This window comes from Syngnathoides biaculeatus, chromosome 4 (genome assembly GCF_019802595.1).
Source record: "Syngnathoides biaculeatus isolate LvHL_M chromosome 4, ASM1980259v1, whole genome shotgun sequence".
Taxonomy (NCBI): Eukaryota; Metazoa; Chordata; class Actinopteri; order Syngnathiformes; family Syngnathidae; genus Syngnathoides; species Syngnathoides biaculeatus.
Window position 1 is genome coordinate 28,091,184 of NC_084643.1, and position 288,358 is coordinate 28,379,541.

Genomic DNA, 288,358 nt, shown 5'->3' on the forward strand with positions numbered 1-288,358 from the left:
AAACAGTCACACCCACAATCACACCCAAGGGCAATTCGGAGTGTAAAATTAATGCATGTTTTTGGGAGGTGAGAGAAAACCAGATTGCCCAGAGTAAACCTACTCAGGCACGGGGAAAACATGCAAACTCCACACAGGCGGGTCCGGGATTGAACCCGGGATCTCAGAACTGTGAGGCCAACGCTTCACCAGGTCCTCCACCGTGCCGCAAATTTGAAACCAGTTATCTGTAATATCTACTCCTTACTTAAAAATCCTCACTCAAACTTAAAACTAGATTTATGGTACCCCAGATGATGACACAATTAAAAAAAAAAGCCAAAAGATTACCTGAAAAATATTCCACATCCATGGTCTTATTTCGAGAATGATTTTATTATTGTTGATTACAAGACTCAATCTTTACATTTTCTGAACTAGAGAATTTGAAAACTTCCTTCAATGACACGTCACGGTGTCCATTAAGAGCATAAGAGAACGTTTAACAAAGGAGCCACATCGAGATTGACCCTTTTTGTTTTGCGGAGTATGCCTCCACATTGTTTTTCTGTGCAGGCCGAGGAGTCACGAGAACGACGGCGAGCGTGATGAACTTTGATGCTTTGCATTTCCTCTAATTGTTCAGTCTGGATCGCACATCCAGCATGGTAAGTTAGTTGTCTGCACAGAGTACAATGCCAAACGCGTAGACAAAGAGGCACGCTTGTGCGTTTATTATACTTGAAGGACAGAGAGGTGACGGCATTGTTTGTCAACCTCTGTGGCATAATAATGTCCTGTTTTCTATCCTTTGCCCTTTAAAGGGAACAAAAAATAGCGGCGGGGTGTCACCGGACCAATCGGGTGGCCGCGGCAGTGCCCACCGTAGGTTTTGTTCAAAGTGAAGGCAGACACGGCGTCATTTTTGATTGGTTCAACGGCTCAATGGAAATCCTTGCAAATGCTGGGACACGCCCTGATGGGCGATGATGCTGTTTTAATTAAGTAGTTGCTAGGTTACACAGCGCAGGGTGGTGTGACATAGGCGCGCGTGTGTGAATGTGGGGGGAACTGAACAATGCGACCACATCCCACCCTTATTTCATACAGCAAGGGTGGGAAACCTATGGCCTGGGTGCCAAACATGGCCAGCAAACGCATTTGATCCCACTGACTATGAAGAGACTATCTCAAGAGAAATAACATACATGACAAACTGTAATAGAAGCTACAAATACACCAAAACTAACACCGTGGTGACTGCCATTTTTTTAGTTGCGAGGAAAAAAGATACAAACACTTTGGTGGTGGCAGTCAACTCAAGTCACGTTGCACCTACGTCTGCCATGGGAAGGCCCGCCGGTCAGAAGTTGCTGTACAATTGACAAGCGTCGGGTGAAAAGTCTGCATTTCCCAGGTTCATTTTAACGTCTCATCAAGGTCTGTTTTGCATCGGCTCGGCTCAGGCGGCGATCTTCCATTAGCTGAAAATCAACATAGATACCAACAGAGACAAATATGATTGTTTGAGGCTAATGTAGGCAAATATGATGCGAAATAACTGTGCCTTTTTATGTCCTTTTTGCCATTGTGAACTGTAATATTATTTAAATAAATAACGTAAATTTGTCTGAAGATAAGCAGTATAGAAAATGAATGGATAGACTGTCTGCTACTCAGAAAAGTATAAAAAGTGAAATGGTCACTGAACGGAAGGTTTCCCACGTGTGCTTGTTCATAATAAGGATTTCAAATATGAGCAATCATTTTTCTTTCAGATCACGTCAAGGGTCAGGCTGGCGGGTGGGCCTTTTTCCTCTTGGTCTTTGTGCTTCTCACCTCCTCCGCTGACTTAATGAGGACTCTCTTTGCACACTGGAATGCCGGGTAGCGGTGAATACCTCGCATTTGTGTGCACGCGTGTCTCGGCAACCGTGTCGCCCGACACGCAACGCAACACACACTTTGACTTTGACGACACCAAAACGCAAACCGACAGTTAAGTCGCTTTGTGTCATCAGTTTATGCTTAATAGTGTGCTTGTTGTTTCCCTGATTGACAACAGTCATTCATTTGCATTTTGACAAAATGGCACAATATAGCGTTTTCTCCGGGCACTCCAGTTTCCTGCCACATTCCAAAAACATGCAACATTAATTGGACACTCTAAATTGTCCCAAAGTGTGATTGTGAGAGTGGCTGTTTGTCTCCATGTGCCCTGCGATTGGCTAGCAACCAGTTCAGGCCGTACCCCTCCTCCTGCCTGTTGACAGCTGGGTTAGGCTCCAGCACTCCCCGTGACTCTTATGAGGATAAGCAGCTATGAAAATTGATGGATCAATGGGCACAATATAGCAATGTAACATGCGATTAAATGCTAATTTTGTAAATGTTCTTTTTTTTCTGTAAAAATAAAAAAAAGTCGAATGTGAATCTAATAGTCGGTGGCCACCTTGTTTGAAGCTGTAACATCAAGGCGCCAACAATTAACAATAATGCTTCATGCAGAGCCAAACAAACTGATTAACCAAGCAAATCTTAACGTGTTGTCGCTTATTTACATGCCACTTGTCGATCTTGTATAAAAAGCAATATCACACTCGCGCTTGTGATGTTGTACTGTATGGTATATCACCACGTTTGTGATTTACAGAACATCGCACTCTCTTGCGTGATATTGCATAGGAAGAATTATCTGGAGGACGTGAGTGTCGCCGCGACGTGGAAGAATATTAAATATTATTTTTAATATATGTTGCCAATAAACAGATAGCGGGCGGAAAATGGCCCCCACGCCGTAATTTGGAGAGCGTGCTCTACGAGCTAATCTTTTTCACTGGCTTCAAGTTGAAGGGTGTGTGCATGCTTTTTTTTCTTCCACTTCATTGTGTTCTTTATTTTAAACATCCTACCTCCTTTCCTTTCCTCTCCTCCCTCAGTCTGCTTCCCTCTCCGCCATCAGAGATAATACGATCATTTAAAGCAGCTATGCATTGTGCTCCATGACTGATGCTTGCTTTTCTTGCTTAATATGCGCCCGCCAACACCAGATAATAGTCTTTTTTTTTCTCTCTCGCAAGAATAAAAGAAATGCCTTCAAAAGGAACCGGGCATTTTTATGTTATGTTCTCTAATGTGCTGAAAGTGATGGATAATTCTTTCCTTTCATTAAGAACTAAATTGATAATGATGAAAGTCTGCTACATTTTCTATTGTAGGCTGAAATATTGTAAGATAAAGAAAAAAAAATTCTCAGACATTCTTTGACATTCGGGCTAGTCTAGTGTGTCGCGAGTATACCACTTGCGCTATGGTGTGCATGTTCGACCAAAGTGAGTGCCCCCTCCCAAGTGTCCGCTTTCCTCAAGGGACACATTTGTTCTGACTGGTGACCTGTCGCCCTCATTGTTGGTCATCGTGGGGTCCGGGCCGCACGATGACCAACAATGAGGGCGACAGGTCTGTTGAGAGGTCACGGGCGTGTGAGCCACTCCAACACAAGCCAATGGCAAATTTATTTTCCTGCCAGGATCGTGTTTGGAATGATCCCTTGGCACATACTGTATTTTGCGCTAGGTCAACTGTAAAATTGTGTGTTTTGTTTCTGAATATGACAAAATTCAAGTGAATCTATTTGACTTTCAAGGTTTTTCATTCTTATATTGCCATTTCATATACGCAAACCACATCGAATTCGCTCTGTATGTAAAAGGAAAAAAAAAAGCATCCAGTAAAACTATTAACAATCCTGATCATATGCTCAAAATGGTACTCAATCGCTGCGGTTTTTAATTGGCAGTGAGTTCTGTGAGTGTCTGAATGGTTGCCTATCTCAATGTGATGTCCCGTGCTTGACTGGCAACCAGTCGAGGTTCCATCCATCCATTCATTTTTTTGCCGCTTATCCTCACGAAGGTCGCGGTGAGTGCTGGAGCCTATCCCAGCTGTCAAGGGCACGAGACTGGGTACACTCTAAACTGGCTGCCAGCCAATCGCAGGGCACATGGAGACAGACAGGCGCACTCACAATCACACTTTGGGCAAATATAGAGCAGGGGTGACCAACGCGGTGCCTGCGGGCAAATGGTAGCCCGTGAGGACCATATAAGGCACCCGCGAGGTATGATCTATAAATACCATAGGCCACAAATTGCTACTATTATTTGTGCTTTAAATTCTGAATCGGATTTGCTTACGTGAATTAAAATTTTACCAGTAATGTCATTTACTACAATAAAAATATTTTATGTCCGTGTAATGAAATGAGTCTGAAATTTGCCACAAACAGATCATTAGCCCTTCATACGATTGGTGCTCACGAAGTAGCCCTCAGCCTCAAAAAGGTTACTGAGCCTTATCTTAGAGTGTCCAATTAATGTTGCATGCTTTTAGGATGTGGCAGGAAACCAGAGTGCCCAGAGAAAACCCATGCAGGCACGGGGAGAACATGCAAACTCCACACAGGGTGAGACTGGGATTGAACCCAGGTCCTTAGAACTGTGAGGCCAACACTTTACCAGCTGCTCCACCGTGCCGCCTCCAGTCAAGCTTGTGGTCATTAAAAAATAATAATAATATTAAGATATATAATTTCAAAACTTCCTCCACCATGAATATGACATAACCTGCACTGCTCAACTGAAGAAAAAAAAACCAAAAAAAAACAGGGGATATAAAAGTGTTCCACTACCATAACTAGGCTGTATTCTTAATGAACCAAACGCATATTAAATGGAGTCAGCACACACCCGGCTCTATTCAAAGTGCGTCTGATTAACTCCAAATAATGTTCGGCTGTCCTGGGTTTTTTATCGCCACATTTTATAGGACAAGCCACGGTCCACAAAGCGCTTCCACAGCATCAGAGCGATCTCATCATTCTGTGGTTTCTTTTTGGGCCGTTTGTCTTCAGCTGCAACCGAGGCCTCAGTAAGGTTGGATGGAATTATGAACACTTCCAAGCTCCAAAAAAAAAAAAGAAAGAAAGAAAGAAAAGAACATCTGAGCATTATTATTTGGGGTTAATCAGTAGGACTTTAAATGGAGGCAGATGTGTGCTGACTCGTCACTAATCTGTGTACTCTTCTACAATCACATCTGATTTATTTTCTTTTTACTTCCACTCTCAAATGTTTTTTTTTAATTGTGGTATAGGTTGAAAATATTTCACATTAATGGTGGAAAAAGGTTCGAAATTATTTCTCTTTTTTTTTTTTTTTTTTAATATCATACATCTGACATTTGGACAGGGGTGTGTTGACTTTTTACATCCGCTTTGTAATCTTTCCAATTCTCGTCAAAGTTCTATTCTTTATTCAGCGCACTGGAGCACTACTTTTCTATTCAAACACAAGAAAATAGATGAAGACAATTGTGCTTTGCTTCCCATTGTCATTTAAATCAATTGTCAGTCAAAAGCCGTGTGAGTGACACTAACATAATATGTTGCGGCGTTCTGTAGCAAAGATCTCATAGATGCTCGGCTGAATCGTGCTGTCCTCCCAAGCTGCTTCCTCCTCCTCATCATCATCATCATCGGGACTTGAAAGGGGGGTAACAATAGTGACGAGGAGAGACCTTCATCTTTGACCAATTGCTTTCCCCACCAAGTAAGAGACTCCATCTGGAAACACTGCTGAGGCGCTCACTGATTGGAGGCCTCGGACAAATTGCTAATGCGCGCACACGCGCACACACACAGTCTTGTTTCCAATGACGACACCAGGGGGCACTCTATCTGTTGGTTGATGTAAAAGAGGATAAGAACAGTATCCATCCATCCATCCATCCTATGAGCCGCTTATCCTCACTTGAGTCGCGGGAGTGCCGGAGCCTATCGCAGTTGTCAAGGGGCAGGAGGCGGGGTACATCCTGAACTGGTTGCCAGCCAATCGCAGAGCACATAGAGAGAGACAACAGTCGCACTCACAATCACACCTTGAGGCAATTTAGAGTCTCCAATGAATGCATGTTTTTGGGATGTGGGATGAAACCAGTGTGCCTGGAGGAAATTCACGCAGGCACGGGGAAAACATGCAAACTCCAGACAGGGAGGGCTGGGATTGAACCCGGGACCTCAGAACTGTGAGGTCAATGTTTCACAGCTGCGTCACCGTGCCGCAAAAGGAAAGGTAGGCTAACAAACACAGTATTCATCTCTATGTTAGACGCTTTCAAGCAACAGCAATTTCTCCTACATAAATGTCACGTGAATCTATCAGCAGTGATGGATTGCAAAAGGTTAAAGAATAACATACAGTAGTTCATTCAAACGATCACTAACTTCTTACTTCACATTTGTTTCATCTTAGATTAATATTTATTACAGGCTTTGTTTTATTTTCTACTTGACATATATGCTCGATGCTCGAATTTCATTGTACCTCCATCTATCTATCTATCTATCTATGCTTATCTTGAATTTAATCATAAACCTTTAATTTACCCCAATCCTTAAAGCCTGCTCTAATAACTATCCAATTAAAACCCCCAACTATGCAATCTCTAAAACTTAACTTGCACTACCAAACCTGTAACACAGTTCATTTGTATTTCACTTTTAAGTTCAATAAAATTGTTTTGAAACATTTGGGTACTATTTTATTGAACTTTTATGTATTTCTTAATGGAAGCCTCATTCAAATACTTTTTACTTTTCCTACATCCACAGTGGATTGAGAAAAAAATAACAAACGTCATAATGTTGTAGGTGTTTTAAGATCTATATAAAAGCTCCACCCATCTAATCCGCACCCAAACATACAGAAACTCAACCTAACCTAAAAAGAAAATTGAATGTGATGTAATATTTTTGCACCTCAACATTTGTTCTCATGCACCAATTTCTTTCCTGTTCAACACTTTCTTTTTTCCTTGCTTCCTTTCAGAAGTAAGAATGTAAAAATTTCTTACTGTACTTGTACATTGCAACCATGTCAGAATATAAAATACTGCGTTATCTTGTGATCCTCTCACTTGTCTCCGATAAACAAAGTTCGGATTAAGCAGAACGTTTAAATCTCACCCCACTGCCCATTGACACTGCAACAAATTGCTCAGATTTCCAGATATTATTATTTTGACAAGAGTAATTGTTAAATCTGAATGGTCATTGACAGGTTTGATCAGGGCCGATTTGGGTAAATTGCACATTTTATTCAAGGATAAAAAGAGAAAAATCGATTCTCACCCCAAAATATCAGCAGCCACGAATGGTGGATTATTGTGGCCAATAGTGCTCATACGACACCTGACAAGTGGGCATTTCATTTAACCGTGCTATTTATTGAGCACTCTGTACACAATCTCTCTTGAACGACTGTTTCGGTTTCAAAAGACCCCAAAATAGTCGCTACAGCGAAGCGAAGAGAGGAAGCTCTTGACTCGTCTTCTCTCTTTGGAAATCTTATTGATCTGTACCTTCCGATGAATGCATGGGCCCAGTTTGGCCACTCCGCCTGACAATAGCACTCGAGAACCGTATTATGTGGGGCCTGATGTAATTCCCCGAGGAAAGCTTGCACTAAAATGACTTTGCCACTTTTCCTGCCGCTAACCCTTCAAGCAAGGACACGCGAGGCAAATAAGCTAAACTGAAGGCCACTGACAGTCTTAATCGATGGCAGTTGACACAAAGACAAAATATCATAACTGGGGAGGCGTTAAAACACAAAAGGGTTCTGACTGACTTTTTTTTAAGATCTTGAAAACCCACAATGGAGAAACTTGAATGCAGCAGATGCATTTTTTTAATGTGCACACTATTGAGTGCATAAAAAGAGCCGTATTTCTTAGTCTGTCATGCGCACTAACCCATGTACAGTTCAGTTGTGTGTACCTTTAAATTCCATTTAAATCTTGAGACATGTTAAATAATTTTCAAGTATTTTTTTATTCATTTTCCTATATTTACAGGAAAATTCCGGTGGTTTGGAGTAACAATCTATCCAATAGATTTGGATAGATTGTTACTCCAAACCACGGGAATTTTCCTTTAAGCACAGGGTTAAGGTTCAAACTGTTCCTAATATTACATTGCTTTGCAACAATAACAGTTTTTAGGACTACAAACTCTTGTTTTTGAAGAACACTGGGGCCTGCTACATAGTGTAACTATATTTTAAAGTTGGCCATTACGGAGCCATGCATTTTTTTAAAATGGTATTTGTTGTAAAATATTCACAAACCACTATATTGAGGGATAGAGTTTGGACACACACGCAAACATGCCTTCAGTGGCAAACCCTGAAATTCAATTCATGCATGACATTGAATAGAACGGCAGTTAAAAATTCTGCCAAACAATATTGTTCAGTTTGCTTTTCTCCTGTATAATGTGGATATTTTCGACTAAAAATGATCAAAAGTGCACGTTACGCATAAGTACAGGGGCAAACGAGAAAAAAAAAAAGTTCACATTTTACAAATGTATGCACCCATCTAGTGGTTATGAAAAAGCTGTACGCTTTCATTCCAAAATGGCATCGCTACCTAGAGGTCATGAGAAAAGTGTAGCTTATATTTTCATTCAAATATGACAAGGTTGCGTATGATTCTGTACATGTACAGTTGTGCTCATACCTTTACATATTCTGGCAGAATTTGTGAATTTTTTTTTTTTTAATAGGACTAATGACTAAACAACAACCATTAAATGAATTTGTTGGTGTTTTTATTTTTTTTTTAATCTTTTCCTGAAATATTAAGACTATTCAATTTGAAACCCATTAAAATAGAATTAAATAAACTGTTTTCCAGGCCTTCATGTGTTTTTTAGAGTTGTACCGATCTGACAAATTCTGCCTGGGTAACCAAACATATGAGCCCAACCATGTTTTCTAATTTACTAAATAAATGTTGGGCTATGGAGTACAAAACAAGAGCAAGTACATTAAAAAAAATACACACAGAGTTTTGAGCTTCAGAAAAATTCTTTAAAAAAATTAAAAACATACTTCACGTTTTGATCATATGGGTAGAACCAAAATTATGGATTGTAAAATCGCATCATACTTTGGTAGAAATGTTTTCCAGAATTTTGAAGTCAACTTTGGGTGGGTGTATTATTAATATATGGGCGCGCGTTATACACGAGAAATTATGGGAGTTGTATTTACATAAATTCCCAAGTTCAACTTAAAAATGCCAAGCACGAAAACCCATTCACAAAGTAAAGCACAAAATTTATTCAAAGATGAATTCTGATACTTAAATAAATACATAGAATAACATCAGTACATTACTTTGTGAATCCATGAAACGGAATAAAAAGCATCACTTTCAGTGGTACTGAACTGAAGAGAATCCTGAAATCTCAGCTACTTCCCACCTGAACAGGTCACTAAAAGAAAAACATGTACAGAACTGATTCAAGTCATCAAGCAAGACCATGTGTTAAAATCAAAAATGTTTACAGGTCTAGTCGTCTTTAATAAATACTAAGAAATCAGTTAAAACAGTCATTTGGACAAAAAAAACATTAGGTTTGTAGCAAAATAGCAAAAAGACGTGTGAGGATAGAGGGAAAAGAAATCAAATAAAATGTACAAACAAATGATTTTCACTTCCACAAATCAGGCAAGCTCGATACATTCATTAGGTTTGTTTCCCCATTGCGTCAAAGTAACGATGTGCCGTGAGTCGGCATGTTTCATGCTGGAAAACTGAACTTCAAAGTTCCATGTAACAAAATGTGTTCAGAACTCCTAAGCACGTTGACATTGTGCCTTGCTTTGTTGAAAGGTTTGGACTTTTGTTTTAGCTTAGCGCACAGACACACTTCGACCTCGTCGTGCCCAGACAAAAACACACACTACACGATTCCTCATGAAAACTCAATCAAGAGAACTTGTAAGGCCCTTAAGGTGTGGATTGTGGTTTTGAGACAGCCATGGGAACAAAGGAACACTTGGCACCATTGATGAAATCAACTTCATTTGTTAGAAAAGCTCAAATGGAAAAAAATAAGTGATTGGATTAACACACGGCCTACAAAAAGAAAAAAAAACATGAAAGGCGTTTTTCGCATCAACAACAGGAGCCGCCATCTTGATCGCACATCGAGCCACCGCCCTCCCTCCCTAAAACTAAATAAAAATAATTTATAAAAACAAAACAGGTGATACAGCCTGTTTTCAACATCTTCTGGAACATCTTCAACTTGAACTTTGTCTGGACGAGCTCAAGCCTCAAAACTCGAGTTGTAGATGTGTCTCTCAAATACAAAACACACACAGGCTAACCATTTTTAGTGGATTGGCTCCTCCCTCTTACCCCATCACTTAAGACTCTGTCAAACACTTTTAGCCTGTTAGCATTGACAGCTGCTCAATTAACCTCCAAATACACTATTATCAGGCGAATCATATATATTAAAAATACAAATCTAAAAACTGATCTTTGTGTAACTGTGTCCAGCATGACATACAGAAATTGACCACGAGTCACGTTGAGGGGGGAAACAAAAAAGGAAACCTTCGTTGTTACTCTGTCAGTTGCTAGATTGTGATTGTTACTAAATGTAAGAAATCTTGGGAAGTGGATAAAAAGGAGCAAATGTAAAAACAGTTTTCATCTGTGGAGGAAGCACTGGGAATAGAACTAATCGTTCAAATGATATGGTCAGTCAGTGCTGCGAGCTGGTGGCCTTTTCTCTACGCAGCCATGAGATACTGATGGTAGAAGAGGCCAAAGAGGGAGGTGGAGAAGAGGCAGGCGGCGATCCACCACGTGAAGAAAGAGAAAAGGCCCCGGAAAAGTAACGGGCTGAAGACGGTCTTCAGGCCCCCCAGGGCCATCGACAGATGGGCGACGGAAGGCCCCGCGCTTGCCTCCACCACCGGGGGTGCTGTTGGCACGTCCCCTGCCTTAGAGTCCATATGATGTGTGCAAGGCAGCTCTTCTTCGACATGGAACCCCCATGAGTGTCCACCTGACATCAAGATACGACAAGTTAGATCAAAGCCAAACTTTGCCGCTCAAGGCTCCATTTGATATTTAAAATAGACAAATGGGCCGCTGATGAGATTAGGGGGAAAGAAAAAAAAAATCTGAATTCTTTTAGTCATTACTGATAAACCCATTATTGAATAGAATGAATGAAAACAATACAGTGGTGCCTTTAACTTACAAACACCCTGATTTTGTTTCAACTTTAAGAAATAAGAAAATAATTAGAGCAAGGTATTTCAGAAACCTTTTCCACAATTTATGTTCCCAAAAAAAAAAAAAGTGTAAAAGTGGAAGTGTGTACGGCTGTGGAGACCCCTTTAAATAGGTACAACAACAGGGGATGAGCATAAGATTGGAATTAACTAATCACGCTACGCTACGCTTAACAAATTGCATCTTGAATTAACAACAAGCATTAGTAATATTGCAACACTCGTGTGGACGTGATTTTGTGAGGCGCTACATACAGGAAGCCACCACTCATGATGATCAAGACACTAACATGAAAAGTAACTGGCAACATTTCTGGTATCACATACTGGGTCCGTTCATGCATTATCTGAGCTGCTTATCCTCAAAATGGTTGTAGAAGTGCTGGAGCCCATCCTAGCTAACATTGCGCAGGAGGCGGGGCACACCCTGAAGTAGTCACTAGCCCATTGCAGGGCACATAGAAACAAACAACTATTCGCACTAACAATCACACATGAGAGCAATTTAAAGTGTCTAATTAATACATGTGTGCTCGGAGAAAACTCAAACCTCCGCCTAGGCAGGGCTGGGATTTGAACCCCAGTCCTGAGAACTGTGTGGCTGACGCTTTAACCAGTCGTCTTCCGTGCCACGCTCTCTAATCAAAATAAACACTTTAGCGAAAGTATTTTTGGCTAATGGTGTCCAAAAAAGGTAGGAAAACATTCAAAATAAAACTATAATATGTGTTTGGCAAACAATAATATTTCATGGGCATCTTATTCCACCCAACACACACAGACTTTTGACTTGTGTGCATGACAATCAAAATTTCACACCAATGTCTGAATTGTTTTTTTCTTCCAGCGTTTGTTCAATCACGGTAACTAGAAGCACCGTCACTCTACAAATTTTGGGTTCTACATCTAATTCCTTTTTTTTTCCCCATTTCAACTCAGCAGTAGTCCACTTCCTTTTATCACAGTCTTTCAAATGATCTCAAAAGAACAAAGATGTGCAGGCTGGTTTTGGGATGACTTGGAAATAGTTTTTCTTTTTCAAGCACCAACAATCTGAATTTCTTTCATAAAGATTGTACACAGACCTTGTATCGGGACGATTAGATTGGGGAGGTGTCTGCTAAATTATTAGGAAAATCATCACAGCGGCTCACCCAAGGTTTTTAGCAGCAAAGTTGTATGCAGCAACATCACCAGCGGTGCCACATACTGCAGTGCAATTACACACAAATAATAAAAAACCCGTGCGACCTGGGGAAAACACAGGGGGAAAGCAGAGTAAAGACAGGAACAAATTAATCAACCATTTTTAGTACGAGAAAGTAAAAAAGGATTTTAGCCAGTGTCAAAAAATAAGATTTTTTAAAACAATGATTTACAAATCCTTTTCAACCTACAATATATTTAAATGAATATACTGCAGAAAATATCTTCTTGTTCCAACTGATAGTGATTTGTTTTTGAATAATTTTTTTTTTATTTGATCTCTGCAACACTTATTTCTTAATTTTTTTTAAAAGCTGTGACCGGAATTTTTACCACTGTGTTACATCACCTATACTTTTGAAAAGAACAAGCATTTGGGAAGGAGACAAATTTGAAGTTTTTTTTTTTTAGGTGGAATTCTCTCACATTCTTGCTTGATAAACAACTTAAGGTGCTCAACAGTCTCTGTTGTCTTATTTTGCACTCCATAATTTTCAACAGGAGACAGTCTGGACCTCTGGAAAAACAGTCTAGTATTCTAATATTGTAGTAATGTTGCAGTCTGCTGTGTGGCCCTATATTGCCTTGCTGAAATAAGCAGGGGCATCCCTGAAAAAGACGCTGCTTGGATGGCAGCATATGTTGCTGAAAGGTGCCTTCACTGATGTGAACATTGCGCACTACGACACCCCCATATGCCTACAGATCCTGGCTTTTGAACTTCGTGCTAATAATCTGAATGGCCCTTTTTGGCCTGGAGGACATGATGTCCATGATTTCTGAAAACAATTTCAAGCATTTTTTCCAGACTTTGCATCAGACCATCTCAGATGATCTCAAGTCCAGAGAAGCTGGCTGCATTTCTGGGTGTTGATGATACTGCATGTTTTTAACTTTGCATTTCCAAGTTTTAACTTGTGTTTGTAGATGTGTCGACCAACTGTGTTACTGTAACTGACAATAATTTTCTTTCCTGAGCCCCTGTGGCAATTATGCTTACACAATGTTGCTGGTTTTTAATGCATTGTCCCGAGGGCGATAGAAGGTCACAGGTATTCAATATTGGGTTTCAGCCTGGATGCTTAAATCGAGATTTCTTTTGATTCTCTGGCTCTTTTGATATAATGGAATTTATATGATAAAATCCTTAAATTCCTTGTGTTGCAATTGTATGTTGAGGATCATTGTCCTTAAACTTTTGGATTATTTGCTCACACAGTTGTTCACCATGTGGTGAAACTCCCCCCATGCTTGCTTGTCAACGAGCAAGCCTGTCAGGGACGTCTACATCCTTCATTCCCTAAAAAGAAGACAAAACACTTTCCTATAAAAAATAAACAAAAAACAAAAAAAACTTCATTTTACATGTCAACACTGTTTACCAAAAGGTTGAGCAGTTTGTTTTCAATTTCACTCTGTTACTGTACCCAATGCGATCACTCATGTGATCTTAAAACCACGGTATTATATATTTGTGTTTTCACCATTATAACTTGGCCAATCGAGGTAAATACAATGTGGCAGGGGATAAAAACAAGCTCGACACCACTGCTATCGGTACTGCCAATGTCAATCACCATCTTCTGCAGGTCGACAGTACTTATTCGGCCGGCCTCCTTCTTCATCTGCTCAACGGCCTTCTGTGCCAGGTTGAGGTAGGCCTGCAAATGATGCCTCATCATCGCTAGCCGCAGCGCACACATCATTACGATGGTCCATAACCGTAGTGTGTCGTACGTCTGCTCAGCCATCCTGACACAAAGACATGACAGTATGGTGAGTCACAACTGAACGAGATGTTTCTTAGCTATTCTTTGTTACTGCTACTTCGCTCCATTAATTTCATCTGTGTGTCGGAGGGGAAATAACTTTGAAGCAACGGGGAAAGAGGATTTTGCACTCTGGAGGAACTGTTGAATCATCGTAACTATAATGACAAGAGTGTTGAGACAACACAACTGTAATTTCTCATGTATACTGCGTCCTGAAATATAATGCGCACCCTTAAAGTTGACCGCATAAAAATAAATAAATAAATAAACGAGGAAAAAAAAAAAAAAAAAAATCAGGAAAGTCTATCTCAGTCACGGTGATTTGACGTGGGCGTACGCCATCGCGTGCCGTTGCACTCGCAAATCTGCACAGTTGAGCACGAAAAATCACGCGCGTAAAATTTGTTACAAGTAGAAATACATAGATATTGAAAGACGTAGCTTATTTTGTGTAGTCTTGACCAATGTTCCCTCTAAGCTGCGCAACTGCACACTTGTCCCACACGACAATCGATCCAGCACAGTGAACCACAGCCTATCGTCTTATTTCTCTCTCTCTCTGTTTTTTTTTTTTTTTTTTTAAACACAGAAGCACCCGGTCTCTAACAAGCTGCTACTCAGCCTACTTCTACTTCGGAGTTTACCTGACGCCGCCCCCCTCTGCTCTTAAAGGGGTACACTCATAATTACAAACAGAACACACACCCGCAACTTTATATCTGCGGGCATGACTGGTGGACTACACCTGTAACTTTATATCTGGGGCGGGCATGACTGACCACACCCGTACATTTTTCAAATGTGAGTACCATCTATCAATGTACAATGCACACCAACAATTTGCTGCTACCCAAATGCTCAAAACATGAAATATTTGTATTTCTACTTTGCTAGGTTTATACTTTTGGAGGGCAGTACACTGTCATGTTTGAGAGAACAATGTATGTATGGATAAACCTAGTAACTGAATTTATATGCAGTTTACTTACAGAGGCAAGCTGTCATTTCCCAGGGTGGGATTCATTATGTAGTCCTTGGTTATGGGCTTCACCCACAGTAGGACCATGATGAGTGGGGACAGAAAGTTGATGTGAAGCAAAGTTCTATGGAAAGCAGAAAAGTCAAAAGGAGATTACCAGTTCTATTATGCACAAAATGAATACACGGTTCAAAGTAAGAAACAAAACAAAACAAAAAAACTACAGAACAAATCTAATCTGACTTTTAAGGTTATTTGCTGGAAAGACTATTCATGTGGATCAAATTAGGTGACAAAGACAAGCCATAAATAAAATGAAAAGATAAAATAAATGAAATGCTGTTCCTCACTGTGTAAATTTGCCTGTGGTCACATTGAGTGCATCAAGGTGCATCTGGGCCAATCGCAGACCTGGGAAGGTTAGAAAGGCTCCAATCATGGCGCAGAGAAAGGCGAGGATTAGCTTGAAGGTAAGTTTTGAAATGGGACCCCTGTGAAGGAGTGAAAACACCTGAGTGAGTCAGGTAACATTTCTATAGGAAAAACGTTTCTGATAAGACTTACTGCGATTCTAAGCCCTGGTGTTCCAGGAACTGTAGTGCACGATCAGAGAAGCTTGCAAAACCTTATAATGAAGACAATGATGTATTTCAACATGAGACTCACAAAAGTTGAGGGTCAGGATTGCAAAGCTCATAGCAGCACTCACCCGTTTCCAGACCAAATTCCAGGTAGCTCTCAGTAACGATGAGAATGGCCATGGCTTTGACAAAGAAGAAGAAGCCAAACGTTATGCAGACAGAGCGCTCGCCTCCTTCCTCTAGCTTAAAGTAGTGAGTTGTCAGAGAGAAGAGAATCTTACTGAAAGGGCACAATCAAGGAATCCATCTGCAGTGAAACATTTGAAGTGTTTGATAAAATAATTGCTTTTGTTATGTCTTTGTAGATAGAACACAAAGGTTTGCCGTGTTTCACAACACACCAACCCTGCAGTTTCCACACAGCCCTGATAAAGCTTTGTGCTGCCATATGTAGTCACATCCACTCAACATACACCTTCCATCAGGTGTACCTGCATAATTTAATAAAACTGCAATGAGAATTTATACTATAAAGTCTAGAATCTCATGCCAGACCTGAAACTTTTTTTTCCCCACTGCAATTAAACTGACTCAATTTGTTTCTTTGTTAACTCTGTGTAAAGTTCTGTAGGTACAGTATATTAATTTGGAGATGAGCAGAGTTGGATTTGGACCAAACATCGATCCATCCATCCATTTTCTTAGCCGCTTATCCTGACAAGGGTCGCAGGAGTGCTGGAGCCTATCCCAGCTATCAACGGGTAGGAGGCAGGGTACACCCTGAACTGGTTGCCAGGCAATTGCAGGACACATTGAGACAAACAGCTGCACTCACAATCATACCTAGGAGCAATTTGTCCAATTAATGTTGCATGTTTTTGGGATGTGGGAGGAAACCGGTGTGCCTGGAGAAAACCAACGCAGGCAGAACATGCAAACTCCACACAGGGAGGGCTGGGATTGAACCCGGGTGCTCAGAACTGTGAGGCCAACGCTTTACCAGCTGATCCACTGTGGCGCCTTGGACCAAACATACCTTTTGGTAATAGGCTTCAAATTCAACCTTGGTTTCAAAATCCTGCAGAGCATGAAGAGAAAATATGCTATGGCCTAATAAAACAAAGGTTGAACCTCGAATATCAGCAGGGGTGTGTATACTTTTCATACCCATTGGATATGATGCAACTGCAACGCAATCACCAATCAAACAGAGCACTCTAAACCTCACAAAGTCAACATTTTTGATACAGCTTATATATTCCACTTTGAAGGAGCAGCCAAATGTGACCACGAGTGATCTTATAAAACTTCTTTAAGAGCACACAGCAGTTATGTGAAGGCCAACAGCACAATACTGCAAGCGGGTCCAGATAGTCTTAAACACCGTCATTACAGATGAAACAGGAAAACTGAAAATCAAGTGCTCCATTAGCACATATATTGAAGAAACATGCGGCCTCATATCCCTCATTCCATGTCATCTGCTCCCTGGTCTATCCTTTCTCACCGAGCAAGTCAGGTTCCGCGCTGGGAAATTTAGGTCTGCAATCTTTGACGTAGCCAGGAAATGACACACCATTTGACCACGGCGAGCCGAAGTTGACCAGGAGCACTGGAAAAGATTGATTCCTGTGGTTGGCGGTACGGATAATGCATATAATTAGGCCGTCATTCAGTGTATCAAAATAGCAGGGAGCTGTGGACCATAAAGGTGCTGGCAGTCAAGCCTCGTAGGAGATCGTCACATCATTTTTGAGCCTTCACTGCGGCTTCGATCTACACAATCATTCTGAAATTATTTGACCTTTTTTTACAGACAAAGAGACACTAACCTGTGGCATTTTCTATGGTGGGCTTCAAGTTAAAATGATGGAAATGTGATTGCACAGGGGAGTTCACACAATGGGCATTTGCTTAAACTGTAGTGTTTACTTCAAAACAGAATCCTGCCTTTTTAAAATAGGGAACACGCATATAGTTTTCCTTGGAACATGATCAGACAGTAATCACAAATCTGCCTTTGCTCTAGGTTATAAAGCCTAAGGTAACGAGCTGTGGGTTGTGACCGAAAAAACAAGATCCCGGACACAAGCGGCGGAAAAGGTTTTCCTCCACAGGGTGCCCGAGCTCTCCCTTACAGATAGGGTGAGAACCTCGGTCATCGGGAGGGGCTCAGTGTCGAGGAGCTGCGTCTCTGCATTGAGAGGAGCCAGATGAGGTGGCTGGGGCATCTGATCCAGATGAGGTGCTCCGGGCACGTTCCACTGGAAAGAGACCCCGGGGATGACCCAGTACACACTGGAGAGACTATGTCTCTCGGCTGGTCTGGGAACACATCGGGATCCCCCTAGAAGAGCTGGATGAAGTGGCTGGGGAAAGGGAAGTCAAGGTATCCCTCCTAAAGCTACTTCCCCGGCGACCTAACCCAGAAAAGCGGTAGAAGATACATGGATGGATGGATTTCAAAGCATCTTTTCATTTCTCTTTGTTGGCAAAAGACATGCGGTTTGACTGCTATGAAATCACTTGGCTATGTAAGATTTTTTTTTTTTTTTTTTAATTTTCAACAACTAAAATAGGGCTCCACAATAGTGGGGCAGGGGGGATGACGTTGGGAAAGTTCATTTTCTATGTGAACTAGTCATGAGTTCAGGGCGTCATTCCAAAAACTAAAAGCTGAGGGACCCAATTTTACACAAGAAAAATCAAAAGTGTCTATTTTAAGATCATGACAGTTACATGCATTTTTTTTTTATTGATAGCGAAAGGAAGGCATCTATTTTAGGAGCAGCGTTTATTTTTTCAAGCGGCTGACATCGTATGACAAATGGCGATAAGCCATCTGTTTGTCTAAGATCCACAATTTGAGGAAATACAATATTTTTCTTGTCATTCTGGAAGAGACAACTTGCATGTGATATTTAAAGTTATTGTGCAATTTTATCTTATTATGGCCATGATAGTTTTCTCTCTTTACAACTGCTCACAGAAATGTCTAGGACCCAACTAGAGGGATTTGTCAAAGCTGGTTTTAAAAAACAACATTCTGGTGTTATTTTGAAAGCCTGGGGACAGAAAAAAAAAAAAAAGACTTTCAAATGGTCTTTGGTTTCCATACGACACACAGCACAATATACAATTGATTCCAATCCACTGTGCATCTTGTCAATTTAGAGAACATTTGACATGACATCATGTAAGGACTGACTCAAGGATACACGACAAAGGCGAGCACTAGCATGGACCAAACCACACTGATGTTCATCTCCCCTGAGGGCTGAGCCACACTGTAGTAAAGTTCTGTTACCAGATAGACCACAGTTGCCGCTACTGTGAAATCAACCAGCCACTGGAACTCTGGGAAGTAGTGCAATGCTGAGGACACAAAAAGGAAATGATTTTTCACATTTTATTTCTATTTACAGCCAACATTCTTGTCAGACTGTTTAACAAAACAAGCTGTATGTTTGTACCTAATGTGTCGACTTCCGTGATGTATTTTGTTTCCAGTTGAAGATCGATGTCCTTGGGAACTGTTAGCGGCTTGTTGTCTATGTGACCGTTGTACTTCCTGGTGTAAGGAGCAACACAAAAATGGGTACAATGGAATCCTACATTCAACAGATTTTTTTAAAATTCCAAAATTTGTCATACAGGAAACCTATGAATGTAGCAAGTGAGTACTTGTATTACTTATTTTAAAGTTGTAGAAAGTGAGTGGTTGTATTATTTCTTTTAAAATAAGTCACTCACAGCAGGCAATGGAAAGCTACTCTTAGAGCATGAGGAACTATCTGATTGGGCCTCCTCAGTTCTGGCCTCTGTTTGTTCAGCTCAGTGTGTGTGCTACATTCACAGGACAATGCCACTGTAAGACTCCTGGGCCAAAACACGCCCAAGATACATTTATTCTCCGAGGCACCTGACAGCAAGAAAGGGGCTAAGCTTCATGCCACTGAGAAAGTCAGTGAGCCAACAATGGAACTGAGCTGCATTGCACAAACTGGCAAAAAGACAGAGGTCCATCTTTATTCTTTTGGGGGATTACGGAATATGTGGTGCCGCAGAACAGCGACCTGCCTCATACAGAATCACAAAAAAGGACTCTTCTGGAACCCGCACCTTGCACTTTTAGGATTAACTTCCAGTAGGGACTTCAATTTAAATTCCTATTGAGAAATAAGAGCATACCGGAAAATGTAATAAATTCATGAGTTCAACCTAAGGCTCAACACCCACTCGCAGAAGACAAAATTGTTTTGGTTAATGTTTTTGAATACAGGCCTGCCTTTTAAAACTTCACTGTCAAACATACGGTCGAAACACCTCTGGATAAGATCTGACATGGTTCTGTCCCAGAAAGACCACGAAAAATAGGAACCCTTACTCAGGCAATAAGGAAGGATGGGATGCCATTTAGAATTAGTATACGTTTGGATCTCTTCAAGTCCTTGGATCTGTTCAATTGACTAGTGAACAAAGAAAACTTTGCCTAGGATTGCTAGGGTTCTCAATGAGGTTTAACCACCCTGGAAGCAAAACTGGCCTCTTTCAAATGTTGACAGGAGCATGAAGTGTTTAATTTCTGCTCTTTTTCCACGGCAGAGCTTGGTGCCATTTGCCTTAGTTTGGGGTGGCTGTGGTTTTCCCTTTCAAGCACACTGGCCAAACTACAATGAGCAACAAGGAAAAGGTTACGTAACCCATATGTTAACATTCAGGTGTGACAACTTGTTGCAGTGGGGTGGGGATAGTGGCGGGGGTTCAAAAGGACCAATTTCAGCTTGTTTCAATCAGATTACAATGGTTCCACAAATACTGAAATGCAAGGTTGGTTGTTGGACAATAAAATATAAAATATAGCCTAACGTTTGGACAAAATCCTTGACGAAGATAAGGTGATAAAGCAGCTCTTTATGAGCAACGCTCCTTCACCTAGTCTGTATTTGCCCAAGTGTTGTTTTTTTTTTTTAATTCATTCATTTTCGGTACCGCTTATCCTCATGATCTATTTAGAGTATTGTTTGTACTCTCTTACACACGGGTACCCAAGAAGAAAAATAGTAATGTCAATGATTTATGGTTGGCTTCGGGGCAAAAGTGTAACACAAAGTTAAGCCTTCACATTCGACTGTTGTTCTGTTTTACAAGTGACAACGGGTGTTTTCTGCATGCGAATTAATGACGCTAAAATGTTTTTTTAACTCTCATTTTGCTTGTACAGTATTCAAATGTTTTATGACAACGGAAGGCTAACCCCAAAAAAACAGATACTGGATTCTTGTTTAATATTTGCCAGGGAAAATATCTTAAAGCCTAAAAGCATTCTGCAATGACTTCTGGTCAAATTGTACAAGTCTACACGAGTGCACACGATGTGGAACACCCTTAGAATTTTGCAACATACATAAGTGTAGTGACCATCAGAGAAGCACAAACAAGAGAAGAGTAGTCTCTAGACCTAACAAGATTGAACTGGTCATATAATCTCTTTGCCAACATGCTGATCTCCATCTATCACATCTTCTCTTCCTTCAGAGGCATTGCTATACGATGACATCCCCACAGTGCTATGTCATGCACACATACCTGTCTTTCCTCTTCTGTCCCTTCTGTTTCCCAGCAAGGTTCCTCAACTCATCTTCCGTAGGGTGCTGATACCACTGCAGACTACAGAAACAAGAGCAATTTGGGACAAGAGTGAGAAATAATAAAGTCAACAAGCTGGCAGACGAACAAATTACATATTGTTTTCACTATGCACTTTACAGCAGACGACTGGTTAAGAGCGTCTTCCTCACAGTTCTGAGGACCAGGATTCAAATCCTGTCGCTGTCTGCGTGGAGTTTTGCTTTAGGGTCTACGGTTTTCTCCCACATCCCAAAAACATGCAACATTAATTGGACACTCTAAATTGCCCCTAAGTGCGTTTGTGAGTGCGGCTGTTTGTGTCTATGTGCTCTGTGATTGGCTGGCAACCAGTTGAGGGTGTACCCCGCCTCCTGCCTGTTGACAGCTGGGATAGGCTCAAGCACTCTCTGCAAACCCTCGTGAGCATAAACGGCAAAGAAAATGGATGGATGAATTACAAGAGCAGTGTATAACTTTTTGATTACAAAGCATTTTAACAAAGAAAAAAAATGAATTGTTAAATATTTCAAAATCTTGCTCACAAAAATATTTGTGGTCAGATAGAGGGAATAACTGTTTCATGTGTGTTGCTTTTGCCATTCTTTGCATTCTTTACAAACTATACTTTATCCACTTTTACTCACTTTAAATCCTTCATTACTTTTAATCTCCACAATTTATAACTTCATAAAAAGACTGAAACAACAAAGCTGTGTGACTGCGAATTACCTGCCACTGCACAGTAGCCATCTTGCAAAGGAATAATGAGGTATGACTTTTTGTATCACGCTGGCCATTACCATGGTAACCACCAACTGCACACCGATCACACCCTGTGAAAATAGAAGATTTAGAAATAGAAAGTTTTAAATGGCATTTAAATTGAAATAATATTTCATTTTTATCCGGTGATCTGATTCATGCTTTTCATAGCAGCCTATTAAATACACTGCGTACTGGAAAAAGATCAGGCACTAGTGTCTTCATGAAGAACTCAAAACATGACCTTTGTTATGCCAGAGTAGAAAAGTGAAAAGTCTATATTCCCATTAAATTTAGAACAATGTCAACCTAGAATGAACAGCTGGCACAGGCGGTAAGCAAAGATTGAGTGACAAGTAGCTCAATATTTACTTATACAGTATTCATATTTACTGTACAAACACTATTCACCATCAAGATGAGTTTTAATCCAATCACGTCTGGTGAGTATAAAGTAGGCTTAGCTCTTTGAAAATCAGAATCACTTTGCACACAGCTAAAAAAACTATAACTTTTACACATTACACATCCCCTGAACATAATCACTCCTTTAATGGTTAGCATTTCAATTGCATTAAAAACTCAACACACCACAGAACTACATAAAAGATCATCCTCCTCCAAGGCTGAACTACGAATGGAAGTAGATCTCATTATTTATTTATTTATGTATTTGTCACTGTGTCATTTATCAGTTTTTGTGCATCAGCTTTTAAAATAGGAGCTTACTTCCTGTTTCATGGCAGAAAAAGTGGCCAGAGGTCACATATTAAGGCCGTCCTAAACAAATACTGATATCAGATGCCGGCCTGATATGAGCGCAAAAGCGAGTATCAGATTATATTGAGTTCAATATAAAATCTCAGCTATATGAACTCAGATCAAAGCTGTCCAAAAATGTTTGTGTTACCTCACACAGCCCCTTCTGTCCCTGCCATGCAAAATAAAGCCTGGTCAGTCCAAGAAAAATAAACTAAGAAGTATTCTTCAAGATTATTTTATTTGCTGTTATTTGACTGTATTTATTTCTCTATACCTGCGTTGCTGTTGAGAATTTGTTTCTGTGACGGCTTGAATTTTTGGTGAATTCTCAGTGTGTTACCCATGTGTCTTTCGTGTTTCGTAAAGGAACACATTAAGAAAATGTCAAACTTGATGCCCCCAACAAGTTATCTGACTATAAATTACCGCTCAAAGTTAACAAGTCCCCTAAATTTTTTTGCTTGCAATGTTTGGGTCAAGTGCACTCAAATGTTTGCCATTTCTCACGACTCGGTTTTATCACGGTATTATTTACATTGTACGATAATTACTGCTGTATTGTGGGAAAGCTCCCGGTACTGCGGAAAGGTTGGGGCCAAGCAGTGAAAGCAGGAATACCCTCCCCCAATAACAAAAAGAAAAAAAAGGTGCTTTTCCTTGAAGTCTCGATACGCTTTAGCAGTTTCTTTGTGTTTCCCAACAGGATTTTGTAAAAAAGACATCTTCACGTCGTATATTACTGTGTACTTCTACCCTTGTCTGTCCAATGTTTAAATACAGAACCTCCAAAAAAAAAAAAAGTCCAGCCTCCCTCTACACACCAGAACACAACGCAGTGTAGCCAGGGTGTGCGGGCTGGCCCGGCTACAATAGCTGCAGGAAAAACTAGCAATCACAAAACCATGCAGAGAAATTGTCTGTTCACTAATTTAACTGAATTTATTTACTTCTACATAGTTTCTTTTCCTCCACTGCAAAAAAACTAATCTGAGCAGCCCCTGTGATCTAATGTTTGAAATGTAGACATTACATTTGAAGTGGGGGAAGTACTGTATATAGAATTTCTTTTTGCATTCATATGGAGTCGACCTGGTTTAATTAATTTTTGGAACAGTTTTATGATGAGAATATACTGATTAGAACTGCAGCAATATTTGTGTTTTAAAGGGATACGAATATAAACATCTGATGGATGGGGACAAAAATGCACAGTAATATATGTTTTGAAGATCTCTTTTCCACAAAATTCCATCGTATACCCACACAAACCACAAAGGTCTATCAAAGAGGACTCAGCCAGTGACAAAAAGAACTTTCAGTTTTGCTGTGTGTGCTGCTCTGCACCACCTGTAGTGTACATTCCTGTAATTTCCTCAGGTTTCTCATGATATTGCAATAATTATCATACCATGAGAGTAATACTGTGAGAAAACACTCGTGTGATAGCCTACTAACTGCACATCCTATATTTAAAGTTAAGGAAATGGTATAAACAATTATTAAATTGCACATATAAAACATTTTGCTTCAATGGTCTTTAAATCCCTGTCTGTCAATATAAAAGATGAGAACAGAAATGACAGCCCAGAGCAGCCCACAAGACCTACATTAGAAATTGGTCACAACAGGGCACAGGCACATTTCACCAGGTGTAAGCTCCAAAACCACAAGTCAATACTAGATCTAGTGTCACCGAGGGGGGACAGCGAGTAGCAATAACATGGCAATTATCTTTGCTCAGAGGTGACTGGCAGCAAAACATAACGTTTTTGGCACAAGACCCCCACCTCGCGTCAGCCCAATGTGTGACGTGGTCATGCGATATGGGTCAAAAAGCCACCACCTCAGGTTGGTTAAATGGGTGCCGTTGACCAATCGTCATGAGGAACATGCAAGGATCTCACAACTGGGGGAAATTAAGCCAGCACGGCTTCTCTTATCTTGCCTCTTCTGCTTCACCACCTTCTCTAGACAACCATTTGAAATCTGTGGGGGGTGGGCGGTAGGATTTCTACCCATGAAGCTCAATTTGGAACCATATAAAACCTATAAAAAAAAAAAGTTGTGTGTGTGTGTGTGTGTGTTCAAATTAGGGCTGGATAATATTTTGTTTGAGCATCATCATCATGATCCATGTCTGCCTAATAGTCACATCACAGGGTCTGCTCCAATGTTAGTGAATTGCTCTCAGTCACTCAAATGTAAGATTAAAAGTCAGCAGCAGAGACCTTTTTGGACATGCTAATAACATAAGCACATATGTGACGGTAAATTATAATGCTTCAAACAACACATGGAGCAGCCCTGTGTGTTGTTTGACCTTCTTGAACTAAGACATATACACCTGCTGCATTTCCTATTTCGCTCTTCAGAATGAAACTAGGCCGGTGTGACGGTCTGAGTACTCCCCCGTGCTGAAAAGTGTACTTGTGATGAATGCGCATGCATTACTAACAGGAACTCTGGGTACATAGCAGATGCTTACTGGGAAATCTTCCGGTCTCATAGTTCCACTTCTTCTACATAGGGGGCGCTAACATACGTTATAACCTAACCCTAACCTAACGTTAAAACAAGTTGATAAAAAAAAGATATACACAAACGTACGTTCGCTGTGTTCGTCTTTGTGAGATCTCCATAGCGAACATGAACACATGGTGACAAGTTGTCGGATGGCGCATGTTGAAGCATGGATGGGGATGTTTCAGAATGGCCGGAGGTTTACATAATATATGCGGATGCGCATTACTCATAAAGACACTTTGCAGCACTGGGAGCGCTCAGACAGTCATGCAGAAGTTGCATGCGGACAAAGTGCGTTCAGGGAGACTCTGTATGTGGGAATGTGTTTTGTAATACAGTACTGTACATAATTGACCCCTCCGTACAGGGCACTTAACCACGCCTCCTGAAGTGACGTCACGCCACGTACGCTGACGTAAGACAAACAGTAAAAATGGCAAATACAATACAATACATTCTGAACTGAGACAGACTCCATGCTTCTGATTTCATTCAAATCAACGATATATTATAGATTCTAAATACAATACATTCTTAACTGAGAGAGACGCCATGCTTCTGATTTCATTCAATCATTCACACGTAGCAATGTTATGCTAGCGGAGAACGTCTCATTCATTTATACGAGACGTGTATTAAAAATCAAATTTAGGGCATATCTTCGTGCAAACACAGTCTGGTTAACTTTCGGCCGCGAGCCAGCAAGAAATCGATACGTTTGTGCAGTCCGATCATCGCTAAATATCGCTCAACAAAGAATTAAGTGTGTCAATCGTTCACACCTAGCAATGTTATGCTAGCGCAGAACGTCTCATTCATTTATACGGGACGTGTATTAAAAATCAAATTTAAGGCATATCTTCGTGCAAACACAGTCTGGTTAAGCTTCTGGCCGCGAGCCAGCAAGAAATCAATACGTTTGTGCAGTCCGATCATCGCTAAATATCGCTCAACAAAGAATAAGTGTGTCAATCGTTCACACGTAGCAATGTTATGCTAGAGGAGAACGTCTCATTCATTTATACGAGACGTGTATTAAAAATCAAATTTAGGGCATATCTTCGTGCAAACACAGTCTGGTTAACTTTCGGCCGCGAGCCAGCAAGAAATCGATACGTTTGTGCAGTCCGATCATCGCTAAATATCGCTCAACAAAGAATTAAGTGTGTCAATCGTTCACACCTAGCAATGTTATGCTAGCGCAGAACTTCTCATTCATTTATACGAGACGTGTATTAAAAATCTAATTTAAGGAATATCTTCGTGCAAACACAGTCTGGTTAAGCTTCTGGCCGCGAGCCAGCAAGAAATCAATACGTTTGTGCAGTCCGATCATCGCTAAATATCGCTCAACAAAGAATAAGTGTGTCAATCGTTCACACGCAGCAGTGTTATGCTAGCGAAGAACTTCGAATTCATTTATACGAGACATGTATTGAAAATCAAATATAGGGCATACCTTCGTGCAAACACGTGTTCCGGTTGATATTAGATGGATTTAGTTGATGATGCGGTCTTCCACAAAGTTTGACCCATCGAAGGCATTTTTCGTACTGGGTCTTCGGTTTTGGAAAGGGTACGAATCGAACTCCACCAACTAGCCTTTCAGGATACCTGTCGTCACTATTACAAAGTCAGTGACTACACCTCTTAACCATATTTTTTGTTAAATAACCCAAATACGCGATAAAACGCTAACTAAACCTATTCTGGACCATTCAATGTTGTCAGAGAAAATGGCGGGAGCAAAAACGTGCTTTGGTCTATGCAGATCTCTGGCCTCTGATTGGTCAGTGACGCGGATTGCGCAATATCCACGGAGGGGTCAATTGTAAAATTGGGTTACCAGGAAAATTATTTGTATCAGAATGCTTTTGTTAAAACACTTCCCTGCACTCTGCGGTAATAAGGAAGTTATTTGGTCCTTTAATATATAAATTGTTTTGTTCATATTGTTGGTCCCTCTTTCCTGTAAATGCGGGTTGGAGAGTGGGATCCACAGTCATGGCGATATGGCTACATTTCCCAGTGGTAGAGGTAAGGAAGCTGCAATGGGTTTTGTTGGACATTCCAATTAATATTTGCCACTTCTAATAAGCGGCACTTACTTGGTTTAGTGATGTCTCCATGTGCCACAAACACAAAGTGCAGTGCATGAACTTCAACGTCAAAAAGTTCAAATGCTTTCATTCCCTTTAAGCAGGGTAGCAGGCAAGCAGATTTACAATAAGCATACATTTTGACGTTTAAAACGTTTATCTGACATTAGTGAAGAAGCTAAGCCAACACAACACAATTTTCCATGAGATGTAAAACTATGTTATGGAATGTTCCCACCTGGTTCAGACTTGGTCAAAAAGTAACAGCGAGTGATTTAAACTTAATATTTGGAAGACATCATTGAGCATCTCAATCTACATCATCCTACGTAATCTATGTATTACAATAGGAGATGGTGACTACAGTTAAATAAATCAATCAAATATTCATAAAACATACACCAGTCAAAATATTTTGGGGGTTGAATTAGGGCTGGGAAATAATTCAGTATCGATCTATAATGCGATAGACGCAATCACTAGCAATAGAAAAAAAAAAAAGTCAAAGAAAACCACGCCAGTGACGCTGGAAGGTATTTTACAGGCTTCAGGAGCCTTCAAGAGGCTTTAGGGTTCATTTCATTTCACTTTTTGTTGACTCACTGTTACATGCCTATTTGGAAGGAGCTCGAAGCTAAGAAGAGGCTTGAGGTCTCCTCGCAGCCTTGACGCATCACGACTCAGATAACCAAATTTTCTTACGCCCGTTTTGATAGACAATGCGAATAGCTAATAAAAATGTGAGTTGGTCAGTGCTGAACCAATCATGTGACGCGAGTAGAGCTATCCCAATTTCGGTTTCCAATTACACTATTTGAAAACTACAAGCCCCTGGTTACATCCTAGTTGCGTCTTTTTGGGTGACTAGGGGTGATGGTCTTTGTCACAAAAGAAAGAGTATTTTGTTGTTGGGTGAATTTGGCTGCTGCTTCTCACAAAAATACTTATTTTTGCTATAAAATGGCTTACTTAAAGTTCCACTGTAATGAAATGGATGATTTTTTAGTATGTTATTAATGAAAAAACGGCAGCCAGTATTGACCCGTCCATTTTTTCCCCACCACAAAACATGATTTTGACGTATATGGCTTTTTGTAACTCCCACAATGAAAATCCTCTCGAAGGATTTGTTTTCGACAAGAAGCAGGAAGTGACGTTGGAGGAAGTAGCGCACTCAAGTGGACTCGTTTCTTTCTATTAGTTTTACCTGCGGAAAGGTAGCTCGTTGTTCCTTCGTGTTAGCCAATGTGCCGGCTTGTTGCATTGCTTGATATTGCTCGGGAGGATGGATTTACCCTTCATAAGTTTCCAAGAGACCCGGTTCATCGTCAAAAATGGATTGCACGGGTGCAAAGGATGAGAGTTTTCTGGGTTCCAAATGACAGGTACGTGTGTATAGAGTTACTTAAAAAAAAAAAAAAAAAACAATAGTTGGGGGGGAGGACGTAATCCTTTCAGAACGTGACAAAAGATTGGCGTCGGAGTTGCTAAATGTGTCGATCGACACCATGCCTGCCAACCACGGCTTTGGCCAAGCTTCCGTGTCCCATGAGCCCCCGCCGAAGTCGTGCCTCGCAGACAAGCATGGCCTCGGACGGGTTGGCTCATACATACTGTCTGGGAGTTCTCTTCTTTGAAAAGAGCTTCCGTGCCTCATAGTAGGTGGGTGGACGACCCGTCGGCCAAGCCGTGCTTCGCGGACGAGCCGCTGGCCAAGTCGTGCGGCCGGGCTGGCTCATACATACTGTCTGGGAGTCTGTTGTTAGTTAGAAGTGATCTGCATATCATCTAAATATGGCTCAAAACAGATGGGTAATATTGCCCCGGACACTTCACTCGGTTGTGAGATGTTCTCTTCTTCGAAAAGAGCTTCTGTATCTGAACGGGCGTGTCCCATAGTAGGGACCACAGCGTGTTTTCAATGGCGAATGTCCAGAGTGACGTCACGGACAGTAGATGCAGCCGATATGGTGACCACTTGGATGTCGAATGACACTTCCGCAACTTTGCGCATGGATGACACGCTCTCCGCTCATATTTATTTTTCTGAATAGACATTGAAGTGAATAATGTTGTGTGTTATCTATTTTAGAACGCTTATAGAGATGACACTCGACCTTTAAAAAGGATCCCTCACCATATCAAGGTTAGTTTTGCATCAGTCTCGGTCTTGTATAAAGCGTGAATCCACATTGCCGGACTGGAACATCTGCTTCAGTCGCACCGAGTGAGCTTCTAATCATCCACAAGCCCTCTTCAACCATTCTTTACGACATCTTGTATGAATTTTGTACAAAATTATGAAATTCATTCTTCCATGGTCGCAACTTGCCATGAAAGTCCGTGCAGATCCCTGGGCACGGGCCATGGGATGCCTCGTTCCATGGAGATTACTACAGACATCTGTGATTCAAGATCACTTATAGGACATGGTAGCTACTATACAACAGCACATATTTGCATGTGCAGTAAATTGAAAATGGTAGCAAACGTACGCAACTTTGCAGCATTTGTCAAAACAAAGTGTGGAGAAAGTTTTTTTTCTTTTTAGTCAAATTCAAAAACTATGATTTGGGAATCATTTTTTTGGGTGCATTCCCGAGACAATTTGAAATACCACCAACTTGTTTGTAGCTCTATTATATACACAACTTTCTATATTATTCGTGATATTTTTGAGAATTAACCTAATGAGGCTGAAATATATATATGCTACTCACAAAAAGTTAGAGATATTTGGCTTTCAGGTGACAGTTCTGATCACCTTCCCTGATTAATTTAATTAGACTGAACATTTGAGTGCACACAAACAAAAACTTGGTCTCTAACAAGGCAACAATCTCAGTTGTTTGATACTTAAATCTCCCAGGAAAATTATGGGTTCATGGATTTTTTATTTAAACGGTCATCTTCATGATACAGTTCATGTTTTGACATTTAACCAAGACAACATCTAAAAATTAATTCGCTCGCCATCGTGAGGTTTCAAACGAAAGGATGCTCACAGAGCGGAGTGGTCACAGAGATTAGGTCTGCTACACTCTACGATTTTTTTCTCAATGAAAATTTCTTCTCTCACACGTAAAGATAAAATAAAAATGAAACAGAACATTCAAATATTTACAGAAGGTCAAATTAAGTTAACCTGTAAAGGCCTTTTGGGGTATATGGTTTGAGCTGTGTTTACGCTGTAGCTGTAGGATTCATGTATTAAATCACACAGTCATTATCGACAATTCAACTCAATTTAACTCTCAGGGCATTCAGGGGTCAACTTCGCCAGTTCAGGTGCAAGATGACACCTCACCTGCCCTCAGAGGCTGCTAACAGCTCGGCTAACAGGTAGCAGTGCCGCCAATACGCATTGCATAAATCGCCAGCCTCCAGCATAAAATACCAGGAACTGGAAGTACACCGAGGCACGTCTGGCTTCTTCGAAATGCAAGTAAGGCAGAATTAGATGCGCTACAAAGCTGCAAGGATTGAAGCCAGGTGCACCTCGGAAGCAGCGAAGCAAGAAGCTCAAGAAATAGCACTGCTGCAAAACGGAATGAATGGGACGTCTTGTTCGAGGCAGCCACGTGACATTTGTTCACTGACACTGAATGGCATTTCAAGAATAGAAATCATAACACGAGAGCGCACGGAGCTCGCAGTCTGTCGCGCTTACCATGTTGATGCAGTGCAGCTGAAACAGGCTCAACGCCGGCAACACTGAGCACTCCCAGGCGGAGATGACACGGCGAGGAGCACATAAGCCCTTCTTGAGACGCTTGGATACAAAATGAATTGGGTTTTGGTTTTTCGGTCTAATTGTCACCGTGTCCAACGCAGAAGGAGTTACATTGTGAAAAACCAAGCCAAATCACTGAAGCTACGCTCCCAAGTATTTTCAACTGCGGTAGAGGTCACTGTGAAACTCCCGGCAAGCGGGTGTCTAAAGATATGCCTGTAAAATGTGTCGTCAGACAGTCGGATTTGATTCATCTCATCAGCCGTTCCAGTGTGAATAAATAAATAGAATTACTTTTTATATATTATTATTGGGTTTTTGGTTCAAACATAACTTCAAAAAGCGGTTCAATTTATGTTTTGGAATAGGCTATATTAGGGGCACTATACTTGAGTTTGGGGACCAATGACGTTTTAGTTTACGTCATTATTTGGGACCAAGGGACAGGAAAACTGGATTTTTTTCTTTTTTTGTTGCTTTATTGACAAGATAACAACATTTCGTAGTAGAGATTATTTCACTTCAATTTGAATTTGCACCGTTGTTTTTTTTTTTATTTTTACTTTATATTTTAAAGCATCTAATGTAATTCGGATATATCACAATGTTATTTGTCGAACATTTCAACGTTTAATTTTAATGTATTAATGCTTCGTAATAATCTGCACTTCGCCATCATTCGTTTTGTTAAAACATTTCAACTGCAGACCGCCCCCCCCCCAAAAAAAAACACATCCATACATTTTCAAAGCTGCTTATCCTCACGAGGGTCGTGGGAATGAATTTTAAAAAATATTATTATTTAAAAATCTAGGCTAGGGGTCATCAACACGGTGCATGCGGGCACATGGCTGCCTGCGAAAACCACTTAAGGCACCTGCGAGGCATGTTACAAAAATAGCATAGGTCACAAATTGTTGTTGTTGTTATTCTTACTATTATTATTATTACTTATCCATCCATTCTCTGAGCTGCTTATCCTCATAAGGGTCACGGGAGCACTGGAGCCTTGATTGCCAGCCAATCACAGGGCACATGAAGATGGACAACAATTGCGCTCAGAATCACATCTAGGGGCAATTTAGAATGCATGTTTTTGGAATGTGGGAGGAAATTGGAGTTCCCGGAGAAAACCCACACAGGCAGTCCCGGGATTTGAACTTCGGTCCTCAGAACCGTGAGGCCAACACTCGACAGCTGCACCATCACGCTGCTCTATTATTATTTGAAAATATTTTTTCATGAACTGAGGAGGCACGGTGATTCAGTTGGAAAGCATTGGCCTCACAGTTCTGAGGACCCGGGTTCGATCCCAGCCCTCCCTGTGTGGAGTTCTCCCCGTACCTGTGTGGGTTTCCTCCGGGCACTCTGGTTTCCTCCCATACCCCAAAGACATCCAACATTATTTGGACACTCTAAATTGCCCCAAGGTGTGATTGCGTGTGTGACTGTTGCCTGTCTCCGTGTGCCCTGCGATTGGCTGGCAACCATTTCAGGGTGTACCCCACCTCCGGCCTGTTGACAGCTGGGATAGGCTCCAGCACTCCCCGTGACCCTAGTGAGGATAAGTGGCTGAAAAAATGGATTGATGGATGGATGGATGAATGGATAAACTCTGACTCTGAAGTTTGCTTCAAACATCTCATGCAACACTTCATACCATTAGCCTCAAAAAGGTTGGCGACCCCTAATCTAGTGTATATGCAGTTTTCCAGTGGTTCCCTGATGAGAGAGGAGAACATCTTTAATTGATTATTTTGGTTATTCCATACCTTCCGGCCTGATTTCCTTATTATTTATAATTAAGGTTTATCTGCCTTCATACTTTACATTCTGCTGCTCGTCTCCCTTTTCCCACTCGCTGCCATCCCTGTTACTGTTTGAATGTGATTCTCTGGAGTTTGCATTGCTTTTCTTCTTCTGGTCTTTTTAGTCAGCCTCGTTATTTTTAGATGAAACATAATAGCCAGAATCTTCAGAATATCTCTGCGAGTTCCGTACTCCTTCCGAGTGTTTAATCCATACGAGATCTCCTCGATGGCTGCTGCTGCTTTCGGCTCACACGTCTTACAATATAAATAAAGATGTTGAGAATATTACAGTGAAAATCTCAGCCTAGTCAATCAAATAGACTCACAGTTGAATGTCATCGTTCATTTTTTATGGCAAGGCTCTTTTTTCGTGGGGGAGCATTACATGTGCTTTCCTTCTTTTATTAATCAAACAGCAGTTTGAAATATGTGTCACTGATCTCAGCAGTATACTCGCTCCGAGCGCCGGAAGAAACTAGAACAAAAAGTCGACTCCTTGGCATCAGGACAGAACACGGTCATGAATGTAATTCTCTTTGGTGCGGCACTTGGTTCTGGGGCTCTGTGTAATCTGCCGTACACGAATGCAAATTACAATGCAAATGCCGCTGAATTATTGATTTATGGCATACTTTACAGAAGGCAAAGAAGCTTTTTTGACTTGAATTGGAGATTGTGGCATTTCAAATAGATGTTAGGATGACGGGAAATAAAACTGTATGAATTCAAAGAGTGAAAATTGGGAACGGAATTCACAGGAATTCATTTTTTGTTCCATTAGTTATGAAAGAAAAAGTGGATGCATTTCTCTCACCCCCTAAAACTCATAACGCGGTTTGCAACTTACAGTCAAGCATGTTTGAATCTCTTTTTTAATGTGGCGCGAAGAAACAAAGCTATGACAATAAACGCCATACAGGAACATTCGTTCCATGCAAGACACCTTCAAAGGGGCGTAATTCAGTCCACTTCAATTTTTCATATGTACATCAATCTGTATGATGATAATAATTTTGCCCGAGAAGAAAGGTATTCATTTTACAACATGCATGTTTATTATCAAGCAGGCCTTTTGTAGCGGTGTATAATTGTACTGCATCACAGTTGAGCACAGATGTTTGTAATATTGTAAGTGATCCACTATCAAGTACAACCTCATCTGACAATGTCAAACATATATGTATACATATAGTTTTTTTTTTAATCCAGCTCATGTACCTAATGAAATCATCAAGGAACTTTTTCAAGTTTTTTTTTTCTTCTGCCTTTCCCATCAGGGAGTGTAATTAAACAAGAGCATTCATGAGTGGCTCTCCTCATTTGGCCTGCATTTGGGCTTTGACAGCTTTAAGGCGATGGAAGAACAAATCCTGGTGGAACACGACGACCGCGATGTGGCCAAAGAGAAACCCGCTGCAGGCAGAATGACAAGTACTTTGCAACTTTGTTTGAGGTTGGATATTTCCTGTACAGCGGATGGAAAAAGTTTACAGACCCCTGTTCAAAAATGGTGGATTTTTTTGTGATGTAAAACTTGAGACCAAGATCAATTATTTCACTACATACTGGATGTTGAATGAGATTTCGTTGTCCGATGGAAGCAAGTTTGACTTTTTTGCTCATAATTCCAAAAGGATGTTTGGCACAAACACATTAATTACTGCTCATAAACACCGCGGGCCCAGTGACGTTTGCTGGTGCTGACACCGTCAGGCTTTGGGGGTCATTTTCTTCAACTAGGACAGGGTCCTGATTTGACAAGTTGGAAGGAATTCTTAACGGTACGAAAAAGCAGCACAAAACCTTCAGGCTTCTGCTACGGAGCAAAAAATGTCAAGAAAAGCCCATTAGAACATATGAAGTAGATTTCGGGTTCATCAGGGGTACTCTGAATGGTGGCAGGTGTTTATTAACTCCCATTTACCGAGAGTCTGAATGTGATTGTTAAACCTGAAGAGGGATACCTCCATTAAAAAAAAAGGGTGTATGCCACCGCTTTATCTTTATGTATTTTTTTACGCCCTGTAAAATGTTTTATTTCTTTCATTTGTTTTGTAGAGGTTAAAGGTCACATCAGTGGTTGTGAATGTTTTGAAATGATTTATCTTGGCCTTATTTTATCAGTCACATAAATAGGGCATTTGAACAGATTGGTTCACTGTTTTATGTTCGTGCTGACTTATTATAGGGGAATCTACTAAAAGATGAGATGTCACAACTTGAAAATGGTTTTAGTTTTCATGACACAAATAGAGTGATTGTCTTTTAAACAATGTAAAAAAAATTCTGCAGCGTGCTAAAAGGCTTTTAATCTGTCATCTAAATGACATCCTTAATGTGACAAAACAAAGATAATAAAAATAAAATGTCAATAAATTCTGCTTTAAAACACAAGATGATAATTCCCTTGAAATATTTTGGGCACTAGCATTCACATTTTACAGCAAATACAATCCCATTAGAATATCTCCATACAGTATTTAAACACATAAGTACTCCAATATATCATCCCTACCTGCAGAAACTCTTTATTTTTTGTGCTACCCATCTAAAACGTATAGTAGTATGCGCGATGTGCGCGCGTGACATTGCATTAGCTTCCCATTTGTCAGTGTTGCCATTTGCAAAGCCACAATATCAAAAGATGAGTTTGCACATTCATTTTTGTCAGCGTAGTCATTTTAATGTATAGACGATTTATTGGGCATGCCGCATTTTATCCAACACGAAGCCACGTCGTGATATATGAATGCTTATTTTCCTTATTCATATCAAGACTGATTTATATTGCAAATGGCATACAGTGAGAGTGTTTGTGTGTGTGTGTGTGCGAGAGAAATAAAGGGAGAGCTAGACGGGGGGGGGAGAGAGAGAAGCTCATTATAATCAGGCAATTATGCTAGCAGAATTAGAAGCGCCACTTATTTTCTCTTGTGGCGGCGTGAGCGTGAAGACGCTTTAGCAACTGCAGCAACTCAAAATGCGTGGATATGACTGACTTGTGCTGTACTAATATGGAGCATCTGTTGCCATGTGTGACAAACACAACCTCAGATATTTTTTTTTTCTTGATTTTCAGGCAGTCAAATGAGGCTTTTCAGGTTCTCATTTGCATCAATGGGATTTTTTTCTTTTCTTTTTTTTGCTTTTGAGCGGAAGTGAATGAGACGAGAAGTTATTCAGCTCAGGACGACATTGGTGTCCACAGTGTGTCATCCAGGCAGGGGTACATCATTTTATTGCATGTAATTATCATTGTATATATATATTTATTGTATATTTCTGTGGTGGTGCTGCGCTGCTGATTTTGTAGTCAGTACTAATGTCAGTCGAGGTAATTCTGTGTATGCATACACTACCATATGCGCACGAACACTTGGAATACCTTCTCACTCCAAAACAAAACAAAACAAACTAAGGAATACAAATAAAAAGATTTCCAATTTTCATACCATTTTGTCATTTTGTTTCTGTAATATAGTGTACTGATATTTTCTTTATGTGTGGTCTTAAAGCGAAGTAAATATTGCTAGAGACGATGAACGAAAGGTGCACTCAAGTTAAAGACTTTGACCTCTGGTCAAGGGTGTGTGACCCAAATTTGACCCTTGACCGCTTGTACGTGTTATCAACATGCCCGCTGATGTGTATTGATTGTCCCTCCCTTGAGACGAAGCAATATAAAATTGTGTTTGCGGTCCTTCCCAAATTGTATCTTGCTGTACAATTTATGCAATTATAACGACTCCCTCCATTTTGTATTTGACTTATCCTGTTCAGGGTTGCGGGGAGCTGGTGCGAATCACAGCTGACATTGAGTGAATGGAGGGCGAGCAAGTCCGTCACAGGGTGGGGACAGACAACTATTCACGTTCACATTTGCGTATTCGTCACAGAGGGGGAAGTGGGAGTGTAGCGAGCCAACCACTATAACATCAGTTAACATCAGTGGCGTAAAATCAGACAGAAATATAATAAATTATTTTACAGTTCATTATTATTTCCATTTTAAGATTTTTTTCATAACATTACCTTGTCATAATGCACGTTATCCACAAGTATTTAAAAAATCAAATATATTTATAGATTGGTTAAAATAAACATGAAAATCACACTATATATACTATTATCAATTTCTTTCCCGACATGATGAGAGACAATATTTTATAAAATACATGTCCTAAAAAGGATACACCTGGTGTTGTTATTCTCTTGGCCCTCAAAACAACATAATTTTCCACTATTTTATATTTCTTAAATTAGCTCTATGTAAATTTCGTTTACACTACACAATTTACATTATGCAGACAAACAGTATATTAATAAATTGTAATTTAAAATCCGTGTCCAAATTTTGACTACAGTGTACAATTCATACAAGAAGAAGTAGCTGCAGGTCTTCAAAGAACAACTGAGCCAGACAGCCACGTGCCCCGCCCTTTTTCTGCATGGAGAAGAGAAATAAATGCTGGATTGTGCATGGAATGTGTCAAGGGGGATTGTTTGTGTACGGGGTGGGGGTGCAAAAACGAACAGCGGAAGGACGACTGGCGGAAAGTTCTCAGGCAAGTGCTTGTGTCTGGCCAGGGAGCAGGCAGCTGATTTGGGCACGTCTATTAGCATAAGAAAGGGCCCGAGCCTGTGAACTTGGGGCACCTTTCGACCTTGGTGCTGTGGGGATGAATGGTCTGCGGGCCTCTCCATAGCTCCCACCCCCCCCACACCCCCATAGGCGCACGGCTAGCCTGATCGTGGCTAAATTGTTAATCAGGGTAATTTAATATAGCATTTCACCATCTCTGAGCGGCTATTCGCCTTCCCACCCCCCACACCCCCCAAAAAAGGGCTCCCTTCACTGAAGAAGAGGAGACAGGCAGCTGCATCCCACACACACACTGCGCACCAAAACACATACGTACCAACACCGCCGTCATTGTTTAAGCATGGCGGCACATATTTACACTGACTATTATAAAATGAGACACCGGGTGGCACAAACTAATTGGACATCAAGTGAGTCAGACCATATAGTGTGATTAATATAAGTGTTTTTTAATTTTGTTTGGTTGAATGCAAAGCAATACAAGTACACCTGTAAAAACAATCTTTGATTTTGCCTCAGTTTATCTACATGAGTGCATCTTGATTGATCCCAGAAATTTTATGTGAATATCAAATTCAAGTCTTGGAGAAAAATTAAAATAAATTCTAAATTTGACAAACCACAGAGGAAAGCGTTAACAACCCTGGTAAGTTTGACTGATGAAAATCACTTAGTATATACAATAATATATATTGAGGCTTCAACCCATTGAAAATTTGGCTGGCAGATGCAATATTTTATATATATATTTTGAGATTGAAAGGTGCATGGATTTCAGTAAACGGCAGCTGATAAAGATATGGATAAAACATAACGCATGTTTTTAGTACTGTAGGTTTAGGTCCTTATTAACCACCTTGCCAAATTTGAATGGTTGAAAAAAATCCTACAGCAAATAGCAAATATGAAATTAAGCCAGTGTCTCTGCTCCCAACTGTGGATACGTCTGCTCAATACTTTAAAGCCTGCCTTGCTGAAAAATGGATGCCATTTGGTGCAGCATTTTTCTTATGCATACACATCCGTACTTGTTTGAGCTGTAAAAAAAAAAAAAACCTTAAATTCTCCTGTGGCTTGAAAATATCCCACCAGGTTACGGCAGCCCGGGCTTTCCACAAGCTAGCTCCCAAGCTATCGGGGTTGGGCCAAATAATTTGCAGTTGTGCCCGATAACTTGATATGAACAAAGGTACGCAAATTCTCACGTAGGGAGGATGGCGTCTCATACCAGAGCCCAGGTGCATCACCACTGTAGTGACTCTCTCTTCATTTTAGCTCAGAACAGACATGTCAAAATGGAGGACAAAAAATTGAATGGTGCAGGCTCAAAGGAGGGAAATGATGTATTAAAAAGTATTAATATTTATAGATTTTTGAATCATTCAACTTTGGTAAAATTTGGAAAATGTAGCAATTTATAGAATAGTATTTTATATGTATATATTTTATTTTGGATTTTATACAGCTCTGGAAAATTCAATAATGACACAACCATGACAAGATGATTGGTTTCACTGATTTTGCTGTTTATTGGTATTATGTGTTTAACTTTGAGACTTTTTGAGCTGCTTTTAAAGGGTATGCAATGACCCTCGTCGATTGAACGGGTTTGAAGCCGGCTGTTGTAATGCCCACACCTGCCCAAATGTCCCATTTTAAATGTGCCGTGAGTACATCAGTCCACTAAAGTAGCAAAAGTGGGTTCAGGCTGCATCCTCACAAAGTGGGCAGAGTGTAGGATGGAGCAAATGTATTTTATTCATAAATATGTACACGACCATCGAACCCTCGGCATCATTGAAGAAAGCAGTTCATTGAACACATCATCATTATTAGCCCATTTTTATTTCTTCAAATCACCCCGCTGGCCTGGAGGAACGATCATGAGTGGGCGGAGATCGATTCATGACGTCCACGGACATTTTTGCGACATAAATAACACCAACACATCCTGTGTTTAATCCCGCTGTCTTTTGCCACTCTCTGCGCATGTGAGGCCGTCGTTGCGCCTCCCTTAAAGGAATTAATGAATTGAGGTGCTTTAATTGCCGGAGAATGAAATCGTCTGAGTTTACGCCCAAAGGCGCAGAATGTGCCAGATTACAACGACTTGGTCTAAAATAAAGCCTTTCTCTCAGATTTGTCTCAAATTTAACCACATTGCTCGTATTGTAATGAGCAAGCAAACTCTTTGCAAGTAGATTTCATCGCTGGTTATTATGGCTGCCATGCAACAGTTTTGGGTGGCATCCCTCTCACTCACACACAGACGCGCGCTCACACACGCACACGCATACAGACACTTTGAACTTCAACCATGCAGTATTTTCCCATGTAATAGAACAACATTTGGCACGTCCGACTTTGGAGGTTGCACATTTGAATTTGTATCAAATATATTTGTTTATAACCATTATTACTAATGTTTTATTATATTTAAGGTTCCTGCTATACACTGACAAAACTATTTTACAGATTTCAGGATTACCAAAATGTTTCTATTCTTGTGAAACTTCCCATAATTGAAAGTTAATGAAATGTAAAAACAATGAGAAAGTTATGTCTATCAGTGCAAAAGTATCAACTGGATATAAAAATTCTACACACCCCTGCTCAAATGCCATATTTTTGTGATATTAAAACAAATGGGACCACGATATATGCTATAATTGGTGAAAATTTTCCATCGTTAATTTGGCCTGGAACCTTTACAACGCAATTGAAAATAAATCATCTTTTCGGGAGGGGAAATAAAAAAAGAACAAGTGACATAATATGCCTGCACGAGAGTGCCCACAACAATCTCCAAAACACAGAAAGGAAAAAAATCAATTGCGATTTTTGTTATAAGTCCCGATAATGCAGAAAAAAGTTTTGAAATATTTCATCTCTTTCTCATTAGTTTATATCATCCAAACCTGGCATTTGAACAGGGGTGTATAGACTTCTTGCAGCCACTCCAATTTTTGTCCCTAAGTGATTCAGAATGCATGCAACATGGCAACTTCAGTCGTTAAAGTACTGTAGTAAAACAATATGGTACATGTAAGTGTGCTCCAGTCACAGCCTGCAATTTAAAACTAAAAACCACGACATACTGAATGGCCAAACGAATGAGTAAATGACACAACATTATTGGAGGAGACCAGTTGGAAATAAAATAAACTTACTGTGTGTAAAATAAAGCACAGATGTGTGCAATGACAAGCTCATTAGCATAAAATCTAGCCATAAGATGGCCATTGACTACTCTTGTCTCCACCCTCTAAAGCTGTCTGTTAATTTATGCTGTGTGACCAAATCACCAGACTTCACCCCCTGAAAACATCAATGCAGACGTGTCACTGTGTGGGAACCGTGGGCCCAAAGTCAACTCCACACATTAATCATCTGAACAAAGATTCTTCCACACTTGGTTAACCAGCACTAAAAAATCGGAAGAATAAGATTCAATAGTATGATATAATGGAGGAAATGTCACCAAATAATTTTGCATATGAAAATGGTCAGGGATACGCTGCACAAGAGTTTTGTTTGTCAGGCAGATAATTGTGCTGTAGTATTCTCTTCAGTAACGTCTGAAAAATGGCTAACCATCGCTTAACTTGGGTCATTTGAGTATTTGTTGTCCAAGTCCAGTCCAAGTTTGCATGTTACCGTGTTTGCTGTCCAACTACAATGACAGAAAACAGAATTGATCAACATGCAAACAAAGGTATTATAGGACCCTTGGGAGTCAGGGGCTAACAGGGGTCAGGACTGAGGGGCCTTGTCTAGACGCTCTGCTTTAGTGGATCTAAGGTTTCAGCTTACGTGCACTCTCTCAAAAGAGCAACTTGACCCGTGTCTGCGATGAAGGAATTGGAGAGACACACCAGAGATAACTGGCCGACGTTTTCTTTTAGCAACAAAGTCAAGCGAATTTACCTAGAGATAATGAAGTAAGAAGGCAGAATGGTGATCTAGTGCTGAGTATGTCTGCGGGGTTTGAGGCTCAGCTCCGGCCGTCCTTTTTAAACTTTGCATGTTCTTTCTATCCTTGCGGGTTTTTTTTCAAGGTACTGCAGCTTCCTTCTACAGTCCCAAAACATGTAAGTTGGGTTTATTGAAGCATAAAAAATACATAGCTGTGACTGAGTGTGAATACAGTGGTGGCTTAACTTACAAGTGCCTCATCTCATAAGTTTTTCAGGTTACGGAAACCATTTTTTTGATTTATGTTCTGACCCAAAATTTGCTGTCGCTCAAGTGAAGGAGAAACAAAAAAGATAATAGCATTTCATAAAACTATTTTATTGAAACGCTTCACCATCATCCCGGTCCTCAGGTCTGAATGACTACGGGCCTGTTGCCTTGATAGCTGTGGTCATGAAGTCCTTTGAACGCCTTGTGCTGGACCACTTCAAGAGCCCCACAAGACCCCGGCTGGACCCACTGCAGTTTGCCTATCAAACTAACAGGTCTGCAGATGATGCAGTCACCATGGGTGTTCACTTCATCCTCAATGACCTCAACAGCATGGGAACCTATGCAAGGATCCTGTTTGTGGACTTTACCTCTGCCTTCAAAACCATTATCCCCAAAATCCTCTCCTCCAAGCTTCTCCAGGTTAGCGTCTCGCCTACCATCTGGTTTTGTATCCATAACTTTCTGACGGTCAGGACAAAGCAGGTAAGGCTGGGGGACACTATCTCATCCACATGCACCATCAGCACCGGGGCACCCCAAGGCTGTGTCCTCTCCCCGCTCCTCTTCTCGCTCTAACAACTGCATCTTAACGTACCCGGGTGTCAAACTCCTGAAATTGGCAGATGACACCATAGTCATCGGGCTCATCAAAGACAGTGACAAGTTTGTGCATCAACAGGAAGTGGAGAGGCTGGAGCTTTGTTGTGGCTGACAGAACATGGAGCTGAATGCACGGAAGGCTGCAGGGATGACTGCAGACTTCACAAGGCATCCTTCACCACAGCTGCCCTTACGCTGTCCAACTGTCTTGTGTCACCCATGAAAAGGAAATTCCGGTGGTTTGGATCAACAATGTATCCAATAGGTCATGTAATATGTACTGTCTCTGGACCTGAAGCAGGAAAACAAACCTCAACTCCATCCTCAAAAAGGCCCAGCAGAGGATGTACTTCCTGCGACTTCTGAGGAAGTGCAGCCTGCCATGAGAACTGCTGAGACATCCTACACACTGGTCATCGAATCAGTGCTGTGTACCTCCATCACAGTCGGATTTGGGGCTGCCACCAAAAAGGACGAACTCCGACTGCAACAGACAATCAAAATTGCTGAATGGATTGTCGGCACCACTCTTAGGACGTGCACGCCACCCGAGCTTGGACAAATGCAGACCGGATCCTATTAGAGCCTCCACATCCTGGCCACCAGCTCTTCCAGCTCCTTCCCTCGGGTAGATGCTACCAAACAATGCAAAACAAAATCACCAGGCATTCCAACAGTTTCTTCTCTCTTGCAAATAAATTCTTGAACTGCGAACATCCAATTCAACTACAAAATGGTGCCAATTTTCTGCCTCGGGTTTGTTGTCAGACTCTGTTAGGCCACTTAATATTATCCAGCCATCCATCAATTTTCGAAGCCGCTTATCTTCACAGGGGTTCCAGGAGTGCTCCCACAGTGACTTCCTTGTGACTTGAAGGTTGCGACTTGAGACTTGTGACATACAGTATGTGACTCACTCCGACCTCTGACATTGTCATCCGTGCAAGTTAAAAGGAGAAGAAAGTACTGATATGCTTTTTTTTTTTAAAAATCTTGGAAAGCTAATGTAAAAACTAAATACAGTGGTACATTGGTTTTCGAACGTCCTGGTTTTCATACAAATCGGTGTTCAAATGAAAATTTTGAGATTTTTTGCTTTGGGTTTCTCACGAAAATCGATATTCGAACACCCTGACAGGCTGACCCACGAGAATTTGTTATTGTGCTTTCAAACGCACCCCCGAAAAAAACGGAAAAGATGTAACGCGCACGACCGCGCGCGGCGCAACCAGTTGACTCACATATTCCTCTGCTTGCAGACGTTACCAGTACTGTAGTGACTTTTTTTCTTCAAATTGAGCAACATTAACCCCCGATCATGGCTTCAAAGAAGGCAAGTGGAACTGCTGGTACTGAAAAAAAGAAAGTGGTCTGTAAAACTATCGACTTCAAGAAAGACTTAATAGCCGAGCGCGAATCTGGTGTGCGTGTTTCTGAGCTATCAAAGAAGTATGGCATGGCAAAAACGACGATCAGCACCATTCTGAAACACAAGGATGCCTTCAAAGCAAGTGATGTTGCTAAAGGAGCAATTGTGTTGACCAAGCAGAGGCCAGAAATCTTGGAGGAAGTTGAAAAGTTGCTTCTTATTTTCGTGAATGAGCAGCAGTTAGCTGGGGATAGTGTTGGCGAGGAAGGGAGGAGATGTCGTCTGATGAGGCTGAAGGCAAGAAAGATATCTGAAGTGCCGATATTAAAGCTATCTGCGCTAAACGGAACGACATCCATAATTTTGTAGAACTTCATCACCTGAATATAGCTGAATGTTGCAGAGCACTACAAAATTTTAATGGTGTTATGAGCCACTTCATAAAAGTCCTTAAAAGATGGCAGAAACAAACATTAGATTCGTTCTTTGTGAAAAAGGGGCGAGTCACCCCCACCGAAGACATTTGACACTGTTTTGCATTCCTTTTTTCTTTTGTTCCATTAACCCTACCTTTAGTTGCAAGTTTTTTTTTTTTTTACAGTATATGTTACATACTTTCTGTAATGCAGCCCTATGGGGGCACAAACCAGTGCAATCTGTAGGCCGGTCCCAAGCCCGGATAAATGCAGAGGGTTGCGTCAGGAAGGGCATCCGGCGTAAAAACTGTGCCAAACAAATATGAGCGTTCATCTAAAGAATCCATACCGGATCGGTCGTGGCCCGGGTTAACATCGCCCGCCCCCGGCACTGCTAACCTGCAGGGCGTCGGTGGAAATTCAGCTACTGTGGGTCGAAGACAAGAAGAGGAGGAAACCGGATCCAGCGTCAGAAGAAAAAGAGGAATGCACAGAGCCTACAACTGAGTGTAGGGACTTTGAATGTTGGGACTATGACAGGAAAAGCTCAGGAGTTGGTTGACACGATGATAAGGAGAAAGGTTGATATTCTGTGCATCCAAGAGAGCAGGTGGAAAGGTAGTAAGGCTAGAAGTTAGGAGCAGGGTTTAAATTATTCTACCACGGAGTAGATGGGAAGAGATATGGAGTAGGGATTATTTTAAAGCAAGAGCTGGCTAAGAATGTCTTGGAGGTGAAAAGAGTATCAGATCGAGTCATGAGACTAAAATTTGAAATTGAGGGTGTTATGTATAATGTTGGTAGCGGCTATGCCCCACAGGTAGGATGTGACCTAGAGTTGAAAGAAAAATTCTGGAAGGAACTAGATGAAGTAGTTCTGAGCATTCCCAGACAGCGAGAGAGTTGTGATTGGTGCAGATTGTAATGGACATATTGGTAAAGGAACAGGGGCGATGAAGAAGTGATGGGTAAGTACGGCATCCAGGAAAGGAACTTTGAAGGGCAGATGGTAGTGGACGTTGCAAAAAGGATGGAGATGGCTGTAGTGAACACTTATTTCCAAAAGAGGGAGGAACATATAGTGACCTACAAGAGCGGCGGTAGAACCACGCAGGTAGATTATATTTTGTGCAGACGATGTAATCTGAAGGAGGTTACTGACTGTAAAGTAGTGGTAGGGGAGAGTGTAGCTCGACAGCATAGGATGGTAGTATGTAGGATGATTCTGGTGGTGGGTAGGAAGATTAAGAAGACAAAGGTAGAGCAGAGAACCATGTGGTGGAAGCTGAGAAAGGAAGAATGTTGTGCGGCCTTCCGGAAAGAGGTGAGACAGGCTCTCGATGGACAACCGAAGCTCCCGGAAGACTGGACGACGACAGCCAAGGTGATCAGAGAGACAGGCAGGAGAGTACTTGGTGTGTCATCTGGTAGGAAAGGGGAGAAGGAGACTTGGTGGTGGAACCCCAAAATACAGGGAGTCATACAAGGAAAGAGATTAGCGAAGAAGAAGTGGGATACTGAGAGGACTGAGGAGAGGCGAAAGGAGTACATCGAGATGCGACGTAGGGCAAAGGTAGAGGTGGCAAAGGCTAAACAAGAGGCATATGAAGACATGTACACCAGGTTGGACACGAAAGAAGGAGAAAAGGATCTCTACAGGTTGGCCAGACAGAGGGATAGAGATGGGAAGGATGTGCAGAAGGTTAGGGTGATTAAGGATAGAGATGGAAATGTGTTGACTGGTGCCGGTAGTGTGCTAAATAGATGGAAAGAATACTTTGAGAAGTTGATGAATGAAGAAAATGAGAGAGAAGGAAGAGTTGAAGAGGCAAGAGTGAAGGACCAGGAAGTGGAAATGATTACTAAGGGGGAAGTCAGAAAGGCATTACAAAGGATGAAAAATGGGAAGGCAGTTGTCCTGATGACATACCGGTAGAGGTATGGAAGCAATTGGGAGAGATGGCTGTGGAGTTTTTGACCAACTTATTCAACAGAATACTAGCGGGCGAAAAGATGCCTGAAGAATGGAGGAAAAGTGTTCTAGTTCCCATTTTTAAGAACAAAGGGGATGTTCAGAGCTGTGGGAACTATAGAGGAATAAAGTTGATGAGCCACACAATGAAGTTATGGGAAAGAGTAGTGGAGGCTAGACTCAGGACAGAAGTAAGTATCTGCGAGCAACAGTATGGTTTCATGCCTAGAAAGAGTACCACAGATGCATTATTTGCCTTGAGGATGCTCGTGGAAAAGTACAGAGAAGGTCAGAAGGAGCTACATTGTGTCTTTGTGGATCTAGAGAAAGCCTATGACAGAGTACCAAGAGAGGAACTGTGGTACTGCATGCGTAAGTCTGGTGTGGCAGAGAAGTATGTTAAAATAGTACAGGACATGTATGATGGCAGCAGAACAATGGTGAGGTGTGCCTTAGGTGTGACAGAGGAATTTAAGGTGGAGGTGGGACTGCATCAGGGATCAGCTCTGAGCCCCTCCTGTTTGCAGTGGTAATGGATAGGCTGACAGATGAGGTTAGACTGGAATCCCCTTGGACCATGATGTTCGCAGATGATATTGTCATATGCAGTGAAAGCAGGGAGCATGCAGAGGAACAATTGGAAAGATGGAGACATGCACTGGAAAGTAGAGGAATGAAGATTAGCCGAAGTAAAACAGAATATATGTGCGTGAATGAGAAAAGTAGAGGGGGAAGAGTGAGGCTACAGGGAGAAGAGATAGCGAGGGTGGACGACTTCAAATACTTGGGGTCAACAATACAGAGCAATGGAGAGTGTGGTCAGGAAGTGAAGAAACGGGTCCAAGCGGCGTGGAACAGCTGGCGAAAGGTGTCTGGTGTGTTATGTGACAGAAGAGTCTCTGCTAGGATGAAGGGCAAAGTTTACAAAACAGTGGTGAGGCCGGCCATGATGTACGGATTAGAGACGGTGGCTCTGAAGAAACAACAGGAAGCTGAACTGGAGGTGGCAGAAATGAAGATGTTGAGGTTCTCGCTCGGAGTGACCAGGTTGGATAGGATTAGAAATGAGCTCATTCGAGGGACGGCCAAAGCTGGATGTTTTGGAGACAAGATTCGAGAGAGCAGACTTCGATGGTTTGGACATGTTCAGAGGCGAGAGAGTGAGTATATTGGTAGAAGGATGCTGAGGATGGAGCTCCCAGGCAAAAGAGCGAGAGGAAGACCAAAGAGAAGGTTTATGGATGTGGTGAGGGAAGACATGAGGGCAGTTGGGGTTAGAGAGGAAGATGCAGGAGATAGGCTAAGATGGCAAAAGATGACACGCTGTGGCGACCCCTAACGGGACAAGCCGAAAGGAAAAGAAGAAGAAGATGTTACATACTTTCTGTGCAAATTAAAACAATGTGTTTTTCTCCCCCTCATTATTCCTTGTTTAAAGTTATTTTGCACTTTTTTCATAAAAAACAAGGTTTACAAGGCTGGGGGGTGAGTCGCTACAGATTCAGCAATGCACTCCCATCCTAGCATACTCAACTAGGCTAAAGCATACATTTTAAGCAAAAAAAAAAACAAATATATATATTTCTCAAGTGATTTGGTTTTATAAAGTATTTAAACTTTACATGTATTTCTACTAAGTAGTTTTATTTTATCAGGAAAAGCTAAAAAAAAAACGTTTAGGCTTGGAATGCATTATTTCATTTTCCATTCATTGTAATGGGAAAACGTGCTTTTGTTTTTGAACATTTTGGTTTTCAACCAGCCTACTGGAACGGATTGTGTTCGAGAACAAAGGCACCACTTTACAAGCAAATGAGAAAATACAGGATCAAAAAAAAAAAATCAACAGGAATACAGTATCAAAGTACTGGGTAACTTCTCTCCACTATGTATACTGAAGCATACCATTTTCTATCTGCTAACAAAATTTCCTGAAAGAATTCCTATATATGTCCCTATTGGATTGAAATTCCACATGATTTCCTATTCATACAGAGAATATCTAGTTGCTGAGAGTTAAAAGCAACCATTAACAATGCCAATATGCAGGAAGAGAACCACACCCTGCTGTCAAACACCAAATTCAATCACTCCTCCCACTCTCTCAGCTTCAATCCTGGCTGATGTGGCGTCAGGCAGGGAGCTGCTGCGGGGCATGGTATAATTGAAAGGGCTGAAGAAGAATACGGCTTGTTTAAACCAAGCAGGCAGCAGCGAGGCCATGATGGGAAAACAAAGCTAGGGCCTCGGGAGTGGCTGACACAAAATCACTAATGGCGGCGCAGAGAGGAACATTGCCTCTGTTTTGTTCCCCTCTGTTGTCATGACGAGCAGCAGGTTGATGATGTACTTCAACCCCTCATAATATGAAGTTTGCACAGCTGAATCGACTAACTGTAGTTCACCACAATCCAACGCTACTATCCTGGGTTTTTGGTCCAATATCAGAGTTTCTTTCATTGGAGGATATTGTCATCCGCCCACCACTCTAATTTCAATCCCAAAATATCGCAACTAGAGTTTATGTATGGAGTAAAACTTGCAGCCAATGTGCTCCCTTAAAGATGGCTGTTACATCTGCAACTTCGCAACGTTCTTCAGCGCTGATTTGAATGTTGAATTGCAGGAAAACCACAAGTTGCTTTTGGTCAGCCACTCATGAAAACCAGTTGCTGAACCCCACACAGTAAACGGCAGTTCTGCGAGTTTCACTCATGTTCTTCAGGAAAATACATGTTATTGGCATGGATGGAAGAACAAAGATACTTTAATTGCCATTAAAAAGAAATAAATAAAGGTTAAGTGAAAAGGGATCCTTTCTGTCATGCTCTTGGCTTCCAGCCCGGGCTGGCCGTGGCCAGCCAATCAGTAGACACACACCTGCGCCTCATGAACGTTAATGACACTCAGTACATATAGGACCCGGGAGACGACTAGTCCTCCGCCAGATCATTGCCTTTGATGCCTCGTTCCCGCACTCCCATTTGCCTGACGTCTACCTTCTGTGTATCGACCCACGCCTGTCCCCTGACGTAACCCTGCCGTTACTATTACCTCTGCTTGTTTGGACTGTCTGCCCGATCCCCAACCTTGGATCTAATAAAGGTTTCCTCGGAACTGCCTGCTTGTATCTGGAGTCGTGCATTTGGGTCTCCCCTCGAGCCCCGTTCGTGACAGAACGATCTGGCCACAACATGGACCCAGCTGACTCAGAAGCTATCTGCCACTCACTGCAAGTCCAGGGCAGACCCCTGGTTGAGCAGGAGGCTGCTCTCCAGGTAACCAATCAGAGGCTCCCTGAGATCTGCACCCACTCCGCCTATACTATAGCCATATGACTGTGCCATTGAGCTCCTCCCAGGCACCTCACCACCTAGAGGGAAATTGTTTTCCTTATCAGGACCAGAGCACCAGGCCATGAAGAGATATGTGGAAGAGTCGCTGGCCGCCGGCTTCATCCGTCCGTCGTCCTCACCAGCCGGTGCACCGACCCTGCATTGGCTACCGAGGACCTAATGAGGTCACAGTCAAGAACAGGTATCCTCTGCTTCTGATTGCCATGGCATTTGAACTTCTTCAGGTAGCCTGGATCTTCAACAAGTTGGACCTGCGCAGTGGCTACCAACTGGTGCGGATCCGGGAAGGGGACGAATGGAAGACGGCATTCAGCACTCCCACAGGACACTATAAATATCTGGTAATGCCGTTCGGACTAACAAATGCCCCGGCCGTCTTTTCAGAACTTTATTAACGATGTTAATGTTTTTGTGTATTTGGATGACATTCTGATTTTCTCGTTGGACCTGACCTCCCACATACGACAGGTCAGAGCGGTGCTCCAGCGTCTGTTACAGCATCAACTATTCGTCAAGATGGAGAAATGTGAATTCCACCGAGCATCCGTGTCCTTCCTGGGCTTCATCCTGGTGGAGGGGGAGATACGTATGGATCCTGGGAAGGTGCTACGGTGGCCCACTCCCGCCAGTAGGAAGGACGTGCAGAGGTTCATCGGCTTCGAACTTTTACCGGAAATTTATACGAAACTTTAGTTTCGTTGCCACCCCTCTGCACGCTCTTACGTCCCCTGCACAACACCTTTGAGTGGACCAGGACCTGCCAGGAGGCTTATGACAGACTCAAGGCCAGTTTCACTGCTGCGCCTGTCCTCATCGTGCTGGCACCAATTTGTGGTTGAGGTCGATGCATCGGGCTCAGGGATCGGAGCCATCCTGTCACAAAGGATGGAAGGATCCACCGTGTGCCTTCTTGTCAAAGAAGCTGTCCCCGGGTGAACGAAACTACGACATCAGGGACCGCGAGCTGTTGGCAGTCAAGACGGCGATGGAGGAGTGGCAGCACTGGCGGACGACTAGTCCTCCGCCAGATCGTTGCCTTTAATGCCTCGTTCCTGCACTCCCGTTTGCCTGACGTGTACCGACCCACGCCTGTCCCCTGACCATCCTCGTAAGCCTGCCGTTACTATTACCTCTGCTTTTTTGGACTTTCTGCCCGATCCCCGACCTTGGACTGAATAAAGGTTTCCTCTGTACTGCCTGCTTGTCTCTGGAGTCGTGCATTAGGATCCGCCCTTGAGCCCCGTTCGTGACACTTTCCTGCAGCATACCCCATGATCATGACAGCATGCTAATGTTAATGTCAATGGATGCAACCAATGACCTACAGTGTAAACATCCATCTCTTCATTTTCCACACGCTCCTATTCATCAAAGTTCCAAGTAAACTGGTACCTATTCCAGTTGATTAAAACCCCAGATTGGATGCTAGTGAATCGCAGGGAACATACATCAAAATCAAACAACCATTCTCAGTCACATTTATACATATTGACAGTTTAGTCTTCAATTAACCAAAGAAAAATGTTTTCTGAATGTGGGAGAGAACCGGTGAGGGGGGAATAAAAGCATGTGAATCCCACACAGGAATGCCGGAGTGCGGCTTTTTGAAACCCATGACCTCTGAACATCTGAGGCACAGTTCCAACAATACATCATACATAAGAAATATCATGACATACAAATACTTTTAGACACATTTTTTAATTGCTTTGTGTGCCTGTGAGATGAGTCTCTTCACATTAAGAGTCAGCCCTGTTGACTTTGCAGTGTCCCGAATTTTCATCATGTCACTTTTATTTTATTTGATTTTATTTTTTTGATGGTGTGGCTAAAATGGTTATACGCTTGGTTATCTGGCATAAATGCCCCCACCTGTCATGAGCCGTCCTGCAGTACTATGTTTGGAGCCTGGGTAGCGCTTTGCACCATCTCGCCCTCTCTCCCTCTGCTCCCCTGTCTCTCTCTCCAGTATCTTCCTCAACTGCAGACTTGTCACCAATCAGTCGTGGACACCACCTGCATCAAAGCTTGACCAGATCCCAGAAAGTCTCGTCGGATTATTAAAGCTTCCCCAGCGGTACAACAGCTCCCTAATATCCACGTAAACTATGCAAATCCTCATCATTCTGACCTCTGTGGGTTTTTTTTTCTTTCCCTCTGTGTTTGCTCTGTGTCCCTCGCCAAATGGATTACTGCCACCACGCCGCCAAGCCAACTGACTGTCCTCGTAACTGCCTACCGCCCATTCTCTGCCTCAATAACCCACCAGTGCACCTCAAGGACCGCCTCCATTTCCCGTTTCAATTCTCTTCAATTAAACCACAACAAAATGGAGACAATTCTTTTGAAGAAAAGAGAACTGCTGTTAGCAAATACCTGGACTCACGATCTTTAAAAAGCAAAGGCCAAGTCCGAAATCTTGGTGCTCTGATAGATTTCGACTTGATTTTCATCAGCCATATGAAATCAATCACAAAACTGCCTTTTACCATCTGAAGAACATACTTAGAGTGAAAGCTTGCATGGCTCAAGCAGAGCAGGAGAAGATTATCCACGCTTTTATCTGAAGTAGACTTGACAATTGCAATGGTCTTCTGACTGGACTCCTCAAAAAGAGCCATAAACAACTGCTGCTCATTCAGAATGCTCCGGCTTGGGTTCTGACTAGAAGAAAAAGGTCACAGCATATGACTCCAATTCTAAAGTCCTTACGCTGGCTTCCAGTCAGCTTTAGAATAGATTTTAAAGTTATCATTCTGGTCTATAAATCACTTTATGGTTTAGATCCTGAATGCATGAAAGAAATGGTTATAGAATAAAAACCCAGTTTTAGTTTTCCCACTATTTCAAATGTTTTATTTTGTTGTATTGAAATGCTCTTAATCATGTAAAGCACATTTAGTTACATCGTGTATGGAATGCGCAATATAAATACATTTGCTTTTTAGTAAATTATTCATCACACCATCTCTGCCTCCGCCTGCTGTTGGGTCCAATCTCCATCCGATCGTGACACCCCCCCCCCCCCCGCCTTTATATGAGAACTTCAGCTGGCCAATGATGTAGTTAGCTTGTGGGCATCCCATTGAAAAGAAGAACAGGAAGAAGAATTTTAGGTACTTTTTTAACTGGTAAAATTTGGCAGGATTGATAACAGCACTCTACTCTGTGGCATTTTAAATTTCAAAGCATGGTTTTACATTCCAGGAATTTTAAAGAACGGAGCCAGCCGTACTTTGCTTGATGTTTACGTGTCCTGAGAGTTGCTGGACAATGAAGTGGTGATGGAAATGTTCACGGCTTTCTAAATTGTACGTACTTTAAGATCTCGCCCGTATTTTTCGAGATTTTGTTGAATGGATATGTAACAATGTAGTATGTCTGTGTTTGGAAAAGTACTTCCAATTTTGAATTTCCAAGTGTTTCTGTGAGTGCTCTATGGGGGACCATGATCCCCATTGACTACTTTCCAAAGTGCCTTCAGAACTATCATACAACAGCAGATGGAGCACAAATTGATCAATTTGCAGCTGTGTACACCCTCTTTATTCCCACTCCCACGCCACTGCATATATGCGCAAATACACATCTAGTGAAAAAGTAATTGTTGAAGGTACCGATTGGAAAGCGTGCTCCAAAGTGATTTTATTTAGGCAAAATTGAAAAGCTGTGATGTTCCACAACACCCTTCCATTTCCCACTACTGTGTAGAGGTGTATTTGACAAAATATATTGTAGATATCTCAATCTCATTGGTATAAGATACAGCAGGTGTGACTTCCCTCACAGTAAATTACCAAGCATGACTGGCTTTTATTGACCCGCATAAGGAATGACCAGCCACCAGTGGCAAGACAGAGATTCATTTCATCTAGCAGTTCCCTATCAATAAAGCCATTGGGGGTGATGGCGGGGGTAATAGGGAGGGGAAGGATTGGTATTAGAAGTGGATGGAGGCTGGCAATGAGAGAGGGCAACAGAAAAGGCGACATGGTGTCGTCTCTCCCAGGATAGCGGAACACGCGGTCGACATTCAACACTAATCACGACACAATATTGATCACTCTCCGCGGGGCACCGAAGAGAACGCATGTTAACATTCACGCATCCAACACATGCTTGCACTCAGGGGATCTTTTCGAACACAGAATGATACTGGGCGGGAGCATACATTCCGCAACTTTGGGCATTTGGTATGCTAAGTAGTTCATGCTTTAGGAAGTTGTGTTCCTGTACAATATATTTGCATTTTAGTCAGAAGTCAACCAATGCAGCCCAATGGGGGCACAAACCAGTTCAATCTGTAGGCCGGTCCCAAGCCCGGATAAATGCAGAGGGTTGCGTGAGGAAGGGCATCCGGCGTAAAAACTGTGCCAAACAAATATGAGCGTTCATCTAAAGAATCCCATACCGGATCGGTCGTGGCCCGGGTTAACAACGCCCGCCCCCGGCACTGCTAACCTGCAGGGCGTCGGTGGAAATTCAGCTACTGTGGGTCGAAGACAAAGAAGAGGAGGAAACCGGATCCATCGTCAGAAGAAAAAGAGGAATGCACAGAGCCTACAACTGAGTGTAGGGACTTTGAATGTTGGGACTATGACAGGAAAAGCTCAGGAGTTGGTTGACATGATGATAAGGAGAAAGGTTGATATTCTGTGCATCCAAGAGAGCAGGTGGAAAGGTAGTAAGGCTAGAAGTTTAGGAGCAGGGTTTAAATTATTCTACCACGGAGTAGATGGGAAGAGATATGGAGTAGGGGTTATTTTAAAGCAAGAGCTGGCTAAGAATGTCTTGGAGGTGAAAAGAGTATCAGATCGAGTCATGAGACTAAAATTTGAAATTGAGGGTGTTATGTATAATGTTGGTAGCGGCTATGCCCCACAGGTAGGATGTGACCTAGAGTTGAAAGAAAAATTCTGGAAGGAACTAGATGAAGTAGTTCTGAGCATCCCAGACAGCGAGAGAGTTGTGATTGGTGCAGATTGTAATGGACATATTGGTAAAGGAAACAGGGGCGATGAAGAAGTGATGGGTAAGTACGGCATCCAGGAAAGGAACTTTGAGGGACAGATGGTGGTGGACTTTGCAAAAAGGATGGAGATGGCTGTAGTAAACACTTATTTCCAGAAGAGGGAGGAACATATAGTGACCTACAAGAGCGGAGGTAGAAGCACGCAGGTGGATTATATTTTGTCCAGACGATGTAATCTGAAGGAGGTTACTGACTGTAAAGTAGTGGTAGGGGAGAGTGTAGCTCGACAGCATAGGATGGTAGTGTGTAGGATGACTGTGGTGGTGGGTCGGAGGATTAAGAAGACAAAGGTAGAGCACAGAACCATGTGGTGGAAGCTGAGAAAGGAAGAATGTTGTGCGGCCTTTCGGAAAGAGGTAAGACAGGCTCTCGATGGACAGCAGAAGCTCCCGGAAGACTGGACAACGACAGCTAAGGTAATCAGAAAGACAGGCAGGAGAGTACTTGGTGTGTCTTTTGGTAGGAAAGGGGAGAAGGAGACTTGGTGGTGGAACCCCAAAATACAGGGAGTCATACAAGGAAAGAGATTAGCGAAGAAGAAGTGGGATACTGAGAGGACTGAGGAGAGGCGAAAGGAGTACATCGAGATGCGACGTAGGGCAAAGGTAGAGGTGGCAAAGGCAAAACAAGAGGCATATGAAGACATGTACACCAGGTTGGACACGAAAGAAGGAGAAAAGGATCTCTACAGGTTGGCCAGACAGAGGGATAGAGATGGGAAGGATGTGCAGCAGGTAAGGGTGATTAAGGATAGAGAAGGAAATGTGTTGACTGGTGCCAGTAGTGTGCTAAATAGATGGAAAGAATAGTTTGAGAAGTTGATGAATGAAGAAAATGAGAGAGAAGGAAGAGTTGAAGAGGCAAGTGTGAAGGACCAGGAAGTGGCAATGATTACTAAGGGGGAAGTTAGAAAGGCACTACAAAGGATGAAAAATGGAAAGGCAGTTGGTCCTGATGACATACCGGTGGAGGTTTGGAAGCAATTTGGAGAGATGGCTGTGGAGTTTTTGACCAACTTATTCAACAGAATACTAGCGGGCGAAAAGATGCCTGAAGAATGGAGGAAAAGTGTTCTAGTTCCCATTTTTAAGAACAAAGGGGATGTTCAGAACTGTGGGAACTATAGAGGAATAAAGTTGATGAGCTGTGGCGACCCCTAACGGGACAAGCCGAAAGGAAAAGAAGAAGAAGAAGTCAGAAGTCAACCCTTTCACATTGTCCTATTTTGAGATTTGACAGCAATAAAAATACACTGAGTGCCATTCTTTTACCCTGAAATTTCAAGGCACTTCCACAAGTGCCACATGATGTACTAATACTTAAAACATTTTAAAATGTGATTATTTTGTACAGGTTCTTTGTTTGTGGGGACTGATGCTGTTCCAAGTCAAAACTTATGGGTTATGTTCTGCACAATGTGTGGAATCAACCTGGTCTACTGCTGTCATGGAGTTCTTTATGGTGGAATCCTCTGTGGCTGCCAATTGTAACACCTCTGGGTGTGGATGGCTCCTAGAGATTTGTTTTCTTTGCCCAGGATCCTGACTGCCTTCCCATGTCTCTGCGCTAGTTGTGTAGGTCCTGTGTTCATGCACTTGGGTTTACGTGTATGTGAGTGTTCGTATATCCACAAACAGTCAGCACCCATCCACCCACCTGAAGGTGAAAGAGTCCAATCCGTCTCAAGAAGATACGTAGCAGAGCCCAAGCTGTGTCTTGAGGTGAGCCCAACTATGTCTATCCATACATCCATTTTCTGAGCCACTTATCCTCACAAGGTTGTGGTAGTGCTTAAGCTAATTGGAGCTGTCATCAGGCAGGAGGAATGTACCCTCCCTCCTCGTTGCCAGCCAATCGGACAAGGAGAAAGACAACAGTCACACTCACAATCACACCCCAGGCCAATTTAGAGACTTCAATTAATGCATGTTTTTGGGATGTGGGAGGAAACCGGAGTGCCCGGAGGAAACCCACGCAGGCACGGGGAGAACATGCAAACTCCACACAGGCAGGGCCGGGATTTAAACCCCGGTCTTCAGAACTGTGAGGCCAACGCTTAACAACTGCCCCACTACGCCGCCATCTTTGTTAATATTACACACACCAACTCAGGCTCTTTCCCTGCCACAGAGGTGACGTTCCAAGTCCGTAGACTCAGCTTCAGTTGCTGAGGATTGGACCACCGAGGTTCAGGCTTTTGGGTGCCACCCAGCTCACACTGCACCCAACTCTGTTGGGCCCTCCCACATGGCGTGATCCCGCGGGAAGTGCAACCCACATTGCCTCTTCGGGCTATGCCAAACAAACAAAGCCACTCATTATTTTGTTATTTGCTTTTTAAATCTAACACAGAAAAAAAAATAACAAGGAAATCTGTTAATTCTTTATTTTTGGTCATCAGAAAGTTTTCTTTTTCAATTTTTATATTTCAAGTTGTGGCTCAGATCAAAAATATAAAATGGAAAAAGAGTTTAGTGAAATATTCTTTTCATATCAAAGGCTGAAACACAAAACCTTGTATGTGGAGGATTTTCTCTGGTTTTCACCCTGACGTATAGAACGTTGCAAAAAACCAACAGGTTTCTGTTTATACAATTTTCTGATTGGCAGATTTCATGTTGACGAAAAGCATTTTGCACAAAAAACACATTTTTTTTTTAGAGGTTTTAGGTTGTTAAACTTCGGCCATCGATTTTTATCAGCATTGGCCATCGATTTCTAATTGACCATTGCAAAAAAAAGTAATCTGACAATAATTCATTTTTGTATGTTGGATTAGCAAACAAACACGCCACTTTTCAGATTGGAAGCAAAAAAATGCAACATGGCTTCTATGGCGTGGAGCTGGATATGTGTTTTGTGGAACACCGTTGAGCAATTAGCTATTGTGTATCTCTCCTGTTATATCAAGCACAAACAAAGATTGGTCGACTTGTTCAAACATGTGACTGATTTTTTGTGTGTGTTTATTTGGTTGTTTTAGGTACAGTTTATTGTGTTTGATTGTCTCAACTACACGGAAACCCAGGGGACATTTTTGCCGGATTCTTCTTTTTTTTTTTTTTTTTTTCCGTTTATTTTTTTGGAGCGATCCCGTTAGCTATAGCTGTGACTGCTGGCTCAGGAGCATCCTTTGTCTCATCACACAAGCTGCCAAACATTATTGGACACTGCGGGAATCGACACACCATCTCACCTGTCATGCCACTGACATTTGCGGTGTAAACACAAGGTGTAAAAATGTGCACAGGCGGCACTATTCGTCTAGCAACGGCCTTGTTTGTGTGAACGCGACCGAATGGGAATGTTTGAGTCTATGGGGGACTATAGGTGGAGGCCATCTTTCATCCCTTGCTTGCCATTTGGTATTCTACATGATATGATGATCCAGGCCCAATTAACGGATGATGCTGTGTGAAAAATGTGATGACAGGGCAAGCGGAAGACAAGAGCGTCTGATGTGACATCTGAGAGGGAGAAGACGACGAGTGAGGGAAAGAAAGAAGGGCTGAGGAGCGGAGGGGACGCTGGCTGAAAAGAAGGGAGGAGGAGTGATGTCACTAAAGGAAATGAAGATGGGCCAAGAAGGAGGGAGAATGACAGTGAGAATGAATGTTAAGTAGAAAGCGACAGGGAGAATAATATAGTTCGGAAAAGGAGAGGGGAAATGAAGAGGCACATGAAGATGAATGGAGAGAAGAGCATGCAGGAAAAATTATGCGCCTTTCTCATATGAAACAATTTCTCAAACCTACTTTGGATCTACTGAGATTGGATCGCGTCATGCTTTTTCTCCCACGTTCCCCAAAAAACACGAAGCAAATACAAGAAATGCAATGAAATACATATCTATATATATATGCATGTGATTGGCAACACGAGAAGAAAATATTCAGATGGTGTTGCTCATATTGCGCACACAGGTACATTTGATTTACAAGGCACAGGATTTATTGTGCACAAGCAGGCTGGGAAATATTTTATGAGTTTTCCCCCCCAGATAAACTCCAAACTGTCGGGCATGTCAAGTTGATGGGGATACTTTGATCAACCTGCCGCCTTTTATCAGGGCGCATGCTCTTGCCATCAGCAAACAGGACCCAATTATGTCAGGCCCGTTGTTCTTTAAAAATCAAGGAAACATTTCTGGTCTTGAAAAGGGCTTTATTTAGCCGTCAAAAGACACAACAGTCAGTTTCAATTAATTGCTTAATAAACATATCAGCAGAAATAATGTACACCAGGTCTCATCAGCTCAGGATCGTTATAGGCTTTGCAATTCTTGTAAGAGGCTCACAATGATAGCAAAAGCATTGATAGCTTCTCTTTTAGTGGTTTAGCAGGAGGGACACACCTAAAAGAGAAAATAAAGAAAAATATTACAAGATGAAATTACTTACAGTAACACTGCACACACAATTGAAGACTCCAGAATTAAGAAACTGAGTGTGAGACCGCATGGATGGAAAATATTTTAGAAACTTCAGTCCAGCCAGCAGGGTAAAAAAAAAAAAAATCTTAAATTTCATTCATTATGAAGTTGTTGTAATCAAATTTCTGTTTGTGCTCCACGGTTCCAAAATACAGTTTTAAAATGTCTGTATTTTGGCTGTTTGGATCGTCATAGAGGTGCCACAGTGGAGCAGCTGGAAAGGGTTGGCCTCACAGTTCTCGGGGGTTCAATCCCGGATCCGCCTGTGTGGAGTTTGCATGTTCTTCCCATGCCTGCGTGGATTTTCTCCGGGCACTCCGGTTTCCTCCCACATCCCCAAAAACATGCAACATGAATTGGATACTTGAAATTGCCCCTAGGTGTGATTGTGAGTGCGACTGTGCCGTGTGATTGGTGGGCAACCAATTCAGGGTGTACCCAGCCTCCTGCCCATTGACAGCTGGGATAGGCTCGACCCTTGTGAGGATAAGTGGCTAAGAAAATGGATGGATGGATTAGATTGTCATAGAGTGAATCTCTTACAGTACATGGACCCAAGATAATTACAAATTTCCTTTTAAAAAAAAACACCTTGGTTTTATCATGCAAGTGTCCTAGAAAAGGCCCCTCTGAGAGCTAATTCTGTTTGGCCCACTTTTGTATCTCCTTTGTCCATATATGGCTATGATTTCCCCCTCTCCTCTGATTGGTTGCATCCATGTGGAAGCCCTAAGAAACGCGTTTGTGATGTCGACAGTGGAGAAGGGGAAGGAGATCTTCACTAGTGACGTGGAAAAGATAGAGAAATTCTAATGACCTGATTTCAGGCCTCTCGGCAAAAAACATTTGCAACTCAGGTTTGTTGAGGCACCACCGAGACCATAATACATCCCAATTACTAGAAATTATGGGTTTGGAAAAATATATCTTTAACTCTTAGCCAAAAGGCATTTGAGGTCTGAAGAAATTCAGTTCTAGAAATGTAAAAGTTACTCTTGAATATTACATTTCTACAAAAATAAGTTCACAACAGCAAAAAACCTTCAGAATTAAACTTGGGTACATTTTGGATTAACGGAAATTCATGGCAATCAACAATAATACAAGGTAATCTAAAGAAATGAATGTCAAAAGACTTGAAATTAATTTGCTTAGTCCATAAAAATACAATGGGTCCCATATTTGTTACCTGTACTTGTACAGAAGTCAGGACACGCTGGATTGTATCACTGCTGGTAACATACACGTGGAGTAAAGTTCCATCCATCCATTTTCTGTACCGCTTATCCTCACTTAGGTCACACGCGTGCCAGAGCCTATCCTAGCTACCTACTGGAAAGTTCTAACTGCAGCAAATATTAAGTGGGAAAAAACGGTTTAACAAGAGAGCAAATATTCATCCTACTGTCTATTCTCTATTTCGCCTATCCTCACTGGTATCACGGGGGAGCTGGAGCTTATTCCATTTGAGTTTGGGCCAGAGGCATCATAGTGCACACAGGACTGGTCGCCACCCAATTGCATTACACATCTCAACAATCATTCACACACATTCATAAGTGAGGGCCGTTTAGAATCTTCAATGATCTTAAGGCCTGCTGCACACTGCACAATGCAGTCGAACCCAGTTGGACTGTACTATTGCATAAAAATAAGAGTTTCTGACGCAATCCCGCACATTGAGCAAATCACTATATAGACACCATGAAGAGTGAGGTTGTCTGGGCTTTTGATACGGCACATAATTTTTATTTATTAAACCGTAAAAAGGTGGCTTAATAGATAGCGAAGACACTGAGAAGAGTGGATGAGGGTGAGAATAAACGCAATAGTGTGAATTGGCAAAAGGAGAAATTTAAGAAATCATAGATAAATAAAAAACAGATGCAATGATTGTATATAGGATCCTTCATCAACTTTTTAAAAGATGATATTGGGATGAATGAGATGTTCTTTATTTGTTGCAGTGTTCCACTTGTTTGGGCAGAAAATTGAAAATTGACCCTAAGGAGTGCATAATTTCAGAACAAAATGGTGGAAAAACAAAAAACTGAAATGGGGAGTGGAGGTGGTGGTATGCATGGTGAGCAGAAAGTGGCAACAGGGTATGGTCTTGCCAATGAATCTTTTTATAGATATACAGTTCATGGACCAGTAACAAAAATGTAGCCCAAAAGTAGAGTTTAATTACTTTTCATGCTTGTATACTTTGGAAATCAAAACATTGATTCATATATAGATATATAGCATGATACTGTTGCTATAAATTCCCCAACCAGTCATCTTAGCCCCAACTTATTTTCCTCAGAAAGTTTTCAAACGTCTCAGCCTCATCCCTTTTCAACCCCGCCCGGGACTCATTCTTCACCCCTGGTCAGAATTGTCAACTTTGACTACAAGTGCAACGCACACATGACCTGTGTGTGTACACATTTTGTTTTGAGAGGAAGCGCCAGTCGAGTTACCTAACAGCGCGGTGAAAGATCCTTCAATGAAAGGACTTCATGAGCTGTGAGGTCTCAGTGAACTTGAAGGAAACAAAAACCTCAACAATAGTGGTGGACATCAACCCCCCCTCCCCCAACCCCCACCACCTCATATCGCACTGCACCTTTCTCCCTTTCTTCCTGCTGCACTTCTCACATGTATTGTCTTACACGATCTACTTTAGAACCTGATAAGACGACCAATGACTTTTTTCTATTTTTTAGGGGGTGGGGACGGAAGCTGAGGACACATGGCTTGGGAGTGTCTCAGGTTTACACCTGCTTATTATTCTCTCGAAGAGGAAACAAGTAGTTTGGGGGTTTATGTTTATATCACGATGCTCTAGATTTATATAAAAAAAGTTCCTGTGGTGCACAGATGGCAATGTTAACACTATTCCTACTCAAAAGGCTTATATATGTAATACGTATTGGGCTAGTAGTACGACTTAGAGTTAACACAACTTCTGAATGTAATGCAACTAAATGCACCTCAATTTTAAGATATATTCCATGAAATTGTATTAATTCATTCCCAATTTCTTGTGCTCTCTTCATTTCATAGTGTGTCCCTTATCCACACTGATTCCGGTATGTTTATGTGGTTTTTAGAATATAACATTACAGCCTCCATGTCCTACCATGTTAATCTACTCTGATCAGAATTTTACACTTAGACTCTATTAGCAATTGGACTGCTTCTTGAACCAATCAGATTTGAAACTGGCTTTTTTTTGGGGGTCCTCTAACCGGTTGGTCAGATCCCAGAACCCCTAACCCAGCATACTTCAGGTGAAGGGGAGAGTACACCCTGAACTGGTTATGGGGCGTGTGATGAATGTGTGTAGGTCAAATTCAACAAAATAAATGTACTGATCAACGAAGAATTACACTTTATAGGGTGAGAGGAAAGTAAGACAACTCACAAATATCACGGTCACGGTAAGTCCAAGCCAGGGATGCACAAGTTATGAATTATAGTATTCCCGCTTCAAAATATAAAAATTACTGAATTATGTGTGTATTTTAACCAAATGGATATATACAACTTGCAATTACTATGAAAATAGTAGCTCTTTTCCTTGCACTAATCATATCTAATAACAGTCGTAGGTTGTGTGTCAAGTTATGAACTATGCTGCTTTAAAACATTTTTTCTGTAACATACAGGACCTTTTCATCACCAGACAGCAACAAGGACAAATATTACAATAGTACTGTGGTCTATTTCAGTTTTTTTGGAGAAGCCTTATCAAATTGATTGTTTCACCTAGCCTCTGACCTCCAACTGGACTAGCTGCACCGCCAACTCTTCCTCAATCTCCCTCGCGACACCTGACATCCCCCCACCCCGACCCACAACCCAAAGGACAGTATGCCACTGCCTTTCTTTGAAACAATGGCGCTCTTGCCCAGTATGACTGTAGCAAGTATACGGCAGCTGAGGACACTGGAGAAAATCAGTAAAAATGACTTTCTCAGTTATATCTCCAAGGTGTGCTTCGCTGCAAACAGCAGATGCAAAACACTGCACATCACTTTCATTTATCGTCTTTTGAACCGTTCCTAACAGGTTAATTTCAAGTGTTAAGCCTGATTTATCTTGCCACGCATGATCTTGAATCATTGAAAGTCCCTCCTTCGCACATGTAAGTCGAGAACTGCTCTCGTTTTTTCAGGAATTCAGTCTGCACAAAAGTGTTGCGACCAGGCTTTCTTCTTCGGAAAATGCCTCCGATGCTTAGCTGACAGTACAGAACAGTTCAGGGTTGGCAGGCGGTCCCTCAGCTATCGACAGCCAAACTCTGCCCATCTCCAAAAGATGAAGGCTAGTGAATTCAGACAAGTCAAGTGTGAGACCCCGCGTGCTCTGAGGACCTCGAGGGCCCTCACTGCCTGCCCGTCTCCCCTGCCTGGCCAGTCCGTCTGTCCGCCTGCCTGGCTTTCTGCCAGTCTGTCTCGGTATCACTCTCTGCAGGCACGTCACTTCAATGCCGCATACATTGATAGATGTGATGTCTGTCCAGTGTGTGTTCAATACCATAATGAAGATTCTGTAGATTGTGATCTCGATCGCGGTTATCTGAAAACTGTGAATTGAGGGAATTGGACTTGTAGGTGATCTTTCATCCGAGGTCAACAATATGGTGCTTTTATACTTTCTCTGCGTGGTTTGTGAGATGACCATCATGCCGATACCGACTGATTATTGGTATGCATGTGGCGGCAAACCCACCAAGGCCTAAATAGGAAGATTACACATCCAAAAATACGTAGAACTGAAGAAGCCTCCTGAATGAAAGAGGAAACATCTTCAACAAACAACAACAAAGGAGAAGTCCAGTTACCTCAATTCAGCCTTCGCATCTTAAATAACATCAATAACTCATAAAGCAGTTGTTATTTTTTTCAGTGTCCATCTTTTTTTTTTTCCATCCATGATATCGTATGGTATGACATGACATGATATGGATAGAAATACCCTGTAATTCCAGCACTCAAAGGCATGGGGTCTTTTGATCTCCATTTTGCTGGATTGTTTCTTCGTTCCCAGAAACTACACAACCTGCAACATTTTTGAACACCTATTCATTACATCTTGGCACAAATATAGATTATGAAAATTCAATTGGATTGAGCTCAGTGTCCTGGAGAGGGCATTCAAAAATTTAAATATTCTTCTTCTGGTCAGACATTATTTTGTTGCTTTGGATGTATGTTCGGGTTATGGTTTTGCTGAGAGTTGACTAGTATTTGGAACTGTGTACGAGTCACTCCATACTGACTACATTATGATTATAAAAGACAGTTTAGCATAAAATCAACATTAAGCATCATTAGAGGAGCACCAGATCAACGGTGAAACATGGTGGGTGCACCATCAGCAACACTGAGCTTATTTTTATTCGGCTAGTTTAGAAGCTTAAGTGAAGGTAAGAGAATTTATGTAAAAATACTTTTTTCGACCGTGAAAAAAAAAAAATACCCTTGAATAATAGTCAACCGACATAAAGAAGGACTCACGCGAATTGTCAGCCTCCTGAAAATACAATTGCCTTACAGGAAGATGACACATTTCTTCACAACACCATTCACTTTCTACCTTTGTCAGTTCCTCTCAACCTCAGGGAGACATTTTTCATCTGTCAGTATGGCTGGAAACATACATGTTAAAAAAATAAATATAAAACAACAATGGTCTTGTCGGCGCAGATGAGACTCCAGTTTCTGTACGCTTGAAGCAGTGCATTATGTACTAAGTGTCTCGTACCCCCACCCCCTCCTGCCCCTCCATAGTAAATAATGGATGCTCCTTTTCCTTCTTTCACATCAGGGACTAGTCATGGTTTACCTGTATAAATGCCCTTTTTGCGTCTTTGGAGGAATGGATAGCACAAAAGGATGTGGGTCAGAAAATTTCATTAGCACAGTATGTTTCCTTCAATTAGCAGTTTGACACGTGCAATGTCACTCAAAATGTATTACGTGTGCATTCATGGTGAATTCTAAAAAGGAAGTAAAAGGAACGCAGAGCCTGGTGATCCATAGTGGGGGGTGTGAAATATAGCCCACATAAAAAAGAGGGCAGAAACAGGAATGCGCGAAAGGAGAAAGTCACCTTTGCGATCTGCTGAATATCCTTGACATGTCAGCCTGAAGACTGGCGTCACGGCAGCATTTCTGTCCGGGTCACCCTCCGGGAGGTCTTCAATGGACCTAAACAATGCAGGAAAGACATCAGGTTTGCAGCAAATAATACAAATACGCGTCAAAGCGTCTGCCGGCTGGTTAATCACTGCTGAACACGTCGCAACAGAAAATGACGAGTTTTCCTCATCGAGTTGAGTCAAAACTCCAAGTTGGATGTAAGTAAGTCTCTTTGGTCTCCCTCCCCCATTCACGCTGAGGTTACACCAAAAGAGTTTCAGCTATTGTGAATTATTTACTTGATTCACCATCTGGCCCTTTCACCTATCAGCAAATGCACAGGGTTGTCAGGGTTAAAAATATACCCCCATAGGATCTGCATGCGTGTGTGTGTGTGTGTGTGTTGTGTGTGTGTGTGTGTGTGAGAGAGAGAGAGAGAGAGAGAGAGAGAGAGAGAGAGAGAGAGAGACAAGGGATAGAGGGCGCATTTAAGGATTGAAAAAATTATACTGTCTAACCTATGACACTAAAAGGAGTGTCCCTTCTCTCTTTCTGTCTCACATAGGAACTCATCAGAGGACTGTAATGTGAAGAATCTGGGCTGTCCCTGATGGGTTTATTAGAATTTAATGTGTGAATGTTTGTGACAGTGTGTTGACAGTTATTCTTGACCTGTGTATCATGACATCAATGTGTGTGAGGGTGCAAAATAGTACATTTTCTACCATGCTGAATGGGCACAATGCGGGCATTTAGATGTTGGGTCAATATCATTATAAAATGACTTTACGTGTGTGCATGTGTGTGTGTGTGCGCGCGTGTGCGTGTGTTTGTGTGGGAACGGGGGGCATTTAGATGACCATTTTGTGTCTGACTGCATTTGCTGTCCAAAAAAGATGATGGGGTGTCTGCCCCTCTAAGAAACCCTCTGATGTTTTTAGTGACATAATAAGCAGCATTTTGTCCTTCTTAAATTGAGGCTGAAACCGTGAGTAGCTAGCTACAGAATAAATGTATACACGTGTTTGTAATTTTCATGATATTATGTGTGTAGCTGGATTTTGTCGATCTTAACTTATGTGTAGTCTGTCACAGTGAAACGTATTGATATCTAAACCTTTTATAACTTTGTGAAACAGTACTCAGAAAGCTTGCTAACTGAATCATGTTGCTGAGTGAAAGTCCACCATGTGTTCATTAAATGCTAACATTATCCCTAAATGTTTTGACCCAGATGTGCTAAAAAGTCATCCACAATTCCGCCCTTGCTACAGTAAAAAAAAAAATTAAACTATGGTAGCTTGACCTGTGTACATTTCTAACAGCGTAACGTATACTCGGAATGGAAAATCTCAACTCTGAGAGAAATGGTGATGTCTCATAGTACAAATTTTCATTGCAAAAAGTGAATATGTTAAACGATCGAGTCAAAGGATATACTTTAGGATGTACGCTAGCCAATCTTGGGCCCATTCAGCAAATTGTTTTAGGCTGCAGCAGTTCTCAGTCAGACTGAGTGAATATTAATGTGAGTTGTGGTCCTTGATGCATCTGCACACACAAGAGCAAACAGGCACCAACTTTACTTGAACACGTTACTGTAGTATGTCCCTGGCATACACCAGTGTTGTCATGGATACCCCCAGACACATCTGCCATTCTATGAACGGAGGGATGCTGCTGAGTAGCTCAGAGGGGCTGGCGCCGATTCTACTGCTCCCCAACACCCCCGCCCACACCCCCAATCCCCAAGCTCCTATTCGCACTCATTCCCACCCCCAGTACTGAAGCCCTATTCTGCCTAAAATGCAGCTTAGGATCACAACTGTTCTGCGCTCTGCTTGAGTTGCTCAGTTTGGAATTAGATTTGAATTTGAATTTTTGGGGGGATGTTGCTGGGGAGAATGAAACAATTGAAGATGGCACAGAGAGAAAAAAGTCACAGGACAAGTGAGATTCCTTTCTAAAATAAGCCAAAATAGAACCTAAACTGTGCGTATGTGTGAGCGTGTATGCCATTGAGGAGGGGATGGTGGTGTGTTAGCCTTGGGGCTTTGGTTAAGCCCATAGTTCATCCTGAACTGATCCTTTTCATTAGCTATTATCAATAATTCAACATTGCACTTTCTTTAATGGTTTAATGTGAGCAAACCTTCATTATGGGTTCGCGAGCACACACACACACCCACACACCCACGCACGCATACACACATGTACACACATTAGCCTGAATTCAGTTTCACTAAAGGATGTGTGTACACATAAATGACCATGTTACATCATTCCAAGATTACAAATGAAGACCACAATATGCTCAATTGAGCTGTGACGGACTTTCTCGGAAAAGAACTTCAAGATTTGGTGGAGTTGTATGTGCACCAAAAGGAGACATCAATGCCTGTATTCGGAGATGGAGAAATGAAAGGGTTAAGCTTTTATGATGTGTCCCCTTCTTACCACCTCTTTGCCCACCCTTTCATATTCACCGGTATGGCAGCACACACTGGCTACGTTGCATATAAACTGTGTGAGAAATAATCCCCTTTGATTGGAAGACTAACTTCAAGTGTCAATTATTCTTATGAAAATGACAGCACAGTTTCTCACCTCTGAAATGAGTCAGAGGCACAGATGAGTGCATTTGCGCTCAAAAATCTCCATCCAAAACATATTATTTACACCAATCCCCACCTCCTACTGTTCATCTTTACGTCTTTGAGAAGAAATCTGACATAAAAAGCAGCATATCACAGTATTTGCACACACATTGTGCACATTGATGACTACAAAAGGCATAAAATAAGACCATGATGCCAAAAGAGTCACAGAAGTCCTACGTCACCGCCCCAAAAATGCAAACAATATGGCAAAAGATTCCTATCTGCTCAATGGACGTCTAATAGGAAGTTTTGTAATGTCAGGACAAGGGTGTGACGTTTAACACCTGACACTGACTCTTACCACCATTAACGCCTCTTTATACTTCTGCCCTGGACAACACCCGCATGGCATCATGTGACTCACGCATTGCCCCCTGCAGTACCTCTGCGTAGCTTGCTGGGCAAGAGTAAAAAAAAAAAAGTTACTGTTGTTGATCCCAGTTGTTGAAGTTGATGCCAAGGTAATGGAAGTTGAGTTGACTTTGATTAATCAATGACATCATTGCTACAAACCCAATTTCAATTTCATTTGAAGTTGGGATGTTGTGTTAAACATAAATAAAAACAGAAAACAATGATTTGCAACTCATATTCAACCTATATTTAATTGAATGCACTACACAAACAAGCTACTAAATGTTCAAACTGATAAAGCATCACGTTCCAAAAAAGCTGGGACAGGTGGTATAAACAGATTGAGAAAGTTGAGGAATAATCATCAAACACCAGTTTGGAACATCCCAAAGGTGAACAGGCTAATGGTGAACAGATGGGTGACTTGATTGGCTAGAGAAGGAGCTTTCCCTAATTGCTCAGTCTTTCAGAAGCAAAGATTGGGTGAGCTTCACGTGTTTGTGAACAATGGAGTGAGAAAATATTCGAACAGTTTAAGGACAATGTTCCTCATCATACAGTTGCAGGGAATTTAAGGATTTCATCTTCTACGGTCCATATCATCAAAAGATTCAGACTATCTGGAGAAATCACTGCATGTAAGAGGCAAGGCCAAAAACAAACATTGAATGCCGGTGACCTTCGATCCCTCCGCCGGTACTGCATCAAAAACCTACATCAATGTCTAAAGGATATCATCACATGGTCTCAGGGAACACTTCAGAAAACCAATGTCAGTAAATACAGTTCCGTGCTACATCTGTCAGTGAATCTGTCGGTCTACTACGCAAAGCAAAAACCATTTATCAACAACATCCGTAGATGCCGTCAGCTTCTCTGGGCCCAAGCCCATCTAAGATGAACTGATTGAAAGTGGAAAAGTGTGCTGTGATCCGACTTGCCCACATTTCAAATTGTTTTTGGAAATTGTGGACATTGTGTCCGCTGGCCCCAAGAGGAAAAGAACCTTCGGGACTGTTATGGATGCAAAGTACGAAAGCCAGCATCTGTGACATTATGGGGCTGTGTTAGTGCCAGTGACATGGGTAATGTACACATCTGTGAAGCCACCGTTAACGCTGAAAGGTACAGTACAATACAGGTTTTGGAGAAACATACTGACATCTGAGCAACGTCTCATTCACGGAAGCCAATGTTTATTTCAGCAAGACAATGCCAAACCACATCCTCCAAGTATGTTACAATAGCGTGGCTTCGTATTAAGAGACTGCAGCTACCAGACTAGCCTGCCTGCAGTCCAGATCTGTCTTCCATTACCCCAGACTGTTGAAAACCCGAAGCTGTACATCAAACAAGAATGGGTGAGAATTCCTCCTACAATGCTTCAACACTAACCATCCTCAGTTTCCAAACATTTATTGAATGTTGTTAAATGAAAATGTGATGGAACAGGGGTAAACATGATTAATGGATTGGATGAATGAGTCGTTGGGATGGGGGTCAGCTGAAGGATGAAGGGATTTGATAGCTGAGAGAAAAGCTAATTCCATATTTTGGGGCGACCTTAAATGTTCATTTTGAAATAATACAGATGAATCACCAATTATTTTTGTTTTGTTGTTGTAAGCATATAGTACAGCATATTAGCTGACTTTCATTGTCACAGGAGGGCCTTTGGTGTTTGATACTTCACAGCTGATGTGAAGATTTAAGTCTGTTTGTCAGTAAGCGTCAGCAGATGTCTTTCCAGATGACCACGCATTTAGAATGTCTGATGATAAAATTGCATAATATGCAAGCAACTGTGCTAGTAGATCTAATTTTTGAGCATTTTGACACACTTGAGGCATCCCTTCAAGTTTGCTGTATGAACTCATATCTGTTAATTTCAGTAAGGCATCTGTGTGGTCAAACCTGAAACATTTGCTTACATTATTATTCAACTTACAAGCTATAACCATCTTTGCTGATGGAAAGATGGGCACGTTGCCCATCCAACCCCCACTAAATGTTGAAGTTACAGTATATGATTGCAGGATGCTATGGATACCCGCAGATATGTGTCAACATTGCACTTAGGGTCAGTGCGAAACGCAAAAGCCGGTAAAATTTTCTGTGATGGTGCTGATCAATCAACATTTGCAGAATCTTTGTTAATCCATCCATTTTCTGTGCCGTTTAACCTGACTAGAGTCGCGGGAGTGCTGGAGCCAATCCCAGCAGTCATTGGACAGGAGGCAGGGTACACCCTGAACTGGTTGTCAGCCAACCACAGAGCACATTGAGACAAACAGCTGCACTCACAATCACACCTTGGGGCAATTTAGAGTGGCCAATTAATGTTGCATGTTTTTGGGATATGAGTGGAAACCGGAGTGCCTGGAGAAAACTCACACAGGCAGAGGGAAAACATGGAAACTCCACACAGGCGGGGCAGGTATTTGAATCCTGGTTCTCAAAAATGTTGAGGCCAAAGCTTTACAGCTGCGACACCGTACCACCATCTTTGCTCATATTAATTATAATTATGTCAACAATCACTTTTATATTCCACTGTGCTCTTCTTCAAGGTCTTTCTTATATGTTGATGCTCTTATGTAGCTAATAAGATGACAAAAAAGACCAGAAACCCCACTCAGTATGATGCCGTACCACACCGGGAAGAAACATACAAGTCAAAGAATACGTTGAATGAAATTAAATTGTGCAGGTCTACCTTGTAATGTGAGAGTGTACTTTGTATCAACTAATGACCTTCCGACAGCACGAGCCCAAAAGCACACATTAGTGTCCACGTTAAGCATGCGATTGAGTGGAGGCTCCTCTTTTAAGAAAGTAAATATTCAAAGTGAATCGTAATTAAATAACTGAAGGAGGAAAGTGAGAAAAACACGAGAAAATAGAATTAGGTCTCTACAAATAGAGATGGTTGTCTGCCCTTCTTAGCTGACGCGGTGGTTTAAAAAACATTTCAGGCCCAAAACAGGATCAAACAACCGGCTGGAGAGTTCTGTTTCACTACAACAATGGCTTACATTCACTCTCATTCTCTCCACACAAGCTTTACCTCAAAAGGTGTGCAGCGGGAGGGAGAAAGTCTGATTCAGAGGGTGTGTGAATGTGGGTAAGAAGGGGCGTAGGGTGATATTTTAGACGATAATGGTGTTGGGGAGATTAGATGGTATCAGTCTGCCATGTTTGTCTTCAGCTCCTGGCTTGCATGGCTTGAACGGGTTCATGGTGAACGACCTGGGCATGAACAAAAACAACTTTGATCTATGACTTTACTTTCAATACAGATTTGTGTGGAAATAGCAAAAGATGCTGCTGCCTAGCCAAGATGCCAATAGCCAAAATTAAATGAGGATCGTGACACTGGTTAACAATTCCTGGACAAAAGACGATGGCATTAGAGCAATCTTTTTTCTGTTCTCCCCCCAAACCTCAACATTCTCAAGAAAAAAAAAAGTCCAATAATATAATGTATAGCCATTCATCTAACTATCCAGCCATTTTCCATACTGCTTACTTATCCTGTCCACGGTAGCAGAAAGCCTACTTTGGGTGAAGAGTTGTTGGCATCAAATGAAGTGTCTGGTTGATTGATGTGAAAACACTCAGTTTGGAGAGTAAAGTGACTATTGGCTCTCGTCTTGTCGTCTTGTTATTCACCACATCTCCCAATATTGTCTTACTACACCTATGATTAGTCAATCACAGAGCACATGATGAGAAAGACCACCCTTCAGACTCACAGTCACACCGCCGCTGAATAGGAATTGAAGCTACGCTGTCTGCATGGAAGTCAGAGAAATGAAGCTTCATAATTTCAGCCACCACTATAAATTATTACTATCATTAACTATTGTTGTAAAACACAACATATCTATACTTTATAACTGTAGGTTCTGGCTCATCAGCAGCTTACACTCGCTCGCTTAATATCTGGAAATTCTGTGTTGCTGTTCATCTGAGTAGAGAGGGTGGGTACCAAATAAGAAGTGGGCAGGCAAATTTGAAAGAAAAAATTACATCACAATGTCAGCGGTTTTAAAGCCACCTGTTTTAAAATCCTTTTGGCATATATCAAATTTGCATTTAATCGACAAACCACTTGGGTGTCAAACTTAAACCATGTCACAGACTCATTTTGACCATAAAACAAATTCTGCACCAGTGATTAAAAATAAGTACAACTGTGTACTCCCCTCTCATTTACATTTACTTTAAAATAAAGTGCTGAACTTTAGAAAACTAAAGTTTGCGTTTCCCCTTTCTCTTTGACACAAAGTCTCAAACCATCTTACATACTGTAGTTTTATATTTAAAAAATCTTAACTGAACTGTTTTTGAGGTTATAATTGTTCAAAACCTTTTTTTTTTTTGTATTGCTAATGGCATTTCACATATTTTGTGCACTTTTAAAAAGAGCTTCCCACTTAACACTCTTTGTGCATCTCCATTAAACAGCTACGATTTAGGCATTTTGTGACATATTAATACAATAGGTTCATGGCTGTACATTTATGAGTGGTAGTACAAGCATTTGAGGTTTTCAGTTTGTTCATACTAAAATGAAGAAACCTTGAGAGAGAAAAATATTTCCTTCATCTCTCACAAAAACCCTCCTCTCTTTGGGTACATGATGATGATCCATTTTACTCTTATTGCGCTCAAGCCACATTTGTGACATTTTTCAGCAACTTTAGAAGAAGAAGCTATCTCCAGCATAGAAGAAGATGGTACCTGTTACAGTAGGCATCCAGGAGGATTTTTTTTCACCAGAAAAAAAATCATTCTTTAGGACAGTATGGGGGCTCATAAAACACATTTTGTATAAAACAGTCATCAAGACATAAAACTCAATTCCAGTTGTGATCCCTGGAGCTACAATGAAGTTTTTGCAGCCACTGGACATGCGTGAATCGTGCTTTTAAAGAGGCACTCCCAGGTGAGTGGGAGGGTTGGAGAAGCAGCTGCGAGTAAACTTTCACAAAAACTGGCTGCATCCGAAGATCATCCTTTTCTGATGTTCACCATTGGATCTTAAAAGTGTGGAGCCAGGTGAAAGAATCTCCCATCACCAACAGATTTTGAAAGGCTGCACCGCTACATGAAGAGAACCCAACTTCACCACACCACACAACTTCAGTGGAAACTCTGTCTCGAGAGTATAATGACATTGACAGAAACAGAGAGATGAAATGGTGTGACGGAGCCCTTCTGGGGCTCTTGAACTCCGATTCTGAAGACGACGACTTTAGTTGTTTCAGTGAACAGGAGGATGAATACAAACAATGACTTTTCTGTTGTTCGAAGCGTTTTACTTTCGTGTTACAGTCGCGTTACAGGTAAATAAACATTTGCAAATTCCGTGTGAATATCTGATTTTGCAAAGTACATATAGGTTCGTGGCATATAATCTGGTGCGGCTAATGTATGAAAAACTCCAGAGCAGACACAGTTTACAATCCAGAGCGTTCTGTAGTCCGGAAAATACCGTCTATGGAGTTGCTCGGTTAGCTTGTCAATACAAGGAGGAAATCTCCCTCAAGGAGGAAATCTCCCTCAAGGAGGAAATCTCCCTTCCCACCAATGGGTGGATGTAAGTCCATGAAAAAAATATCGACAAAAGAGCTGACTGCAGTCCAAATAAAAGAAGCAAATAAAATGGCATTGAACACTCTAAATATTCCTTTTCACAAAAAAGTGCAATCGGAACACTTGCTTTCCGTCTGTCTGGCACGTCTGTTCATCTGTCAACTCCCTTTTTCTTCCTCTCACCATCTCGGTCAGTCTGTCTCTCTCTCTCTCGCTCCCTCTAAAAACACTGATTAACTGTATTTTGACTGCAAAATACTAAAAAACAGGTTTTTTTTTTTTGTGTTGTGCTGGACCATTGAGAGAAAAAACAGCTATGTTAGGGGAAAGCGATCTCGGCTCTTCTCTGGGTATGGCTGGGTTCTCCTGGGAAACACAGAGCTCATACAATGGATAGAGGAGGCCTTTTGTTAGGTCTCTGGGAGCTGCAGGGCTTTCTCTGGATCAAACGTGTGTGTGTGTGTGTATACATGTGTGCACGTGCACACTCAGACTTCTGCATTTCATCCACATTCACATACTAGCAGCTGGCAGGAAAAGGCTGTGCACAAACGCATACACACACGCATGCACACCTTTGCCCACATTCGTATGCTTGTGATACAGAATTTCATCTCCCTAAACTCAGTGAAACAAAGTAAACTTCTTCAATCTTCTGCAGGAAAGTAGTGAAGGCGTGAAAATACGAATTTGAATTTGGTAAAAAGATGAGAAAAAGATGACAGTGGTGATGTCATGCACTTTTGGACTTATGCTATCTCTGATAAAAGTGTGAAGCTTTATTTTAGTTTTATGTTTTTCTCATTTAACCAGGAAGTGGATTCCGAGCTAACAAACAGATAAACAAGCAAAGCTAAGTAAAAAAGTCTGAGTAAAAAGTCATTTTTCTTTTTAGCAATATTAATATTAATGTTTATATTTTGATGTTTATGGCTGGTGGCATGGTGGGTGACTGGTTAGCACATCTATCTTACAGTTCCTCGGACCGGGATCCAGTTTCCTCCCACATCCCAAAAACATGCAGCGTAGGTTAATTGAAGACTCTAAATTAACCGTAAGTGTGAATCTTTTTTTATTCATATATGTCCTGCGATTTGTTGGTGACCAGTTTAGGGTGTAAAGTACATCTCTCTCAGAAATAGCTGTGATAAACTCCATACCCCCACCACCATAGTAAGGATAAGCGCAATGAAATAATGTATGAATAATAGTTCTGCTTTGGTGGAGGAGGTCTACACTATACCTAGTGGCCATCCTAGTTATGTGTAACTAAAACGAAATTGCTAAACAATTATACATCTTGTGCTGGCCAACGACTCTCAGAGATTGATTTAAGTCACTCTGGTTGGTGCTGCTCATCTAGTCTTCTGGTGGCTCTTGCCTACGTTGTTGCACTCAAGAATATTCTATGAGGGCCAGAACTGAACTCCCCTTAATCAAAAGTATGGTTGGGAACCGAAAATGAATCCGTTTGGGGGCCAACTGATGTGCTGGGTATTGAGCAAAGTGCTTTCAGCTATTTTATTAAAATTAAAACATGCTCAAAATGTTCGTTGCTACAAGTCAAGGTCAGCTGTGCTCTCATTTGTTAATGTGTATCTCAGTATTAGGAAAAACACTGTAAGTTGGAGTCTTGTTTAGGGAAACCTATATTAAAGTGAGTAGAAATCGTGGGAAATCTTATTGAAAAGAACTCCTCAACTTCACCAGGACTCCCCCTTTTCCAGTCCCACAGTTTTCCACACACACACTCTCTCTTCGGTCTTCTGTCTCCACAGCCTTCCTTCACTCTTCCTCACTACCCACACCCCACCCACCCAAGTACCCCCTCTCTTTCTAAGTCTCTGCCTTGCTTTCAACTCCAATTTTAGCCACAATGAAGTTGTTCTGCCTGACAGTTTGGCCAGTAGGACTAAGTGTTGCTCAAGCCTGCTGTGTGGCCCAGGAATGGGCCAATCCTACCCCCTGCTTTGCGAGCTCAGTTACCAAGTGTTTCACTGGTGAGACATGGAAGCCAGGCGTCCCCCACGCTCCCACCCTGACCCAAACAATTAGCCTCAAACCACAATCAGGCTTGCTTCCATACAAAAAACATGTGCTCTTTATTTAATATTTTATGTTCATGTCAGGGGGCACAGTGACTGGTTAGCACATCTGTCTCACAGTTCTGAGGACCCTGCTTCAAAACTGGCCTTGTCTGTGTGGAGTTCGCATGTTCTCCCAGTGCCTGCATGTTTTTTTTCTGGGTACTCCAGGTTCCTCCCACATTCCAAAAACATGCATGGTAGGTTAATTGAAGACTCTAAATTGCATGTAAGTACGAATGTGAGTGCGAAGTGTTTGTTGTTTAATAGTGCCTTGCGATTGTCTGTCAACCAGTCCAGGGTGTACCCCGGCCAGCCCAGGAGTCAGCTGGGATGGGCTCCAGCCTGCTCGCAACACCAGTAAGAAGAATCGGTATGCAATAATAAATGAATGAAATTTTTTCGGCAATGTTATTGCCCAGTGATTTTATAAACTGTATCTTTGCCATAGTCAGGTTTGTGTCATTTACTCACTGACTTCACCTCTTCTAGGACATGTCAGAAATGATTCTGATTCTGGGGTCATCCAGCGAGACAAAGCCTGGAGCCCTCTCTCTTGTGTCCCAACTAGTCAGCATCAACAACCTCTACTCTCTGTCACTATACCCTCTGCTTCCCTTCTGGATTTTTCTCTTTGTGTTCCGATGTGTTGTTGAAACAGAAAAAGATGGAGTAATCCACAATATAAATATTTCCATCCACACAAATGCGGAGACTAACAAATGAGCCAATACAGGAGAAAGTGGCTTGGGGTGGCCCTGACAGGTGGACCATATGTCCAGGCGTTGAATATCAGTTGTCTCACCCCCAGCGCACTGCCGGACCACCATAACTTGGTTTGTCTTCAGCACAAAGTTTGGTCCAAGCTTGGCTGCCTTCATTAGGAAGCTATTCTCTGCAGTCAATGAACCTCAACAGACCTCCAACAAAGGAGCTAATCACACACCTACTGCTGCTACTCCCTCTTTAGCCTCTCCCCCTCCTTCCTGCTCTGCTTCACCTTTACTGTGGTTCTCACATACATAACACTCTCCTATTAATAGGCAATCTAACTCTTCTCTAAGTAGAGAGCAAAATAAGCACTCATTCAATGCCAACAATAGTCCTGTCAATTAAAAAGTGTTAACAGTGCAGCAGAATCTGTAACGAATGAACCAAGTACAATTATAGATTTAAAAGAGCAACATAATAGCAACCTCACAAACAAACGATAAAATAGTGGTTCTATAGAATGGTACCACCTGCAGCTGTTTGTGTATGTTAGTGGGAAGTCTCACCTGACAGACTGTAAACTGTTGCAGAGAAGCGTGAGAGTGGGATGCGGTGCATTCAATACCCACCGACCTATGATGTGTTGTGCCTGCCACAGCTAGTGGGTGCATTTGAGAGCAAAGGATGGAGTGCCTTGACAATGCAGAGCCCCAGGCAGACGAATACTTGAAATGACCTTGAACCTCCAGTGTTCTTATTTCCCAGGGCTGCAGGGCTGGTCAGTATATTACATGTCTATATATGTTTGCTAAAAACAATTTGGATCCAAATTGGAAGAAACTGATGAAGGTTTTAAGGCTAACAGAATTTTGTATGCCTCAGATATTTTTATATTTTGTTCATGGTAGGTGACACAGTGACCGACTGGTTAGCTTATCTGCCTCACAGTTCCAAGGACTGAGGTTCAAATCCTGGACCTTCCTATGGGAAGTTTGCTTGTTCTTCACGTGGATATTTAGGTTTTCTCCAGGTACTCCAGTTTCCTCCCATATCTCAGAATCATGCGTAGTAGGTTGATTGACCATAGGGGTGAATGTGAACAGGAATGGTTGTTTGTTTATACGCGCCCTGGATCTGCGACAAGTTCAGGGTGTTCTTGCCCAAGGTCACTAAGGAAGGCCTACAGCATGGGTCCAGGTCAATGAGTGTATAGTGTTGTCCAGCACTGACTTGTACTTCACTTTTTCAGGCATGAATGTGCCTGATAAGTTAAACACTAATGGCAATGCACACTGGGGAAATTGGTGAAATTGGACTTGGTGGTTTGAGAAGGGTTTTAGGGGGGCCGGGATACTGAAGAGAGACTCATGAGCTGGTTAAGGCTACAGTACTGTATGTCACTGGACGATGCGCATACATACAGTAAATGCCACCAGCATGACCACCTGTACAGAACATTGAACAGCAGCTGTGTGCGAACAGGAGTTGACCCAGCAGTTGACAGGAAAAGATCTCCAAGCACAAGCAAATGCAAGTTTAATGCTGTACAACACATGTTCAAAGCCAGGTGAAGCCAGATTTGAACCTGGGCTGACAGAACTGAGAGGCAAATATGCTAAGCAGTCATCCACCATGCTGAAAATTAAAATTCTAGACTAAAAGTCTCCAATTAATGCAAGTTTATTGGGATGTGGGACGAAAATAGAATTTTCAGAGAAAACCCACGCAGACACGAGAGGAACATGCAAACGCCACACAAGCGGGGCCGGGATTTGAACCATGGTCTTCAGTACTGTGAGGCCAACAGTCTGTTCTACTGCCTTTCTGCCATAATCCATCCATCCATCCATCCAGTCATCCATTTTCTGATCCTCACAAGAGTCACAGGAATGCTGGAGCCTATCCCAGCTATCACTGGGCAGGAGGCAGAGTACACCCTGAATCACTTGCCAGCCAATGGCAGGGCACAGGACAACAGTGGCACAATCACACCTAGGAGCAATTTAGAGTATCCAATTAATGCATGTTTTTGGAGGATGTGGGAGGAAATCAGAGAGCCCAGAGAAAACCCACACAGGACCGGGATTTGAACGCCAGTACTGAGAACTGTGAGGCCACAACGCTCTAACCAGTTGCTCCACTGTTCCACCCTGCTGCCATTATCTACAGCAAATTTTTCTAAATGAGCCTCACAAAAAGGAAACAACATAGAAAGAAATGGATAAAGAAATTTCATCTTAATGCCATGTGAATTGCGTATGGGTCCTGTGGGAAAATTTGTTCTGCAGTTGTCAGCATTAGTCAAACTTTAGTTGTCAGAGGACATTTTCCAAGGAAAAATGACCAGTGAAATGGGCTACAGATAATCATCACCCTATTATTACTAGAGCTGTATAAATTTTTTATATAATAATACTGTACTCAGTTTTGATTGACACTGTCAGATGGTTAATCATTTATCAGTTTATTTGTTATTGCGGCTGTAATTTGCAGTTCTCTAGCAATGCCATGCATCATATTTGTATTAATATTTTGACCCTCTCAAGTACCTCAGTAAGGCAACCAATTTGAAATAGCACTCAGTATAAGCCATTGCAGTTCTACGCAACAATAACAAACAAATTGTTCATATCCCACTGACAGTGTCACTCAAAATTGACAAACAACCAACCTAATAATGTTGCAGGTTACCGTCGACTCACTCATAGATGTTCTTCACAGATTCTGAGGAACATTATGGAGGACTTCATCATTGAGCAATTGTTGTGGGTTCTGGCAATAAGTGTGGGAAAGATGGTGAAGCGAGGTGCTTCAGTGGGTCACCCAATTTGACTGTGAATGAGGCAGAACCAATAAACACATTTTAAAAAAGAAATCACAGTTGGAATAGTCGTCCATTTGCTAATTGATTGCGCCAACTAATGTGATGATAATGTATTCTATTGTGAGTATTCTTTGCCCAGGAAGCAGGGAAATCTTTTCCTTTTGTCTTGTTTGTTGCCCCCCCCTCAAGCCCCCACCCACCATTTTCCCTCTCCCTCACTTGCTCTGTGACTGGCTCACCCCCACCCTGGCCTCTTTTTCTTCCGCATGTTCCCCCTCTCTTCTGCATTGGGTGGAAGAAGGTGATGTAAAGGTGGCAAGACTGGCAAAGCATCTGTCACCATCCCAAAAGCAGAAGCAACGAGGAACAAAGGACACAAGGGCGTCTCGGTATAGAAGGATGGATGCGGACGGGGTTCGCAGGCTGTTAAAAGAATACATAATAAACCCCAATGATCAGAGGAGCACATCTTGCCATTTTCCGCAATACTTCCCTCGTTCAACGCTGCCTATTACGTCCTTTGCTGCTGCCAGCCACACTCACGCACAGAATCACACGCACACTAATGCAAAGACACACTCACACACACACACACTTTGACATCCCTTCTTGCACCATTTTCACCCACTTCCCCTCAGCACTTCTGTGATGCTCCACTTAATGAGAGCTGGCGGGACAATAGCAGCATTGTTGGGCATGTTTGGGAACCCTGGACTGAAACAATCGCTGTTTACTCAAGCATCAGCACAGCCCGAGAGCGCTCGTTCATTACTGCTGGGTCAAAGCTGATTAAGTCCTTTCCACAAGTGCAAAAATCAGCCATTGGGACAAATCTCCAGCAATCACTTTATGTCACACTACTTCCCTTTTCTGCAATTAAAAGCACACCCTTTATGTACTATGCCCATATACCTACACTATCTAGTTAGTTACATGTAGTCACCAAGATCTACTGTTTTATCCATCCATCCATCCATTTTCTTAGCAGCTTATCCTCACAAGAGTCGCAGGGAGTGCTGGAGCCTATCTCAGCCGTCAACGGGCAGGAGGCGGGGTACACCCTGAACTGGTTGCCAGCCAATCCCAAGGCACATGGAGACAAACAGCCACACTCACAATCACACCCAGGGGCAATTTAGAGTGTCCAATTAATGTTGCAAGTTTTTGGGATGTAGGAGGAAACCGGAGTGCCCGGAGAAAACCCACTTAGGCACAGGGAGAACATGCAAACTCCACACAGGCGGGTCCGGGATTGAACCCGGGACTTTAAAACTGTGAGGCCAAAGTTTTACCAGCTGAGCCACCATGCCGTCCTACTGTTTTATATATAGCAAAAAGAACAAAGTGAAGACAATAGGTATGCACTCAGTATGTGTGACTGCTGTATCTAAAAAGTTTCAATCCACAAGATGTACTGTGTATAGAACAAAAAAAAAACTATCCTGCCTTGCAAAGATGAATTTCAGTTTCAGAGGTATTCATTTAACTAGTCTTCTGGCTACTTAGTTACAATACATGAGAAAGACTTCAAAACGTTATCTGGATTAATGAATTGCCAAACTGAAGAGGTCTTTTCCACGTCGTTAATTCACTCTCACTATTTTGAGAAAAATTAACCAGACCTGCAATTTTTACTACTATTCTATCCTGTTAAAATAATTCAAAGGCTTTGTCTTAAAATGCCCCCCCCCCCAAAAAAAAAAGATACTAGGCTCTGTACTGATTGTTATTGATTATTAAAATTCGAACAGGTATGCAATCTCGTTGTATTGTTCAGATTCTGTCCATGGAGTAAATCCAGCACCTGAAAACTGTTCAAATGACCTTGGTGATCTAGGACGAAGCTAATTTCTTCATTTAAAATCCCCACTGGATTTGAACAAGCTGCAGGCAGTGGCAGTATGACTGACTGCAGGAAATAAGAGGAAACTCTCTCGCGTGATGGCCTCAGATCATAAAAAAAAGAAGTAAAAAAAAAGATGGAGGCACGGAGGGAGTGTGATCAAACGGATGCTTGTGGCGGAGACGTAGTGAATCAGTGGATTGACAGCTCTTTCACTCAGCTGGATCCTTTAGCGGTTGTGGCTTCTTGTGGAAATATACGAACAGATCTATGCAAAGCAGCATCATGAATATGCGCAATTAGGTGGGACCAGTGTAATTTTTCTGGGTTATGGGTTGTGACGTGTGTGAGGCAGAAGCATACATCAGCATAAAGACGACTGACATATTCCTCTCCTCTGCAATAAGGCTTTTTATATCACAGTTGGCGTTTATACACATTTACTGTTGCATGCTAAAAAGAACCATTACAATACTTACATATGCCGTCAATAGCAAATATACAGTAAGTGCAGTTTTAAATTTAATTAAGAACAAATTTTAAAAGCACAAAATAGGTGTGTTTGACCATACTTTATCATTACTTTCCAATAGAAATAATACATAAAGGTATCTGGAGTGCATTCATACTCTTTTTTTTAAAAGGGAGGAGCATGAATTTTGTTGAAATGGACTGTAGCTAAAGCTGAAAATAATAAAAATAAAAACCTCATCAAAATATCAAACGTTTTGTAGCTTCATTGTACCACGACCTTGGAGTTATTCCAACCATACTAGGAGCTCTTCCTAATATTTTTTTGAAAACTAAGGAAATATTTGGTATTATGCAGTGGAGTTCGACACTGAAAAACTCCATCCATACATAAATTTTTTGTACCCCTTATCCTTACCGGGGTCATAGGGCATGTTGGAGGCCATCCCAGCTATCTTCGTGCAAAAGGTGGAGTACACTCTTAACTTGTTGTCAACCAGTTGCAGGGCACATATAAACAGACAGCCATTCGTAGTCCCATTCACACCGACAGGCAATTTAGAGTCTTCAACTGACCTACCGTGTATGTTTTGGGATGTGGGAGGAAACCAGACGACTCAGAGAAAACCCACACAGGCATGGGGAGAAAGAACATGCAGAGTCCACACATATATATATATATGTATACACACACACACACAAACAGACAATGTTGAATTGCTACAAAGCAGAGACTGTCACTCAAATAATTGCAGAGTTCTTCTTGATACAGCTCTGAAAGTCATGCAATTGTGCAAGTGTACCTAATGTAGTGGGGAGTAAGTGAATATTCCACTTTATCCATCCTGAAACCAAGTAGGCAGAGATCCTCGACGACATCAGTCGCCAAGCAAAGAGATTAAATATGGTATATGTCTGCTGGTAATAAGCTTTCAATTTTATTGTTGGAGACTAAGAAGTGCAACTCAGTTAATGAGAAAGCTGCATGGAATCTCCCTACTAGCATTGCTCTAAAATACTCCAGACATTTTTTTTGTTTTTTTGTTTTTTACTTTTTTTTGGTTTTGAATTACTAACCATTCATTTTTTCTGTGCACAGATTCAGATGAACCTTTAAAATGAGTTGAGCATATGAATGCACAATAAGTCCAGGCAGATGGGAGCAGGAACACTGACAAAAGCATCTATTCATAATTGGATCATATTCTTACACAGCAAAACACACACACATACGAATATATCAATGCATGTGCACGTTCTACACACTTTTCCAGCCCTTCACAGGGAGCCAATTTATAGATACTGTACTGGAGCAACCCTCAGCAACCCTCATCTCTCTCTTTGCCGTGCCCCTGTCCCCTATATACACACACAGTGGCACACTCAGCGCCCTGCTACACATTCCGAAGGGGAGGACACATCGCTCATAGCACCCAGGAAATTAACTTGACATTTGATGCAGAAAGAAAATATATTTCGGTGGGGGAGGAGAGAGAGAGAAAAAAAAAAACCAACAAAGTGTACCAAAACAGAGAGCGTAAACCCATCCCGAGTTCATCCCTCCCCGCCCCACACCTCTTTAAGGCCATGGACAAATTCAGGGGGGATTTCAACGATCAGCAATGCAGACGCCACTGTGTGTCCATGGAAAATAGCTTCATCTTTTGCCTGTTTCTCTCGGTGTAGCTGTCTGTACCCCTTTGTTTCCATCTTTTATGACTCCTGCATGCCCTCCATTTTCATATCCACTTTTCCTCCCCTTCGTCTTGGTGCCTTTTCATTCAGAAATGCAAATGGGCATTTTTTTTGTGTGTGCAGGGCTTGCGCTTTACTTTTAATTAAGCCAAATCAAAACTAGATCAACAAGATAATGCAGTTTCTGTGGAAAGTGCATGTGAATACAGAAATTCTGATGCTGGGCTAAATTGTGAAATTAATTGAAATGTAGAATGTGAGATTTGGAACGGTTTGATTGTGTCAAGAAATGTGGGAGTAGGAGGAAATAATGCCGACTATCTAATTATCGGAATTTGTGAAATTCTGGTAATGGGAATAGTTATTAACATCTTCGTAATCAAGTGAACATTTTGAAATTGGAAGGATTTGAATCAGTCAAGAAATGCAGCAACTGGTGGTGAATATTTGAAAATCTCTCTCAATTTGGGAATGTAATCTTGAAAATTTGGGGAACGTAAATATTTCCCAGTGTGCCTTGAACGCACCGAATGGTTTAGAAGTTGGAATGGGTTGAATCAGTAGAGAAATGTGTATTCACTCTAGTGTTGTTGTTTTTTTTGGGGGGGGTGCAAAAAATGTGGAGTTGTAGCAAATGAAGACTGTGGAATTTGCAAAGTAATGCCAAATGTGGCCTGAATTTTTTTAAGCTTTTGAAAAATGTGTGGAATAATATTCATAGTAAATAAAAAAATCATTTTTGGTTTGGAAATTCTAAAATTCTTCCAGCCATTCAAACAATTAGTGAGGCTGAAGACACTTTAAAAAGATACGATCCGAGCATTTAAAGAGGCAATAACGGCTGCTCTTTGTGCCCACATATCAAGGTCCGTGCGGAATTGAATGCTAACAGACTTCAAAATACAGCCCAACGTGCTCATGCATAATCTGATAAGATTAACGATCACATCCTGGGCCTTTCATGAGCCTCGGCAAGCGGCCCAAACACTGACGAAAGGCACAGGCTGCAATTAATGCGTCATGATGTAGTGCAATAGTTTACAGCACATGTACAAGGAACAACACACAGCGAGAGCTCCGAACAGCCAGCTCCTGTCGCAATAGACACTTCATTAGACGCACACACAATTACCTGTATCTTGCATGTGACTGTGCCCCCGTTCACCCAGCAACCGTATTTTAAGTGCGGCTCTGGAGGATGTCTTGGAAATGGATAGGTGCAGTTCTCCAAATATCAACTACTGTTTATTGTGTCGCGATGATGCAGAGAAGAGGACATTCCTTTAATGGCAAAAACTATGGAGGATTATATCTAATTGAAGTCAATGGCCAACCTTGAGAAATTATCTACAAGATCAAGATGGGTAAAACATTTGTAATAACATTCACTTTACACAGAGCAACAATGCTGTATTGTGACTTCTAAAAATTAAGGTGCATTATCCGTAACAAATGTAAAGTGATATTTAGAGAGCCAGATAGACTGATGAAAGCAGGTTCGTATGGTTTTTTTAAAATGTTGTATTAATATTCACAGAGCATGAGACAAAATTCCAGTAATATACTGTATACACAGTATGTATGTTTGTGTGTGTGTGTATTTATACATATATATATATATATATATATATATATATATATATATATATATAATATATATATATATGTGCACACACTGTCGGTTTGTTTGTCCTACACTTTGTGTACAAAGTCACAGGCATCCCCCTCTGCGTGTGCGAAATCCTCCCCCTTGCTATTCCTTGGTGCTAGTGATTTGCATTCATTTGCATGATTTCACAATGTGCATATCCTTTGTTCTGCGGTGATGCACAAGAACCCCCCCCCCCCTGCACAGTTTTACAGTCTGCCGAAATCTGCTTGGATTTTACGATCGTGTTTGTTAACCGCCGTTGTAGCTGCTTTAATTGAACGTTTTCACAAAATCTACAGTTGTGTGCTCATAGTAAAATAACAGAATGGGGGAAATATAGCTGCGGATCGTTTAGTGCATGTTTCTTTGCATGTAATTGATGTGTCGATGTTGTATTGCATATGCATGTATGTATGTATGTATGTATGTATGTATGTTATTGCCCATTGCATATGGATGTGCAGTATGCAATCGTATTGACTGACTGGCAACCAGTTCAGGGTGTACCCTGCCTCCTGCTCATTGATTGCTGGGTTGGCTGCAGCACTCCTGTGACCCTTATGAGGATAAGCAGCTATGAAGATGGATGGATGGATGTTCAATCTATTAAAGTTACTGTTTGATGGCTCCAAGATGGCAGGAAATTCTGATGGCCAGCTATTGTTTTAAGAAAATCAATCGTACAATTTACTGTATGTGTGTGATATTTACTATACTCAAAATGATCAGCTTGTTTTATTGAGGTCGTCACCTCTCTTTGATATTTTGAGTATGCATGCTTTATACATGTGATAGGGCCCTACCCTGTCAACCAAATGTCATTTTGAGGTCCACATGTGTTGAAATTGTGACTCTTCATAACACGCTGTGAACTTTTGATTACCACATTGATGAATATCAATTCAACAGTATCTGACTATGCATGTTAAAATTTATTGTGATGATTGACATGCCTATGTAGTGAAGCGACAAACCACTGTACACTAGAACCACGATAATCATGGAATTAATTGATCCCTAGCATTGGAAACAATGAATTGTAATTGAATTTTTGATACAGCTTTTCTGTTGTATTTGATTCAACTTTGTAAGTGTACACAATGTTGTAACCAGTCTGTCTATTTTATTCATACTCGCTCACTTTGCTTTAACACAATCTCGACCTCTCCTTGGTCTAAATTAGCCACCGCTATGAACGAATCAACCTTTCTCATCTGCGGACAAGATTGACTATTTAAAATGATGTGTCTCTCTTCAGTGACATCAAAAATTAACGTGTAATAAAGAAGGGAAGGACAGGCCTAATTAAAAACCAAGTATGTCCTCCATGGGACATAAATGAGACCAATTAGCGTTACCGCGTGGATTTGCACAGCGGGGTTTTTAAATCACTTCGACACATTCACATTGTGTGTTTACCTATTTTTGTGCACGCGTGTGTGTGTGTGTGTGTGTGGTGTGTGTGTGTGTGTTTGGACAAGTAAACGTGTGTGGGACGCTGACACGAACTTGCTCTTTAATGCATTTACATATTTTCATTTCATTGTTACATTTATTGTTGCCATTGCAACATCTTTCATGAAATATGAAGTAGGATTATAATTCCCCATCATGTGTGGCTTGAAAAATAAATGTTTTGATTAAAAATTTGTTTACCACATACAACATAATTCCCTTGGTACTGTCTGGTTATTTCAAAATTTTGGATGTTACAGTAGCTTACCTCAGACAGGTCCGGTGAAAAGAAAATCCCAAACGTCAAATGTCAATATCTTCCCTCCATGTGGTCTCCTGCGTAGCTCCAGTTCTTCATCACTGCAGCAATGAAAGAGGATGTTTAACTAGAGGAAACGTTTCCAACAAGTGTCAAATGTCAATTAAGTTCAAGAAATAAAAGGTCATGTGAGGTACAGATTTTCATGCCTCAAAATGTTAAATCGAACTTGATCCATGTGTACATCGGGCCCATGAGCTCTCATTACAGGTGTAAAATGTAATGGGACACTTCTAGATAAACTAATTAAGAAATAAGGACATGGCCAGAAGCTAAAAAAGCCATATGCTAACATAGTAGCTGAATTATAAAATGGTCAACACATGCTAATTTTAACACAAACGGAGGGACTCTGGCTTCTTGGCCAAATTTTGTAGACAATTAGATGAGGTGATCACCGTGGAAATGACAATGTTATCATTTTTCCAATTGCAATATCAGTATTATATTAATGCTGTTAAGCTTATATTACTATACTTTTACTTTGAATATAGATGAAGCTGGTAGTCATTAAAAAATGAAATTTTTTGGTTGGTTCTATTTTTTTAAATACAAATGATTGTTTTTAAGGGACTGTATATTATATTGCCGTGTTGACAGAATATATACGGAAATTTTGCAATGAAGCATATGTATATATTATAGATCATGAGATACAGACTTGGGTTAAAAATAACCCTGAGAGAAAGAAAACGAGAAAATTATAAACTGCAAAGACCAAACAACGCAATAAATGACACACTTAGTGGCAGCTATCTTTATCTGGAACATATTCTTCTCATTCCCCAGTGGAATGTTCTACTTGTGGGCTGACCTCTCAGTGTGTGTGAATGTGTGTGTGTTTTTGTGTGTAGCCCTACGGCATGGCTTTAGGGGAACCATATCGCACTTCCACCCTGCATTCCCTCCATTTTCTCTCCTTTGCGGGTTGTGTGGCATGTTTCAACCCATCCCCCCCTCACCCCCACCCCATTTCATGCACCTGATTCACTCTTTAGCCTACGCTATTTACGGGGGTGTTGGCCACCATGGCCCTCACCGCGTCAAGTCCACTTATGATTCCAAGAAGACATCAGCATGAGGCTGCCTATAGGATGTTAAAACTGACAAATTTGCTTTCAAATTTATAGCTCGTAAATACATAGAATAGGAAACTAAACAAAGGCTAAACACATGCTGGGACTATTATTCGTAGATGGAAGGTGGCCTTCGGTCTTTCATTGTTCGTATAAGTCCAGCTCCACTTTGACACGCTGCTCCCCCTCCCGTGCCGCCTGTCTCATTTGCTTCCCGGTAACAATCCATTAGCGAGTGCTCGGCTCACACAGGCAGCCGTTTAATTATTGTCTCTTTGTTGGCATCACGCTTGTACCACTCATCATCGTGGCAGAGGGGGAGTGTCACAATGATAATGTGCATGCAAAACATGCAAATGACGTGAACACACAATCATACTCTGACTTCCACTTAATCTTACATGTTAAGGTCCAAAGAAAAGTAACACAGCGACGTCAACGGAGACATGTAATCCTCAGAATAGATAAAAAGTATGCGCTCAATGTATGATGGGTCTCGTGTTTATGTGTGTGCCTGCAAAATAGACACGTCATACGGTACAATTCGTGCAGAATAACTTGCCGCACATTCTTCTTCTTGTGTTGCCTAAGGAGCACTTCAGGATGAAAGAAAATGCTAATGCTGTATCTCAGCGCCATGTGAGTTTTTACCACATATATTCATGTGCGCTCGTGCCATATACATACGTATATCTGCGTGTATGTCTGTATATATGTGTGCAGTTTTATTTTATGGCCATTAACGGATAGGAGAGGACGGCCTCCGTGTGTGTGTGTTGCACTGTAAGACGGTGAATAAGTAGAGGGTAAATTTACGTTTGTGTAATACTGTCACCATGTAATACTGTTAATGAAAATACATACATAATATTTATAGTTCATAATACAACTACACTTGTAAGAAGGATTGTTCTCATACACACCCAAAAAAAAACCATTTTTCGACTCATAAAGACAAACCTGCAAAAGGTTTGGTGAAGGTTTGAAATTCCCCAGAAGCAGCGCTTATCTTAGCAAGCTGCGACTAATAAATGGCTTGCAAATGAAACACTGGCATCTTGGAGGTGACAGTAATCGGGGACATTAATCCATGCAAATGAAATGCTCATCATGCATAGTGCTGGACCGCTCTAATTGAATACGTGACTTTTCAGACCGCCACCTTGCTGTCAATAGGAAATCTGAATGCTCTAATGCGTATGCAAGCGTGGGTCTATGCCAGCGGACATTTTAGGTCTACCCTCCTTGCGCGCACTCCTGCCAAACGCCTTAAGATGGTGGCACCTTGAGGCAGCGCGTAGAGAAAGCCAAGCTCCTCCTCACAGTCCCCGTTGCTTCCTTCCTCCGGCTAGACTTCGCACGACAACACAGGACAGGCCCCCCTTCCATCCTAACCCCGAGCCCTCCATTATAAATATTTAATTCGCAGCTCTCTAATAAGGATATTAAGGTGAATATACCCCTGCCCGGGTGTGTATGCATGACTCCTTTCTCATCAAATTTACATAAAAGGGCCAGATGCTAATGCGAGCGTAGCAACTCCTGCTCACTATTCTATAAGCACTGCTACTGGCCCTCCAGTCTGAACACCCGTATAATTTAAATGGTGAACAGCATCATATATTTTTCAAATGCTTTGCTTCATGCCAAATGTAACCAGGCCTCATAGAGAGGATGTTTTGCACTTGTGCTGGCCGGTGCAGCGTTTATTATGCTTCTGTTAGAATTCCTCAGAAAACCAATACGTTATAAAAAAGAAGGCAGAACATGTTTCTCCCTCTTCATAATAATAATAATAATAAGTAGAGAGGAGCTCATTTCGTATTTTCAAATGTTGAAGACTGCTCTTCACGAACGTACAATAAATGGATTTGGGGATGGACTGATTGTGAGCGTACGTGCTGAGAGCATGTGTGGTGAAAACATTCGGTGTATAGAATTTTGGGAGTGTATGCTCCACTGTTTTGTAATTAGTCGAGGATGAATAATGCAGTGGCACATCATATATATTATTTACACTCTTTCATCTGCACAGACGATTGAAAGCATTTTTCAAGGCGCAATTATACTAATTTATTTATATGGCATAGTATTTGCATAATCAAAAGTCAGTGGAGCACAGATATCCAAGAGGCCATGCATGGCAGTCAGCTTTGGAGCTGGAGTGTAAAAAGAGTATTTTTATGAGCACTGTGTGATTGTGCATGTGACATCGCTTTTGTGCAGATTTTTTTTTTAATTTGGGGGGAAACAGCTATAATATTGGGTCTCATAATGTGGGTTTGGTGTGCCTAAGGCTGCAGCTAGTGAAGATCGGGACAATAAAACAGATTCATTTAAAAATATTTTTACGACCATTTCTGTATTGAATGTTATTTGTTGGATTTCTGTTTATGGAAACTATTTTGCCTCCTACAGCAGAGCATGATGGAGAGTCAAAAACAAAGAGCCTCACATGTTCAAATTGTTGGTATCGTGTACTATTCTAGCGGTAAACTCATGGTATTTTTTTTAATGATTATTCCAATTCTAACAAATTAACTATGGCTTACGTTCTACGCTTTGCTCCGTTGTGAATACTAAATCAGACATCTTATTGTGAATTATTTTACGCATCCTGAGTACAAATTAGAGGTTTCTTCTGAGTTGACCAAGCTTATTCAACAAATCTTTCACCACATCAAAACCACAACCTAATGACAACCCAAAAAGTGTGAAATAGATCTTTGACAGCAGAGAGACAAAAGGACTGAACACGTCAGCTATCAGGAGGAGGACCGTACAGCATGGCAGAGCACAGCATGCCTGCTGCTCAAAAGAAGATGCTCAAGTGGCCATACATGATGTCATTAAAAATGGCCTGAGCGCTGCCGCATTTCTCAACGGCTTATTGGAAAGTAGGACTGGCGCATGCAAATGTTATGAGGTCAAAAAGAGCCCTTTTGATTGCTACTGAAACCACGCGGGATGCCTTTTGAGCGATCTGCCTCACTTACTAGTATATATAGTATAGAACAAGAAGCCCAGAATACCGTGGTCTTAACTCATTATGAAAGTCGAGCATAGTCGAGGTACGTAAATATGATTCTGCATCTCCATTCAGACAATGGAGAGGAGGTGGCATTCTGGTTTGATGCTGACAGCATTCAACACGCCCACACACATATACAGAGCAGGAATCTCGCCAGCATTGGCAGGGGCTGATGCTGCCATGCGCACGTTGATCTCACCTACCGTTGCCGTGGCGACACCAACCAGAGGGAAAAGCCTTATTGTGTGTACGCATGCGCATGTGCGACTGTGATTGTGACAGATGCCTGAGCGGGAGGAAGAGGAGGATGAGGAGGGCCTGCAGGAATTCACATTGTGCCGGCTTGTTTAAGGTTTATGCCTCATTCACTTACTACCCTTCTTCCAGGGGAAACAAGAAGCCCTTTCAATTATTAGGGCAGTAAATTCAACACGGCGCTGCCAATAAAGAGTAGGCCAGTGCTTTTAATAGCGCTCGGAGTCACTGCATGTGCAGGATTGGCGAGAGTGCATGTCAACGACTTTGTAAAATGACAAAGATGAGTGGGAAGCACAGGCAGACATATACAAAGTTCTCCCGCTAAACACACACTTACCCCTTTTTTCCCCTCGCAGACAAGCAAAGTCCCCTTACTAGCAGCTGCTATTGTTGAATTCTATTAGTGATGAAGAGCAAACTCAAGACTATAGAGGTCATGTGCTCATCAATGGGTGGCTGTGGCCTAGGCTCGCTCGGCAGTCATGAATACACTGAATTCATTAGCGCTGGTGCACAGATGGTGTCTGGCTGCCTGTCTCAAGTTCAAGTTCATGTCCAGGAGCCACACGCATACACGCACGGATAGAAAACCCGTGAGAGACCAAGCTTAAGCCCGGACAGACAGACATTGTTGAAAAAGACACAGCTATTGTTCCCTTTCATCAACGTAATGCAGGCTCACTATCTGAGGAGGCCTGGGTCAGCAAAGTGTGGACACAAAATGCAGACGACTACTTCCAGACCGTCGGGGAAACATAGGCGCAACTGTGAATAAAGTCACTTTGACTGGCTGGATCAAAATGAAGATGACATTTTGAAAGCTTGCTTTGAGCAACCATTTGGCCCATGACAACTTTGCAAAAACATTGCAGGGGGTTGCATTAATAATTAACAAATGAAGAGCCATCACCTAGATGTAGACTATTTATATGCTTGGAGAGTAAACTCAACCAAGGCTGTTTCACTTTATGAAGACATTGCATCACCATTTCTAAAATGCAGAAGAACGGTGCAAACACACGAAGGTTTCAAATGTAAAATGGGCTCGTTTTCAGTTAGGTGAATTTTGAAAATACCTTTCACGGTCACTATGGTCTTCTTACCAATCAAGTCACGTGATTACCAACGAGTTTAGCATTCAGGAGCGTGTGGACAAACATGCCATGGGACACCTTTCTGCACGCATATTCAAATTAAAAAATGTACACAAATGACGTGGGGGCTTTCGAGCAATATTTCAGGAACACCTATGTAACAAGGCATGTTTTTTCCAAATTCAGTAAAAATCTGAAGGTAATGCCATCACAGAAAGTTTAAAACAGCGTTAAAAAAAACACAAGGATAATTCATGAAAGCTAATCAAAGAATACTGAGCGAGTCTGATCGTGCAAGTGTGCGAGACGTGATGCTGCTCCCTCCTGGTAACAATACACCTCGCCGTTCAATTACTTTTCCTATCTGCAGGGGTGAATCCTTCAGAATCTTTACAGGATTTAAATCAAATATACACGCGGCACAGTTCTTTTTTTCTCTGATAATAATGTGCAAATAATTTTAAAAGGATAAACAGTCAGAATTTTGAGGGAAAACACATTAGAATCCTGCTGCAGTCAGTGAGAGGCCAAGTGCTATAGCTAGTTGTGAACTGACATAGATTGCCCCCCTCCGCTCCCCCCACCCACCCACAATAGACAGACACCCATACCCGCAAATTTAAACACTAGTCCCTTTCATAAAGCTATGCTCAAGTTTAACCAGTGTCGAGAAGGCTTGTTTTACTTGTAACAGCTCAGGCCAACTTCCTCTTATGTTCTTTCAGGCTTTTGGAGATGGCAAGAGAACACCTCTGTAAAGGTCCAATTAAGCCAATTGGTCTCAATCATTTAAAGGTAAAATATGTTGAACTCGAAAATCTACACACAGATTTGAGGAGGAATCAAATAACATGGACTCTTGACAAAGGGGTTATCATTGACACAATCTAATCTCTCATAACTCGCCATGAAGCAAAGTGTGTTAAAGGTGCCCACCAGCATGCACATGGTTCAACAATCACCAACAATATAATTTTTCAATTTCAATGGAATGCTCAGATCAACTTAATGGAGAAACCAAGGGTGGCCCAGTCAGATTTGGTAAACTTACTTTGCTACATAAGAGGGGCAAAACATTCAAACAGACTCTTACCGTATATTTGAGTTTGAAATGATAATTATTTTGCTCATTTTGTTAATGCATTGATTCTCATTATAATGTGCAGGTGTACACGTGATGTGCCTGAAAGTAGACTCTCCGTGAAAAGACTCCAAGTTCAAATTGCTACAATGCACACACATAAAGACATGTCAGCCCATTCAAATTGCGTAGTGTACTTAAATGCCCATGTGCTAAATGCAGTTTGTTGGAGTGGGACCATATGCAGCATAACTCTTTCAAAATCACGAAGACTGCGACCAAGATAATGGTCGCGTCATTATGCATACAACTGGCACAGGGGTGAGGCGTTCAAAGACCGTTAGTCTACTCCACGTTCCCCTCTTTCTTTGGGGATGCAGATGAGTGGGGTGCACTTGACATCTTTTCATGACAACTCCCCCACCCAACCCCACGGCCCTGTCATATTGGGCCCGGTCATGGCATTGCCACTTGCCCCCGCCGAGCGTGGGAATGGGATCGTCCAGCCGTTCACATCTCCTGCACTTGTGGTTAACGGAATCAATTAAGTTGGCCCGACGCCCCCCATACACAGCCACTCTCCCCCTCTTGTGCCACCACCCTCCTCCTCACACCCTCTGACCCTCATCCCTCCAAGCCCCCAACTCTCCACTTTTTGTCAGCCCCCCCCCCATACATCCTAATTACTAGGCCTTTGCTTTGGGATGCCAGCGCCGTTTCCTGGCCTGAGTAGAACATGCAGAAATACACACGCACAATAACCGTCACTACTAAATACTCCCTTATGTAATACAATACTCAACTATGAATATCAACCTGGGGATAGGTGACCTGTCGGATAGTTTTGTGTGTGTGTGTGTGTGTGTGTGGTGTGTGTGTGTGTGTGTGTAAGCAATCTATGTGGTATTGAATGCCAATGTTAATACATTTCTTTAAACATCACAGTTATACAAAGGACCATTAGAATAATATAGAGACTTTTAAATGTTTTAAGGGCTGTAAATTAAAAAGAGAGACAGAAAGAATAAATGGTGCTTGTCCTCGACGAGTCTGGAAGTGGTTTTTACTTTCGGTTATCTAGCTTTATGACGAGCAGAACACTCATACAGCTAGATAACCAAAGATAACAACCCACTTCGTATTCTTCTTCAATAATCCATATGCACACCTCCTCTTCTGGTCTCCAACTTTCCATCTCTTAGAATTCAAATTCATTTGAGCACGGAAAGAACATCCTTTTAGAAAATCACATTCTGCTTTATATTCCATTTTTTTTGTCACTGGTGGTCACTACACAGGATGCAAAAATTCCCCCATGAGAAGGTGGGGGGAGGAAAAAAAAGAAATATAATCCCAATGTAAATGTTACAATCACTTGACATGAAGCAATATGAGTGATTTGAAGCGGGCCGGCTATGGAGTGCAGTCATCCTTGCATGGGGCCCTCATCTACAATGCAAATAAGCCCGAATCCCACAAAAGACTCGTTCGCCTCTATTAAATCGTTGTGGAGCAGCCATAGATATCCTGTGAGGCCAGAGGAGAACCGACACGAAGGGAAGGTGTGAGGATTTGGGGGCAAATCCGGCTTTCCCGTGGAAAGCGCAACGACAGCGCGGGAAACATTTAGAACTATGAAGTCGCCAGCTTGCTTTTGAGGGTCATATCGTCCGTGAACCTCCAAGGTAAAGAGCCGATGCATCGCAGGCACGCAGTCGGAGGAGGGTCCACTGTGCAGACAGCGGTGGCCGTGCTCCCCCTAACAAGTGTACAAGTTGAGGGGCCAAACCCAAAGCTTGATTGGGGGGTGCAAAATATGAACAAACTCTGGTGAGGTCAAAGGCCTCGGACCACGAGCACGTATACACGGGGATGTCATTAAAAAAAAACATCAAAATCACCACCACCCCCTCCTCCTCATCATCATCCTCATCGTCATCATCATCATCCTCTTCCCCTACCTAATCCGCGCACACATCCGCGCTGGAGGGAAAAAGTCCGCCTTGCACGGTACACGTCGTCTTTCTCGGCTGCGAAAATGTTTTTTCGCCCCACCTTTTTATTTTACCTCATCCTTAGAGCGGCTGCACTGCGTTTGAGCGGAGGATATACGCGCTTAAAAAAAAGACCATCCGAAGGGGAAGCAGCATATCCTGCGACTGTGTAGGCTGCTTTTACAAAAGAAATGCTACGCACTCGCTTGCTGTATTATGCGTCAAAATCCTTCTCGACTCCGATTTCTTCGCGCATCCGCAGCGTGGACTACAATGGCACCGTCGCCTCCTTAAGCGTGTCCGTGTGTTACTCATTGCCCGCGTACACAAGTGTAAGTAGTTGACCGAACGTCTGACAATACATATGGAATACTATCATCGTTCAATTCGCGGCACCTGCAAATCTTTCTTGACGAAAACACGTCATAAACGAATAACATAGTATGGTAATTTGTCGGGAACAAACGGATTCTTGTTTGTCAATCCACTTTCCAAAGGGGGTCTCAGTGTCAGTGGTGGGCGGGGCTAAATCGGCAGGTGTAAATGACTCAAATAATAATCATGCACGCTGCCTGTGTTCATTAACTAAAACACGTGACAAGCGCAATAGTCTCTCTTTACATTCTCTTGCAAAGTTACGTATTTTCCACCACAATTTTGCACCTTCTATAGAGCAAGTATACAAAACCCGAGCATACCCCTCCTCCCCACAAAAAAAAAAAAAAAAGCTCAGATAAACTCACGCACTTTTTCCTTCGTATTTAAACCTTGACACAAAACGACTATGTCACCTTCAGATTGTAAAGTGTAAGGCTGAAATTAGAAGGCCTCTTCATTAAGGCTTCACAACAGGCCTACCGCGACCGCGCGAATACACACACGAACAGACAGCACGTCATCACAACGCTTCATTATGAACAATTAAATGCGACTCGTGTTTGATGACTTTTTTTTGATTGAAAAAATATATTGAATAGGAAACTGTAGACGCAAATGACAGGCTCCTTTATGACATTGAATAAATAAATAACGGGAGTGTGGTGACGTTGCAAGTTGAACTTTTAGGTTTTGTCTCATCTCGGGAAGATTTATGCCATTGGATCATCCCCTAAATCTCCACGAAGGCTACAATCAAATTAAATGCATCGCTTATTTTTTAAATTTAAATTCACACCCATCTGAATTGAAAACTGCTCGTTTTACAAAGTTAACAAGAATCATTTGTTATTTTGGGTGAAATGATGTCACGTGAAGCGGCTCGCAGTACAAAATGTTCGTTTCAGCAATGACACACAAGCTGCTGCGATATAGACGTGGAGCAAAATGACAATTACAACCAAAAACTTAATACTATCACCCAACACCCGGACGTCGTTTCATACACCTCCCCACACAGTTCTATTGTAAAACTTTTCTTTTCAAGATCGAGGTTTAAAAGTTGCACTTACTTCCTACAAAGGTGAGTCAAATGAAGTGAGTGGTCCGAGTCGTCTCGTCGTCAAACTCTATCGCCTCAGATATCCCGTTCAAAATAATAATTATTATAAAAAACTATGAAGAAGACATAGAGAGAGATGGAGGGGATAGGGTTGGGGAGTGGAAACCGCATGCACCTTGTGGAATAACCAGCATTTGATGCATGCTGCAGCCGCTCTGAGCACAGTGTGATCATATCCCGAGCACATGATAGACGGAGGTGGTGGTGGTGGGGGTGGGTGGATAAGGGAGGAGGTTGGGGGTGGTGGGGGGAGTGCAGGAGACAACTTTCCCATACTGCCATCAAATAGAAAAAGTGCGTGCGGAGTTTACTGTCAATTGGTTGGTGACAGGGTCGGATGATGGCGATGATGATGGAGGGGTGGTGGTGGTGGTGGTGGTGGTGGGGGGGGGGGTTAAGGGAAGGCTGCAAAAAGTCCATCCTACTGTCAGAGGACGCGCTCAGAAATCCCCAAAAGTCCCCCTGAGTTGTTTTGTTGAAAAAAAAAAAAAGTTTCCCTTAACGCTGCATCACAATAAGCAAATAGCCAGTGCACATTTTGGAGACCGCTCATAACTTTCAGGGTGAAATTCGGACGACACCCTGGACTGGTCGCCAGTCAATCACAGAACACATAGAGACAAACATTAAGTCACGCTCATATTTACACCGCCACTGAGTGTGAACTGAACCCAGCGAGTGTGCGCCACTAGGATACTGATCCACATGCAGAAGAGCTAAAGGAAACGCACCCTTTCAAGTGGAGCTCAATGCTTTCAAATAGGAGAACTTTGAAACGGTATAAAATTCAAGGCTGAAGCGTTAAGAAGTATCAGCGGGAACAAGGATTTTTTTTTTACATGTAATAATTATTGTGGAAATTTAAACCAAAATATTGGTATTATTAGATTCCTACAGTAATAATAGATGGCCCAAATTACTTTTTATTTCCCCACGTCATATTATGGCAGATGTGTTCCATCATGATGATAACGATTGCCAGAATGAAAGCCCTCCCCCCGTTTCTAATTGATTCATGATGGAGTTAGGTTGCGCGTGCACGTCCTGTGACGTCGACGTGCAGCTATATTTAAATACACGAAGGCAATTAGCGCATCCGAATATGTAAATGCAGCTCGTACTACACTGTCAGTGTGCGTGTACCTGCGGGGCCGCAGACGGACAAATGTTTGTCCTTTTATAAGGTCTTTTGAGTTTGTTTTTGTTTTTGTTTTTGTACCACAACGAAGAGGAGGCGATCTGGACGATGAGGCACTGCTCCTGCATGCGCGGAAACGCATTTTTCATTTTTTCCCCCTCATTTTTTTAATGAGACGACGACTACAAGCAGCAACATTATCCGACGGTATTAGTAATTTCAATATGAATGGATAATTATTGCAATGCATTAATCGTTCTGTTGTATTGTATCTATCGCCATTATGATTGACGTACACAAACTCATTTACCGATATTTATTTATCAACATGCCATAATTATTGCTGCAAATTTTAAATGTTGGGAAATTACTTTAAAAAATGCAGTCGATGATATTGAGACAGTAGTGATAATAGAAGACACAGTTTTTAAATGATGTAAATGAGCAATGAATCGTCAGGTTGGGCGCATATGAGCAAGCAGTTGCCGTAACAATGGCGACTGAAAAGTGACATCAGAAGCGATTGAAATAATGCAAGGCGTCGTATTAAAAGTCAGCGTTTGATAGGACTCCAGTGACGCAACTTGGTAACACAAATTTACGACTCTATAGGAGTCAAGACATCAATCACGTCTGTCCTGTAGGCTGCACAAATAATAAGACGCAAGTATGAGCTCTTACCTGGCATTCCAGCTTCCCCTTTTGTCGTCTTGGAAGAAGTCTTCTCGAAGTTTGCACTCAAACTTGCTGATGGCTACATCCTAGGTCGTGTCGTGTGTCGTGCGTGGCTCAGCACGAGTGGTCAGCCGCCCCACTGCAGGCGCCCCTAAAGAGTCATCAAGAGGCTGATGCTGAGATGTTTGACACACAAGTTTGACGCCCTCCTGACAATTTTACTTCCTAGATATCCCGTAATAAAATCTGAACACACACTTTTGACGGTAGATGTCATTTCTATAGAAATAATTAAAGAAAATGTAGCTTCCCATTTTATTTGTAAATATTTGTTATAGAATGGAATGGTTAGTTCACACAACTCCTTTTCATGTGGGGGAAAAAACACTTAAATGGCAAATGACGTGTGAGATCACTTACCTTAGTTAAGGCACGTATGGAGATTGGAATAATACGTCACAATCCTTATACACAATATTTGGTATATAAATAATAGGATGATCAAATCCAATCACAATTGTTTTTGTCAATTGCCATTTTCACAAGTCTTTTTTAAAATTGAAAATAAATGTACATTTTCCACAACGTTGAATTGTTTTTTGATGGAACGAGAACAGGACCTGATGACAATAGAGGCTAACATTGTGTTAAAAGAAGTTCACTATTAGCTTTAATGACGAGCTGATGTATTAAGTATATAACGTTAAGCTTTACCATGGACACTGGGCTTCATATGATTAAAAACTCACCTTAAAGAGAGAATAATCATGGAAGAAGACCTCGTAATTATATCCTTGTACTTGTTAAGATATGGGCTGATTAGCATTAGCATCTTCCCATTGTTCTTCCTGTGCTTATGTAATAACGCAACCATTCGCATTAGCATCTTCCCATTCATTGTTGGAGCAATTTAGCTCAAATTGGGTGAGTTGGGATGGCCATTAAATGTACCAAACTGTCCTAAAATTGGGGCAGTTTGTGATCGAACTTGAAAACTAGAGATGTACTTTCCACGTCCATTGGCATACTTGCATGCACAGCACAAATTCAACAAAGAAGGGGAGCCGGCTACACGACCCGATGATGACATCTAGTGGCAAAATGGAGGATAACAACAAGTGGCAGTGAAATGCGGCTTCAGTTGAGTTGCTCATGGTTCGATTTATGCACCTTCTCCACCAAGACTAGAACCAAACTTGGTTAAAAATATTTGATTTCCTACAGTAGAATTCGAACACGTGTAAATAATCGTTGCACTTTTAATTTTTGCAGTTCTGAGGCATGGAACATAACTTGTGTATGTAAACCCGGGAATTGCAAGGTGAGTTATTTTTTCAATAACTGCTTTTTTTAAACGAAAAAAAAAGTGCATTTGTTTCAACTTAACGTGCTTTGTGTGCATAATACACAGAAAAGTATTAATAAACTGACAAAGTGTGACTATGAATATTTACATTTGCCTCATTTGAACCTATATAGAATAATATTTAATCGGAATAACATAACTCTATACACACATCTAAATTAGTTTATTAACCACAAGTATACGTCCGATTTGATTTGTTGACGGATGTTTTTAATGTTTGTACTGCAAAATGTATTCGTTAAATTAAATTGTACTTGTTTTGTCCTCGTTCCAAGAAGTCATGATCATACAGTGTAGATTTCGTTTGGTTATCTTAAAAACATGTGATTATTTTAACAAAAAATAATTAAATGGTTGTGAGTTTCCATTGTACGGTAATGGTGTTGGTTTAAAAAGTCACTTTAAAAGACAAGTTAAGTAAAGAAAGTATCTATTGCTCTTTATATAGCACCTCATGTACATGAAATGCACAAAAGATGGTTGAAATGCAAAAAATGGAACGAATTCAACAAAAGTGAGTGCTAACAAACCGACTATTTTTAAAAAAGACATTGGGAATATTTTCTGTGAGAATATTCCAAATGAAAATAATCCGTAAAATAAAAAATAAGTAAATGGAAATAAAAACCCAAATATCTAAATTTAAAGACGATGAAGCATTCTAGACTTTGTAGTTATTATCTACCTGACTGTAAAGGAAAAACATTAGGAACACGAGAGGCCTTAAAACTGTTAGGATCAAACGAATGAATTTCCCCAGTCTGAAGGCCTCCATTTTTTTCTGGCTAATTAACAACAACAATAACAATCATGTATTGTAGGTTGTCAGTGAGGATATGAAATGTTACAAAGACTGACGTTACAGTAAATCAGTAAATTGTAATTTTTTTCATCTTTATTGATTGCCAACGGATTTGTTTTCTTTTCACAGTCAATCAAAATGTGTTTATTTGAATGTGGGATTTTTAGTAATGTTTTCCCTGTAAGAAAAAAAGAGAAACGCTGACTGGCGGTCCTTCCCGATTCATTTGTCACCATTCAAGCGTTGCCCAATATTTGTTTGGTCCTTCCGCTTCGAGTCTGTGGCAAAAACGAGTCGAACACAATGAAGTCACACCAAGTCACAATGAAGATAACTAAGAATGCCAGTAAGTTTACTGAAATCTCTGCAAAGTACAAACAATGTAACCGCGTCTCAGCGGGGGAGACTTGTACGGTTCCAGGTCCTCGGCGATCCCACCACACACAGCTCGGTCCCAGTCCCAGCGCGCCCCCCCCCCCCCCTCCCTCCTTGAGTTCCACACACGTGAACTTTCTCGAGTCTCACGTGGCGACAAAGGCCAGCTTATGCCGCCGAAAGCCGCTCATATCCTGCACAAAACATCTCCAAAGCTGCCCCATGAGTCTCTGGGAGGACACGAGCTACATTTCACACTACAGATTGACGAGCTAAGCATTGAACAGAAACAAAATCCCTTTTTACCCCCCTCCTGTCCCCCACTTCAATATTTAAATAAACCAGAACAGAGGGATGATAAATATGCTATTACACAAGGCTGTACAGGTAGATGCTCTCTCTCGTTTCTTTTGCACTGCAAAGTGACTTCACAATACATCGGCTGAAGTACTGCTTGGGTCATTTAGAGGTACCAGCATTTACTTTTAATCTCTTAATCTCAACTACAACACAAACAACTGATCAACAGATGACTAAAATGAAATGCAACCATTGAAAACAAAAGAAGGTAAATATAAATATCCTTCATGTCTTTGGGTAATTTTCAACTCGAATGAATCACCAGGACATGCTGGCAGGAGCTCAAAATGGCCGTGAACATAAATAGATGCTAATTACTGTCACGTGACTTTTTAATGCATGCACTTTGCAGAACACACACAAAAACTGACAAATAAGAGCACTAAATGCTGTTGGCGTCGACGCTAAGACAAACAGGATTTGAGTGGAACTGAACTGTGAAAGAAATTGTACATTTGAACTTTTTTTTTATTGTAGTTTCAATGCTTGCAAAATGAAAACAATAAATGAACGTGAAAATAAGTTTACAACACAAAAATGCCACTGGCTTTGTTTTTTTTCCCCACTCACACGCCTCAAACATCTTTTATTTTCCCCTCTCAGCCTTTTTGTATTGAATTAAAAAAAAAGAAACGAAAGAACACTGCTAAAGAGGCTCTGCCCCTGTTTTGAATGCACAGACTGTACAGTAACAACAACATAGTGAACCTGCATGAAATATGCACATTGAAATATCACAACACTTAAATGACAGCAGATTCAGGACTCAGAGGCAGCAATAAGTGGCTAGCTTGGGTAATCAAAACAGCTATCAATCGGGAAAAATCGTGATCGATTATCACATTTTGCCTTTTGTAGCCATCAAAACTGTCGTGAACGATGTTTGACTGGAAAACAATTTCACTTGTGGAGATATAGAATCAAATTAGGTCCGCAGATGATTCGCGATTATTCCTCAACATCCATTTGCAAAATTTCATTACTTAAATAGCTCACGGAGGGAAAATTGTGCAGCTCAAGTCTGGACGTGACAGGATGAGGTGGCGAGCGGAATAAAGGGGAAAACAAGGTCATGTTCAATAAGTTAATTAAGGTTAAGAATGAAACATGTGATACATCAAAATGCATGTCGGGTAATGTGGAATTGGGCCGTCAGCGGGACTTCTTTTGTCGCTGACTGCTTGCGTCGGAGCCCGAAAGGTTGGAGGAAATACGCCAGCTCTGCTCAGGGCTCAAACCAAATAAACCAAACATGTGCAACTGCACATTTAAAAAACAAACAAACAAACAAAAAAAAAAACTCCACTAAGAAACCAACAACCCAAAAAAAAAATATTATAGATATTTATATATTAGAAAGCTATACACAAGCATGTTAATTTCACAGATTTTTTTTAAAGATTCTTAATATTACCATTATTATATATATAATTAGAAATACACGTTTAATAACAAACTTCTACAAAGATAGAACAGTTCAGCAAAGCATTGGATCTCAGTTTGTTTCATGGCTTAGGGCTCCCAAGCCCCCTCCTCCCCCAAACAAGGTGGGGGTGCGCTATCCTTCTCTTATTAGCAAAGCTATCAAAAACACATTCTGGCTTATAGAAACTACAAAAAGCCACAAAAAATGCTTTGCTTTGTATTCCTTTCATATGAAAATATAAGCAAGTGTATCGTACAATTGTTTTTTTCTTTGTTTTTGTTTTCTTCCTTTAATAATACTGATAGTAATAATACTCGATCCAGAGGGTTCTCGATTACACTTGGGGTTGTCCTCCCTCCGCACCTCCCTCACCCCCCACTTTTTATACACTAAAAGTTCCAAACGTGTCGGGGCTCCTGTACAGTCCTTCAAATGTTGCATATTAGCTTTTCCTTTAGCGAGTAAATAAATCTTGAAATGTCCGGCAACTTCTTTACCCCACCTTTTCGACCTCTATTTACATAAATACGTTGAACCTGCAACATGACATTATCTAATGTTAACACACACTTGTTTTTTTTTTCGTTTTTTTTTTGCAAGGGAGACGGTACATAGCGATGAAACTGACACTATACACACGCGTATTTGTCGAGTGCTTAAGGTGTTTTTGTCACGCACTCAATCTCATGTTGATGCGCCTCTTTTTTTTTCTTTTTAAGTTACTGATGATTCTCTGCGGTGAATTGGAACTTGTATGAAACAGAGTACCTGACTATTGTGATTGGCGATATGCATATATGTACACCTGTGTAAATATATATGCATTTGCGATTGCAATCAATGCATAGTTCCCCAACTGAAAACAGATTCAAAAGACCCCCCTCCCTCCAATAATTGACATCTACAAGAGCCCCCCGGTTTATGTGATGTCATATGTATAGCATAAGAACGCACTCAGCAAAAAAAAAAAACAAAAAAAATGGTTGTAGACTTTTGAGAGGGATTGTCAGATGATTGTGGTATTGACAGAGGGCTGTCGTTGATGACGTAGAGGCGGGTGGGGGTGGGGGTTGGTTACGTTGGGGAGAGGGCCGCGCTATCATGTGGCCCAGCCCTCGGACAGGCGCACCCGCTTGATGGAGGGGCTTTCGCGCTCGTCCAGGGCGGGCCGGGCCAGTCCCAGAGGAGAGTGGAACTCGTTCCTGTGCTCGTCGCGGTCGCTTCCTTCGTGGGAGCTGCTACAACTGCTCAGGCTATCGACCGGGGAGCGTCCCGAGTCCTGGCGGGACGAGGGGTTCTGGGGAGGGACTACCCCGCCACCACCGTAGCCCCCCGGTGTGCTGCTGGTGCGATCTCTAGGAGGAGAAACAGGTTCGGACTTGATGTGCAGGCTTTGAGCAGAGGGCAGGGAGAGATTTGAACCCTGACATAAGTGAGAGCTAGAGCAATTTCTGTAGGAAGGAAGAGGAAACGAAAGGTGTTACAAGACACACAGCACACAAACATGCATCAGAGCATTTATTTATCTCCAAGAAGTGTCAAATTTGTGCTGTGAAGGTTGGAAAAACGGGTGGTGTGCAGTACAGTACAGTGCAGTGTAGTGGTGCCTTGACCTACAAGTTCAAGCTCTTCTCTGACCATGCTCACAACTCAAAACATTGGTGTCCCAAATCATCCTTCCCCATTGAAATGAATGGATATGCCGCTATTCCATTCCAGCCCCACAGAAAAACAACAAAGGTTTTGCTTTTTAATAGAAAAATAACTCTACATTATCGTATTTTACAAATACTAGTGGGGATTAAAATCTCGTGTGGCTCCTTCTAGTGTGTGTGCCACCAGGGAGCATGGTGAAACAGACATACTGACTGATATAGTGCACATAAAAAAGGGGTCACAAGTGCTCAGTAAGCTGCAGTAACATTGGTTATTTTCGCAGTGTTAACAATATATGCCTGTGAGTATTGTCACAGTCTGGCTGTTGTTTATTGTAGACTATAGTTTGTATTCAAATGTCCATTGGTTAATGGGTTGTGACATTCCTTTCCTGTTGTGATTTGCATTATATGTTAGCATCAAGCTAATGGATTTCTGAGTAAGGCCCCGTAATGTGTAATTGTCTTTTTGGATGTTTACAGTGACAGAAACTGTTCACCTCTGTCAACTGCTGCTTGTCCTAAAGTGAGTTGAGTTTGCTGTCAGCATCAAATGCTTGTAGCTAAACTTTTTTTCTCTCAAGGCAACCCAACAAAACCAACTGATCAATGGCTCTTGTCTTGAGAAACTCGCAAGTCGAGGTACCACCACACACTGTTCGGGCTATCGGGTGTGACATCGTTCTTATGTGATGAACCATGCATTTCAAAAGGGGGGGAGTTGCGTCCACTCACCCGAGCTGTCCGAGGGCCGAGTGCTGCATGTTCTGAAGGTGTTGCTGCTGCCAGCCGCTCATGGAGCCCAAATGCAATGAGCTGCCACTGTTGAAGCCAGACAGTGAGGACAAGTCTGCACTGTTCAGGGAATACTCTGTGTAGGTAGAAAATGATTATTGAGTTACAGCACGTGAGTAAGTTGTTGCCAAAATCCCTCGTCATTTGTGTAACAACAGCACCCTCTTCTGTTTAAAATTTGTACAACATACCAAAAGTGAAGTAGAATTAAAGGCCAGACTGGCGTCAGCGGGCCAGGAGGGCCTTTTCTGCATTTATACCGATCATATTTATAGAGAGCACTCTGATTGAAACATACAATGTGCTAGAAAATAAAACAATAGTTTGGTTTTTACTAAAGGGCATATTTTAAACTTTTTTTCATTATCTCTTTTTGCAAATAAATGGCCTAAATCAGTGATTGTCTGTGTAGCACGCATGCCACTAGTTGTATTAGTTGTAACGAAGTACAATACAGTTACAATTACTCATTAAGAACCGTTTTTGTGTTGTGACATTATTTGTTTTAATTGAATCGTTTAAGTACAATTTTCAATTTTCCTCTATTTAAGAACAGTGTAATTGGTGAAATTGTCCATAATTTTACAGTGGCCTAAAAAATACAAATGATTATTTTGAGGAATGAAACCTGTGTCACATAAAAAAAAAAAAAAAATGAAAACATGGCCCTACTACACTACTGTTTTTTAATATTCATTATTATGGTGGCACTTTAGAGAGCAATGTAATATTATTAGTGGTATTTAGGTGGCACTTGGTGTTGAGAATTGAGGTACAATAGCTGTAAATGGCAATATTTGTACTGCATTCGGAATGTGGGAGGAGCTATGTTGTTAAGAGTTTATGGAAGAAAATCGATTATTTTAGGCAAACATATACACACATGCAGTAAATAGCAAAATATCAGAAACTGATAATTTTTCAATGGTCTTGAACTTTTTATCCAGAACTCTATAAAAACCTCCCAAGTATAAAATTCACTGAAAGCATTATTTGCATAAAATCAAAAATGGTCACACTATCAGATGAGTATTCATTGAAATGTTTTTTTTTTTTTTTGGTTAGATTTTACGTATGTAGTTATAAAATGTAATTACAAAGTCCACATTAATTTTTCGGTAAAATGTAATGGTTTGTGGTACATACCTGTACCATAAGAAGTGGAAATGGCCGACGGGTAGCCACCCATGCCTTGTCCTGGCAGAGTTGGAGTTGCTACTGACACAACTGGAGTGGCCAGTGACTGGGCAGACTGGGAGTTGTTTATTCTCTGGTTCTGTGACAGGAAAGACAATAAACAGAGAACAAGGAGATGAGGGAAAAAAAGAGAGAGGCTCGAGAGTGTTTCATAGACAACAAAGCCTCATCAAAGCAAGAAAGTTAGAAGCGTTTTGTTCATTCCTTTATTGATGGGGAAATGAATACGATGCCAACTTGCGCAGGGAAGCAATTGCCTGACACGCGCTGAACCCAGGCAACCCTGTCATTTACCCTCACTGAGGGCTCGCTGTCGCTATAGTAACACCATCTGTCTCCAAGGCAACGCAAGGTAGCGATAGCAAAGGAAGGTGACGTGCTTTTCTGTGGCGAAGGTGAGCAAGATGGGCTTTGATGCAAAAAAAGAAAGCATAAAACAACAAAGTAATAAACAGTGGAAGTGTGTGTTTGTGTGTGTGTGTGTGTGTGTGTGTGGTCGTATGAGCAGAGAAAAGTGGAAGGCAGAAGAAACAAATTTCCTAATGAAACTAATGAAAGTAAAATATCAGGTCAACGTGCTGTTACAGTCACACAACACTGGAGGGCACTATGTATCCAAACACAGTGAGCCCACTTTTCAGTTCCAAAAATGGACAAAAGCGGATTCTGAATTATCAGCCTGCGATGGTCCCGGTTGTGGCGGCAAAAAGCGAGCACAAATGAAAAGGAAAAAGCGACCGTTTTTCCAATAATTGGACAAAAAAAAAAAAAAAAATTTAAGGGGCATTTGGAGGAGGCTGCTGGGATTTTCTACATTTAGGCTGTCACGACTTACCAATAGCAGATCGACATCCTCAGACTGAGGGCATTAAAGGGGAGGGTGAAATTGCAATTAGAGAATGTGTGTGAGAAAAGACTGGACACTCGGTGAGGCTCAAAAGATGATGCGGCTATGACATACCTACAGTAAATATACAATGGATACTGACAAAAGAAAATTATCTTAAATACACTTGCTCATAAAGTTGGAATGAACCTATTTATTTATTTTTTAAACCGCCTCACATGAAATATAGACAAATGGTGTTTCAATTGATTCCACTTGAGTAACTTGGTCAACCTAATGTTATTATTGCATCTGTAGGGATTAATGGAGACTTGTTTCAGAAAACAGAGACCCCAACTTTATGGGAAAGTGTGTATAATATATCACAGCGATCGTCAAAGAGTGCTACAAAGAGTCCCTCTAGAGGATTGCTAAAGAATAATTGAACCAAAATATACAATAATTTACAAATAAAACGTGCATTCCAATCAAACAGAATGAAGCTTGTAGCTACGGTATGCATTCATCCTGTTTAAAAGTTTTTGTCCACTCCATTACAGTTGTTTCCTTTTTAATGTACATATATTTTTTTTATTAAGTGCACTAATTTTAGTGTATTATGCAGCTGTATTTAACCTTTAAGCACACAAAATACCATACATTTGCATTTATTGTTTAAGAAACTTTTGTTTTAAAACCTTTAAGTATATTTTCCATTCAACTTTTATATCGAATATATTTAAACAAAATTCAATATTTTTAGTACAGTTTAATGTCTATCTATCTATCTATCTATCTATCTATCTATCTATCTATCTATCTATCTATCTATCTATCTATCTATCTATCTATCTATCTATCTATCTATCTATCTATCTATCTATCTATCTATCTATCTGTACTAATGTTCATACTGTACATGCAGTTACATTATATTGTCTTACGGTAATAAAGTATATGCCAAAAAATAAAATGCGTAAAAACACCCACCTGTTTCTGATAAATATTTAGACCTTCTTTGCTTTTGGAGAGCTAAGTAATTTTGAAGTGGTACATTACGAACAAAGTTCCAGAATCATTGATAAATCGGATTTGGGTTGCAAAAAAATAGCCTGATCAAATGCAAGTTCAAGTTAAAATCATTTTAAATGGCAAAAAAATAAAAAGAGGCAAGATTGGAGGAAAACAAGAAGTAGGACAATGGCGACCAGAGGGTTTACTCACAATCGAGGGCATGTTGTTCTTGGCACCGTGCGGGATGAGCACACGGAGGTCGGGTTTGCGGTTGTTCATGCCTAAATTCATGGGCGGGGGCGACTTTGCCTGCATGTTCTTGTTCATGCCGGCCTGAGAGACCAGCAAACCGGGGGAGTTGCGGTGGTTGCCATATCCATTTCCTGAGAAAACAAGAGAAAGAGAGTTGAGTCAGAAACATTCAAGAAGTACAAGTGTTCAGTCGGCACCTCCCAGTCCAACATCTTTAAGGCCTTGACCAAACACTTTTGACAAAAAGTCAAACAAAATTTTTAAAATGGCAGTGGACATGCTTGTTATTTGGCGTTCTGTTTCTGGTGTGGCTTAGCAATCCCTAAAATATAAAGATATACACAGTAATGTACATAGAAGGTATCGTGAGAATTGGCCAAAATACCTTTTGACTTTAAAAGTCAAACTTGAAACAAACAATATATCTTGTGTCGCATTGTTAACAAAGACATCATTATCTGTTAAATCTGCTTGATGTCAGCAGGATGACACAAAAACCCACTGGCAAAATAAACTCAACCAAAATTAGTGGAGCGATTTGTTTGGAGTGAGGATTAATGCACAAAATTTCCATTTAACAACAAGTGTTTGCTAAAAATAAGACTTCTAATTACTTCTGCCCAAGATTTTATGTTTTCATTTTCAGTCTTATTTTGTTAGTTAGCAGTTTTGGAAAACATCAATATGCACACACAAGATACCACAAAGGAGAACCCATAACATTTTGGGCTGATCCAGGATACCCTTGCCCCGACTCCACCCTTTTAAAAAAAAAAAAAAATGTCATTACAGGAATTGGCGACATGATGTAGAACTGGTTAAGACATCTGGCTAACATTTCTGAGGACCCGGGTTCAAAACCTGCCTCATCTATGTGGAGTTTAAATGTTCCTGCCTGCCTGCGTGAATCCTCCGGGAACTCTGATTTCCTCCCACATCCCAGAAACCTGCTAGTTAGGTTGACTGAAGACTCTAAAAATGCTCGTAGATGTGACTGTGAGAGCAAAGATCGCTGGGATTGGTTGCAGCACACCTATAACCCTAGTGAGGATAAGCGATATGAAAGATGAGTGAATTTTAGGAATGACTTTTTTTTCCCCCCTACAATTACCACAATTACACATGCGTAAAGGATGATGGCACTGACAGGGTGAAGTTCCACCAAGAGTGAATGAACAAAACAAAAAAGATTAGGTGGCAAATAAAAAATGAATTTGCTCCATTTTGAATGAGTTCTTTGTTGGACCATTAACATTTATGTTGGCAATTTTATTTGGGGTATAAGATGATGATGAAAAGCACTCTTGATGCATGTAATATTCAGTTAATCTTCATGACCAAATTTCGGCAGCTAGGCCCCACGGAATGTGTTGAAGTCAAGGTGCTACTAAGTACTACTCTTGTAAAATAAGATTCCAGAGTTGAATAACTGTTGAAAATCCTGCAGTGTAAGTTCGTTTGAATACACAATACTGTATTCTATTTTCACCTGGCAAGGTTTTCACATCTATCATTCTTTTCAGTCATTTGGCTAAATGAGCCATAGAACCGTTACTCTCTGACAGAGAACCCTGGAGTGGTCCTATCACCGACTTGGCGGCGATAGAAAAAGTGGACCTCCTCTTCCAACTCTGTCACAGTCAGTTAAGGCTACATGTGCCCAGCAACAGCCAGTGAATCATGTAAAAACATCAAATTACGGGTAGCAAGACCACAGAGGGATGGGGCCCATCATTTGGCCATCAGAGCTAAACTCGTGTGGTTTCTCCACACAAAGACCCTCCCTTGGGGCTGCCACCAACTCTGCAAAGAGCACACAAGTGCAGCACACGTTTTTTTTCTCTCGTGAAAAACGATGTGGTGAAAACCTCGCAATATCATGAAGACAAAAAAAAAAAAAAAAAATAGGAGGAAAGCATTCCTGCAAGCAACATAGTCTTTGTTTCTAACCCGATCCCACAAGCTGGTCCCCCCTTACTTCTCCTTCCTTCTTCCAAGGGCTAGAACACAGGCCGCACTGTGGACTTTTCCCACTTGAAAGACAGGCAGGAATTATACGTTAGACATAAATGAATTTCCTAATCATATACTCCGGGGGGAAAATGAGTTGCAGATGTCTTCCTGGGCAATTTCCCTTGCTGATCTTTGTTTAATTTGAGAGCGAGGTTTTTGTTGTTTGGAAATGAAAAGTCTCAAAAAGCACAATTTGAACAATTTGAAGAGTAAACGACCGCAAGCGGTGACAGTGAACGAATTAGCGCGCGCGTGTGCGCACACGCTCAGCTCATGTGTGGGTGCTTCGTTGTGTGATGTGATTCTGTTAATATACAGTGTCATGCATATTTAGCCGTACACACGTTTTCATGCGGATGGGCCTAAATGTGCGAGAGGGGTGTCTTTGTGCGTTTGAAAGTAAAAAGCGAGCTATGCATATAGATGCACGTGTGTGTTTTCTATGGGACCCTCTTAGTTCTATCTCAATCCTCACATTAGCAAAGTGGCAGCTGCCTCTTCAGCTTTCCTGCTCTCTCATTCTCATGGCTGGCCCTTTGTGAGCTGGAGTGGGTGCATGTGGAGATAGATGAATGAGACCTCACACACTCCTAAAACACGCATTGACGCCATGCATACACACACTTTAGCAAATAACCCATGCCTTAGTGTTTCTGCAGGGATGAAAACGTGCTAGGGGAGTCGCATTAATACACCGTTAGTCAGAATGACACACGGACTTCATGTTGGTAAGGCTTCAATCGGACATCTGTGCGTTGCCATCGTGTGGAGATGGCCGTGGTCCAGTCAATTATTACCGCTCGATGATCACCAGTGGAACAGGCCACTCCTTAAAGCGTTTTACAAGTAAAATTATGAAGTCATTCAGCAAATGACTGTATTTTATTTCACTGTCCCCTCTGATTTTGTGACAGATGCTCCGATTCAACTCACAGAGCCGCGAGAGCCACGAACACACTATAAGCGACTTTGCATGGCACGGGCTCCAACAGACAACTTGGAGAGGAAGTGATATCACAGCCGAGTCTGGAGCCAGTTAGGTGGAAGGGATGAGCTCATGTATAAACTGTCATGTCTCAAGAACCCTGTTATGTGAATTCAGAGATGTAGTATATGTCTTAAGATAATTCTTGAAAACTTGCATAGACTGAGAACTATGTAGTACTCAATTGTGTGGTTTTCACCATTTTGGTTTTCCTGGACTTTTGGGCATGGATACAGCAGCCGCACGGGACACATGTCGCTGGTCGGGTATGGGTTGCTCCTCAACTACTACATAAGAACTTGAGTGCTTTTGTTTCCGTCGGTCGCTATCCGGTGCAATTATGATGCGCAGTTAGCTAGCTAACCAAGCCTACACCCCGAAAACGCTTTTTCCCTTTTGATAGTTCACTGGCGTAGCTGCTTTGGAGCGCCTCATTGTCAGCAGTAAGTGTGTGCAAGTCGCAGAGAGGGGGTGGAAGAGTGAGGTCATTTTTTTTTTTTCTTAGAAGTCTGACTTCACAGCTATGTGGACCAGAGCCTCACGCTGGCGAGGCCGCTTCAGAGTGACTTAGTTGTGTGGTCAGGAAAAGCCACGCGACGACCCAGTGGGATATATTCCAGCCACCTAAGGCTTGAAGTGGATATATTTTTGCGGCACAAACGTGTTATGTAGGAAAGAAAAAGATGCTAGATACACACAATGTAGTTGTTGTCCTCAAAACTGGCAAAGATTAAGGCTTTATAATGAGCTCAAAGGAGACCTCGGTCCGGGTTCCTCGTCTTTTTTTGGGGGTGGGGTGGGGGCGTCTTCCAGTTAGTGTAGGATTTGAAACCTTGAACATGTGCTGTCGATAAACACACACGTTCACACTTCTCCCACATTTCAGAGGAGGAGACATGATGACTCAGCCTTTCAGTAACCTGTCCTCATTGCACTGGACTGGAAGTAGGACAATGTGTGATTCTGACTTCACCCACATGCCAGGTTATTAATGGAGCATAATTTGCTTTCTTAAAACCTGTAAATATTAGTTCAGTCGCAATTATTATCTCGAGATGCGACTGAGATTAGATTTAAATTCTAATTTCTTTCCCATTGATATTTTCATTCAGACGTGTCATTTAATTCTCAGGTCATTGAATCGATCATGGGTTGACCATTCCGGTAGTCTTAAAAAGACGTTTTACCTCTTATCTGAGCCGGCGTCATCAGTTCATGTCCATTGACTAGATAGGACAGCCCGGGTGTTGATGTGGAACCCCAAACAAAGACTGCTAACTTATATAACATTGGGGAAACGACAAGCAAACTAAAAGCTATCTGTAAAATTGAGTATAATTCTATCCCACTACAATATACAACCATCATAATTAGCATATATCTCTCCAAAACTATCTATAAAGACTGAGAAATGTTCTCTTTGAATTCAAATGGAGCTCTTGTTTTTTTTTTAATGTGCTTTATCATTTAGGTGGAAATGAAATTTTTTTGGGGTTAACGTTTAGTGATGTTCCTTCAATTTAACACGTCTTTAAAAAAGCAGCAAATGGATTTCCCCATAGATTGTATTTTTATTTTTAAAAATACAATCTATGGGGAAATCCATTTTACTCAGACGAAAATTAAAGATGAATTTTTGTTGAGAAAGGACCCGGATGTGTTTTATAGTAGATAGACCATGAGACAATTAGAACAATGGATTTAACAAACAGGCTTTAGGGATGTAGGCACAAAACAACATTTTTTTTTTTTTAAACAACGCTGCCACACTTCAGGGGGACCCCAGGTAATAGAAGTCCCAAGTGGGAGCTTGCTGTCATTATGTCTCTTTTACAGACAGTGGAACCATGACATCTGTGGAAACACACACAGACAAACACACGACTCTTCTTTCTTGAAACTGCTGCACTGAAGAAGCACCTGACAGCTATTTGTACAATTCTGATCCAAACTTGTACGCAGAAGAGTAACGTTAAAATATATAAATTAATAATAACGTGATTGCTGTTGAGCCACCTCACATTGACTCACTCATCATTACAATGACCGTCCAAGTTCACATAACACTTCCATCTGTGTTTCCCTGCTGTTTCTCTTTTGCACACATGCCTCAAAGCACCAGTGGGTATTCATCACCGCACACCCCCACAATCTCCCCCTGCACCCCCACTCTGCCTCTAGATATGATTTAAGGGCCCTTTGAATGGAATCTTTTAGTTTTGCACAAGTCTCTCTCTACACGGCGTGTTTTTTGCTGCCGCTGCTGAGCGACGCGCCACACTCCTCACAGAGCGGCTCTGTTCCTTGGCCCCGGTGACACAAAGAGTACATTGGAAGCGTTGCTCTGTAATACGCCGTCGAATGAACACACGCCACAACAAACGGCCCTGTTTTATGTGTGTGTGTGTGTGTGTGAGCGTGTGCGCAACGAGTGACCAGACAGAGAAACCAAGCAGTGACCCCGATGACGGAGCCCTAGGGGCCAGACGGGGCTGCCCAGCTGTGTCCCACTGAGGCACCACCCTGAACCCTCCACCCCTCCTCTCCATTTTTACACTGTAAAATATGTTGAGGCTATAAAATTTCACCCTTTAAATGGGGGTCTCTTTGCCATAAACTTGGGCCTGACATGCCCTGAGGGACCAACCTACTGGCACAAAGAAGCTAAAACATTACATTTGCTTACATAGGTTTCTTGGTTCACTCAAATCTCTGTAGGCTATATAGATGTTTTTGGGGGTATCGTTAGACACTAAAACACTGCATCAATTTGGTTACAAGACATATGGTAGCTGTTAATGTGTGGAGAGGAAGTAAAGAATCTGGTTGTAAGGGGATACAAAGAACTACAAATGTATCGGTTGTAGACGACCGCAATGTTCCCCTGGAGCGTCCTCCATTTTCCCCAAATGTTTGCTTTATTTATTTATTTATTTATTTAATTTTAGTTGAAAATTATGTATTTTTAAGAGAATTTTTGACACATAAGTTTTACATATTTGTGCACATATGTTTCTGAATCACAGGGTGAGGGGGGTGGGTGGGTGGTCAATGAGTTAGCCTCACAGTTCTGAGTACCGAGGTTCAAGTCCCGGCCCCGTCTGTGTGGAGTTTGCATGTTTTTCCCGTTGCAGTGGGGATTTTCTCCAGGGACTCCGGTTTCCTCCCACATCCCCAAAACATTCATTTATTGGTGACTCTAAAGTGCCCTATGTTTTGGTTGTGAGTGCAAATGGTTGTTTTCCTTTATGTGCCCTGCGATTGGCTGGCAACAAGTTCAAGGTGTACCCTACATCCCGCTCGGAGATAGTTGGGATGGGCTCCAGCAGTCCCGTGACCCTTATGAGGGATAAGCGGCTCGGATAACGCATGGATGAATGTTTCTTAGTAGGAAGCAGTGGTTCATACAGGTGCCTCACAGTTCTGAGGATCCAGGTCCAAATCTAGCCTCGCGTGTGTCGACTTCACGTTTTTCCCGTGGCTGCGTGGGTTTTGTCTGGCAACTCCAGTTTCCTTCAACATCCCAAAAACATGCGTAGTAGGTTGACTGAAGATTCTAAATTGCCCATTGGTGTGAATGTTACTGCGAATGTTTATTTCTTTCTGTGCCCTCCGATTGGCTGGCGACCAGTTCAGGGTGTAGCCCACCTATCGCTCGAGGATAGCTCGGATAGACTCCGGCACTTCCATGACTCTTGTGAGGACAAGCGGTACGGAAAATAGATGGATGGATATTTCTGAGTACAGGCGTAGCAAGCTCCCTCTAGTGGTACATGAAAGAATTACTGCCCGAGTTCAGTTTATTTGTATTTAACTTTGCATTTCTGAGTACTTTAAGAACAATTTATTTTGGAATAACTTTAACTAATTAGTTGATTTAGGACATTTTAATTGTCAAAAAAAACATTTTTTTTCCACCCCAGATATTTAAGAGCAGTGGTAATGTTTAAGATGTGGAAAAATGTTACAATGATTTAGAATAATATGAAACATAATTTTATGGATAAAACACTTTTTTTATTAATAATTTGGCCTATGATACCATGAATACATGAACGTGATACTTTGAGATATAAGTATTTTTTTTAGGTGGGATTTGGTGTAAAATGTTTGAGAACTACCGTTCTATATTTATCATTGATTAAAAATGTATGAGTTTGTGCTATATGGGCTTGCCCTATTTAACAAGTTACTTTACCTTACAATTTGACCGGCAAATAATGACTTTCAAGACCTGAAAAGTTGCTCAGCAAAACAACCATGCTACAAAAATAAGTACTGATCAAATGAAAGAGTTAATTGCTTTTTGGATGATATTAACTCAAGAGAAAAAAAAGCATTCATTAAAATTGAAGAATATTAAGTTGACAACTACAGTAATGCTTCACAAATTGACAATTTGATCTTGATCTAAATAAATCTCAGCCGTATATGGCAGAAGACAACATATATATGTATTAAGAGTCCGGTATTGCTTAGGTTTCCCCCTCATCAGGAATTACTTTTCATTTCTCGCCCCTCCCCATCTTGTATGATTTTATTGCTAAACTCAAGGGGGGCAGGATGTGTCACACACGGTAAACATTCCCAGATGAAATTCATCACCACTAACATCAACAATTCATGGACAAAATCTCCACTTGGTTTTGGGTTAATATTAGTCATGCAGTTTATAGACCCGAATGTGTGAGCGGATACTTTGTATGGGCTACTAGACAACGGTGTGAGGGTGTGAAGACGTTCTTACCAGCACTGGTGCCTGCGCCAGTGGCAAGGTCGGCGCCCATGAGGCCACCTAAAATGTAAAGAAATGAATGGGTGAATGAATGAAGGGGGTTCGGCACATGTTGCATTTACTCTGCTTATTCTGCACGCCGTTTCACCGGCACATTAATGTCGTGGATCCAAATGTGTATTGCTACCAGAGAAAAATGAAGACCAACCAATTGGAGGCTGTCGTCCAAGAAAAATGACACATTATTATTTTTAAGCCATATGAGGTGGAAGGGTGGGAGGGTTCAGAAACTCGTGCGGTTTGGTGTGGATGCTGCAAGGTCCAAAGCTCATATTTAGTTTTGTGCTGGCGTTTCTTGCATCCAGTTGTAATGACAGGGTGAGGGTGTGGGCTGAAGGCCTCAGACCAGTGGGACAGAAAAAGGACTCTGGACAACAATAACAAACCAACAGGCTTGATTTCCTTATGTCACAAGCACATTGAAAGACAAAGCTCGACATGAGGCCAGACAACTATTCCGCTCATTTCAAATCAGCCACAGAATGCAATTAGACTGCTATGACAATGACTGATCCATGGCGGAGTTGATCACTTTCCATCCATTTTCAATACCGCTTATTCTGTTCACTGACAACTGCAAGGCGCTTCGCCTCTAACATAGTGCCGGATGGTATCTCCTGGGTGAGGAGATATGGACAGGCACCTTAACACTAAAGTGAAGTTAAGTGACGTGTGACGTATGTCACGCATGCAGCAATGGAGAAACTAACAGCAACAGCAACTGCAGTTGTTTATATTCAACCTCCAGTTGCTAACGCTGCAGCCAACGTGAGTGATGTTGTGTGATCTTGAAATTACAATTTCAGTATTGTGACACCCTTTTACTCTTAATCATGTTCATCTATCTCATCCACTAACAAATTCACACAACATGAGTTCCGAAAATGAAATGTGAGGGAATGAAATGCTGGACCTCCTGCATGACAAAGGAAAATTAGAATGGAGCTCTTGTTCGTTCCCTCCTCTGAAGAGTGTGACCGCAGCTGCAAACAACTCGAGACCCCCAACAGGTAGCCGGCGGAGCAACATAAACACTGCATAAGCACTGTGACAGTTTGGTCTAAGACACAAAGATGGTGCTGCAGGAGTCTGTTTATTAAGTCAATTTTAATTAGAGCTGTTTCATTCAAGGTGGCACGGTGGAGCAACTGGTTAGAGCGTTGGCCTCACAGTTCTGACGACCGGAGTTCAAATCCTGGCCCCGCCTGTGTGGCATTTGCATGTTCTCCCTGTGGCTGTGTAGAATTTCTCTGGGCACTACGGTTTTCTCCCACATCCCCAAAACATGCATTAACTGGGGTTTCTAAATTGCCCTTTGTGTGACTGTTGTTTGTGTCTATGTGCCTTCCAATATGTTGGCAACCAGTAAAGGGTCTACCCCGCCTCCTGCACGAAGTTAGCTGGGATAGGCTCCAGCACTCCCGCGAGCCTTGTGATGAAAAGCCCTCAGAATATGAATGAATGAACGCTTATTTCATAAATTTTGTTACTAGTATTATAATTACTACTGTATTATTTTTCATATACATTTTTTTTACCTTTACGAGTAACATCTCCTTGTTAAAGGCCACAGCTGTATTTCTTTCTTAAAGTGCTCTATATATAGTCAAGTTGAGTTGAGTATTGAGTAAAATTGAGCCCGATCCCATGCAAAGCCAGCTATGTGAACCATGACCAGTGTCTCCGTTGATCTGATGAATTGCTGTTAATTATTGACATACTGTGGAGCTGCTCTGAACTTTGGCGCCAACTTTGCGTTGGGTTAGGTGTACTAGATTAATAAACAAATGGGACAAGAGTCTTCACTTGGATGCATGTACTCTCGCCCCCTACCTGCGTTACCTGCACTGGGGGGTCTGTGAGTAACTCCAGGTGACATGCTGTTCCTCTGTAGTCCATGGTGTGTCAGCGGTAGCAGGTTATGGTTTCCAAGGGAGCCACCAGGATGGCTGTAGATGAGATTGTTCTGATTGCTGACGGGAATGGACACGGGCATGTCGTAGTTGGACGGGGGCATAGCCTGCTGGGAGAAAGATGCAAGGAGAGACAAGAGCATCCAGTTGGGTTAGATTTGTGAGCTACACAGAACAAAAAACAGACAAACAAACAAGACCAGAAAGTTAAAAACAAAGAATCAGGGAGAGGACACAGTAAAGGGAAATCGGGGAAAAAAAAAAACTAGAGAAAGGTCCAAAAGTTAAACGGAAAAAGTAACATCAGACATCCATGCACAATTGAAAGAAAAAGAAGATGAGACCACAAACCAGGAGAGAGGTGCTTTCAGGAAGTACTGCCGAGAAAACAACTGCCACAATAACCCACCGTGCTCTTAATGGAATTGATGGTTTGCAATCAGCACAACTAACTGGTAGCTTACTTCATTTGGAGAGAAAGAGATACGATTTCCAATCGCAATATTTGGGATTTGGTTGCTGCATTTATAGTACATGCCAGGACTTACGTCCAATGTTTATGAAAGGCCAAATGATCATCTACTCTCTCTTCGTCTTTGTGCAAATCTGCACTGATTTTTGGAAAAATACTTTTGAGGTGGCACGACTTGAGCTTAATATGAAATGATTTTTTTTCCATCTCATGGCGTTGATGTGAAGTGTTAGTGGTATTTACTCAGATTACTGTGCAGCCTCATCAGTAACATTAGATGGCCTGAGCACCATTTTTTGGGGGTGACATTTTTTGTGTCACTTGGCACAAGCGCTTAACCTTGGGAGTGCCCTGGAAGTGGTTGGATTCTGAATGTTATCTTTAGGAAGTAGAAAATAGGGCCCTAAATTACTGCCATGTGTCTGAGACCAATAGAAGGAGAATCAGCTGAATTTGTATGGAATATACTGTATACTCAGCTGCCTTTCCTAACATCTAGCTTTTTTTTCTCTCACTTTAATTACTGTTTCATTTTTATTTGACTGATTAATGGAATGGAAATTCGGCATTTCTGGATGTTTTTGCTGTTGTTTCTGGATCTCTCGAAGATAAATTTTTTCAGTATGTTTTAACGTGGCTAAATGCATGCTCGCCAGACTCTCAATCTAAGAATAAGGTATATTCTTTCCAAGGATAATTAAGGCCTTCATTTAAAAAAAAAAACAAAAAACTTTTGAGGAACCCAGACACTCTGTTTTTAAACATCTCTGAAACTGTCTCTCATCAGACTGCACGTGTCTGAGCAGTTATTCACCGGGTGCCATCCTTCCTGTTTTCACTCATCTTCCTCCTTTCTGCTCCCCCAAACCAACCCCTAAACAGCCCCCCCCCCTGCAATCTAGAGAGGCCCAGGGCTTGGCATCCACCCTGACCACACTCTGAACTGCCACTTGTTGTGTGCAGAACACTCCCCCTCACCGCACCCCAATCCCTACTCCGGCAGCGCCGATCCTAAACGCATCTCACCCAGAAAGCCATGCCACCGCCCCCCAGCTCACCAAAACCACATCTCCCCTTCTTCTACGCGACGTTTTGTCAGACACAAGTGTTCTCCTCGAAATTATCTACCATAGAATTACTGTACATTCCTGTGTAACCGTTCCAATATGATGCTTTGTGAATGGAGTGAAGGGTCCGCTTACACAAAGCCACTTTTATGATGTGGTTCCTGACTCTTCTGTAAAATGGAAAACTACAATCCAGCAGTTGGATTGCAGTTTCCCCTTGAAAAGCAAGGCATCGCGGGGAACAGGTTCACGGTGGAGAAGCCAGTGCATTTCAACGAGAGAAAGTCTGCAATTATGAAGCAAAAATGGCTGCTGCTTGTGGTTGCAGTTATGTCAAATTAGAGGACCTCTCCTCAATAAGCAAAATGGAAGAGCTGTAATCTTTTCCACTGTGCGTATACATTGTAATCTGTGGTCGTACTCGCACTCTCACTTTGTGTGTTTAGTCTGGTGGCAAACAATGGCGGTTAGCTGGGTTAGCGCAACACCAACTGGCCAGTCAGCATTTTGTTAGCTCGCCGAAGACGCCGCATGACGTCGAAAGCCCGTACTTACAGGAATTTTATGACTTTTAATCATGTGATCAAACTCCTCGTTAATCTGTTTGTATTTCTCTTCAGTTCGCGGGGTGAGAATGAGAGTAGATTCAAGCTCCGGGCTCTCGCCACCTTTGTTCTCCTTCTTGCTCAAAGCCTGCCGGGTCCCACAAGTAACACAGGGGGGGCAGATGGACGGATGGCAGGGAGACATGACGGAAACGTGGAGACGAGGACCATGTAACACACAGTACAGCGGGGGCGGGGGAGAGAGGAAAAGAAAGAGGTGAGGAAGACTCGGGGTTCAACGAGAAGTACTTACACACAGTCTCTGTCTGCTGATCATCAGATCTATGTCCTCGTTTATTTTCCTGTATTTGTCCTCAGATTCTGGGCTGTGGCCGACCGAGTCGTCTGCGTCGGGGTCGGGGCTGTCACAGCCATTTAGGCCCTTCTTTCTCAACGTCTGAAAGCAAAGCAGTGGCAGAGCACAGTTGAAGAGCTGCAGGATCCGGGAAACCCAGGTGAAAATTTTGGAAGGGAAGTGGGGGACATGAAGATGAAAAGTCTTTTTGTTTACAGATTTGCTCATCAGCGTCAGTACAGTACCAACTATGATGTGAGGACACATGTGGCAAAGAATAAGACAAATGCTGAAAGTCATGAGGAAATGCCAAAAATTGGACTTTGAAAATCAAGGACATAACAAATTCGATACCATAGCTCTGATGAAATCTCAATTCTCTGGATTGACTTGATTTAAACATGTACATTGGTTGCGCATGATTAAAATGTGGTAAAAACATGTTTTTTTGAAGTGGTAAATAATGTTATTTTAATATTTTAATCATGTGTAACCAATGTACATGTTCAAATTAAGTAAATTCAAAGGACTCTTTTTGTCCAGCATAGTGCTACTACCTTCTTTTTATATTACATACAGTGAAACCTAACCCTCACTGATGAAACCTAATTCAAACCCTACAATTACTTAAATCCCTGCAAAAAGGACATTTTAATGAACTATAACACTTAGAACATGCATTGTATCTGTATGAATAATTGAATGAATAACACATACATGCCAGAAAACAACAAAAAATGACAACTGGATACATTTGTTTATTTATTTTTTTTAGCAATTTGGTGTCACTTTTCAATATTAGAATTAAAATATTGTCACTAATTTCATGCACTGGGTAGAACCCTGAGAACAGAAACCACAAATAAATACAAATAAAACCAATAGCCAAAGATCGTGAAATGGATGTGAATAAAGGAAATATATGTATGTTTGGTTCGGGTCACTGAAGGGGGTACAATTGAAAGCAGCAGTTTCCATGTTGGCCACCTGATGGCCACCTGCCCCCGTTAGATTCCAAAGAGCTCAGATCCACCACTCAGAGATCCAGCATGAGAGCCTTTTTTTTTGGGTGAGGATATTGTCAACGACCACGACAACCAACAATTATTTCAAACGTACTGTTCTGTGTGTGTGTGTGTGTAAGAATGAGTGCGTGTCTGCTCAAGCAAGTAGGCTACCGTTGATACACGTGTTCATTTGTAAAAGTGAGACAAAGACAAAACTGCGAGTGAAGAAAAGTACAGTAGCTGACAGTTAGAGATCTCATCAAAGGCAGACCCTCCCCTCCTTCCATTCTCACTCCACTCCTAACGACCACCACCCACCGCCAGACCCCCCCCCTCGTCTTTTCTCCCCCTGGCTTTAATAAAGGGAGATTAGTCTAGTGGAGGAATATCACGGCCCTGCTTCTGTCTGTGTAGTCATTGCTTCATACTGCGCTCCCCTACTTTCATCTGGGGCTCCATATCAGACAGACGTAATTAAATTTACTTTAGTACACCCTGTATTTGATGCTGATGAAGTGTGTGTGTGTGTGTGTGTGGTGTGTGTGTGTAGGGAAGAGCTTTGTACTGGTGTGAGTGTGGGTGTACAAAGGAGAAGGTAGATGCTGAGATAAGTTAATCTCAGTGAACTTCTTCCTCTCATTTGTTTGTCTGTGTTGGCGCTCGCTCACCGAAGAGATACGAGTGATGTTCGCTGCTCCATCACAAGCGGCAGCAAGCGGTGACAGGGAACGATCTGCCTGCTTAGAAAACAAATAACGATCCACTCATCTCTCATGTCAGCACAACAAAGGCCTGTTTGGAGTGTGGTTTTAGTGAACTTAGAGGGCTCCTTTTGTGTGCGTGATCGCTGTTTGATTCCTGAGGCGTCTTGTGGCGAAGCAGCTGCTGTATAATAGTGTCAACATTTGCTGGCTCTCCTCTCTCTTTTTCCAAATTCTCACTTGCCCGCTGCCACCCCCCGGGAGTGGAAATCTGGAATTTGGAATTTGAAAGCATCTCTTACATCTCTGACAGTCTTCAGGAAATCACACCAAACAAACGCGAGGAGATCTGACTTCTAACAGAGCAGCCGGGAAAAAGGCGCTCTCGCTTCATGTGAGGTGTGTGAGTCAGAAGAACAAAGGGGTTGCAGAGGTTCATCAAGCTGTCTTTTTTGGCAAATGCGTGAGATGTGAGATTTTTAGGTTTTTTTTATTCTCTCTCTTTGGTGCAGTTGCATTGTGGTCCTGGCGATGCATTGTGTTGAGCTGACAAGAGTTGAACTTCTGGCCTTGTTCCGTTCACAGAAACCAAAACTTTACTCTCAAACTTCCAAATCTTTCCACCAATCCAGGACAGATCGCAACTGAGACAGCCAAAATATTGCTTTGTCTTGTTTTTCGTAATTGTTTGACTGATAAGCATTACCTCCATTTGAGGAATTGATTGGAATTGAAGCTGCCGAGGCGAAATGGAGGCCACCATTTGGCTGCAACCAGTGACCAATTCTGTCTCAACTAGAATCACTAAGAAAGTTGAGCAATGTTCAAGACAAATGGCAAATTCTCTTGGTAACAACTGTAACGATAGTTCAGAAGATTCTAGTCCACCAAGTTAATCAAATGTCCATCCCAAAAACAAGATATTCAGTAGATGCCCATTTTGGGAAAAAAAAAACAACTTTAAATGCTAGCAGGAGGCGAGCTCGGAGCGAAAAGGAGGCACCCAAAAGGGCTTAAGGAGCGGGTGGTGGGGGCACTGCTTGTGCTGGGTGTTGATAGGTCACAGAGTGTTGTATGACTTGGAGGCATGTGGCCCTCTTGCCTGGGCTTAGCTTTCCAGCGAGGCTCATCACTTTGAGGGAGTGCTACGAGGGTGCTATGCCACTCATTCCAGTTATGGCCACCTGTCTGGGAACATCACACCTGTTGCCAAAGGCTGACACACGGTCCAAGGACCAATCACGTCTGTTGGACCGCTCACATCACCATAGAAGGCTCAGCTGTGTTCACACCTCACACCCTAACGTCACTGTATATATTTATACTTAGTCCATGTGACTAGAGACTGAGTGAATGGGAAAAAGAAGGAGAAGAACCATATTGCACTTCCTGGGAGAGGAGGAGAAAAAAAGAGCTGTTTTTGCTTGCTTGGCTCTTATGTCTTTCTGTGGCCCCTTTGGAGGCTTGCTCCTAATTAAACTCCTTCTTCATGATGCTCCCTCATGACTCGACTTGTCATAGGGCCTCTGCCAAGCAGGGACAGCATAGACACGGTGGCCTACATATTTAGACACCGGTCTCATCAGTACCCTTCAGCTTTTCACCGAGAGCTAGGACGAGCTATACAGCAGAATCAGACATTAGCAGTCAGTTCAAAGCAGTCTGATGTAGTCAGGTTGAGTGATTGCCCCCCCCCCTCCACATCATCAAACCCTAAACCATATAGTTTGCCGTAGTTGCTTCATAATGCACTTGGTAACAACCAGTTCTACTCAATAGAGAGAACTTTAAATTGGAATATTCAGCTTTCTTTTGTTTCAAAAGTTCTTTGCATAGCATCTGTCAAATAAATGTGTTTTAAATTGTAACAGTTCCTTTACACAGTCCGGGTGTGAGTAATAACTTCTTGGACCCTTGCAGGGTATTTGGGTGTGAATTCTGATCGGCCCCCAGGGGGTCTGAAAGGGACAGCTGATGCCCACCATCGCAGGATCCTTCTGTTCGGCATTCTGCCATTCTTCGCACCCTCTCCAGCCCTCTGATCCGTCTCTCTGTCCAAATCTGCTTCTCAGTCTGTCTCCCTCTCAGTCCCCCCTCATTTTCTGGACACCCACCACATCTCGACATAAGCAGAGTCAAAACATTGTTGGCTTGATGGGTCCATCTTTATTTTTGACAGACGTGTGTGTTAACTGTTGGGTTATGTTTGGAAAGCTCTTTATTACTGACCAACGTCTTGGCAGCGACTTAAGGGTATGACACATTCAATATTGTGTTTATGGCTATATTGGCGACAGACAGGCTAGTCAATGTATCTCAATGTCTTCAAGCCACCAGCATTGGTGCAGAAACAGCTTGTTTCTATTCATTTTTTGGTCTTTGCCAACACTGTATAGACTTTAGAAGAGGCTTTGTCGGAAAAAGAATGAGGGAGGCTTTCCCCCAAGCAGTTCTTTTCCACATTTGTTGGAATACAATAAATGACACTCCTTTCTCATATGGATTACCACAGTTACAGCGCAATTGTAACAGATTAAGAACTCTTTTAGTGAGCTTGGCTAAAACAAAAAGTCTTATGCGCTTTTAAAACATGAAACTATGCGAGTGATGCACACCTGCCACGGTGGCAGAATATGTCTTCTGCCACTACAAGGGACCACTGTGGCATAAATTGTTTTTCTAAGGCATTTTTAAAAATTATTCTTTCATAAAATTTAAAGTGATCGTTTGGAACGCCTTTAGAGATGTATTAACTATTACCTCTGTCATCTTATTTTGACCTTTTTCAGTTTGTTGATTTGTCCGTGTTGAAAAAAAAAATACATTTGTTTAAAATACCAGATTAGTATTTATCAAAGATATAACCTTTTAATTTTAGTGAAACTGAACACAAAAAAATCTGGCAACCTTTATTTTTTGTAATATGTGAAACTTTGTAAATAGCAGCTCTAACGTCAAAACATTTTGATCCACATCGTATCCAAATGGTGCACTTAGTAACAATGTACAATTGACACTTACAATACCATGTAAACTTTCCTCACATCTTCATCTAATATCAGATTAGGTTATTTGAAAACTCTGAATAGTTTGAAATTCAGTTGGTTAAAGAAGACCAAAGATGTGATTCAAAGTGAGATCTGATTATGTTCGCTCACGCTTCAAATAGTTCCAACTATATGTACCGTCACATGCGATATTTTTGAAAAAAATTAACTCATTCATTCATCATCCATTCAAACATTCTCATGCTCATTTTCTTTTAAGGAATAGACACTTGAAATAACTCATCATCATGGAGCATTCGCCAGTTGAACAACACAATGTGTTTCTACAAGCTTGGTGAGGACCAATGTGCCAGTGTAAATGGGGATGAACCAGGTGCAAGGATCTGTCCCTTTTCCATCAGAGCAGAAAAGACCAGGTGGTCAAAAAGTGGACGCAGTTTGGATTAACTGCAGTGGAAGCACACTCATGGTGTGGCCCTTTTTTGAGGTACAAAAGAGATAATAACATGTTGGTCATGCGCTCTCATTCCTCTCCTTTCTGTTCGTGTTCTCTCTGCCACACGCGATTTTCGTCTCACTCGTCACTCACTTTGGCGGTCTTACTATTTCCTTTTCTCTGCTTTTGCAGAGTTGTTGTTGGTGGGGGGGACATCAGAGGGATCAGGCTGGCTTGGTTTATTGGAAGCAGATGGCATACCAAAGGCAAAGAAGGCCACAGTTTCATGAAGCGTGGTTTGAACACGCCAGGACCATGTCGAGGGGCCTGTCCATGGATGACGGCTGCATGGTGTGCACGTGTGAGTGAGCATTTGGTTAGAGAGGCTTGCTTTTTGTAGGTTAGCGATGGGAGGAATCCCCGCCCCCTCCTTTCCTCGAACCTCAGCTCATCCCCTGCCTGTGTTTGTCTGTGGATCTCTGATTTCAAAGGCGAACCTCGCAACGACTTTTTAGCTATTAAGTCTGATGCAACGGCATCTTTCACGGGCGCAAATGGTTGAATGTTCTGTTTTGTAAGGAAAGATAAAAGTTATGTGTGTAACAGGGCTCCAGACTTGATCAAACTGTGGGATTAATTGTGGGATGCGCACATGCTCCTGTCACCATTAGGAAACCCCCCCCCCCCATAGACACGAGCCCACTCACATACAAGCGGTCTTACAGTAGCTAGCCCACATGCACCGCAATACCAGATGGTGCAGTGTATCCCATATGGAAGAGACACACAAACTGAGCGCATGTCACAATCCAACACGCTTTGCTTCAGCAGCATCCAAGCCCAAGTGAACAAAGTGGTCATTCAGAAAAGTCACCACACTGTATAATTACCCAGATAGACATTATGAGACAATACCAGCTCAGAGAAAGTGGATAAAGAGGGCACTTATGTCTACATCCTGATTCTACCATTTTTTTTTTTTTTAATTCCCTCTGACCCCCGGACGTATTGCATAGTCTCTATTCTAAACAACAGAAATGATGTGTCTAGACTGATTTCGGATTTAATAATATATAAGGCTTTCATTTTGCTTCAAACAACATATCACTTCTAAAGGGAAACGTTGAAACGTGGAGTCCTTTACAACTGCCGCGCCATGTCTTGGCTTTTTTGCACCGCCTACCAATCATGACTTATCGTCTTTTGTCACTTGGTCGCTTATCGCGTGGCTCCACAGCAGGAAGAGGGAGCCTGAGGGAGGCCTTGAGTAACAATGACCAGCTGCTTGACCTCTGTAATGTGACCTTGGATTTCCAAACCCTGCCCAGAGCTGCAATTATGGTGAGGAGAGAAGGGGGGCATGGGCGGTGGCAGGGGAGGGGCAGGAGCGGGGGGGAGATGGACGGAAGCTCTGGGGCCGGGTGGAGGGAATGCCATTTTTAAAAATAGATCATTATTTCAAATTTTCCACAAATAGTTTCAAAGAACAAGGCGTCATTTCATGTTAATGGCTGGCGTGAATTGTTTTGGGCTGTATAGTGGAAAAGCCTTGCCTGGCAGCCTTGGCAGGGCGGCCTCAGAAGTGGCCTGACTCTCCACACCACAGGGACCACATATTGGCACATTTCAAACGGTCTATTTTTAAAAGTTCCTTTTGTTGTCGTGTGCCTACCTCAGACTTCCGCTGCAACATGTTGACCTTAAAAAACACCCCGGAGAGAGATCCAAACCAGTCTTAAGTTGAACGTCTGAGGTTCTGCTTTTCTGGACGCAGGGTGTCTGATGTGGGGCGAAAATGCTGAGCTTGTCGATCAAGTACATTATCTGCCTTCCTGTTTTTAGCCTCTCGTATAAAATTAAAGAGACATAGTGTTTAGTCTGTAAAACGGGGAACTCACTAAAGTTGTCTCCTTATATCTAAGACATGCAGATGTGGTCTCGTGTGCTAGCCTTGATCATGCTTGGAGGCCAGTCATAGGTCAGTTTCTCAATAACATCATTTTAAACACACAAGGAGAGCCTTAGGATTAGATGTGAAAGATTTTTTTTCCTCTATTATGTATGAATTTTAACAAACAACAAGACAGGAAGCTACTGTTTGGTTAAGCATAGGGAGTGGGGGCGCTAAGTGAATTAAATAACGGGCTTCTTTATTCAAAGGATCAAATGTTTATGGGCACCGCGGGGTCTTGGGCCGACGGTGTCATGCATGTGGTTGATGAGAGCAATTATTCATGCTGGATGATCAGAGGGGAAAAAAAAGGGGGGACATGAGGACTGAATGAATAGCATGGAGCTCTGCTTGCTTACTCACTCTTCTGTTTGAAAAACAACCCCCCCGCACCAACACTCAAAGGGGGGCGGGGGGGTCCTCCCAGCAAAGACTGCCAGCTACTAACTATTTTTAGCCTTACAGAACTATTTTTAAATCCCTTTTTTCATCTTTTTATATAAAGACATCTATTTAAAAAAAAAGAGGTCACATACGGTGAAATGTAAGTGATAGTGCTTACTCTGTTGACTTTTCACTATGTACCAAAATGAAGTAGCCTTTTCGAAAGGAAGAATCTTTGGCACACTGACACAAAAATAGCCACGAGCCTCAGTACTCAACCCCTGAACTTTAGGTTTTCAAACTGAATTCATACAGTAAAAAATGATTGCAAATGTGGAGCCCCAATGTGAACCAAGGAGGACAAAGTTGGTGAAGACAGGAAGAAGGGAAGGAAACACAGCTGCAGGACACATGGAACATTACAAGAGGTTTTGCACGTATACAGTAGCCCGTTTGCTTTTCCACCAACTCATTGGCTTACTTACAGCTGCCACTGTTGTTAACACAGCCGATGAAAACAAGTGGAACCTCTAAAGTCGGACATCCCGGACTTGGAGAAAATATCAGGAAATACAGTATACATCTTGAAATTTACACCATTTTTTTTTTAACCGTCATGCCAGTCATCTGTGTACCTCACAAGCCTTCAGTGAGCGTCTAAAGGATTTAGTCCACGTTTCTTGTCTGGTATTTTTGTGTACTACCACTGAAGTGATGGAAAAGAGCAAAAATGTGAGAAGTGCAGAGAGCAGTACACTTATTTCTGCGAAATTGGCTAATTTGGAACTAATAAAAGGAATTACAGCAAAAAAGAATGTACAGTAAACCAAAAAGAGAACTAGAGTTTTCTTCTGCTTGTATTCCATTTTTTCAAAGAAAAGTGAGTACAGGATGGAAGTTTTACACTATTTTCTCTGATGGGTTAGAACGTCAAAATGTCATTAAAAACATTGATTGAACAGTTCATTACAGGTTGATGATGATGAGAGTTTGATTCCAGAAGGGAGTAGATAAGTATTAATTATTTCATAAAGGAAAAAGCTGATTCTAAAACTCAAAAACAATGGGATAGGCTCCAGCACTCCAAGTGACCCTTTTGAGGAATATGGAAATATGCAATTTATTGTACATGTAAAATTGATGTCGAAATAAAAAACTTACCCCGACTTCCATCGGCTATACTTTGGGCGAATTCTTAATTTCTTAATCTTACCAATGCCATAATGTTAATTTACTTAGGCAGTCAAAGCAGCTTCAGACCTTAATCCTCACCTCGGCAGGAAAAACAAGCCGTGTCGCCCGTCTCTGTAGCACGAGCAAACAGGGAAGCCCTGTGATCGCTGCGGCGGCCACACCCCGTGTGGCACCCGTGTCACACCCCACACACCTTCACCTAAAAAGTTAAAAAGTCCACGCGAGATCTCTTTGGACACTTGCGGGGACGGGAGATATGACGCCATTAATTCCATTAGAGGCTGACGAATGAAAAAGTCGTGGCGGTTACATTAGCGTCGCTATTCAAGTTGGCACAATTACACAGCCTTTGAGAGTCATGAGAAGAAGTCATTCAGTGAGCTGATCAACACTGAAACTCCTTAAGGCTAATGTTCTCCATGGTGTTTAGAAACCAAATAAGCACACAGAATAGCACACATGCTGGAAAATATTTTCGCAGGCGCGAGGCAGAACATGAGCACACTGTTACTTCTGAGAAGGAGATCACATGTCTTGCTACTGACTTGCTTAAGAGTTAATGTATACCTACTGTATACAGTATATAATTCCTTCTAATGGAATATAAAGCACACGGTGCAGGCCCAACTTCAGCTCCAAAATCTAATGAAACGAAATCCAAGTGCCTTTTCAGATTAAATAATGCTCAAATTTGATTGACACAGTCAGAAACGTATTCATTTAACAATGCGTATATTAGTGTTATTGTAGTTAGTAGTGTAGATTAAAAATACACGGTTCTCTTGGTGCTTACTGATAAATAAGGTGTGGTTTACACCATTGCAGAATAATACTCTTTTCAAAAACCTACCAGAAAGCTACAATTCTCATGAATTTGAGCATTAATTATTGAGATGCAAAGTTCAATGCGAGATACTTAATAAACTCTCCACTGAGTGGTTTTAATGGCTTCTTTGTCGTATTCACGATGGGATGTCACTCTCTTTTTAAGTCTTTTGTAGACATACTTCCCCGCTAGTTTACCGCCTGCTGCAGTTTGCCGTCGCCACTCTGGACTGTGCGCACACCTGTGCCTCGCACACATCTTGGCACATCGGTGAAACATACGCCGGGTGAAACATGGCCAGGGAGCTTTGCTGAATCTCATTAACCGAGCGGGTAGTCATTAACAGAATGACCTTTGGAAATAATTACCAGCCTTCTTCCCACCATCCCTCTTTCCATCCTTCCTACTTTGCTCACACTCATCCATCCCTCTGCCCCCCCTTCCCTCCTTAACATGGGATACATCCTCCTAGGTGCGCACTGAGGAGAAAAACGAGGCAGGGAGGGTGAGGTAAGGAAGGGAAGCATGCTCTTGCTCCTGCTGCTGTCGAAGATTATGAGAAGATCTGAACTTTCAGATTAGATTAATCTGGTGAAATGGGATTGGCCAGCAGCCTTTCTTCTGGCAGGTACGGTAAGAAGCCAGAGAGGTCACTTTAGTACCGAGGGCCATGTGCCACACCATGTGATGCTCTTCGCACTGGCATGAGAGTGGCGCTCTTGCTGAGGACATCATAATGCATTCTCAAATTCTGCAGGGTTTAAATCAATTGTCAACATCCTTCACTTTGACAGCCACTATATTAGATCCAAAATGGACTAATCAGATTTTCACTGCATTCTACTGAGAAGTGTTTCTGGGTGCACAAACACTAGAATACCACTTTGGAAATGTGTTGTTGGATTTAAGGTGCCAAGCAGTCACATAGAGAGGCAGCAGCACCGTTGAGGTTTATGTTCAATCTGGAATCATCAGCAGCAGAGAAAAATAATCTTTGATATGTTCTTGCATTTAACATCTCCATTATTTGCACAGAGTGCAGCCCATATGGCTTGAAAGCAATAACTCTTCAGGAAGAAATAAAAAAAAAGGCAAACGTGGATGGATATTTAAGCGTTTCATTTTAGTTGATATCATTTGTAGGGCCAGAAAACTGGTCCAGCAGAGCGCGAGGTTGGGAAATCTTTTTTATCTGGAGCCAGACTCAAGAGTGTATTCCAGACCTGCCGGGAGGTCAGAGCTGAACATCTTGTGACTGAGGTGCTGCCTCTGTAGTTCCTTGAGTTCAAAGTTGGAACTGTGTGTAGAAAACCAATGTGCATACTACAGTGTCGGACATGGGTGAGAGAGATTTGGAATTCAATCGAACCATTTACAGTATTAAGTACGTGGGAAGCTCAAAGTCCAAATCCCCTACAATAGTACAACACAAACTTTGGATAATAAGTTCAAAATCCCATCATGCACGTTGTTATGGGAGACGTCTGCATATTGGGCAAGGGCTCCCGAAGCCTCAAAGGATTACCTCAGCCTGTTTCAAGATCAAGTAGCTTGATTTTCTTTGACTTTTTGCATTGATTAAAAAAAGAAAGGGCTTTTTGGGACACATTCTCTCCACTTCAGTTGTTACCAAATCTGAAACATTTGTGTTCAAAATTAGCGATTGCACTATAAATTACATTTTTATGTTATTTTAGTGTCTATATACATGAAAATGCACGCCTTTGTGGTGGTTTCCATTGATTTTTAAAAATGCTGCTCTTGTATTTGACCCATATTGTCAAGCTACTGTAAAATTATCATATGACTTGAGATGTAGCATGTTGAACGGATGTGAAAAAATAAACCCTCCTGAGAAAGCCCTGAAGCATCTTGTAAAAATGCAGTAGCTTACAGAGGATATGTAACACTCTCAGTGGTACTCTCTCAACAACTCTAATTATCAACCAAAGACATGCTAATTACATAGAGTTTTATTGCTAATGTAGTGAGCCTCGATGCTGGCCGCCCACGCTGAGCTGTGCTCCCCTACCTCTGCCTTGCCTCCCTCCCACTACACCTTCAGGCACAGCAGCATCAGAGGCAGAAGGAAGCATTTCTGTATACTTCTGAAGGTAAACGATGAGACATCATGTCGTTAAAAGTTACATTTTAGTTTGATTTTTCTTCTGCGTGCAAACCTAAATTTTAGAGAAGATTGCTAGAGCTTACCTTTAATATACCGGTATTGTTGACCCCCTTTTGTCATCAACAAGAACTATGCTTCGAAATCCCCAAACCAAGCCACCCGCCCACGTTCATGAACCTTGACAAATCTTAGCAGCGGCACACAGGGCTCTACTGGAGGGTCCCGACCCACGTTCACCTCCCTCCTCCGCCCCGGCGTCTGCTTGCACCCCACTTGCGTCCACGCTAAACGTGCCTGCGTCAGCCCTGTGGCCAATCTCGGGAGCACGCAGAGGCCTCATCACATCGATTTGGTGAGGAGACCTCTGGGGGCCCCGGTGCTGGTAGCGCTCTGGAGCTCTCTTCCCAGCCCCCACCCTAGCCCCCACTAGGCTCTTAAACATCTTTCCTGACACGGCTGTTTATATGTTAGCCACCCTCGGCTCAATAATGGAGACACGGTTACAGAGAGCATCAAAATGGAGAGGTTGCGTCACAGGCACTTGTTGAAATGTGACACCTCTCACTTAGTGATACGGTGACAAAAGGGGTGTGAACTAGTGTTCATGGGCAAATGTGCTAGTGTATGTAATGCATTAATGATTCGGATGTGATTTTACAGGGATATTTAGCATAAAATTACAATTCATACATAGTATACTTGTTCTTATCGGAATGGAGAAGTAGGCATGGATGGATGGAATTGCACGTACAGTACTAGTCACCTTTGTTTTTATTTTGGTTTGTTTTTTAGAAGTGTCATGCTGGAGGAATGAAGCATTGTGAATCGTGAGCACTAAAAATGGCATATAATGCATTTGAGTGCCTCTAAATATAATGCCCAGCCCCTTCGCTTCATTTTCATTATCAAGGTCATTTCATACGCTAACTGTTGTATCACCTAACTTATAAGCTATCTTAACACATTTGACAGCGCCACAATATTAACAAGAGCAAACTACTGCTAAATTTACATCGCAACCAGTATATCAATGTCTTTAAAAGCATCTAAGCAGCAAAAAAGCAGCCCCCGTTCTCCTCCAAAGCAGACGACATTTGATGCGAATGTGCAAACTGGAAAGGTTCGCTGTGAGGGCCTGATTGCCATCTGGAGTAGCAGGAGTACTCCCAGCGGACCTGTCCACCCGTGTTTGGGCATCGGGCCCAGTAACACCCAAATGAAGAGATAAAAACATGTCTAATGCTGTGGGCTCCTGTATTAGGCTGGCCAACCTGATCCATAGGTGCGTGTGGGCCTGGACTATTCATTCATTACATCTCATTGGGCTTCAGTACATCTTGCCTTCTTAAATTGTGAGCCAACAATATCAGACTGGTATACATAATGTGTCCTCGGGTAGAACAAATAAATTAAAATGCTTGCTCAATCAAGTTCCTATTGAATTACGAACAAAAAAACAATTTACTGGATAATTGCTATGAAAACAAGAGCTCCTTTGATTTAAACATATTCAATTATGACTTCTCTGAGTAGGCAGTAGTATCATCAGTGTTGTAACGCTCATGTTGCTTCACATTAAAAAAAAAAAAGAGATGTATTCTTCCAGTGCAGTTTGATCAGCGGGAGAATGTGTGAGCGTGTGCACATGAGAAAAGATCAACTCTGCCCACCAGGTTGGTCAGAACTCTGGTGCGAATGTTGCATAACAGGTTCATGTTGAGAGCTTAAGGATCTTGTAAAGCACCGGCGTCATTGGCTGTTTTATCTGCCTGCTCACTGGCTTCCCTGACTGCGATGTTTGGAATTGTCGGCAGCCACGCTAGCGACACGTCTTCTCTTTTAGGTCAGTGTCCAACTCTGAGAGGCAGATCAATGGTGACAGCATGGTCACATCATGAAAGTAAGCTGGCCACCAGGCAGTACAAACCTGGTTTGGTAATATAATGGCAAAAGCTGAGACAGTAAATATTTGTGCCTTTTTTTGTTGTTACCACACAGGACAGATGAGTATAGTTAAGTGGGCATCAGGAACTGTTGGGTCAGTAGAGTATTTGTGCCCTGTAAACCACACACCTAGTCTTATTTGTCTTGTTTCTAGCATTTCAACCCTATATGATTACCAGTGTTGGGAAGAGTACTTTGGAAATGTAGTTGGTTACAATTATGAAAATGTAGTAATAGTGTAACTATTAGAATAGCTTTCTCAATGAAATTAGGAATACATTTTAATGAGCTTTCCTTTGGAAAAAAAAAGCAATTTGGAATGAATGCATCAATATGAACCTTGGCTGTTTCCTCTACAAAATTCGATTGAAACCAGAGATCATTATTTGCCGTTATTATCAGGCTTCACTATCAAGGCACTCGCTGCAGCTGGGAAATGATCAGTTTTCATTCAGCTGTATGGTACCAATTGGAAATAAAAGGACCTAAGCATTTACAGTGTGTACAGTATTTCTTTTTATATTGAACTTTACAGAGCATCACACGTTACACGCAGTTATTCCTCTCAGTGATGAGTGTGAAGACAAAAAGAGAGAAGTAATGAGTCACAACCATCTGGTGTGTTTGTGTGTTTCCGTGCATGATTCAGTGCATCCGAGTGCACGTGCATTTGCGTCGTTTTGCAACTCACCTCCACGATGTCCGAGTTGGTTCTACTCTCGTGGGGCTCGTTGTATTCGGTGTACTTGAGCAGGACCTTGTCCATGTCTGTGCTGGCGTACTGGAACAGCTTGTTGGTGCTGTTGAAAATGATCAGGGCGATCTCGCAGTCGCACAGCACACTCAGCTCGTAGGCTTTCTTCATGAGGCCAAACTTTCGCTTTGTAAATGTCACCTGGGAAAGAAGAAAATAATGTTGACCCGTGGGAGAATGTTAGAAAAGTTTTGGATTTCAAAATTAAAAGAACAGAAGGAAACCCTTATAAAGAAATCAACATTTTTGGCTATGAGGTCACCATTTATTTATAATATGAAAAAAAACCTTGGCCAGGACATTTGTGAAGCAAAAAGGAACCGGAAAAATTTCGGATCATTCTAACATTCGAATTGAAAGTGCATTCAAGGAAAACAGAAATCCGTTGACATATGAGCAGCCCCGACTGATACAGTCCAACCACTATACCAGGGAAAAAAAAAAAAAAAAAAAAAAAACGCCTGCATTTTAAGGAACTGAAAATACTCTGTCTCGGAAAAATAACGGCCAAGAAGATCCGTTAAAGTTTGTACTTCAAAGTACACAGAGGGACTTATGACAGATTAAAATGTCCTTTTTCAAAACATTGGCTCCTTCTTCTTCTTCAAAGAAATACACAGAAGCTGACGAATAGCCTTAGTAAAACAAAAAAAATAAAAAGTTAGTGTTGCCCGAGTAACTACCTTTCAATATAAATAGCAACCACTCCTATTAATACCACTTAGAACATCCCAAAAAGAAAGCACAAAAGGCATTTTGTGATGGGAATTTTTTTTCTTGGTTTGTTCGTGGTATTTTTATATGAGGCAACTGAATCCAAAGTGTCCACATTCTATTTATTTATTTATTTTTGAAATAGAACACCGTGTATTCCTTGCTTGGATCAAAACTACAGCGGTGGATGTAACCTGCACCTGCAAGCTCCTTCTTTGAATGGGGTGCAATATAGAAAACAAACCTAACTCAAGCTATCATGAGGGACCCTCACTAGGTGTTTTCTTCAGTGTCGCTGTATTGTTATTTATTTACATTGGAGAACTGCACTGACAAAGCTTTTTTTTAAAATGAGAAACATTGCATCAGAGCTGTGCTCGGATGGCATTATCTACTGCATCTTTGTCTATCCTCTTCTGATGCTTTGAGTGCGGAAAAATACAGAATTGAAACCTCCCAACTCTCAGTGAATCACACGTTGAATATGATAATAAAGACTACAAGTCAAGTCTTTCAAGAGAAAAGGATCGTGCTGCCCTTCACACTTTGAAAGCTGAAAGAAGAGCTGGGAATGACTGGATATTGATGGATAGTTTTGTATTACATGCAAGCACATCTCCCAGGATGCACCGAGGAAACTGAATCCATCCCTCACCTCCAACCTTTCCTTCCATCTCTCCCTGGAAGAGTTGCCATTACTTGCTCCATCCTTATACCAGATTCCTTCCAAAAGCCTTTCTTTCCATGCGACGCTACTTCTGAAAATCCAGTACTTGTACCTCGGAAAAAAAAAAACATTTACTCTGACTCAATAACAACGGAAGGAGAAGAAAATGCTCCCATGGGCTCGAAATACCATGCTGACATTTACACAATCAGACTTAAATGTGAAAGAAATAGAAACCGTGACAGTAAGATTTATTTGAACGCACCAAAACTCTTGTTGAGCACAATAAAGGACCTTGGACTATCACATAAATGAGAAAACTGTACGGCATGAGCTTTAAGCAGATTGGGTGAGAACACCACTTGGAGTGTTGTCTTTCAAGGGACACATGCGGTAAACAGCTACCGGCCAACCGAGCTCCGTTATCACTCAGACACTCACTCGACTGGAGCCATTAGCATTTTAAAAGGTGGCACCTGGCGTGCAGTGGGCAGACTGTGAGGAGCGCATGTCCTGCGATCAAAGAGGGACACGGTACATGCTGGTTCAGATTGGTGGGCCAATGGCAACAGGCACTTCACAGTGGTACCTCGAGATAAGCACTTAAATTCTTCCATGATCATGCTTGTAACGCCAAACACACATATCTCAAATTATCTTTATACATTGAAATGTCTGGAAAAGTTATTAATATGCTGCAGCCACCCAAAAGAACCCAACTGTTTTTTTTAAATAAGGAAAATAAAATTCCATCACCTTGTACCTAATAAATTAATAACATAATTAAATAGAATTTACAGAATTAAACAGTTTGAGCATCGCTATCAATTCATTTCTTGCATTGGCAACCTGGAAGTCGTACAATAGAGACACGAATATAGACAACTAAACTCAGTACAATGCAGTAATGGTAGTCGTTTTTTTCCAGAGGATAAAGAAAATATGCCTGTGAGTATTGTTAGTGTCTGTCTACATGTGCTGCTCCACTACTTGTGTTCGATTATTAATTGCTTGCTGTTTGCACATCTATGGTCTTTTTATTGTTTGTTAGCATTAAGCTAAATGGACTTTGCTAAGGCAAACCGTATTAAAATGAAATATATAATTGTGTCTTTTTTTTTATCTTTTTTTCTTTTCATTTTGTTGGCCAGTAAACACTGACTGGGAGTTGCAGTAAAAAACTTGAAAATTTTTTTTGCTCTCTGCCAAACTGCTATTTGATGCAAGATGTTCAATTGTTGGATTTCCTCAAAAGCAAAACATTGACCGAGCAAGGGCTCATATCTGGAAAAAAAATGTACATAAGTCAAATTACTTGTACCTAGAGGTACTCCTGCATTTGCACTGCATGGAGTAACATAGGCACAATCATCCTAATTCAAATATCTAATTCTTCATGAATTTGAGTTTAGCATTGCGCTAAGATGTCTACAACAAATCCCCAGTTTCTAAATTCATGGGGATATTTCAGGGAAAGTCAGTTTCTGTTCCTGTATGACTGCAACTGTACACAAAACAAGGACGACGCAGCATAGACTTTGCTTTATGAATCTGGGGGAGAGAAACGTTAGCTCAACGCCAAACATTTAGGATGATGAAGAGCAGAGGATATGAGCGAAGCCACTTCACCCTCTAACACAAATATTCTGCACAAACATTTTTAAGAAATTCCTCTTTTTGCAGCATTACGCCTTCCATTTTTACAACCACAACATGCGGTGGCTAGTTCACCCAGTACTTCTGTCCGTGAAGGTTTTTAGGATCATTCCTAAATGACTCTCATCATCCTCCAGGAGGTGAACGGCTGTGATTACGTAAAGCCCAAACTGACCAAACAATAACGCCTAGATGAATTTCACAACCCACCCACACATCTCAATGTGACACATACAGTACAACCTGCTATATAGCATACATCCACGCAAACACGCCGGTTGGTACATGCTCGATCGAAAAAAAAAAACACTCTTGCGCATGAACTTCATGTGGGATGCACTAATTGGTGCTGGATCTTTACGTTTTTGTCTCAGTACAGCTTTGGGTAAATTTGCTGTGACTCCATGGCTTGTAGAGAGCTATTCATATGAAAATTTTACCCCGTAAGCATGACACTTGACATGTCCTGCTCAAAATGTGCTCCTCCTACCCTCAGTGCAGCTGAAAACTGGTCACCAATCACCACTCAGTACTATCAGTGTGTTAACTCACTCACTGAAGAATGTTTTTAACCTCATATTTTATTTTTCTCATATAAGATTTCAGCCTTTCAAGACTAATTATGATTCTTATGTTCTAATCTGTCTTCTTATGAAAGGTAAAAACTGGACGACTGGTGAGCACAGCAACCTCCGAGTTCTGAGTTTGGCAATATAAGTTCAGGCTCTCTGTTTCATGTGTGGAATTTCCATGTTTTCACCGTGCTTGCGTGCTCTCCCCGGGGTATTCTTGCTTCGTCCCACATTCCAATATCATGCATGTCAGGTTCCGGAAGCGATAGAAGATGAGAGTGTAAATGTTTTTCTTTTGTGTGTATGAGAGTGACTGGCAACCAATCCAAAGTGTATCCTGCCTCTCACCCAAATTCAACTTCAGCTTACCAACAACACTACTAAATATAAACAGACACAAAGACAATGAATGGATGGCTATGAGTGCCTTCTAGTGGGTTATGTGTCATCTATTTTGACTGTTTGTCTCACCAATATTTGTAGCATGATAAAGGACTCCAAACAGCACTCAGTATGATGCAATACAGTTCCACACTACTGTAAATTATGTTCCAATAACTTATATTTATTAATATTTCTGACAATGTCACTCACGACTGAACATTCTGATCTGTAAAAGTAGACATACTATTCTCGTGTAATGGCTTTAAGGTGTACCTGATGGGGAGTATATGAATACCACTTTAAAATGACATTTTTTAGAGGCTTCCTTTGATAAATTACCCGTTAAACCCTTTCATCGTCTTCCCGTCATCTTTATTCATGTACGTATGTTTGTCTGTGAAACTGCAATTATATGTGTGTCCCAGTCAAATGAGCAGAGATTTGCTCTGCATAAAATGACATGTCACATTTCCGCTGGCAAACGGGGAGCGAGGCTGCCCGGGATAAACATAGAAGAAGAAGAAGAAGGAGAAGCGGCGGCAGATTCCCCGCCACATGGGTGAGAGGGGAGACAGAGGAAAGAGCAAGAGGAGGCGACGGGGTGAGTGGGGGACGTGGAGGGTTGGGGGCGCACAGGAAGCACATTTGTATGCATTTCCTCTCATAACAGGAAGAGGCCAGTGGCTTCCCCTTCACAATAGCTTCGCTTCTGCTTCCCACCTCCTGCCTGCTTCCCTGGGGGAGGCATAGGAGGAGTGGAGAGACAGGCACCTAAACCTACTTGTTAGCAAACCAAACATGGTGTATGCACACTCCCACATACCGGTACATGTCAGTCAGCTTTAGGTTTGTTCTGAGACAAACACTTCTTCCATTGTCACGGGCCAGGCAGGAAGACACGAGCTTACGCAAAAGGAATACAAGGGGTCCAGGACCTGCTTCTGAACTCTGCTTCACAGCCAAGGAAACAGTTAAGAGGGCCAATCTCACAAAAGAGGCTTTGTCCCTCCTTTAATATATGCTCTGCTCTTCTCCCTCTCCACTTAGCATCATTTTCAGTGCAAGAAGCACAAGACAGGAGATGTTTTTTGCCTCTTATTTAAAGTCTGAAGTGATGCACTGAATGAAGTGCCTACGTGCTGTGGTTTCCCCCTTAATAGAAGTTTACAACTTGAATCCAGTAAAGTAAGGTAATGCTTGGATGCGTCGTTTCCCCTCACTGTTCTCATTTATGCTGAAAAATCACAAATGGAAAAGCAGGAAAAGTGGCTGTTGTTACAGGGCCCCGAGCTAGTAACCATCATGACAAAAATAACTTGTCATTTGCTGTAAACGTTGATCACGGCGCGGTAGCTGAAATGCATTTGGAATTCCATCAGGACCAGATTTCAACATCTGCTGCAAGAACGTCACATTAATTCCAATTTTCACACGTTCAACTCCATAACAATAAAGCGCTCAGGAACAAGGTGTGATGGGGAAATGAAGCACGGGGTAGCGGATATAATGTATGCGTGAAAAACAAAGTTGAGCAGTCCAAAGAGTAATAAAACAATGAGGTGAGAGCTCGGTGTGTACTTTACAGGTAAGGTCTTGCGGTGCCGAGCAGATGACAGAGTGAAGATGACACTCGCAAAGGGAAGGTGGTAGGTGGGAATGAGGGAAGTAAAGGGGTGATGAGGAGCAACCCTGTGGGCCTCATTATTTTCCTGCTGTTAATTTCACCAGCACATGTTCTCACCCTGGCACCGTTGATTGGAGCATGGTTTTGTCGTAGGAACAAACAAAAAAAAAAAAAACTTTTTTTTCTTATGCCTAAAGGCATTACTGTGCATCTTCCATATGTTGTTTGGGGTAGAAAAGCTGGGGGGGAAAAAAAAGAATTATTTGACTTCCTGACACTGATGACCTGCTCCAGGTTTAACCTTTGCTCCTGCATCCTCCTTGGAACCCGAATGTCTCCATCCCAACCCACACACACACACACACACACACCACACACACACACACACACACACACACGATTGTGCAAACAAGTTGCCATGAATTCAGGCGTCCCAGCACACTTAAGAGGCAACACTAATTAAGGCCAATTGCAGTAAACGAGTTGCTCCCCTGACCAGTTTTACAGAGATGGATGACGCTGTTTATACGTCGACCAGCCACAACATTACGGCCATTCAATATAAAAGCTGTATCAAATATTCAGACTAGTAAAATGTTCAGTTTTGACTGACGAGTGTCAGATGTTTTTTAACTACTGTGGCTGCATCGAAAGAGAGAGAGAGAGAAAACGAGAAAGAAGGAGGGAGACAGTTGTTAGTGATATTTCTGACTCTTACATGACAACTAATTGAGCTAATCAACATATTAGACACAGTCAGAACATTTGATATCACCCTTTTTGTTATTAATCTGCTTGAGGAAGTCGAAATAATACAGAATCTTACAAAAATCAAGCAAGCAATCGCTCCACTGGGAAATAAAAGTAAATTCAATGAGTCTGTCCCAAAAATGAACAGAGAATGACAATAGCATCACATACATAAAGAGAGTACAATATACATGAATGAATAAATGGATAAAGAACGTTTCAACTTTAGCTTCACATTTATTTAAGACTTGGTGGGTGATACTGCAAGGAAGGAGAGAAGGAAGCCATCCTCCAAGCGCTTTCTTAAATTTTTTTGTGCTACTCGCTTTCTTGATCAAATTCATTCATTCAGTGATAACTTTCCATCATATTTTGTAAAATGGGTTGAATAGACAGCAGGGATACATGATGCAAACATTTAGTAACAAAACAAGGCAATAACAAGCCTCCCTTCCTGTTCTTCTTGGAAAGATTGTGATGAGTTGGGGTAAGATTGGCATAACATCCTGTCAAAAAGTCAGACCTTCAAAAAAAAAAAAAGCACGCCGGTATAATAACAGTTTCACCACGCTTTTTTTGGTCCTTTGGTGGTTTATTTAGCAGTTGCCCTCAAACCATTTTGTGCTTGTTTATTCAGTGCGACTGCTAAATAAGCCATTTTGTGGCCCACGAAAGTGTCGTGAAACTGTGAAATGCTTCGGATGAACGTGGAACGATTCTGGGAAATGACGGACCGACTTACTATTTTTTTGTACAAAAACTGAGCGGCTGCGGGAAAAATATTGACAAAAAAAAAAAAGATCTTAGGTCTTAAAACAAATCAGACGAAAAATATGGCAAACGCAAACCAGGGCTCCACTGTTGAATTGTTTTGGGTAAGTGGTCATAAAGTTGGCTGTTAGTGTTTTTTAAAAGCATGCTTAGTAAAGATCACGTTAAATTTGCCATCTATCAAACTGTCGAACTGAATCATCTGCAATGTGTCAAATCTGTACACACAAACGCACACGCACACACCTGAGCTTGCATATTGCATGTGCGCGCCTGCTTTCCGTGTGCAGCCCATGAGGGGGTTCTTTTATATGACTGAAGCAAGGAGAGGCTCTGAGTGGTCAGGAGGCTCCGAGCCAGGCCTCACACACTGCTGCCCACTGTCAGGAGCTTTGGGCAGCCAGTCAACAACAGGGAGGCCTGGCCCTTCTGCCACGGCCCTGGGGAAGTGTTTCAGGGGCCCGGGGTGGCTGCCCAAAGTGGCCGCCCAGGGAGAAACGGGCCCTGTGCCCGCAGCCATGCCACCACCGCTGCAGGGTGGGCAGGACCCACACTGTAGGTGGCACGGAGGTGATGATAGGTGAGCACGTTTTCTCTTTTGCCTCTTCATCAAAATATTGGGAGCATGAAGATGTAATGCAATGGGGGGGGGGGGATCTTTCATTTAGGAAGTTTTGACACGTGTTGTGATAGGTGTGCTTGGAGCCTATACCAGCTGATTCGGCCAAGGTGGAGTGCAATGCCTGGACTGCCAATCACAGTTCACAAATAGGCAAAACAACCATTTATACTCACATTCACAAATACAGACTACTTAGAATCTTCTTTTGACCCAACGTAAATGCAGTCTCATTTACTATTAAGGATTTGGACAATATCCGATTGATGATTTTGCTCTGTTATCACCACACAGCTTTCAACTTCAATTTAAGAAAAAAAATGGCATTGTAACATTTCTGAGTTCTAGACATTTTATCCACATTTACAGTCCCCCGCTTTTTCAGGTGCTTAAAAGTATTTGTATCACTGACTCACGAGGTATGACCCATTACCTTGTCTGGAATTGGTATCAAGTATGTTGAGACACTTGAAAGTCATCAATATGATGTGTTCCTTTAAAATGAATGAAAAGACTGGAAGAATGTGAAGAACGTGCGGTTGGAAGGAGCTCTATACAAACTCTTCTTGTGTTTATTTAGCCTGGGCCGGGTGGCATTTTCTCGAAAAGGAAGTGAAAATATGCAAAATTCAACTTCTGTTTTTTTTCCCCCCTTTTAAGAAGAATGCTGAACTTTCTGGTCTGTCTTGTGATGCTGCCTAATCCAGTGATGTCATGTATACACGCCATATATGGGATCACACTCAACACAATGTGCTCCATCGGCCATGTAACGCATCCCGCACAATGTCATGACATCATTTAACTCCGACTTATTTATCATTTTGAGAGCTCCAAACAAGAAAATCCAGTGGTTTATTGACTCTCCTTTCCCTGAACCCTTTTCTCCTCTGCCTCTCTTTCTCTCTCCCCTTGTAAGTAAAGCCCGGATATCTCAGGCATTGATTCCCCTCAGGTGTCCTTCCTGTCTCCCTCTTTCCCTCCTTATCCTCAGGAGCCGGATGGCCTGGTGCATGCGGTGGGCTGAGTCTAAGGTGAGAGAAGGGCTGAGATAACAGCGAGGAGGAAGCGAGGGTGCTGCTGCAACATGATAGCTCGAGTCCTCGTTGAAAACTCTGTGACCTCGCTCCACTGCTTCGGTCGTTCGATGACGATGACAAAGAGATGCTCCATGCTTGCTTTAACTCTGTTTCCAAAGAGCGGATGCGGTGTCACAACAAGTTGAATTACTGTAAGCTTCTTCTTTATCGCAGGTGCACCCACTTTCTCACATCAAAGTCTTAGTTGGAATCCCACTCATAGAGACAAGTCATGACACCGGTCAAAAGGACTCCTCCAGCATTGAATAATCGATTCCACGAGACATTTTATTTTTACGTAGTGTGACTCCACAGATGAGTGGAGATACAATAAAGGAGAACTGATGAAAGCGTTTGTGTGTCAGACGTATGTCAGAGAAGGGCCCGAAGCTGCTGAGTGTGCGTGCTTTTGACCTGGAATACACGGGCCACGCTAGAAGCGTATGGATCCAATTTGGGATGTCGGTAAGCTGAAAAAAGTGTCAGTGGTCAGTTGGAGCACAGGAAGTGATCGATTGAGTGCCTCAGGGGCAGCGTGGAAGGAGCGCTCTCTTTGTCTTTTTTTTTTTTACAGCTAGAGACCTTAGAGTGGGTTCGAGTCCGAGTCTAATTTTTCACAAAACGCATACGGAGGCTTCTGCAAAGATTTTCAGGATTTAACGACATCATACAACATGTTCAAGAATTAAAAATAAAAAAAATGGCTTGGTCTCCCATCTAAAACTAAATTATATGTGTGGTACTTATGTCGTTTACAAAGAACGGACTGTTGACCAATACATTTTCAGATTATTATTATTTTTTTGACTATCCATTCATAAATTTTCCGCACTGCTTTTGGTGCAGACACAATTTTGGTCCAACTGCGCTGAAGCAGTTAGTTGTTGGCCATGAGCTCATTTGCAAATCAAAAGGAACTCCAAAGACGAAAACAGTAGATGAACACCCAAAAATGACGGACCAATGTGTGAGAGAACCAGGGGGTGGGGGGAAATAACCATTGTGATTTGCTAATGTGTGAAAAGAGGCAGATTGTGCAATTCTCCAGATTTAACATAACTCTTGTACACAATGAACAATGGTGAGGAGAACTGTCAGTACTTGCTTTCTTGACAATCAACTAGTCCTGAGTATCAAGAACCTCATGATTCAATTTGATTTGGATTCTTCAGGTTGTGATTCAATTCAATTTTTAATCTTTAGGTTGCTATGTCAATTCAATAAGTAGAACTACATGTTTTAAAGTACCTGTTGATGATTTTTAAACATATATTTGTATTTATATTTATGCCTAAATTAATGGATGACGCCACCTCACATTTTGGAGCAATAACAATACATACAAATGCTAAATAATGGGAATGCTGTAATACAAAAATTTATTGATATTTTTACGCAGCCTTACAATCAACTTAGTGTGTCAGAGGAACCAAACCCTGAATGAGTCTGTTGTGAGGAAATATCATAGGGTGAAAAAAGACAGAATTCCATTTTAGGGGATGGATGGCTGAGCTATTTTAGGGAAATAAATTCCATAACTTTCAAATTCTGCTATCAATACCCACAAGATGCGGGGGATACAAAATCTGCATCAAAGGTATATTTCAGCTGCAAAGTTTGGTTATGTGTCAAAACTTGACTAATAAATGTGCATTGAGAACATTGTAGTTTCTGCATTTACTGTCAAAATATTTATTAGTAATAGAGAGAAAATGAAAGGAAATTTGAACAGTGAATAGATTTATTGAATGTTCCCTAAATGTTTTGTTGTTATGTTAGGGGCCACTGTAGAAGTGGTTTGGGAAAAAAAAGGGGGGGAACTCTGTTTGTATATTGGGTATCCCAAACTGTTCACACAAAGTGGGAAGCATGTAATTGTCCAAATTACAGGACGAACAATTAAGATTGTGGTGGAAAAAGGGGCTGGCTATTGCCCCCTTGATTGATAAACCAATTAGGAGATGTCTCTGAATATCACTCCAAAATGCCATTTTGTCTTTTCCGCAGGCAGCATCCTCTCTTCACCCTGTTGAAGTGTTTACTTTCTCCCACCCTCTATTCAACCAGTAATATTCCACTGGCAGTGAGTAGAACAGGACGGTGTGCGAGGCCGTAGTGCTCGAGGTGGGCCGTGATACATAGAATGGGACTTAAGTCTTGAGGATGTTCTTACCGGAAACACCCCCCACCCCCATCCCCGTCCCTCGCCCACCTCACTCAACACTGGCTGGTGAAGTGAAGCAAACAAGCCCTGTCATTATAAACCAGGAACACTTCACCCCCCCAAAGCAATAACTCTGCTCTGCTGGCATCCACTCCCTTGTCCCCCCATTTCATATTTCTCAGACTCCCTAAAGACTTTCATTGTTGTGGGTTGTGTGAGTAGGGTGGGGGGGGGGTGTTCCCCCAGCTCTTTCCACTTCTCCCCTTCCCACCCTCACTGTCATCCATCCTTCCATTCCCGAGAGACATACCTGTCTGTTGCGTTCATCCATAATCCGCGTGATCTGAATCTTTTTCCTCCCCATCGTCCCCGTCGCTTTCTTTCGCTCTTCTTCCCAACGAACTTTATGCTTGCTTCTCTCTCTTCTTTCCTCTTCTTTCTCTTCACGCTTCCTCTTCTTTCTCGCTCTCTCCCTCTTTTTCTCGCCGGCTTTCTATTTGTTCCAATCAACTCAAAGATTCCAGCATCTGTACCTGCAAAAAAGAGAGCGAAGAGAGGAAGGGGGGGGGAGGGGATGAGCATTAAATGAAATGAAATATGGCAAAATACTGAGAGGAATGAAAAAAAATATATAAAAGTGGCATCATGGCAGCCACTAGGGACGGCGAAGAAAGACAAAGAATCTGTCAACAATGTTCTGAGAGTGGCTGTGTTTTTCACTGTCGATATCATGCAAATCAGGTTTTGCTTCTTTTGGTCTCGCTCTCTCCCCGCGCACACTATGAGAGGAGACAGCGCTGTCAGGATCTCGCCTCGTTCACAGAGAGTTTGACAGTGTTTTGGAAGTGCCGCTAACTTAAACGCTCTAATCACCAGCACTGTAGCATTACTTCCAGACTGAGCAATGCTTTTTACTTCCTCCTGTAAAACTTCACTGTACTGACAGTCAAAGTAGCATCCTGCTTATTCCTCCTCCACTTTTGCCCCAACATCTCCAAAATGTGAGCTCAAGGAACTCCGTGTATCGAGGCACTTTCGACACCGCTGATCTTGTTCCAGGTTATAAGGAGTCGCAGCGTATCCCGGTTAACTTAGGGTGAAAGCTGAACTCGGAATGGGCATGTTTGCAATAGCCATTTTAGTGAACCGCAACGCTATCAGTGGCGCAACTGAAGGAATTCAGATGTGGACTTGAACTCTGCTTTGTCTCATTCTGGCTCAGCAAAAGACAAAAAAATATGTCAAAATATATCATGACTAAATATTTGAAATATTGTTGGAGACAGAGTTCAAAGAAAATTCCACAATCCACTTGCGCGTCAATCCTCATATCCAGTACTTATCTGCATACACTCGGTCATGTCTGTGCACTTTTTCTTGTCCAAAAGCCGGTGAGCTGGACTTTGCGTTGTGTGCGTCCCAAAAAGTTTGCGCGAGTGTGCTTGTGTGTGTTCTTTATTTGAGCTCGGCTGAGCCTGAGCTTCGACGCATCTCTCTGGAGGTGCTTAAGTAGGCCAATCCAATCTATCTAAGGGAGGAGCACAAGAACTGTTGTTGTGTTTTCTTTTGACAGTAGAGGTGATAACGTCCCTCGTTATGCAAATGAGCATCCCATTATTTAAGCTCAGTGCAATGCAGGGAAGCTGTCAGTGCCATCACATAAAAATAAAAAAATAAAAAAATCCTCCCATCTACTTGGCCTTTTTTCTCCATCTTCTCTTTCTTCTCTCCTTTCTGAACCAGATTTCCGGCACCTGGCAGCACGAGCATCAGACATTGATGTGGAAGACGACACCGCTTCACCAAAAGACATGACAGATTCTCTCTCAATCACTTTCTCTCTCTTCTCTCATGCAACCTTGCTCTCTTCCTCACTCTTCTCACATTCTCTCCTTTGCATACTACCACACACACACACACACACGCACACACTGTAATGCACTTTTCCCCCTCCTCTCTTTTTCTCCTCATCTCCCCCTAACCCGAATCCATGTATTTATTGAGTAACATGCATGAGAAAGCAGAAGAATGCTTTAAACCCCTGAGGTGAACACACCACACGGCTACGCACTTGACCTCTTTTTTCCACTAGTAGGACATTGATAATGAAAGTATGCTATAGGGACTTCCTCCAAGGCCTGCACATACACTGGCAGTATGGCTTCATGCACAAGATTAAAAAAAAAAAAACTTGTAGTGTTGCAGATTTGTACACTGATGAGTGTTTATTGTATAATTTGCATTTACAGTAACCAAAATGTTGCACTACAAATCACAAACACAATATAGTGTATTGTTACACTGTTACCTACAAACCATGTCCATCAAAAATGAGCATTTAAAGCCATATTTTTGTGTTTTTATTTCTTTGATTTGCTCCACATGCTAAAAAAAAAAAAAAAAAATAACACTGTATGTTCCCACACCCCTTCACATCACACTAAAGCTGGCAGCCGTTCTTGGGAACACCTGTTATCAAACATGCAAGTGTACCTAATGAAATGTCCGGCAAGCAGAATTGGCGCGTAAGGATTCCCGCATCAATATCCTGCATGGATTAAAGACATTGATTTTTGGGAGTTATTGTTGTATCTCACAACATTATTTAGTAGTAAAGATTATCAGGAAATATGGAAACAAATAATATACTGTTTAAAGAAAAATGCCAAAATATTATCATTTCAAGGGAGACATGCATGTCAAATATGCTATGGTATGAAAACCTCAAATGGGAGCAATGATATATACGTACAAAGCATCTTTGGCAGTTGGGGGAATAATAATAAGATCTAAAATAACTCTGGCAGTTCTGTGGAGGCATTCCAGAACATTTTTGTGTAAACACGCCCATCCTTAAAGACAGAAAAAAACAAAGAGATGCCCTCTGGAAGGAAACAAAGAGGGATGTTGTCAGACAAACTGGGATTACAAGCCAACTAAGATGCTTGGCACAAGAAAGCCAGACAAGCGTATCAATCAAGCCAGTAGCGTACCTCAATCAGAGGCTGACAGCATCATCCCCCTCCCAGCCTTTCTATACAACACTAGCCAGCTCGGGCAGGTCTCCAAAAAGCCAGGGGTTACTTCACTGATCCTGCCTCCTGGCCTCTACCACCTCCTCCTCAATCCTCCCAAAGCACCCGTGAGCAGGGCTGAACCTCTCAATGTCAACACCCGCTGGGGCAGCACCTTAGGCCTTACGTAACATTAAGACAAAGCCCGTGTCCTGAACATTTAATCCCTGCTTTTGGCTCCCAACACTAGCCTGGCAGCACCCTTTGAGGTGAAGACGTGTGAGCGCTTCCCCTCAACCACCGCTTCCTCCTCTCATCCCTTCTCACTTTCACCTCCTTTACCTCCTCCTACACATAGACGAGAGCTCCCCCCTACCCGTCTTTCTTTTCCTTACACCTGCCTCCTTCCCTTATGTGTGCCACACCGCTCCTGGATATGCACACGTTGCCCACCCACTGCCTCTCATACTCCGCCTCCCCCCGTGGCGGGTATAGAGCATCAGTTAACAGATTACCAAGTGAATCGCTCAATCCAATTTGGCCCGGTGACGCCAAGGTGGCAATATGGAGGGGAAATGCTGGTGAAACAAACACTGCTTAGCAAGCGTGGTCACATGGCCACAGCGGTAATCCTCTGGAGGAATTTTTCACAAGTGACCTCTGATCTTGGGAGGGCAAATGAGGTGAGCGAGGAGCACAAAAAATAGACCTCAAGGCAGTTTTACTGAACATAAAATTAGTCATGGCATTTATCCATCCATCCATCCGTCCATCTAAATTCTGGGGCGCTTATCGTCACAAGAGTCGTGGGAGTGCTGGAGCCAATCTCAGGTGTCATTTGGCAGGAGGCAGAGTACACTCTGAACTGGTTGCCAGCCAATCGTAGGAACGGGGAGAATATGCAAACTCCACACAGGTGGGGCTGGAATTTGAACCCCAGTCCTCAGAACTGCGAGGCCAATGCTCTAACCAGTTGCACGACCGTGCCGCCCTGGAATTTATCTAACCTGACAAACATATTGTGCATTTGCTGAGAACAGGAAGAAGTCTCGACTGGGTGCCTCCTCATATTGATGATGGCGGTGGTACCATGAAGACAGAAGGACAGAAGTTGCTCCTCTGCTTGTTCAATATCATGGATCCTGCCGATATGGGCTTTATGCTGGACAGGTGACAATGTGAGGGGTGGATGGAGGGGAAACACAGAGATACACATGAGAAGGAAACAGTGAGGGGGAAAAAAGAGGGATCTTTTGAACAGGCACCAGGCCTCTCCAAGGGGAGGGGAAGCGCTGTAGCCATGACCCTCCCATCTGTTAAGCAGACGGACTGAGAGACCAAATCAGGGAGAGATAGAGATAGATAGAGAGAGAGAGAGAGAGAGAGAGAGAGAGAGAGAGAGGAGAGAGAGAGAGAGAGAGAAGAGAGAGAGAGAGATGAAGGTTGGGGGAGGATGCAAGAATTGGAGAGGGAAATTCAGCACATAGATCTAATGAGCGCACGTTCTCTCGGCGTCTCCGAAGTGAGAGCTGAGAGGACGATGAGAACATGAACACTCCAGTGTGCACCACAAGGCTCGATTCTAGGTCACATCTCTCCCAAGCGTTTAGTCACTAAAAACTAATACACAGCGTGCAGTGCTTTTCACATTCTAATAGACAGTCTGTGGGGTGCTTATTAATGCGGACTGAGGCTGAAACTAGCGGGTGGCAAAAAGGAGAAAAGTCTACTCTGACTCATTGCAGTTACATGACAAACTGGGAGAATGCGTCAATAGTTGGCCTTCACTTACTAAATGAACATCATCAATGTATACAAAAAAAAGTAATGTGTCTCTACTGCTCATTGGATTGATAAATGAACACTTTGCTGAAGTGCTCATTGGTATTGTTTGGTTGTCATGTAAAAGTTATGTTAATCATATTTTCAAAGTGCACTATTGACTAAATCAAAGACTTTGTGTATGTTCCTAAAGAATTGTGGACATGCTTTAATAATTCATTCTTACCTACTTACTAAGATTGTACTGTATTACTTCATTGTTATTCACATATTTCTGTAAGACAATAAATAAAATCTAAGAAAATGTAATGTTACTACTACTTACATTTTCCTTGGAATTTCTACTAATTATTATTGAGAAAGTTCCATGATCGGCGGTTCCAAGAGGACACATTGCACAGAAATATCAGTCTACTTATTTCTGCATTCAGAGAATTGTGTGGTGGGAATGTCGAACCAAAAGTGACGCTTCTGTTTCATGCAACATGTCCAGAAATCTGCTGAGTGGGGTATTCTTCAATTCTAATCCTCCACACATTACAATCACAAATTGGGGAAGGTGATTTTATCATGACAGGATTGGTGATGTTTTTCAAGGAAACCACACCTCCGGCTGTACATCTGCAACAGAGTTGGTAATAGTATGTGTTGTGGGGGGAAAAAAAGTATATATATATATATTATATATATATATATAGAGAGAGAGAGAGAGAGAGAAGAGAGAGAGAGAGGAGAGAGAGAGAGAGAGGAGAGAGAGAGAGAGAGAGAGAGAGAGCGAGAGAGAGGGAGAGAGAGATTATCAGTATTCCCTTATCCTCCAAGGAAGTGTGGTTAACATATATAACATATTAGACTATAGTATGTCAACCTTTTAGAGGTGTATGGTACATTTAATAAACACTCTCTCTTTTTGAATAAACTCTCATTTCCTTGAAGAGGGGGCAAAGGGGGAAAAAAAATTATATGTCATTTTGCCAATGTAATCTAAATGTCATTACATACACTCACCGTGCTCTGTTTTCACTTGTGCATTTCGGCTGAACTTTTTTTTTTCTCTCTTTTTTTTTAAATAGGTTTCGCTTTGTGTGTCTCCTGTCTCACTTGCCTGCCAGTTTACATGTGAATGTTGCTGTAGTGCACGTGCACGTGTGTATGTTTTGGGGCAGGAATTATCTGCACTTGGCACACGTGGTGCCTCCTTGGATTGATGGAGATGCACCAAACGAAATGAGGGGATCCAGTAAGTCAATGGCCGCACAGCATGGGAGAGAGGAGGAAAAATGTGTAGTGACTCTCATTGTGCCTCTAATGTCATTAGCGGCGGTGACTCGTCTATGTGGGACGTAGCATTTGCCGTCTGTCACAGCGAGATAGGTAGGGTGACGAATGGCTAGCGCTACTACTTCTACCTCCTCCATTTTCCCTAATGTCTATATCTTCTCTGAGTGACCTGAAGCTGGGTGGTAGCCCACGCGTAGGTGGGCCTCTGTGGCTTTGAATTGCTGCAGATATTAGGGCTAATTTAGCATGTTAGTGGCTAAAGAGATTAGCAACATGTACACCCGGGGATTAGCGTGATAGCGGCGGATCATCTTATAATGTGTTCATTCTCCTCAGTGAAGGTTTGAGCTAAACCTGAATTTGAATGTTTTGTGCGTGTGTGTGTGCGCGCTTAAAAGTGTGTTGTAAAATATTGGGATATATTCCCGCTCGTCTTTTTCTGTAAGATCATGGTCTATTCTGATCATTAGAAACACAGCAAGGGTTTAATGCATATTCTACCTCTGTACCTTAGAAGTGAGACACCTGTCTGTTGAAAATTGTTCTTATTTATATTGTGTTCTACTCCTAACTGGGACTGACAATATGAAAAAAGTAAAGAGAGTCTGCTCAAGTGCTAAATGCTTTGGTTTGAGCAACTGTTCAACATAACCATAAAAGAAAGGCATTTATTGTTATCCTAATGAGACTCTCCCAGAAATGTTTCCTTCTTGTGCCTACCTCGTCTGGCCCTAACCTGTGGGTCTTAGGGGCCAAAAAGACAGGAAAGAGTGAGGAAGGATGTGACATCAGCAGCCAAAGACAATCTAAGTTGTTTCCTTTCCTAAATCTTTTCAAACCAAAACCTAAAGACTTGACGGACAGAAGCAATAAAGCTGTGTGAACTTGTATCATGACCAGGCCTCATGTTGACTTCCTCATACACTTTATTTTTAAAGTGATTTGCTAAAAATATTTCCATGAAGCAATTGTGTGGTATTGTGAAAACACTCACATGGAACTTTGGTGGAAATGCTAAGGCGTACTATTTTTTTACACCCCCCCCCCCCCCTTTGGACATAAATAGAACGCTTACAAGGACGTGACGTACTTGGGAGTCGCTACTCTGACAAGATGACATCAGAGCATCTGAACTCACAATTACTTAGAACTATGCACTAGAAAAATGATTATTCCAACATCATGGTGGGGAACATATGGTATGTGTGAGATTAGTGGCCAGAAAGAGCATTTGATCAGGCCCAACACTCAATTCTAAATCCCCCGCAAATCTCAAAGGAACTGTTATAAAACGTCAAAACATATTTAACCCCAAAATACTATCTTTATATACTGTACATAGTGTTGTTTAAATAAAAATCATTTGTTGAATCATCTATTTTCTGTACCACTTACCCTGGCGGGCGTGCTGGAGGCTATCCCACCTATCTTTGGGGCGAGAGGCGGGGTACGCCCTTAACTGATTGCCTGCCAATTGCCAGGCACATGGAAACAACCATTTGCGGCAAGGGGCAATTTTGAGTTTCCAATCAACCAACTATCCATGTTAGTGGAATGTGGGAGAGTGCCGGCATGCCCGGGAGAACGTGCAAACTCCCCACAGGTGAGGGCGGGATTCGCACCCCAGTCTGAAGAAACGTGAGGCAGATGTGCTAACCAGTTGTCCACCATCCCACCTTGTTGAATAATATTTTTCAAAAATAAATCATCTCTATACCTCATAAAATACTTGAATTGGTTGCAGTTATCAGAGTATGTTTGCTAGGATATTTTAAGAGCCCTGTGTTCTACGGGTATACGGGGGGAGTTTGGAAGTGTGAGCCTTCGTGTGGGCAGCTGCACATCTCACTCAGCAGCAGCAAACAGTAGGCCACCAGTGGGGCCACGTAGACAGGTAGTCATCCGTCAGAGCCGACGCTGAGACAGGTGAGAGCCATCTTTCCATATAGCCTAGTGCTGACTTCTCCAAGGACGTGGTGACTTGACACAATGTGGCGCCCCCCCCCCCCCTTCCCTCTCTGAAAAGGGGCCAAAGGCTGTAAAAGCCACAGCTGCTGGACGACAGGCAGAAGAGCCAGAGGACATACATGTGGAAGTGAGTGTGTCGGATCTAATGAGTGTAGGATTTTGGATCTTAAAAGTAATGTATTGTATTGTAAAGAAAAATAAGTTAGAAATCATCCATCCACCCATTTTCAGAGACACTTAACCTCAAGTGGGTCGCGGGAGTGTTGGAACCAATCTCAGGTTTTGTCGGGCAGGTGGCGGAGTACACCCAGAACTGGTTGCCAGCCAATCGGCAGGCATATGGAGACAGACAACAGTCGGATTCACAATCACACCTAAAGGCAATTTAGAGTTTTCAATGAATCCATCTTTTTGGGATGTGGGAGGAAACCGCAGTGCCCAGAGAAAACCCAAGCAGTCACAGGGAGAACATGCAAACTGCACACTGGCGGGGACAGGATTTGAATCCTGGTCCTCAGAACCGTGAGGCGAACGCTCTACGGCTGTTCCACCGTGCCGCCAGTTAGAAAACAATTAAAAAAAAAAATCATTGGGAGAGAAACAACTTAAAATTGAGTCATTTACCTGCTGGGCCTGTAGTCTCCAATCTTTTTGAAATGTAAACACTCACATTGAAAGCATACACATGCATGTCTTTGACAACCACATTGTAAGGATACTTTTAAAAACTGTTTTGAAAACAATTAAGATGTGTTTGCAGGCTCCAACAAGCTGTCGTCATGTAAACACCCCCCCTCCCCCAATCAGTGTTTCAAGTCCTACAGACTTAAACTGTAAGTTTAACTCCAGCAACATGAGACCAGGGTTTCTTTAACTCTTCCCCTCTCTTTCACTCTCCCCTTCCTGTCATTGTTAGGTAATTTACAGAGCTCGAGTTCACCTCCTCACATCAAGGCAAAAATGCTACCAAAAGGCAGAAGTACTCTGTTACAGTACAAGAAGTATGCGTGCATTTGTATACAGGGATTAACTCCTGACTTTTCTGTTGTGGTGTGAAAAAACAAACAGCATAATGAACAAGAAAACTAATGCAGTTACCTCTTGGCGAGACAAGCCAACACCCCCTGCCCCGTATCACCACCCCCCAACCCCACAGGAACAGCCGTGAGTCATGTCACTTACATCACAAGGCACTGACATATTCACCCAATTATGTTCTCTGCCGAATGAGACAATGTCTCTGTCGTCTCAAGCGGGGGGGAGTGAGGCAACGAGGGAGAGTGCGTTAGAGGTGAGAGGTGTACAGGTTAGTTATGAAGACCTGAGGCCATGGCACCCCCACCCCAGCATCGTATCAACACCAGACATCGCAGTGAGGGTGATGATTTCATCACACCCCCAGCCCCGACTCCTCCTGGCTGCCACAGTCTTCTAATCACCCTAATTAAAAGCTTTGTTCATTTAGAAATCTCTGATGACAATTTGTTTCACTCTCCCCCCTACAGCAGCGGTGGCTGTGAAGAGAAGAGAATTAAATTTGATCTTCTGACAGCAATTATTAAATGCTCCCTCCTGGCCTCGATTAAGGCCCGCGGGCTAACGCTAGCACTGCTAACCTTCATGCAACCACGAAGTGCACTTCCCGTTTTCCATCAGTGACTTTTATTTCGTCACCTCTTTCTGTAAAGCATGTGTGCTAACCTCCAAGGGAAGAGAGACTTCTTCGGTGTGGTGGTATATTTTGCATAATAACTAATGGAAAGGGTAAAATGTACTCCTGTTTCCCTTTTTGGTCATCTGTGGTAACTGAGTAAGCAAGTCGGTAATAGCAGGTCTTTTGGGAATTGTTTTTTTTGTCTGTACTGAATTAGCGAGTTTGGATTCTACTATTACAAGAAATTTGACTAGTCCCAATCTGATCAAATTAATGAAATACATTTCAGCCAATCACTATTAGAAAAAATGATTGGCTGTTTTATTTTATAAATTATGAAAGGTCATAAATGGGCATAATAATATGGAGACATTGCCAAATGGAACAGCAATAGCTGTTTTATGCAACACAATTTAATGTTTTGGGTTCCTGTGGTGCAAACTTTTAAGGCCAGTGTCCACAAAAAAGAAAAAACGGTGCTTAGAATTAACAGAGGTAAAGATGAGCTTTATAAAAACACCTCTATCTATTAGCAGCTGTGCTTCAAGAGGCGTTGCTCAATAATGTCGCTTCTTGGCGAGACACTGTGAGAGAACTAAATTATTATCCAAAAGCTTGTTGCAACAAGGTCACTGTTTTTTGTTTGAAATGAAACGTTCAAAAGTTTTTCTTCTCCAATGTTGTACTGTGTGGGATTGCTGCAACGACTGTTTATAGAGATCTTTTGTTGTTGTTGTTGCTGCACAAAGTGGAACTTCTGATCATTTACTTTCTCGGATTTAGTTAACTTGAGACAAGAAGTTTCAATGTAATTTTCAGTAAAATCACAGATATATAGTTTCATTTTATTTTATTTTGGTTACATGCCTTGAACGGAACCACCGCTGCATGAGATTATAGCCATCTAAAAGGATAGGTTTATTCCAATAAATACAAGTTATCACAGCCAAAACAATTTCGATCTGCACTCAGTTTCCCCCCACTGATGACTGAGGTATCAGATCGGGACTCATATTTAAGTGATTCTGATTCGGGTGTGAAAAAAAAAAATGTGACTGGGCATGTTTGCAGAGAGCCACTTTGAAACACAATGAACAACCTTTAATTATATGATACTGGATTTTTAGCGAGAAAATGTGGATGACACTGGTAATGCAAATTTACACCTTAATGTGCAAATTTGCATAACCCTTTTTTTCCCCCCAATTTTAGTTTCAAATCAAACATTTTAGTTCAGCATGTCCACCGTGTTCTTCCAGTGTTTTATGGCACCGCTGGAACAGGAACAGTGATCCACAGGACAGTGATAAATGCTAACGTTTCAACTTTTTTTTTTACTTATTCCTGCTAAGATGTCTCGTTTTATGTTGTGACAGGTGGCAGTGAGGTTGGCTGTGACTTGTGGAGAAGTAGACGGTTGCACACTTCAACAAGGAAGTCCTTCATAGCGGAGATATGACCTTCCATTTTTTTTTCCCTCTCTTTCTCCTCAGGTCCTTTGCTCTACTCAGTAACCTAGATTGTACCGTATCAAGAGGGGAATGGTGAGATAGGCAGAAAGAGTATAAGAGACTAATAAAGTTTGCCATTCAAATAAATGAAAAAAAAACAAACAAAAGGAAAAAGGGTTGCGTTTACTTTTTGTATAATTGTGATCATTTTGTGCATCATTAAACACAGATTGTGGCACTGTTTGTTTAAGCAAGGCCGGTGTTATGTTTCCAGGCGTTGTCTCCTCACCACACGCACACACAAACACGCACACACACAGTTTAAACTCGATACACAAGCCGCAAACTGAATTCATAATGAATGCAATTCTATATTCTTTTGTTTCAATCAAAATATAGACCATTTATAATGCCAAGAAACCCCATATGGATGCTTTTCTTCACCCAAATTGCATTCTCCAGTTTGAGGTGTGCTTTAAAGTTCCCAGGGAAGCGCTGGTGTTGGGGTGCGTGAGGGGAAAGGTTGTCTGGAGTGTGGCGGGCGTGCGGTGGCATGACGGCACCTACAGATGAGCCTCTGTTGAGGGGAGTGGCCCCCGCCAAGGCCAAAGCCGGGCCAGGCCCAGCCCAAGCCTCTCATTACCCGCTCATTTTTGGAGTGGTTAGGAGGCAGGGGGGGGTCACTGTTGAGGGACCGGCAGCACCAGCGTACTCCACTCCCTGCGCCATCACAAGGCGACCTCATCAAAGCGAGCGCTCGTAATTTGTCACAGAAAGCAGCCAATTAACATATGTTAAGGAGGAGGGAGGATGAGGAGTTGGGAGGAGGGGAAGGCGGGTAAAAAAAAAAAAAAGATAGCTTATGATTAAAGAGTCTGCACAGCTGCATGGAATCAAGATGGCAAAGAGAGGTTTGAAAGAGACCTCAGACCTAGTAATCTGATAAGGCTTACTGTTACTTCAGCCCCACAACCAGAAAGAAGGGGTTGGGGGGGGGGCAGGAGAATGAACTAATGCAGACAAACAAATATCAAATTACCGCCGCGAGGCTACAAGCTTTGGCAGAGTGCCTCGGGCTCACTATGTGGCTGCAGTGCAGGCCACTGTATCGCATGGACCCTCGCCCGCCCACCCCATGCCCTGCTGTTTGACCACGCTCTATTTTTAGCCCCACTCTCACAATTGTGCCTGACAGCAATGCTAAGACTGCCAGGAATGTATGTTCATTTGCTGATTTTCACGGAAGGACAGGTGCACAGCAATGTCTTCTTTTATCGTGGAAGACTTCGACAAGTTACAGTCTGACTTGTTTGCTTTCATAATTCTGTTCCTCCCGTGTTTGTTTTTTCCCGTACGACCTGACATTCTTTATGCACGTGTGTGTCTTAACGTTATTGTCGATGTTGCTGGAATATTTTATGATAGTTTGCCGTTGTTGTTGGAGCGCGGTGGCAGGTTGAATGCATTAGCGGCGTACAGCGATGCCATTCTCTTATCTGCCGTCTTGCCGCCATGCCTCGCCTCGTCTCCTTGGCAGCAAATGATCACACGTGGCTGTCAAGCAAGTTTGGGTCGCGGTCTGCAGCAAAGTTCTTCGCTACGTGGATCTGAATCGTTCGCAAAGAAAAACCTAAGAGGACCCAGGGAGGAGGCGTTGAACAACTTCGGGTGATTTATGGAATTGTATACAAATTACAGCGGAAATGCCGAAACAAAACATCAGTTTCTTCTTATGCTTATTTTACTGTGTGAAGATGAACACTATCACTAAAAATATATCTGTTTTTATTCGGTACACCCGTAAAATTTATTAAAGACTAATTAATATTTGGCAGAACATTCAATATGAAACTTGTAGGCCTTCCAATGAAGAAGCGGCTCTCTCGTGTGCCACTAAAAATACTGATTAAGAAAAAGATTAGTTGTCATGAAATTTAATTCTGATAAAGTATTTTGTTCCTGTTCAATCAATACATTTTTCAACATTTTTTTTTCAATCAATCAATAGCTTGTTGAAAAAGCTTTTTAAAAATAGTATTATAGTAATAATAATAGTATAGTGCGTCCTGCTTAATGGTGCGTCCAAAGTATTTCTTTTCCAGCATCAGAGAAATCTACAAATGGTGGGGAGGAAACTGTCCCCCACTCTGTATGTATAAATCATGAATGTTTCCTTTTTACTCCTCTTGGTCTCTCTGGCACTCCTATCTTCGCCATTAAGCATCAATCCTGACTTATTTATTTTTCCTATTTGGGAAGTAAAGGGCGAGAGTGGGGGGTGGGGGGGGCAAGAAGAGTTGAGTTTGGTTCACAAGGTTTTATCTTCTGCTTCTGGTTCAGTGGAGGACCTGGCTGCCTGGACTTCCCCCAACGCCACGACCATGATCTTCATCATCATCATCATCATCATCAGGAGCACTCAAATCCCTCCGCTACGAGGACAGCTGCATCGTTCACATAACCTCGCTTGCCCCCTCCCAGTGCTCCACCACCGCCGCCCCCGGCTAATGATAGCAGAGCATGTCCCCTTTCGCAAGCTTTTTCCACACAAACTCACAACAAGAGACGAGTGGGCACAACACACGACCCCTCCCCCCTCTTCCTCCTCCCCTTCATTTATGTTTCTCATATCACTCAATTCCTTCCCCTAGAAATCCCCGCGCCTTCTGACCCAAAGAAGGCCTGAGAATGCTAGCCATCCCCCCCAACCACCCAACACGCACACTAACATGACGCACACTTAACCGCCCCTCTCACTGTGTGCACCCCTCACTGCCAGTGACCTGCATCACAGCTGTGTGTGGGAACTTGCAGAGTGGAGTGTGCGAACACGTGTGTTTGCACATACCTGCGCACCATCACGCTCGCTGCATGTGACTGACTGTATGATTACAACTGTATTTAGGGCTGTTGTTGTGCCCATTGCTCTCATCTCGTTCCAGCCTGCTCAACCCTTGTGTTCTTTTTTTTTTTTTTTTTCTCTACTTCGTCCCTCCCGCTTGTCGCCCCACAGAGCCTGGGTTCTGTTCAAGGTTTCTTCCTTAGTGGGAGTTTTTCCTGGCCTCTATCGCCAAGTAGTTGCTCATGTGGAGTTCAGTCGGCTTTGTTATATACAGACAGCGGAACCTCGGATTTTGTGAATAAGCCATTGCAGAAAGTGTGACTAAAACACAATCGTACGACAAAAAAAAGCAATATTCACGTGAGACATAGCATAATGTAAATCCAATTAATCCGCATACTAAAATATTCAAAAACAATTATACTTTTTTTTGTTCTTTTAAATCAAGAATACCTAATTGGCTATTGACGTGGACCAAACAATATTTTTCACTTTTTCATATATCTTAGTTACCCAGCATAGAGGGGGGGAGCCATTTTCCGACTTATATTCAGTCTTCTTTCTTGCTTGTCTATCATTTGGTCGGCACTTTTAACTTTTTTCTTTGTGTAAAAAGATTTCAACAGAGGGCAGAGCAAGTTTTCATTGAGAACTGAAGGCAATGAGAGGCCTCCCACTTTGTTCGCCAACACTAGGGAATGTAGGAGCAACATTGTTGTATCACATCCTGTCAAAAGTCAAGCCATCAAAATAAAAGCACATTAATATAATAGGTTTACCAAACTTTCTCTTGGCGTACTTTGTGCTTATATACTCACTGCAACTGAAACAACCACACGACCGAGGAAGCCGTGGTGAAATCATTATACTGCATCCTTTTCTTTTGAGGGTCTAACTTTTGACAGGATATGTTATACCAATGGTGACACGGTGGGTCAGCTGGTAAAGCGTTTGCCTCAGAGTTCTGAGGTCCCGCGTTCAATCCCGGACCCACCTGTGTGAAGTTTGCATGTTCTCCCCGTGCCACCGTGGGTTTCCTCTGGTCACTTCGGTTCCGTCCCACATTCAAAAAACATGCAACATTAATTTGACACTCTAAATTGTCCATAGGTGTGATTGTGAGTGCAGCTGTTTGTCTCAACGTGCCCTGCGATTGACTGGCAACCAGTTAAGGGTATACTCCGCCTCTTGCCCGTTGGCTGCTGGGATAGGCTCAAGCACTCCCCTCGACCCTCGTGAGGATAAGCGGCAAAGAAAATGGATGGATGGATATTACACCAATGTTGTTTTGAGTGTTGCTGAGCAGACTCGGGGGGTTATTACCTTGACTTCTTAACAAAAGCTTTCAAAAAACTTACTGATTCCAGGATGTGTGTGTTTATTTTGTATTAAAACTGTATATGTATGAAAACATTTGTCAACAACTGACAGATAGTAAGCCTGAGGTTGGCTAGAATTCACAGATTTTATATTATACAACGTGGGAGAAGTGTGGTTCTTGACCTGGTCATTTTATGAAGTGACTTGAGATAAGGGCTGCTGTGAATTAGGGTTATATAAATAAAACTGACTTGATTCTGTACATAGCATTATTGTGTGTGTGTGTGTGTGTGTGTCTGCAGTGGCGGCGGCAGCAGGCGGCGCAGCCCTGTCTTCTGCGGCTCCTACTGTGCATTATATAAAAAAAACAATGTATTACATGTGTGCTTAACCATGGGGAGCTGTTGAGGGCTGAGAGCTAATCCTTGTTATCTTTCCAAGCATTTTCCCCTTGATTAGGGAAGCGGAGCCCAAGATGGTTGGGGAAGGTGAGTGAGGAGGCGGCAAGAAGAGAGAAAGAGGAAAAAAAAAAACATTTGCGTGAACTTCCCACATACTAACCCTTCTCACTCACTCCTTTGCCGCTACCCTCTCTTTTCCTTCTTCTCATTCATTCTCCCTGTGGATTTTACATTGCTCTCCCTGTTTTTCGACCACCTCTCAGAAGTGGGTCATCGACGGGCAGCGTTTTGAAGAACATGGGAGAAGATGAAGAAAAAAAAGTGAGTTCTTTCTATGAGAACAGTCCAAGACTTCTTTAACAAGTAGCCCGCTTATCAAATTAAGCTGTCAAAAGCACATTAATAACAGGCAGCTCAATTCTCCTCACACGCACACACACACACACACACACACACACACACACACAGAGGAGAAATGAGGGGGTGCATAGGAAAAAAAAGAATGATCTCTCTGACTGTGTGAAAAACACCAAGGGCACTAATGATTTTCACAGATTCCTGCCTCTCTCTCTCTCTCTCTCTCTCTGTCTGTATATTTCTTTTTCTCAGGCCAACTCTAAACATGATTACTGGCCATCAATTTCGGGGGCCCCTGCTGCTGAGTGCCACTCATTTCATGAGCAAATAGCATGTACCGGATGCAATCTCAAAAATAACAAAAGAAGTAAAGTCTTCTAAATGACAGCATATGTGGAAGAAAAAACTTTGAAATGTCACACTTCTCCTCAAACTCTTTTCTTTTTCTTTTTACTGAGCTGTGTGTCACGCACTCCAAACACACGAGGCGAAGAGAGAAAGTTAACACTTTTGATGCTGCTCACATGACATATGCCCGAGATGCAGAAGCAAAATTAACACCTCGACGTGCAGATGGCAGAGAGGAGAGAAAACCACCCTGTGACCTCGCATGCCGAGTCCAAGTACCAGACATCTCCAAATAGTGGTCTCCATCATAATTAATGGTGTTTCTCGAATAAAAATAAATAAATAAATAAATAAATACATGAGCTCAAATAGAAGCGCCTATGACCCCCTCAGGGGGAAAAAAAACAAACAGGTGGGAATTATTGTTACCGCTGGCACTCACTGACTGATACAAATGTTCACACATGAACATTAAAGAGTCAGTGTGTGTTGCTAACCAAAACAGCAGCCTCTAATCAGCTCTGGGATTCATTTGCAGTCTTACTGCCCGCAACTTGAATGTTTTAAAACAAGTTGGATGCTTTTTTCTATTAGTCATTTTTTTCGTTTTAAACTACTTTCACTTGAAGTACAATATAGTTGAATATCCATCCGTCCACCCATCCATTTTCAGAGCCACTTATCATCACGTGGGTCGCAGATATATTCGAATATAATATTAATTTGATCAGGCATCATTAATTGTAGTGAAATGAAAAAAAAGTATTAAGGCCGAGTATGCATTAAGTGGTAAACACACTGTCACAACATGAAGCTTTGCCTTTTCTTTTGCTGTAATATCTTTGTAGCCCGTGTGTGACCCTATTTTTTTTTTTTTTTTTGACACTGACAGTTTTTTTCCTTCCCCAGTCAGTGATTTTCTCACACCCTCATCCTGTTTGCGCGGCTCCCAAGGGGGCCGTTCGAAGCGAGCCGGCGGCGGATGGATGCGGCGAGGAGGCCCTGGGAGCGAAGCCGGAGCAACTTCAGGTATCTCCCACACTTCCTTGGCTATTTTTAAAACTACGAGGACAGCAGAGGGCCAAAAATAAGTCAAGAGGCCATTTTTATCCCACATGTTGGAGGTGACATCGCCACTCCCACACCTCGCACAAACACACACAGTGCCAAAAAGTTAACCAGCAAAGTGGGGGGGAAAAATCTTACTAAACAATGGAAGTGTCACTCTATTGAGCATACACACTCACAAGCGGCAGACAAAAGTCAATATCAGGCTGAGCTATTTCTGTAGAGAGCACTATTTAGGAAGTGTGGGCTGGGTGCCAGTATTCTCCTCAGTATCGTCTGGGCGCTACACAAACCACCTCTTTCCTCTCTCTCTCTCTCTCTCTCTCTCTCTCTCTCTCTCACCCACTCCTCACCCTTTTTCCACCCGACCCTCGCTCCATTGTTAGCTCTCGCTCTCGCTCTCTCTCTCTCCGAGCCTTCTCCTACAAGGTTATTAGTTTTTCCACCAGGTCGAACCACAGCCAGGTGAAAGCATCTCAGAGACATTCTAAAGAGAGCGAGCGAGTGAGAGAGAGAGAGAGGCCCCCACTCTGGCCAGCAAGGCTTGAAGTGAAGCGCCGGGCTGGACTTTCAAACAAAGTGCCCCCCTCATTCATTATACATGCTACTCCACTGAAAATCTCCTTCCGCAACACCATCTCTTCATCTTCTCCTCCATTCTCCCCGCCCCCACTCCTCCGGACAACGCATCCATAAAGTATGAATAAAATTAATGACATCATGCGCTGCACTTTGGAAAAAAAGGGCATGCATCACAGTCATACAAGTGCCAGACCAAAAAGAAGGGAGCGATAAGGCGTGGGCGTTGTACTGTAGTACTGTAAAGTTTCCCCTCTCTCTTGCGCCATGCGAATACGCTGTGCTGTGAAGTCTTTCACAAGCTGGCCTCCAGTGTGGGAACGGGCCAGATGACAGTGGAAAGGAACACTGTTGTGGACTTTGGCAGGTGGAAGCCTCTTGTTCAAGACGAATCATGTTGATTCTCAGAAATCCCTAAACTAATACGGTGTTAAGAAAACGAAGCATTCGAAAGTGACGTGATCCAGCACTGTAATATTGTCCATCACAGTGGGAAGAGATTTACTGATGACTTTTTTTGGGGAGTGAGAATTTGTAAGACGGCAGAGGTAGAAAAGCTAAAACTTGAGTAATTTTTCCCTCTTGGATCCGTGTGTCAACACAAGATCGACTAAAAATACTCGATAGCGGCAGTGGCGGTGGCGGCGGTGAAGATTGTGGCGGAGCGCAGGAGAGGCTTCAGATGGATGCGCGCTCGTGCACAGAGTCTCCTCTATGCCTCTCGTCGGACTTTATGCTACCGAATGACTCCGCCGTGTCGCCAACGTCACAATGATAAATTACACTCACTGGAAAACATTTTCTTAACCACTCTCTGAATCTTTTTTCTTGTATTTATTTTTTTCCCATACTGGGTGTAGTCCTAATGTGGACCACATTAAGTAGAACATGTGTTAAAGTTGCTACAGGTGGGCCTTTTGCGTTTCGTAATGGGGGGATGCCAATTGCTCAGTTTATGCATGGACAGATTTGAGCGCTACACAATCCAAACACGACAAACACATCTGTTGTAGTCCAAGATAGCATGGGGCATTTCTCCCCAGATTTAAATTAAATTAATTTCACAGAAGGCAGCTAAATGATTGAAGTCAGTGGTGAGGATGTTCATTAGGTACTGTGAGCTCAATTAAATTAAAAAAAAAAAAAACCCAAAACATTTAAACCTGGGTACCGAGACTCTCCAATATTTAGAGAGAAATGTACAAACTTTGTTCTAGTCTAAATGTTTCCTTTGTCTTATCATGCACAGTCCAAGAGCTCCCTCCTCCTCTCCCTATCCAAATATTTCAAGGAGCCGGCCTCAAGCACGGTGAGAGGTGTTTCGGGTGTCTCTTTAGGTGGGCTAATGCTGACGATACCATTGTGCGGTCAGCGCGCGGCCGCCTGCGGACCACCCAGCAGGCTGCCGCCGCCACCGCCGCCGCCATCGTCGTGACCGACAGGCCAGGGAGGAAACAGGAAACAGGAAGGAGGAGGCAGCACGTCCTGTTCGACTAGATTGCAGTGTTCATTACGACATCACTACCGCGTCATTTTAGAAAAAAAGAAAAAGAAAAATCGCCGGTGCGATTAAGTACGAAATGTGATTTGATTTCCATTTTTTTTCAAGCCCTCAAACACTGTTTTTCAGGATGAGAATAGAGACGACGACACATTTTCATTTTGAATATACACCACAAAGAACCTCACACAACTGAGACTAAAAAAACAAAGGCATAAATATTCTGTTTAAACAGAGACAGCACGCACACACACACAGGAAGCAAAAACAAAGCAACGAAAAACAAAAATCATCTTAGATTCTTAAGTGTGTTTTACAATACAATTAAACATCAAAGGCTTATGTATTCCGCTGTGATCTTTAACACCCTAGTGAACAAGCACCCCCCCACACCACCACCACACACACAAACACAACACTGCTGAGCATCAGTGCTAATTACCAGTCAGAGACACAATACTAGGCATAATTATGCAAAAATCAGGACATTTTCAAATATATGCATTCACCATAAATTTCTCAAGACTGTTTTTTTATTACTGGATTTGTTCTTTTAAAGTTTGAAAAGAAGGTGCTGCCAGTATAAAGATGCAGAAAAAGTGAGGGCAAAGTCAGAGTTCTCTAATTTCATGAGTGCAATAAAAATTTAATTATGGGCACAAAAGTGCAAAAGGCAGGCTGGCCTTGTGTAGAAACTACATAAAAAGTCCTTGCGATATTAAGAAACTTTTCATCTGCTTCAAAATAGCCAGTGGCAAATTTGTATTGTATTTGTCGGTCAAAAGATCTTCAAAATGACCTTTGTTGTAACAAGTTGAGCAAATGATTTTATTGAAGGCTCGACCTGTTTTTCACGATTTGATTTACGTGACTGCTGAATCACCTTGTACTTTTAGCCAAAGGGGAATGAAGTCCAATTACTGTACTTTGATATCTCTCGCCACATCTTTGCCAACCTGCAGTCTGCAAATGAGCATTCGACTGATGGTTAACTGAGCAAACGCTGCAAAACCTCTTCCAAAATATTTGAAACACCATTGGAGGAGTGGAGGGAGAAAATACTTTAAAGCGTAGCAAAGGGGGCTGCTGAATTATTTGCTTAAACATGAGCGCCTCTGATGTTTCTATGAAGCTAAATGTTTTCATAGATCTGCTTTTCCATAAGGAGCAAATCATGAAATGCCGTTTTTTTTTTTTCTTTTCTTCAGGATTACATTTCTGTGTGGTACACTAGACATTTTCGCTTGTGATATTTTGAAGAATAGAGCCGAGATGGATGAGATACATTTAGGGGGGCTAATCCCCAAATTAACAAAAAAAAAGTATTACAAATATTATGACCTATGCTGCAGGCATTCCACACGTTGATCATGCCACACACACACACACGCACTCACAGTGAGTCCTTCGTTTAAGTAAAGCCTCGGTGAGCCGCTAGTGTACAGCAAAGTGGCCTGACAATCGGCTCAATGCCCCGGCCAATCACAAGGACACGTGACCCTCTAATCCCTCTCTGAGAGGGGCAAGTGTGTGTTGTCATTGTTGGTTTTGTGAATCAGCACCCAAAATCCCACATGATTTGTCCGGAGGGAGAAGGGGCGAAAAAAAAAAAAAAAGGAGTCAGGACAGTGTTAGAGTATGCTTTTCGTCGATGCATGTGCGCCTGCGTGTGTGCGTGTGTGTATGTACTTGCACGGGGTCCCTGAGATTACAGTGCTTGGCTGACAGAGTCCTCAGTGTGTAATCGTGAGTCCACATGCGAGCACTCACCTTCCTCTGAGCGGATTAAGCCAACGCTAAGTCCCAAGAGAGCAACAGGCCAGACAGGACAACTTCATTGACCGTGGCCATGAGAGGAGGGGGCAATGGGACTTATATTTGGTTTACATTAAAACCATTTTCACTGTAAAAGTAAAAAAAAAAAAAAAAAAAATTCACAAGCTCAAAATGTAGTCGAGCAAATTTGATTTGAATGTTTTAATCAGGGAATCAAGGGAACATATATCTTGACTGCTGCAAAAGGGTGAAAAAGCCATTTAAAGTCATAATTTACATTGAATTGTTTATTATGACATCGCCTTAATCTCATTACTAGATAAACAGCTTTTAAAACTAACTGATTGGAATTCAGGTTGTTCTTGTTATTTAAAATGAATTGTGTGTATTGTAATATCAGTGCGTGTAAATGGAAAAAATACTTTTTTATATATATAAAGAGACTGTCTTGGGAATTTTAAAAATACATAAGATTGATTGTCAATTAATTTTCAACTGGTATGACATGTAGACTGTTACCGTTTGAAACCGGTTGAATACATACAATTTTATTTCATAGTTGGCAGGTTAATTAAAGTAAGATTATTAATACGTAGCCTGCAACAGGTTGAAGTGAAAAAATGAGAATGCTCGAGCGCGCACTTAAAAATGCTATACTTAGGGGGAAAAAAGACAAATACATAATTAAGTAGAAAAAAAAAGTTAAAAAAAAATAATTTTTATCCAGTTTGAGAGGGCCAACACGAAATACTATTTTACGTTCCTGCCATTACTTCTGGTTCGCGTGACAGCTCCTCAATTATAATTTATTCACAATTTCTCACAATAACTGATTTGAAACTCGGGATGAAGACTTTTAGTTGAATGTGAAATTATATAAAGTGATGATGAGGGGGGGAGAGAATCACTGCCCCAATGTTTTTAAAGTGCTCCACAATTTATCCAAGATGCTTGTTAGCAGTGTTTATCCATATTTTATCGATGGGATAAAATTCAAATTTTAATTCAACTTCAAGAGTGTCAGTTTATATGATTTCTACATAAAGCCAAGCAAACCGTGAAATCATACTAATCCGAGTTGAGTACAAAAAAGTTTTTGTGCGTGCGTGCGTGTGTCAAATAAAGTGTTGAGTGGGCTGTAAACGTTGAGGTGTGCGCCTGCATGTGGACGCGATGAGCCTAACTCCAAACACACCATCAGCAGCGATGGAACGAGCTGACTGTCACCTCAACTGGAACTTTCTTGAGAGGTGCGTGTAGTGTGTACAATAAAGTATACAATAAAGTCAAATAAATAAATAAAATGATAATAATTAAAAAAAATATATATACAACTAAAACAACTGTCAAAAGCGACGCGCACGCTCTCGCTGCCACTTACTTTAGGAAGCCAGAAAACGCATCCGTCTGTCGCGAACGTGGAGAGAAGGTTACGAGCAGCGAAGGGAGCAGGTCCGCCGGTGGGTCGGGCTCCGGGTCCGGACGGGACAGCGCAGCAACTGACAGGACGAGAGAAAGCCGCTCGAGCGCGCACTTAAAATCCAGGAGCGCAACTTAGCAGAGGACGCCGCTGGGAGGGAAAAAAGTCATCTACAGTACACGCTGGGAGTCTCCACAATGTCATGGAGAACAACGAGCTCTCTCTCTCTCTCTCTCTCTCTCTCTCTAGCTCCGTCTCTCTCTCTCTCTCTCTCTCTCTCTCTCTCCCTCTCTCTCTCTCTAATCGCTCAGTGAGCGTGCGCGCAGACCGGAGCTCCTGCTGCAGAGGTGTCCGTCGGTACCTCGCGGAACAGTCCCGGTGCCACTGGGTTGCGAAAGGTGTGCTGGTGTCGACTCGGACGTCTGCTGTTGCCTGGGGAGGCTTGTCTTCTTTTCCTCTTCCCACTAATCGTGACAGAGTCTTTCCATAAAAGCTCCCTTCTTCTATTTCCTTTTAGCGCGTGGCTTCTTCTGAGTCTTCACTTTTTTAATTGTATTTTTTTTCTTTTTAGTAGCGTACTGAGAAAAGGGGGCGGGCTCTCACTCTCCCTAACTGGACTTTAATGAGAGGCACGTTTGCTCTAATGGTTTGTCAAAGCGCCTGGCCCCCTAAATGGACCAGTATTGCCCCAAGTTTTATTGAGCAATTAGCAAAAATCTCAAGTGAAAACCAACATCCAAAAACGTGACCAAAAGAGGATTCACTCTTAATCAATTGCCATCTATTTCAAGAGCATTTGTAATAATTGTTGACCTTCACTTTGTGCCGTAAGCATCGATAGATCTACAAAGATACATTATTTGCAATAAATAAAAAACTTTCAAACTAATTAAGCACATTTGGAAAATTCCCTGGCCAACACCTGATGAGCTCTGCCACAGCCGACTGCTTGGGAAACACCAGAGTGGATGCATAATGAAATGCTGAGAAAGGACCAGACCAGTGTTTCCAAAACTTTATCAACCAAGGCAGTGATTTTACAAGAGATATATACCATGGTAGACCACCAAACAAAAATGTTGCAAAATATATGAATACTGAAATAATGATGCTTTAGTCTCAATTTATTCACAAATTAATGTACAGTGAAACCTTGGAGTTCAAACATAATGTGTTCTTACAAAGTGTTCAAAACCTCATTTGTTCAACCTCTGAAACAATTTTTCCATAGGCAATAATGTAAATGAGTTTAATCTGTTCCAAACCTCCAAATAGAAAATTCTCATTTTAATTCCCATTTACGTAAAAACATGTGCACAATGAATTTAAACAATAAAAAACGCATTCACTTAAAACAACTCATATGTGTATCATTTACCATTTTGGACGAGGTGTGATAGCATCGGAGGGACTTGATAGGGAAGAAAGTGTTATGCCAAAGTCACCCTCTAAGATTTGACTGGGTAATTCTCTAGTAACTTCTCCATTTCTTCTATTTGTAATGCTAATCACTCCTTTGGCAACAATAGCTGCCTTTTATGCAGTTTTTATTCTTTCGGATAGTCACCACAATTTGGTACGTTGTGTGAGCTATTTTTACTTACCTTTCCGTAATAAGGAACAATGCAACAACAATGGCTATCGTAGAACCCTTTCTGCTTGAACAAAATGGACCTAAATGACCAGGTGGTACATTTAATTATTCTGCAAAAACAATTGAGAAGGTGGCGGCGGACGTGGTATGTGGTGGCAGGATGAACGATGAGTTCGTCAACACAGCATGTGAATAAAACGCGCCAATCATGAGAGACGAACTTCGCAGCTTTCTCTGCGCAGCAATGTTTTTTGACATGTCCACAGTAGACGACGCAGAAGCTCTGCAGATGTGCCGCGTGGGGCATTGCATTGATCACGTGATACAATGTGGGCGCTGTCGACTGCAGGAGAATAAAGTGGCTTTATGAAGAGACATTCACCTTCACATCATTCTCTAAATTTACGCACAGTGCTTCGGAGGAGGACTTGTCTTAGAACCAAGAACGATGCATATCTTTGTTGGATCATTTGGGCAAGTACTTTAAACACGGTGTGTGGAATAATGCAATTGTTCAACACCGAGACTCTTCCGCAACGCAGGAGATTTTGCAGATCCCATTAGGGGTGAAATAGCATAATCTGTGGCTAAATACATTAAATAGTCGTTTGTAATTTTTGTGATAATCATGTTGACAAAAAAAAAAAAAAGAATTCATCCATTCAGCGCTGATCACAATGCCTTCCCCCTCCCTGGTCATTCCTGTCAAAAAAGTTCCACCTCCCGCATGGCGCCAATCATTGTGGAAGAAGGCGCTATCTACACATGATAAGGCCTGACACAGACAGTAAGCATGGGGAATTAGCGAGCCCTTATCCGTCCAACCGGATGATTTCAAAACATCCACTCCACTGGTGTGACGATAAAAATTAAAGCAGCAAGTTTGCCACTTCAGATAAGCGTCAGACAGGCAACAGCATGGCTTTATGTACAAAGATGATTCTCGGATCGACTTTGTAATAATCCTGCTCTGTTATTCTATTATACGGCTGTCAGAAGGGAGATTTTGAACGGTTCAAGCATGTTCCATGTTATGTCACTTCAGAACTCCTTGTTTGGGTTGTAATCAATCCATATGTGAAATAAGCACTATAAAAAAAATCACATTGATGTGACACTACCTCGAAATAAATAATTAAAATGAAGTAATGTAAGAAGTGGCACATCTTTCAAAGGAATCCATCCATTTTCAACACTGCTAACCCTGGTTACCTGTCCCAGCTGACTTGGAGAGAAATTCTGTCAAAGCTATACAGTGCCTATTGGGCCCCCTTGAACTTTTCAACCTTTCACCACATTTCAGTCTTCAAACATAAAGATATAACATTTTTGTCAAAAATCAACAACAATTGGGACACAATCATGAAGTGGAATGAAATTTATTAGATATTTTAAACCTTTTTAAGGAGAGGAATGAAGATTAGCCAAAGTAAAACAGTATATGTGCATGAATGAAAAAGGTGTTGGGGGAAGAGTGAAGCTCCAGGGAGAAGAGATAGCAAGGGTGTACGACTTCAAATACTTGGGGTCAACAATACAGAGCAATGGGGAGTGTGGTAAGGAAGTGAAGAAACGGGTCCAAGCGGGGTGGAACAGTTGGCGGAAGGTGTCTGGTGTTCTATGCGACAGAAGAGTCTCCACTAGGATGAAGGGCAAAGTTTATAAAACTGTGGTGAGGCCGGCCATGATGTACGGATTAGAGACGGTGCCACTGAAGAAACAACAGAAAGCAGAACTTGAGGTAGCGGAAATGAAGATGTTGAGGTTCTCGCTTGGAGTGAGCACGTTGGATAAGTTTAGGAATTAGCTCATTAGAGGGACAGCCAAAGTTGTATGTTTTGGAGACAAGGTTAGAGAGAGCAGACTTCGATGGTTTGGACATGTCCAAAGGCAAGAGAGTGAGTATATTGGTAGAAGAGTGCTGAGGATGGAGCTGCCAGGCAAAAGACCGAAAGTAAGACCAAAGAAAAGGTTGATGGATGTTGTGAGGGAAACATGAGGACAGTGGGTCTTTGAGAGGAAGATGCACGAGATAGGCTTAGATGGAAAAAGATGAGATGCTGTGGCGACCCCTAATCGTGACAAGTCAAAAGGAATAGAAGAAGAAGATTTTAAACTTTTTTTAACCAAAAAAACCTGAAAAGTGGGGCGTGTAATATTATTTAGCCCCCTTGCATTAATACTTTGTAGTGACACCTTTTGCTGCAATTACAGCTGCAAGTCACTTGGGGTATGTCTCTATCAGTTTTCCACATGGAGAGACTGAAATTCTTGCCCATTCTTCGAGCTCAGTGAGGTCAGATGGAGAGTGTTTGTGAACGGCAGTCTTCAGCTCTGCCCACAGATTCTTGATTGGATTCAAGTCTGGGCTTTGACTTGGCCATTCTAACACCGGGATACATTTATTTGTGAACCATTCCATTGTAGATTTGGCTTTATGTTTTGGATCATTGTCCTGCCGGAAGATAAATCTCCGTCCCAGTCTCAGATCTTTTGCAGACTCCAACAGGTTTTCTTAGAGTATGGTCACTTTATTTGGCTCCATTCATCTTCCCATCAAGTTTAACCACCTTCCCTGTCTCTGCTGAAGAAAAGCAGGCCCAAACCATGAGGCTGCCACCACCATGTTTGACAGTGGGGTTGGTGTGTTCAGGGTGATGAGCTGCTTTGCTTTTACGCCAAACATCGTTTTGCATTGTAGGAAAACGTTCGATTTTGGTTTCATCTGACCAGAGCACCTTCTTCCACATAGTTGGTGTGTCTCCTAGGTGGCTTGTGGCAAACTTTTAATGAGATTTTTTATGGATATCTTTGGAAATGGCTTTCTTCTTGCCACTCTTCCATAAAGGCCAGATTTGTTCAGTGTGCAACTGATTATTGTCCTATGGACAGACTCTCCCACCTCAGCTGTAGATCTCTGCAGTTCATCCAGAGTGATCATGGACCTCTCGGCTGCATCTCTGATCAGTCTTCTGCTTTTTCGAGGTGATATTTTAGTGGAGCAGCCGGGACTTGCTAGATTTGCAGTGGTCTGATACTCCTTCCACTTCAATATGATTCCTTGCACAGTGCTCCTTGAGATTTTTAACGTTTGGGAAATCTATTAGTATCCAAATCTGGCATTAAACATCTCCCCAACAGTATCTCGAACCTGCCTGGTGTGTTCCTTGGTCTTCATGATGCTCTCTGCACTTTAAACATAACCTTGAGACTATCACAGAGCAGGTGCATTTAAACGGAGACTTGATTACACACAGATGGATTCTATTTATCATCATCAGTCAACATTGGATAATTCAGAGATCCTCACTGAACTACTGGAGTGAGTTTGCTGCACTGAAAGTAAAGGGACCAAATAATATTGCACGCCCCACTTTTCAGGTTTTTATTTGTTAAAAAAAATTTAAATATCCAATAAATTTCATTCCACTTCACAATTGTGTCCCACATGTTGATTCTTGAGAAAAAAAATATTTTATCTCTTTATGGTTGAAGCCTGAAATGTTGCAAAGGGTTGAAAAGTTAAAGGGGGCTGAATACTTTCACAAGGCATAGTGCTTAGGAACCTATTTTAGTGATTAACGTTGCTTTAGACACTTACAAATGTGCTGTTCTTCCAACATTGGCTGGAGAAGCAGCTCAGGAAAAAAAATTGCTCACAGCTACTTTGTATTTGAAAACCATGATTTGGGAAGTGACGGCACATTGTTCTAGAGGTAAGCAGGTCTGTCTAAAAGTTCTAAGGATCTGGGTTCAAATTTCAAATCTTCACTTGCCTGGGTTAGCATGTTCTCCCTTTGTTTGCGTCACTTGTGCATGTTGCAAGTGTTGGATGCCCCTGACAACTACTACAGACAAATGTGTTTTATATTGAGCTTTTCTTGAAATGCAAAGACGCAAGGAAACTAAAGTGGAACCTCAGTCTTCATGGTTCCAGAAAGTAAAACCATAACATAAGAAAACCAAAGCAATATTTTCCAATATTTATAATTTAACTCCAATTAATGTGTTCCAAATACGCCAAACACATTGTAAAAATTGAGTTTTAGAAAAATTTAAAAAAATGTTTTAAATAGAGACAATAGTGTGAAGTAAATATGCTGATACTGTATATAATAAATGAAGCAGATAAATGAACTTTTAACATTACTTTTATCTTGACTGAAGGCTCCCAATGGCATATACAACAAGGTAGGAAACAGGACAGCCTTGTTCCTGCTATGTTATGAGTTCTTCCTTGAAGTCTTTCTTCTTCCACACTTTTCTTATGAAATCGCTGCCAACTTAGAACTTTGTCATATTGTGTGAAAAGGCTTCAACAGACAAGCAAGGCGTCTTTCACAATGCAAGCTATTATTATCAACTCAAGTCAATAATAAGATTCCTGGTCTGCTTGGCAACACTCAGAGACGTTGCAGCAACAATGGCGTAACATCCGGTCAAAGGTCAGCCCTTCAAAATAAAAAAAAAACACAAGAGTAATCAGATCCACCACCCATTCCTAAGCCTCACGGTGATGGATTCAAAACTATTTTTGTGCTGTTATATTGTGTGCTTTTATTTTGAAGGTCTGATATTTGACAGGATGTTTAAGGGTGGTCCTGCTTGAGAGTTATTGAACAGAACAGGCAGTTATTGCAATGCATTATGAACAAAAGATTGCTTTGTTGAACAAACCTTGCTGTCCATTGAACCCTTTTAAACAAGAAATGCTTCAGATGAACACTCCACCATTCTGGGAAATGAATGGCCGGATCACGTGTTGTTGATTTTTGTAAGAAAACCGAGTGGGTGTACATAAACTGGGACAAATTTTAGATGAAAAAAACCGGAGGGAAAGTGAATCATATAAAGACTAGGACATTCACAAACAGAAATTCCATTGTGTTGGTAACAATAATACAACATTCTGTTAAATGAAGGTAATTCAATTTGAGAAGCAAAAATGTTTTCCCCCACATTCTGCTCAATGTAAAGGTTAAATTTATGAACACATCACATTTGATCCTCAAGTAACCGCTTTATAGATGGTCATATTACTACAGATTGCACATGTTTTTAATGTGGGATTCAGTTGTTACATAGTGCAGGGGCGGATTTATTTTAGAAGAGTACAGGGCCACCCGAAAATCCAGAAAAATCCTGGAAAATATTTGCCTTATTGCCTTGAACAGAAGTTGTGTAAAATTACTATTACACATGCAGTGTATAGCCAATACACAATTGCTTGATGAATCGGTTTTCTGAATAAAACCAAGTTAAAGAATTTCACAGTGGCCCCTTGAGCTCTTCTCTATCCATCTCTCGTTGGAAAGAAATGAGGACAGCCCTGCTTTATGATCTTAATATCCCCCCAAACTACATTCAATATGACAGCAGAGACGGGCCTTTATGTGTCTCACTTGTGTAAGTTGACACCAAGCAGCGTCCTAATCTTTCCTTCCTTTCAAGTTCACCTGTGAAGCATAAGCTTTGTGCTGCATTCAGTCAATCAGTTTGGAGGGGCGCTGGGGGCATAGCAGCCTATCAAATCAGTTAATAAATAAATCAAGCTAGCTAATCTGCTTGACGGGTGGCCATTACGTTTTTGTAATGCAAGCCCGCTGGTGTCTGATGACTCGGGATGCCACCTTCGCATCTCCTGACCTTTGAATCTTTAATAGCGTTTCCTCTGCCCCCTTCAGACCTCTGACAATCAACACACTTCATTGTCACGTGAGGGTGACAGTCGCAACATTGCAAATATGAATGGCATAAACACCAAGAGTGAACACAACAGACTGCTTTGCTGCAGCTACGCGGCCACCTATTGATGGGAGTTCTTGCAACCTACCACGTTCAATGTTCCTTCATGTGATGTATCGTAGCTTTCTTATCGCTTCATCTGAGACCTCGTGTCAGTGTTCACAAGGCTTGTGCTCCTCTTTGGTTGGCACCTGGAAAGAGAAGCAAAGGAGCCAGGCGTAAGGAGGAGGAGGAAGGGGAGACGGAGGGGGGAGGGAGAACCTGTCACTAACATGGTAATTGTTTGCATAGAAGTGTGTAGGAACAACACCATCTACATAAATGTGAAGGTGTGTGCAACGTGCTCCCAAATGTTTTTGTGTGTGTGTTTTTTAACACACGAAAATCATACAAAATATTTGCACAATTTCAGTAAGAGCCATAACTGGACCAAAGTAGAGGGAAAAACTCTCAAACCACCAGTAGGTGTAGATTATAATGGCTCATTAAGTAGTAGAGGATGGCTCTAAAGTGAAAATAAAGTCTACACACCCCTGTTCAAATGTTTTTGTTTTTTTTTCTGAGGAGGCCTTGGTTAATTATTTAAAAAAAACTATTTCACAATTAATGTGGCCTATAAACTGTCCAACTCATTTGTATGAACCATTTCAATATTATATTAAATATTAAGTTCCTCTGAATAAACCAAAATTTTTGTTTTCTAGTAAAAGCCTGTAAGTTTTGTCAGTAGTTAAGGTGGTAGTTAAGATAGTAAGGCTTTTTTAGTTTTTTCTCCCCTGATTTTAATATTAAAGTTAACTTACTTTTACCTTTGTATAACAGTAAATACTTTTTTTAAAACAATGTTTGACAACAACAAAAGGTTTGACCCTGCAATAGATTATTTCTACAGAATCTTTAGTTCCATAAAGTAGTTTCTCTATTTTTAAATAGAACATTTTACAATAAATCTGTATTTCAATGATCTAAAATAAAAGCAGTGCTTTGTATATCAGAGTGCTCAAATAGCAAAACCTGGAGCATATTTAACGTAGAGTTCTGGGTCAAGTCTAAATATGGTTAAATAAAAACATTAAAGACAGATGAGTACAACATGGTGCCCATAATAAGATTGCGATATACACATTGCATAGTTGCGTGCAAAAAAACTGAGTCTACAGCAGATTAAATAAATATATATTGTGGCTTTTATGTCATCCCGAGCCAAAGTAATTTCTCATAAATGGAACATAATTACAGTATAAGTTTGCCTTCTGAACCTTTCCTGTCCAACTCAATTGATATCTGAGCCCATGATCACATTCGGTATAAACGTGATCCTAAGCTCATTATTGGAGGCGTGAGTGTGCACAAGTGGAGCTGACTGTCTCGTCAAAGTCACATTAACAGTTTAGCAAAACAATTATGTTGATTCAAACGTGCAATCCTGTGTTTACACACGTAAGGCGTTTAGACAAGTGCAATTGTGTGAGATTTGGCATTTGCCGTAAAGGAAAAGGGAGGCAATACGAGTGGACGAAGCACGCTCGTGTGGTTTGCAGATTGCGATCTCGCTTAGATTGTTAGTTAAGCCTCTCCTGGCAGCCACTTCATAGCATGTGTCACACAGACACACACAAACACACACACGCAGACACACAATACAGCTTGCCTAGGAAAATGTGTGTTCCTGTAAAAGAGGTGGAAAGAAAGGAATGTCTCTCACAAGTAAAAGATATAAACACAAACACATTTCCAGGGTGATGCAAGAACGGCTCAGGCTCGCTGCAATCTGTTGTGGCTTCGGCTCATGAAAACACAAGCTGCCACTCAAAGAAGACGTCAAGCAAGCGCTACACCTGGAGAATTAGCCGGCTATCGCAGCGTAGCTACAAAATACTCAGTAGTTGTTGTGTGTCACATACATCTGAAAGATGCTAATAAAGTATTTACAGCTATCCATCATTCTGTCTGTGCTCGCTCCCAATTGACTTTGGGACAAGTGTGATGCTGCCTGATGCGAGGGACCAAATATTACAGATACATGCTCATTGATCTTAACCATGTTTGTTTATAAGTGTGTAGAAAACCTTTATTAAGGGGCTAAACTGTCATTTTCAAAGCTTTCAACTAGGGATGGACCAATATCAAAACCAAAATTGGAGGTGAAACTGGACCTTACAGTATTTTTACTTGTGGAAATGCTCTAATACTGTATGCACCAATACCACCACATAAGTCAGATAGACAATATAGCCTTCGGGCAGGAACCATTTGACCCATGTGTGAATGGAGGATACTCTACTACTTTGGGTACTCCGAGGAACAGGAATGATAACAATTTGAGGTGACTATTTCAAATATTGTGGCCACTTTATTTAATTTTGGTGTAATGAAAGGCAGATTTATTAATTTACTTTTGTAGAAATCTTGGACTGAACCTCATTGGGTTTTTGTCCTACATTACACCAGCTGGCCCATGTCTGTATTAGACAAGACGGCACCACACCCATCTAGTAGAGCTGCCTTTGTTCTTATAATTATTAATTCAAAGCATTATAATAAGCAATGTTTCATTTCACTTATTAATCAGATTTGTAATGAAAATTATGCCAATATTGCAAGTAATTAAAGTAGCACGCATTGTATAACTGCAGCGTAATTAGGTAAGCAAAGGTGACAAAAATGAGTTCATTAAGTCATGCAGCCTCATATTCCATTTTTTTTCTACATAAAACAGAAAATCAAAATTTCAAGTAGTAATTATCTTTGCTCACAAACAAGTAATAACTAATTCAATATTACAAACAGAAAAGAGGCAAACATTCCTCTGAAATAAATCAGGAAGGTCACACATCTGCAATACATTTTATTAGTTTTTTTTGTTGTAATCGCTACTTTAAGGCCAAAACGAGCAGGTGACTTTACCAAATGTATTGCATTAGATATGAAACATACGGTATGACTCACAAACCTGTGAAGGTATTGTTTGAGCATAGCGGTACAATAGAATCATATACTATCTCCCGGAGAACGCAAGAGTGCCCTCCTTGGACCTCGTCACCAACAAAATCACTGTGAGAAAGTATAACCAAGTATTAGCTGACTGTGAGCAGTGTCAAACATGAGAGCGCAAAGGCCATTTTTGCATGTGCCGCGTTTAACCAACAGTCTTATAACTGTACACCTTTTATGCATAATGGATGAGGCACAAGCTGAACAACAAGTTCTCCCTTTGTTCTGCCTGATGCTCCTGTTACATCACAGGAAGAGCCCCACGGTCCTGTGACCGAGCTGACTGACTGGCTGCACCGCAACGCCACAGGGCGGGCTGGCAGGCAGCACACAACTGGTGCTTCTACACTATGTGGAGCCTGCGAGACTGCAAGTACTGGACCAAAATATTCAGAAAACCTTTCTCAGAGTGATAAAGTGCGGCTCTACACCGCAGCACAGGCACAGCGTAGCGGCTAAGGTTCAACGCAATACGTTTTAGGATGCTGCTGGGGATGCTGTCTGGAATTTGTAAAAGTGTTTAGTATTTCTTAATTGCTATAAAAGTGGAACAAGAAACCTTCCACAATCTTCCAACGTATGCACCTGGTCTGTCTAAGATAGTTTTTTTAAAATAATTTTCGATTGAATTTTTCAATTTTTGAAAGAACTTTTGTTGTACCCCACTTCTGTTACATTAGCATCACACAATGATGACAATAAAGGCTTTCTATTCTATTCCATTCTAACTTGTAATAGCACTTGAACTTCTGAGTTCATAGCTTTTATCTACTTGAAAAAATACTCTCAAGCTGAACTTTGATGAAAAAACTTGACACCACATAATGTATGTTGATGCTAGATTTTTATCAAGTCTGTACATTTCAGTGTTTATCCCACTTCTGATAAAAGACTAAGCACTATTACATCTGTCGGTTGAGTAGTGCTACCACCGATATACAGTAAATCCCATATATTGTGTCTTCATATTGTGGCTTCGAAGTCCTCGTTAGGGTCAACTCCAGTGCTTATATATAACGGGTGAAAGAGAAATTCATTTTTTGCTCATGATTTTTTTGCCCCACCCACTGAACACTTGAAAAGACATTCCCAGTCATCAGCTCCAGCACAGGAACAGTTATTTCATTGTTCTCACTGTCCTGTCTGTACTTGTACCAATAAAGGCAAGCTGCCAACATTTTTCTTTTTGAGATTTTTTTCATGTTTCTCTTGAATTGGTACAAAATATGTATGTGAAACATCATTAATATTACACGTGCAGCAACAAGAATGATCACTTCCCATTATCTACAAGTGTAAATAACCTTAAGTACAGCCTCAATGTCATAAGGATGATATATTTCACATTTGCAGTGAATTATGTATTATTATTAGTAATACACACGTCCCGATTGTCACAGCACATAACTGCATGAAACACTCAATATTTCATCGTTACATTATACACTAAATCAGGCGTGATGAACCCATGCCTTTCAGGATGTATACATTGCCCACAATAGCCCCTCCATGCAGTTAAAAAAAAAAAAAAAAAGATTTAAAGGAGGACTGTCGAAAATAATAGGAATGGGAACACACACTAAAAATTAGTACATGAGGGTTCAGTGTATCTTTTCATGCCAAAATTATCCACAGATTTCACTTAAAACATCTCTAAATTGGAAAAATATGATCAAAATTCATCTCTCGCTCAGATAATCCAATGAGCCTGGCTGGAAAACTGACAGCCAATCAGCAGTGCTTCCTGTTCTGACCCCCCCCCCCTTGTGGATACGTTTCAGCGAACACAGAACGTCCACTATGTGGCATTTTGTGGCCGATTTTTATAAAAAATAATTACAAACAAACAAAATAAGAATGTACAAGTTTCAAGCCTATGGGTTCGAGCCAGAATATACACAGGCGGAACTTGAGTTATTGGAGAGGGGGCGTGGTGGTGACGAAGGACCACATCAATCCCATAACATGGACCTCGGAGATCTTCCAGACAGGCTTGTTTCGAAAGATTGGTGTTCGTGTTCTCTTTGTGACCTAATGCCAACTATGGCGGAATGCCAGTGTTGTCGTGTGTTTGAAAAGGTCGAACAAAAAAATGGAGCGTATCGGAATGAACTTGGATCACGATCAACATGTCTGCATAACTTCCTCAGATAAAAACGAAGTTGTTTGTTACATATCAATTTACTTATGATCCATGACAATTTGATGAACGGACCACTTGTACATCCAGTGGAAAATTGGTGAGTACACATTTTTAATGGTCTTGGAATCCTATGTGAATGCTATGTGAATGCCATGTGAGCTAAATTAATGCTATGGGCTATGTCTATGTCTATGTCTATGGGCTAGTTGATCAAAAATGCAAGCTTAATTTCAGAGTAGGGTGTGGGACTATCAAATGGTTTATTTAAATTTGGAGGTCCAAGATTGAACTTGGTTCCTCATAATGTGTGGCCAACGCTTTACAGCTGTGTCATCATGCCTCCTCATAAAGTTTCTTGTTGCTTACACCGGCACACTTTGATACCTTACAGCTGTGCCACTGTGGCACCTCATAGTATGTTGGTGCTTATACAGTACTGGCATGAGGCTATAAGCTAGGCGGCTAATAACCAGTTATGGTTAGATGCGTGCAAATTTCCCTGGCTGGTGAACGAGCCTCAACTGTGACAGCCACAGCTTCATCCTGTCAGGTTGACCCCACGGGTGGTGAAAGAACAACAAATTTGGGCGCGTTCTCAGTTTTGTTGCAATTTGGTGCACAACACGTCGACATCTTGGCCTAGCTAGAACGAATGATCTGTAATACTAAGCACCGGCAATGTCACGGGGCGGGCTCAAGGATGTTTCTTCCAGGTCTGGCTATATTGCAAGTTCTCCCACTTAGAAATCACGAAGAGGTCTGAAATTTTCATCGTAGGTGCATGTCCACTGTGAGAGAAATAATAAACAAAAAAGCTGCAAATAAGTATTTAAACACCTGAGAAGACCAATGTTAATATTTGGTACAGTAGTCTTTGTTTGCAATTACAGAGGTCAAACATTTCCTGTAGTTGTTCACCAGGTTTGCACACAGTGCACGAAGGATTTTGGACAACTCCTCCACAGAGATCTTCTCTAGGTCAGACAGGTTTATGGGGATTCATTAAGAAACATAGCGTTTCAGCTAGCTCCAAAGATTTTCTATTGGGATTCGGTCTGGAGACTGGCTAGGCCACGCCAGAACCTTGATATGCATCTTACAGAGCCAGTCCTTGGTTTTCCTCACTGTGTGCTTCGGGTCATTGTCATGTTGAAAGACCCAGCCACGACCAATCTTAAATACTGTGACTGAGGGAAAGAGGTTGTTCCCCAAAATCTCACAATACATGGCCGTGGTCATCCTCTCCTTAATACAGTGCAGTCGTCCTGTCCCATGTGCAGAAAAACACCCCCAAAGCATGCTTCAGATTAGGGATGGTGTTCTTGGGATGGAACTCATTATTCCTCTTCCTCCAAACACGGTTAGTGGAATTATGACCAAAAGTTAAATTTTGGTCTCATCTGACCACAAAACCTTCCCCCATGACTGCTCTGTATCATCCAAATGGTCACTAGCAAACTTAAGATGGGCCTTGACATGTGCTGGTTTAAGCAGGGGAACCTTCCGTGCCATGCATCATTTCAAACCATGACGTCTTAGTGTATTACCAAGTGTCACCTTGGAAACGGTGGTCCCAGCTCTTTTCAAGGTCATTGACCAAGTCCTGTCGTGATGTCCTGAGCTGATTCCTCCCCTTTCTAAGGATCATTGAGACCCCACCAGGGTAATATCTTACATGGGGCTTCACTCTGATTGAGATTGACGGTCATGTATAGCTTCTTCCATTTTGTAATGATTGCTCCAACAGTGGACCTTTTTCCACCAAGCTGCTTGGCAATTTCTCCGTAGCCCTTTCCAGCCGTGTGGAGTTGTAAAATTTTGTCTCTGGTGTCTTTGGACAGCTCTTTGGTCTTGGCCCTGTTACAAGTTTGAGTCCTAATGATTGTATGGAGTGGACAGGTGTCTTTATGCAGCTAATGACCTCACACAGGTGCATCTGATTCAGGATAATTCATGGGGTGGAGGTACACTTTTAAAGGCGGACTAAGAGGTCTTTGAGGGTCAGAATTCTAGCTGATAAACAGGTGTTCAAATACTTATTTCTAGCTGTAATAAATCGTTTAAAAAAATTATAAATAGTGATTTCTGGATTTTTCTTTTTAGATTATCTCTCTCACAGTGGACATGCACCTACAATGAAAATTTCATACCCCTCCATGATTTCTAAGTTGGAGAACCTGCAATATAGCAGGGTGTTCCAATACTTATTTTCTTCACTGTAATTATATTACTTCAGATTGGAGGGTTTATTGTAGATGTAAATTTTGGACAAACTCAAATCCTTTAACCAACAATTAAGTAATCCTAAATAATAATGAACTTTTGTCACTTTGTCAAACCACATTGTTTATTGAAATTATTATAGTCTTTCAAGGACTGAAACAGGAAAATATTTCCCCATCCTTTTTTAAGAAATGTGTGATTCCAGTGTTTGGGTATTGATTTTACGATTTTATATCATTGTATTCTTCCAGATTTGTGGAAACAGTTTGGTATGGACACAGTTGCCCGTTTCACGATGACTGACCATGTGCAAAGTGCAAGGAAGGGTTTCTAAATGCATGCATACTTGGATGAGTTGAAAAGTTTCCAAGTTGGCTGATTTCCAGAATTCTCCAGTTTTAAGTCCCATGGAAATTGACCAGAAACTTGCTGGGAACTTTCCGTTCCCTTGGAACCTACGTAAGTACAGTAAGTTTGGGATACGATTATACTTTTGTGCACATAGGGCCATAGTCTCGTGTGTGCATAGGTAAGAAAAGGCATTCAGCTGTTTTTTTGGCTGTGCATATTCTGCTGGACTTAGGCACCCTCGTTGTAGGTACACACACACTTTAGTAAAGCACATCTCAATTATGGCTGTTCCCTGTCAAACCTGACATTGTGCATACGCCCTGTTCATTCTCCCGTGCCCTTAAGTACTTTTCCTATAATTCCTCACTTCAGAGGCTTTAGTAAGTGTTGCGCCCCCTGTAGGTGAAAAAACACTTTCAACGACACATCTGCTACAAAAGGTTAAAGAATGCTATATTTTTAAAAACCATTTGAATGGCATTCGCAAAACTCAGGAAAATTCTCTGCTCTGTGACTTAAAGCCGTCCCAGACTTCAATGAATTATGCATTTTTAGTGGTTGCACACAAATTCCCAGGTTACGTGCGTTGGGTGTGTGTCAAGTCGAGAAGGGAGAATGTGTGTAGGTGAAAGGTGCATAATACAAGTGGGAAAATAAAAGATGACCGAATGCCAGAATAGGGCCCAAAGTGTGTACGTAGCAGCAATTGGGTCTTTAGGCTATTTAATACCGGCATAGTTTAATGGGCAGAATTCTTCAGGCAAACCTCTGGCTGGAACACAAAAGCCAACTACCCTCAGTGTTTCCACTCACTATAGTAACCACGACACAACAGCAACTCCTGACCTTGACAATTAAAGATCACTCTGCATGGCAATGCTACTTCTTTCACACGCTCTAGAAGCAGCTGATAGCATCTGACTGTGAAAGAGAAAATGAATATGATGCATCTAAACGAGGCTCTCGTGTGCATGAGCAGAGCATTCGCGACCGTGGACGCGAGCGCACCTTGGAGCTCATCAGATGAGCGGCTGCGTCTAAAGCTCTTTGTGCCTCCAGGAAGGCCCCCAAACTCATTCTTATTCAGACATGATCAGAGGGGAGGCAGGCAACTGAGATTAGCTGCAGATCAAAAGAGCTGCCTCGCGCCAGCGCTTGTGTTCTATAGATTTAGGCCGCCCCGGCACAGTCCCGTTGTAGCATGGCGGCGGAGCGTCATACACATTTTTTCGGGTCTTGACGGCGCTCAAGGGGATCGATAGAAGGGGAGTGAAAATGTTGAAAACGCGTAATTGTAAAAAATACAGGAGGGTAAAACAATGATACTAGTCTAGGCTTTTACAGCGTGACAGAAAAAAACCCAAACACTTTCGCTTCTTTCCATGCAGCAATTATAACTGCATCCATATGTGGGAAAAAAAAAAACTCCTCAGTGATAATTTGTTTAAAAATCAAATTTGCAATCTAAAAGAACACACTTTGCGTAGATTCTAACTACAGGCCTGTGTTCTGTCCAAAGTCTCAAATTACTTGTCAACAAAATCCCCGCTATGCTGTATCGAAACGTTTATTGACATAAACCCTAGTCAAAACCTCATAAAGCATAAATGGATTAGATGACATTCCACCTAAACTAAACACAAAAGACTCACAGGCTTGTCTTTGACATTTGAGTAAGTTATGTCCTAGGAAAATTAAAGAACAGTTTTATTGATAGATTCCTGACCACAGACGATAAGTCAAGAACACAATCTGTACAAGTCATGCGACACGACAACCACCGGCAATGCGGAGATCAGTATAAATTTCAAGATGAGGTGAGTTTTCAAAGACAGAGTGGCAAATGCAAAAGTGCGTTCACCTCCCTACAGAGAGAGAAAACAAGATCTTTCCTCACCTCGGCACCCCATCAAAGCAGCGGAATTCAGAGGGCAGAAAAGCTGCTGAGTGAAGACTGGACAGTTACTGTAAACTCGGCCAAGTTTACAGGATTTAGAAGTATACAGGAAAAAAGGTGCATTTTCAGGATTTTGGAATTCATTGAACTAAATGAAGAATTAATTCAATCCACAACAGTGGTTGATAAAAATTTAAAGTATTTCATCACAAGTATCTCAGTTTAAATCTCATTGAATTTAGATTAAAAAAAAAAAAAAAAGATGAAGTCTCCAGACTTTATCTCAGTGTGCCCTTAAACACCAGCCCTGTGATGCATATTGTTCTTGAAGTGTCTATCTGCTACATGGGGAGCTACCTTGAGGAAGTGAGTCATTTTTAAAGCAAACAGCATGTTGGAGCTCTTTTCTCTCACCAATGGTTCCAGACTGTGAACGGAGATGTTCTAAGCAATTACCCTTAAATGTAGCACTAACCTAAACTGACTGTGAAGAATTAGAAATACCACTATATTAAGTTACACTTTAACGCCTCCAACCAGTTGTCTTACTTTGGAGGTATAAAAACCTTACACGTTAAAAGTTTAAGACAATTTTCCAGGTGCTACAGTCACATTTTCACTAAGTGTTTGAAGGAGACGATTGGCAACAGCTGGGACATGATCATGCTTTGGATTCCGTCGCCTCTCCGGTGTCATTGCATCATACCAAAGCAGGGAAAACTTGAAAACAACAGCAGTTCAATATATCTTTACAAATATTTAAAACTCCTCCAACTGAGATAGAATTCGCTCAATCCAGGGAAATGAGCAAAATAATTCATTCAGATTCAACAAATGATTTCTCAGGCTCAGATACCAAAATTATTGCCTAATCTGTTTAGGAAGCCTTGACCCACTGTGTGGTCTTAATTAGACTTTTTGGGGAGGGAAAAGAAATAACTCACCCGTGCCGTTACTCTGCTTCCCCAGGAAGTTAAACCCTGCAGCACCAGCTGAGGCCCCAAAATTTTTTTAATTACAATTAAAAAAAAAGTGAGAGCAAAACAGAAAACTACAAATAACCACAAAGTTCCTAAAATAAATGCCCTGCATGTGATAAAGCCAGACCAGCTGGCTTTGAATAGAAACCCCCGATTTGGGTTGTGCGTTTGCCCTCGATGTCTTGGTGCATCTGAACTTAAGTCAGGTGTACTTCTTTCCAGACACCCCCTCATCCCCAACGCCCCTACCACTGCCCCAGCTCAATCCAACTGCTCCTGTCAATCATGTCTGGGTAAATATAGCTTTTTTTTTGGGGGGGGGGGGGGATCAGTGACAGCCCTGACCTCTCCACATACACAAGAACACATACCCCATACCTTTGTCAGCACTCGCATACTGTATAGCCTGGATCACTGACCTTACAGGAATGCGGCCATTGCCGGAGTGACAAACAGATGCTCCACCATTTTCAGGTTCACATGTCCCAAACTTACAGACACCATTCTTTGCATTTAGTCATGTGCTTCTTCTCAGCAAAAGCAACAATGGAACATCCAAAGTTGAATGCCCTTCCAAGTTTTACATTTTAAAGTAAACCAAAATTTTCAGGAAAAAGTACTTCAGGCCAGGGATCGTCAAGCTGGGATGGACAAATTGGCCAATGAGAAAAGAACATCATAAACATCCCAATATCAGTCACACCAGTGTTTCTTCTCGATTAAAGATTCATTAAACAAATCAATTTCTATGAGCAAATATTATCTAAGGCACCCAGCAATCATATTTATGCTTTGCTTGTTCCTCCACTCCATTATTATTGACATAGCAGTTGTGACTAGTGGCCAACTAGCTATCCATCCATCCATCATCCATCTATCCATTTTCTTTGCCGCTTATCCTCCCGAGGGTCGTGGGGAGTGCTGGAGCCTATCCCAGGTGTCAACGGGCAGGAGGCAGGGTACACCCTGAAGTGGTTGCCAGCCGATTGCAGGGACAGTCACACTCGTAATCACACCTATGGGCAATTTGGAGTGTCCAATTAATGTTGCATGTTTTGGGGATGTGGGAGGAAACTGGAGTAACCGGACGAAACCCACACAGGCAGGGGGAGAAGATGGAAACTCCACACAGGCGGGTACGGGATTCAACCCGGGACCTCAGAATTGCGAGGCCAACGCTTTACCAGCTGATTCACCATGCCACCCTAACTAGCAAGCAAATACAAAAAAAAGTGATAGGCTGGACCCAAACACACACACACAAGCTTTTTTGGGTAACCAAAAGGCTTTTTTAATCATACAGAGTACAGTGCACTGTCTACCAACAGATTCATTGCGTATGTACTGCTATGGCGCGATGGTGAGGCGTCATGCTGTGGAGATTAACACCACATCAGGTGGGCGCCTACCGCCATGGTAGACGTGCCTTAATTGAACATTTTTCAATTTGGGCAGCACACTGTAATGACATCTTGGCACATCCAATACGAGAGCTCATGGTAAAGTGATTTCAGAGAATACAGAGGAATACAATGAAAATAGCAATTGGGGCTAGGGGGTGGGAATCCACAATTTAATGCAACATCCCAATGTCCCGAGCGCTGAGACAGAAGGCAGATGACATACCAGGATGTGGAAAAAAAAAAAAATCTGCTGCCTGCAGTACGTCTCAAAATGGTTTTCATGGAACTGTAGCTCACAGATGAGCCTAAAGTCCGCCAGATCCTGGGGTATCATTACAATCGTATGAACTGGCATGACCTCCATTTAGTTGCTGTCCTAATCCCTCCTCCTCCCTACTATAAGCAAAGGCCAGGGCTTTCCATTGAAGCAGGGAGAGATACATATTGCTGACCTATGGGCAACAGTGATGGGTACGGCAGCTCTTTTGAGTGTACTGAATCACTCATCGGTTCTTTAAAAAGATTCGTTAACTGAATCGTTCAGTTCTTTTTCCTAAAATACTTTAAGTGCTTCCTCACTCCCTTCATGATCCATCCTTGAGATTCACGTTTACCGACACACGATATGCGTTGTTTCTGTCATTTGTGTATTGGAAAGTGGGGGAGATTTATTTAAAAAAAAAAAAAAAAAACATCCTTCGGTGAAATGATCCCCTACCTTTCTCTCCCTGCGTAATATCTCAAATTCCCGGCTTTCGTTGTGAGTCGTGAACATGCGTGAAATGAGCTCAGCTTCCGACCATCCTTCCGCCCTCGCCAGGAGACGTGACTTTTCTGCATTCCGGTGCACATCACCGCTGACACCAGCATGGGCCACCCGGGCTTCCTGCTCACTCACCTTACTTTTATTGACATCTGATGAGTGGGAAGTGTCTTTGAGTGTTGAGAATCACTATAGCTTTATTTCTTACTATTATTATGAAATAAAAAAAATTGTAATAATTGCATTAGAGAGACTGAAGGAATTGTGTGTATGTATATACATGTATTATTAATGTACATTTATTTTAAATGTGTGCTTGTTTTCACATGCTTGACTGACTCAAAATTAACCATTAGCTTGAAGAAACAGCTCCGAATGAAAGCTATCCCTATAAGGACGTCAGGACTTGTGGTTCAAATCACTCATGAGTGTGCTCACTGCGTAGTACGTCATCCATCTGGCACACCAAAGCCTCATCGTACACGTACATCATGGCTTAGCGAATCAGAAACGAATGAATCACTCTTCAGTTCCTCAGAACACCAGTTGACTGAATGAATCACTCAGTTCACTTAAATTGCTCCCCCACCTGCATGGCGTTGCTTGACACTGGTTGCTCGTTTGCGAATCGCAACTCAGATCCGGTCCAGGCCCACACGCTGGCTGCTCATTGGTCTTTTTCCGAATATTCAGAAGTGAGTGACAGAACACTTCAACAGTTATGTATTTTCCACTTGCAGGCAACTCGCTCGCCTCACAGCGGTGGGCGGCAGCCCAGCAAAACATACAAATCATTTCATGAACTGACTTAGTTAAGTTCATTCACTAAAAAGATTCATTTTGATTGATTTTTGAGTCATTTGCGACAGAAGCAACACTAGTCGGGAAGTTTCAGTTGAAACCAGCGGGAAATGGCATCAAACTACTTCTATTTTGGTCGTTTGACAATGTGCAGTAAATATTAGAAAACTTGCACACAGCCTTAGCTCGCAGTTCGCGCTGGGCATGGAGAAAAACAAGCGCACTGCTAAAGAGCCTTTACGTTTAAGAATGAATGCTCACAATGGTCACTGAATAACTTGAAAGTGACAAAAGTAATAGTAGACAGCTGCAAAATAATTAAAACTCAGGCATTGCTAATAAATTGTGAAATAAATCCTTTCAAAAATGGTCTTGAAACTCAGCTGGATTAAAGATAGTAACAAACATTTTTTTCCCCCAATAAATCTACAGAGAACTGACTACCTAAAAATATAATGCACTTTCAAAACAATTTTAATGCCCAATGTCAGAGCACTCGGGTGACAAGGAAGAATTTCTTGTTGAAGGCAGTTCGGAGGAAAGCCCAGAACAATGACTTTTCTTCAAGATATTTCCAGTCCCGATAAAACTGATGCTGAAGCTATTTAACACACTCTTTTGGGCATTTTCAACAAGCTTCTGGTTTCTGACTTTCCAAAACGTGCAAGTTTCCACCTCCTCTACCTTATCAAAAGACGCTAATTGGTGCAGTCGTCAAAATTGGTATCATTTTGAAAAGTAGCAAAATTGATTTTCAAGATCATATATTTTTCCAGCTGCCTTGCAAGCTTAAACATAACCACTTTTCCACGCTAATGACCCAAGTTATCGACGCTGCCAAAATCATGAATGAATAAGCTTTCCTTTCAGAACCAGCATCACTGAAATATGTGAATCATAAATTATCCAAGGGAACAGATTAGCCATCAGTGATAGCATCTTATCTAGATTCAAAATAACATGCAAAGTGGTACCCACCTATAATTTTGTAATTACAAACTCATTTACCCATACAATTGTACTGCTGACATATTTTTCCAGAGAGGCACAGCAGGGCCTAGGAAACATACCTTATTTATTTATGATTATTACCTGATAAAAATCATACACATCCATCCAAGAGAGAAGTTATGAGTTTTACAAAACTGCTGACATTGCGGCTCCAAGTCATTTCTCCTGCTAAATGATACATTCACTTAGACACAATTATAAACAGGCTTAACAAGTGTAATATTACCTGTGACTGTTTTCACATTAGCAGTTATGAGGGGGTGTCAGCGAGATCCTTTTCATTCTATTCATTGTATATTTTTAATCAAAATGCCGCTGCCAAAATCAGATGCAAATGACTGCGATAAATCCGCTCTTAAATCGCACATTTAGAGTGGAGAACAATGACGCGAAGGAAATATGAGTAGAATATGGATTTTTTTCAGGAATTATTCAAAACTCTGCTTTGAGAGGTGAAAAAAATGGCGTTCCCTCGATGATAAGTATATGCATCCTCCTGACAATGAAACTTATTTTGTATTGATCTGGTTGTATTGTTTACATGTTTCTGGGCACATGTAATGAAGTCATCTGCTTATTTTTAGTATTCATACCACTATGGCTACCTGTATCCCTAGACATTCAGTGTTGGTCTGCTCAGATAGTTGTGCTGACCTCATGGACAGGAATTCTGTAATGTGCGAGGGTGGGGCCCGGGTGTGGTAAAATGATGCATAGTGGGGAGGGTTAATTGAATTATGACAGGCCCATCAGATGCGAGCCGGAGTCAGTGTGAGGATCAAAGTAACGTTTACACGGCGGCTGTACCCGTAAAGCCCCTTCATTGCTTTATACAAGTATTTAATAAACACCAACTTTGCCCCGTGTATGCGTGTTATGTTTTATTCTCCCCTACCCCCACCCCCAGTTGAAAGATTCTAAAAATCATCATTTTGCCTTTATATCTGTGGGTGCAGGTGTGTGTGTGGTATGTGAACAGCATGACTTGGGTCAAGTGTTTTAGGTATTCTTCTAGAAGCTTCTGAGAGTACTCTACTGGATTCCTGGCCCATTCCTCCTGACAGAACTGGTGTCACTAAGTCAGGTTTGTCGGTTACCTTGCTTGCACACACCATTTCAGATCTGCCCGCAAATTTTCACTATGATTCAGATAAGGCCACACCAAGACATGGACTTTGTTATCCTCAAGCAACTTTCAAACCATTATGGCAGTATGCTTGGGGTCATTATGCATTTGGAAGACCCATTTCCACCCAGGTTTTAGCTTCCTGGCTGATGTCTGAAGATGTTGCCTTAATACCTCAATGTAATGTTCTTTCTTCATGATGCTGTCTATTTTATGAAGAGCTCCAGTTCCGGCTGGAGCAAAGCAGACCCATAACATGGTTCATAGTTGGTATGGTGTTCTCAGGTCTATAAGCTTCCACTTTTTTCCTCCGGTTGTAACGTTGGTCAATAGGCTCCACTTTAGTTTCATCAAACCACAGGACATGTATCTAGAAGTTAAAATCTTTGTCTTGGTGTCCTTTTGCAAACTGTAATCTGGCTTTTTTCATGTTTTATTTTTTTTTTGGGGAGTAATGGCTTTATTCTTGGTGAGTAGCCTTTCAGGCCATGTCAATGCAGTACTTGTTTCCCTGTGGATAATGACCTGGTTCATCCAGGATTTTCACAAGGTGTTTAGCTTTAGTTCTCGCGTTGATTCGCACATCACAGACCAAAATATGTTCATCTCTGGAACACAGAGTGTCTCCTACCTGAGCGGTGTGATGGCTGGACGTTCCCATGATGTTTATACTTGCATATACTTCTTTGAATTGATGAATGTGGCCCCTTCACGCATCAGGAAATTGCACCCAAGGATCAGCAGACTTGAGGAGCACCACAATTATTCCTCTGATTTTCTGGCCGATTAGACAACGTTTGACCTCTAAGAAAATAATATAAAATTATCGAAGAAATGTTGTCACTATTGTGGCATTTAACACAATTAAAATATTTTTTTTTAATACTGAATGACCTGAAACAGGAAAGGTTTAGTCTGAAATGAAATATGTTTTTGCACATTGTATGTAAACTTCTGGCTTATAATAATATAATTTTTAGTAGCAAAGATTTCTTAGTTAATTTAATTATCGGAGTGTTGACAACAGGTTACTGCTTACTACCACTGGTTACTTTTAAAAACACAAACTCCAGATTCAATTTTGACATACTGTAGCTAATAATAGATCATTTGGAGATGAAAAACAATGTAAAAATTTACCAAAATGACAAGAAAAGAAAGGTTTGGAGATAAAAATGAACTTATCGGCCAAAGCACATCAAGTGTCGGACCATTAGAGGATTTTTTTTCCCCCACATACCGCTGCCTTGGCAAATAATTTGCAGGCAGAAGTTTACGAGTACAATACGTCTACTTAGAATTTTCTAACCATGTCACTGCTAAAATACTTCTGAGCCCTTTAAAATTTAGGAGGGGGGGGGCTGTGAAAAAGTAAAGTCTCCAATAAAATCTAATGCTGATTGTTTTGATTCAAATTCCTTACATAGTAGTGTGGCTTGGATAGGAGATTGATCTTCTTTTAAGCTGAAGGTTGTGGGATTGACCTTCAGTCCTTGTGACCATGTCAAAGCTTCCTTGAGCAAGATACTGAATCTCAAGTTGCTCCCAATGTTGCCTCATCAGTAGGTGAAAGAAGAAACACTGTTAAAGCACTTTGGGTGCCTTAAAGGTAGAAAAACGCTCTACAAGTGAAAGCCCAAGGCCATTTGTGGTGGTGGAGATAGAACTTAGGGACCAGTATTTTTATCATGAAAGAATCAGCAGAAGATTAGTTGAACACAAATTTTGCAAGAACTCAATGAAATGTTTACATGCATTTGTTTTTTCTTACAGTACTGTCGAGCCAATCATCTGACATTTTTCAGGTCATGTCTCCTAATTTGAAAGAAAAGTTAGAAAATTGGGGCCTTCAAGAGGGATCAAGATCTTCAAGATCTGCATGTAAATTTGCGTGCGTTCCCCTTTTGCCTGCAGTGCAGTCCAAAGAGCGCGCTGATTTCAGCCCTCAGCGCCACACAAGGTCGCTCTGTGTGTGTTCAACTTTGGAGAATGAGGCGAAGCACAATCCCGCTAAGCACATACCTTTCTGCCCCACAGACCCGCCAGTCCAGACACAAACTTTGGAGCTGTATGTTTATCAAGCGTCTCAGAATAAGACTGCTGATTTAGGACCCCCTCGTTCAGGCTGGGACCCCCTCGCTCAGGCACCTTTAAGCAACATTTTCACGGTGAATCGCACACAGGGAAAACATTGAGAGTGATTCATGATGAGAATGATGGATCTGAAGTGCTGACCCTAAGTCAACACTCAAGATCTGATAGGGCTGATACAGACCAAGCCAGGCCTTAACCTAACCCCGACCAGGACAGATTAATTAACAAGGGCTGACCCAACAGGTCCGAGTGATCTCTGTGAGCTTTATGAGACAGGACCTGATAAAACAGAGCAGGAAAAGGCTTAGTGAGAGAAGAGAGACCGAGAACAAGAGACTACCAAAGAGTACTGTAGCTTTGGGTGAGAAGGATACGCAGCAACGGAGAGAGCGCTAGAGCTAGTGCACTACTCAATCCAAAAACAATATTTGGACTGAAACCTTAGCCTCTCCATCTGGCTCTTTTGAAGGGTGGATTATGACTGGTGCCATGGCTAACTTTTGATCCCACACTGTTCCTTCTCGAAGTGCACTCTGACATTTTTTCCTAAAGGACACTACTGTTTGGCTAGTATGAGGAAAGCCTGCTGTGCTTTGATTTTAATTCAATAACTGTTAAATGCTAATGTAATGTGGTACAGTTCTGTGAGGAGCTGTAGTCATGTAATGGTGCAATTCTACATCAAGAAACATGATTTTGACATTTCTCTGGAAGGCGGTCATTTTGCTACATTTATTTCATAAACTATGGATGAAATTAACTTACAATGTATCAATTAATTTTTTGTTGTTGTTTTTTTTTAATTAGATGGGAGACACTAAATATTCTAAGCTACTGTTTCTATGCTAGCATCATATTGGGCAGAATAACACTACCGAAATTAGAAAAAAATTGTCAACTTTATGAATGTGCATTCATCTAAGATGACACGCTGTGGTGATCCCTTACAGGACAAGCCAAAAGGAAATGAAGAAGATTGTGCTGATATCAAAACTAAAAATTTGTAGTCAAGACTCTAAGGTGCAAAATAGTATAAACAAAAACAAACGAGCCAAGTTTATTTGTTTAGCCCGTAATCACAAATTTCTCGAAAGGCTTCAGAGGCCCATGGTTGGCAAGGATTGACGACATCCCCTAATCTTAACCAACCGATAGGGCAAAATAAAACTCGAAGCCCCATTAGACCTTCAAGGCTCCTTCTTCCACATACTACATATCGTATGTGGTGAAGTAGAGATTAATTTCCAGTTTGCAGGGATGTTTATTATTATTACTATTATTTTCTCTCTAAACTCTTAATTTAACAAATTATTTGCCATTCATAGTTGTTTACTATCTGCCTTAGAGCAGTTCAGACTTCTGTTGAAAGTGTAATGTACGGTACGTGAGTACATCTGTTTTGCGGCTCTATATTTCAAGTTAGCTTAACGGTTAACATGGCTTTTCTGTCTCCGCCTGTTCTTGCTTCTTGCTTTGTGTAGCGCAGGGGTCGGGAACCTTTTCGACAGAGAGCCATAAATGCTAAATATTTTAAAATGTAATTTCAAAAGAGCCAAACAGTATTTTAAAAACTAAATACAGGTGTATTTGCGCATTAATGTAAGATGAACACTTTTAGAGGATAATAAGTCTCTGAATTCTTTTTAATAACATTTTCACAGTGTTGCTAACCAATGATGACAGAAGTGCTTCTTACCATTAATGCGACTTCTGGTGCTGCCCAGTTTTCCTACTGTTAGATTAAGCTTCATGCAGGTGTTGAGACTTCCATCCGTGAATTGTGGACATAATTCCATTTCATTTGCCATCATGCTGGTACGATGGTGATCATTTCTTGCCGACAATGGCATGTCTTTTATCTGTTTGATTATCTTGTCTTTATGCAAAGTCGTCAAAATGTTTATTGGCAACCTCAAGTACGAATGCTTTGGCATACTCCCCATCTGTGAATTTAAACACATAGGAGAACCCTCCCTCTCCACAAAGGCTGTCCATTCTTGTTGAAAAATTCGGTGGTACTACCACTAGGACAAACCTTTGTGTCATACGCGTTGCCTACATGACAGAAATCTCATGCACAGTATGTCCTTATGAGGGCTCTGTGAGCCATATGGAACCATCAAAAGATCCAGGTATGGCTCGCGAGCCAGAGGTTCCTGACCCCTGGTGTATCGCATAATTAGATACTACCAGTCCTCCTAAGAAAATAATATTTTGGCCGCCATTGAGGCGAGGATTTACAACTGAGTGGATGCATTGGGAGACAGTATTTAGCCGCGATAGGTAGGTAGCTAGACACAGCTCATGAAGAGGAGCATATTATCTTAGCACCTACCATTGCCCCACTAGTTCTCAAGCAGTGGGGAGTACATTGGGGATGGGTAACTGTCATCATTCACTGTCAACAGGCACCATTGTTTTAAACACCTCCAAACCTGAGCTCCATATTCAGGTGTTACAGTCAGACATGGTTCAACCCATTGTAACACTCAGGCAGATACAATGACGTCATCAACAAAAGTTATCGCCATCGGTCGGGAGAGTCCAAATCCATACCAAAGGCCAAATTTATTTGGTTTACCGCTAATACTCCGCAGCCATTGTTCAGGGACTTACTGTATGTGTAGTGTGCCTTTTGCCCGAAGTCAGCTTAGATACACTCCAGCTCCCCATGACTCTAAACAGGATAAATAGTATAGAAAATGGATGGCTGGATAATGTGCTGTTTTTTCATCCCTTAGAAGTAATGGGCATGGTTAAAGTTGTCATTTCAGAACACACTGCCAGTACGTATTTGAAATGAAAGCCTCAGGCAAAAGGCACAAGCAGCCCAGTTGAATTTCCGGTCTCATATCTACATATTATGAGAGCTGTCAATGGCTTTAACAAAGTAGGAATAAAGGGCAAAAATAGGCCAATTCCTTGATAAGCCACATCATATAATAACATATCTAAGTAGCTCTGGAGATTGCTCACAATATCAGGAACATGCATTTGATTTAATATTCACGCTGCTAATCTATGATACAGCACATCCCCGATGTTCAATTACGTGACTCTTAATGCTTGACTTTAATTTTCTTCTCATATTGTTCTTGGAGCGTCCTCACCTCACAATAAAGCTCAGCGGCAGGTATGACTTAAATGTCAACGGAAAGTAAGTCAGTGATCAACCTGTTTGGATGGATTAAAACTATCTGCCTGATATTGGGGGGAAAAAAAATGACATCCCACTTTTCCGATACACAAAAAATAAAAATGAACTGATAAAAGGAGCCATGAGATTCAGCGACACGCTAGTAACAAGCGGCTGCTGTTTGCATTGGCTTGGGCCAGTCACAAATGTTTTCACCAAAATTGTTCACCTACAAGAACAAAAATAGTCAATATCCACAGTAAATTAGCATATATACTTGCTGAAATTACAAGCGTCCAGTCACTTTAAGCTCATAACTACGATGCTTGCATCTTTTAGAGAGCAGCTCTTGGCAAGACCTGGCAGCCTACAAAGCACTGGACTCACATACAGTAGCAGCTCAAGCCGACAAAGGAGCGTGCGGGGGCGGTTTGGCCGGATGCCGAAAAATGGTTGCCACGCTAGGGTAACAGTTAAGGTAAACGCTAACCCCTGCAGAACTCCACTCCTACACAAATTTCTTTGCAACATTTGCTCACTGGATAGCAAATTAGATCATCAACAAATGGAATTAACATCAAAACAAACGACGGCATTCCTGTATTGTACCGGGCCAGCGGGAGTCCATCTTCACTAATCACGCGTCTGCCAGCTTTGTTAGAACCGAAACCCCCAGAACTCTGCTCAGGCATGAATTCAAATGTTTTAAAATAAGCATTAAAATTAATCATCACTAGATCTCATCCTTTTTAACATGGAAAACAATGGAACCTGTGTATTATTTAAATTTAAGAAAAAATGAGTTCATTGAGTTTTTATCACTGTAACTGCATACCTCATGACACGTAACTGTGAGCAGCAAACTAAAGGAAAACTCCATTCACAAGGTGTTGTTTTTTTGCTTTTATGGGGGTTTCTTGTGTTAATACAAATATCAAATTGATATAGATGAAAGACAAAAGTTTTCCGAGGCTGAAATATTTAGAGCACAATTTGACATGTTATGAGCCGATTTCAGAGTTCACTTTTACTGTGACAAATTGGCGATGAGAGAAGACTTCATTAAAAAGTGTCTCTGAGCAGGAAGATGCTCATACATAACTTAAAGAGAAAATGTCTCACTGACAATTTTACCCCAAATGTTTTAACAGTTTGCACTATGAAAGCAACATTTTCATCAGCAAACATAAAATATGAGCCTTAGGAAATGTCTTTTAACCTGACGACAAAATTGATTGCACAATAACAAAATACATTCACGAATCAAATCTCCTCTCAATCATGAGGAATGGTGGAAAACTGGTTTGGACTTCTGCCTCACAGTGCTAAAGACCTGGGTTCAAGTACCCGCCACAGTTCAACAATAAGAACAGTTGTACTCTATGAGAAAGGATTCCCTAAAAAGCAGACAGAAAGAATTGTTTAGCAGCATACAGGTCACGTTTTGAAAACTGTTAACTGATGGTAGAAAGTGCTCTTCCATGTTTTGTTGCCGTTTTTACCTACGTGCTAGTTGACCACTAGCCCGTATGAGTGACACATAGCAAATCAGGAACAGTCGGCAGTTTCGAGACCAACATGAAGGGCGTACAGCGTGTTGGTGGCGAGGGCAAACAAAGTCTCCGACCAGAGGTTTAGGGTGTTGCCTTGCTTCTCTGTCAACTGCATTTAACATGACAGAACACAACTCTGAGGTGGACCACATAGATAGAAACTTTTGACTATGTCAGGGGAAAAAGTAATATAGGTTTCATTGCAGCATATATGGTATACAGTTGCCAAAGTCATAACATGATTAAAAAAAGACACAGAAATTTAAAGAAATCATGCAAATGAGCAATAATGTCATTGATATTTTAAGAGTCTGGATTTTTTTTTTTTGGGGGGGGCATATGGTGAATTCTTAGGATGAAGAGAAACAAATGATTTAGATTGAAGTACAATTAGAAGACACATGCCTGTGTTACATTATGCCTGCCCTGTGCTGTCACTGCTTCGTCTGACAGTATATTTAAGAACAGGCAACGGGAGGTTACGTTTATCAACAAGCATGCCATTATTTTATGTAATTGTATTTATTTGGTAGTCAAGCATGACTGTCATGTTTGGGACACTTTGTCTTTGTCTTATGTCTGTGCTCTGCTGAGTCTGTTCTTATGAATGAGTGTTAAAACGGTACATGAAAGAGGAAGAGGTCATTATAACCTTGTAACTTTGAAATTGTGGCAAAATGTTGTTTGGATGTCAAAAGATAACTTTTTAAGCACAGTCAGGTATGTTTGTGCAGTCTTTTGCTTTTTTAAATGTGTTTGGGTTTGGCACTTTCGTTAAAAATAAGTTTTTTTTCCACGTTTTGATGTCCCGACAAGGAAATTTGTGTTAATCTGTTGTTGTGACTTTGATTATGATCAAATCCCCATTTGTGTAAAATCCATTTCAGGTTATTCTGAATGTGACACGGAGTTTTTTCTTGCAGTTTAAACATTAATGGTCATTTGCTAAAAACAACAAAGTTTGAAAATTAAATATCTTGTCTTTGTAGAGTATTCAATTAAATACAGGCTGAACATGACTTGCACATTTTATTTTTCTGCTTACGACATATTCGTGACATTCAAATGATGTCAAGATTTTTGAAAGAGGATGTACAAAGTACTATGTCTGTATAGTGAATAAAGCTACTGCAATTGGAGGGCAACCAGTTCAGGGGGTGCCCTGCCTCCTGCCCGATGACAACTGGGATAGGCGCAGCACTCCCGCGACCCTCGTGAGGAGAAGCAGCTCAGAAAATGGATGGATGGATTGCAACCATTGAGTCCTGGATGAGATTAGTCTAATTTTCCCAATTTCATACTGTTGTAAAAAGGGTATAAATGATTTAACGGACTGTGTTCCACCGTACTATATTGCTTAAATCTTGCAATGTGAACCTTTAAATTATGGCAAAAGGCTGCACTTTGTGTAATTTCATACCACTTTTAGCACCATATTTCTTCCATATTTGTTGAATGTGTTGCTGCGAAGGTCTGTGAATGCATTGGCATCAATATTACCGGGAGGTACAAAAAAAAGACATTTCTCATCCAGGGTATATTGTTGGATTCATATCCATTTTCCAGTTAAATGATGACAAATCCACATTGTTGCACAACAAGCCGATGGTGTAAACAGAGCTGCTTTGCATGAGTTCACGGGGAAAGATTGAGCGAGAAAGTGGGACTTGTCATCCACCTGTCAGTCTCTGTAATGATTTCAGTGTGTCTCTGGTTGGCCTTTGCCACACACCCTCATAGTTGAACACATAAGAATAATCATTTAAATGTCGCCCAATCACCCCTTTTGCCATCTTCAATTACACCTTTCCACCCGAACGTTTGTATAATTTTCTAATCTAGCCGAGGCGTAGGGCTGTCAAATATGTCGGAGGAAGCAGCAAAGCAAGAGCAAAGACTGGCAGATGAATCCGGCACGATGGCGAGCCATGCCTCCGGAACATTCTAGTGTCTTGTCACCGCTCAGGAATTTTTTTTTTTACAAATCGATTGCATTTTCCAGATCGTTATTGGAAGGTTGGCTCTCGTCTTCAACTAAATGTGATGCTTGATTCAGATTTATGTCAAAGTTGCAAAAAGTGATTGGAATAGAAAAAAAAAGTGTTTTACGTTTAACTACATGTAGTATAAGTTAAGCATTATCACACAACGAATTACTGAATTCTTGGTAGAAATATGATTACGTAGTCCTATTGGCTGGCGACCAGTTAAGGGTATATCCCGCCTCTTTCCCAAAAATAGCTGGGATAGGCTCTAGCACCCGAACAACCAAAGTGAGGATAAGCGTTACAGAAAATGGATGGCTGGATGATTATCCTCACATGTGGATGTAGACCAAGGGCAGAGTGTATTTTTTGAAGACAGTTTTTTGGTTGACCCAGTAAGTTATGAGTCCTATTCCGAACGGATGGATGTGGAGTACTGGTCCAACCATGAGTCGTCATCCATTACAGTACGTGGCTTTTAGGTTGAAGTATCTCACTGACCAGCACTCCCGGAACACTCAAAAGCACACAATATGACAGTAAATGGATTTTCCAGCTGTTTTTTTTTTTTTATTTTTTTAAACTTTATTTTAGGAAATGCAATGAATGGGGAAAATTTATGTATCATACACACATTTTCTGGATAGTCTAGCAATTATGCCATACCCTAAAATAAAACAAATATGTATTTATAAATGTGTATTTTCTGAAGCTGTCATTGTAGTAGAAAAATATCAAATCCATGTGTCAATAATATTTTTTAAACTTTATTTTAGGAAATGCAATGAATGGGAAAAATTTATGTATCATACACACATTTTCTGGATAGTCTAGCAATTATGCCATACCCTAAAATAAAACAAATATGTATTTATAAATGTGTATTTTCTGAAGCTGTCATTGTAGTAGAAGAATATCAAATCCATGTGTCAATAATATTTTGAAACTCTTCACTACAGAAGAGATTATTATGGCTATCCCGTCAACAGGAAATAAACATTTCGTTGCTCTCAGGGGGAATTCCCTACAGAAATAAAAATCACAACTTTTTGGGAAGTCAATAGAATGGCATCTTCCCCAGTTACTAAACCACATCATTTAAGGTCACGTTATACCAAATAAGGCTATCGTACACAGTTACACACAAACATCAACATAACACCACCCCAAAACATGTTCAATCGTTTATTAAATATGCTAAAAATTTTATCAAGCTGTCATTGATTCAAATTGTAGTGTGTCACAAGCATGTCGCAAGGGCCAGACGCCCATATCAAAATGTTTAATCAGTCTGACCCCCCCACCTCAATGAGACAAAAAGCCTTTAATACTTCACAAAAGCAAACAACGGTGGTTACGTCATTTTCACAAATTCTTTCTCAAAGGTCTTAAAAGAAATGAGCGATGCAACAATTAAAATGATGAACGTGTGGCCAAAATTTCTGCACTGAATTATTACAGCAACCCATATTTAACAAATGCACTAACTCAAATGGATCTAACCTCACTATTTTTTACTCATTTTCTATCTTTCAATTTTGAGGCAACATAATGTCGCATGACTCCTGCAGATTGAGGGAAGAGATGGCGTTTGACAACAATCAAACATTTCAAAGGTCTAAGAGAGTTGGATATATTAGTTCTTAAGATATTTTCATCACTTTCTTAAATCGGTTTGTAATGCGTAAAAATAACAGGTTACGTGGAGAACACACATAACATCAATTGGTGAATAAAATGTGAAATATGCCACTTAATTCTAACTTCAATTTTGCATGATTTTGAATGCCAAGTAACGCAATGTACCAAGTAAGGAACTGAAAACTTTCACAACCTTAACAACCTTAAATTTTTCATAATATCCTGTTAAATTCTTATGGGTTAACATGAGACAAATATTTTAGGATATGAAAAAGAAAACATGATCATGTTCTGATATCACGTATTAAGAATTTTGGGTCAGTTATTATGAACAGCCACACCTTGCAAGCCCAAAACAAATATCGTTTCATTTATTTTTACATGATTGAACAGAGGAGGCCTGTAAATGTTCATTGTTTTATGCTTTGAGGTGCTGAGTGTGTTCTTGTGAGCGTGGAGGGCACCCACTCATTTTTTCTCTTCTCTTCCTTTCGACTTTGATCACACTGCACAGAACATGTTTGGGTGTCACTTTACAACACAGATGTGATAAATTAATAAACTAAATGTCTGTTCTGTGCATAAAAAAAATAAACGACAGCAACCATCTGCTCATAAGTCTGAACCAACTGTACACTCTCTCTGTTGTCTCATTTGTAAAAGCTGACAAACACTGCAGTGTGACAGTTTTAATTTAGTAATATTCAAATCAAATATAGTACATTTGATACAGTTGTGAAAAAATTAAGACCATGGAAGAGAAATCGAATTTACAGTTCATATCCTTCAGTCACTAGTCATCAAAATAAAGGGAGAGTACAAAATGTATTGTTTTTAAGTTTAATGATACAGTGGTTAACCTCTTTTCATTCGTGTATAGCCGATAAATGAATTAGACAACAGCAAAACAAAATAATAAAGTCAGCGACACATACCCGCACACCAGGCGATTGACGCTTGCTGGGGTTCTTAGTGACAATGTTTTAATGCTCCACATCATACGCTGAACTGCATTATTTTATTCTTGAACAACAAACAATACGGAGACATTGTCAAGCAAGAAAATGGTTTCCCTCTCCGATGTGGTTATATTATCATGACAGAAAAAGAGGAAATGTGAGTATTTGTCACGTCCAATCGGAACGAGAGTAGGACCCAAATGCAGGACTCGGAAGATGCAAGGTAGTTCAAGGAGACACGTTTATTATATGCAGATGTAGGGGATCGAGCAGGCCGTCTGGTGCAGCAGCGGTAGTTGGGACGTCGGGCGAAGAGAGCAGGTGAGCGGGCAGGCAGGAGTCGGTACACAGGAGAACAATTAAAGCAGGCAGAAGTAACGAAGGAGTCAGGCTTACAAGGTTGGTCGGAGAACGGACGAAGGTCGGTACACACAGGTACAATCAGGGATACCGGAGCACACGAACGGGACATGAAGATCAACGAACTGGCGGGGACCAATCGTCATCGTGGTGATATAAATACACAGACTAATCAGCCCGCATGAGACGCAGGTGTGCGCCCCAATCAGCACACCCGCACCCGCACAGCTCGTGCTGGAGCGGCAGGATCATGACAGTACCCTCCCTCAAAGGCACGGCTCCCAGACGTGCCTAAATGAAAAAACACAGACAATAATTAACACAGGCAGGTGTGGGCGGAAGGAAGTCCGGAGGAGGGCACGCCCCCCCACAAACCCCAGTCTGGTGGCCATCCAGGCCACCAAACGCAAGGCGTCCGGGTGGACAGGTCAGGAGGACGAACCGGACGCCAAGCACCAGGGTCCCCAAGGGGCGATTCGGGCGGACGACCTCTGTGAGGAACAAAACGGCGAAGCAGGAACCAGAACGAGGCAAGCCACTGCTCTGGACGAGAACCTCCCACGCCCTGGTTACAAGACGACCAGGGATTGGTCGCCACCGAGGCTTGGTCAGTAGGGAGCCGTGGATTGGTCACCAACGAGGCCAGGTCATGAAGCGGCTGGGAGCCATCTGCAGCAAATAGGATGATGGAGAGAAGGACCAGAGCCATGACCACCATCCCGAAGTGTCTCCAGCTCCAGGGTGGCTCCACAGAACTCCCCAGCTCCTCCTGGAGCTCAACGTGAGAAGGCGGCGACACCATCGCCTCCTCCTGGACAGCAACGTGAGAAGGCGGCGACATCTTTGCCTCCTCCTGGACAGCAACGTGAGAAGGCGGCGACACCATCGCCTCCTCCTGGACAGCAACGTGAGAAGGCGGCGACACCATCGCCTCCTCCTGGACAGCAACGTGAGAAGGCGGCGACACCTTCGCCTCCTCCTGGACAGCAACGTGAGAAGGCGGAGACACCATCGCCTCCTCCTGGACAGCAACGTGAGAAGGTGGCGACACCATCGCCTCCTCCTGGACAGCAACGTGAGAAGGTGGAGGCAGCATCACCAACTCCACCTCCTCCTGGACGAGAGCGTGAGGCGGCTGGGGAACTGTCGCCACCTCCTGGACAGGAACGTGAGAAGGCAGAGGCAGCATCACCAACTCCACCTCCTCCTGGGCGGGAACGTGAGGTGGCTGGGGAACCGCCGCCGCCTCCTGGACAGGAACGTGAGAAGGCAGCGTCAGTGTCACCGTCGCCACCTCCTGGACGGGAACGTATGGTCGTGCCCGTCGCCGACAGAGCAGGAACGGGGAGCGACCCCGGGACGGTCGCCGACAGAGCAGGAGTGTGGAGCGGCCGCGGGCTGGTCGCCACTGGTACTCCAGAGCACGGACGAGAAGCGGCTGTGGAGACGTCGCCACCTCCTGGACAGCAACGTGAGGCGACATCGGGTCGGTCCCCACTGCCACGTGAGCTTGCAGTGCATCCGGTGAAACAGCAACGTGGGCGTGGCGCGGTGGTGAATCCGTTTCCAGGGCAACGTGAACGAGAGTTGGCAGAGAGTCAGTCGAAACTGACATGTGGGCGTGTCTCGGGAGCGGGTCAGTTCCAACTGCCACGTGAACTCTGCTCGGAACAGCCAAAACCTCGACGTGGGAATGGCGAGGAGGCGAGTCCGTACCCACTGCGGCGTGCGCTTGGCGAGGTGGCGAGTCCGTTCCCACTGCGGCGTGCGCTTGGCGAGGTGGCGAGTCCGTTCCCACTGCGGCGTGCACTTGGCGAGGGGGCGGGTCGGTTTCCACGGCAACGTGAACGAGAGTAGGCAGAGAGTCGGTCGAAACTGACACGTGGGCGTGTCTCGGGAGCGGGTCAGTTCCAACTGCCACGTGAACCTGCATCAGCAGCGAGTCCGTCGCCGTTGCGACGTCAGCGTAGCTTGGCTGGTTCGCCAATCCTTGCCGGACCTGGGCCATGAGAGCTGCCGCTCTATCTCCGCATTTCGCGGCGGAACGCCTCGTGATTTGGCGACTCCCCCTCCCTCTGGGCTGGAAGCTTTGCCACCAGCTGCTGGTCCGCCGGTTTCACCGTCGCCGGCGAGGAGTGGGAGGACCATGTCTTAGTTGCCGCGCAGCGGGAGGCACCGGGGAGCGCCCGGACGGGGCGTCTCCTCTGGCCGCCATGTGGAGGTCCCGGGTAGATGGCCAAGCCGGTTCCCTCATACAGATTGGTGTACTTAAACCTACCGGACGAAGACGCTCGGGTGCTGGAAACGCGGGGAGGTGAAACAAACTGACTGGGATGAAAGATCGGACGAGCAGATTCATAATCAGAATAATCGGAGTCGTACCCCGGCAGCCGGTCATATAAATCACGGTCCTCCTCATATTCCGAAAAGTCAGAGTCCAGAAGAATATGAGGAGTCGGACGGTTCGAGTTCGGGACGTATTCATACCTCGCTGGCGGAGCGTAAGACACGGAACCGGAGGACATCAGGGAGCCTACCCGGATCGGACAGGCTTGGTCCTCTGGCAGACGGTCTACCTTGCGTCGGTCCCGGCGACGCCGGGTCTTTCCTGCTGGGTTCTGTGATGGCCAGTTCGTTCTGTCACGTCCCATCGGAACGAGAGTAGGACCCAAATGCAGGACTCGGAAGATGCAAGGTAGTTCAAGGAGACACGTTTATTATATGCAGAGGTAGGGGATCGAGCAGGCCGTCCGGTGCAGCAGCGGTAGTTGGGACGTCGGGCGAAGAGAGCAGGTGAGCGGGCAGGCAGGAGTCGGTACACAGGAGAACAATCAAAGCAGGCAGAAGTAACGAAGGAGTCAGGCTTACAAGGTTGGTCGGAGAACGGACGAAGGTCGGTACACACAGGTTCGATCAGGGATACCGGAGCACACGAACGGGACATGAAGATCAACGAACTGGCGGGGACCAATCGTCATCGGGGTGATATAAATACACAGACTAATCAGCCCGCATGAGACGCAGGTGTGCGCCCCAATCAGCGCACCTGCACAGCTCGTGCTGGAGCGGGAGGATCATGACAGTATTAAAGATCCTTGTGAAGTGAATTCACAGATTTGTTTCAAATTGTTTCAATCAGCATTGACATGAAAGCTCCATACATTACACGTTTGAAGAACTGAAACATCATTCACTCAATCATTTGAATCAGAAAACATGGAAAGGCAGAACTATGTCGTACTTCACTGTGTAGAGCAGGGGTCGAGAACCTATGGCTCGCAAGCCACATCTGCTCTTTTGATGGTTGCATACAGCTCGCAGAGCCTTCATAATGACATATTGTGCATGTCATTTCTGTCGTGCAGGCAACACGAATGATGCAGATAATTTGTTTTAGTTGGGTTGCCGTAGTTTGCTGTAGAAGATGATGTGTGCAGGCTTAGAAGGGATTGAACTGAGACCGCAAGAGCTACTTTCTAGAGTCCAAGTTAGTCAGCAGCAAATCCGTGTTTGGACCCAACCAGGTGAATGGAATTCAGATAGCTTTGCTGGTGCTTTGGCAATTGTGAGAAATGGAAAGCCATTCACACGTGGGGAGTAAGCCAAAGCGTTCATACTTGATGCTGCCAATAAATATTTTGACAAATTAGCATAAAGACAAGCTAATCAAACGAATAAAAGACATGCCTTTGTCGGCAAGAATTGTTCACCACTGTACTATCATGATGGCAAATCAAATTGTATTACATTCACGATGAACGGATGGAAGGCTCTACGCCTGCATTAAGCTTAAGCTAACGATGTATGAAACAGACCATGAGACCATCAGCAAAACTAGGCAGCACCAGAAGTCGCATTAATGGTAAGAAGGACTTCTGTCATCATTGGTTAGCAACAGTTTAATAAATGTTATTTAAAAGAATTCAGAGACTTATTGTACCCTAAAAGTGTGGGTCTTACACAAATGCCCAAATACACTTGCATTTTATTTTTTTAAAATACTGTATGGCTCTTTTGAAGTTGTGTTTTAAAATATTTGGCATTTATGGCTCTCTCAGTCGAAAAGGTTCCTAACCCTGGTGTAGAGAGACCTTTAAACTGCACTTTTTCAGTGAGCATGGCTAAAACGGCGCCATGTGACACTCTTGGGAATTCAAGCCCAAGTTGCCCTTTCCTCACTATATAAGAACAGACTGGCTTTGTTAGCGTCAGTGTCTATGAGCTGCAGTTTTGAGTTAAGTGCTTTTAATTACTTGGCCCGTTTGTATTACTACTACAGCTTGCAATTAGCTTGCTAGCTGTGCCCCCAACCCTAAAAAAAACGAAAACAAAAAAACAATCACAGCTCAGTGATTTCCTTTAAATTCCAAAACGTTATGTATTTTGCGTTATTCAGGCCATGTGATAACTGAAAACTTAAAGCATTGTAGGTACGATGTGCTCAATTGTCCGTGATGGACAGTATGGCACAGGTTGAATCCCGCTAGATTTGATAAATGGTTAACCTTTCCTTGACTTTCGCTTAACCACACCCCGGGGCACATCACCAAGTGAAGTGGTTACGTAATGGACGGGCATGTACAGACATTGAGTTTCCCAACTGGATTTGTGACACATGCTTACACAAACAGAAATGCAACACCTCAGCATTAGATTCCTCACCATGGCTACAGGAAGAAGTGAGAACGAAAAAGAGTCGTGGAGTTGTTGTCAGAGGTCTGACAGCAAAGGGGTGTAAAGCAATGTGTTCTACATACTGTATATGTCAAGATTGATGTAAGATCATGCTTCCAACTCAACAAAGTCACCGTTGAATGATTTGTTCAACACGGCCGTGACCCTCACTGCGAATGAAGTTGTCCGTCAATTCCCTTTTTAGAATGACTTTCTCAAGGGAATCAAAACTAAAGTAGGTTTTCCTCTCAAAAACCACGCGAGAAAGTAAACACAAATCACCCCAAATAATCTTTATGCTTAAAGACAGCTGTACTAAATCCTTAATTGAAAGTTGGAATCATATGGACCATGACTGATCTGCTTTACAAGTTTAAGGGTGCAAACAGAAACGGAACGTAATCCACACGAGCTGTTCCACGTGTTAAGACAGAGCGAGACACTTTTATGCTTTTCCAATAATGTAAAATGACAGTAAAACAGCAAAAGCAATGTTTAGCATTGGCATGTGGAGGCTGAGCATTGTTCTGAACATGAATTTTGCATTGCAGTGCAGTCTTAGTGACTCACAGAGCAACTCGCTCCCATGCTGTTAAGCACAAAGCCTGTCAGGCACTGACTGTGTATTTAATCCATATTTTCTTAAAATGAACTTGAAATTCAGCTCAGTGGAATGATAATTCTGTATTCCAGGAACAATAAAAAGACATTTTTTTAAATGATACAAAACTGTTGGCCTGCAGCACTTGAATGTTCTCCTTTTGTAAAGAGCCCCCATAGCGCTTTGAGGGGAAAAAACAAACACACTTACAGTTCGTTGATGACCATGAATGGAAAAGTAACATATACATATATTTCCATACAGTGAAATAATGGAAATCTTACCAGCAAGTATAGGTATCTGTCCTAGCTGATCAGTACAATATGGCAATCAGTTGTGCAAAATAAATAAATATGGGGCTGCACTAACTCATCTGTAAGCGTTTGGGTTTTGGAACAGAATAGTCACAGTTCAATTTATACTATGGACACAGTTAACTAGTTGTTGGAGACCTGCAAGTCTGGTTGGTGACTACTGTCATGGAGCTCTTTAGCAAAGCCTAACCACACATAACTTAAGAGGTGCAGCACTCCTTTGCACGCCACATCTCTCTTCGCTCGTGTGTTTGTGTGTGAGCGAGAGATCGTGTTCACTTTGTGGTGTACAACACAAATACACAGCACAGTGTGAGTTGAATTTCCCCTTGAGGGATTATGAGCGTGTTAAAAAATAAAAGATGGAATGTGAACTGCAAAAAAAATGATCGTGGTTAGTCTTTATGTGAAGACACCCACCCTGCAAGCAGATCAGTCAACAGTCATCTATCTCCCCATATTACTCTTATTATTGTCACTCTGAAATTCATCATAATTTTGAAAAGAACATAATTGCAACAAACATATGGAAAGTCTGGGAGAGACATTGAGGATGTTTTGGCCTTGGCAGAAGGCTAAGCCATCTTGAGGGCAATGCATGCACTTCTAATTCATTGATATGGCCTTAAATTTTGGGGAAGCGTCATTGGGTCAACAAGATACGAAAAGGTGCGGTGTCCTTTCCAACAATTGAAAAGATAACCCTGTTGAAAATGAATTCTGACACCACTTTTCACCGTGGATGTCACCAAAAGCCTTGTTTTTGAGTCTTTTGGAGAAAGTATTTTCTATGATGGAGAAATGTTTGCTCAGTGATCACTGGTCACTCAATGACTCAAATGTCTGTCTGTGTTGCGATGTCACCAGCCTTCCTAATGACCTTACTTGGCACTGACGCCACTCTCCCAACAGATAACTGCCAAAAATATGGCACTTGCTACCACAGACTGGTAGAACATCTTGCCGCACATAATGAAGGAAATTAGCTTCCTCAGTAATTCATTTCATCATCACATTCCCTTCTTGTGTCCATTTCGGTACTCCAGTCCAGTCAGTTTAATACTGATAATATGAACATTTCAGTCACTGTGACAGTGCTATGACATTCCCATGCATTTCCACTTCTGGAGCAATGTAGAAGAGAAACTCAAATTTCCCAACAGGACATTCAAACAAACAAGCACCCTCCCCAAAAAAAAAAAAAACAGAAACGCTGAAAGAGCAGAAGACTCACTGACTAGTAGTAATTGTCTCAGCAAAACATTCCTTTATAGCTAGGAAAGCAAAAGCCTGGACCATCCCTGTCGCTGATAATGCTTTGTGTGGTGTTGTTTGTTTGCAGGGGGAATGCAGCAACCAGACTAACAGACTTTTATTGATTCAAATTAATTAATCCACTTAGCGAGCAAGGGTTTCTGTAGCTCTGGAGCTGCTTAAATAGTAGACACAAATTAAACTGTAAATTTGCTGGCTTTAATGATATTCCCAATAAATTGAATTGAAGGAATGTTTGTGGGGTAGAAATGTGGCATTTGCATGAAAAAACATGTTTTAGCAATGGATAACCCAAATAAATGCAAAATTAATTAATTTTTGACACGGTTAAAAGCTCTGTAATTGTGCTTGTAATTACCTTCTATACCATGAAGTAAAAGTGGCTTTTAAAAAGCACGAGCGGATAAAGATATGAATGAAAATGCGTGTTTAACGTCTTGGCAGCTACAACTACGTTTAGCATCCCTCTTTAAGCTACAATTTTGATGTAAACCTCATTTTAGAGAAAATACTTGTATAAATTAGCCTGAAACGGGATATACATCAAACGTACTGTACATGGGGCGGGGATGGCTCCGTTGGTAGAGCAGGGTCATCAAAAGATCAGAAGGTCGGTTCTGACTATCCCCCCTCAAAGTGTGGGGCAAGACACATAACATTAAATTGCTTCCAGAGGGGCTGGCGGTGCCCTGCATGACAAAAGTCCCCCATTGTGTGCATGAATGGGTCAATGTAAAGCAATTTGGGCACCGTGGTAGTGGAGATAAAGCGCTACTTAAGTGTGCAAGCTTCTTCTGCTAAAAGTGGCATTGACAAAAAATACTCAAAATGTTTACAAGCTATTAGCCTGATGCCATACCGCAATAGCCATCGTCATACTGTAACAAAATTAATATTTTTTAAATGCCATTTCCTTGCAATTATCCCCCCATCCCTTTATGTGTGTAGGGCATCCAGGGCTTGAAAATCCACAAATGTTGAATAGAGGGAAATTTTCTCGTTTGTTGAATTTGTTGAGTTTTTCTTGTTTTCACAAATCGATTGTGCAATTAGACTAAGAATTCAGAATCAGAATCATTCAGAATGCTGCAACTTGGGTTCTGACCAGTACAAAGAGGTCAAAGCATATGACTCCAATTCTTAAGTCTTTTCACTGGCTTCCAGTCATCTTTAGAATAGATTCGAAAGTTCTGGTACTGGTCTATAAATAACTCAGTTGTTTAGATTCTGAATACATTAATGAAATGCTTATGAAATATAAACCCATCAGGGCTCTGAGATCGACATGTTCAGGTCAAATAGTTGACCACAGAGTCCAAAGCAAACCTGGTGAAGCAGCATTTACCCATGATGCTGCACACAGATGGAAAAGCTGCCGACAGAAGTGATTTTAAATCCTGGCTAAAAACTGATTTGCATTTTAAATATTTCTTGCACTGGACGTGGTTTTAATTATACTTATTTCCTTTCTCAGTTATAAATGTTTATTTCATTGTTTTGAAATCCTTTTAAACAAGTAAAGCACATTGATTTTTCTTGTGTATGAAATGTGCTTTATAAATAAATTTGCAATACTTTGCTCTGCTCTAGAGAGCATTACAGCCTGTTCAGGGCAGCAGATGGACAAGTCGAAAGACCTCTGTACTGTAACGTAAACGAACAAAATAGTGAAGGTGGCTTGCTGTCACATCAACATTAAAGTTCAGCTACTAATGTTATAATTTCATCTATAAATCAATGTCGGAGAGACAATCAGAAAGTTAATGTACATGTAACTATATCATTATTATATGTAATTTTCTACCAAAATATGGCATATTAGTAATCGAAACAAGGAAGTTCAGGGAGAATTAAGGAGCTAAATGAATTTAATTCAAGTTTAAGAATCATAAAACAACCATTAAAACTGTTCAAACAAGCAGAAAAATCCCATATGAACCAAAGCAACTTCAACTTTGGGAATAACGGTTAAATCTGTCCATGTGACTTGGCCTTGCAGCAAAGTCACAGGTGATCCATATTGCTCCCATTCCTTGTAAAACTCTAATCAATGATGAAACCCGTGCTAGAGCATCCCTGGCTAATCCGCACAGGAAAATCTTACTTTAGACATTTTCTACCTGCATGAGTGATTTTACATGCACTCCACAGCAACTGCCTCCATGCTTGCCAAAACTAAGAAAGTAAACCGGGATAGATGTGCTCGAAAAATAAGGATGACATAATTATCTCTTTTCATTTACAAAGTGATCTGGCGAGGTTAATTGATGCAGCATCGTAACGCACGCGAGCTTTCTGCAAAGCGTTGCGGTGTTTCTTTGCGTGTGTATTGTGTGTGTGCATCCGTGTGAGGGGGGGGGATGGGTGGGCTTCCATCTTCAGACAGGTGAGATAGCCTCAACACAAAATTCGGCAATAAACACAGTATAAAGGGGAAAACAACATTTCACCCGCTGGTGTTTTTTTTTTTTTTTTTTTTTTAAATCTTGTGCATTTGAATGTTTGGAAGTTAGTGTGAATTTAGTTTCAAATACATACAAACATCAAGCAATGTTCAAAATCTAATTTTATCTCACTTTTCAAAAGACATTTTTGTGTGTCCCCCTCCCCCAACATTTTGTCTGTATTCCCAGCAGCACACCGAGCTGAAACATATAAACCTTGTCGTAAATGGCTTACGGTCAGAGACGAGAGTTAAACCTCAGCAAAAATCAGTGGAATGAAGTAACAACATTATCTCTGCTTATATTCTGGAGACAGGAAAAATCTCTCGTGCAGAATTCCACATTATCTTGTCAACAATCTTCAAACATTTTCTTGGTTGGAACATGTTACTGGCCAAACCCCTACAGGCACCACATTTCATATCCACTTAATAATAATAAAAGAAAATCATTGCAATGTAGCGTTCATGCCACAATAATTTCACAGATGAATATTTAAAAATGCTTTTTGACAACTGCGCTTTTGTGAAGTTTATAATCTCTTTTTATTGTTTCTGGGCATGATTAGTTAATGAGTATGTTTGTAGTATAATGCATGTGCTGTTGTCACCTTTCCTACATCTGTCTCGTGTGGATTATTCTTTAGGATAAATGTGTCCAATTAATTGGCTAATGTTGAATAAGTGTTTTACACTATTTATTGATCATAAGACTTTAGATCACGATTCAGATCCCTGACTAGACTCCAATTAAGGAAAAGTCGTGCTTATAGTAGCTTCAGTGTCTTTCCAAAATATTCACTTAGTCTTTGAATCCAATGAATTATTATGATGACAATGTTCCTAATTTCACTTGCAGATCTATACACTTCTCAATGTTTATGTTTATTTGCCAATAATACGTGACCAAAATGTTCCAGTCTACAATTGTTTTACAAAGAACCAGACGTGTAATTTGGCGACCCGTCATCATGTAGATGTTCTTGAAAATGAGGTGAGTAAGCTTTGGATGCACGACTGGAACGGTCCATTCTGTCTACCTCAGTAGAGGTCGAATTCACTTAGTTTTTGGAAACATTGTCAGTCATTTTCGTACTCTCATCATATACCAGGTATTAATAATTCACTTAATGGCACCATTTAGGGAATATACACTTGGTTGGTATTGGGAAAGTGTAGTTCTCAGTTTTGGGGGAGGATTGCTCTTCTATATACTGCAGCTTTCCTTATTCTTTACCTTTGGTGCATTTTATCTTGTGGATTGGGGTCTGTAATTTGCTTGATACTACATTTTATTAGCTTTCCCAACTATTAAAACGGGAAAAACAAGAGGCCTCGATTGATCGCCACTGACTAGTTGTTAGCAAAACCTGCAAAGTTCAAATGAAGTTTGTTTACAATTGTGGATGATAACTCGGCTTCCAAAATGAGAGTCGTCGTCTACCTGCACAGTTTTGGGTAATGGTGAAGGATGCAATGTGACCCTATTTGAACCAGTGGCATGTTTCCTATAGAAAAACCGTTCAAACCGCTGCTGGTAAATTAAGGGCATTAGACAATAGTCGGCACATTACTTTCCTTGGATACAACAAATATATTGAATGTATTGAAATACTGCTACATTGTGCATCTGGAAACTTTGAACTAAACCAGGGTGGCATGGTGGCATCAGCTGGTAAAGCGTTGGCCTCACAGTTCTGAGGTCCCGGGTTCATTCCCATATCCACCTGTGTGGAGTTTGCATGTTCTTCCTATGCCTGTATGGGTTTCCTCTGGGTACACTGGTTTCCTCCCACATCCCAATAACATGCAACCTTAATTGGACACTCTAAATTGCCCCTAGGTCTGATTGTGAGTGCGACTGTTTCTCTCCATGTGCCCTGCGATTGGCTGGAAACCAGTTCAGGGTGTACCTGAGGGTGTATCCTACCCATTGACAGCTGGTACAGGCTCCAGCACTCCCCATGACCCTCATGAGGATAAGCAGCAAAGAAAATGGATGGAATTAAACCAGTGACTGACTGGCCAAAATCCCGTACACTGCTCAAGAAGTCAGTCGGGTTCTGCTACATCGCTTATTGTGTGGCAATTTTTACAGTTAAATGAGTGGATTTATTTCCCCTGGAACATATGTCACATTTAACTTTGAAGCGCAGTATATTTGCTTTGCGTGTGTTTTGGAACATTTACATAGGAATAATTGTCTGAAATTTATGTACTACACATCTTTATTTTTTACTTTCCTGCATAATGTTGCAGTGGCATAAAATAAATAGATTTTTTAAGAATAAAAGCTCTGCCTTGATTTCAAAGAATACATGGCCCTAGTATACTGATGTATAGCCAAGTATATTTGAGGTATTTGAGCAGTAAAAAGTACAAAACCCACTTTCGTATGCATACAGTATGGCATCGGCTTAACATGTTTTCAATGACTGACCATGTACCGGAAAAGTGCAAGGAATTACAGTGCCAAAAAGTATTTGGTAAAATGTTATTGCCCCCTGAAATTCTTATATTTTTGCAGTTTACCCAATTTAAGATAATAAGACAAATGTAAATAAACAAGTATAAGCCAAGCAAACTTAAAATGCTGTTTTTGAGAAAAAAAAAAAGTTACCTGGTCCTGTGTGAAAAAGGAGCAAAGCAGCCCAAGACCATCACAATACCACTACTAAGATGAGCCTCGATGAGTTCTTTTTTTGTTGTCAGGAGTGGTTTTTGCCATGCAACTCTGTCATGGATGCCATTTTTGTCCAGTCTCTTCCTTATTGTTGTGTCACGCACACTGACCTTAAGTGAGGATAGGTAGGCCTGCAGTTCTTTGGAAGTTGTCCTGAATTACTCTGTGAGCTTCTGTATTATTCATTGCTGTTTTCTGGGGGTAACCTTTTGTCAGCCAGCTACTCCTGGGAAGGTTCACCAGTTACATGTTTTCACCAAATGAGGATAGTGGCTCTCCCTATAGTTCGCTGGAATCCTAAAGCTTCAGAAATGGCTTTTGTAACGTTTTCCAGACTGGTAGCTGTCAATTACTTTTTACAATTTTTCGACTGTTCCGAAATGTCTTTCGATCATGCCATTTTGTTGTAGTTGTTTTTCTTTTTCCCAGATCTTTTGTCCCGCTTGATTTTGTTGGGTCAGATTCTGTTCAAGTGGTTTCTTGCTTTGAAGAGGTCTGGAGGTAATCAGGCTTGGTTGGGTGCGACGAGTGAAAAATTACCCAAAAAATTGTGTTTAGCCACAATTAATTAATGGTTTAACATGGGGGTATTTACTATTTCACACAGTTAATAGTTTTTTATCCTTAATAAATGAAATCACCATTTAAAAATAGTATTTTAAGTTCACTTGTTTCTGATATTTACATTTGTCTGATGATCCCTAAACATTAAGGTCGGGAAACTATGCAAAAATATAAGGGTTTTAGAAGAGGGCACATAGTTTTTCCACAGCAGTGTATCCATTTTTCCTCAATGATGCTCCAAATGTATTCTCATGAATAATGCTGAATCATACTTTACGTTATCTCATCAAAAGCCAGAGGTTGAGCTCTCCTCTTTTATAAAGGACCCTATGGTGATGGCTAATGAAAGACAAGCATTTCCCTGCTCCCCAGTGAGTGGAAGAAGATTCTTCTGATTGAAAACTTCCTGGAGATGTCTTGGTTGGTTTGTGAAACGTTGTAATTACTGCTGGGGCTCTCCTCCTGCTCCGTTTGCAGGGGGCCAGGCAACATTTGCTGGCGCTCTAGGTTTCTCCCTCACTTCAACACACTTAGTCCTGTCTAATTAGAGTATGCGCCACGTTTCCGATCTGCAGTCTCCACAGCTGCGGACAACCTCCACATCAAGCTGTGTCACAGACGCTCGTCAAACGGCGTACACAGAGCAACAACAGGCGACACTCTCTGCCGAGATGTGAACATAGGCTTCCTTCCCTCTCCATCTCACACTCATTCATCCCCTCCCCAACCCTCGCCCACCTCCTCAGCCTTATTTTCTCCACCCTTCTTTTTCCTTGGCTTTGTTCTCCCAGTTCTCCTCAGCAAGCTCAGGCATGGCGGCTACAAAGAGCCCCACATAGGAAGATGAGAGAGAGCGAGAGCACAGAGTGAAGTGGGTTCACATGCTGCACAGTTCGTGTGTGTGTGTTTGTTTGTGTGAAAGCCTTGTGAGAGTGAGGCGGCAGGAGATCGCCAGGGTAGTGAGAGTCGGTAGTACACCTAGAGGCAATGAGAAAGAACAGAGGGAACACTTGCCCCCCCATCAAGAACAGTTGTTCAAACCCCCCAAGGCGAGGTGATGCAGGGATGGTGGGGGAGCAACGCGGGGAGGAGAGGTGGCAGGCAAACGCTACACTCGTCTGCGTTCTCTTTCACCTGATCACCTTCGCTGTCTTTTCAAAGTGCCCCCACCCCTCCCCCAATCCGTTTCAAATACCTAGTGGGTGCAGACAGACTGGTGCTTTGGAATTTCAGTTTTGTTTTTTCAATTTGCCTTGTTTTAGATAAAGTTGAGAAAACGGCCGCAGTACTTGGAAGTACAGGAGCTACAAGCACATTTCCCTGCACAGATAGACATGTGGACACGATAGAGCACCGTGTGCATTGGACCAGTTGAGGAGACAGTCATAAATGTGGTGTCCTAGTGTCCTGAGCTTTGGCATACAAGACAAACGATTTACCGTGAGGTGGTAAAGAAGGCACAGTGATTGACGGAGATCACGGTGAATATACCAGGTTGGTTAAAAGGGACAGAAATGTGAAATTTTAGCATTTTTATAATCCAAGAAAATCCAGCGCTTCCGTGTTAACGACTTCATATCCAAACCAGTGGGAAAAGGCACGAGGCAACTACCTGTTTGGTAGCTTAGCAATGAGTGCTAAGACATGCTTGCATCTGGCTGCTGTCATCCTTGCGCTGACCACACCACAGAAACCAAAGGGCGGAAAGGACCATTTATACAAGACCATTTTTGACAAATGAAAAGGAAAACATGTTTTGTTTGTTGTTTTGTTTGTTACAGTCTTTATGGAAACTAAATTTGCAATCATCTGAAAATGTTACTCAGTGAAAATGTTTCTTACCAAATGCTCAGTATTCTGTAGAAAGAGAGGCGCTACTGCATCCAGAAGTCACATTATTTATTTTCTTCATTCACTGAAAATGCCTCAATTTCGTGATCTTTAAAAAAATTGTTTTAATCTGAAAACAATGAAAACCACTCACAAAATGTGGAGGGACAATATTACATGATGGGAGAACCTTCAAAAGACTACTTCATCCGTGAGGAAAAAGCAGTTGATGCACATGCGTCTCGTGTTTTCTTTATCAAGGGACATAACCAGTGGCCGGCCTTGTACGCAGATGGCAGTGTTTCAGTTATTTTTAAAGACAAGTTGGATGTTTATTCATGAAAAAAAAAAAAAAATATATATATATATATGAATACATACACAAACACATTCTCTTCTTTGGGGTCTGGTTGTTATTGTCTAAATTCAACTCAAAGTGACACATATTTAGTCAATCCTCCATTGTGCATTCCATTTGCTTTTAATGTTCTGGCTGTTTAACAATGTGCCGTGCCCTCTGATGCTTACTGAAGAGTCGGTGAGGTTTGGGAATGCAAGTCTTGTGAAACCAGAGGAGTATGCCATTTGTCAGAACCATGCAGGCGTAAATTTCAACATCACTTGGGACAACTGTCCTCCACAAGTGTGACAGAAAGCATGTGGCCATGACATAATTTATGGACTTTTGTAAAGCAGACGCTCCACTAGTAGTGGCTAGACTTATGGTGAGGATCCAGGAAACTTTACTCAATCTAATGTCTGAAAAGAATTTCAGGTTTGTGTGTTTGGTGTGTGCGCCCATCAGTACTGTAGAGGCGAATACAATAAAAGTGTTGAGTCATATCTTATAAAAGATGAGTAGTATACAGTACTCTTTTGGACAAGATTAAACACACATTCTGTGTATAGCAGTATGATAGTAAAAAAAATAAATCTTGCCTGTACGTCAAGGTATATAATGCATATTCTTCACTCAAATGAAAGTCACACTGCATGACATGATCATTGGCAAAAAAAGCTCACAATGCAATATGGAAACTATATAGTATGTGAACCCATTAAAATCTGTTGGATTTCTGCATAAATTGGTCACAAAATGTAATCACTCATGATGGTGATTAGCTTTTGGAAGTTTTTAGTCTAGACGTTTTCATACATTTTCCTCCCTGCACTGTGATGTTTACATGCTCGGTTTAATAAAAAATAAATACGTAAACAAAACAAGAACAAATACAATTGTTAGTGTGTTATTAGTTTAATATAACCATGCTTGTCTATGGTTGTGTTTTTGCTGAATATCAGATCACATTTCATGACCAAATTATTCAGAAATCCAGGTTCCACGATTTTTTCTTGTGGAACTGTGGGTATAACGGGGAATTTCTGGCTCTAAAGTGAGCGTTATTAGGTTGTAAATTTGTCTCTACCTCATGTTGTTTTCATGTTGGGATTGATTGATTGATTGATTGATCTTTCGTAACGCTTATCCTAGGGTTGTGGGTGTGTTGGAGCTCAGGTGAGTCTGGGGAGGGGCGGGGACTGAACCGATCACAAGCCAATTGCAGGGAACATATAAACAACCATTCAGACTTACATTCACACCTACAGGCAATTTAGAGTCTTCAGTCAATTTGCCATTAATGTTTTTGGGGTGTAGGAGGAAAAGGTAGCGCCCGGAGAAAATCCACGCAGGCACGGGAAGAACATGCAAACTCCTCACAGGTGAGGCCGGATTTGAATCTGGGGCCTCAGAACCAGTTAACAAGTTAACCAGTCACGTTAGGATTGTGAGTCAAAACAGTCGTAACACTTACTGTTGACATTGCACGTCCTCGTTTCCTCTCCATCTCCTTTGGTACTGATGTGGTTGTATAACTATGGTGATATCCACTTCATTTCATGATGATATCCCATTAGTTGTTCCAACGTGACACAAATAAAAACAGCACAGAAAATTTCTGACAGTGCTTTATATTTTTGTTTACATTTTTTTAACTACCCTTGTGAATCATTTGTCTACGATTGCCAGTCCAAGAAATTAGCAAGATTATCTTTGAAAAATAATTCCATAAAAGTCATTTGAGAATGCTTTAGTGCTTTGAAAATAATGCCAGGACCCTGGATTATTTTTTAGTTTTTAGGTTTAGTTTTAGTTTCTTATTTTTTTCGTTTTAGTCAGTGATGGTGTTTTGGTTCACTCGCCTGATTTCCACGGAGGCAGCAAGGGCTTTGTTCCCAATCAGAGACTGTGCGAATGTACGTGAGAATGGTTGTCTGATCTACTGTGTATTTGCCCTGTTACTGACTAGCTCCATGCAACCATGAAGAAGATAAGCTATTTCGAATTGATGGATAGACATAGTTTTTTTTTATTTTATGGTTAGAATATTTTGTGATCTATGATGCATCGGGCATGGCAACATTTATGGGATGTAGCCATTCTGTTTGTGAGTGCACGAAACAATTCTTGGTAAACCACAATGTATGCATCGACGAACACCAGTGTAATACAAATAAAAACATCTCTGTTGTGTATATGGAATTATTGTTCTTTTGAAATGTACATGACTGAAAATGAGAAATGCCCAAAAATAAGTTCTTACACCTGGAGAAATGTGGGAAGTGACTGAATCTACAAACAAAGAGTACCATTCTCAGTTCTCCACTGCATTTGGTTTCATGTCTGTCTCCCTCTGTCTCGTGTGTTTGAGAACACACACCTGCAACCTCGAACCACAGGCCATGCCGAAAGTGTCTGCTGTGATTCACAGCTTTCTGCATGAGGACAAGGGATGCCTGCTAAATGCTGCTATATTTATAAGCTTTTACAGTCCCTTACCAGATAAATACACCAAACCTATACATGTACTTGTGTTTGCCACTGAAAACAACACCAAAAAAACATTTCCTGGGTGATGTTATGTTTCAAGAAGTGTAAATACTCAATTAGAAAAGAGTTCTCAACAGGAAGGGTCGGATTTGCTGCATGGGCTGGATCTTGAATTTGCACTGCAAATATCCTGATTCTCCGTATACTGTATATTACAGCATTTGAATGACTAAACGTGAAAAACTCCAAAGTGCCCCTCACACTTTCACCAGTTGCCTATAATTTGTCTAACCCTGGCAAGAGAGCAACTCTTACGCCTGTTTTTCCCTATGGATGGAGTTGTCGTCAGTCTCGTCCTCACCCTTGTTTTAACACATCTCCAGGGAGTCCTTCTACTTGAGCAGACATTTACTTTTAGTCTTTGAAACTCTTTTTCCCTACTATTTAAACTTGTTTCTTGGCAGGTTGACCTGTCAAGAGGGAGCCCAGTGGTGCCTCTAAGCCTAAACGGAACTGCTGTTGGAACTGTGTTCAAACCGCCTCCTCTGGTTTCAGCCTCTGGGGAGCCAATAATACTCGAGAGAAAACCTCTTCCATCGACACCATAGCCAAGAAAAAAAAAGTTATGATAATAAATGCATTAATACAACAGCTAATTTACATATTGCGACTTTGAAATGTCTTTTTGCTGTTGAAAACCGATTTAAAAAATCTCTATCAAAAATTCTGACTTGAAGAAAACAACAGTATAATGCAACAGCAAGCAAATAAATGCATTTTATGTGGTGTGTCAGAAAAGTGACAGGAAGTGCCACAAAAGTCATCTCAAATCCAAACTTAAGTGTTCCTCTTTGAAGGAACCGCTGGAGTCTCTTGCACTCTCCCAGCATTCTTTATGACACCTTCATTCATTCCTGGAGGGATGTTTTTGCAGAACACAGCCATCTTGAGGTCATCCACATCTTAGAAACGGGCCCACCTTGATGACTCCCTTAAGCTTGGGGAAAAAAATCACACGGGGTCAAATTGAGTGGATCTGGAGTGATTTTATTCTTATCCAGGAACCGTTGGATGCTCAAAGCATTGTGAGCAGCCACACTGTTCTTCCACGAATCACTTCTTATCACTCGCTGAATAGAGCAAATGCACCAGGATCTTTTTGGAGATGTGCCGATTTATCGTCTCACCACGTTGCAAGAACTCGCAATGGACGATACCTCTCACGTTGAAAACTGCACTCAAGATGACATTGGCCTTGGCGACGTCAACTCTTCCACAGAAGGCTTTACTCGAAGAGCCATAACTCATCACCAGTGATGAATCGACTTATTGCTTAAAGACTCAGTACAGAGGACATTCACATAAAAGTGCGTGGAGAAGATTGAACTGGTTAGAAAGAAATAATGTAAGCGTTACTGTATGTACTCCAGAGTGATTCCATTGAAGGGAAAAACTAGTAATTTGACTTTGAAATATATCTTTTGTGACAGCAGTGCTTGAACTTTTCTGACACACCTTAGGTCGCTCTGATTTGAGTTCTGCTAATTCGACTGAGCAATCTCATATACACAGACACACGCAGACACGTATCATAAATAAGTAGCATATAGGTATGCTCCAAGAGAAGTAAAATTAGGCACCTGGATTGAGCCAGAGTCTGACAGTTTGAGCCAGAGTTTGATGGTTGGCGAGCCACCGGATTGAGAAGCAGACAAAGAAGCAGCCATGTGGCCTCCTATCTCAAGAAGTGATTACAACTGAGAAAGCAAGAGGCCGTGGGAGGCAAGCGGGGGTGCAGGGGTGAAGGAAAGCCCATCTAAACTCATTAAAAAAAAAAAAAAATCGTAACTTCTTTTTTAAAGTCAGCATTTCGAATCAGAGCGTGTCCCCTCTCATTTAATGCATCATTTTGCGACGTGATAAATTTATGAATTAGACATACATTCTTTTTCCTTTTAAGATACTCGGCCTCGTGAGGGAGGGAGCAGTGTGGAGGATTTAAGAGCGTTTTGCCGTGTCAAACATTAAAACCCACAGGGAGAGCATCAGCACAATTAGACGAGGGTGAAGGGAAGAGAGAGGGGAAAAAAATCCACAGTCAAAATCAGGATCTTAAGAGCAGCAGCAGTGTTATTCGTCGGTACAGTAACGTGGTTATCTGTCGCGGGTGATCCTTTTAAACGCTTCCTTTGCAGGGATAAAAGCAGAGCAGAGGAAATAAACTTAGTTCTGCCTCCAATCTATAAATCCTTGGTGGTCATGGGAGATGATCCCAATTTGCTTCTAAGCACCACTGTCAGATCTTACAATAATAAATAATTTAAGACTTTAAGCAGCAATTATGCTCCATAAATGTAGAAAGCCCGTAGACCAGTGCTTGCTGTAGTCAGATGATGTTGAGGTTCCTCAACAAATACACTAATCACCACTTATGTCATAACCAATAAAACAGGTAGAATGCCTGATGAGAAATATTTCATTTCGCATCAGGTGGGTTTGCCAGAAGCTACTGAAGATTTTTCCTTGGCTGGAGATCAGATTCTAAAATTGGGTGGATGTTACGTTTTCAGCATGCCCGCACATATTTGATAGGCTGAGTCATGCCACACGGGAGGAGTTACAATGCACTGCTCTGGTAGAACCAACTGCAAACACGCACTACTCTTATCATCTGAAACATATGTTTAAACAACAGTAACGTGAAGTCCTATTGTACACCCGTTACCCGTTATGTTGTTAAAATTGTAAATGAGGGTTTGTACCTCTTATTTCTAAATGATATCCAGTAAGTACAATTTGAATTATCCCAATTGCTTCATCCCAATGTGTCAATGATTTTAACTCTTTATATTCCACTCCAGATCAAGTCTGAAGGAGTTTCCAAATTGACAGGAGAAATAATTGCTGGCATCCTGGTCTAAATCCAACCTTATAGTAACTCTTCAAGTACATGTAAAGTCCAAATAAATCTTTTCAATTTGACAGACCAAGGACAAAATAAGGCTTCAAAATCATGTCAAAGCATGCCATTCTCTTCGGTCTTGAACCCTGTGGTCCAAAAAATGCACTGAAAACCACACCCCACTCAATGGTGAACTGTCAATCAAATGCCTCTACCATGACTTGAAAAAATGGACGCTACTTCGTCGACCAGCTTTCTTATGCCTACACAAAACTATACATTTTAGCCATGAAAATAAATCCGCTTGAAGCCTGCAATGGAAGGAGTACAAGTTTTATTAATGGGTCGTCACGGGGCTTTTCCCCGCTACAACAATGAAGCGTTTTAAAGCGGCCAGGTCAGCCTAAAGCCCCAATCCACTCGTTGTATTGCAAGTTGGTTGAAAAAAAAATCCTTCTTCCCTGCTCCTCCTTCTTCTCCCTGTGTTGTTCATACATTCATAGGTGACAATGAGGCACTCTAAAGGGGCTTCACCAGCAAAAAGCTGCTTTTTTTTTTTAATCGCCCATTTTCCTCCTCCTTACTCTTCTACCTTTAACATGGTCACACTTACACCCATCCATAATGTGTTTTAAAGAGGCCACCATAGCAGACTCTCTGAAAGGAAGGTGCGTTTTGGGGGTTTAGGCATAGCTAGCTAGCTTACTGTGAGTCACAACTGTGCCAGATAAACTGCCAATATGAACGTGGGTGGTAAAGTTCCCTTATAAAGGGGAAGGGGAACCCACACCAGACGCCCAAGTGTGTCATGCGGCATCGTTCTGGCTCAACATTTAAATAAATTGATTAATTAAAAAAAAATAACACCATATCTCCACACATTTGAGTACAACATAATGTCAGTCTTTGCCACTATTCAACAATTTTAAGACTTAGAATGTATTCAGAAACAAGTCACTGAATTCAGGGTTTTTAAGATTATTGTGTACAAAGTGAGAATTGGTGGACACATTTTCCGGCAGGTAAAAACAAATGTTTGGTGTAACCATTAGTTCAAATCATAGCACTCATGCGCCCCAAATATTTATCAGATTGATTGAGTTGGCTAGTACCAATGAATAAAGAGAAACCAAGAGGGAACATAGATCATTTAAGGGATGAACATATTGCTGAATTTGCTGTTATAATTGTCATAGGACCTCAAAGACCAACCCAGAGCAGCACTAGAACTAATCTTTAATGAGCCACTGAAACTTTTGGAGAGAGGAAATATTTACTTTTAGATCAAGAATGCAATCACTCAAACAGAAGAAAACAATAAGTAAAAAGAATGTGAGGCAAGGTGAACAGAGAGATGGGCTGTGTAGTTTCAGAAGGCAGAGCATGGTTTTGAATCATCTCTCTGTGGTGAAATGTGTTCACTCATGCACTCTCTGTAGAGCCATGTTTGTATTTTGCTTCTGCCAAATTGATCCACTTGCCCGCAGCTTTCACAGCTGCTCAGGTGGGATGTTGAAAAATAATTACGCACTTTAGCAATAAAAGATGAGAAAATTGCTTTCATTCACTTGCTTATTTTAGTCAGAGTAATGCACATTTATTTAATAATCAGATGCAAGGTGATTTGAAGCAACTTTTCATATGAATGAGCGCAAACAATGCATGTTTATTACCGAGCTGCTGCTTACAATGCTCGGATGTGTGCTGTGAGGTCTCTTAGATAGCACATGTTGTTCTTTTAAGGATGGTTAAAGACCGAATAACAACGTAGCTGAGCTAGATTGTAAGATTGCAAAAGTTTTAAATTTTGGCTGATTAGTTTATCTGCTTTCCAGTTAGCAAGATTAGTGCCAATCAAAGATGTATTGCATTGCATTGATACATCAGCAAGAACACATTCACATTGACTGTCGTATTTCATTATGAAGGAACAAAAATGTTTTCAAACATGGTAATCGTTAGGTGCAAAAACTTGGAAAACCAAAGATGCTGGTTAAGCTTATTAAGTGTGTGTAAAGTGAAAAAGACAATATCTTCTAAAATCGACCCACCACTGTGAAGAACCCTGTCAAAAATGAGGCTTCAAAATTGTGAAAAATCAAGCAGTTGTCTCCTCTTTCAAATGCCATGGGCGTGCCCACTGAATGCCTCTTTCGCCCCTCGCAGTAACATGCCAACATGCATAAAGGAGAACGAACACAAAAACAATTTCCAAAGCTTAAACATTGGAATTGGCTCCCAACGATTACTCATAAGAATAATTTAAAAGACACTGGTTATTTATTTATTCAACCAAATAAAAAAAAAAAGACTAATTGTTGGTTGAAAGTTGAGATCAGTAATATCAAGTGCACCTCACACTTTATAGGATGAATATTTCGAGTTAAGGTGGCTTTGAAGTTACTATTTACAATTAGGAACTCGGAAATTCCGACTTCCGACTACAACTGGAATGCAGCATATTTTGCCAGAAGAGTCCCTGTGTTCGTTTGGGGTTGGACGCTTTGGCCACTGGATTCCAGTACGTGAATACTTGCATTGAGCCGCTGGTGCAAAGGAAAGGCTGTGAGGCAGCGGACAGACAGGAGCCACTGGTCACCACAGTTTCAACATGGCATCCTCATGCTGTTTGCTCCTCTGCCGCCTCCTCTCCTGCATGCTGTTTGCTCATGTGTGGATATAAAATGGCAGCAAATATGATATGATGTGTGGAACTGAGGGCCATCTGGCAGGAACTCTGATGAATGTTTAATTTATTTCATGATTTTCTTCTGTGTATATTTGTTTAACCCCTGGTATCCATGAAATTCCAGTATAAATATGAGTAAACACTCGTGTCCTTAAATTATTAATCATGACAGGTTGGGAGGTGACAGACCGTTTTACTGAAAGGTATCATTTGTAAGGGGATTGGTTTACCCTGAACATACAACACGATGAATATAATGGAGGGAATAAAAAGAAAATCTTATTGCTGGTCAAAGATTTTTAGCGTTACTGGAGATACTGGAGTTCAGTTTAACAACTACAACAAAAATTAGCATCAAGCACACATAATACTGTAGATGCCATGCATGCATGGAAAAAGTGGCACAGTGTACAGTATGAACTTCATTTTAGGCAGTTTGAATATCTGTTGTTGCCTCCGGTTTGTAATTTAATTCCAGAAACGACACAGAGTTGTTGCTAATATATGTGAAGAATAAAGAGTTACCCACAATTACAAAATCATAACTACTGTAGTACTATTAAAATAAATGTTGCAATGTGTTTATAAATAAGTAATAATATCAATTAGTAAAGGGGGAACACTGGGTGACATGTAGCACATCTGCCTCAGAGTTCTGAGGATCGGGGTTCAAATCCGGGTTCCACCTGTGAGGAGTTTGCATGTTCTCCCTATTCCTTTGTGTGTGTTTTTCTCCAGGCAGTCTGGTTTCCTCCCACATCCCAAAAAAATCCATGGTAGGTTGACAGATGACTTTAAATTGGTGTGAATGTGCGCATAAATGGTTGCTTGTTTCTATGTGCCTTGCAATTGGGTTATGCCCTCACTCTCACCTAAAGATAGCTGGGACCAGCTCCAGCACACCATGACCCTTGTGAGGATATGAGCTACAGAAATTGGATGGATGGAATAATTTGTACTAGGCAATAACATCATGAAATCGAGGATAAAGACTCAGTTTGTGCATCTTGATTAATTGACTGGCATGCCTTCTAGTCCTTGTGCCGTCTACCAGACAGGAGTATAATACTATCATGTCGACAAACAAGGAGTTCCACTAACTAATGTAAGTTACTCAGTATTCAAATGTAGTAATAGGCACTGTTCTGAGATGATTAAGAATATTTGCCTGTGAATAGAATTATATCGTCTGCCTATATGCATTGCTGCATCTCGAGGTTCAAATAATCTTTCCTTCAACCATTATAGCACTGCCAGTTTGATGCTATTCCCATTTCGTGTCAGCATTAAGATAGCAGAATGAAAGCCTAAAATCCACAAAATTCTCTTAGTTTGATGTTTAGTTTGACCTTAAACTGTAAATGGGAGTGGCAAGTTACAATTACTCCTCATCTTGGGGATTTTTTTTTTTTTACTTTTACTGCACTACTTTGCAATGAACAATATGAAAACACTTTTGAGCACAATCTTCTAAATAAGACTGTCAGGCCAGTCTCCAGTCAATCTCGAGGCAGCCCGTAGAACAATTGTTCATGGTATTAGTTATGGTAACATGTGGCTACTGTGCTATATGGGTCCGCTTTAGAATTATTTCCCCACATATTAAGACATTGCCATTTTCTGCCGGTCCAGCCCTGGCTGTGCGGGTGGCCGTGCGGGTGGCCGTGCTGATTGGGAGGCGCACACCTGCGCCTCATCCTGGCTGATTGGCCCCGGTGTATATAGGACCATGGGGACGACTGTTCCGGCGCCATGTCGTCACAACTCATCCCCCGTTCCTGCACTCCCGTATCTCTGATCGATAACCCGTGTGTACCAACCACCGCCCATTCTCCGACCAACCCCGTAAGCCTGACTCCCTTGATACTCCTGCCTGCTTTGACCGTTCTCCCGTGTACTGACTCCTGCCTGCCTGCTGAGCTGCTCTCTACGCCTGACGTCCCGATTACCACCGCTGCACCTGACTGCCTGCCCGATCCCCGACCTTGGACTAATAAACGTTTTTCCCGAATTACACCTGCGTCTCCCGACTCCTGCATTCGGGTCCTACCTCCGTTCTGATGGGTCGTGACAGACATTGGACATAAAGGTGATTTTAACCTGTTATTTACAAGTTGCCATTGGAGCATGTTGCTGGTGTGTTAGTATGAACAATTGTTGCGAGCTTGACAATTTCACTGAGTGTGGCAAAGGGGTTACGGGTGGAGAGTGCTGCTCGGCCCCCTTCGCTAGTTTATGGAGCTCAATGAAGCGTTCTTCCCCTGGTGGATGCCCAAGTTGTGAAAGTGCTTCATATGCTGCAGAGCTTGCAAGTTAAATCAAAACAAAAAAAAAAAAAAGAAAAAAAATAATCACCAATGATCAGGTTCATTTAATCTTGGCAATCAGAATCGTGATTACGATAATATACAATTAATTGTGGAATCCTAGCTTGAAGCCTCATGTTTTCAATAGCAAACTGATGCTTGTTGTAAACTCAACACACACCACTCATCACAATTTATTGTTCCCAAGTCAAAAAAAAAAAAACCATCTGAACGGCAGCTCATATCTAAAAAAAATAGTACAATGATGACTTGTATCTCAAGGCACCACTGGAAATATTGTATATCACTGATAGAAAATACTATGAAAATTGTAAATATGATCACTGTATGGCAATGCTGAAGCCAAAATGCATTTAAAGTACTCTGGAAAATTAAATAGGGTAAAGATGAGTGTCAGTACAATGTGAGGACAGGAGTGTCGGGGATTCACAGATAGGTTGGGGAAAAGTGGGAATTCCCAAAGACGATATTTTTCCCTGTTTTTTTTCTAAGACCAATAAGTTTTTCCCTTCCGTTATTAGGAGCTTGACTCTAGAGGACTCAAATGGTAATATTTGTAGTGGCATTATGGCACTATGCAGTACTGACAGAATCCTCTGAAGTCATCGAATTCATCCACTAAATTATGAGTCGCATAGGCTTGGGTATAATACAGTGCCTCTGAAGGATGGTTAGCTGTGGGGCTGTGAAATAAGCTCATTATCAAATATGACCATGAAACTGGCTCATTTTTTGGATGGATGAAACAAATCTACTGTCTCAGCTATGAGGGTGGCTGTTAATGCTGAGTGGCTGGTACTCCACAACTGGACCAGAAAGTTCAGTTTCCCAGCCAAGCTGATGACGTTATGGCAACTGGCAGACAAACGGTCGGCTAAATGGTGGTATTGACAACAGAACCAGATGTAGCTTGCATTTCCACCAATTAGAATCCAGGAGGCAGCAGATGAAGGAACTGTCACTGTCAAAACTGAGTAACAACAGAAGGTCAGCATAAAAAAACAGGAAATGAGGAAGAAAACTCAAATGCAAAGGAGAAATTTCATGACCATGACTACAGACTTATTGGCTATGTGGGGAAAAAGAACAAAATATCTTCTATTTGAGCATGTTCTCCAACGAGAGCAACGTGTCATGTCTTAGTGCAAAAGTATAGCCTATTGTGTGAAAATTAAGCACAGCGTTTGGGGCCTGTAATTATACCTACACAATAGTAAGTCTTCAGTAACAGTATCTGAAAATAGCACCAGAGGGTTCCGGTCTGAGCTTTGAATTACACTGCAACTAACTAGCTGACTGGCTATAAAACGGTCCAGAGCAGAGAATAAAACCAACGTCTGCTATCGCTTTTCCTGCCTGTGCATAAGTGGTGGTGACCACTATTGTCCGGACGCTTCCGGATTTGCACGGTGGCCCATGAGTGATTAAAATTGTGAAAAGTCTGATGAAAGATCTTTTAAAGCCAATCAGTATATCGAATGATGGGGGGGGGGGGGGAGGACAAAGCAAAGCAAAAAGGGAGAAGATAAAGGAAAAGACTCCAAATGTAATGAGACCAATTAAGATTTCCATACACATATGATATTTAGTATCCCCCATTAGCACTGTGCCTTTACCTTAATTTTACAAGTGAGACGCCTGGCGTGGTGCCTAATTGCCCAGCAAATAAAGGGAATAATATACAATAGTGGGAAATCCCAATGGTGAGCAGACTGCATGAGCATCTGTCTGATAAAGACAGAAGAAGTGTACTTGTGTGTGCGCGCGCGCTCTTAGAGTACTGTACAGTCATGGCTGTGTTTGTGCAAATGAGTGTCGCAACTGACTTTGGCTTCAAAGCAGTGTTTTACCTTGGATGTAGTCAGTCATTGAGCCAGAGTCTCTCCTGGGACCTCTCAGCTGGGCTGGAGGGGTGTGCAGGAGTGTGAAGGAGTCCATGTCTGTGTGCGTGTTAGACTAAGATAAATAATCTAAGAAGGGACGGGGACTGGTGTGCTGAACAGAACGGCCTTCGGGGAACCAGTTCATCTCAGCTCTCAGTCTTAGAGCCCACAGCACTCTCTCTCTTTCCACCAGGACAGAGTCAAGGTGATTTTCTGCTCACCAATAGAAACCTCCACACGTACACACACATTTACACTGTCAACTATACCCCAGTGACAAAGTGAAATGACACTTTATATTGGTGAGGCCACGTACAGCAGAGTCCTCAGAGTTGGACAACGCTCATTCCCAGACGCTGTTCACATTTCTGTTTGACTGGGCAAAACAATTTCAGCAAAATGTATAAATAACTGATTGCTTGACATTAACTTTTATAAGAAATTACAATGTGTGAAGGGATGATAAATCTGTTGTTTTTATTGTATATCACCACGCCTGTCATTCATTGATCATAGATAAGATAAGAGAAGCATTGCATGATTAATACTTCTATAAGAGCCCTTCATCAGATACAAATAATAAGTGATATGATTTGTTTATCTAATTAGTTCTTCATTACCGCAAACAAACAGTTCTACAAACAGTGACCTAAAAAAAAAGGAAAAGAAAAAGATGCTCACTGAACTGAGATGGGCTGGCGTGGTATAGAGGCTCTTTTATACTTGCCCTACGTATGAAAACAGTCTCAACGTCACTCCCCATCGACTGCTATGCATCAATTGTGTAGGAATGAACATTTGGCAAGAAATCCACCAGAGGGTGCCGCTCTGTATCAAGATGTTCCCAAAATACGAAGACGAGTTAAGTTTTTGATAATAAATATGGTGACAGTAGATGAGGTATTCATAAGAATCTTATCAACAAGGGGAAGACAAACTCAGAAAGACAGCTTAGGCAGCAGTAGTCTGTGAATCCCTGAAACAGTTCAAGGTATTTTCCTGGTTTTTGATTCATCGGTATATGCTATACCTCCACATTATTCACTTCCAATCCTAAAACTGCCCCGACTGTTTCTGCTGGTACAGCTACATTTTGTCCTCCATTCTAACACATTGCTCAGAGCATTTCCTAGTGAGAGCATAAATGGAGCCTTCTGGACAGTTTGTATTTCTGGGGCAAAGTGACCTGCACGAATAGATCAAGCCTTAATGTAGAGTGTAAAGTGTATTTGACATCATTTCCAGGTCGTGCCAGTCTTTGTATGCACGAGGAAGAACCTGCTGATTTTACACAATGCTGTGAGTGACACTCCTTCAAGAGCCTCCAGGGTCTCCATCCTCAGGGTGAAGAGTGGTGAACCACACACCAGTCAACTGCTAATCCACAACCCAAAAAAAAAAAAAACAGCCTCTCTCCACCTGGAGAATCATTTTGTATGGGAAAAAAGAGGCGACAATGTGGAGAAAGGGTGACCATGGAGAAGAATCGTGATGGTAAAAGAGCTTGCTGAAAACAGCATGTTACCATGACAAATAATCGCAGGAATAAAACAAAAACATAGGCGGGTCGCAGTGAACAGCTTCCTCGCCATGTCTGGAACCCTTGGTTACACAAGTGCGGTGCCTAGAGAAACTCAGACTGCTTCTCTCGTCTCCTTTTTCCAGTTTAAGATAATTTTAAAACAATTGATGAAATGTTTGTTTTTTGTCTTATATCAAATATTTCCTGATGTATTGTAACTTGTCCAACTAATTTTCCATTGTTGTAGTCCAGTGACAGGATGGACCCACCACCGTGACCACACAGATTGTGGCCTAAATGGAGCGTATGGCAGGTCAGCTACAATGTGTTTTTTTGGTGTTGCACATGATGTGGTACATCTGTTTGCACTTTGGGAACAAAAGGCAGCTTAAAAACAAAGATAGTAATTAGTTGTGCTCAAGACTCGCTTTGAAGTTGGTCTGAGTCTCGAGCAAATAAAATCCAAGTCAATGTCATATTCAAGGAAGTAGAGGAAAGAAAGGTGTGTGTTTTGCTGAGGCAAAGTGTGCCTGAAGTGTGTGTGTGTCTGTAAACGTATACATGCACACAGTTTCATAGCAAAGCACGCTCTATTTCGGCCCATGTAATGTGGGTATGTAAAGTGGACTTTCTTTGTAGATCACGTCTTCATCAAATCTGTTCTCTTAGCTAACAGGTATACTGCATCATGAAAAGACAATAATTGTGGGGACAATTCGAAACACTACGAATGAACTGGCACAGGAAAGACCGCAATTCTTAATGGAGGAAATCCAACATGATGCAAGATTTATTGAACCGACACTGCAGAGCAAATGAACAACAAATGAACAGAAGCCCACTGAAGGATAAAATAACAGTGGAAAAGAGCCTTCCACAAACAGCAGTAAAAAGCAGTGCGGTATCGATCTTGAGCTGAGAGCCTACATGCTATTGCTAACATCCCTTTTCCAGGAAGCGCTGTACGCTGTCTTTGTGCTTTGGTTAGGGCTGGTTGAGAAGACCAACAAATGTGGTCGTGCACGACACAAAGTAAAGCAGAGCTGGGGTTGTAATCAACCATATTTATTAGAAAATGTATGTCAAATGAAATCGTGGACATTTTGAATTTTGAAGTTAAGTACACCATGTCATGTTTCTGTTTAGTGCACTGCAGGAGGGGTTAGTTGGTACATTAGTTAGAGCTCTCAATGCTTTGAAGCACATTTGACTGCGGCGGCTGTTCCTGTAATCTGTAGGTTTTTTTTTTGTTTTTTTTTAATGGGAGCAGGTGACTCGCCAACTGCCCAACCCCAACACCAAGGTGGTCTTCTTTCCAACTACTAACCAGGACTTAACTTCCAAGATAGGCCAATCTCTGGGTAATTTGCAGGGGACAGCAACAGTGTTGCTCATGTTGCCTCTCGTTTTGAAAAGTCTAGAAAAATGGTTTGTTAAACTGTTGTTCTGTTTTAAAAATAAAAATATTTGCAATAGCGCAGCGTTTTTTTAAAAAGGATGCCAATTTTTAACAAAAAAACAGGAAATACACAATTGCAGAAGCGATCATCCCAAAATGTACAACTAAAGTCTTCCATATTGCTATTTTTCTGATTCCTACTTCATTAAATCTTTGTTATTCAGTCTTTACGTAAAATAATATAAGAAGAAATGACTTAAGGCAATTTGGGTGAATTTCTTATTTCAGAATTGTCTATCAAATGTAGTCAAAAATAACACAAAGAAAAATTTTAGCCCTGACAATGCCTTGTCTTTTGTCTAAATGCGTAGAGACGAGCACAAGCTGTAATATTACTCGGCATGCCAGCTAGGTCTGTAACGATACGCTAAAATTCTGATTCAATTGCTCTCGATTTCTGACTCAAGGTTTGATACATATTACATTTTTTATGAATAAATGAACATGAAATATGCGTTACTTACATACAGGAAAATTATTTGACGTTTGCACATAACTAATTAACATGGACCTCACCGAAGTTCCATTATGTCTTTACATCTTTTGAGCTTCTGATTTTTTTTTCCCCCAGAAAACAATTACTTTGGGTTGTTTTTTAACATTACAAAATTACAAAAAAAGAAATCCTGTACATGCTGGACAGTGACAATATATGAACGTACATAGACCTACTGTTGCATTAATCTTATGCCAAACGTTGGTTGATACACAATAATCCTCAGTGTATATTTATTCAATCAACTGAAATGTCACAAAGCCCTCCATGACTCACTTAAGGCACCTGGATTAGACAGTATGACAGCACGTCTACTCTAGTGAAGTCAGGACATCCCCAGAATGAGGGAACCCGGTCAAGGCTAAAATATTCATTCTGTCTCTCTCTCACACGGATACACACAGCAGATTCCCATTTCACAACTGCGACTAGCCTGTTGCTGTGCTGATGAGGCGTGTTTGAAGAAACGTCCACTTTATAAGTGTGTGGTGTCTACGACGTGACTGTGTGCGTGTAATGTAATCTGTCAACAGCAGATAGAGTGGCAGCAACTGGGTACTCAGTTGTATATTTTGAGTCAGCTGCCCAATGTATGAGCACTCACACAATCCGCCACCAACACAGACTGACATTAACACGTCTGTGAATGTTCATCCTTCTGCATTTGGAAGGTGTCTGAGTCACCGAAAAACCAAAAACCAATATAAAAGGTAAGCAATTATGATATATATACACAACCCTTTCAGATAAAATAAAACTTTTATTAAAAGTACTTCAATTCAATGTCATTATTGAAAACCCGAGAATATTAAGTTTCATTATCCATCGTTGTAATGCATTAGTCCATTGAACACCATTTTTTTTTTTTGGGGGGGGGGTTGCATTCATGTCACCCGCAGAGGGTCCAGTGTCACAGCCTGCACTTGACGCCATGTGACGGAAATACGTCCCGGTGTCATCGGGTGGGTATCAAGCCAGATGGCAAACTATAATTAAATGCAATTTTTAGAGTGGCAGGTCACTTGTCATTCATTACATATGACAAAGGTTTTTTTTTTTTTTACATTTCTAAATAGGATTTATCTGGAAGGGTCAAATAAGTGGTGGGGTTGCAAATCTGATTGCTCATCATATTACATCCATTTACAAGTTAAATCATTTGAATCTTTTTTTTTAAAAAAAAAAACTTTCCCTGAGATTCTTTTGTTTTAGAATTCGCTAAATATTACACTTTTAACATACTTCAAAGTGACAATTCATGTCATTTATATCAGATTCAAACTTACAATGAAATGTACTTCAAATCAAATCTCCTTGTGTGATTTCAGATTCACCATTGGCAGATATTCCTTAAAAAAAGCAAGTACGTTTGTGACAAAGTTTGTATCAAGACCATCCACTGGATTGTCGTATGTATGCATAATGCAGTGAGATGTTGCACATCTTTTTTCACATTGCCTGTTATTCAGTATGTTCGACACTGTAAACAGATGTTATTGCTACACAGGAAGAAAGTTTGTGCTTCTCAAACACCACAGTGGAACAAAAAGAACCAGACTCAGCACTGTTCCTACCTGCTTTACACCCAACACACACACATGCACAGGCAGGCCACACACACACACTCACACACTCACAAACAGGCGGTGAGCAGAGAACATAGCCTCGGCACGGTGGCACAAACAAACACACTAAAAATACAAACTACGCATATCCAAACACTCTCGCTCCTTAATGAGCTAGCACTTTTAAAAGAAGACTTACAACTCTGTGCCACACACTGATACCTTGAGGAGAAGTCTCGATCGGAAGAGACACGCACTAGAAAAGAAGCACTCTGGGATATGAAAGAGGGTAGAGAAAGAGAGGAGGTAAGAGGAGGAATCAAAAAGCTCTCGCTAAGAGGGAGGAGAGCAGGAAGGGGAAAGTGTTGCACCTCACTTCTCACATCTCTCAGGAAGATGATAGAGGGGATAGGAAGAGTGGAGATGGAGGAGGGGGTGCAAATGCTGTCGCTCTCGGCAAACAAGCGGGTGAGTAAATAGACTTTTGGGCGTAAGGGGTGCCGAGGGTAGGTGAGGCAGAAAAGGAGGAGGCCGGGGATGCACACAGGCTGTTGGGGTTATTGGGTCGCTCCATCTCGAGACCCTATATGCTGATGCGGTCTTCTTCTTCACGAACGTATTCTCTGCCATCCTCACTTCCCCCTCCGACTGTCTTCAAACATCCCTAACAACCACCCCCTCTCGTCCTTCCGGGCCCTGCAGGCCCTTAACCCAGCCCTCATCTTCCTATCCCTACAAACCTCCCCCCACCCTCTTCAGCTGCCTCGCCATTCTCCTGTGTCTATTTGTCAGTCTCTCGCTCTCCCCCCTCGCACTTCCCCTTCACCCCGTCTCCTCCTCCCCCCCTCGAAGATCACATCCCTTGGGTTGCTGCGCTCCTGGTGCTCGCCTGATGAGGGGGAGGATATCGCTTGAAGAGCTTTGATCCTAGGAAAACTGATATCCAGTAGAGGGATGCGGATCCCGCCACTGGGCACTCTGGCATTTGAACGACACAGCTTGGTGTGAAAACTCAACGAGGGCCATCCCCCTACATAGCTTGCCAGCTGGGAATGTCAAGTCTAGACAGGTGGGGCATCCTGCTATCCCTGCCCGTCGTCGTACCTGAGAACTTGACTGAGGAACACTTTGCAGCAAAAGGAGTAATATCCAAAGAGTAGAACGGTGCTTCCCAACCTTTTTTGAGTTGAACTAGATATTTGGAAAAAAAAATCACACCATAACTGTCACAAAAAGTATATGTGGTGAAATAAAGATGATTTTGCCGTGGTAGTGTTAGAGCAATTAATTGGGTTTAGCTGTCACTATTTTTCACTGGCATACAATATATAAATGAACAATATTTATATTATTATACATATTTGCTGTAAAGAAATTATTTTCTGAGCCTTTATCGCTACCTTGTATGTCCAAATATGACCAATTGTATTTTTCAAACCGACACAATTGGTTTGGCCCCATTCCATTGGTTTTTACGATCATTAACCAATTGAACGCCTTGAAAATAGCTTGCGATCAAATCTATAAACACTTTAAGGGCTCAACTGTCTGAGGAGTATGGTAAAGCTCCACATCTTCTCTCATTTTACAGGAGCTGTGTGGCATTAGGTTTCCTCAAGAATTTCCTCAATTCTGGATTTCTTTTTTTTAACAATTATGTGAAAAACAGTTAAGTTAGACACATTTTAGTAAGCCTTTTCTGTAAAAAATGTTGGATGGTTGTAATTCTTCGGTGTAGAAGGGACTGGTCAGCCACAAAGGTGTTTTTCAATTCCGCCTATTACACGTCTTAGTCAGCTCATTGTTTTATTTATTGCATTGCTAGAACCTTTTTAAAAATTTGTCAATATGATGCAACCATAGTGATCTGCTTTTGTGTTTTGAATGTTGCGGCCTTTGCTAACTTGAATAAGATGGGATTTCATTTCATCAATCTAAAGATTCCACCTGCAATATTCAGTTCATAAGACATAAAATTATCAGATGTTTGGACAAAATAAGGATCACTACAATGGATAAAATCTGAGATGTATGATGTATGATTTTCTACAGAACATTGATTAGGTGCCTCCTTCAGCCTGCTGTTCCAGTTATCAATGGAGAACAAATAGGATAAGCAGTTGAACGGTGTCTGTGAAAAATAAACTCTATGAACTGATGTTATTACAATTTATTTAAAAAAAAAATCCTGTGGGGTTTATGTTTGGGTTTATTTTTCTGAGTGGATGATGCGAAAGATGACAAATTGGGGCACAGTGTCCATTGGAAGGATGACCACCATTTTTGTAAATTGGGTATAAAATAGACTATTTGAGGGGAGGGGGAAAAAAAGAGACCGCTGGGTGATCTACAAATGTAGTCTTTACACAATCCAGTAGCCTTTAAAGATGTTTGAAAACAAAACCATACTTTCACTGTTCCCCAATGGATCAGCTAGCCCAGCCCCGAGGTCGTATACAGTACAGTGTATATTTAGAGGGTGTGCGTACACACCACTGTTTTCTTTTTATGTTTCATTTTTCCCCAATGTAATAATAGGGGCCATTTTCTTTGTTGGACTTTCAAATGAGTTTTATGACCGCTTGATTTCTTCTGTGGCTTGGGCCTCCACCCCCACCCTAAATTTCGCTAAATACTGCCGAGTGCTGATCAGGCATCTTGGGACCAAAAGTCAAGCGAGGAAAGTGCAGCCTACTTAATTACAGAAAGCGGCATGAAGAACACACCGCCTACTGCCCAGCTCTGCTCCAAAAGTTGCGTGTGTTATTTTACTCCAAGCCAGATGAGGGATTTCTTTGTTTTGTTAAACAAGCCCTTCCACTCCATTTAAAACGCTTCTCTACGGCACAGATAAAAGATAACAAGACTGTGTAGCAAGCCAACGAATGACAACCAAAAGAGATTTTCAAGGGGAACAAAAATGTTTTTAAACGTATCTAAGAGGAAACCATGGTACATTTTAGGGACAGGGACACCATCTATTTAATTTACTGAAATTCACATGTGGGAGACACTGAACTAAAATAAACCCTTAGTGGAATGGCATGCAATAATTATATATTATAAGAGTATAATAGAAAATATTCCATTTCCAACTGACTTTCACAAGCGTCTGGCTGGTTACATCAAAGCAATTGTGAAGAAAATAAACAATTAGCAATGGACTGGGAATATGTTCATAAATAATGGATTCCCTTTTTCTCTTAGAAAATAAGTTCTGCAATGAGTAACCTTATATAGATCTAAAAGTTTCCTGCTGTGATTTGACACACAAGACATTAGCCTTTCCCCCACAGGCCACCACAAGGAGAGAATAAAAGAATGGCAATGACATTTACAGATAACCAAACAGCCACTGAAACTTCTGACCAAAAGTTATGCTGTCTCATTAGAACTTAAAATATAAGTGAAAATCGCTAATACAAAGGAAATGAATATACAAATGGAAGCTTGACTCTTATTTCTTTTAGAAGTTTTTTTTTCTCTCATGCAGGGCCCTTTTTTTGTCATTCCTGCTACCTTTGTTTTCAAAGATATTGTTTTCCTCATTCATAGAGGGAAGGTTCCAATTTACAATACTATATTTATATTGCATTTTCAAAAGACCCTCACCCAATCGTTAAATCATAAGAGCAAATGAATGCACACAATGAGACAAAACCAAACAACTCTGAGTTACAGTGTAGATAGTCGGCAATAGAGAGGGGTGGGGGAAATGGGGGAGGACAGTGGGGGGAGGGAGAGTTTCCCGGCTGTCCATCACAGTTATCATAGTTTTATCTGTGCCAGGCGCCCACAATCCTCAGCAGCGTTACTGAGACAGCTTACAGGACCTCAGGATGCCTCGGGAAACACAGCAGGGCACCAAAAGAGGTGTGACAACGTCACTGGAATACGGCACTGTACAAATTCACACACATTGGCACGCAATGGCTCCGTAGCACACATACAGACGGACACCGTTTGATACTGTAAAAACTGTCACGCCTACACAAAGCAGACACTCGGGCCATTTATGACATATCAGTTATATTGTAACACATTTAACGGCTTTCACTTGAAATAACAACTGACGATTACATACAAACCACAATGTGAAAACTTCATTTGTACATTCTTACACTGTTGCACATACAGTGCTGTGAAATTTATTCTGTAAGATCATGAAATGTAAATATCACACAGATAAGTAAACAAATGCAGTTTTTTTTTATGTTGATTGTAATTATTAAGGGAAAAAATATTCAAAGCTATATGGCCCCATGTAAAAAAATAATGGTGCCTTAAACCTAATAACTGGTTGAGACATCCTCTGCAAGCATTTTCTATAACTTCAGTCTTTCACATTTCTGGGGGATATTTTGGCGCTCTCCCCCTTGAGCAATGGTTTGAATTCAGCAACAATTGAGCGCATGAAGGGCAGATTTAAGGTCATGCCATAACATTTAGTTTTGCAAACTTCGACTTGGCCACTCTTTTTTTTTTTTTTAATCATTCAGAAGTTGACTTGCTGGTGTTTTGGATCCTGCTGCAGAGCCCAGGTGCGCTTCATCTTTAGGTCACAAACCTATTGCCTTTGTTCTTTGTTCTGTTTGACTGATCGATTCAGATTCTCAAGAAACATTAATTATAATACTAAGAAACCGCAGCGGAAGCTTAAAAATGCCACTGTGATACAGTAAACCTTTTCCAGCATAAAAGGGATACATAGGCTCCATTTTCGTTGACCAAACAGACAAAAAAAAAAAAAAACTATTGAATTATGAAGAAGTATTTATAATGCCAAGTTGAGTCATTTGAGAACAATTAAAAAAAAAAAAAAAACAGTCTGTCGCAGAGAGCTTTACGGAGATAAGCATGTGGCCGGAATACGCTTCCGTGTACGGAGGAGACCACTTTTTTTCCCAATGATAGTTAATGAATGCGAGTTTGTGTAAAACCAGCGGTCATTTATTTAAATATTGGTATTTGTATTGAAAACATCTAAGTGGTTCCATTACTATGTAGGAATTATTCTTGATTGAGAACAGATCCAGCAACGAAATATTTGTATGCGTCCAGACTTTTATACGCTTTCAAACTTTTCTGTGGAAATCTCGACTACTTACTCACCAGATAAATGTGTATATCCAGTTGTCCCAGACAAGCGGAAGCGGGTTAAGAAAAAATTATTTTTGGTGAAAATATCGACTTCGGCATGAAATATGGATCCTCCATGCCAAGTGTCTTCATTTATTATCACTTTCTAAATGTTTAACAGCTAAGGACAAAACTCTGGGTGTCGTGTTATAGACATTTTCGTTTCGTCTCAACAGAATTAACTTGAAACATGGTTTGGCTTTGTTTGACTGGCAATATGGCGATTTCATATGATTTTATGACATAGCTGCACAAGCTCTATACTGGCTGTCACTATGGTTTGCTGGAATCCTTAAGCTTCATAAACAATTTTGTAACTCTTAGCATACTGATAGTTGCCCATTATTATATTTCTCATCCATTTTTTAATTTAATTGGCTCGTGGCATTTTGTTAGAGGTTTTTAAGATCTTGGAGCTGACTTAATTTTGTCTAACAGGATCTACTTAAATTACATCATTTTGAAAACAGGATTTTATGTTCACTTGGGTTATTTTGGACTGATATACAAATTTGTTTAATTATTTTAAACAAAGAGGGGAAATTACCCCAAAAATATAACTATTTGAGAAGAGGGTTAGTACTGGTTCATGGTCGTGTATATATTTGGAAAACTTGGTAAAATGTATGTCTCCAAATCACATCAAAAGTTAATCTAAAGAAACATGGAGCAAATTTTACACTTTTTGATCACAATGATGAAAATTACTACAAATGTGGCCGTGTGTCACAATTGGTTGGTTTGAGAAAGAAAGTGAGAAAGCGAGAGAGAGAGAGAGAAAGAGAGAGAGATTGCCCATAATGATGCGAAGAGTAAAGAGTAAAAAAAAAATGTGCAAAAATACTTCAGTGTGTGACAGACCATACAGGACATCATATAAATAAATGTTTCACATATTGTATAGTACACCCTGTCTCACTGGCCAGAGATTCTGGCTCAAAATTTTCTCCCTGTGCGTGTATGAGTTTCCCTTGGTACACAGACTTCTTTCCACATCCAAAAACAGGCATGTAAGGTTAAATGAAGACTGACTACTGTCCATACGTGTGAACGTTAATGTGAATGGTAATAAATACTATATATATCTTGTAAGGATAAGCAGCTTGGAAAATGGCTATATATATTATATATAGGAATGCCTCAAACCTGTCTATATAAAATCTTAGAGCTAACTGTTCATGTCAGAGCAAATGAGAATCATGAGGGCAAAAAAATTGCTTGAAGAGCTCAGAGAAAGAAACATGGGCAAGCCCAAGGTTACCACAAACATTCTGCTGAACTTAAGGTTCATCAGACCGCAGTGGCCTCCATAATCCTTAAACAGATGATGTTTGCAACAATCAGAACCCTTCCAAGAGATGGCGGCCCGGTCAAATTGAGCAACTGAGGGAGAAGAGCTTTGGTGAGAGAGGTCAAGAAGAACACAAAGATCATGACTGAGTTCTTGAGATGCAGTCGGGAGAATAGAGAAAGTTCGAGAAAGTCAACAATCACTGCGATGGGGGCTTTACGGGGGAGTGGCCCGACGGAAGCCTCTCCGCAGTGCAAAACAATAAAACCACTTTGGAGTTTTCTGAAATATAAAAAATAAATACTCTAAGATAGTGAGAAATACGATTTGCTGGTCAGATAAGACCAAGATAGAACTCAACATTAATTTGAAGTGGTATGTGTTGAGAAAACCAGGCAAAGCTCATCATCGGTCCAGTCCAGTCCAACAGAGAAGATTGGTGGTGGCAGCATCACACTGTGAGGGTGTTTTTCAGCTGCAGTAGCAGCTATATGTGTATATATATATATATATATATATATATATATATATATATATAATATATATATATATTATGCCTCTGCCAATATAAAAGACCCACGTCTATAACTATGAAACAGTCAAAGTCAGTCAAAAGGCAATTCACTCACGAAACCCATGTTCTTCTTGCGTTTTACAACATGAAGCAGAAAACACAGACAGTAAGTCCAAAAATTGCTGAAAAAAAAGTAGCCATGGCATGTTATTCAATATTTGGACGACTTGGTGACTGTCTGCTCAAATATTGCCCCGTGGCTGCTGGGTTTGAGAGAGGAACAGAGTGGCAGTGAGACTGACAGTGAGATCTCTGTCAGTAGCCAACACTCTGTTTATCCGTCTGTCTGTCTGTCTGTTTATCTGACTGTCAAATTATCCCTCTCAGCAAACAGCTCACTCTGAGCTGAATGTCAATAATACAGACAACATTGGTCACATGATTGGAGGAGTAAATGTTGAGCTCACGGTTGGAGACGTCATTAGATTTGCGTGTGGTAATGCAAAATATTACATTCTATGCTTAAAGACTACATACTGGGAAAACATGCAAACTTCACATAGGCGGGGCCGGAATTTGGACCCTGGTCCTCAGAACTGTGAGGTAGATGTGCTAAACAGTCGGACATGCACCCAGAATGTAAACGATGAATTGCACTTACGCAAAGCCACCACTAGATAATACCATAGTAGCTGCAGCCTAGGTGAGGTGTGAATTAAGGGGATCACTTTCTTTGGACTAACGCAATTTTAGTATTATAATAATATTCAATATATTGGGGTTTATTTATTTATTTATTTTTTTTTTTACCATGGGTTATGTATAATGATGTGGAAAAACTACACGATAACATATGTGTGACATGAAGACCAGCATATTAATTTTTTTCCCTTCTGTGTAGTGGGGTTATACTGTATGTACCCTGATGAGAATCAAATTAAAAGACAGACTGAATGAAAATTCTCCATATAAACACTACAATCGCAAGAAACAATGAATATAAAATCAATTTCATTAAGTTTCAAAGGGGTGAAATATTGGTTTTGAAATATTGCTTTTGCCTAATTTCCAACATTGTTGAGTAACTACATGTTACTTTATTATACTTATTGAAACCGAGATGGTAGAAAAGATGCAATTGTTACAGTTACATTGAAATACTTTACAAAATCTAGTAAGACACCAGACCTTTTACATACTTCACAAGGGTTTCTGCTGTTTGGGTTAGCGACTGAGTTCAAAAGAGCTCAGCAGTTATTGCCTTAATGTCAGCATGTGAACAATCTTGCATTTATAGAGTTACAGTTACTAAACCTTTTGGTGGGGGAGAGGAAAACAGGAGGTGTCTATTTAGGGAAAGGCCTAATTGAGATGGCATACAGTATATTAGAGTAGGGGCCACTATTTGAGGGGAATGTGGTAATTTACTTGGGAGGGAAACCACTGTGGTAAAATACAAATTGAAAGTGGTAAATGAAGCAGGTTGATGTGAAGACTACTGTCAATAGGTAGGGAATGGACATTTGCTACAAAACATCTCCCGTAAAAAACACCCATTCAGCTAGTTCAAATTATTTTCTTGCATGTGAAAGTCTCATTCCCCACATAGGACAAAACCCTTAAACAGACATAGGACAGATACACATTGGTGGCAGTCTCTGAGTTTCTAAGACATGTACTGTACGATCCAAAGGTCGGTTTTACATTTTGGAACCACCCAAAAAGAAAATAAATGACTGGCAGATCGTGTGAAAGACTCTTGGAAAAGAATGGGGTCAAATGATCCAGTACCCTTCAAATCACTGTAATTATCATCACCACTCAAGGCCCCCCAAAAGTTCTCCTCAGGAATTACACATGCAGACATTTTGACACGTGCAAACAAAGACTCTGCTAATACATCCCGAAGAAAGTGTGTTAAAAAAAATGATTTTCTATGTTTCCGCCTCACGGTTTAATTAGGTTTATCTGTCAAGCCTCCTGAGATTGAGACCTCCACTGCACAGCAAAAGCAAATAGTGTGCAAATGTCAGTGTATTATTCACTTGATTAATAAAGCTGCTCTTTAAATACTGCAAACAAATGCACAGAGAATAACTTGGCTGTTCTGAGACAATCAGTATTCCGTCGAAAGCTGATATCCAACCAGCATGATAAGTGAGACATCACAGTGGAACCCTGGGTAATATCACTGAACAATAACTTTAGGAGCTGTGAGTGGAAGAGTACAAAGAGCGCCTTTGTGCATGTGTGAAATATGGTGTGATAATATACTTGTCACATTGACAAAAAGACAAAACCCATCGCTCAATCTGAAGGGAAAATTCAGTTTTGCATTTCTTTGTGGACTTCCCCTGCAAATCATTGCAGATGACACATTTATGCTACTTCAGCATTGTCTCCTCTAAAAAAAGAGAATAATAAGAAGCCGTCTGCACGATCTGAGAGGTGAAAGAAGAGGAAGAAGCGTGGCGGGAGTCTAGGGTATACCTCTTTGACTGCACTTCAGGTCTTGATGCCACCCAGGAGAAATGCCAGGGTGCTGAAAAGGGGCAGAGGAGAGGGGACCAGCACCTGACCACTTCACAGGAAGGAGTGGGATGTTTTGGACACTGCGCTGTACTGCACAAACACTGCTGGAGCCTAAATCTTTCACTGCCACCATGTCAAGGCCCACCTACAGGATTGGCCCAGACAAAATATATAGATGTCTGTGTGCCGGACATATCTTCTGCCCAACAGCAGAACTGTATTTACCACAGAGACTGATGCATAAGCTTGTCTGTCAGTGTCTGCGTGTGATTATGTTTGATTATGTGTCTGGGAACGTACAGTATACGTGAATGAAATTGAGATTTGTGTGTGTACGTATGTGTATTTCTTTTCGTATACTGTCAACAGTATATATATATATACATATATATATATATATATATATATATATATATATATGTATATGTATATGTATATAGACACACACACGCACACACACACACACACATGATGGTGGAGGAGAAAGGTGGCATGTGGAAAAGTAGTCCTGCTAGGAGCTGTTGGAGTCTGGAGCAGGGTGGCTGCCAAAGAAAACTGTGGTCGGAAGAGTCTGCTAATAGAGCATGAGGCATGTCACCTGAAACTAGAATCATCCCAAACGCAGAAACCGCAGCAGGCCGGCATCTCTGTGGTCCTTTATTAATGGACTGCTCGAGGCACCGGGCGCGTGCTGCTCTCCTGCCGAGGCCCCAACCCGTTTGCTCGCCTTCCTGCACTCTCGTGACCAGCTGCACCGTGGGGCGAACCTATAGACACTTTAGAAGCACTATTAACACCTCAGTCAAGTTCTGAGCTCATGCAGCTCCAGTACACCCAAAAGAAGGTTTCAAAGAAAGAAGTCCAAAGGCCTGTTGAGATCCTTGTTATGTGACATATCCTCACATTGTTGCTGGAGTTACAGTAAAGTGCATAAATACTTGCACATGTGCCACCACTTTACACACACTTAAAACATGCTTACACACGTGATTTCACACTAAGACACACAGGGTATTCGCTTCCTATAGAGAAAATGTGTCCAGAACAGAAAGATATTTTAGTCAAGATCAAGGATGGCCAAAAATATATAGTAACAAGTTACATTTCCTCCATTACACTTACAATTAAAGCAACGTAGTCACATGATCACAGAGATTCAATCACTTGAAACACAGAGACAACATGTATTCTGTTCCCTTAGTGATAGGCTCCCAGCTCGCACATCACATCAGTTAAGATATTCTGTACATACTGTGAAAATGGATTGACTATGATCTGTGTTTACCTAAAAATGTCAACATTTCGGCCTACAACTTCTCTTGGAACTTTGGAAACATACAAGAGGCCACATTGGTCAGAGATCGCAAAATGGAAAAATATCAGGGAAAAAATGTGATCTGCAGTGCAGTTTTCCATCCATCCACTTTCTGAGCCACTTATCCTCACAAGGGTCACAGGAGTGCTGGAGCCTATCCCAGCTTTCATTGGGGTGGAGGCGGGATACACCCCGAACTGGTTGACAGCCAATCGGAGGGCACATAGAAACAAATATTCACCATTCACACTCACAATCAGTTAGAGTGTCCATTTAATGCATGTCTTTTGGATGTGGGAGGAAACCGTAGTGCCCGGAGAAAACCCACGCAGGAACAGGGAGAACATGCAAACTCCGCACAGGCAGGGCTGGGATTTGAAACCCTGTCTACAGAAATGTGAGGCCAATGCTCTAACTAGTTGCTCCAAAGGGGCGCTGCAGTGTATCTAGTGAAGATAAAAATGTAAATTGTCAGAACTCAGTTTGTTTTTGAGAAATGTAAACAGATAACAGTGTTGTTGATGAATGTAGGTGAATCCACTTGAGAAAGTTTAACACAATCAACTTATGTATAATCATAATGATTCATATTTCCCCCGTGAGGGAATTGATCCTATTTTGACTGTTGTACTTACTGTTAAGTATATTTTGGTCTCTCCCTTATAGTACAGGAGTTTTATGTGTACTTCTACTCATGTACAATATGTAAGCACAGTACTTCAGCCCACCTTTTAAAACTAAGATTCATGCCCCATGTCTTTTCTATTCATCAAATATTACTAAAATCAAATGACTAGCAATTAACATAGTTTTGTCATCCAATGTCATCAAGTTGATCCTCTGAGGGTTTTTTTTATTTTTTGAGAAACAAAAAACACTGCTCTCTTTTCATTCTATCACACCTGTTCCAGGGCAAACTTCTTAGGGGCAGCAACGCACACATCTCGTCTCTGCACAGGTGCAATAAAATGCAGGCCTGCTGCAACAGCAGCAATTTGGTGACAGGCTGTGGGTGGCGGGGAGGACGAATCGTGTCAATGGCAGCCATTAAAAAGGACCACACACCCCTCCAGTCAGCGTCGAGCCATGATGGATGATTATCTCAAGGTGTGACAGGTGCTGCCACGGTGGAGGGGTGAGATTTCGCTATGCTCTCCTCTCTGCCTCTGTCAGTATATCTTGGTCAATGCTTTAACGCCCCACAAACATGACTCTATTGACACACTCCAGATAGCGTCTGGTGGCTAATGAGTGTCTAAGTACCCCTTCTACCCTCCCCACTCTCTCTCTCTCTCTCTCTTTCTTTCTCCCTCTCTTACTCACACTCCCGTCCTCATCTCCCTGTTATCCTCTTTTCACTGTCAGAGCCATACAGCTGAGGCTCGCTCTCACACAAGCCATTAAAGAAGGTAGGATGGTCACAAACACTGCTTGCAAAAAACGTGCACATACACGAATGCTTACATATAATTTGGGGTTGCAAAACACTTGGAAACTTTCCGTTGGACCTACCAGAAATGTATGGAAATAAACCAGGAATGAACACAACTGAAGCTATTTAGGGAAATTATCATCTTGTATAAACAACCAAATTTCATGCAAGTTAAATCCCAAAGGCCGATTGTCTGAAATTATGTAAAAAATTCAGAGGCAAGGCTTGAGAAGCTCAAGATGTAGTTTTTTTTTTTTTTTAATACTATCATAACAATTACTTTTTCATTTTTTTTTTATTTTGGAGCATTTTTGAAAACAAGTGGAGCCCTTTAATTTAATATTTTGAATAGGAGATTGTTAGTATGGGAATTTAATTTTTTTTTATGGGTCTGAGTTGGGGTGACCAATATTCAGTTCAACATGAATGTTTTTGTTGTTTTTTTAATTCTTTAAAACAATATGTATACAAATTGATACAGTTCTATTTACATATAATGCTCTTAAAATACTATTCTTTTTCATTCATTTTGTATGGATGTTTGTTTAAGAAACGATTTTTGCTTTTATGTTTCAATATAATTCTCTCAATTTCCAGTGGATTTCCATAAATCTATCTCTAGCTAAATTTTTCATGAAAACTCAACAAAAACCTTGACAATATTTCTCAGACATTTTGATCCCTTTAGAACTCTAGATATAAAAAGTGTACGCACCCTTGTTTGAGGCAAACAAAATGTAACAATGCGAAGCAATAATATGGATCTACACCAAAACGGGTAATTTCTTGGCCAAAATTTTGTGGAAATAGCTGATAACATACAACATATGACAATAAAAACTCTCACTTGGAACATCCCTCCCGCAAAATATTCTCTGAGAACTATATTTGGATTTTGCACACAAACGAGGAGTTTTGTTCATTTGTTAACATTTAACCTCAGACAAGACTAAATCACTGTATTTTCCCCAGTGGAACGGAGCTACGGGGATTTCCCAAAACAAAGAAGTGGCCCAGGGATACAACACAAATAAGTGCGTAGGTCTATGTATTTTTTTCCTTTGTCATATCATGGATTGAAAGAACTTCTATCTGGATCGAGGAATTGAATTATTTCAACTGACAGATGTGGTTTATTACGTGGAGTGTAGAGTTAGCAGTGCAAAAACCATTCCTTTACTTTTACTCAGTGTGGCTTGGGTAGACCGAAGAGTTTGTTTGGATTAGAGGCATTTTCACTTGTGTCTGTCTTACTGAATCCAATTCTCATTGTTTTCTGAATGGCAAAGCCCTCAGCCAGCAGAGAAATTGTTTTCTACTGTAGTCCGAAGTGGAAAAAGATGACCGAGATTCTCTGGCGGACTTTTCTGTGAGTTTAAATAACGATAAAGCCTACAGTGATTAATGCAACTGTGCGGATACACATAGGCTAACTCAACTAGTTTTCTATTATATTCAAGCATATTACAAAAAGCAGAATTATTATCATAAACAGACAGCCTACACAAAGACATGTTTAAACTATGTGGCTGAAATACATATCACTGAGTCATTGTGGGGCTTTTTAAATACCACAACAACAAGGCGCTCTAAAGCGGCCATGCCAACATGAAGCCCCTGTGCACAAGCTAGTTGTAATATAGACTTATTTTTTTTTCCCCACAGTAGCTCTCCTGTCCTTTCTCCATGATGTGTGCGCACTCACGGCTGACAACAAGGCACTTGAAAGAGCCCATGCTAGCTTGAAGCTTCGGTCCGTAACATGGGTATCCGGAGCAGACTATTTGGGAGAAGATACATTTTCGAAGTGTAATCACAGAGAGCTTGATTGCAAGTCACACCTGCGCTGGATAACTGCTGATGCAAAGGCATTAAAGTTCTAACATAGCGGGGAAGGGTGACTCATTCCCAAATCCAAAAGGCGTAATGTGCGCAGTTTTAGCCAGCCCCCCACCTTCCTCAAAAAAAAAGGAAAACTGAAATGGTGGGCGGCACGGTGGCGCAGCTGTAAACTGTTGGCCTCACAGTTCTGAGGACCGGGTTCAATACCCGGCCCCACATGTGTGGAGTTTAAATGTTCTCCCCGTGCCTGCGTGGGTTTTCTCCACGCACTCCAGTTTCCTCCCACATTCCAAAAACATGCAACATTAATTGGACACTCTAAATTGCCTCTAGGCGTGATTGTATGACTGTTGTCTGTCTCGATGTGCCCTGTGATTGGCTGGCAACCAGCCTGATGACAGCTAGGAATGGCTCCATCACTCCCGTGACCCTTGTGAGGATAAGCAGCTATGAAATTGGAAGGATGGATATACCTTTCCCATCTCCAGCTCCTCCCAAAGTACAATAGACACTTTCTCATTAGAATCAGCGCCACCAAGTTATGGGAAGTTGAGTTTGAGCATATGTGAGAAAACCATTTACATTCTTGAGTGTGAGGCATTGACGATCCCACAGGAAACGATTAGCAACAGTATAAAATAAAACCCTTCAGCAATGTTTTCATCGTGAACCAAATGGAATGAATTTTTGCTGTACGGATACAGTGCCTATGCACAAAGTTTCATGCAAATTAGAGGTGTATTATTTGCCTAATCCTTCTGTCAAACTAAGCATTACCATTCACTGACTCAAGTACCAAGCTTTTCACAACTAAACTCGCACGCTTCTGCTGAGCATGCAAAATGACAAAAAAAAAATAATCTACATTTTCCAACAATTCAAAATGAAGTTTTTGCTAAAATGTTCAGGTTGAATCATAATTAACTTTTCAGAGAATTATAGATTTTCTTTCCATCAGTGTTCCTACAGTGTAAGAGTTCAATATACCTTAATCCTAAAAGTGTCTGGGGTGGGTTCTTTCTTGACTGTGACAGGGGGGCACCTTTTCAATGCACAAGTCAAACCTTCTAACTTTTTAGGGCAAAAAATAACCCATAGTAAGTGAAAGCTTGGATCCATGATCTACACTATATAATAAAAAATAGTTTTCCACACAAGCAGCACTGTGTAAGTTCCAATAAAAACAGGAACCTCTCCGTGACACAACCGTAGACATTGACATCTAAACTGCGAGCAGCCGCTCTCGACTACTAACTTATTTTTGCAGTCCTTTTCTTGTTTTTGCTTCCACTCTGTCACGTGTGGTTTTGCACGTGGTTTGTCCATTTAAGTCTCTGAAAATTAACTGCAATTTAAGTACAATTTCACAAAAATCACTTCTCAAAATTCAGATTGAGTTTTTTTTTTTTTTTTTGATGACATTTTAGGAGGCACTATATAATAAGTCGTGAATGTCGACTGGAAGGCAGCCAAAGTGTGTGAAGGCTGCCAACATTTGGCTCACTGTCGTTGGCCATGTGGCACTGTGCCCTGCTCATTTTCTCTGCCAGCAATCACCACACATTCTCCTTAGTTGGGAAAGACTTTCAAATCTTGTCATTTGTGTTACATCCCCGGACATCTAATCTCACACCTTCAGTTTCATCTGCCAGCTCTGGGAAAAGTCAAGATGGTCACCATTTTGCATTGACAGAAATTTACGCAGTGCGCAGCTTATGACACAAAACATCACATTATTTGATTCTTCTTTAACTTCCAAATTTGAATTTAAGAACAAACTGTTGCTTTAAGCAAATAAAATGCAACTGTGAAGACTTACTTGTATAGCATAGTAAATTACTGGAGATACGCAGGATGTCCCAAAAATCCCCATTCAGTTTTTGTTTCAGGTATTATTTAGACAAACACAATACCATTGATATTTGACAGCTTCTGCTTTGCAGTTTTTGTAAGTCTTTTCCTATGGCTCATCAACTTACATTAGAGCAGTGTTTCACAAATGTCACCTGGCAAGACATTTTTCTGTCCTCCACTGCTGCTGAGACGTTCACTGGCTTTGCACAAATGGCTGCACTCAGTTTGGTGGTTTCATCAATGACGGTAGTAGCGGTGCTTTGGCTGTGTACTTTGTCAAGAACAGGTCCTGTTTTGAGAAACATGTTGGAACAGTGTGACAGACAATCTACTCAAATTTGCACTGAAATGGACATTATTTTTACTATCCATCAATACATCCATTTTCTGAGCCACTTATCCTCACAAGGGTCACAGAAGTGTTAAAGCTTATCCCAACTATCTTCTAGCAGGGGCATTAATTGGCTGCCAGCCAATCACAGGGCATAAAGAGACAACCATTTGCACTCACATTCACACCTTGGGACAATTTAGAGTCTCCAATTAATACATGTTTTTGGGATGTGGGAGGAAACAGGAGTGCCTGGAGAAGACCCACGCAGGCACGGGGAGTACATGCAAACTCCACACAGGTGGGGCTGGGATTTGAACCCCAGTCTCCAGAACTATGACCCACACTGTCTAACCAGTCCTCTATCGGGCCACCTTTATTACTATTATTTGTCCTAATTTTGGTATTCATTAACTCTGACATAAAACTTTCTATTTTAAAATATTTATTTGTTTCTATGATATCATTATTGTGCATTGATTAATGGAAAAAGTTTTTTCCACGTTATCAGTTTTGAGTATGTAACATTGTACAATTTCAACAGTCATCATTATTAAACAGAGTAAATTAAGTAATTGTAGTGCTCTATTTTTTTTTTTGGGGGGGGGGCTGAAATGTGAAAACCTGGCAATTAAAATGAAGAAAAAACAAAAACAACAACTAAATACAATGTTCATTAGCCAGTGTTGAATAATGACTTTCAAGAAAAGAAAGTGTTAATCCCCAGACAAAAAGATCCTTCTGATATCTTCATTAAAGATTTCCTTCCTGTACTCTATGCTAATGAGTCTTTGTCAGATTATTTATCATTATTACTATTATGACTATTATTATTATTATTATTTGGAAAGAGAATATGTTAATTTCCATCTCCTGAGTCTTGTGTTTGTTATTATATATATATATATATATATATATATATTTTTTTTTTTTTTTTTTTTAAATAAAGAGTTGTCTCTTACTAGTCGTTTTTGACACATGCAAGCACTAAAATGATGGAATTATTCAATGCATACTTGTAGGGTTTGAAATACATTACAAAACTGCACAGAGGTGACACTTATATTCTGACACGAATGAGTGACAAAGCTTGCTGCAAAGTGGATTTAAGCCACAGACTATGAAATAAGCAGGCGTCCCCGCCCCCCAGCCGACCCGTCCCCCTGGGCTGATGGTGTCTGCTGCGCTGTATCAATTTCACTTTTACTTCCAGGCTCTGTGAAATGGTCCAAATAGCGTTACAAATGGCAGGAGATAAAAGGGTTAAACTAATTGCAGTTAGATAGTCATAAAAGTTATTCTTTTTATTCTATGTCTACTATGCAAGACTGTCTCGTTCCATATCCCCAATATTACCAAGCCTGATTAAACTTTTTTCACTGGGCTATTTCATTATTAAATGAAACATAGTGCTAAGAGACACACAGCCCAATCTCCTATCTCAGAAGACGGACAATTTGACATGCTGATTTGGAATTATCACACTTACAGTAGCACATATTCTCAAAAGATATATGGCCCCCGCTATCTCTCTTATTCTTGAGTTAATAAAGCCTATTGTGTTCTTGGGTTTTTAAATCAATTCCACTGACAAGACGTGACCGAGGCAGAGCTGCATACGCACGTTTCGCTCAAACAACCCAATTTGCTGACTCGACTTTGATTTTTGTGGACAAAGAGGGTTTTTTTTCTTCTTTTTTCCCCCTTTAATCGAGATACATGATTTTTTTTTTTTTTACTATTCTGTTGTCTTCCATACTTGTTTCGACTTACAAACAAAAATACTGTAAAGGAGAGCTAAATGAACAATTCAACACAAAAACCTGCAAGCGTTCATTCATGTTTCATCGACTCACTTTAAGCGCATATGTTTCTAATACAAAATTTGGCAACTGCAAGTATGAATGAAAAATACAAATTGTGGCAAGATTTCTAGTGCTCCCTTGACAAGCAGATATTTTCCTCAAAATATATTGACTAGTGTGCAATTTTAGATATTATTTACCATCGAGAGTGAGTGACAGCTGGGCTCCACTAGGTCAAACAAAGCCTTCGAACCCTGCACAGAAGACTGTCCGTACTGTCAGTGTTTATGTAATGCTGGGCAAAAACCCATTATGTCAAAACTCATTTCCTCTGCGAGAAAACTAAACAGGACCCGTCAGTAGAGGGAAGGAAAAAAATGGTGAATATTGCACTTTGAAAAATTGATTCAGCCACTATTGCTGAGTAATGAGGTTGGGGTGAAAATGTTAAGGTAATGTATCTTCCAGGTTGTACAATAATACTGTGGAGGAGTCAGACAGCTTATGTTTAAAAAAAATGTACATACATATTGTTGTATACGATGAGAAAATTACAGCAAACTATGGCTATTTTTTTTTTGCTTTTATTCTTCACATTCTACCATTTTGTCTGCATTTCTATCAGTGTAGCTAAGATTTGTTCTGTACTTGAAGTTTGCGCAACACCTTCTGCCCCACTACAAAGAAGCTGTCACAGTACGAGCATTTCGCCACTTGTGCATCGCAAATAAACTTTTAGATTATTTCCCAAACAGAACTAATGACCTTGAAAGGAGAGCAAATTAGCAAACATACAGAGCCATCTGTGTGCCCTGCGGGCAGGCGAATTATTCTCTTTGCCAAGGTAGCATAATGAAGCCCCTACATTTTACATGCAAATCTCTGCCTAATCTTACTCCTTTCAGTGGCAGGGACTTCCAAATAAATATATAAAACCCAATTATGGTTTAATTAATAGAAATCTACAGTTCTGTGCAATTGCGACACTGGCTGGCTCGAATATGGGACGTAACACATTAGCTGCTTTCTTTAAACATTACACGGCCTCACAGTGAAGCCTCATCAGTTCCCTGTGCAGTTTAGTAGGCCTCCTGAAGTGTCATCACCACAAACCCATGGACTCTTACGATAGAAGGTGGATATACTGCTGAAAATAGCATTTGTATTCTCACCTCATTACATTTTTCTTTTGAAGATGCGACTAACATGTAATGATATAGCTTTGAGGCCATTAATGCAGATAAACTTGCAGGAAACACAAAAGTTGAGTGAGCAGATTATTTTCTCAAAAATGTACATTTCTCAACGCATTCTGGCTTTTTATTTGGGAATTCAGTGACATTGTTCCTCGCAAATGCGCTTGTCGACTAATTTGTAAAATTTCATAATGGCCAGGTTCCATGTCAATTTGTTTTTAATGGTGTTGATCTGGCGTGTAAATAAGAAACTCTGCAGAATCACATCTAGGAGGCATTTCACGAAACTTAGCAACAGCCACCACTGACTTGGTTGACTTGCCCAAGAAAAGCTTTGACTTCAAAGTGCGTGACTCATTCCCCTCAATCAGATGCCAGACATGGACTTCCTCCAGAAGTCGGTCATGACAGTCATTTGCTCCTGCTGAAACGCTTTGAGAACATGAACGTGACTCATATGAACTTCAGAGCGTTTCAAATTGTACTAAAACCCATTACATATAGAGAGAACACAAAGGACACAACACTGATGCGATTTTTCGCAATATAGTCGAGCACTCAACCAAGGCTTTATCCTGGCTGCTACTCTGGCGCTCACCCACTAAGTGCTCTGGATCTGGCAGCCACTGTATCCCCACTGATAGGAGAACATAGCACGACTGACCTGGCAAGGCCATGCCACTCCATGTCTGCCCATACAAGGACATGCGTTTGTACCGTGCTCCTCTTGTCCTCAACACAGCTTTGGCCAAGCCCAACAACAGTCTGAGAGCCAACTTTTTGTAGACATTTATAAGCGAGTGATCGCTAGCAAACAAAGCAGGAACTGATTTCACTACAACGCAGCACACCATATCAAAATGATTTACTGGCATTATGACATGCAAAGATTCCTGACACATTGTTTTGGGGGATGTCAGACTTGAGAAAGGTTTGTTTGCTGCTCCTCGTCTCCTCAACCGTCTTTGGTAAACAGCATGGAAAACAAAGACCTGCACACACTATCCCTTCTTTTTGTCCCTCTATATCATTTTTCCACCTCTTTGACAGCTCCCCTTGTTCTGTCTCTGGTCTTTCTCTCCTTAACTCTCATAGGTGTCCAACCTGTCTTTCATTCCCCTTTTTTTTTGCTTTTCCCAGTCTCATTCCTGTCTCAAGTAAGGGATCCAATGACTGATAGGGAGTGAGTTTCCCAGGACTATAGGGATCGGAGAGCAGATATCACAGACTTTCAATCTTTCCACTGAGGAAGGCGATAGCAGGATCCTAATGGGTCTGTTCTATCAGCAAGTGATTGGTCCCTTCTTTGGGAAGGAGACACACGGAAAGACAGAAAAGTGTGTGTGTCTGTGAAAGAGACTGAGAGAAAGAGAGAAAGAGAGAGACAGGGAAAGCGAGAGAAAGAGAGAGACTGATCACTCTGACGCCTCCATCTGATAGACTTAGAAGTCCCCTGTCAAATGACACATCACAGACACCGTTTTGTCTGTCTTGCCTTTTTTACACACAGATTGCGTAACATTGTGTTAAAACTTAAGCCAAGGTTCTCCATCATTTTGAGGGTTTTGCCGTTCCGTCTCTAGTTGCCTGAACTAAGTTTAAATTATTTTTTTCTCTCCCCGAAACTCCTGTCCTTTTCTAGACAACACCACTCACCTACAGACAGCCACCCAATAAACCCACTACGCGAACAACAAATTTGATACTGATTAAAAAATAAAAACTGCAGATATTTGGCTGAGGTATTTCTTTATATTTTAGAGCATTGGCCTCACAGTTCTGCCTGTGTAGAGTTTGCATGGTATCCCCATGCCTGGGTGGATTTTTCAAGCCCACTCCGGTTTCTTCCCACATCCCAAAAAACGTGCATTAATTGGAGATTCTAAATTCTCCCTAGGTGTGACTGTGAGTGCGACTGTTGTCTGTCTGTGTGTCCTCTGATTGCCTGGCAACCAGTTCAGAGTGTACCCTGCCTCCTTCCCGATGATAGTTGGGGTAGGCTCCAGCACTCCCGTGACCCTTGTGAGGATAAGTGGCTCAGGAAATGGATGGATGAATTGCTGTAATTTGTGATATTTTTGGGGATATACAAACCCCAATTCCAACGAACAGGTGGCTGTTGTATAAAATTAAAGTCCAAACAGAATACAGTGATTTGCAAATACTTTTTAACCTATATTTAATTGAATACACTACAAAGACATATTATCGATATTTAATGTTCAAACTAAGAAAATTTGTTTCTTTGCAATAGTCACTATTTTGAATTTGATGCCTTCAACACACCCTAAGAAAGCTGGGACAGGGGCATTTTTACGACTATGTAATATCACCTTTCCTTTTAACAAAGCACAATCAGCGTTTGAGAACTGAGGTCACTAATTGCTAACACTTTGTCAGTGGACTTTTTCCCATTCTTGCTTGATGTACAACTTAAGTTGCTCAGCAGTCCGGAGCCTCCATGAATGTATTTTTCGCCTCATAAGGTGTCACACGTTTTTAATGGATGACAGGTCTGCCCTGCTGGCAGGCCAGCCTAATACTGCGAGTACTCTTTTACTATGAAGACACACTGTTGTAACACATGCAGAATGTGCTTTGGCATTGTCTTGCTGAAATAATCGGGGAAGTCACTGGAAAAAAAAATACTTTCACATATATCCGAGTTCCTCATGTCATGAACACGAACACACTTACAAACCATCACAGATCCTGGCTTTTGAACTTTGTACTAATAACAATCCCAATGGTCCCTTTCCTCTTTGGGTCGGAGGACATGACGTCCATAAATTCTAAAAACAATTTTAAATGTTCCTGCGTCCCTCGTGAGGATAAGCAGCTCAGATGGTGGCTGGATGGAATTTGAAATGTGAACTTGTCAAGCCGGTACTGTGGGTCAGCTGGAAAGCGTTGGCCTCAAAGTTCTGAGGTCCCGGGTTCGATCCCTGAACCACCTGTGTGGAGTTTGCATGTTCTCCCTCTGCCTGCGTGGGTTTCCTCCCACATCCCAAAAACATGCAATATTAATTGGACACTCTAAATTGCCCCTAAGTTTGATTGTGAGTGCGAGTGTTCGTCTCGATATGCCCTGCGATTGGCTGGCATTCATTCAGGGTATGCGCTTGGCCTTATGCCCAATGACAGCTGGGATAGGCTCCAGCACTCCCTGTGACTTTCATGAGGATAAGGGCTAAGAAAATGGATGGATGGATGGATGGATGGATAAAAATTATAATAATACTAAGTTTGAAACATAAATATCTTTGTGATGGATGCAACTGAATATGGGTTGAAAAGGATTTGCAAATCATTGTATTTGGTTTTCATATTTTATACATTGTCACAACTTCACTGGAATTTGAGTTTGTAAATTAATAGTTACACCAGGGGTCACAAACCTTTTTAAGCCTGAGGGCTACTTTGTGAGCACCGATCATACGTAAGGCTACATGACCTGTTTGCAGCAAACTTCCAAAATAACAAAACTCCTTATACTTTACACAAATATAAATACTTGATATTATACAACATTATTTTCACAATTTCATTAACGGAAGAAAGTCAGATTCAAAATTTAAAGCACAAATAATAATTTGTGACCTGTGCTATTTTTAGAAATTGCCTCGCGGGTACCTAAAGTGGTCCATGGGGGCAACCATGTGCCCGCGGGCACCGCTTGGTGACCCCCGAGTTCCATTTTCTTCAAGTAGGTGGATTGTTTTTCCCATCAAACACTGACAATATCAATTAGTTCCATTTAAATGCAAAAATGGAATGAAGTCACCCTAAACTAATGTGACACGCAAACAAATTGACAGTTTGAAACTTCTCAGAAATAAAGTACAAATTTATGCATCCCCCTGGCATAGAGATACAGCTACTTATATCCCAATGAACACCTTGCACTCACTATTTGGTTCTCCCTTTGCAGCAATTATTAGGAGCTAATAGATTTGCAGTGTTGCCATTTGGTGATCCAATTACTAGGATCTCTATTAGCAATTAACTTCTATCTAAAAATAACAATAATGCCAATTACATGCACACTTAATCACATAATCAACATATTCTGTCACTACACAGTTATTGTGATTACCTCAGTGTTTCATGAATTGCCTTGCCAGAGGGATGGGAGCACACATCAATGACAATTTTGATTACATGAAAATCGCAAATGCAACATCGTGTTCTCGGATAATGAGTGGGCCAGAGAGGCCATTCTGTGCCTGCTAAATTGATTTCTGGGAGTGACAAAAGAAGACGGGGGTTTGGTTTAGTAAGTGGATGGACTGTAAATTAATTGTGAGCGCTAAACTGGCAAATGTTCACAGACAATCAAGCAATATTGTTAATGTTGTTTCTGTGATTTTGGTTGACTACTCACATTGCCCGCCTCTTCAAAATTGTGTCTTTTCTCTTGCCAGAAATTAGAAATACAAGATTTTTGGAAGAAAATCATCCAACATAAAATATAGCCCTAGAGAGGTATGTTTATTTAAGCGTGTAAACAGGAGTTTCTCTGGATTTATAGATTTTCATGTGTGAGACATCTGTTAGCATCCCGTCAAAGTTTGCTAGAAGAGACCACCAGTCACCTGCTATGATGCTTACCTATGATGTATTAGTTACTAAGCGCCGAGATGGCTTCCACAAATGAGGAGATGAAGTGACAAACAAGCTGATTACCTTCCTTGAAGCCACAAGGCTAGGATATCTATTTGGTCTAACGAGCATTTTTTTTTTCTAATTGACTACAGTGTATAAATATTAATTTTGATCATGCTACAGGTTGGACCAAAAAAAGTCATTGACTCCTTGGTTTGTTTTTTTATCTTTATTTTTATTTTTTTGTTCAAACTGATTGACCTTGAGAGATTAGTTTGAGGTACATCGGGCTTATCCTTGTCCACTTTATTTTTTGACTGTGCGGGAAGCATGAGGGAATCTAGGGCTTAACATCCATCCATCCTTTATCTTCGCCACTTTGGGAGTGCGGGAGGCGATCCCAGCTATCTTCGGGCAGGAGGCGGGATACACCCTGAACGGGTTCCCAGCCAATCGCAGGGCACATAGGAACAAACAACCATTCGCTTTCACAATCACACCCAAGGCCAATTTAGTGTCCAATGAATGCATGTTTTGGGGAAGTGGGAAGAAACCAGGGGACGTGGAGAAAACCCATGCAAGCACAAGAAGAACATGTAAACTCCACACAGGTAGGGCCACGATTTGAACTCTGGCCCTCAGAACTGTGAGGCAGACGGTCGAAGCAGTTGGCCACAGTGCCACCACAGCTTAAACATGAGAATTAAAAAAATAAAAAAAGACATGACATTTAAAAAAATCAAAAAAGACAATATAGTGAGTATTGGTTATACAGCATACCCAAGATTAAGATTGAACATCTATTCATAAACCAAATCACTTTTTCAACTCTTGTTGGACAAAATTGAGTGTAATGGGTGAGTGCTGAGGGGGGGTTGTTTCTTTGCACACCTTGGGTCTTCATTGATGATCATAGCTGTAAATATAAAAACAAGGATGTACCAGGTAATGTTGAGAAGAGGATTATGTGAGTCCCGTTTAAATTCTTTTTTTAATGAGTTGCCATGTAAATAAGGGGAAAATCACTTTAGGACTCCTCATTTTTGAGAGAAAGTGGAGTAAATGAATTCCTTAAAACCTGTGTGGGGATGTCTTCTCGTCCTCATTTGGTTTCCAACAAGGAAGAACATAATCAGGAATAAAATATTGAGAAATTTCCAAAAGAATTATGATCTGCATTACACTACAACTTCATTTTTGGGAATGGTGAACCTAGATGAAAATGTTGAATTATGAACTGAACTAGTTCACTTTTGGACTGGTGACCTTATTTTTGAAGTAGTTTGCGCAGAAAAAGAACTCCCCACCACTGCCCGTCTGCTAGTGGCTTTAAAACAATTGACCAGAAACACTATTTGAAATTTGGCAGATCGATTTCACCCTCTGAGTTATGGTGATTGAGTACATCATCTTACTAAGTGGCTGCTGTATGCCAAATTTGACACCAAGTGGATTTTATTTTATTTTTTTAACCAGAAATCATTTGGAGGTGGTAAGGTTACATGGATTAATAGGAATGTATACACAGTGATGTGGCCATTTTTAACAGACAAGCATGAAATGACTATAGCAAGTCAGACCATCTTTCAGCGTCGATGTGATTTTGTTAGAAATGTCCACAAAGATTAGTAATAATAGCTAACACAGTAAACATGTCAAAACCCAAGTACCAATCGACAGTTGAGAAGAAATACAACTAATTTCGTCCTGTTGATTTTTGTAACAGGACAGGTAAAAAAGGTATCGAACATACAATTGTGGTTGAGAGACATCAGCTTTATCAAACAATAAATTGTCAGTGTACACAGACCTTAATCTTGATAAATCCAATTATGTTTATATAGTATGTATAATCTGTGCATGTCACTGATCTGTAAAACGCCTGCTCTGATTAAATGGAAACACAGCATCAGAATAGATCACGTCACATGTAACCAGATCACCAGAGCTCTTCAACTGCAATGATTTGAATCAGAATCAAAATAAGCCTAGATGTAAACCCGACTAATGACACTCTTTCTTTTACTATAGCTGGGTGAATATTTCTCTTACAATTTTAAACTTTGCATGAGCAGCTGTTTGACCCTCTCTGTAGGACTTTCTAAGAGTGCAAATGATGTGTCTTCACGGTGTCTGGTATCTGCAGTCATGACTGACAGGTGTGGTCTATTGTTAGTGTTTGAAAAACCGGAGTGATTGAAGATGTAAACAGCCATACAGAACTACAAGAATCTGCACAAATTGGTTTGTGCTAGCCCGATCAATCTCAGTCTCCAATGCAATAAGATCACTATACGTGGCAGATTCCATGTCTCTTCTTGTTCTGACCTTTGATAGTCACTGCCTTGCCATGAAAAAAAAATTCAGCTTAACTACAGCCAAATAAATAGAGTTCTAATTTAGTAACTTTTAGCTTTGAAATGGCCACAAAGAGGTAGAAACAGACCCAAACCTAAAAGACCACAGTGGGCCCATTGACACAGACCACTTTAGGAATGTGGATCTTGCCGCTGTTAGAATGAGGAAGAAGCGCTGGGGTAAGCAATTGTGATGGTTTGAATTCTTCGACCATGACTTGTGCATGACCAGGCTGTTTTTATGGTTGCATTTGTCCTGGGGCTCGTGTTTGTAGGATGTTCCTGGAATCCAAGTCTGGACAGTTAGTATATGCACAGAGGAAGAATTCATTCTTGAGAGTCTCTTTTCGTGATGACACTAGGTAGAAATGGATGACCTTTACAAACCAATCAATCAATTGATTTGAACCAAAGAAATTAAACTTAAAGGTGTGAAAACACCCAAAGAGAATCATTAAACAGAATTGAAAGAAAATAATTAGACTTTTTTTTTTATTACTAACAAGAACAAGAATGAGTGGACTTTGGAGCAGGATACAACACAATACCGTTATATGATGTAAATGCTACTTTTGGGTCAAATTCTTCAGAACTTCAAATTTTGACTATGATAGCTATGTAGATGACACTTGTATTTAGCAGTGTCTCCAGATGACTACAGTTAAACTGAGGTGTTGTTTCACAGTTTAAATAACTGGATGAGCCAAAAATGTCTTCAAGTAAAACACAACAAAATTGAGATAATTGTTGCGACAATAAATAAAAGGGGATTGCTGCCAGTAAATACCTAGACTCCCAATTTTTAAAAAACAAACAAAAAACACATCTGAAACCTTGATGTTCTGATAATTTCAAAATCAGATGATTTCCTCGGAAGTGTTTTGGAGTGGGGTGTATGTCTCACTGGCTAGTGGCGATGATTAATGTATGTATGTATTTATGGCATTTTGCTGTTCATAAATATCTGGGCTCACTATCTTTAAAAAAAAACAAAACCAAGTCTAAAACCTTGGTGTTCTGATAGATTCTGACCTGTCTTTCAACACTCCTATCAAATTAATTAGTAAAACTGCCTTCCACAATCTGAAGAATATATCTAGAGTGAAGGCTTGTATGTGTCAAGCAAACCAGGAAAAGCCCACCCATGCTTTTTTTAGAAGTAGACTTGAGTATTGTTATGGTGTCCTGACTGGACTCCCCAAAAAGAGCATAAAACAACTGGAGTTCATTCAAAATGCTGCAGCTCGGTTCTGACTGAATAAAGAGGCTAAAGCATATCACTAAATTCTCAATTCTTTCAGTCATATTTAGAATGGATTTTAAAGTTATGCAACTGGTCTATAAAAGAGCATAAAACAACTGGAGTTCATTCAAAATGCTGCAGCTCGGTTCTGACTGAATAAAGAGGCTAAAGCATATCACTAAATTCTCAATTCTTTCAGTCATATTTAGAATAGATTTTAAAGTTATGCAACTGGTCTATAAATTACTTAACGGTTTAGGTCCTGAATGCATGAAAGAAAAGCAAGGACTGTGAGATCGACAGACTCAGGTCAAATAGTGGAGCTCAGAGTCCAAAGCAAACATGGTGAAGCAACATTTAGCTATTATGCCACACATAAATGGAATAAGTTTCCAGCTGAGTTGACGTTAGCCCAAGTCTGAATGTTTTTAAATCAAAGTAGAAAACTTTTTTTTGTTGTTATGGTTTTTGGAGTATTTCCGTTATTTAATGATATTTCTTGCACTGTATGCTGTTTTAATTGTATTTTTATTTTCCTTTTTTTTGCTGTTTTAGATGTTTTATTTCTTCATATTTAAATGCTTTTAATCACGTATCACAAGTGCAGAGTTACTTCGTGTATGAAATGTGCTACACAAATAAATTGGTTGACTTTCCTTTTCTAAAGAACACACATTTTATTACATTATAAAGTCTAGGAAACAACCAATGGTTTGAAAAACATTTTTGAGGGTCCTGTGAAGGATAGGAATCAAACTCCAGACATCGCAACACGACTTTCGTTTGCCAGCAGTAACTTTATTATTTATGTGACAATGAGTGGCTATAATCTCGCTGACAAAGGTCATATAATACTAAGATTTAAGAAGAAATTAGATTTGGCTTTAATTCAAGACACGATTGTTTTTTTTTTTTTTATAAGTATTGCATAAATCTAATACCACTTCAACTTCATCAAATTAAATGTGCCTAAAAACTTCCATTTGAAACATCGGTCCCGAGACCTAGCAGCATTTAATGAGTTGAGAGTGACAACCGGCGGGATGTTGGTGGCAGCATCCAACCTAAAAAAAAAAGGTGTCTGTCTACCTTAACAAGTGCAGCAAGTATACTCAGTCAACAAATAATAATAGTTCTGTGGCCTGCCTCACTGGTCTACTCTACTTTCCTCTTTCAGTCTCCCTCTCATCACTGACATAAGCTGTCTGCTCTGGACACATACTGTTATTCAAAGTAGAATTTATTAATAGGCCATGAGCAAACACATTCAAGTCTGAAAGTTTCCAAAGCACAGTGCCACAGACTAGAATTTCGTAATAGGATCCTGACATATATGGGTGAGTGCAGATTGTCTTTATCTACCTATCATTAACCTTAATTATATCCATCCCAAGCCGCTTATCCTCAGAAGGGTCGCAGGAGTGCTGGAGCCTATCCCAGCTAACTTCGTGCAACAGGCGTACGACATCCTGAACTGTTCGCCAGTCATCCACAGGACACATATAGACAGCGTCACTGAGTGAAAACTGAACCCACGCTCCTTGCACCAAAGTCAGGCGAGTGTACCACTACTTTATTTTTATTTATTGACATTGTGTGCAAGAGACTAGGGAGTATCTTCATAATTGGAAATCTTAACGAACCAAGATTAAAAAAAAAACCTGGTTTGCATCGTAAAATGCATAGTTTCGAAAAAAAACATTCACAACTGTACTTATGTGATGCCTGATATGACTTGACAAAAGAATTCTTGTTTCCACATATTTAGATCTGAGGAAAGTCAGCCTTTTGGTCACATCTCTTTGCCTGAACTTGGTCAAGATATTTACACCACAGAATAACCGCCATGGCCGCAGCATGTTCTGCACTGAACACCACCCAGACAAACTGGACAATCTCGGAAGAATTTAGCTGGATGAATGTACCAAAGATAATAAACCATCAAATTCCAGAGGAGGTCAGTGATGACTGGGATGGAACTAAGATGAGCTGAGAACTGGACACATCAGCTATGATCCACAATGCATCCAAAGCCAGTATGGATATTTCGAAAGCAATAAAATGCTATGTTGCTTTTCTTTTTTTTAAATCCCAATTGGTTCAGAATCCAACTTTGAAAAAAAAAATCCAGTCTTCTGAATTTTGCCAAAGAATTAAATGACATACCTATGTGATTTGACTGCTGTAAAAATGGCATTTACCCTCCAAGTCTGCATGCACTCGAGGTTGTTTTTGGTTACAATTTTGGCCCCACTTGAACAGTCAGAATTGGGGCGCAACTGCGTCAGAAGGTGTAGCCAAACTTTTGTTCAGCAGGGTACATACAATATGGTCTGTCAAGAAAAATGCTCTGTCATAACAAACGCTGTGATTCTGCGCAAATAAAATTAAGTTGCACAGACTTCCCTCAAGGCATGAAAACTATAACCTGTTATTTCTGTTGTTACATGATATTCAAAGGGATAGGGACAATATTGCAACTTAAAAGGTTGGTTTTGGCTCCATGACATTAGTTCTGCTGTATTCTGTGGTTCATTTTGACATTCCAGACATGGTAAGTTATTAATCTAAATATTTATCCGATCTGGCAATACAGAACTGAAGAAATCATCCCTTTCCTTGTCTTTTGACATACGTTCATTCTAAATTTGCGGACAACGTTCCACTTGAGAAACTTAATGAGATTTTAGATTGCAATACAAGACCATACAATACTATCCATTTATGTTCAAAGTGAGAGACATTCAGACATTGGTTACACGTGTGCTTTTATTGCTGAAAGTCAGCCAACAAACAAGGGGGAGGTTTTCAGTGGCTCTCTTTTAAATCTTCTTATACAGGGGGAATAAGTTGTCTGACCACAGGAATCTGGCCATCCCAGCCGGCCTTTCTAATGTGGCCCTCCACCACACTCTTGCATTCCAGAGCACACAAACATGTTGACCAAATAAAACTCATCAATCCATATTATTGCCGCACGCCGCTCTTAAACATCCGCATGCTCTTTCACTTGTTGTCTTTCACCTGCCCACCAGGACAAGATGGTTCTCATTAAGTACCTAGTAATTTCCTTCAGCCAAGCTCTATTTCAAAGAAAAGTTCAGAGAGTTTGTTTTGAAATAAAAACAAAAAGCTGAAAAAGATCAACAGTAGAAACTCAAGAATTCTTGATTTGAAACATTTACCAAAACATTCTGGACTGCTGGACTTGGGCATGCCAAGCAATGTCAGAACAATTACAGTCTGTATGCAGATGATCGTTTGCACTACAAGTAATAGAAATGTGTCAGCAATGATGCTGATTAAGGTTGCTGGCTAGGGTCAGGCTTCTTCTATCAGCGAGTGTCAGGATATGGTGATGACTCTCACAACAGGGTGTCTGGGTTACACCGTTTCCATTCTTCTTTGCGTTTGATAGCTAATCAATGCGGGGCCTGGGGGAGGACCAGCTGAGTTCCTATGAAAGGATCCTAATTGAATCTGACAATAATTTTCACATATTTCTTATACCCTGTCTCTGATGCCATTAGCGACATCATGGCGATAGTAGTTGCCATGACAGCATGAGCAATGCTCATTAATGACCCGGCTGGTGGTAATGTTCTTTGCCATATTTCCTTTTCCTCTGTCTCGCTTTTGTGTCATTCTTTTGAACCCTCGAAAATCATGCAAAGGTTATACAAAAATTGTGAAAAGGATCCCACACTTCATATTTGAATGCAAAACCTGAAATCGGCAGAGAAACTCCTTCATTTTATTTATTTCTTTTTTACAGCATTGTTCAATAAAAAAATGTGAACTTTAAAGTTTGTGACTTTACAATTTTGTTCCTGTTTAAAACTGAAAATACATCTTTTTTTTAGCATCTGAGCATGCATGAGTGCCACTTTCATCTCATTCATCCATGAATGGTGGAACACAAGGGTGCTGTTCTATCGTGCTACTCAAGATAACATTCTTGACTGAAAACCTGAATATACACAAGAATAAAACACATACTCTATGATAAGCCAACAAGCAGTTGGTCTGGACATGGTAATCAGTGTCTTCAGATGTTTCTTTAGCTCCAGAGGAATCGAGATCATTTTTGCAGCAGTGTCACCTGTATCTGAAGTTTTCATAAACAGAAAGTGCGGAACCTCTCCTTTTTACTAATGTCCGTTTCTTTCAAAGTGTTAAATATTTCCATGCAAAGATGAACATTGGGTAAGCAATGCAATTTTTGTTGTTGTTGCATTTTCATTGAATCCATCTAAAATTATCTCCCGGAAAATGGAAACTGTAGACAACAGCTTGCAGAAGGTCTCTATTATATTGATCCAAGTGCAACCGAGCAGATTTGCTGCAAAACAAACATCTGTTGTGGACAGGACTGTGTTTTGAATGAGGTCGTAAGCCGCTGAACGGGAGCCACGGACAATTTCCTTGGAATGACAAACTCCTCCTCTTTGACTGAGGACAAATGTTTCTGGAGGGGACCGTGTCCGTCTACACTAACTGTAAACACAAGGGTGTCAGGAAACAATGTCACCAGCGACTGGAGGAGGACTTCCGGGTTTTTGCGGGCCAACTAGGCAACCGCAGAGGCACTTTGTGGAAAGAAGCAAACAGCTGCACTAAAACAAAAAACAATGCTTTTCATAGAATGTGTACCCACACACACACACACACACACACACACACACACACATCATTGTCTTCTAATTCAGTATGAAAGTTCAACTTTTATGCATATGAAATCTCTGGTTAAGCAATGACAAACAATTGAAAAGATACTGAATTGTCACACTGGGAATGGCTATCTGTGACCTTTAGTAACCAAAAGACTAACATGTTGAAAATCTGATCGGAATAATACTAAAAACACAATATGTACCTTTACTATCAAAACACAAATGGGCTATTCAATTAAATTTTTACATTCAATTTGTACTGCCTGTCCCCATTTCCCTGCTGTGTTAAAAGTAATTACTGCTGTCCAGGATTCTGTGTTGCTGTTGTGGCAGCATCTCTTTGCACTGAATTGTGTGTAAAAGCAAAGGTGAATAAATGCCGGATATTCTAATACAGCAATTTTGTGGGATCTATGGATAAAGAAGCTAGAGTTTGATAAGGGCCAGTACAAGAGCGAACACATACATTGGATGTAAAAAGTGTAAAACATTCTTATTCATATGCCAGGTTTTTGTGATATGAAAAAAAAAACATTGGAGTGAGATAAATTATTTCAAAAATATTTTTTAATGGGGTTAGCAAAAATAAAAACCAGAGAAAATGCGTATCGAGTGTGAACATCCTTTTATCACTGGAGATGTGTGTGTGTATTCTGAAGGAGCCATCCGCCCATCCATTCATTTTCCATACCACTTATTCAGACAAGGGACACGGGTGTGCTTGAGCTGGCCGAGAAGCTGGGCACACCCTGAACTGGTTGCCACCTAATCACATGGCACATATAAAAAATATATATATATATATCATTCACACCTATGGGCAATTTAGAGTTTTCAATTTGCTTACCCATTTTTTTTTTTTTTCATGTGGAAGGAAACCGGAATACCTGGTAAAAACCCACGCAGGGACGGGAAGAACATGCAAACTCTATATAGGCCTTGGTCCTTAGAACTGTGAGTCAGAAGTACCAACCATTCAGCCACTGGTCCCAGAATTACATTCAATACACTTCAAATTCATGTTAAATAGGAGTCGTGCAACACCTATTGCCATGTAAATGTCATCAGATCAAGCACCCCAAAATCTTTAACTTTTGTCTATTTTTTTTTACCCCCATTGATATCTATTTTTAATTGTTCATAAATCCCACCTCCTTAACACATGGACTAATTTCAGATGGGTGGGTGGGTAAGCCCCAAAGCATGATTCTGCCACCACCATGCTTTATTGCAGGGATGGTGTTCTTTTGGGGAACACTAACTTTTTGAGTTGAACTTTTTGGCTATACTTCCCAAAGGAAGTCTTGGCAAAAACACACTGCTCATCACTAAAAGAACACCGTACCAAAAGTGAAGTATTGAAATGGCAGAATCATGCCTTATGGGTTTTTTTATCAGCTGCCAATGGAGCTCTAGCCAAGATGTACGGAATAACGAACAGGTCAAAATAGTGTGAGCGTTTTTTTTTAAAGCACAAAAAAGAAAATCATAAACAAGAGAAGAAAATATGGCACAACTATGAGATTACGAAGAATCGGACATCCCTCCAAAATTTATGAAAAAAGACAACAACCGGTCTAAGGTTTGGAAAGAGGCTGACCGCAATATTGAAGGAGTTGCAGGAATTTCTGGAAAAGGTTAGCTATTTCGTACATATGACAACAATCTTCTGTCTTCATGTGTCTGAGCTATGGGGTGGGTGGCAAAACAGAAGCCTTAGCAACAGTTTGCGAAAGTACACTAGAAATTTCCCAAACACTTGGGAGAATATGTTACAGTCCAATTAAACCAAGGTTAAACGTTTTGGCTGTAATTCCAAAAAGTGTGTTTGTATTGTGTTGTGTGCCAACACAATAATACAAATCGTGAAAAGAATTCTTACAGTGAAGCATGATGTTAGCAGCTTAGGGCAGTTTTTCTTCAACTGGAAATGCGTCCTTTTTAATTTGAGGGAATTATCAACAGTTCGAAACAGTATTTAGGCCTTCAGGCTTTTGCTAGAAAGTAAAACCTCTCAAAAAAAGCCCACTAGAAAGTCTAAAATGTATTAGGGGTTAATCAGAGGCAGTTAAAATCGGGGTAATGACCCCCATTTTACATGAGTGAAATGTTATTTGTAAATTCTGAACACAGCCACATCCCGGTTATAAGAGGGTGTCCTTACAAGTGCAAGCACATTAGTTCAGTTGTTTTTGTTTTTACTTCCTCTCTCAATAAGATTAAAAACAATTAATTATAGGTCACATTAATGTTGGAAAAGGTTTTGAAATAATTTATCTTGGTCTCAGTTTTTATACCACCCAAAACTAGCAAACAGTTGGATGCAGACTTCTTCCAAAGATTTCTTATTGAGTTCAATCTGCTGTAGGTGGTGTTATATGTACAATTAATACACAGATGACAGTGCTAAGCAGTGCTGTTGACACTACAATATGTCATATGGCTTAATTAATAAACTAATTACGATTTATGTCACAACAATGGCAACCTTGTATGAAAATGTGTCCAAACGAAGCTGTCTTCAATGAACACCTTAGAAATCTGACATGCACGCTACTTGAGGGGATGCACATTTGAACTTGGTTGTTATGGAGGGAATGAAATGAAAAACATTTTGAACTTGGCTGACAGATTACATTGGTCCTGGGGCTGTTTGACGTGCTGCATCTTGGCAAATTAAGGTTAAGGCAAGGTAGATGGAATCTATCAGAGCTTGACTCGGGCCTCATCAGATAAAGCTCACAGCTGCAGGGCATCCCTTGTCTCTGTCTCGTCACCACACGTGCATACATGTACTGAAGCAGCCGCACAGTAATCTGCATGCACATGTAGGAACACACAGTCACACGACAGGCTAGCATCATTTTTACAAACCAAACACTAGATACAACAGATGCACAAAATATTGCCACACTTACAGTTAAATGCCATAATAACCAGCTGTGCAAATTCCTCAAAATTGGGGGAAACCACATGCTACATATTTCACATCTTTATTCTACGTCTGGGTTATATTTAAGGAAGTGGCTATTGGTGACTGGGTTTTATGGTATCCACATTTGCTACTGCCATACATGAGTGGTATGAGTCGTCTGTGTTACGGTAAGAAAGCAAACTACACAAAGATTGTGCAGCTGCTTTTTGTAGGAAGAAGTGACACAGGAAGTGTACAAAATGTACAAGTGAAATTTATCCATCCATCCATTTTCTTAGTCGCTATCCTCATTATGGTCATGGGAGTGCTGGAGTCAATTCCAACCATCATCGGGCAGGAGGCGGGGCACACCCTGAACTGGTTGCCATTCAATTGCAGGGCACATAGAGACAGACAACAGTCACATTCACAACCACACCTTTGGGCAATTTAGAATCTCAGATGAATGCACGTTTTTTGGGATGTGGGAGGAAACAAGAGTGCCCGGAGAAAACCCACACGGGCAAGGGGAGAAAATGCAAACTCCACACAGGTGGTGCTGGGATTTGAACTCCGGTCCTCAGAACTGTGAAGTCAACGTTCTACAGCTGTTCCACTATGCCGCCAAATGAAATTTAATGAAGACAAACAATGCAACAAGTATAATGCACAATACTTATGTCTACTGTATCTTTGCCTCCATGAATTAATCTGATAAAACAGTGATTGATAACGATAACTGTTGACTGACACCAAGTTTTGCTGCATTTGAAACCAAAGGTTTAACACTTGTTTCACAAGTGGATAGAATGTCAAAACATAAACTTCAGACTCAAATGCTATGAAAAGTAAAAGAAAACAAAGAGTAAAAGACAAAAACATAACTCCTATCATTAAAATGTTGTGATTTTGTATTTGGTATTAGTCAGAATCAAAACAAAATGAATACACAAATATTGGGCCATCCCTTCGAATACTAGATTTTGGACTGATTTGATCTATAATAATCAGTACTGGCCGATCGTGAGCGTTTTATGATGATCAGTTGATCGATTTTATTGTCAGAATTCACCAATATGATCAATAACATCATAAATCGGCTCTGTAAGACATTTACTCCGCGTTGGCATCATGTCCAGTATATTTGAAGACAAAAGCGAGTTTATTTTTACCCTTCTTTTGTGTCTTTTAAGAACAATAGCATAAACGTATGCCGCAGACTTTCCATTGCAGGGTCAATTTCCTTTTGTCTAAGTGAATGACTATTATTATGGTATAGTTAGTCCATTATATCAACTAAATTCCATCAGGGGTACGAGCAGTTACCAGGGGAGCGAGGAAACCAAAATGGCACTTTTGTATTTGTTACTTCATCTTGAACAGAATATGCACGCTGCCTTGTCAGCTCTCATCTGGCTGGCCAACTAAAGTGAACGGTGAACGTCAACACACAGTCCGTCGCTGCTTCTGTTTATAGCAGTAGCCTGGGGTTAGCATGTACTAATCGGGTTTTGCAAAATGCTCTGTTACAGGGTTTGTTTATTCAGGTTTAGCGTCATTGTATGCATGAATGGAGGCCTTAAACAATATATCATATTAAAAGAATAAAATTTCTCCCTCTTATTCACATTTATGTGCATAATGCAGTATTGCATGTCTGGAGGAGAGAAAATAAAGGTGTAAAGTTGCTGTCATTGCAAAATTTGCTTTTAAAAAAATTATACAGCTTGGTGAAAAATACGGGAATATTTTCTTTTTTCAAATTATGTAAAACTAAATAAGGAAATCTCAAATGTATTGATAGAGCAATATCTTTTTTTTTTTTTTTACAGGGGTGATACTAATTATTAGCTGTCAAGGAGATCATACAAGATGCAGCTGATGGTTATTTGGTGTAAAAGGTAAAATACTGTCAAAAATTAGATGAATATAAACACCAACACTTAACCTTGTCTGGATGCATTTTAAGCATATGTTAACTAAACAATTTTTCAGATTTGCAACAACTTTTTTTTTAAACACACAAGCTTATGATTTTCATAATAAAAAAATGCAGGGATCTCCCAGGCTCAGAAAGATATCTTATAAAGTTAAATAAAACTTAAAAAAATAAATAGCTCCCTAGAATTTTCTGGAATAAAGTTTAGAATTTTTTCATTATATCTTAATTGTGAATCTTTCACTTATATGGGTTTTTTTCAGGGTCAGCAGCATCTTTTACAAATATTACTGAAAATTTCAACCAATAAATAGTTCCCTGAAGTTGACCTTGTTTTAAAGTAATCTCTTCTTGACTGACAAATAAATAAAAATTCCGATTTGTTTCAAAATGCTGAATATCGGCCATCAGTTCAGTTTCCATCGTGAATTATCTCCTTTGCTCTGGGGTGTCTATAATTGCAACGGTCACTTCAACATTCTTTATTTTTAGCTTTCAACACGCTAAAAAAATAAAAACTGAGGTGTAGATCAGAGAGACTACCTTAGGTCATATTTGTGATAGTTGTTTTTTTTTTTTTTTAAGTACAGTCATCAGAAGTCAGTGGCACAACTTCCCCAATATTTTGATTTATAATGGTGTGGAATGTTTTGCCCCTCGCATCATTTTTTCAGCCAAAACGAATGTGTGTCTTTAAGGTATTCTCTTAACACTGCATTTGAGAAATGTCTGAGAGAAAACAACTTGAACTACACCCTTCCAGAGACCGCCCATTGTTGGAATTGGGAGTGATGAGCGATAGGAGGGCTATAACTCGGATGGGATTTTGCCATGAGGTAAACTGGCAGCAACCCAATGAAGGAGAGACGTCATAGATATGATTGAGAGGTGGTTTTGAGGTGTGCTGGAAGTAACCTCAACAGATTTTTACAGATCTTGGGAGGGACATAACCATAGTGATTCCGAACTACAAGCACTCAGAATTGGATCATTGAGTAACTTGAGGCTTATAATATAGACAGAAATAGTGTGTTGGTATCATTTGTGCTGAAAACCTCTAATAGTTTTGGCGGGGGTTTTATGGTTCTGAAATGTTTAAATGGTCATGGCTAACTAGCTATATTCGTGAAACTAACAAGAGACGTAAGATGAAAAAATAATTTCAAATAAATTGACAAAGACATTGTAAGCATAAGCAAATTCAGCTAATCAAATTCATGGGCAATAAAATCCAAACTCGACAGATGAGCGTACAAGCAGCCATTAAGACGTATGAAGTGGGCAATAAAGAGGGTTGTTGCTGAGCATTCCGCAGAGAGTATTTACTCTCATTATTCAAATTAACCCCGTCCAAGTGCCTCTCTGGGTCTGCTGCGGTGTAATTGGGTTGTTATTTAAAACAGGGATTACTTTATGTTTTTCACCCGCAATTGTTTTTTTATTGTCCCCTACACCAATGAAATTAGAAAAGGTACCGGCAGGGGTGATTTGCCAAAGTACCCAATTTTGTCCAAACTCATAATTTGAGAGGCTTCAATAAGAGAGTAATAACTAAGACTAAAAGATAAAGTCCGGCTTCTACCCGCATAAAATTTGAACATCTACACTGTGTTGTTGGATTAGGGTGGGGTAGGGGTGTAAAACAGCACACCACAATCACCAGGCTTCTGCCAGCGTGTCAGTTTGAATCTCCTTCATATATTGTGCTAAGCCATATCCAGGGCGCTGTTAACACTCCAAACATCCAGCGTCACAGAACCGTGTCCCAAGCATTTACTTTAAGCACACATTCAAAAGGTGCGTTTTTTTTTTTTTTTTTTTTTTTTTTTTTGCAGTGTCAACAGACGAAGAACGACCCCTCTGGGGCTTCTACCACTACATGCTCCATAGAACTGTGTGGCCAAAGAAAAGACTTTCCTTATGCCCCTGTCTGCTCAATTCTGATTCAGATAGTGATCAACCCAAGTCAGAGCCATTCAACAGACACACTCCAATGCCACTGACCTGCTGTCTAAACCTCCTAAATTAGACTTCTGAGACCCCAGAAGCAAGGCTTATATTACCACTACCTGTGAAACCTTGGAATGCCTCCTCACCGTGAATTGGAACATTGGGCAAATAAAAGCTGCCGAGTCTGCCTGCACTTTCTCTTGATCCACAGATGGATGGTCAAAGGCAACATTCGCCTGAATGACAGCGCAATTGTTGGCAATACTAACTTATGGGCCTCTAAAGGTACCTGGATCTGGAGTGGCGAGTTGAAAGTCTATAGCCTGTTTTTGGAGTTTTCATTGTCATAAATTGACAGAGAAATGGAACAAGAACCTTGGGCGGAGAGAGAAAGGCAAGATGGAGCGAAAATACAGTTGTACCTAAACTGACAAACGTCTATAGTCAAAAGAATTTAGGTTACGATACGCCTTTTTGGAAAAATATTTTCTCTAGTTACGAAGGAAAATTCAGGATACAAAAGGCAAAAATAGGCGCTGCTATTTGCAGACCCCAAATTCCACAGAATGTGAAAATCTTGGATCTTGGTTTGAAAGTGGCACCGTAGAGCTGCTCTCCCACTGGCAATCAGTCAGCATCCTCCAATTGGCTAGGAGGGACGTCAATCTTGACCCATGATGCTTTTCGTTTCCCTTCGACACTTGACCAGTGTGACGGTCTGAGCGCTTACAGTCCTGAAAGGTCTTCCTCAGGTTAATGAGCATGCACGTAGAATTTTTGGAATTTTTCTACTTCCATGCCTGTCTGAAACTTCCCCATCCATGCTTTTTCCATGTGTTCTTTTTCGCTGCGCGTGGATTTCACTATGGACGTCTCACAAAGCCGAACAGAGCGAATGAAAGAATACAGAAACAAATGCTAATGTATTGTTTGTTATTTAACAATTGGAAAGCATGTTCCAGCATTGAACAAGAATCAACAGAGGAGTGTTCGGGTTCAGTCAAAATTTGGCACATTTGGGATCGTGAAAGTAAGTGTCATATCATTTTCACGCGCTGAAATTACCTTACATTGTCAGGAGCATGCAGAGCTTTCCTTCGCTGTGTTCGGCTTTGTGAGACGTCCATAGCGAAATGCACGCGGAGCGAAAATGAACACATGGAAGAAGCATGGATGGGGACGTTTCAGACTGGCACGGAAGTAGAAAGAGTAAAAAAATTCCAAAAATTCTACACGCATGCGCATTAATACCAAGGGGACTTTTCAGCATGGGGGGGGGGCGTTCAGACCGTCAGCGAATAACACACTAGCGCTTTGAAACACTTTGTCACATGCTAGCGCACATTGGTAAAGTACTTTTTTTTTACTTTTTCATTTGTGTTGACTGCACGTTTATTCATCTTTCTTCACCATGGGCCCCAAGAAACTTTAGTGGAATTAAGTTTGTACATTTTTTTTTCTTTCAGCTGTCAAACGTTGGCCTCCTCCTCTATTTCCCACATTGCCATTTGCCTTTCACTCACCCTTCTCTTCCCATAGTCGCCCAACGGCAAAGGTAAACGGACATAATTTTTTACATTATGTACTTTTAGTTCTTATTTTATGACTTTTTGGAGGGGCAGAGGCTTGGGACAGATTAAAATATTTACATGTAAAAAGCGCTTGTAGTTAAAAAAAAAAAAAAAAAAACATAACAAAATGACTTCCAGAAGGACGTAATTTCGTAAGCAGAGGTACCACTATATTTGAAAAGTTGGTATTATTGTAATAATTTCCAACCCTCCATTCATCTTCTGGGGTCCTGGGGGTAGGGGTTGGTAATGGGGGGACAAGCTTAAACAGGGAAGACTTAGAGATTTCCTTCTCCTTAGCCACTTTATCCAACTCTTAGGGGATCATCCTGAGGTATATCTCCAGGCTAAACAGCCTATAAGATATTTCTCCAGCGTGTCCTGGAGACTTGCTCAGGCTCCCCTCCCACTGGGTCGTGCCTCGAACACTTCAACAGGGAGGCGTCCAGGAGGCATCATAACAACATACCCGAGCCATCTTACCCGTCTCCCCTTTATGTGGAGGAGCAACCCCTCCCGGATGAGCGAACTTCCCACCCAAATTTCCAAGGGAAGAGCTCAGACACCCTGTGGAGGAAACTCATTGGCCACTTGTAGCTGTGATCTTGTAACATTTTGGATGGACTTAAGTTGGATAACAGCTCTCCGCTGCAAACAGGCTTGTGCAGATGATGATCTCCCAATATTATGTGACAACTATTATGTTGATATTAAGAATAATTCTTGAAGTTTTTGGTCAAACAGGCAAGTCGTACAACAGTGAACACAATGATACAGTGGGCACGCAAAGCTGCTGTTATCCATACGAACAGTACGTTTGTGGCACACAAATGAAATGATTAGACACAAAGAGTGCATGTTTAGGCACATACAATAAAGACAAGGTTGGAAACTGAAAAAGGAGGCAGCAGCAGGGGCTAGATTAGCAATTGTAGTCTGACAATTAAAAAAAAAATGTATTAGCACAGACGTGAAGTTTCCTCTTTGTATCAGAACAATGGGAACAAGGGTGTCGACCGTTGACTGCACAGTACCTGTACAAGTATCGAACGTTCCTATAACAGTTTCCTTTCTTTGTTATTTTTTTTTCCAACATTGATGTAATGGAGGAGAAAAGTAATTCATCTAGAGACGGGTGAACACAGACTTCCTCTCTTTTCAAACATAAGGTGGCGGAAATAAGAGAAAAGATTACGGACGGAGCGGCGGCAGGAAACTTAATGGGAGGAAATCATTTAGACGTTACAGTCATTTTAATGTCTTCTTGTCTGTTTCTAATCACTCTCATCTGGCGCTTTTGCCAAGAGAGGGTGTTGCGTTAAAAAGTACATTTGTGTTGAACATACAATGATTGGTACTGAATTGATTTTTGTATTGTTCATCTATGCAATGCATTCAAACAGGACATGCTTAACATAAAAAATACTGTTAGGTTACAAACCCAAGTAAGGAAAAACATGCAGAATGATTCCTTACTGCTTATTTTACAGATGCCCTCAAACAGTTCTTTTGCGCAGTAAAAGACTTTGTAGTCAAAGCCTGAACTGTTGCCTCTGCCTGTTCACCCGCCTGAGGCCTTGTATCTTCTAAAACCCGTTTGTTCACAAGTGGAGCATACAAGGTGTTTGAGCAAAGGTGGAGATGTGGCTCCCATTGTGAGACATTTGTTGAAAGGTTGGCAATTTGTCAACAGAACACACAATAGTTTCAGGCTCGGGTGTGCAACCAGTGTCCAGATTACTGCACACATATACTGTTACGTTAATCGTGATGACCACGGAATGATGAACCAGGATCATCTAAATCCTTTATTGTACACCGTTTCTCTTTAAGAGTAAGAATGTTTTGAAATTAGACGGATAAGTACACACCTCCTAATTGTTTTGGCATTCAAAGCAAGCGGACCCGTGGCTCTTTATCATGTAATTGGGGATCTGTGTAATTGTTAACCTTGGCTCAGTGGATGAAGTTAATGAATCAAATCAATACTTCTCTCTACTGATCCATAATTATTTGAAAAGAGATGAAAAATTAAACAAGGCAAGCCGATGAGGTTATCATGCCATGCAATTAGTCCGCCGGAGGGAGATTATGTTACCTAGATACCATTTGGGAGGTGTAATTTCTCTTGCAGATGGAGGCTTTTTTAATGAAGAGTGCAATTATCTAAATAGGTCAGCCAAAGACATGCTGTTGCTGTTGTTGCTGCTGCATGCCACTGCTCAGCATACCTGAGAGGAAGCTTCGGCGGGGGGGGGGGACAACAATGCACAGTCTGCAACGGTTGTTCCTCCCTTCTGGATCTTACCCTGGTTGCTTTTTTCCCCTCTTACTCTCCTTCTGATCCTCTCTCGATAGTGTGTCAACTTTTTATTACCACTTAAAAAGTGCAGCCATACAATCATTTCATGTTTAGCTACAGTAGCAGTGACAATAATCAAAGAGTGAATAATCACATTCCTAAATGTATTTTAAAATATGATCCAAACAGTAATTATCATTAATTAATTATATCATAAGCATGTATTATTTAACCACCCTCAAATGTAATTCGTGACTACAGTTACAAAATTCATGACAATCATATATGGAGATGTCAACTCTGCAACAACTGACAAAACAAGCTGAAAATATATCAATACCAATATCATTTTCATATATATATATATATATATTTTTTTTTTTCTGTGGATGTAATTCCTGGTTTTGTCATGTTATTCATTAGGGGAAAAAAGTGTTGCTTTTCATTTTTAACCCCAACATTTTGCTGGTATTCCAAATTGTACAACCTTAGAAGAGTTAGACTGCCAAGGTTCCACTGTTAGTGTGATCTGGATTTATTGAGGTTCAGCTAAGCAACTAAAAGAAACAAAACCTCACATTTTACAGTGTCAAGCTAAAGTCTCATCTCCAAAACTATCACTTCAGAGGAAAACAATAAATGGCATGTTTGAGCCGTTAACATTGCACCGTCAAAGTGACCAACACTTTAGATTTTTAAATAATTTGTTACAATAACAGAGGTATGTGGGGACTAACAAAGAGTACCAATTTGTGAGAAAATATGATATTCACAAAATTTTGACAGATTTTTGGCCAAACCCAGTGAGAATTATTTTAGTACTCTTAAAGGACAATCAATGGTTTCATTTTTTTCCCCCATTTGTTAAAATGTTGCTTGAAAAACATTTGCATACACAAATATCTGCCTCAATGATAATGTCGGAATGAGCTCAACTATGATGTTCTATCTTCTATTAACGATTTGCATTCAGATGCAATTGGGAAAACACAATACAAACTCATCAGGCTGCTAATACTCAGTTGCTAACAGTGAACAGGTTCAACAGAGAAGCTCGGTGCAACCAGCAGAATCCTCATGATGCATCCTGCGTGGCGTGTGACTAATAATTACATCTACATGTTTTTTTCCACTCGTTTGTGGGGTTTGATCCCAAGCCAAATGTGAACTATTCGGTAGTATTCGCTACATGCAGTGTGTGACATGATTGAAAGAAGTATCTGGCACAAGCGCTCTTTCCTCAACACATAACAAGCGACCTTGTGAACTGCCAAATGGTGCCTGTTTCAGGTTTTCAGCGTGGCAGGTGCCTTGATCACGTTTCAAGCGACTTGTCAACAAGCTCTGTTTGCGTGAAACTTGGCAAGTGCTCCATCACAGTTCCCAAGTCGAAACTTGGAGCGTTACTGTCGTTATTTCTAATATTTTGTTTTGTAAGATGATGCACCACTCCATTGTTTATGTCGGCCTTTACTTTAAATACAGTAAATGCCTCAGCGGAAAACCATCAGACTAAACATATATAAAGTGTTCTGTTTCTAATTTAATTCATAATAATAAGAGCAGGAAATGGCGGATCCCAAGTCTTTTTGATGGACAGGGTTTGACCCAGGCCTCCTACTCACTGGTACGTTGGAAATATGTTTCAAGCAATGACACTAGCATACCCTCTTTACACTTAATCATTGTCAATCACTCAGTGCATTTGGCTGTGTGGCGAATAGGAAGCGATCCAGCATTGCGTCCTGTCCAATCTGTTTGGCTCTCGCACGGGAGGTGCATGCTGTTTTCATGCCTGTGTGGGATGACTTCAAGCTGTTTTCTTATCAAAAGGCCCATTCAGACATTCTCTTTGAGAGGCATTGCAAACCTCAGATATCACAGCCTCCGTTCAACCACATGTCTTGATTTTGGAGGCCAGCATCAGATTCACCACCACGACGAGCTGTCGCTGTGAAGGAATGGGATTTATCACCTTGCAGCACACACGGCACTGACTATCTGAGTATTTGTACGCACATGTGCGTATAATGCCCCACATTACCTCCGCCTCATAAATACCCTAAAAAATAGATCATACAGGCACACGCACATTCACCCTCAAGCTTAATCTTTCCAAAAAACCTGCACCTTCCAATAGCAAGTGCCTTGCCTCTTACTGGGATCACACTTTTTTTTTCTTCTTACAAATTGCAATTACTGTCTTCCACCCAGGGATACTTAAAAAAAAAAACACTCCCTTTTAAATCTCCTCTAACAACCACATCATTGATTTTATGTCACTGTGATTTTTTTTAACCTCCTTCTCTGGTTGTAAGCAACCAAATAGAGATGAAACCTAAAGGCCTTTTGATACTCGCGCGTGTGGCGACCGCACTGACATCATTGCGGCTCTACAGCACGTAGTTTGCCTTTATACTCCAGTGCTACACAAGGGGCTAGTTTTGAAAATCTGCTGCAGTTCTTCTCCTAGCCAGAGGCGTCACTATGGCTGGTATTGGCTCGGATGACATATGCTGGAGTTTCCTGAGCACATTTTAGTCATTTCTGATAGCCGACCCTGAAAAGGTTGCTGCTTGAACAAATGGACCTAAAAGACCAGATATGTTTAACCATGCTGAAAAATCGAACAAGATGGCGGTAGCGCAGAGGATACGTGGAGCCGCGAGGACCGGTGAGTAGGTCATCACAGCATGTGACTAAAATGGGCCAATCATGAGAGATGAGCTCCGAGGCTAACCCCACGCAGCGACTTTTGTTAACGTTTTGCACACCAAGCTACACACAAGCAATGCAATGATCATGCGATACAATGTGGGCGTTGTCAACCATGCGACTGCAAGAGTATAAAGGGTCCTTAAAGTCACATGTCAAACTGTCCCCCTCAGGGTGCTATCATCACGAAACTCCAACAAAACAATTCAAGCAAAGGCAAAAGATGCTGCCATGACTGTCTTTTTCCTCTTGTTAATTGTTGTAAAGCTTTCCCCAACATTGGAAGTCCCAGTCACAGTACCCATATCTTGAAAAACTATGTGCTTCTCAAGTTTGTTAGACAGCTACTAGGTTTTTTTATTTTTATGGTTTTATTTTTCCATGTGAATATGTATGGCTTTGATTATGAAACAAGTTTGAGAAAAAAGGAACTTGAAAATGACAAGGAACAATTGGTTGAATTCTGGAGATGGTGTAGAAGGTTTGTTTTCATTGAAAAGGCTACTTAACCTATTTCCATTAAACTTTGCAGGGGGGTTGGTTGGTCGAAGAAGACCCCATTAAATTGAGAATATGGAAAAGTAACTATGATGTTTAGTTTTGCTTTTTCAAAACAGTGTCTTTAAAAATCAGTGTTCAACTCGTCAAGCCATCTTTGTCGACTTATTCTGTACACTAGGGTTGGTATGATAGCAATTAAGCTTCATCAAATATGGATTATTTTCAAAATTGCATTCAAAAGCTAGCAATATTTGGTATAGCTTCATGACATAGGAGTTTTCTCCTTGTAGAAGCTGATAGGCTTGCTGAGTGGCACTGTCTTGATAAGTCGAGAGGTAACATGACAAGGCAAATTTGCATTTTCCATTTTGGATCCCTGCCTCTCTTCACCAAGGCCTTCATTGCAGTCCCCACGAAGGATAAAAAACGTCTATGGCTGAAGTGCTATGCATTGTGATAAATGTGTCCTGTTGAGGATGATGAGGAAAGTCAACTCACCAAAGGCTACTGAGTACAACTGTAAAGCTGGCCCTTTTTTTCCCCTAGTCTCTGTTAGCTCAGCCATTTTTGGGCGGTCAGGCTGTCTTGCCACAATCACACGCTGGCGCCACAATTGCTGTGCTTCAACTGCAACCCTTTCACTGTATAATGAATACATTCAGAAATAAACATTAACCACTCATATGCAACCCCCCTACCCCCAAGGGTTTATGTACAGAGACAAGACTGGAGTTTTGTTTGTCCTGTGCCCTGGAAGGTGGCACGCTCACCTGGCCCCAGCACGTCGTGCGGTGACGGCGTGGTTATGGTTCAACACAGAAGCAGTCAGTGAGCGGGAGGTGACCACTGGCTACTGTCGCACACATGTGGGACCATACGCGGCGCCATTCCAGGGAATGTTGGGCGAGGATGCGAGAGGAAGAGGGTGTTGTTTTTCTCAACATCAAACTTGTGTTTGGTCACAAGGCATATCCATACTGACTGCCCCCCCCCCCAAAAAAAAAGCATACATGGGGTTGCATAGTTGAGTTTTTTCTCCATTAACACAGTATATGTCCATATACTTTTTTTTTTTTTTTTTTTTTTACCTGCATATACGTAATTCTGTCTGCATGTCATATAAAAGCAAAGTTCATTGCCACAAAAGATAAATATACCTGCAAAACCCACTGAACTTGAAGACTTGATTGTGCCATGGCTGGGCGGATCTCACCAGTAATTTTCCACATTTTCCACTCCAATCAAGATATACTTTAAAGGCTGTTTCTTCACTGATAAGTGCTGCATGGCCGGTAATTTTTCCCACTGTAGGTATGCAACTAAATGCTAATGTTCATTTCTGCATGCGTGTCTGCATTGCCATCTTTTTATTTCTCTTAAGTGATTTTGACATGGCAGGGTTCCATATCTATTTATAAACTGATTTATCACTTCTACAAAGCAAACAAGGAGACTTTGATTTTGCATTTCCATCTGTAATAAATGAAATCAATTAAGGCATACTTTTGAATTAGGGAGGAGGAGATACTAATTTGCTTCTTAAGTGTGGTTTCCACGGCAATCAGAGGCTTCTGCGGGGGGTCGGGAACGGAGGTGTTGGGTGGGAGCGCGCACAGCAGGTACAATCTGAGCGCAAGAGCTTGCGGCACTCGAAGAATTTTCTGGCATGCAGTTAAAGACTCACATTTACACACATATGTCCATAGGCAAACATACTGCCACTATAATGCAAACATGGATACATGTATTCGATTGATTTGCGAGCTGTATCTGAAGATAATGAAGTTGATAAAGAAAAAGAATCATGAGCACGCATGTATGCACATGAAATTTGTTCTCAGCATTTTACCCATCACAGTGAACACACACACACACACACACACACACACACCATTAGGACACAGCTGCCCATATAAAGTGTATCTGAGAGTATTTCTTTCATTGTAAATGTTGTGTTGCACCTTGAAATATGTCCCTTCCCCTTATGAATTAGTATGAGAAGAGGAAATATTTCCTATTACTCACAATATCAGGGAAGTTGTTTCTCCGTCATCGCTCATGTCACGTCTGTTCGAGTTCCCCTTTTTCTCATCATGGGTAGAGATTATGATTCTACTCAAATTTTTAAACTTACTGACCTTAAATCTGAATAAAATGCAAAAGCGATAAAAGTAAAAGGTAAGAAGTAAATAAATATTGTGCTAAGGGCATTATACAAAGTCAGAAAATATAGTATAACAAATTAAATGGAAAAAATAACGGCACTAAAATGTTGACCAAGAATGCAGACAACAAGCAGACTGCCCTATGGGTTTTTGTAGTTCAAGAATGGCAGCTCAGTAATGAGGCTTACAGCTTTTAATTTACAATATACCAAACAGACACTTATTGCATTTTTCTCCACGTGTCTCTTTGTAAAAACAAGGTTACAATTGTTGTCGTCCTTTTACAACATTGATGTTAAATATTAATATTGTAATTATTTAATTAACATTTGTGTGGCAAACAATGGCAATTAGAGTTGCAAATATTATTTTAGGAAAGTATTTTACGACAAATGGTAAACTAGGTACATGTGGTTGTTTATTCTACTTTTAAGAATAGATTATAATGGGTTTTAACAGCTAACATACACTGAACTACTTGTTTATTCTAAAGCAGTGCTTCTCAAAGTGTTGTACAGATACCATGGGTCATACATGGTGGTTAAAAAAAAAAAGAATTACTGCCCAAATCCAGTTGTAACTCACAGTAAAGTTTAAGAACCGTTAGTTTTTAAACACTCCACAGGCATTTTAAAAAATTCAAGCTTTATGTACAAAATATTTTCATTGAATTGTTGTTCACATACTTTTTCTCCCCTGTCTGTACATACTCTGTTAATGTTGGAACTGGTGGTCAAAAGTGATGGTAAAAATGTGCAAATAATGGTGTCCTTGGCAATTTCTGCCAACTAAAATGAATACAAAAAGGCTATTTTAAAATAGCATTTTAAAATATTATTAATGAATGGTTTAACGGTGGCCCCAAGTTTAAAACTTCCCACTTGTGCTTGGATAGGATACCAACTTTCCTGTGGTGTGACAGGCTGTGCTTCTGCGAAAAAGCGAAAAGGTGGATTTCCATCTGCCACACTGGATCTGACATCACACCCCGTCGTTTCAGAATTCGGAGAAGAAGTTGAAGCTCACACAACAGTTGTGTGCCCAGACGTCTTCCACAGGCACAAGGATGGAAAGATGGAGGGAGGAGGGCAGAGAGAAACAGTATTGCAGGAGTCTCCGTCTTTTAGGTTCCTTTCTCATTACCGATAGTTTCCTCTTTCAAGTTTAGCTGTACTGGATTATAGTGCACAAAGAAATGAATAATCACCTTATTTCCCTCCTATTCTGATAAACACACACCACACGTAGGTAGAAGCAGAGCACAGGGGCATGAACACACAGTGGAGCTGTGATGGGCTCACTCTCTCTTCATGCCAGGGGACTCGTCAATTATCTCCCCAAATGCACCCAGTCCTTGGGGGGAAGTGGGGGAATGACGGCAAGGGAGACATGCCTGTTTTTGAGAGAACCCGGAGTTTGCGACATTCACTTGACTGACAACACATTCCCGCTCTAATTCTAGGCTAGCAGATGTAATGTTTTCTCTCGCTCTTTGTCTCACTCCTTCCTTCTCGCCGCTTGCTTCTTATCATTTCGACTTTGAGAAGTTGGAGCTCCTAAAGGCTTTAGTCAATGTGTGAGTGTGTGTCTGTTTTGTTTAGTTTCAACTGGATTGTTTGTGTGTGTGTGTGTGTGCGTCTGTGTGAGCGCGCGCGCGCATGTGTTTCAGATTAAAGAGTGTATGCTTTCAGTTTGATCTTTTTATCTAATGCAGGCAAGGTAGTAATCCCAAAAGATTTTGTTCTTTTCCCTGAGCAAATTTGAGGATAGTCTGCAAAAACAGAAAAATAAGAAACAAAAAACAACAATGGTATCATATACATGTAATTAATTGTGCAATGATTAGCATGAGAAAGCCCTTTGTGATAATATAAACAATTACGCGTAGCTTTCATGAATTTAAAGTTTGTCGTGGAACGAATCAAACTGATATTTTTTGAGTTTCATAACAACTTCACAATTATATTAACAGATGGCACACGAGGATCCATTATGAAGTCTTGAGAAAATGTAATTGCATTGTCTTTTGACAATTAACAAGCAGATTTCTGGACGTGAAGTGATTTTTTTAAATAAATAAATACAATGAAAAAAATTATTTGAGTGTTGGGCTGCAAGGCCACTTCCACCACGTTAAATTAAAGAGAATATGAATAATATATGGAGGGAATGACACTTCTGCAGCCAGGGGTAATGAAAGACCGACTTCTAGCTCTGTCTCGTCACCACTTAATAAAGATGACACTTGACAGCTAACGAGGGCCTTCACGGGAGAGGACATGCATGAATACATCGGGAAAGACGGAAGGCAAAGGGGATGAAATGATGTGAGTGAGAAAGTGAGAAAACAATAATCAAAAAACACTAAGTGTCAGCAGGGGAAGGCTTTGATGGCCTGACAGCATTGTGATGTGCTGTATTTGGATTAAACAAAGTGTTGACCCACAGGAGAGAAGCATTAATAGTGCTTCACTCTTCACTTTACTTATGTGACACAATCAAATAAGAGTGAATAAAATATATACTGTAGTTTCTCAGGTATAATGCACATTTTTCCTCTCAGAAAATTGTCAAAAGTCAATCGCTCACATTATACATGGGTAAATTCACATTTTATGAATGTATGCCGCCATCTGGAAGTTATGAAAAAGCAGTACAGTTTAATTCTCATATGCCACTGCAACCTAGAGATTATGAAAAAGGTGACTAAATATGTGCTCATAAATTTACATTCCTAGGCAGAATGCTTTGTTTTGTTTTTAATTTTTTTATATTTCTTAAATAAGACTGATAACTAAACAACATTACTTCCTTTATAGTTATATTAGTTTTAGTTTAATTTTTAAATATTTTTATTTCATGACAATGCTTTCTCAAATGCTTGACCATTTAAAATTTTTTAATCCTATTAAAATTAATTAAAAGTGCCCAGTTGTTTTCTTTAAAGAGTTGTACATATCTTACAAATTATTCGTGGGTAATGAAACATATGAGGACAACTGTATGTTGTCTCACTTATTAAATAAAAGTAGAGCTGTAATATTCAAAATAAGAGCAAGTAAATCAAAACAAAGTGTTGTGTAAATAAAGACCTTAACCAGAGTAATTCCTTGAAAGAAAAATAACAAAACACAGAAAATCCATCATGTTTTGATCATACTGGTAGAAACAAAACCATGCATTGTGAAAACACATTATACATAGGTAGAAGGGTATTCCAGAATTTTGATCTCAATTTTGCAAGTGTATATTATACATGGGTGCGTATTGCAAACAAGAAATTATGCTAAATAGACAGTAAAATGAATGCTCGTCATTCAGAAAATTTTTAGGTCAACTTTCGGAGTGTATATTATACATGGGTGCGCAATTTATACAAAGATTATGGTAAATACACAACAAAATGTTGCATAATAACAGCTTTTCATCATTAATAAAAGTATTGATTTGCCTATTAAATAAATACTATTTTAAAAATGAACTTCAACTACAAACTACAACTACTACTACTACTACACAGGAAAATGACAGTTACCTCTCTCATCCATCTATTTTCTGTACTGCTTATCCTCACTACGGGTCTGGGTGTGCTAGAGAGTATCTCAGCTGTCTTCGAGCAAGATCCTGAACTGGTCCTCAGTTAATTGCAAGGCACATATAAACAAATAGCCTTTCACATTCACATTAGTATCTACAATTTAGTCTTCAATCAACCTACCTTGCATTAAACTTGAGCATGAAATATAATCATTCAAAAACTTTGCAAAATGTTATTTTTATATTTCACATGGCTTCATTACTCCTTCTGCTTATTACTGCCTACAGTATATGCTGTACGCATAAATTCTGTGTGGTTAGCTCAAATTTTTTCATTAATTCTATGCTAAAATCTCACTCTGATCATTTCCGTCCTGCACTCAAATCACGAGTTTCAGGACAATAAAAAAAAAAATAAATGAGAAAAAAAAGTGAGTAGTTCAATAAGTGAATTTTCAAATTTAACTGTTGAAAAAAAGACGTGAAGCCGTGTTCACAATGCGCTCTCTGGGGTCACGTGGCTCAGCAGAGAGCCACGAGAGAGGGCGCGCCATTGCTTGCAGTACATGTTGTGGGTAAACAATAAACAATGAAAAGACTGATAGATTGCCAGCTCATCACCCGAATGTTGCCATTTTGGGAAGACACTCACAACACCCACTCATCCTATCCCTCACGCCGACATTCCCCCCACCCCCGGCCTCAGAAACCCCAGAGGGGCGGTCGCCCGGCCTGCCCACGAATGCCCTCCAAGAAACCACGAGAGGGTGTGGTTCCGCCTGGAACAGGGAAGCCATTTATTTTGGGCGCATCTCTGCTGACTGACTCATGTGTTGACTGGAAAGTTGGCTACATGTTCTATGGGCCTAGGCACCACCGGCCATACGGGCTAGCGG

At 41.3% G+C, this 288,358-nt stretch overlaps 2 protein-coding genes and 1 long non-coding RNA gene across 12 annotated transcripts; all 3 read right to left on the reverse strand.

Annotated features, from left to right (window-relative positions):
- Positions 1-9,144: 9,144 nt before the first annotated feature.
- tmem161b (transmembrane protein 161B) lies at positions 9,145-31,394 on the reverse strand. Its single transcript, XM_061817990.1, has 12 exons — positions 31,127-31,394; positions 22,040-22,143; positions 21,269-21,349; positions 19,153-19,250; positions 18,898-19,054; positions 15,808-15,959; positions 15,663-15,723; positions 15,449-15,589; positions 15,109-15,222; positions 13,925-14,099; positions 12,296-12,392; positions 9,145-10,909 (listed from the first exon to the last, which is right to left on the reverse strand). Exons 1-12 carry the CDS (start codon positions 31,127-31,129, stop codon positions 10,632-10,634), a joined length of 1,461 nt encoding a protein of 486 aa, XP_061673974.1. The 5' UTR covers positions 31,130-31,394; the 3' UTR covers positions 9,145-10,631.
- A 27,390-nt stretch (positions 31,395-58,784) lies between these two features.
- On the reverse strand, positions 58,785-86,865 carry LOC133498844 (uncharacterized). The gene is made up of 3 exons (XR_009794479.1): positions 86,720-86,865; positions 65,074-65,171; positions 58,785-58,890 (listed from the first exon to the last, which is right to left on the reverse strand). It is a non-coding gene; the product is annotated as an uncharacterized LOC133498844 (long non-coding RNA).
- Positions 86,866-103,016: 16,151 nt separating this feature from the next.
- On the reverse strand, positions 103,017-169,133 carry mef2cb (myocyte enhancer factor 2cb). 10 transcript variants are annotated; one of them, XM_061817564.1, is made up of 11 exons: positions 168,885-169,124; positions 146,472-146,694; positions 135,099-135,302; positions 120,787-120,930; positions 120,484-120,621; positions 118,310-118,496; positions 116,429-116,476; positions 108,642-108,814; positions 106,541-106,670; positions 105,335-105,470; positions 103,017-104,395 (listed from the first exon to the last, which is right to left on the reverse strand). In XM_061817564.1, the coding sequence occupies exons 2-11, from the start codon at positions 146,523-146,525 to the stop codon at positions 104,044-104,046; spliced, it is 1,566 nt and encodes a 521-aa protein (XP_061673548.1). In that variant the 5' UTR covers positions 146,526-146,694; positions 168,885-169,124; the 3' UTR covers positions 103,017-104,043. The 10 variants fall into 10 exon arrangements, with proteins under 10 accessions (XP_061673548.1, XP_061673543.1, XP_061673544.1 ...); XM_061817559.1 differs by lacking the exon at positions 120,484-120,621 and having other exon boundaries at positions 103,017-104,299; positions 118,310-118,499; positions 168,885-169,133; XM_061817560.1 differs by lacking the exon at positions 120,484-120,621 and having other exon boundaries at positions 103,017-104,299; positions 168,885-169,132.
- Between the last annotated feature and the right edge of the window lie 119,225 nt (positions 169,134-288,358).

Bases quoted from the DNA above. Each gene is read 5' to 3' on its own strand.
- mef2cb (XM_061817564.1), bottom strand. From the start codon at position 146,525: ATGGGGAGGAAAAAGATTCAGATCACGCGGATTATGGATGAACGCAAC. The intron at 106,671-108,641 runs GTGAGTAAACCC...TTCCTGTCACAG, and splicing joins AGAACAACATGCCCTCGATT to AACCAGAGAATAAACAACTC. The intron at 105,471-106,540 runs GTATGTACCACA...CTACCTACACAG, and splicing joins TTCCACTTCTTATGGTACAG to AGTATTCCCTGAACAGTGCA.
- tmem161b (XM_061817990.1), bottom strand. The intron at 19,055-19,152 runs GTACAAACATAC...TTGTGTCCTCAG, and splicing joins CACGGAAGTCGACACATTAG to CATTGCACTACTTCCCAGAG. The intron at 15,960-18,897 runs GTATCCTTGAGT...GTGCCCTTTCAG, and splicing joins CTAGTGCTCGCCTTTGTCGT to TAAGATTCTCTTCTCTCTGA.